The 288,358-nt window shown below is 47.6% G+C and overlaps 6 protein-coding genes across 16 annotated transcripts; 2 read left to right on the top strand and 4 right to left on the bottom strand.

Annotated features, from left to right (window-relative positions):
* Positions 1-53,781: 53,781 nt before the first annotated feature.
* Positions 53,782-87,036, bottom strand: LOC133342668 (protein Wnt-7b-like). Of its 2 annotated transcripts, none has more exons than XM_061551983.1 (4): positions 86,050-87,036; positions 74,385-74,611; positions 60,539-60,813; positions 53,782-57,830 (listed from the first exon to the last, which is right to left on the bottom strand). In XM_061551983.1, exons 1-4 carry the CDS (start codon positions 86,118-86,120, stop codon positions 57,351-57,353), a joined length of 1,053 nt encoding a protein of 350 aa, XP_061407967.1. In that variant the 5' UTR covers positions 86,121-87,036; the 3' UTR covers positions 53,782-57,350. The 2 variants fall into 2 exon arrangements, with proteins under 2 accessions (XP_061407967.1, XP_061407968.1); XM_061551984.1 differs by having other exon boundaries at positions 60,539-60,810.
* A 14,267-nt stretch (positions 87,037-101,303) lies between these two features.
* On the bottom strand, positions 101,304-110,709 carry CENPK (centromere protein K). 6 transcript variants are annotated; one of them, XM_061551672.1, is made up of 12 exons: positions 110,352-110,679; positions 110,285-110,315; positions 108,640-108,809; positions 108,149-108,286; positions 107,327-107,380; positions 106,591-106,666; positions 106,437-106,483; positions 106,072-106,154; positions 105,862-105,963; positions 105,260-105,395; positions 103,539-103,601; positions 101,304-102,681 (listed from the first exon to the last, which is right to left on the bottom strand). In XM_061551672.1, the coding sequence occupies exons 3-12, from the start codon at positions 108,754-108,756 to the stop codon at positions 102,523-102,525; spliced, it is 975 nt and encodes a 324-aa protein (XP_061407656.1). In that variant the 5' UTR covers positions 108,757-108,809; positions 110,285-110,315; positions 110,352-110,679; the 3' UTR covers positions 101,304-102,522. The 6 variants fall into 6 exon arrangements, with proteins under 6 accessions (XP_061407656.1, XP_061407660.1, XP_061407655.1 ...); XM_061551676.1 differs by lacking the exons at positions 110,285-110,315; positions 110,352-110,679 and adding an exon at positions 110,692-110,709; XM_061551671.1 differs by having other exon boundaries at positions 110,285-110,679.
* A 7,446-nt stretch (positions 110,710-118,155) lies between these two features.
* On the bottom strand, positions 118,156-219,162 carry PLXND1 (plexin D1). The gene is made up of 36 exons (XM_061551982.1): positions 217,529-219,162; positions 213,156-213,332; positions 209,200-209,334; positions 207,439-207,539; positions 204,374-204,503; positions 203,366-203,525; positions 201,319-201,427; positions 199,451-199,556; positions 196,672-196,782; positions 193,590-193,685; positions 191,809-191,899; positions 190,446-190,621; positions 188,030-188,181; positions 187,385-187,484; positions 180,052-180,191; positions 179,146-179,319; positions 178,010-178,100; positions 171,940-172,155; positions 170,302-170,454; positions 164,692-164,800; positions 163,887-163,997; positions 163,124-163,236; positions 158,909-159,010; positions 157,573-157,703; positions 156,554-156,752; positions 153,372-153,518; positions 139,055-139,211; positions 135,663-135,766; positions 134,261-134,324; positions 133,828-133,862; positions 133,609-133,716; positions 132,611-132,774; positions 130,778-130,925; positions 126,458-126,598; positions 122,972-123,046; positions 118,156-121,803 (listed from the first exon to the last, which is right to left on the bottom strand). The coding sequence occupies exons 1-36, from the start codon at positions 218,711-218,713 to the stop codon at positions 121,687-121,689; spliced, it is 5,628 nt and encodes a 1,875-aa protein (XP_061407966.1). The 5' UTR covers positions 218,714-219,162; the 3' UTR covers positions 118,156-121,686.
* Positions 219,163-219,415: 253 nt separating this feature from the next.
* Positions 219,416-239,361, top strand: LOC133342517 (methyl-CpG-binding protein 2-like). Of its 2 annotated transcripts, XM_061551669.1 has the most exons (4): positions 219,416-219,523; positions 232,502-232,542; positions 235,481-236,020; positions 238,041-239,361. In XM_061551669.1, the coding sequence occupies exons 2-4, from the start codon at positions 232,502-232,504 to the stop codon at positions 238,969-238,971; spliced, it is 1,512 nt and encodes a 503-aa protein (XP_061407653.1). In that variant the 5' UTR covers positions 219,416-219,523; the 3' UTR covers positions 238,972-239,361. The 2 variants fall into 2 exon arrangements, with proteins under 2 accessions (XP_061407653.1, XP_061407654.1); XM_061551670.1 differs by lacking the exon at positions 219,416-219,523 and having other exon boundaries at positions 232,464-232,542.
* A 5,987-nt stretch (positions 239,362-245,348) lies between these two features.
* Positions 245,349-260,111, bottom strand: LOC133342666 (U8 snoRNA-decapping enzyme-like). Of its 4 annotated transcripts, XR_009755175.1 has the most exons (7): positions 259,780-260,111; positions 253,487-253,750; positions 251,625-251,862; positions 250,111-250,286; positions 249,463-249,652; positions 248,917-249,054; positions 245,349-246,807 (listed from the first exon to the last, which is right to left on the bottom strand). XR_009755175.1 is itself a non-coding variant. In XM_061551979.1 (4 exons), exon 4 carries the CDS (start codon positions 246,566-246,568, stop codon positions 245,714-245,716), a length of 855 nt encoding a protein of 284 aa, XP_061407963.1. In that variant the 5' UTR covers positions 246,569-246,807; positions 248,917-249,054; positions 249,463-249,652; positions 250,111-250,320; the 3' UTR covers positions 245,349-245,713. The 4 variants fall into 4 exon arrangements, 3 of the variants coding, with proteins under 3 accessions (XP_061407963.1, XP_061407964.1, XP_061407965.1); XM_061551979.1 differs by lacking the exons at positions 251,625-251,862; positions 253,487-253,750; positions 259,780-260,111 and having other exon boundaries at positions 250,111-250,320; XM_061551981.1 differs by lacking the exons at positions 245,349-246,807; positions 248,917-249,054; positions 249,463-249,652; positions 250,111-250,286 and having other exon boundaries at positions 250,321-251,862.
* Positions 260,112-263,610: 3,499 nt separating this feature from the next.
* SEC13 (SEC13 homolog, nuclear pore and COPII coat complex component) lies at positions 263,611-269,480 on the top strand. The gene is made up of 9 exons (XM_061551978.1): positions 263,611-263,756; positions 264,703-264,747; positions 264,917-265,032; positions 266,141-266,292; positions 266,971-267,104; positions 267,259-267,392; positions 267,505-267,625; positions 267,951-268,097; positions 268,452-269,480. The coding sequence occupies exons 1-9, from the start codon at positions 263,754-263,756 to the stop codon at positions 268,560-268,562; spliced, it is 963 nt and encodes a 320-aa protein (XP_061407962.1). The 5' UTR covers positions 263,611-263,753; the 3' UTR covers positions 268,563-269,480.
* The last annotated feature ends 18,878 nt before the right edge of the window (positions 269,481-288,358 follow it).

Genomic DNA, 288,358 nt, shown 5'->3' with positions numbered 1-288,358 from the left:
AGGTGTCGAGTATTTTACGCGCTGGCCTATGGCCTGGCCCCTTGCCAACCAGTCGGCAGCAGCCATCGTGGAGGCCCTTGTTCAGGGATACGTCCTGGACAAAGGTGCTCCGGAGCGGCTGCTGACCGACCAGGGCAGAAATTTTTCCGGTAAATTACTCAAACAAGTCTGTGACCTCTTAGGCACGAAGAAAATTCGTACCTCCCCGTATCACCCGCAAACTGACGGAATGGTCGAGCGCCTGCATCGCACCATTACGTCAATGATGTCACAGCAGGTCTCGGACTCGCAGACTGACTGGGACCTGCATATTCAAGGGGTCTTGGCGGCATACCGGATGGCACCCCATGCAGCTACGGGATTTTCCCCCTTTTACCTCATGTACGGTCGCGAACCCGACCCGCCTGTTCGCGCCCAGCTGCAGATCCCCGACCCGCAAGGGAAAACTAAATTGGCTGACCACGTCAAATTTAATCTGGCCAAATTAACAGAGGCGCGGGATGCTGCTATGCTAAACTCGGACCTCCGTCAAAAGGCGAATGAGCGCCTCAGGCTGGGTCGGGCGCACGTAATACAGTGGAAGCCGGGGGACAAGGCATGGTTGCACTGTCCCCAAGTGCCCCTGGCTACCTCCCCTAAGCTGGCGCGGCCGTGGCGGGGCCCTGTGGAGGTGGTCGAAGTTTTGCGACCACAGTGCGTGCGCATTAAATGGGGGAAGCGGCGATGGTTCGTGCACCCCTCTAGGTTAAAACCCTTCGTTGCGGTACACAAACCCACTTCACACATGCGTGGCCAAACGTGTGGGGGGTCGACCGACTCACTGGGTCCGTCTCCGTCGTTCTCACCTAATGCCTTGCCGGCCGTGCCACCTCCAGGTGCATCAGGACTGACGGGCTCACGCCCGACCACCCCTCCTGGGGATACCGACGGTCGCGCGGCATCGGATGAGGTCTCACTCCGGGACGGACAATTGCCACCTGACGGTCCGCCACCCGGGGTTACCCCGTGTGAGGGCCCCGCGGCAAGGACGCGCGCAAAAATGCGCAGACTGTTATGAGGCCGGAAGATGTGTACATAGGTTGTGTTTATCGTGTGTTGTGTGGGTGGTGTGTTCCCTGCCCATTGAATGTACATATGTTGTGTTCATTGTGTGCTGTGTGGGTGGTGTGTTCCCTGCCCATTGAAATGTACATACGTTGGGTTCACCTGGTGTTGTGTGTATGGTGGGTTCCCTGCAAATTGTATATAGGTTGTTTTTTTTACGGAATTCGTATTTATTCAAGGGAAGGTGCGTCGGGTTGTTTTCTCTTCTTGCTGTTGCATTTTGTTGTGTTCTTGTTGCTGTTCTTGTTATTGTTGAAAAATAGTGAGGCACACGCGCGGTCAAGGTGTAAATGCGCTTTATTGTCATTTTTGTATGTTGGCAGCCGGGACGGCTGCAAGCTATGCGGGGGGGGGGGTGATGTAGGGGTGTTAAAGAGAGGGCCCGTTATGCATGGCAGCCTATGGAAAACAAACACAGTGGGCGGGGCTACGTAAGTGCACAAGGAGGTGCCCTCTACGACGTCCGAGCCAGACACCCTGGGGGGGGGGCTGGTTCGAACGTTATGATCCCCCGGGGCCCCACCCCTCAGGGAGGGGTTGGGTATAAAAGGGAATGTTCAAAGGGCTCGAGTCAGTTATGTTTAAGCTAAGGGAAGAAGACTGAAGACGTCTTAGATAGAGCCCTGGACTCCCCTAGTTCGATGTCCTTTTCAGGGCCGGACAGGACTGAGCCAGCGGCGTGGTCCCGAAAGCCAGAGCCGGTGCTCTTGTAAGAGCTGGTCTGGAACTCCGGGTACCGGGCCCGACTTACCAGTGTCGGGCCAGTTAGCCTCCCCTAGCCCATTAGTGGAGGATTCGGGGCTAGGACAGAGTTAGCTAGGGGTGTATCCCGAGTTATACGGGTGAGGGGGCCGATACCCCCTCGAGTGTGTATATGCCCACTGTCGTATTGTGAAATAAATATACGTGTGCCTCAACCTCGGCGTCAAGCGTCTTCACCGGTACTTCATATGCAATAATGTGTTTCTGGAGCTCAGCCCTGGACACCTCCGAATGAAATTAATCCAACGCTCTCGCTTCGGCTGAGACTGCTAGTCACGTGCCACCTCCACGACTCGGTCTCCCAGTGTCCTGACGACCAAGAAAGAGAAGTCCATCGCTGGGTGAAGCCCCTAATTCCTCTTTGCTGTGCTCAATCTGTGCACCATGTCTCGCTTGCACGGCCAGCGGGGAGTGTGCTCGGATGACGATGATGATGAGAATGATGATGATGAGTTCACATCACAGCCCTACCAGGCTAAACATATTCTGTGAAACCCCTCGGCTTACTCATTGACCTGTTTCGTACGCTTAGAGCTGCACTGGTTCCTCGTCCCGTGGCTCTCTGAGCTTACTGACTGCGGCTGCTCACTGCCTGGAGCTGTTTTATGGGCCAGAACTGGACCAGTGAGAGTCAGTGGAGTCTGGTTCTCAGTGCTCATGGAAAAGCGACATCGGATAGCTCTCACGTGCCGCGTTTGGGTGACATCCTGGGGCTTAATTCCAGCCGGAGCTGTCCGGGGCTGATCTCTGGAAACCATCACCCCACGTCCACCACCACGTCGCACTCTGGTGACAAATTGAGCCTGGTGATGTCACTCTTCTGTTCGTACGTACGTATGTTGAAATTATTTCGCGCCGTACGTAGCCACCTGCGCTAATATAAGATGCGGGAAAGTATGTTGACACAACAAGTCATACTTTTAATAGTCTCACTGTGGACTTGAGGCTTCTTGTAGCTGGTTCAAAATGTTTCCCCCCTGACATTAAAAACAAACCGCATTCTTAAGTTGTTTCATATTTTTTTTCATCAGGATTCTCGCTGTGAGTTTTTGAAAGGAAAATCTTCGCCCGTATTTGTTCTCCCTGAAATTATAGTGAACAAGTTTTGCCCACATGCCCCACCCCCTTGTCCCACCCCCCAGGTGAGCCGCGTGATGACTCCTGCGACCTTGATGATGCCCATAGTTGGCATCATTCTGATAACATGACGAACCCAACGCTGAGATGCATTGTAAAGTCTCATAATCATTAACCACGGTGCGAGGGAGCGAGGACCGGGTGGAACATCGTAAGAGCAGTTTAATACGTAGACTTTTTTTGGGGGGGGAGGTTAGATCGCGTCAATATGAATGTGTCGTTAAACCCGCCAGCACCAGACACAGCCACAGATCTGGCTGTCGTGTGATGATGCTAGTTGTAATTGCTAGCGAAACGTCGTTATCCAATTGCAAATGTTGTGGCTTGGCTCTCCAACAAGACATCGGTTAGTGCTGTACTAGTGACGAATTGGCCACGTTCTGTTTACGCGACAAACCTTACATGTTCGGCTGTGTCGGGCGGTCGCGGTTTTTCACGACACATTGATATTTTTACGCGATCTAACTCAAAAATAACCTATATTGCGGATAGCAAGAGCAATTGGTGCAGTTAATGAGTCAGTGAGTTGTAACAGGAATGAGAGGTTTTAAAGAAATTGTTTAATATTAAAAGAAATACGCCGTGGTCACGTATTACACAGGAAGAGATCCACAACTTCGTGAAGCTACTTGATTAGAATTAAAGGAAGCTCTTATGTTATTTCATTATATTATTAAGCTCATCCATCTGTGGATCTTCCAACACAAAGCCAATCGATTGATTAGTTTTTTTGCATCTTTCTATCTTTCGGGCATCATCGGCAGTGAGGCCTGTATTGCCAGATGTCATGGGAGCAGGAGATAGCGGTATTAGCAATAAATTCTTGAATCCATCTGTGCAGAGATTTAGCTGTTGTCCCTCTCGTGTATGTGTGGTGATTCTCCATTTTTGTGCCGCGTGTCAAACCCTCATCGGTGGAGTTCGCCGACTCTTTCCAGTGCAGGGCCCTCCTTGGAAAGGAGCTTTGAAACTCAGCGAGGCTTGCCCGAGTTTACTGCAGGAATCACAAGAATGATCATTCATATTTAATGGAAAGTTCTAATTTCACGCCACACAGTGTCAACTCGGGCCCACCACCTTCATCTCCCTCAATGGGCAGGCAAATGAAGTGTCAGCCTGCGAGGCAGCTCCACTGCATGAGATAACCAGTTGTTCATGGGTTGCCTTCAGCAGCAAGCCGGACTGCTGATGAGATCACTGAATGTCGAAACCGGCCCCGAGTTTGCTTGTATTGAGCCAACGCTGCTGAAAGATGAATTTCCCATAAGGCCGTAGGGCCGATGGGATTTGTGAGGAAATCAAAAAATGTATTATAATACGTGACAGTATTGTTTTTTTTATATAGGTGGAGAAACACAGGAGGTGCTAAGTCTGCTTATTTACGTTCGCTGTGGGGCAGGTGACGTAATGAACCATGCAACCAACCAACCCTCTTGTCCTTAACAGCGCAATTAGTTCCCGCGCGTAAACAAAGATCCCACGTCCCCTGTAAATATAGATACATACACGCTTAAATATAGAAACGGCTCAAGTGGCCGGCTTAGGTTTAGAGGGGCCGCAATAAAATCACACCCAATCCCCCCCCCTCCTCCCCCAACCTCAACCTCTTCAATTTTCCCTTTCGGCCAAGGGCTTCGCCTTTCATGTGGCCGCTTACATCACGGACATTGCCTCACAGTGAGAGAAACAAATACCATCAAACAGGGGTGGGGGGTGGTGGTTTAAAAGCCATGGGAGGGAGGCTCGTGTGGAGCCGCCGAGCACGCCGAGATCTCTCTCTCTCTGTGATGGGATTTGGGAAGACTACGCACCTGCGTGTGTTGTGCAAGGTGTTAGCGGTCGTTGTGGTGGATGATGGTTGGCCTGGCGGTGGTGGGGCTGGTGGCACATGCACACACAGACATCTTGGGGAGCGACTCGCGCAGCGGTTAGCGCTACGTTGCGGCTACGAACCCGGCCACCCGAGTTCGATTCCCGCTCATCGCCACACGTTTATCTGGTGACGAATATCTGAACCGGTCCTGGGCCTCCCCTAGGTCCACTCGGCATCAAATTAGTACCTGGCGCGGTGTTGTAAACATCGCCAGCAGGGAGACAAAGGCGTGGTGCTGGCCACCCACCAACTCGTGTATCCGTGCCGGCCTTCGGAGGTGCTCGCTAACAGCACTTGCCCCAACAGTCTGTTGAGACTGCACTGCGGATCTTTGTCTTTGTGGTGGTGCAGGCGGTGGTGACTCGATGCGGTGGCACGCACACACACACACATTGTGGAGAGGGGCCACTGCCCCTTGGCCCCCAGCCCCCCCAAAACCCGCACCAGGTTGGTTTGCCCCCCCCCCTACCCATCCACCCATGCCCCCCTAATCTCCACAGCAAGATAATCATCTCTGCGTACACAGGCAGGCGGCTGTTTTTCTTCCTGCCCCACTCATATTTTTGTTTACTTCTCCGCGTCTCCGTCTCTCTCTCTCTCTCTCGCTTTTTTTTACTTCTCGGTTACATTTTACCTTTTGCCCGTTTCCCTCTTTGATCTCTGCGAAAGACCTCAAGTATTGACGCCTGCAGCCAACATGCCTTCGCTGGTCCTGAGTGTGTTGGCTGCTCGTCGTTGTCGTTGAACGCAATGTGTGTTCAACGGTGGGGATTCGTGCTTCAACCATGTGCCGAGTTAGGACTGCGAGTGTACCTGCATCTGGGAGTCTACCTTTGCACGTGTGAGTGTGTCTCTGTATCTGCGAGATCATCTCTGGGTCTGTGAGTGTGTCTCTGTGAGTGTGCCGCTGTATCTGCGAGCGTTATCTCTGCGTCTGTGAGTGTGTTGCTGCGTGTGCGAATCTGTATGTGTACGTGTGTGTGTGTGTATGTCTGTATCTGTAGGGGGGAGCGGTAGTGTAGCGTGTAGCGTGTAGCGGTTAGCGCGCTGCGCTATGAACCTAGCGACCCGGGTTCGATTCCCGCTCACGGCCAACACCAGTGATGATTATCTGAACCGGTCCTGGGCCTCCCCTAGATCGACTAAGCCTGAAATGAGTACCTGGTGTGGTGTGTAAACATCGCCACTGGGAAGACAAAGGCGGCCGGGCGTGGTACCGTTCCGGCCTTCATAGGTGCTCGCTAACAGCACTTGCCCCTACTGTCTGTTAAGGCTATGCGGGGGAGCTTTGTCTTTGTCTGTATATGTGAATATATATTTGTGTCTGTATCTATGAGTGTATCTCTGGTTCTGTGAGCGTATTGCTATACAGTATGTAAGTGTGTCTCTGTATCTGTGCGTGTCTCTCTGTCTGTCAGTGAATCTCTATATCTGTGAGTGTGCTACGTCTCTGTATTTGCGTGAAATATCTTTGTGTCTGTGAGTGTATATTTGTATTGTACCGCTGTATTGTGAGTCTATATCTGTGAGTGCATCTCTGTATCTGTGAAAGCATCTCTGGAAGTATATTGAGCAGTATCTGGCAGAGAATCTTTGACCTAACATTTAAGCCAAATGTGCAGATTTACGGAGGTGCTGGAGCAAAGCTACTTGAAATACATTACAAGAACCATACTCATAAATAGAATATACTATTATTTTAAGTGTATATCATTATTAAAGAAACATGATTGGAGTTACATTGTTAGACAAATGGCTGTACATGTATTTAAACATTGAATTGTGGCGTTCTGAGTTACATTGAATCCGACATTATATTCTTTTGTGATTCTAAAGCACCCAGCTCATCCCCAAGGGCTTTGTATCGCCAGTCCAGGTCAGACAATGCCAGTTACAATGTGAAAAGTGTCAGATTGTTTTCCCTCGTGTGCAGTGGCACACCCAGTCAAACAAACAAGGTCACTCATTTTGGGGACACCACTCAATGTACCGCGTGTATATTGAGTTTTCATTATATAATGTGGGGTGGGAGCGGTGGTAGTGTTTGCCGTGCCGGTGCTGTTAACCCGGTGACCCAAGTTCGAGTCCTGGCCACGGCAAACATCAGTGACAAGTGATATCAAGTGCTGGTTCTCGCCTGCACTCCCTTCCTCCCTTCAACCTGAACTGCTCAGCATGGGGAAGTACGGTCAAATGTATCCCATAGCTTATAAAGGCCTAATTGATTGATTGGGAATTCCTGAAATACGTGTGTGTATATATATATGATATATAATGTATAAAAAATGTAAGGATTATTATTTCCAATGATTCATTATTGGAATGGGTTACAATTAACGACGTTCATTTCCACCTAGGTGAGGGCATTGTACGTGTGCTTAAGGCAACACTAAAACCCGTAACAGGTTGGCAATGAAAACGCAACCGTTTCGCACTCGCCGTGGTCTGCAATCTTCATAAACCTTCATAAACCACTCTCGTCCATCAACGGAGGAGGAATGGCAAAACTATACAAACTCTTTGCTGAATATTGTGGCTTGCAGACCCTGAGATTGGCATTTGCTGAACATATTTGTTTTATCATATGGGCTTAAAGAGAACAGAAATAATGGGAAGGGAAAAAAAAACATCAAACATGGTATGTGACATACGCGACGACTGTATAATAATATCATAGGTGGCAACTGCCCCCCCCCCCACCATTGTGTCCCCTCCACCACCCCCTCCCACCAACCCACTTCCCCAGGTGCAGCTGTACACGGAGAGAATCGTGCAGCGTGCGGTCAAAACCGCCACGGTTTGTGTTGTGCTCATCGCAAATCCATAACAGCGTCTGTGATGGAGTGTGTGTCCGCCTCTGTGATTAAAGATTCGTCAGGAGGGCCTTGCTGGGCCCCGCGCGGCAATGCGGCCAAATTAGAGGGCAGCTTTCACCGAAACCAGCGCTACCCCACGCCGGTGAAAGCGTTTCTAAATATAACGAGCCGCTTACTTCATCTTTCAATTATTTCTCGTCGGTTTTTTTTTAGTTTTTGTTGCTAGCGGTACCTCGCGCGCAGTTTCGCGTTAATTAAAATAAACCGGACCGACGTCTTCAATTTGCCCTATTGGTGGCAGCGAATTGTGGATCATACATCGTTTCTTTTTTTTTTCTTTAAGGGAGTCGTCTTCGGTGGCATTTTTAACTGGCAGGTTTGGCGGCGTGTCAAATTTACTTACAGTGTAAAATGTTTGTTTTTTTAATGTAGAAAAAATTTATGAGAAAAAAAAAACCGAACCCTCACTCGCAATCTCCTCTGTGCGCGCACACACACACAAAACAGGTTTTGCTTTAATATTCGCGGCGCAAAAAAAAAAATCAACCAACCCTCCGCTGCGCTTTTGTTTTAAGAGCAGGGTTCTTAGATGTGCGCGACTTGAAACGGAATAAAACATTTTTTTTTGATCCGCGAGTCAGCGCCACTCCCCCAACCCTCCTCCTCCACCCTTGCATCGTTTTCGGCGGCGGCAGAAAAAGCGTGCCCGCGTCTGATGAGTTCCCAAACGGTGTGGCGCGACCGCTCGGCGAAAAGCAGTCCTAATGAGGGTGCCCTCAATCTGGCGAGCGACCACAAGAAAGGCGTGCGCGGCCGTTTTATCTGACAAGGGGTCTCTCTCTCTCTCCTGCACTGACGAGGCCCGCCGTTTGTCGTGCCTCTCGCTTCTGAAGTCCGCAATAAAAAAATTCAATTGACTGCAAATGTGTTACTTTTTTTTGGGTTTCGCTCAACGCGCTCGAGGTTTGCATTGGTGTGTTTCCCAGAGCTCGGGGTGCTAACCCCGATATTTGCCGAGCAAACACGTGGACCACCGCGCTAAACGGAGCCTCGTAAAAAGGTCCGCGCAAAGGAGCGGTAAAAAGGTAAAACGCCCAGGTGCTTCGTGGGAATTCCATGCACATCGTCGTCGTCGTCGTCATTCGCAGGCAACATGCATGCAGGTGTAACGAATAACAATGACGCTGAGAAAAATAAAATAAAAATTATCAGGACAACTTACAGCGTCAAGAGAGCTGACCTTCATTAGACCTCCTTTGCCAGTACCAAAATATCATAATAGGGTTTTTCCCCTTTTTTCTGGCAACAAAACTGAAACCTTTTTTACAAGGATTCATGTCTGCATTAACCACAATACTGGCAGTCAAAGTGCAAAAAACACTATGATAATGCATATATTATAAACACACTATGATAATGCATATATTATAAACACACTATGATAATGCATATATTCTCAGTGTGTTTTTTTTTGCATTTTGACTGCAAGTATTGTGGTTAATGCAGACATGAATCCTTGTAAAAAGGTTTCCGTTTTGTTGCCAGAAAAAAGGGGGAAACCATATTACTAGAGCTGACCTTGTCCACAACGGTGGCATCTCACTCGCATTAATTCGAGTGAACCTCACTCGACTGATAAGACACTGCGTGTCGAAACCGGTTCCTAGAGTTTGCTGGGATTGAATGAATGCCGATGAAAATGTGCACTCCCACAAGGCCGTACGGCTGATGAGTTGTGCGAGAACTACTTTTATTTGCATTAGGAGGCGGATTGTGAGGGAGACATTGGCCGCTTGTTTTGTTCGACTATCTTTTTTTGCGAAGTTATTTATTTCCCAAAGATTGCTCAATCGACTCACTGTGATAACACAATTGGCATTATTAGGTGGAAGTGTGGCTCAGATGCCGGAGCCGCTCGACTGGTAACGCTGAGGAGCTGAGTTCGAACGCAGGAGGCTGCCTGTGGATAAATCGGGTGCTCCGAGTGTCGTGAGGGGATAGTCTCAGCCTGCTCACTGATGACTGCACAACAACACAAACCCCGACTCACTAATTTGGGTTCCGCACTTTCATTTGGTGAATTTCCAGCTCTCAGAAGTAAATGTGATCCATTTGACTGTCGCGTGGTAAACATTACTCTCAGTGATGCAGGGGTCGTGCGGGAGGTCGTGGGTTCGATCCCGACCCTGACGCCTGCTGCTGTATATTTGGAGTTTGCTTGTCTCTCTCTCTCCCCGTGGTCACGTGGATTTTTCTCCGGGTCCTCCGATTTGCCCTCCACATGTAGAATCAACATCACGCGTTTAGAGTCTGTGGCTGCTGTATATTTCCACGTCATAAGCCACTCTCTTAGAGCAATCATTTGTGGAGAGGTCGCTTCTGAAAAAGAGCTATATAGCTCAGTGGGCCTTACCTGGAATAATAAAAAATATCTAATATATTTTTAAAGAATTTATAGTTTACTTGAAGGGATATCGCACACAGCTGCGTGATATCTGCCACGTTGGGCCATTGTTTGACACGATGGGTCGTATGTATGTTTAACTTCTTTCGCACTGTATGAAGACAACCATGCAAATCGGCGGTGTTGGGGAAGGACAACAAACTAAACACAAAAATCAGTTCTGAAAAAATGAGTGTTCAATATAGATGATTTAAAAGTGCATAAGTCCAGTGGCTTCCTTAATATCGAAAGGAAGAGCGTCCCAGACTGCCGCAGACACGCATCTGAAAGCGCGCGGTGCGGCGACCGCCTTTGTTCGATGGGCCAGCCAAGAGCCGCTGCTGCGAGGACGACTGAAGTTCCCGTCATGGTTATGCTCGCTGACGAGATCATCAAGGTATGACGGTTCATTTGTGGCAAGCGCTTTGCGTGTGACGAGTGCGACATTCAGAACGTATTCGCTCGGCAAACCGCAAGCCGTTGGAGCTGAGCGAGAGCAGTGGACGGACACGGTTTTCGGATCTTGCAACGTAGCCAGAGAATTCGGTTTTTAAATCCTTTATATTAAGTTCGCTTGCTTGCTTGCTTGCGTGCTTGCTTGCTTGCTTACGATCGTGCAGATCTTTCGGTCGTTTTTTAACCCACTTCCAGTGATCCAATCGAGCTGACATTTTCCACACAGACTCGTTGTGCGTGACAATTAATTTCCGTGAACATTTTTTTCCAAAATTTTACACTGTTTAGGGAAATGTTTTTAAATATTTAATTACCAATTGCTTAATGCTGGCAGACAATCATCTGACCCATAGGTGGCAGCCATCTCAAGCCAGAGGACGAGAGGACTCTAGCCGCCACGCATATAAAGGATTTAGAGTGAAAAACTTTGTTTTTACGGGTTTACTTTTTTTCCTTCTTCTTCTTCTTCTTCTTCCACGAGCTCGCAGCTCGCTCGATGCCGTCACGTGCCAACACGGGGCAGCTGCAATCGCGATGTCAAGGCGCGATCTGTCGCGGGAGAGAGGGTGGCACCGCGCTCTGCGGGAGATACGAGCGTTGATACTTTCGTCTCGTGACGTGACATCAATAGCCGAATGGGGACATTTATATACACACGCGCGCACAAAAAAATGAGGATATAAAAGAACAACAATTTTTTTTGATAAGCAACAAAACAAAAAAAACTGATTGATAAGCTTATCCGCGCACTTGTGTTATACATGCAGGTGGTTCCCGTGCGGTGCCTGGCTTGTGAGTGAGCCGCCAGTGATGAAACTTATGAAGGTGGCATCAGCAACGCGGCTTTTTGATCAACAAACAAAAATACATCTTCATCCAAACCGATGTTCGTTCGCCCTGTAACAATGTATCGACAAATCGGTTGACATCGATTCTACAGCCCATAGACTCGACACTTCCCGTAGGTAAAATATAAAATTACTAAAAGTAATAATAGAAATAAAATAAAATAGTAAATCACGACGTTTCGGAGGCAACGCAAGTGTCCGTCATCAGGTGGGACCGTCACAGCTAAAATTACTGCATCAAGTGAGGCAAAATTCCAATAGACCAGCCCTTAAATACAAGTTAAGGGGGTGAGGGGCTTATCTGAATGTGGTAACTTGTATTTAAGGGCTGGTCTCTTGGAATTTTGCCTCACTTGATGCAGTAATTTTACCTCTGACGGTCCTACCTGATGACGGAGACTTGTGTTGCCTCCGAAACGTCGTGATTTATTATTTTATTTTATTTTTATTATTACTTTTAGTAATTTTATTTTTTACCTACGTGACTTTACCGGAAAAAAAACCTAAGAGTATGAATCCTTGCAGTCACGAAAGCTTCAAATCTAAAACTACCCGTAGGCTCAACACTGCCCATAGAATGGAAATAATAAAATATAAAAATAAAACATAATAAAATTATTCTCACGACGTTTCGGCCACAACGCAAGCAGCCGTCCTCAGGTGAAGAACAGGTCTTCAGACTCTGTCTTCTCGACAGACCTGTTCTTCACCTGAGGACGGCTGCTTGCGTTGTGGCCGAAACGTCGTGAGAATAATTTTATTATGTTTTATTTTTATATTTTATTATTTCCATTCTACGTGACTTTACCGAAAGAACCAAGAAGATGAATCCCTGCAGTCACAAAAGCTTTAAATCGAAACTGCCCATAGACTCAAAACCGCACCTCCGATTAGCACGCTTGGCCACGTACGGTGCAAAAGAAGTTCAACACACATACATACAGAGTGTGGGGGGGGGGAGCCCAGTGGAGGGGCAAGAGAGCCTAGGGCAGCCCTGGTGTTCGTGTTGTATCAGCAATCGTGCTGTGACGGTTCCACCTGAAGACGGAAACTTGTTTTGCCTCCGAAACGTCGTGATTGTTATATATATATTTTTTATTAATTTAAATTTCATTTTTTACCTACGTGACTTTACCGAAAAAAACCTAAGAGTATGAATCCTTGCAGTCACGAAAGCTTCAAATCTAGAACCACTCAGGGTTATTTGTGGTTAAGCAGTGGAGAAACTAGAGTGGTAAAGCAGTAGGGTAGGTATGATGGTAAAGGAGTGGAGAAGCTATAAGCAAATCTATACATTTGATCGTTGTTGAACAATACAGAGACGATACGCATGGCAAGTGAGACGAAGGAGGGTGAAAGTGAGTGTTGCACAATTCACACGGAACGAGAAGACAGATTACTCTTTGGTTCTTTCGGTAAAGTCACGTAGACTTCACCGCAAGAACTAAAGAGCAATTCCTGCAGTCACGAAAGCTTCAAAGTCGAGTCACAAGACAGATTCTCCGGCTGGGGAACCGATCTGTGCTGACGAGGTCACGTGCCGTGGATGACACGGGCTAGCAAGAAGTGACCGTGCACCAACCAAGCCCTTTGCTCATCAGCATCGCGGTGAAGAAGAGACGCGTCTGTACGTCGGACGTTAAAGCAAAGGACATCACCATCGCCGTCGTTCTTACACGTCAAGACCCGACTCACACCTGGACAAGTCGACCAACTGCATCAACCACTCGGCTGTCCGTACCCTCCCCCATCAATTCTAGATTTGAAGCTTTCGTGACTGCAAGGATTCATATTCTTAGATTTTTTTCTGTAAAGTCACGTAGGTAAAAAAATTAAATAAAAATTAATAAAAATGTATTAAAGTAAAAAAAAACTTTTATTAATTTTAATTTAATTTTTTTACCTACATGACTTTACAGAATAAACCTAAGAATATACTCCCCCATCAAGCCGTGACTTCGCGTTCACCAGGGACAGACGCTGCCATTGACTCGTCCGCCGTGATGCTGTCACCTGCTCAGCGGTAGTGCGAGAGGCCCTCTGCTGCAGACCGTGGGCCTGAAATCGATACAAATCCAGTCACCGCTCTCCCTGACGCCCTGAAACCATTCCATCACGGCGATGTCATTAACACGCATTGTACATTGACGTTCGCCGGAACGTAACACAGAGGGCTCAGAAGTCTATTGATGCCAGCGGTGTTCTGAATTAAGTAAATTGCGTACAATATTAACCATAGCTTGAAAGCTAATGACCTTTGTTAGGTTGTTTGCATTACCATAATCGCCGTACGACGCAGTCGGTAGTTATGAGTGAAGCAATTGATAAGCTTATCTTTGTTTTCATTGGACCGAGTGTCAGTTGTATACGTTATGACCAGTGCTTTGACTTTTAATCAATTAAGTGACGTGTTTTCATTACAACTGTGTGTGTGTGTGTGGCAGGATGTTGCGTCAAGTGTCAAATCCATCCGTCATTGTTTATAACGCATCAATCATCCCCTAGACGAAGTAAAATATTTAAAACAGGTACCTTCCAGAACGACAACACACACACGTTAGAATGTCGTTCATAAGACTCGGATGTTTACGACTCAAGCAAATTATGTACTTACTGAACTTACATTTGGGCGAACGGGCCAAACAATGGCTCGACGAAGGGAGAGGAAAAACAAAAAACAATGCAAAGGAGATGGAGAGAACGACGCAAAATGTAATTGATTCGCAAGTCAAATCGTGGTCCCTGAATTGCAACCAATCAGCGTTTTGCTCGGGTGGGTGGCGCTGTGTGCGTCCGACGTAACTGATGTTGAGAATCAGTTGCACGCAATATTTGATGATTCTTTTTTTTCACCCTCGCTATTATTTCAAGACAGTGAGCTGTACGATTCAGGAAAAAAAAATCTACAGACGCATTATAATAATGACGAATGGATGAAGACCTCTCAGCATCGTGTTTGGTCATGGGAGTTTGCCTCTACGATCATACTTCACTACGCGATGGTCAATGCGGGTGTCAGGAGGCTGGGCGAGGACTGGTTCCAGATATCGCCACTGAAGTTAGCCATGGGCCAGGAACCAAACTCGGGTCGCCGAGTGTCACCGCGCAGCGCGCTCACCACTGCGCCACCACTCACGCCCGTCGACACCGATGTACAAATGCATAGATCATTGCTTCCTCGGCACACACACACACACCGAGACACAAAAGGGAAGGGTTCCCTCCCTCCCCTCGCTTGTGAATGGGACAGAGTCGCAAGCTTTTTCTCATGACGCGCAGACACACACACACAACCGATGATTTAACTCACCCTAGCGGGGCGATGGAGGGAGGGGGCATGGTGGGGTGGTGGTGGTGGAGGGATGAGGACCGATATTAAACCGCAGCACATTGCGAGGATGTTTCCCCGGTGGCCAGCACTACGGGACAAAAGGGTCTCCGAGGCTCGCCGCGCCCGTGCGGCCGTGTGGCTGATCCTGAAGAATGTCGGTGGCAGGGCGGAGTGGCTCACTCTAATTAACGAGGACACTCGCCCCTCCGCGCTCGCGGCGTCGCGCTGGGCTCGCGAACCACTCCGCGGTTCCCCCCCAAACCCCACGGAGTCATCCGTGATGTGAATCAATCGCTGACAAAAGCCGCTTTGGTGTCGAGGCGTTCATACTCGTGGGGTGGGTGGTGTGGGTGGGTGGTGGGTGGGTGGGTGGGGAGACAGCCACACTCTGTGGGTGTCGTGGATGTCCGGACAGCCGAAAACTGTTTAGACGTGGCTAAGATAGCCCACAATAATGAAGCCTAGGCGATAGCCAACGTCTTCTTGGTTCTTTCGGTAAAGTCACGTGACTTTACCGAAAGAACCAAGAAGATGAATCCCTGCAGTCACGAAAGCTTTAAATCGAAAGATAGCCAACGTGTTTAACTAAGAGACCCCCCACTGCATGTCTCGATATGGCCAAGAGACATCCATACACGTGATGTGGGGGATCGTAGCTTGGACAGAATATCTTTCAGGCTGTCAAAGGGAGTCATAAATTGAGAGAGATTATTTTTTTTATTCAAAGTCTTGAGCAACTTCCGTTGTTCCTCTCTCTCTATCTCTTGCTCTCTTTTGATTTCTCCCAGCTTCGTTATTTTCATAAGCTGACATCGTAGGCGTTTTCACAAAACGAAAGATAAACGCGTGCCAAAAATCGGGGCTGTCAGCGTAATGCGCATTGCGTGGCAGCGATGACCAATCACAGCATTAGCAAATACCGGCTCCTTGCGCGTCTGTAACCCTAACCCAACAACCACGGTGACCCAATCACCTGTGGAACACTCCCAACTTCTTACGGCGTGGCTGTGACCCTGAATCGAGATCTGTGAGCTGAAGCGATCTCGGTGCGCTCTCACAGAGACCGGTTAGCAGTAGCACAAAACAACATCGAGGGGTATCTGTGCATCAGCAATCCAACCGACGAACTTCCGTGTTCTCTGTGCTGGGGGCGGCTTGGCACTGCCTTAGGGCAACAACACTCAAGCATGTCTCACTCTCCCTGGAGACGACACGGACCCCATCAGGCAGGAGAGTACGCGCCACGTCTGGCAACACATGCAGTAGAATATCGCATGTCCGACTGGCTGGAGACTACTCAAGGTGTAGGCGGACATGTGAACAGGTCACGGATATGTGAGCAGGTCGGACATGTGAACAGGTCGGACATGTGAACAGGTCGGACATGTGAACAGGACGGACGTGAACATGTCTGACATGTGAACAGGTAGAACATGTGAACAGGTGGGGCATGTAAACAGGTCGGATCTGCGAGCAGGTGGGGCATGTGAACAGGTAGGGCATGTGAACAGGTGGGGCATGTGAACAGGTTGTACATGTGAACAGGTCTGACATGTGAACAGGTGGGGCATGTGAATAGGTCTGACATGTGAACAGGTCTGACATGTGAACAGGTCGGACATATGAACAAGTTGTACATGTGAACAGGTAGGGCATGTGAACAGGTAGGACATGTGAACAGGTGGGGCATGTAAACAGGTCGGATCTGCGAGCAGGTGGGGCATGTGAACAGGTAGGGCATGTGAACAGGTGGGGCATGTGAACAGGTTGTACATGTGAACAGGTCTGACATGTGAACAGGTGGGGCATGTGAATAGGTCTGACATGTGAACAGGTCTGACATGTGAACAGGTCGGACATATGAACAAGTTGTACATGTGAACAGGTAGGGCATGTGAACAGGTCTGACATGTGAACAGGTCGGACATATGAACAGGTGGGGCATGTGAACAGGTATAGAGAACGAGAGTTCCACCACCGTGCACAAACACCGCGCCGGGTGTCAGGCGGCTAATTGTCTGGCGACCACACGTGAAGGTCGGATGCGCAACGCTCTTGTACCAACGAGTCAGTCATTCACGTGTTCTTCTTCCCCTGGGACTCTCTTGCCTCGTGTTGCTGGGTCTTCGATGGCTCAGGCTCGGGGGGGAGGGTGGGTGGGGGGGGGGCTCTTGCGGAGACGAGGAGGAGAGGATGAGAGGGGGAGACCGGTGAAGGGGGCGAGCGGGCGAGCGAACGGGCGTGCCCAGACAGGGGGCGTTGGGCGGCTTGGCCCGGGCTTGAATGACTGGGGTGCTATCCCGTCCGCTATCAAGGGCTGTCATCTCCCCCGCACGGTAAACACAGCCTACAGCTGCTGGGAGCGACTGGAGCTTCGCGTTGCTCCCTCGCACGGCGGGGGAGCGAACAGAGAGAGAACTGGCGAAGGGCGGGCAGCGCTCTCTCTCTCTCTCCTCTCTCTCTCTCGTTCGACGCGCCGGGACCAGCGGGACAGCATCTGTCGGTGTTCACCCCGGGCAAGGCTTCTGTGCGCGTCGTGCTCAACATCAACACGCAGCCGTCGTCGTGGTCGAAGCCCCGCTGGTGGCCACCGCACGCACCTCGCCGACGCATCGCGGATCGACAGAGATCTGTACGGGGACAGCGCCCGGCCTCTGCTCGCCGTGGGGTCTTCCCCTTTGGTCGCTGGACGCGTGGAGACCACTGCCGAGATCTGCGTCGGCAAACGGCCCGCCCTGCCTGCCCCCCCCCCCCTCCTCACCCCCCCCCCCCCCACTTCTTCCTTGCGCACACGTTGTCCCACCCAAACGCAGCCCGTTAGTGGCTCATCATCGACACGCATCCACGGTCTTACGAAAGTCGTCGTAGGCTTGTGGGTGTGCAGCTCTCCGGCGTGCCACGTGCTGTTTGTCACGATGTCTGACGTATCGCTACAGGTGGCGGAAGCTCCTCTAGTTCAAACACATCGGATGGGTTCTGTGCATCTGTTTGTATAACCCTACGACAAAATGTAGCGAAATGAATCACGCGGTGCCTCGGATAGGAGACGACACCGCAGTGCTATGCAGTCAGCAAGCGGGCTGTACCCTTGGGCCTGGTTAGGGTTAGGATGGGCGACAGCCAGGGAGCATCAGATGTTGTAGGTTTGGGTGCCAGATGGTGACAATAATCCAGCAATGAATTCGTGAATCTCTCTGTACGGAGTTTTGAGGAGTGCTATGCCCTTGTATGCTGCGTTGGCTGGGTCACGTAGCCCGCATGTCCAGCCATCGCATACCCAAACAGCTTTCATTCGGCCGGATAGAGCAGACTAAATGTGCGCGGCACTGGCTAGAGAAGAGATGGAGTGATGGGTGAGTGAGTGTGTGAGTGAGTGAGGGGCATTGGCTGGGGAAGAGATGGAGCTGATGCTGTACGGGAGAATGTGGAGCTGAGTGGACTTGGCAATGACTGGTACCAGCGGTGTCAAGATCGGCCTCTGTGGAGGAGGCTCGTGAGGGACGCTACTGGGCAGTTGTAGGCAGTCGGCCCTCCAGCAACAACGGAGGGCAGAGGAGCGACGCTCACAACAACGAGCGGAGCGCCCTGCGTCTAAAACACAGCAAGCTGGCACAGTAAGCGGCACAGGTGGTGCATCTGCCGGTCATCTCAGTCAGTCAACCCATGACAACTGGGTCTCTTCCGTGATCCTCCTGCCAGCGAGCGTTTGATACTTCACGTGGCCTTAAAGTGCACCTAGTCTGGCACAAGCGCCGTGGTGACGTCGCCGCCACTTAGTGACGAATGGCGGTGGTCGTTGTTGTTGTGAGTTTTCTTGAAATACTCCAGTTTCCACCCCACATGGCAAACGCTCACTCGTGAAATTGTCGAAAACATGCTCATAGAGTACAGGACCCCACTGATAAAAAGGTCTTGAGACTCATTCTACGTTTTGGGGTAATATAAAGGGCATTCATTTATTATTACTATTATCACTCCTGTAATTCGTTTTTCAGACTCACTCACTGCATGGCAGTCGGTCAAACTTCCTAAGTTTTAATTTTGAAAGACAGAGCACACAAGCAGTCCTTTTGTACATGGCTCACGGCCTGTTCACCCCCCCCCCCACTACTCAATTAAAGTGAGCGTGTTTTTATTGAGGATGTAATTTTTTTAACATAGGGGCAATTGAAACGTCCACGCATGCTTTTCTTTTGGCTTCAGGAGTCAATTCGTATGAGTAATGGGAACCAAGCCCATGCCATAGTTTCACAGAGAATATAGTAATAAGTTACAGCCTTTCGTCACCATACTGCTAGATGGATGACTTCATCCAGCAGATTGTCGTTGCAGATTTATTAAGGGGGTGAGGGGTGGGGGAATTCCAGTTTCAGATGATCACTTGCCACCGATGTTAGCCGTGGCCAGGAAGCAAACTCAGGTTCGATTGCCAGCCATGACTCATGAGCCTTAGGGTTGAGTGCGATGCAGGACGGTGCTGCCGCTCTTCGTGGTTTGTTCCCGTGCCAGAATTGTTCCTCCCAGTGGTCATGGACACATGACATCAGGCTCCAAGCGGTCTTCGCCAAAGGGAGGGGAAAAAAATTATCTATGTATGAAAACTTTAATTTGACCAGGTAAGGCCCACTGAGCTATGTAGCTCTTTTCAGAAGCGACCTGGCCACACGTGATAGCTCAACGAAGCGGCCCATCACGTGGACAATTTCTAGCAGCCAAATACTCTGAACGCACGTTTTAATTCGCAATGTGGAGGGCAAAAATCGGAGAAAAATTCCACGCGACCACGGGGTGAACATGTAAACTCCAAATATAGAGCGGGCGTCGGGGTCGGAGTCGAAACCCATGGCCTCCTGTGTACCTGGCGAGGTAGTTAACATCTCGCCACAGTGGAGCCCCCAGCAGCATCTCGACTGCTCTTGTACACTCAAGCTGCGCTTACCCGGCCGATTGGGCTATGGCAGGGGTGAGGCACCGTTTCCTTGCTGGAGGATGAACACGACTCTCAAACATCTGTGGGGGCTACACATTACGGCCCCGGCAGTAACAGAAGTGCCGTAGCATGCGGGAAAATTAGAAACACGTTGTTGTTGTTGTTGCCAGGTAAACAAAATATATCCTCCCTCTAGCACCCGATTAGTGAGGCTAGGATGCTCGCATCCTGATCAGCGCCAAATATAATTTGGAGGTCGTTTTTTCTTCGAGCTGACCAGACGATGTTAACGTGAACCCAGGTTGTGTGTGTGGGGGGGCGGGGGTGACACGGGGGCAGTGGTAGTGTAGCGACCCGGGTTCGATTCCCGCTTACGGCCAACACCGGTAACGATTATCTGATCCGGTCCCGGGCCTCGCCTAGGTCGACTCAGCCTCAAAATGTGTAGCTGGTGCGATGTGTAAACATCGCTACTGGGGAGACAAAGTCGTTCGGGCGTGGTGCTGGCCACCCACCCCCTCGGCCTTTATAGGTGCTACTCGCTAACAGCACTTGCCCCTACAGTATGTTAAGGCTATACGGGGGATCTTTGTCTTTGGGGTGACACAGGGGCTTTCCCCAAAGTCCACTTCCCATGACACGGCTCGTCTTTGATGCTCGCGAGCACAAGTTGGCTTTAGAAGGGCCCTGTCCGCTATCTCAATCGGTCGAGCGCCGCCCGCGTCCTCTGCGTCAGCAGCGGCGCTGCTCCGCTTGTCCGCCGATCTCTGTCCACCGCCAGCATCGCGCGTCGTAGCGCTGGGTGGCCTCGCACCGACAGAGAGAGAGAGAGAGAGTGAGAGGAGAGAGGAGAGAGATTCCGGTTCAGCGGGCTGCTTAAAAAATCGCTGAGAGCGCTGCCACCGTGGGTTCTCGCGCCGAGCAGAGGGACTCGTTGGTTCCCCATTCCAGACGAGTGCTGAACCGTGCGCCTCGCTCGCTACACCGCTGAACTGCACAGGTGTGTGTGAGTGAGTGTGTGAGTGTGTGTCACGGCCAACACCAGGGACGATTTATCTGAACCGGTCCTGGGCCTCCCCTAGGTCGACTCAGCCTCAAGTAAGTACCTGGTGCGGTGTGTAAACATCGTCACTAGGGAGACAAAGGCGGCCGGGCGTGGTGCTGGCCACCCACCCCCTCGTGTGCCGTTTCGGCCTTCATAGGTGTTCGCTAACAGCACTTCTCCCTACAGTCTGATAAGGCTATACGGGGGATCTTTATCTTTGTGTGTCTGGCGGGGGGGGGGGGGTGAGTTTGAAGCGCCACATTCGTACACTTTGCGCACACGACGTGGGAAACCGTGTACACGCTTTGCATCGCTGCAGCAACTCGTGAGTTATTCGGCACTGCGCACAAAGATGAACAATACCTCTAATCGCCCCGCCACCTTTGCAACTGCAAAGACTTATTGGGAGATGCTCTGTTAGCGAGCACCTATCAAGGCCGGCACGTCACGCAAGGGGCTGGGCGACAAACCCCACGCCCAGCCGCTGTTGTTTCCACATTGCTCATGTTTGCGCACCGCACCACGCACTCATTTAAGGCTGAGTCATCTTAGACGAGGCCCGGTTCAGATAATAATCGTGACTGAGCGTTCGGCGTGAGCGGGAACTTAATTCGGGTCACCGAGTTCGTCGCGCTGCGGGCTAACCACTGCGCCACCGCTCTCCACACTCACACAAAATACAAAGAGAAAGATCCCCCGTATAGTCTTAACAGGCTGTAGGGGCAAGTGCTGTTAGCGAGCACCTATGAAGGCCGGAACGGTACGCGAGGGGGTGGGTGGCCAGCACCACGCCCAACCGCCTTTGTGTCACCAGTGGCGATGTTTTTACACACCACACCAGGTACTCATTTGAGTCGACCTAGGGGAGGCCCAGGACCGGCTCAGATAATCGTCACCGGTGTTGGCCGTGAGCGGGAATCGAACCCGGGTCGCCGGGTTCGTAGCGCAGCGTAGCGCTAACCGCTACACCCACCGCTCCCCACGCTCTCACACACTCACACACACACACGGAGAAACCACGCGCGTCGCTGTTGTGACACGTGCAGCGGTCCCTGCCGTGACCCCGCGGATTGTGCGCTCGCGAACGTCGAAGCGCCACCGCCGTCGCCGTCAACGCCGTGGTCGCGACAAGTCCCACGGCGTGGCACGGGTTGCCCCGAGCTCTACCAGGCAGCCCCACGGCGTGGCACGGGTTGCCCCGAGCTCTACCAGGCAGCCCCACGGCGTGGCACGGGTTGCCCCAGACACTGCCAGGCAGCCCACGGCGTGGCACGGGTTGTCCCGAGCTCTGGCAGGCAGCCCACGGCGTGGCACGGGTTGCCCCGGACACTGCCAGGCAGCCCACGGCGTGGCACGGGTTGACCCGAGCTCTGCCAGGCAGCCCACGGCGTGGTACGGGTTGCCCCGAGCTCTGCCAGGCAGCCCACGGCGTGGCACGGGTTGCCCCAGACTCTGCCAGGCAGCCCACGGCGTGGCACGGGTTGCCCCGAGCTCTGCCAGGCAGCCCCACGGCGTGGCACGGGTTGCCCCGAGCTCTGCCAGGCAGCCCATGGCGTGGCACGGGTTGCCCCGAGCTCTGCCAGGCAGCCCCACGGCGTGGCACGGGTTGCCCCAGACACTGCCAGGCAGCCCACGGCGTGGCACGGGTTGCCCCAGACTCTGCCAGGCAGCCCACGGCGTGGCACGGGTTGCCCCGGACACTGCCAGGCAGCCCCACGGCGTGGCACGGGTTGCCCCGAGCTCTACCAGGCAGCCCACGGCGTGGCACGGGTTGCCCCGAGCTCTGCCAGGCAGCCCACGGCGTGGCACGGGTTGCCCCGAGCTCTGCCAGGCAGCCCACGGCGTGGCACGGGTTGACCCGAGCTCTGCCAGGCAGCCCACGGCGTGGCACGGGTTGCCCCGGACACTGCCAGGCAGCCCACTGCGTGGCACGGGTTGCCCCGAGCTCTGCCAGGCAGCCCACGGCGTGGCACGGGTTGCCCCGAGCTCTGCCAGGCAGTCCCACTGCGTGGCACGGGTTGCCCCGAGCTCTGCCAGGCAGCCCACGCTCAGCGGGCTGGGCTGGACCCGGCGGTGAGGTGACGAGGCTGCGGTTGCCGTTCTCGGAATGTTTACAATGTAGACGTGTGGTGATTCACCCGCCCACCTACCCACCCACCAAGCCACCGCTCACTCACCCACCACTCACCCAACCACCGAACAACCTATTTTGAAACGAACTGCTATTTTTTTATTTGAACAGGTGAAGTCCACTGAGCTATATAGCTTTTCGTTTATTTTCAAAAGCGACCTGGCCACAAATGATGGCTCAATGAAGTGGCGTATGACGTGAAAATGTATAGCAGCCAGCGTGTTGCTAAATGTGGAGGGGAAAACCGGAGGACACGGAGAAAAATCCATGCGACCACAGGGAGAACATGCAAACTCCAAATATACAGCAGGCGTCAGGGTCGGGATCGAACCCACGATCTCCTCCATACCTGGCGGGGTAGTTAACACCTCACCACCGTGGCACCCACGACCAACCCAACAACCGCCCACCCAACAACGACCCACCCACCGCAAATATATTTTATTTAAACTTGATTATGTATGTGCACTGTTTTCGATTCCTTCAGTAGCGTGTTTTTTGTCTTTAGTAACTGATTTTGTTCAAATTTCTACTTGCTCCGCTGCTGTTGTGTTGATGTTTTTTGACACTTTGGTGACCCAGGTCACTCTAGCAAATGAGGCTAAACCTTGTCTCTTTAATTCTCAAACGGTTGAAGCGAAATACACTTGAATCCTAAACTTGAACGCGCCGCAGATATTTAATGATCTATCATGGCAATAATTATTGATTTACTTTGTAGTTTTTTTGTCCTGCCTCATTTGTATTGCTTCTTATTTTACATGGAAAGTTAAATGCAAATGTTACGTCTAGGCTGACAGTGTGAACAGAAGTGTAGAAATGAGACAGAACAAATGAGAAACAATATAATTGAGCTGCCATGATTGTGGGGCGATGATTAATTTCAAGACTCAATGATTTCATCATTGATTACCATCGTAATTATTAACATAATCAATAGGACAGCTATCATCATTGTCCTTTGCCAACAGCAACATCATCATCACCATTATCACCATCACTGCCTCCACGATGGTCATAATCACTCCCATCATTGTCCTCATTTTCGCCATCATCATCACCATCAAAGTCATCATCACCAGCAGAAACATCGTCAGCAATGAATCCACCTGTGCACGGCACCCGATTCTGGAATAGCCCCAAAACGGAGTTGGCACCTCTCTATGAATTCTAGATTTGAAGTTTTCGTGACTGCAAGGGTCCATGCTCTTTGGATTTTTGCGGTAAAGTCACGTAGGTAAAAAATAAAATAAAATTATATTAAATCACGACGTTTCGGAGGCAACACGAGCTTCCGTCTTCAGGTGGCACCGTCACAGCAAAATGACTGTATCATGGTACACCGTCGTGATTTAATTTATTTAAATCCACAGCAAGAAAATTTGAAAAAGTTTTTTCTAATTTTCTGAAATCCACAGCAATAAAATTTGAAAAAAAAATTGACATTTTGTTTTTCTAATTTTCTTGCTGTGGATTTTACACCTGATGATGATTGCTTGTGTTGCAGTCGAAACGTCGTGAGAATTTGTAGCGTTTTATATTTGTATTATTGTATTATTTCCCTTCTACGTGACTTTACCGAAAGAACCAAGAATATGAATCCCTGCAGTCACGAAAGCTTTAAATAAAAAAATAATAAATTCATTTCGATTTTGACCCGGGGTCCCGCCATGAGGTTGAATTGCAGAAAGCCACGACGCTCCGCTTGTTGGCAGCAGACAGCTTCGCTTCACGTCCACAATGTGCGTCTTGTTCCCCCCCCCCCCCCCCGTTTGCTTGATTACCGGAAAACGAAACCCGAACGACAAACAGCTCCTGCAGATAAGTATAACTACAGGGGCAGTGCTGATGGAAATTCTGGGCTTTGTTTTATGAAATTTTTTTAAGTTATGGTCAGGTGTACCATTATAGCACGCCAGTGACGTTGATATGACGTCACCAGTGTCACTTGTGTGCCATTATAGCACGTCAGTGACATCGCTGTGACGTCACCAGTGTCACTTGTATCCCATTATAGCACGTCAGTGACATCGCTGTGACGTCACCAGTGTCACTAGTGTTCCATTATTGCACGTCAGTGACATCCTGTGACGTCACCAGTGTCACGAGTGTAGCATTATAACACGTCAGTGACATCGCTGTGACGTCACCAGTGTCACTAGTGTATAATGTTACACTAGTGACACCGCTGTGACGTCACCAGTGTCACTAGTGTAACATTATAACACGCCAGTAACATTACTGTGACGTCACCAATGTCACGAGTGTAACATTATAGCACGCCAGTGACGTCACTATGATGTCACGTGTTCTTTGCATTAAAACTCTCACCCATTGACAGCAAAGGACACACAGAGCCCGGTTTTCTTTGCCGGTTTCTTTTTACTCCTTGCACCTTTAATCGCTCAAATTATTTCCTCGTGTACTTCATAAGGACACGTGGACGGGAGACACGCAGCAAACATTCTCATGTCTATGTTTGCGTAGAGGGATGTTCCGGCTACGATAGGGCGAACGCACATTGAGAAAACAACCTCGCCAAGTCCCCCCCCCCCCCTCCCTCTGTCCCGTTAGAGTAGCAGACACCTGACACGTTAAGAAAGCTCCGTAGGCGAGGTAATCATAGCTGCTTGTATTGCAGCAATTCAATGCACGCACTCGTCCGTGTGTAGCTGTGTGTGTGTGTCTGTCTTCATAAGTGGGGAGCGGTGGTGCAGCGGTTAGCGCGGCGCTGCGCTATGAATCCAGCGACCCGAGTTCGATTCCCACGGCCAACGCCAGTGACGATTATCTGAAACGGTCCTGGGCCTCCCCTAGGTTGACTCAGCCTCAAATGAGTACCCGGTGCGGTGTGTAATAAACATCGCCACTAGGGAGACAAAGGCGGTCGGGCGTGGTGCTGGACACCCACCCCCTCGTGTACCGTTCCGGCCTTCATAGGTGCTCGCTAACAGCACTTGCCCCTACAGTCTGTTAAGGCTATACGGAGGATCTTTGTCATAAGTGCTCGCTGACTGCACTTGCCCCAACAGTCTGTTCAGGCTATACGGGGACCTTTGTATTTGTTATTTCGGGGGAGCGGTGGTGCAGTGGTTAGCGCACGGTGCGATGAGACCAGCAACATCGATGAAGAATATCTGAACCTGTCAGGGGGGGGGGGGGGGGCTCCGCTAGGTCAACTCAGCCTTCAAATGAATAGGGAGACAAAGGCGGCTCGGCGTGGTGCCGTGCTGGCCTCAATAGGTGATCGCCAACCAGTGCATATGGAACATTGGGCCAACATTGGGCCAACGTTGGGCCAACCACGTGCCAACGTCAGCCCAACATTCCATGTTCAGCGAGTAACGGAATGGTCACTTGCCCCAACAGTCTTGTTGAAGTCTATGCCGGGGCAATGCGACCCAAAGCATGGGCCGTATCGGGAACCACGGCACGAAGTCTCTCTCTCTGCTGAAGCCCGCTCGTCGTGACCAGCAGCAAACCTCGACATTGCCATTTAGCCTCCTCAACAGATTGCCATTACGGCAGCGGTAGAAGGCCGGTCGAGGGGTGGGGGTTATGGTGGTGGTGGTGGGGGGGAGATCTTTGTCCCTTTTTTCTACTTATTTAATAATTTACTTTAGCCGACGATCATTTGAAACATTCTGCAGCCTTTTGTCCAAAGCATGACTTGGCGATCTGTGGGGGGGGTGGGGGGGTGGTGGGGGTCGGGGGGGGGGCGGGGGGGGATGCTTCTGGGGTGTAGGTCGACTTCGTGTACTGGGGAGGGTGAAGACTCAAGCTGGCCAAACACTCTCTTCTTCCACGCGCCGACGAGTGGGGAGTCTTCAACCGGCGCTTTTCACGGAGGATGGCGGAGAAAGCACAGCAGCGACAACGCAAAAAAGCCCCCCCCCACCCACCACCACCTAAATAAATAAAATAACACACAAAATCCTGGCCCGCCAAAGCAAAGCCCGCGCGGGCGTGTCTCTGTTTTTGAGTAAAAAATTAAATTGACTTCAAAGTTTGTGTTGGCGGCCCCTCCACGGTTTCGAGAGGCTGCCGCTTACGGCTCAAGACAGTTGTATTTGAACTTGGAAGAAGGTGGTTAGGATCCCAAACTCTCATCACCTCCCCCCCACCAACTCGATTTTTTGGAGAGGGCGTGGGGGATCAATGGGAAATGAAACCCCAGCGATGACGGCGCTTAGAAGGGCGACCTCCGTGCACAATCGGGGCTCGTGGGGCAGGTGTGGTAGGCAGCAGAGGGCGATTATTGCGCTGTACTTCTATGCTTCCGCGTACGCCTGGATGGATAGGAAGGCTCAGCGGTCGGCTGGCAACTGGGAGGATGGAGTCTTTACAATGCATGAACTCCCGAGTGGAATGACGTGACGAGATATTGGGCACCGCGAGAGAGAATGAGATCAAGTTAGAGACGATGTCGCGAGATTTGAGGGAAGATACAGCCGACAAAAGAGGTGTCGCAAAACGAGAGAGATGTGGACAAGGGACAAAGGTGGATTTAGACCAGAAAGGACAGACAGAGGTGAGCTAAAGTTGGGCTAAATTAGAGAGACGCACACACAAGCAGACACACAGCCAGATGACGGAAGAGATGCAGACGAGCTAGAGATGAGCGAATTTAATGAGTGATATTAATTGCATCGTTTCTGTTGATTATATAGTTTGAAAAATAATAATAATAAGTCTTGCCCTGTCTTGCCATAAATAGAAACCTTTTGCAAGAATCAAGTCAGCATCAACCACACAGTACTTGTGAACATGCAAACAAACGTGCTCTGACAAGATATGGATTGTCTTTGAAACTGATTGGCCTACACCAGAGACAACCTTCTTTATGGCCTAGTCTCACCAGTCTCAGACCAGAGAACGCCCAAAAAAAACAATCCAAGTTTCAGAGCATGAATATTTCAGGTCCAGCTGATTATGTTGATTAGACAGTTAGGTTGATTCGGATTTGAGATTGAGCTGGTATTCAATCTCACCTATGCTTTAATTAATCCGGACCGCCTTGAGCTATTTGGTTCCATGAGCTTTTTGCTCGGTCTCCTGCTGTCCAGCGCCGTCTATTTCCACCCCCCCTCTCCCTCCTTCCTCCACAGTTATGCTTCCAACGCCACCGCCGTAGTTTAACGCGGGGGTAATGCGTTATCCCTCAATTTTAATGGGGGGGGGGGGGGCATTTGCACGTAATTTCCAGCGTTTATCTGCAGTCGAGGGGCCCCGCATTGAGATGAACAATGGAGTGGCTGTGAGCGCGATGCCAAGGAGATGTGTTGGCACGGAGGCGCACGTGGGATAACGGTCAAAATGCCATCGCCAAATTTGATTTCCAATGTCAAAACTGCTTAAAACGTGAGCGCGCAGGCCCACCCCACCCCCCCCCCCCCCCCCAATTAAAGCCTCCGCAGCTAAAATAGGAAATCCAAGAGGCCGAAACATGCCCGCTGTTGTATTAATTTACCCTGCCGTGCTGTTTTCACCTGTCCGCACTGTACCCGCCTAAACACAGATGACGGCCGCTGCCAGGGAAGAGAGGGATAGTGGGGGGGTCCCCCGGCACCACCCCGAGGAGGGCCCCCGGGGTAATGTTGACAACGACAAAGGTGTCGTTGTTTCCCTGCGTCAGTGCCACACATCGTTCCGTCTACATCCCGCCCGCAGCAGCCACCCCACGGACCCCAACACCGGAGTCCCCGTCGCGCGCCCCACGGTGCAGCAAGGAGCAGGGGAGGAGATGGATGGAGAGAGGAGGAGGAGGGAGGGAGGGAGGATATCTGTAACGTAACCCCAACGTGTCCCGGGTCCCAGCGATTGCTATCGCGTCCCAGCTCGTCAATGCGGCCTCAGTGCGAGCGCGGGGAGGGAGGTTCGAAAGTCGTGGCGCTTGTCTCGCTCGGAGTGAGTGGTGGTGGTGGACTGGCGACAGAGCCCCCCCTCCCTCCCGCCTGCCACCCCCCCACATCAAAATCACCCCGTGACCCTATCAACAACCCTCCACCGATCGCGTGAGATCTCAGAAGCAAAAGCAGAGTCGAACCGTGTCGTTCAAGTTTCAAGATTGTTATTTCGATTTAAAGCTTTCGTGACTGCAGGGATTCATATTCAAGTCACGTAGAAGGGAAATAAAACAATAATAATACATTACATACTTTTATTGCATTATTTCCCTTCTACGTGACTTTACCGAAAGAACCAATAATATTTCAAGATTGTGTAGTTGAACCAGCTGAGAACTCACATAGATCCGGTACAGCGCTATTTGCAATAAGTAAGGTGAATAGGTAACTGACAGTTTAACATGCAGTGGGCTTTCGCGATCAATACCATCCGTAATAGAGATTTGTTTTCGGGTTAGATCGCGTAAATATAAATGTGTCGGTAAACTCGCCGCCACCCGGCACGGCCAATTAGTAAAGTTTGTCACGTGAACAGAACATACCAATTCGTTACCAGTGCTCAGATTGTAAATGTTGTGGGTTTACTCTCCAACGCACCGGTGTGCTGTACTCGTAACGAATTGGCACGTTCTGTTTATGTGACAAATCTGATTAATTTCAAGTGCTATACAGCAATGAAACAAATAGAAATCGGACACAAAGCAACCGCTGCGTTATCATTTGAGAAATCGAAAATTATTGCACAAACAGAACATCAATGGAAAATTACGAATTCTGTGCAGCGTAAGTCGGCTCTCTGAATTGAAATAGATATTTATTGAACATCATGTAATTACGAATACTTTATAAAACGTGAAACACATATTAGGGTGATTATTGGACGAATACTTATGTAAACATACGATGATATGCGAGTCAAACGAGCAATAGTAAGTCTTTGGGCTTTGTCTTATGCTAAGTGAATCTATGGACAATGTCAGTGTGTGGTGACTTTTATACTCGTATGTAAGTATGTACGAGTGAAATGCAATTGCAATAAAAGTTATAATAAATAATTGACAGCTCGGATGTAATTGTCATTTAGGTGGGAGAGGAACCAAGGACATTCCAGGCGTTTGGGGACTTTACAGATAATGAGTCAGAAGAAAATTCTCGCAACGGTGAGTCGGTTCGTTACGGTGGGGTAACGGATGCATTGGTCCAGCGCTTACAAATTAATGATTAACGTTTTACAATGCTTGCATTGAATTGCGGATGTAGCAATCGATGGCGTATTTTCAATTCATATCCCATGTACGTAATAAGCCCCCCGCGTTCCCTGCAGCCGCTGAACGCGCTGCAATATAAAGACAAGAATCGATCTTACAATGAATCACCACGATGTGGTGGTGACAACAACGCGCCGTCACGTGAGCAATGGTACAACTGGTTAGCGCTTGTGTGGGAGACTGCTTTGGAATACCAGGTGCTATAGGTTTGGGCTGTGAGGTGAGACCAATAGACGACAGAACAACAGTGGATTGTTGAATCTATTTGTGCGGAACTTTGAGCCTTACCCTCTCATGCACGTTGGTGGGTTTTCTCCTGGTTTTATGGTATTAAATTCAATTGGACCAATACATCCCATTTGTAGCATAACCCTCCTGTAGACTGTCCAAGACTTTGTGAAGATTTCCTTGATAAAAAAAGGGAGTACATATTTTTGTTATCATCATCATCATCATCCACCCTCAGCCTTCCTCTCTATGCTTGTGATATGGGTTGCCGTCTCTGTGCCTGTCCTAAGTGGCCACTTCACCTGTTGCCTCGTATCGAGAGGGCATCACAGGTCACAACTGAAGGAGGCCACCCTCTATGGGCATCTGAGCGCGGACACAATGGGGCGTTCAAATGGAGCCCCCGCCGCGACTGAAAACAGGAAGGAGAAATGCAAATTTCCTTCAGAAACAACAACACGGGCGAGAAATCGCACAGACACCAAACATGGCTACAACATTCAATTTTAGTGAATGCATTGAATAATGACACATCAATGGGCAGCTTTGAATAAGGCCGATTGCCTGACACGCACCAGCCTGTTATATATATTCCTGTTATAATGCGGTGCTAATGATGCATACGATGCGCTGTGTAATTCACGCTGGGCTCCATCGTCCACGCTGTTTCCTTTATTGTTGTTTTTGTTTAAATTGTATTCAGGAGAGGCTTCATTTCAGCCGGGCCTGTCCAAGTCAAGGACCCGGCACACCAAATCCGGTTTACCTGTCGCTGTGAATGGGCTTCTGGTCACGGTGCCTACTCAAATCCTTAGCAGCGACCTGCAACATATATTCTTAGGTTTTTTCGGTAAAGTCACGTAGGTAAAAACATTAAAAAGTAAAATAAAATAAAAATCACGACGTTTCGGAGGCAACACAAGCTTCCGTCTTCAGGTGGTACCGTCACAGCCACGACAGCTGTATCAAGTAAATGAGAGATTGCAGGAGTTACCACTGCGTTTATATAATGGTTGGAGAAGGTGGTGGGGCAAGGGCCGCATACTTATTAATATGGTAAGGTGAGGCTTGAGACTAAGAATAGACTGCATAACAAAGGCTGAGCCTTTGTTATGGAGAGGTGCGGTTTGTGACTCAACCTGTAACAAGAAGACCACCACTAAACATGGTAAAACAGTAATGGTTGTCTGTCAAATAAGATTGGCAAATAAGTGTAGTTAAATCTTTTTTGCATGGTTAATCACATCTTTCCAATGATTACTCAGTTTGTAACCGTTATCACGGTTGAAATTATGTCTGTGTTTGTATCGACATAAGCCCCAAATAAATCTACACTCTTCTTAAATGCTTGCCCATCACGCGAGGGACTCACGCGTGCCACTGATCGGCACTCTGCAATGTGGAGTGCAATGATTGTAATTCACCATCATCGTCATTTTCATTGAGACGACATTATTGCGTGGAGCGTCGGTTGCAGTGGTGAACGCACTGAGCTACGGACTCGGTGAGCCGAGTTGGATTACTGGCCACAGCTAACATCCGTGGTGAGTGATATCTGAACAGGTCCTGCATTCCCCTGCTTTTACCAAACCCGCACTGACCGGGGTGGTGAAGTATGGCCAAACGACCACCATGACTAACTTAGTGTGGGGAGACCTTTATCCAGTGTTAGATTGACAAATGGCTGACAGATATTGTCAATAAATGTATATTCATATTATTATGTTGCCCATGACCAAATAATGTAGAAAATCAGATATCACAAGCTAAGCAGGAGTAGGGCTTGGATAGTGCTTGTATGGGGGAATTCCGTGCACAGAAACAGGTTTCCCCGCACCTTCAATTAGCACGGTTGTCCATGTACGGTGCGAAAGAAGCTCAACATACATACAATATGTGCAACTCCGAATAGCACGGTTGTCCATGTACGGTGCGAAAGAAGTTCAACGTACATACATTATCACGGAGCGTGCGGCGCCTACGTGATGAGCACTGCAGACACATTCTCGGTTGTACTGTACGTCTATGTTTCCAGATCTACAATGCGTAAACAAATCTTTGTTGCCGTAGGCTGCTTCAGAGCAACGTTGCCAACAGAGGGCTGCACCATGCCGCAACGTCTCTATGCTCGGAATAAAGTTGTTCTTGGGTACGATCGCGAAGACAAAAATGTGTTGTTAAACCCGCCACCACCCGACACAGCCAATGGTAAGGCTTGTCACGTGAACAGAGCGTGCCAATTGGTTTCTACTTGAGCACACCCGGTGTGTTGCAGAGTAGACCGACAGCATTTGCAATTCGAGTACGGGGCCGTCCATAAAAGACGTCACGCACCTGGGGGGGAGGGGGGGTCAGACATTTGTGACGATGTGTGACGACGGGGGGGGTGGGGTTGAGAAATGTGACGTCACATCAAAATGCCCAACTTTAAATAAATATAGACAACACGTTTTACTTAATTAAATATGCTTTTTAATAAATGTTTTCTCCTACAACATCAGAGTACAGCGCCACATTAAATACGCACTACAATGATAATAGTTTAAAGCGATTTGAAGCATGTTTTATTTTGGGGGGGGGGGGGCAGAGCTTTGTGACGTCATATTTTAGGGGGGGTCTGAATTTTTGTGACGCCGTGTGACTAGTGGGGGGGGGGGGAGGGTCAAAAATCGTCCAAAATTGCGTGACGTCATTTATGGACAGCCCCTACGACGCTTCGCTGGTGATTACAACCAGCTTCATCAGGCGACTCGCCAGGATTGTGAAGAAGTCCTCCTCTTTCGGTTTTATCCCCTCCCCCCCACGTCACAAACCCAGAATCTAAAATCGTTATTCATCCTGGACAAATCCGATGAGCGTTTAAGCTCTTTTTATTTCACAGATGTCCAGCAGGCGGCGGCTCAGCAAGTTACACTCTGACCGACGTTGGTGAAAGTACGGGGAAGCCTCCTCCACAACTCACAAGGCATAAGGGAGCCCTCATCCAGCATCCGGTTTGACAGAATGGCTGAACATGCATGCCCGGTGCTGTACCATGTGTTGCGATGCAGACTCAAAGGGTCGCTATACAATTGCTGCTTTACTGTAAGTACACGCAAACTAACGTGGCAATTTTGAAAGGAACATGGGTTAATACTCTTAGGTTTCTTCGGTAAAGTCACGTAGGTAAAAAATAAAATAAAAATTAATAAAAGTAATAATAGAAATAAAATAATAAATAACGAAACAAATAAAATAATAAATCACGAAACGTCGTGATTTACTATTTTATTTCTATTATTACTTTTATTAATTAAAATTTTATTTTTTACCTACGTGACTTTACCGAAGAAACCTAAGAGAATGAATCCTTGCAGTCACGGAAGCTTCAAATCTAGAAGGAACATGGGTTGTTGATGTCGTTGTGCCGTCACCGAGAGGAAAATTAAGATCTCGACGTTTCGGCTGACCGGCCTTCTTCAAGCGAGGCAAGCGTTGCCTGCGATCGGAGCTCTGCAAAACTCAACTCTTTCGCTGCACCACGAAGCATCCTCCGTTTCCCCCCGTGTACAGAGACAATCATCATGGCAGCTCCACAGGCAGACAATGGAATGTTTGGTTATGAAAGCTCCGAGGCGTGGACGCCTTTACCACAATACGCCAGGGAGCTCCTCGTCAGTCGCGGCTCCTCGTGAAAGGGGCAAGGAAGTGTGCCCGTCTTACCGCAGAACCTAACATAAAGATAATTACAAAAAAATAGTCTCGAATTTTTTTTGTTCACGTGTTTTCACCGAACACCGATGCCTGCCTTTCCAACAGCAAATTTTTTTTATTGAGCGAGCTAATAGCTTGAAAAAGTCAACAGCTTCGCTGTAAACGCTCCCCCTAAACATACCCACGATTCCACAGGTGCCCCCACGTGAGTAGCACGGTCAGCTACGTGCGGTGCGAAAGAAGTTCAACACACGTACAGAGAGTGAGCCCAATCACCCTTCCCCCTGCGCCATGGGCTACCTCAGCATTAGAACATGTGTTTATACTGGAAGAATCCCGATGAGCTATGAAGCACTTTTTTTTCCACAAATGTCCAGTAGGGATCTGGCTTTGTCATCTGTGGAATAATTGTATCCCTCCGCCCCGTAACCCCCGTAGTTCGTGCTTTGTGTCCTGGGCTCTTGTTCAATAACAACAACACAAATCTATTTTTTTTAAAGCGGGTGTTTGTGCTTGTGACATTAATAATGATAAAGTAATTTCCAAGTGCAAGTCATTGCCGAGGTTTAGAGAATAAGGTGTGGGGCACGAAACAAGTTTCCGAGAGGAAAAAAAATATGTAAACTGTATTTTATTTTATACCTACGTGACTTTACCGAAAGAACCATAGAGTAAAGATGTATTTAAGAACTTCAAACGCCCGCTCTCCATACCCCCTCACCATCACGCTCTGAAAATATAGCATCTGACGTGGGGCATTCTTGAAAGGAAATGAAGGAAGGTTATAATCTAATGTGTTTCTACAGCCATCTCGCTACAGTCAAAACAGATGTCATGTTTGACTGTATTTAAATTCAGAAATTTATGTCACCTACTCCGTGACGTCACTGCCCAAACCATAGCCTCAATCGTGGTCACTCTTGTGGCATTGTTCCGCGGCGGACCGTTCGGCCAGCCCTTGCGAATACGCAGACTCTCCAATTAAACCAAAGGTGTAACACATCATAGGTGCGATCCTGCAATGTCTTTTGCATGCTTCTGAAGGCGCGAAGGAAGAGTGGGCCGAATAACCACGAAAGGGAGCTCTGGAGAGCCCCTCGAGTGGATAATTCGCCAACTCCTTGACGCTGGCCGGACGCTTTGAACGAGGTGGGAGAACGCACACTTTAACCCACCACGCACGCCCTGCAGATGGTTTCGCGCACTGCACTATGAACACAGCTACCCGAGTTCGATTGCTGGCACATGGCAAACATCAGTGGTGAGTGACAGCCGAACCGGTCCTGGGCACCCCCCTCCATCAACCCGCATTGACCAGCACGGTAACGAATGGTCACAAAGACAAAGGAAAAATATCACCCGTATAGCCTTAACATACTGATGGGGCAAGTGCTGCTAGCGAGCACCTATGAAGGCCACAACGGTACACGAGGGGGTTGGGTGGCCAGCACCACGCCCGACCGCCTTTGTCTCCCCAGTGCGACGATTTTACACACCGCACCAGGAACTCATTTTAGGCTGAGTCGTCCTAGGAGAGGCCCAGAACCGGTTCAGACAATCGCCACTGGTGTTGGGCCGTGAGTTGGAATCGAACTCGGTTCGTCGAAGTTCGTAGAGCGGCGCAGCGCAAACCGCCGCACACGACCCATCATCATCGTCATCATCATGCAATACATTACCCGTCATGCAATACATTGCCCATCATACATTACCCATCATGCAATACATTGCCCATCATGCAATACATTGCCAACCATGCAATACATTGTCCATCATGCAATACATTGCTCACGACCACTGACGTTTTGCCACCTCAAGCGGTTTGCTGAAGGCCGCTCGGCCCACGGGACCGTTAGGGCCGCGACGGGCGCGAGAGCGTCGTGGGGTTGGTTCACAGCTCCATCGAGCTCAGGGTGCCGTGACAACCCCTCCCCCCTCCTCCCCCCCCGAGTGGCAATCAAAGGGCGAATATCTGTGGTGCGAGGGATTGAGTGGCGGCCCACGGCGCAGAGAGGGTGCACTGGCAGACATCGAGAGGGCAGTTGTTTGACGAGCGCCTGCGACTGCACCGAGGCTCAGAGCCCAGCCCCAGAGGCCACGTTCGTCCGGGGGCAACGTGCTGGCAGTCGGCACTGGCAACGGCGTTCAACTCGTGCGGCAAATTGGTACGGCAGAGGCGTATGGTGACAGTTGTGGCCAAAGCAAACACGGCTTACTGCTGCCTAAGTTGCACCGCGTAGCTCTCGGATGTGTTGTTCGGATCGATGTCCGACGGTTTGACTCCACGTGCTGGGAAAGAAGGTCTGCAACACGTCGAGCATCGTGCCGAACGTCGTGCGGTACAACGCAAAAAAACAAAACAGAGTTTGCTGAAGAGCGCGTTTGATGAATGAATGAAGATCGGTCGAGAGAGCACGCAACCTGGGGTAGTCACGTGACTGCCGTCTGTGATGACACTGGAACTGAGTTGTCATTCCTGTGGCCAGATCGCTGCTGAAAAATAAGCTAATAGCTCAGTGGGCTTTACTTGGCAAAGATTTTTTAAATATATATATAGTTTAGTTTTACATGGATTTTTTTTGGTCAGTGCTTTTTTTATTTTTCCTATACGTTGCACTCCTGCCGTGTTTTTTGTATGATGTGTTGCAGTAACGTTCTCACCCGGTGCCCCTTACTTGGGCATCCGTGCATAAAGAACCGATATTGCTCATCGGATTCCTCCGGTATAAATACAGATTCTGATCCAGTCGTCCGCCGGGCAGAACCGACGATCATATTTCTTCCCAATGGCAACAACAACAACAACAACTACCAATGGCTCGGCAAACCATTGTCTGGGGACGGATTGTTCTGAATTGTAACCCCCCCCCACCCCCGGTGCACCGCGGCCTTTGCTAGCAGAGCCCAGGGAGGGTACGCACGCTACATGGTTGGGGAGGGGGGTGCAGGGATGGGGTGGGAGCGGTAGCGGGGGGGGGGGTCACTCGTAAACACGAATGGCAGAGAGGACCGTCTCGGAGCGGGCGGGGTTCGGGCAGGCGGACGAGCCCGTTAATGTGCGTGTTGGGATGTGGCCAAGACACCTGCCTGGCACTCCCAGGCCCCGCAGGTTTGTTCCACACATGCCAGGTGCATTACAGAGTGCATTTTCGTTAACCACAGGCCAGGCGTAGAGGAGGAGAAGAGGGGGGGGGGGGGCAAAGGAAATAGAGGATGATTTATAAAACAATTTTTTTTAAAACGTAAATCGCATAGCTCTCAGAATGTCAGCAAATAATTTAAATGTCCTCCAACGGGGCACATTCAACACGGCTTGAATTCGTTGTGCTTCTGTGCGCGGGGAATTGATTGAGCTTGGCTGCGGCTTGCTCGGAGGCATCAGTTTCTGTCTTAGACGTGCCCAGTGGGGGCCCATGCTCTCACGGGACCCTGGGTGAGCGCAAATTGCCTCTCTTTGTTAATTTAGAAAAATATATTACCCTGTTTATACAGTAATGCGTTAAGTTAATGCCTTTAATTACAACGTGCATTTCTCTTCGGTCGCGTTAAATTATGGGAATGTATTTTTTTAAGTGCTCTCCGGAATGTGATTTATTACTTTAAATAAACGTTTTGCCAATGTATACGTGTGGCGTTTCTAAAAATTGCACACACACGCACACTCACTTTGCAAGTTTCTATTTCATTTCACTTTGAACGTGTCAAATTAGTCTTGTTTTCTGTATATTAGTTCGTACAGATTTTTAATTTAACTTTATTAAAATCAAATTTTTGCATTTCACGTGTGATGTCAGTATTTTATATTTTAAAATAATAAAAATTGCGGCATTTATGCAGCTTTTAAGAACGGTAATACTGCTTAACTTTGCTTAACATTGCCACTACACAAGCAATGTACAGTATTGCGATCCATTACAATTGCGCAGTGCTAAGTGTTGCTGCACTACGAACTTCGCGAGCGACACGAGTTCCATTCCTGGCCATGGTCAACATCAGTGGCGATTGATATTTGACATTGTAACCGTTCCTGGGGGCCTTGAACAGCGATGGCCGACCAGCGTGGTAAAGTCTAGTCGAACAAGCAACCAAAGACCAACTTGGCACATGGAGACCTTCATCCAGAAATGGATTGAGAGAGCTGGAAATTATAAATCAGTTTAAATTATTATCATATTAAATATCCTGTATCGGATGGACCTGTAAATTCCGTTCATCTATACGCCTACCACCAGTCCACCACGACTTTTCCCCTGTCTGGTCATCGGATCTCGAAAGCTAAGCAGGCAGTTAAGCAGGGTTGAGTCAGGTTATCGTTGGGATTGGACACTGCCTGCGAACGTCAGCTGTTGTAGGTATGGGCTGTGAGTTGGCGCAGAGATGGCAGCACAGCAGTTGATTCATGAGCCTATCTGTGTGGAGCTTAGAGTGTTACCTCCGTAATACGCACGGTGATTTTTTTCTGGGTATGCCGGCTTCCTTTGGCATTGAGCAAAACATTCAACAGCAGAACTGGCCAAACATTCCAACGTGGCAGGGCCCTTCTGTAAAAGGGTCTTGATAATCACCGAGGCTTTCTTTGGTTAAATCAAGGGTATTACTCCAATTAGCACGGTTGGCTAAGTACGGTGCGAAAGAAGTTCAACAAACATACCATCTCTTCCACATGGCACACTCGTTACGTTCACGTCGAGACGACATTTCAGTCGGCGCATCAGTTCGGTTCAATTACATCATCTCATCATATGTACCGTGGTGAGGGATGGAGGGGAGGGGTGGACCAAGGGTAGAAAGTAACAGAGGAGGAGCAGCAATCGTTCTCTTGAACAGAGTTGGGAACCACGAGTCCAGAGAGCGCCTTGCTGGTAGGGACTACGAGCCCCTCACCCCGGTGACTTGATGGATAGTCACGATCTCAGGCTGCAAATCACTTCGAAAATCAGTTCTCATGCGTCCAATTTGAACCGTTTCTTGTGTTGTGTTTCTCTCGTTTGTGCAGTTGAGTGCTACATTATCTGAACGTGTTCTGAAATTAGTATGTACACCGTGTCCGAAGATGAACATGCCAAGGAAAAAGGTGAATGGTTTTAATGTCATTCGAGATACTGACATCCATTTTAAATGAATATATGCATTTGACTTGTAAGTTTTAGTTTGTTGTGAATATTGATTGGTACTTTATTTCCGTCTCAGGAGAAACCCCACTTTCTGATATGATAAGTCCACCCGTTCACCGACTTAACACCACTCATAAACCAAGGGACCTTGAAGAACTTAAACATCGTATTGCTGATGCTGTGTCATCATACATCCCTACAGCTGTGTTGGAAATTGTTTTCTCAGAGTTTGAACGCCGAATTAGATTGATTGGAAGCTTATAACAATGATAGCATATCTAATCAATACCATAACAAATTCTATAAACTGAAAATATGTTTGTATCTGGAATTAGTAAAAAAAACTATTCAACGTTATTTTGCTATATTCATTTTCGGACACCCTGAATATATACAACGTGCATAGAGTATTTGCAGGTGGCCAACATCTCTAGAAATGCCCCCGAGCTCATCACATCTGGGAAGCTCAGCAGGTTTGAATCTGGATAGCGGTTGGATGGGTGACTACCATGCACAACAGATTGGTATCGGCAGCAGGGATACTATATGTTTGTATCTCTGTTATCTTATCTTTTGTCTCATGTTATATATTTCTCTTATTGCACAGCATGTCTATTTATTCTCTAATCGCACTAGGAGTTTATAGATGTTGCAGTGGCATAGCACTGGCTGCTGGCAGGGGAGGGGATCTGCGGCGTGCGGCACTCCCGACGTCAGCAGGTCACGTGATACACCAGAGGGGGATCTAGTGGGGAAAGGTCACAGAAGGGGCACACCAGGAACCCGCGGGTAGGTTCTAGAAAGGGGGCGTGGCCGGGGGCGGAGCCAGGCCACGTGACAGTATAAGAGGGGCCCCTGTAGGGGACCTCGGGGCTGTCGTATGGAGTGGGATCCCAGTCGTGCTGCTCAAGCTCATCGTCGCCATTCTTCTTGTCGCCTTCACCATTCTCCTCGCCATCGTCTCTATCTTCACAATCTCGGGCGCAATAAGTCAGGCAGCCTACCAACTGTCCTGACTGAGTGACGTTGCCGACAATAGACGGACTAGTTATTATGAAGAGTGTTAACCCCGATGGTGCTTGTTAATAAAGTGCCTCTAAGTCTTATCATCTCCGAGTTAGTCACTACAGATGGAAAAGGGAAACCCCGGTAGAGTTGAAACTACATTATCAGTGGTGTAGTGACTACATTATCAGCGGTATAATAACTACATTATCAGTGGCGTAGTAACTACATTATCAGTGGCGTCGTAACTACATTATCAGTGGTATAGTAAACTACATTATCAGTGACGTAGTAACGACATTATCAGTGGTGTAGTAACTACATTATCAGTGGCGTAGTAACTACATTATCAGTGGCGTAGTAACTACATTATCAGTGGCGTCGTAACTACATTATCAGTGGCGTCGTAACTACATTATCAGTGGTGTAGTAACTACATTATCAGTTGTGTTGTAACTACATTATCAGTGGTGTAGTGACTACATTATCAGTGGCGTAGTAACTACATTATCAGTGGCGTAGTAACTACATTATCAATGGTGTAGTAACTACAGTATCAGTGGCGTAGTGACTACATTATCAGTGGTGTAGTAACTACATTATCAGTGACGTAGTAACTACATTATCAGTGGCGTAGTAACTACATTATCAGTGGCGTAGTAACTACATTATCAGTGGTGTAGTGACTACATTATCAGTGGTGTAGTGACTACCTTATCAGTGGCGTAGTAACTACATTATCAGTGGCGTAGCAACTACATTATCAGTGGCGTAGTAACTACATTATCAGTGGTGTAGTAACTACATTATCAGTGGCGTAGAAACTACATTATCAGTGGCGTAGTAACTACATTATCAGTGGCGTAGTAACTACATTATCAGTGGTGTAGTAACTACATTATCAGTGACGTAGTAACTACATTATCAGTGGTGTAGTAACTACATTATCAGTGGCGTAGTAACTACATTATCAGTGGTGTAGTAACTACATTATCAGTGACGTAGTAACTACATTATCATTGGTGTAGTAACTACATTATCAGTGGCGTAGTAACTACATTATCAGTGGCGTAGTGACTACATTATCAGTGACGTAGTAACTACATTATCAGTGGCGTAGTAACTACATTATCAGTGGTGTAGTAACTACATTATCAGTGGTGTAGTAACTACATTATCAGTGGTGTAGCAACTACATCATCAGTGGCGTAGTAACTACATTATCAGTGGCGTTGTGACTACATTATCAGTGACGTAGTAACTTCATTATCAGTGGCGTAGTAACTACATTATCAGTGGTGTAGTAACTACATTATCAGTGGCGTAGTAACTACATTATCAGTGGCGTAGTGATTACATTATCAGTGACGTAGTAACTACATTATCAGTGGCGTAGTGACTACATTATGAGTGGTGTAGTAACTACATTATCAGTGGCGTAGTAACTACATTATCAGTGGTGTAGTAACTACATTATCAGTGGTGTAGTAACTACATTATCAGTGGTGTAGCAACTACATCATCAGTGGCGTAGTAACTACATTATCAGTGGCGTAGTGACTACATTATCAGTGACGTAGTAACTTCATTATCAGTGACGTAGTAACTACATTATCAGTGGCGTAGTAACTACATCATCAGTGGCGTAGTGATTACATTATCAGTGACGTAGTAACTACATTATCAATGGCGTAGTGACTACATTATGAGTGGTGTAGTAACTACATTATCAGTGACGTAGTAACTACATTATCAGTGGTGTAGTAACTACATTATCAGTGGTGTAGTAACTACATTATCAGTGGTGTAGCAACTACATCATCAGTGGCGTAGTAACTGCATTATCAGTGGCGTAGTGACTACATTATCAGTGACGTAGTAACTACATTATCAGTGGCGTAGTAACTACATTATCAGTGACGTAGTAACTACATTATCAGTGGCGTAGTAACTACATCATCAGTGGCGTAGTGACTACATTATCAGTGGCGTAGTAACTACATCATCAGTGGTGTAGTGACTACATTATCAGTGGCGTAGTAACTACATTATCAGTGGCGTAGTAACTACATCATCAGTGGCGTAGTGACTACATTATCAGTGGCGTAGTAACTACATCATCAGTGGTGTAGTGACTACATTATCAGTGGCGTAGTAACTACATCATCAGTGGTGTCGTAACTACATTATCAGTGACGTAGTAACTACATTATCAGTGGCGTAGCGACTACATTATCAATGGTTTAGTAACTACATTATCAGCTCAGGGGGTGCGGAAATCGGTCAGGTGGGACCCCTGATTAGTCTCACACAGTCGCACCTAGGTCATATATCTCGCATCTTGCCTAGTCACATCATCATTCCGCTAGCAGCGTCGAACATCTAACGCTGCAATGGGCGCTCCGTCTTCGCAAAATGTAGCCACTACAGCTGCGTAGTAGTAGCAGTAGCTCTTTGCGATATAATTGGCGCCTATCTAATGAAGTAAATATCCGGAAAACGGAGTTCCATGCCCAAAGTTTTTTTGCTCAAGTCATATGGTGGTGGTCAAGGGGGGTGGGGGGGGGGGGTTCAAACTCGTAGCTTTGGCCACCAGGAGGGGGATGGCGGCCAGGCACCCCCTGCCCCCCACGCTACTGGCTACTGGGCAAACCCCCAAGAGCGATTTCGGCTTGGGGCCCCCCAGTGGATCGGCAGCCCCGCACTGCCCGCTGACTCCCCGTTACAGGGGACAACACCAGGCAGCAGAGGCACGCCGTGTAGCCCGGCATCATGGGGGGGCAGAGGGTTGTGGAGCCAGAGAAAATAGGGGAGTCGAGGGGGGTGGATGGCGCGTTCATTAGGATGCCCCACGTGAGGGCACGCCGGCTTCTACGCCCCGGGAAGTCCCGCACCGCGTCGTCGTCGCCACCACAGAAAGACAAAGATACCCCCCCCCCTTCCCCTCGTATGGCCTTTTACAGACTGCTGGGGCAAGTGCTGTTGGCGAGCACCTATTAAAGGCCGGGACGGTACACAGGGGGGGGGGGGGTGGGGAGTCAGCACCACGCCCGAACCGCCTTTGTCTCCCCAGTGACGATGTTTAACACACCGCACTCGGTTGAGTCTAAGTCGACCTCGGGGAAGCCCAGGAACGGGTTCAGACAATAATCTCCCGCTGGTGTTGGCCGTGAGCGGGAATCGAACCCGCTTCGCCGGGTTCGTAGCGCACTCAGTGCGCTGACCGCTACACCACCACCACAGCCACCACCACAGCCACCACCACCGCCGCCACCACCGCCACCACCACAGCCACCACCACCGCCACCACCACCACCGCCACCACCACCACCGCCACCACCGCCACCACCACCGCCACCACCACAGCCACCACCACCGCCGCCACCACCACCGCCGCCACCACCACCGCCACCACCACCGCCACCACCACAGCCACCACCACCACAACCGCCACCACCGCCACCACCACCACAACCACCACCGCCACCACCATCGCCACCACCACAGCCACCACCACAGCCACCACCACCACAACCGCCACCATCAGCCCGTTTGTGCCTTTGTCCTCATTCGCTCTGCGGCCGCCCCGGAGTTCTCAACAATTTACGCCCTCCTCCTCCTCCATTCTGCGCGGCGTGAATGACCTAAACGGCCGAGAGGAGGGGCGGACGCGGGGCGGTGGAGACGGTGGAGACGGAGGGGACGGAGGGGGGTTGCGCCGCTTCGGAGACGAAGACACTGAGACAGAGCCATGGGGGGGGGGAGTTCGAGACTTGGGTCGGTGAACATTTTCTTTTTTTTATCCCACCCACCAATAGTGAATGGATCAGAGAAATGCACGGTGTAACAAAAAAAGGGGGTCAGTGAGAGTCGGGGGGTTGGGTGGGGGAATGGTGGGGTGGGGGGTGCGGTGGGAGGTGAACCCAGATTCCAGAGGTAAAGGGATCCCAGCTTGCGTTTTCACACGTCTGTCAAAGTGGTGACAAGCGAGGCTGCCCAGTGGCTATGACAAGGATGGCCCCACACTCGGCCGCGTCACGCTAGCGGGGAGTCAGCGAGCGGTCCCCTCACCCTGGGCCCCGTCTCCCGTCCCTTCGCCCTGTCGTTAAAGCGGCTCATTGATGGGGGGCTTGATTGAATCACCCCCCCCCCACACACACACACACCGTGAGACATTTGGGACGGATTGTCGTTTAGCGAGCTCACTTTTCACACATTTCCAGCCAAACATTTTCGGCAAAAGATTGCTTTGCTTCTTTTGATTTCGTGTGGCTTGGAAGTTTGTTTTGACACCGAGCAAGGAATAATCACACGGTTTGCAACGTTCATTTTTCCAATTGTGTGTGGTTTTTTTTTGGCCGAGATACCTACGGTGAATTTCCACTTCACCGACAGTTCGGCGTGGAACTGTTGATGTCCGTCGCTCTCACCGCGCTACTTTGGCCTGTGACGGCGATGGTTAAACGAATTATGGTAAATTTTCTCCGCTTTAAGAAGCTTACAGCGCTGCTATACCTCCACGGATTCATCACACACTCCCCCCTCCCCCGCCATAGCACACCTGAAAGGTCTCAGAGAATAAAAACACATATATCGGTGGCATCTTTTTTAAAGTACGCGGTTCCCTTGAGCAGCGCAAATTACTGCAGGTGCTCGGGTCGACGCCTTTGAAATGTGGGCAGCTCTTAGTGCGGCGTAAGCTGGTAATATTACAGGACAGGCGTTGCGGCTTTTGATTTAAAGGCCATCGTCATTTTCAACATTTGGAAGATCAATACCACTCACTTTTGAAGTGGGGAGTGCTTCGTTGGGACGAGACAGCCACTCTTGGTGATGCGTGCTCGCGATTAAGAGGGACGCGTGCTCCATGGCCAAGTTTCTTGAAATGGGGGGACCAACGGGGCCAGGTGTGCGTCGCGAAGGCACTTGGGGTGACCCCCACCGAGAGAGATGAAGATGAACAGATTAGAGGTACGCGAGAGAGAACGATAAACAAGAGATAGATGTGTGGACAGTAGCAGCTGAGATACAGATTATTGAAATGAGAGAGAGCCAATGTAGGTGAGAGAGCTTGGGGCAAGAGACGCGATTTAGTGAGACGAGAGAGTAACAAGAGTTGGGAAAATGTCGACAGAAGATACAGATTAGTGAGATGAAAGGGAGATAAACAAGAGCCGAGAGAGCTCTAGATGAGAGATACAGATTAGCGGTCACATGCAAAGCCGTTATGATCTCACAACGCCACGTGGCCTAATAATGCTTGAGCACGTGGCAAGGTGATGTCGTGTGGCAAGGTGATGTCGTGTGGCAAGGTGATGTCGTGTGGCAAGGTGATGTCACGTGGCAAGGTGATGTCGTGTGGCAAGGTGATGTCGTGTGGCAAGGTGATGTCGTGTGGCAAGGTGATGTCGTGTGGCAAGGTGATGTCGTGTGGCAAGGTGATGTCGTGTGGCAAGGTGATGTCGTGTGGCAAGGTGATGTCACGTGGCAAGGTGATGTCGTGTGGCAAGGTGATGTCACGTGGCAAGGTGATGTCGTGTGGCAAGGTGATGTCGTGTGGCAAGGTGATGTCGTGTGGCAAGGTGATGTCACGTGGCAAGGTGATGTCACGTGGCAAGGTGATGTCACGTGGCAAGGTGATGTCGTGTGGCAAGGTGATGTCACGTGGCAAGGTGATGTCGTGTGGCAAGGTGATGTCACGTGGCAAGGTGATGTCGTGTGGCAAGGTGATGTCGTGTGGCAAGGTGATGTCGTGTGGCAAGGTGATGTCACGTGGCAAGGTGATGTCGTGTGGCAAGGTGATGTCGTGTGGCAAGGTGATGTCGTGTGGCAAGGTTATGTCACGTGGCAAGGTGATGTCACGTGGCAAGGTGATGTCACGTGGCAAGGTGATGTCGTGTGGCAAGGTGATGTCACGTGGCAAGGTGATGTCGTGTGGCAAGGTGATGTCACGTGGCAAGGTGATGTCGTGTGGCAAGGTGATGTCGTGTGGCAAGGTGATGTCGTGTGGCAAGGTGATGTCGTGTGGCAAGGTGATGTCGTGTGGCAAGGTGATGTCGTGTGGCAAGGTGATGTCACGTGGCAAGGTGATGTCGTGTGGCAAGGTGATGTCACGTGGCAAGGTGATGTTGTGTGGCAAGGTGATGTCGTGTGGCAAGGTGATGTCGTGTGGCAAGGTGATGTCGTGTGGCAAGGTGATGTCGTGTGGCAAGGTGATGTCGTGTGGCAAGGTGATGTCACGTGGCAAGGTGATGTCGTGTGGCAAGGTGATGTCGTGTGGCAAGGTGATGTCACGTGGCAAGGTGATGTCGTGTGGCAAGGTGATGTCGTGTGGCAAGGTGATGTCGTGTGGCAAGGTGATGTCGTGTGGCAAGGTGATGTCGTGTGGCAAGGTGATGTCGTGTGGCAAGGTGATGTCGTGTGGCAAGGTGATGTCACGTGGCAAGGTGATGTTGTGTGGCAAGGTGATGTCGTGTGGCAAGGTGATGTCGTGTGGCAAGGTGATGTCGTGTGGCAAGGTGATGTCGTGTGGCAAGGTGATGTCGTGTGGCAAGGTGATGTCGTGTGGCAAGGTGATGTCGTGTGGCAAGGTGATGTCGTGTGGCAAGGTGATGTCACGTGGCAAGGTTATGTTGTGTGGCAAGGTGATGTCGTGTGGCAAGGTGATGTCGTGTGGCAAGGTGATGTCACGTGGCAAGGTGATGTCACGTGGCAAGGTGATGTCACGTGGCAAGGTGATGTCGTGTGGCAAGGTGATGTCACGTGGCAAGGTGATGTCGTGTGGCAAGGTGATGTCGTGTGGCAAGGTGATGTCACGTGGCAAGGTGATGTCGTGTGGCAAGGTGATGTCGTGTGGCAAGGTGATGTCGTGTGGCAAGGTGATGTCACGTGGCAAGGTGATGTCGTGTGGCAAGGTGATGTCACGTGGCAAGGTGATGTCGTGTGGCAAGGTGATGTCGTGTGGCAAGGTGATGTCACGTGGCAAGGTGATGTCACGTGGCAAGGTGATGTCACGTGGCAAGGTGATGTCACGTGGCAAGGTGATGTCACGTGGCAAGGTGATGTCGTGTGGCAAGGTGATGTCGTGTGGCAAGGTGATGTCGTGTGGCAAGGTGATGTCGTGTGGCAAGGTGATGTCGTGTGGCAAGGTGATGTCACGTGGCAAGGTGATGTCACGTGGCAAGGTGATGTCGTGTGGCAAGGTGATGTCACGTGGCAAGGTGATGTCGTGTGGCAAGGTGATGTCGTGTGGCAAGGTGATGTCGTGTGGCAAGGTGATGTCACGTGGCAAGGTGATGTCGTGTGGCAAGGTGATGTCACGTGGCAAGGTGATGTCGTGTGGCAAGGTGATGTCACGTGGCAAGGTGATGTCGTGTGGCAAGGTGATGTCGTGTGGCAAGGTGATGTCACGTGGCAAGGTGATGTCACGTGGCAAGGTGATGTCGTGTGGCAAGGTGATGTCGTGTGGCAAGGTGATGTCGTGTGGCAAGGTGATGTCGTGTGGCAAGATGATGTCACGTGGCAAGGTGATGTCGTGTGGCAAGGTGATGTCGTGTGGCAAGGTGATGTCGTGTGGCAAGGTGATGTCACGTGGCAAGGTGATGTCACGTGGCAAGGTGATGTCGTGTGGCAAGGTGATGTCGTGTGGCAAGGTGATGTCACGTGGCAAGGTGATGTCGTGTGGCAAGGTGATGTCGTGTGGCAAGGTGATGTCGTGTGGCAAGGTGATGTCACGTGGCAAGGTGATGTCGTGTGGCAAGGTGATGTCGTGTGGCAAGGTGATGTCGTGTGGCAAGGTGATGTCGTGTGGCAAGGTGATGTCACGTGGCAAGATGATGTCGTGTGGCAAGGTGATGTCGTGTGGCAAGGTGATGTCACGTGGCAAGGTGATGTCGTGTGGCAAGGTGATGTCGTGTGGCAAGGTGATGTCACGTGGCAAGGTGATGTCGTGTGGCAAGGTGATGTCGTGTGGCAAGGTGATGTCACGTGGCAAGGTGATGTCGTGTGGCAAGGTGATGTCGTGTGGCAAGGTGATGTCGTGTGGCAAGGTGATGTCGTGTGGCAAGGTGATGTCGTGTGGCAAGGTGATGTCGTGTGGCAAGGTGATGTCGTGTGGCAAGGTGATGTCGTGTGGCAAGGTGATGTCGTGTGGCAAGGTGATGTCGTGTGGCAAGGTGATGTCGTGTGGCAAGGTGATGTCACGTGGCAAGGTGATGTCGTGTGGCAAGGTGATGTCGTGTGGCAAGGTGATGTCACGTGGCAAGGTGATGTCGTGTGGCAAGGTGATGTCGTGTGGCAAGGTGATGTCGTGTGGCAAGGTGATGTCGTGTGGCAAGGTGATGTCGTGTGGCAAGGTGATGTCGTGTGGCAAGGTGATGTCGTGTGGCAAGGTGATGTTGTGTGGCAAGGTGATGTCGTGTGGCAAGGTGATGTCGTGTGGCCTGCCCGCACACAATAATCTTAGCGTGTGGCCTGCTGGGAAAAATAGTTGAAGAATCCTTACACTTTGGTTCTTTTGGTAAATTCACGTAAGTAGAAAACATAATTGATCACGACGTTTCGATCGCTTGTTTTTGCGATCGAAACGTCGTGATCTATTAATGTGTCTACCTACGTGACTTTACCGAAAGAACCAAAGAGTAAGGATTCCTGCAGTCACGAAAGTTCCAAATCAAGAATCAAGAATCCTGTTTCGTAAAATAAATACCACTTAGTTTTTCGTGACGCCTTTTGAATATTGTTCCTATTTTTTAGAAGCAGACTGAAAATTTTTTGCTTTCCAGAATCTCCCTTTTGCAGGCATGAGGACCCAGGAGGTGACGTCAACAAATCTATCCTAATATCCAAATGATCCTTCAATGACCTATATTATCACATTCACAAGAATTCACTCTGTCATGCCCTGTATTTCACTACACAACTCACTGGGTCGATATCAATTATAAACTTGTCACTCATTAGAATCTGAGTTCATGTCGAATAAGGGCCCAGATTTCAGATTCCTGATCTCATCGCTGGTGGCTAATTCCACATCAACACAGCCAGTGGGAAGTGTGCCAGCCAGCTGCACACAAAACTATAACCTATTTTTACTTTACCAGGTAAGGCCTACTGAGCTATATAGCTCTTGTTCAGAAGCGACCTGGCCACAAATGATAGCTCAACGGAGTGGCTTCAAACGTGGAAATGTATCGGAGCTAAATACTCTAAACGCGTGTTTCTAAACGTGGAAGGAAAAACCAGAGAACCCGGAAAATTTGACGCGACCACGGGGAGAACGTCCAAACTCCACTTATACACCAGGTGTCAGGGTCTGGATCGAACACACGACTTCCTGCACACCAGGCGAGGGTGTTAACATCTCGCCACCGTGGAATCGGACAGATGGGGGGGGCCCACATAAACCCGGCCTCCAAGGCTCACTCGTCCACCTGTGACGCACGCCGCTTTGAGTTGGATCCAAGCCGGGGCGGGTCGGACCGACCTCACGGGGGTCAACGCGAGAAAGCAAAGCGCACGCTGTGACGTCGCTCGCTTGGCTTCTCAGCCTCGATCGTGCTCAACACATATCCACAGCTATGCTACACTCCTGACCTCTGACCCGTGGCTATTGAGGGACGCGATTGGGAGTGGTTAGGGGTAGAGAGTTTCCCAGAGGCAGACTTTGCAGCAGCGAGCGTTGGTGACTATCCTGTATCTGATTAGTCCTCGTAATGACGAAACTGATCCACAGTTGTCTCTGTGTGTCACTCCTGTCAGTCGGTGGCCTACGAAAAGAGGACCAAGAAAATGCAGTTCTTCAGGAACGTTTGGCGGTTTGCGCGTTACGCACAAAGGCCGTGTGCTTGTTCTACACGTCTGTGTGTGATGTTTGAAACTTCTAGAGAGAGGGGTTTGCTGAGCCCATGGTGCCTCGTGGCTCATTGGGCATTTGGACTGATGCTATTAGTTGTCGCACAGATCCTGGCCATTGCTGGACCAGCAGAGGCCGTTTTGCCGGTGGTTGCATTGCTTTGCGAGAGACCCGGATATATACTCTGTACTTTATCTCGGGACGTGATGCCAATAGCAACGTCGGGATAGCATTGGGAAAATGTACTAAAGTAAAATAAGTGTGTTTTTTTTTATTGAGTGTTTTGGAGTGTATGGGATGAATTAAAACGTGACTGTCTATTTAAAAACAAAAACTACTTGCACGGAGCATAAAAATGTACACGTCTTTCATTTATACATTGGAATAAATGCCTTTAAGATGCAGTGAATGATTTAAAAGTTAAAGTAAAGCTTCTGTGACGGTTTCTATATATTCACAGTTGTCATCAGGAGGTCCACTGTGAAAGAAATGCCCGAATCACGGCACACAACGCACAGCGATGGACGTTATAAAAAATATATAAATCAACGTTTATTAAACTCTAAGTTCCTCAACTCATCCGAGACGAAACAAAGCAATCTTGAACTTGGTCAAGTTTAATTACTTATTTCCTTACCCTTCTTTTGAACGGTCAACCTAACCCACTGATCAGCTCTCTCAGTTCTCCACTCGTCACATCTGGCAGCGCCGTTCACTTTAAAGCGCCCGCGCGGCGTTCACGGGCCGGTTCGGTGGCGGGGATTCCCGCCCATCGCGTCGGCCCCTGCACAGAAGAGCCCTGTCGCTGGCTCTAGGTCCCATTACTGAGCTGAGCGGAGCTGAGCTGGGCTCGCCACCGGCTCAGCGGACCCCGTGGCGGTCGGATCACGCGTTCGTTCATTCGTTCGTCGCACAAGGCGAGCGAAGGACCGCTGTGCCAAGCGTGTGATCTCGTGCGAACGCATGCGCATGAACTGCTCTCGCTTCCCATCCGCCGGCGTGTCTCGAGTGATTTGTTTGATCCACGCATCACGGCCCGGTGTGACCACGCGGGCGGATCCATTTCCCTTGAGGGTCGCGGTCCACCTCCGGACGTCGTCCGCAATTTGCTGGAGTTTGCGCATCAAGCGCGGGGGCGACGTGCCCCAAAGCGCGGCATTCGCCCGCCTCGAACCGAGCTCTCGAATGGCGAGGAGACCCGCAGCGGACGCACACGGTCACATTTCGGACGCGGTCAAACCGTCGCACGTCAAGAGAAGGGCGCCTTTGGCATCGCGCGTGGAAGCGCTGCGTCGCAACGCTCGAAATGAAGGACGCGGGGAGGCGCTCCAAATCGAGGGCAAAAAAAAAACACGCGAGGAAAACACTTCGAAGGGTGGTCCCTTCCTAATGTGCCACGACTGCGGCCCGGTCGCACGTTGCAGCGCCGACGGCGACCGACGCAGAAGCAAAGCGCCGAGTCGCTCGCCCGGGCCCCGAGTGAAGCTGCGCGCCGCATGTTAATCGTCACCCAGCGCCTCGGTGGCATTGTTGCGTCTCTCTCACGACTGGGGCTGGCGGATTCAAATGGGGGCTCATTATGCCGGATTACATAGCTGTCTCCCGTGTGATGCTCCATTAGAATGTTGTTCCGAGTGTGTACAGTTGCTCTTGAGTGCCAGGGGATTTTTGGAGCTTACGTGTGCCAGGTGTGTGTGTGGGGGGGGGGGGGGGTGGAAGGGTTACCGAGCTGCGCGATGCGAGTTCGATTTCCGCTCACGGCCAACACCAGTGACGATTATCTGAAGCGGATCTGGGCCTCCCGTAGATTGACTCAGCTTTAAATGAATACCGGGCATGGTGTGTAAACATCGCCACTGGGAGACAAAGGCGGCCAGGCGTGGTGCTGGCCACCCACCCTTAATAGGTGCTCGCTAACAGCACTCGCCCCATAAGTATGTTAGGGGGATCTTTGTATTTGTATGCGACGTATGCGATGTGTGTGTGTGTTGTATGTGAAGCTATGTTTGAATATAAGCGGATCCTGTGTTATCAGCGAAACTAATTTTCTTACTTAACGTTTTGGTGCCCAAAATGTTGAAAGTTGTTTTACGGCAGCAGGTTTCGTCCAACATCTATTAGCTTCAGTCTCAAACTCAATGGCAGGTGGATTAGTTGGTTCACTGATAATGGGGATCGTGTGTTTGTGAGTGTTTAGCACGGGCCTTGAAGTAAAACAAACCTTGAGACTGACCTTGCCCCGGAGTGAAACTGAGAATCGTTTTTTCCGACTAAATTCGCTGGGTCCAGATACAAACAATTTCATTTCACGATCGTCTCGTTATCATGTCAACAAGCACTCACAATCTTACATTGTCAATGAAATTCATCATATTTGGGTTCTCCGGGGACTCACTGCCGACTCCCTCCCATGTCTCTTTACTCTCCTCCACGCACGTTCTGATTCAGCAGATTATTGAAGTTATTTGCTACTCAAAATTTCCACACGATAAGTCACTTTGTTGAAGAGTCACTTGTGGTCAGGTCGCTTCTGAAAAAGAAGCTGATAGCGCAGTGGACTTTACCTGGTAAGATAAAAAAAATAGTTTAGTTTTATTTAAATATTTTAAAGTGGCTTGCTTCCCTTTCCTCTACTTTGCACTCCTATCGTGTTTTTGTATCGTTTGTTCGTTACGTCGTTCTGACCCGCTCCCAACTGGACATTTGTGAAAAAGAGCTTTACAGCTCATCGGATTCCCTCAGTATGAATGAAGAGGCTGACTCCGTCGAAGCCCTCAGCCTTCGCTCAAGGAAGGTGGCTCATTCTCTCCTCTGCTGCCTTCACAGTAGGAACTCTCTTCCCCCAGCCATCCTTGGCTCACGACTCCCTGCCCCTGTTCAAATTCAGACTCGGGGACCTTCCTTAAAAAAAAAACTCTGTCTATGACTGACTGCCTCTCTCTCGCTCCCAATAGAAAATAGACTTTGCCTGTATCCCCACGGCGTCTTGCGATATTGTCGCATTTAGACGCGAGCGATATACATCCAAATTGCGTTGTGATGCGTGTGCCGTCATCACGGTCCATGGGCAGATTGCCCGTCGGTGTCCACTGCACATTTCGTCGTTTGCTTCCACTTGTCGCTGTCTTCTGCCAGCATGCTCAAGTAGTGCCACATCATTCTCGCTACCAATCTTTAACGTCGTCAAATCATTCTCTGTTAGGTCTTCCACTCACGTGTATTCACATGAATTAAAGAGCAGCCCTGACGAAGGGTAATTGCCTGGAACATCGGGCTATCGTATATGTTTCTGCTATAAGGCAGTGTTTGTGATGGACTATGCGAGGTCGTATTACTCAGGCCTGTGCAGCACTGTCAATGCAGTCCCGTAGTTTTGTTCATGTCACCATAGTTTTTTTTATTTTTCCTCTTCTGCGATGGTGCGAACACACGGGGCCGCCTGTTGAGTTCCGGCGCGATATATGACACACGTGGTGTATTAGTGGAGTGTGCATGAAATAAGGGTTAGGTGAGACTGCACACAAGCTGGCAGTATCAGCGTGACTACTGCCACGCACAGGGTGCCTGCCTTAATTTCAGCCGGGTATGCAGTGCAGCATGATATTTCCGAACACAGTCACACCACAACCCAGCACACCCCTCACCACGCCTATGGCTACTGGTCACGTGACACCTAGCCCAGTCACACCACGCCCATTACACCTGTGGGCCATGGCTGCAGGTCACGTCGGGGGTGCTGCTCGCGCTGACCACGTGCGTCTTGACCTTTGCGGCGGCGTCTCGAGCGGCGAAATGAAAACTCGTGAGACGCGCGGGTTCGTGACATCGCTGCTGCTGTTTAATGGCACTCCGCTCCAGTGCAACGGGGGGGGGGGTGAGGGGGTGTCGATGATGCTCGCAGCGAATCCGAGGAAAGAACGGTCGAGGGAACGTATCGAGACGGACCTCTCGAGTGAATTTTACAGCGGACAGAGAGGGCTGCAAGCTTCCAAACGCGCAATTATCAGCAGGAAATTTAAACATGTAGGGTTTAGTGACATCGACCAGAGACGATATGTTTCGAAGAAAATACATAAAAAAAACAAATAACAGCCCCTTACTATGTGGGCAATCGTTTTTTTTTTTATCATTTTTCTTTTAAAGAAAGACGAAACTGATGAACGCACAAATGTGCTTTAATGTCACCTACACACTTTATTTACTTTGAGTGACTTGCTTAGCGTTCCTGTACTTTGCACTCCTATCCGTGTTTTGTGTGCATCGTTTGCTGTTGTAACGTACCAACTCGCCTCTACCGGACATGCGTGACAAAGAGCTTCATAGCTCATCGGATTCTTCCAGTCTTAATAAAGAGCCTGACTCTGATTTTACATCCGACTCGATCCTCGAGATTTGGACGGTGACCTGGATGTGTGGCTCAAGATGAAACCAACGGATGCCGCCTGTGGGACCCGCATTGCGTGATGCAAAATTAAAGGCAGGTTTCTCGTTTAACGCGGGACTGATGAAACTCCCCTTCCTCACGGCCCACCAACGTTACAGATGTTTTCGACGTTTTCCAAAGCATCGGGTGTGGGTAGTGTGCGGGTGCTGAATTTTGTTTTGTTTTTTGTCACTGGAGAAGATTGCCAACTGTGAACATGTGAACCATGGTGGGGGGGTCATGGAGCGTGTCGTTCGAGAAGTCCCGTTGAAATAAAATTGTGAAACGACGAATTACATTTGTTTATTCGCCTGACATGCACGTTCATTGTTGTGTTGCCATTCACGTCTACACTGCGCTGCCACGGTGCATGGGTATTAACTGTTTGAAAGCTGAAGTGTAATTTAAACGATTTTTTTTTTCAATTAGTCTCAAGTGCCATCACTGGCAGGAGCAGGGCCATAGGGATCGGGGCAGTCGGGGTGGGGGTGGAGGTGGGGGTTGGGGTGGAGGTTGGGGTGGAGGTTGGGGTGGAGGTTGGGGTGGAGGTTGGGGTGGAGGTTGGGGCAGTTTGCCCTGGGACTGAGAGGTGGCTTTCATTCGGCATTTTGCACAGAGGCCCCACCGAAAAACACAACTCAATAGCCCAGATCGCAAGTTGTTGAACCCGGGTCCCCACACGGTTTTACGAAGCAACGTGGCCAACGACTGCTGAGTGAACCGGCTCGGGCCAATGTCCTTTGACCTTCAAAGCAGATATCACTACGGAAGGGGGACACGGGTCCACTTGAGGATAACTGCAAGCGGGCGTCTCCGGTAGGAGGTGGCGGCAGCGTGTCAGGTGGCAACGTCTCACTGGAATCAGCCCCTCGAAGCGTCGTCGTGTGCGCAAAACGAAGCCACCGTCGGGGGCCCTTTTGTTTTCGCTCGCCGAGAGGTCAAAATCCAGGAGGGGCGAGTGGGTGCGTGGCACGGCGGGAAGAAGGGTGGGGTGGGGGTGGGGAGGGAAATTAGAGGACAAAAAAAGGTATAAATAAAATATTTATATAAAAATATTCTCTCGCTAAATATATAATTACATCGCTAGCGTGGAAAGGTATCTTACAGTAGCCCTTTGTAAGTACGGACAGATGACCATTTTGTGCAAGTGGTATCACTCTGCAGGCCGCAGACACAAGCCACCCTGTACCGCTTAGACTTCAAACATATGAATTACAAAAAAAGCCCTAATGAAAAAATTACAAAAATCCAAAGCGCCCATGTCAGCGCTCCGCCCCATTTTCAAGCCGATAAGAACCATGACGACGGCAACATTTTTTGTCGTTTCATCGCCGCCGGGTTAGTCGGACCGCGCTCGCCGCTCAATAAATCATCCAAACAAGAAAATATACAGTTACGAATCATACAAAAAAAATGAAAAAAAAAGCGTTGGCTTTTTCGCAATCGACATGCAGACTGCGATTTTTTTTATAATAATATAATAATAATAATAATCTCGAGCGCAGACAAAACATTTGTCAGGGTGTTTTTATCGCGGGGGGCGGGGGGGGGGGTGCACACGTGTCCAGGATATCCGTGGCTTACAGTGTTCGTTTCGCAAACTTTGACGTGACGCGAGCGGTTTTAATAAATTAACCTAACGCGAGCAAGAGATTATTAGCAAAGGTTGAGAGACGCAAACTAAAATAACATTTACATTGGGACATCCCCCGCCCCCCCCCCTCCACAGCCATCTCGTTTTTAATCAGTAGCATAACCTTTCACTGTTTTTTATCGATACAAAATGTCCTCATGCTATGGTCATATTTATCCGCAATGAGTGACGTTTTGTTCAATTCAAAGCTCCTAAATAAGTCAAATTAGCAACATTTCAATAATCATATAATAATTATACATTTCTTTTTAGAAAACAATCTGTCAAGAATTAGTAAGTCGCAACACGTTATACATTACACGCTTATAATGTGTGTTTTTTAATCTCCCCTAGCCGACAAACGATAGCTTTGTATCCAACACCACAACGGGCCTTGGCGACCCTCGGCCTCGGCCACTGGATCTGTGGCCTGCTGCTTCTCTCGCCACCGCGCGACTCAAATGTCACAAGGTCAGCGAATCAATGTCTCCACCACGGCAGGGCCTCCCGCTCGCCTCTGGCAGTCTTCGGCACCCCGCGCACGGCGAACCGCCAGGGCCATCGCCGGGGCAAGCGGTTCGCTCGTTCCCCCGAAGCTCGGCTTCTGCGAGCGCCGTCGGTGAGGTGTGCAAATCAAAGGCAAAGCCGCGCGGGGCCCCGCGCTTCCTACGATCACTACTGTCCTTTCGTTTCCCAAATGAGGGCATCTCGTCTTGGACGATGCCCTTCCGCGTGCGCTCCTTCCCCTGTTAAAACACACGACCGTCGGGTCCACCCGTCTCCCCCGTGTTCGAAAGGCTCGCCGGGGGGACGCTGGGAGACACCGGGAGATGCTGCGCCCTGTGCCAGCGACATAGCGGGATTTGTGGGTCCTCGGAGAAGCGGCATGTGGTTGGAGGGGCAGTGGTGATGGGGGAGGGCACAGTGAGCGATGTGGAACAGTCGACGACTCCTCACTCTCCCATCATGCTGAGATCTGAGTGGCCACTTTGTCCCAGGCTCGGGAGCCGATTGGAGAGCTCCCTCGTGCAGGGACCCGCATAGCCCCCCCCCCGCTTCGGCAATCACGCAGGGTGTCGGTGGGTGGGGTGGTGAGTGGGGTGAGTGAGGTGGTGAGTGGGGTGGGGTGGGCGAGTTGAGGGCAACTGCCAGGTGCGGAACGACAGCCGTCCCATTGCGCAGCGACATCCGCTGCCACTTTTGTCCGGGCACAATTGTTGGTCAGCGATGCTCGTGGTGGGGGGGGTGGGGGGGCACGGCCGACAATCGACCCGGCGAGCGATCGAGCCTGCGGAAGAGTCGGGGCGAGCGTCCCAGCGAGCGAGCGAGCGATCCGCCGCCGCCGCCGCCGTCACTTGCACGTGTACTCCTCTGTCCTCTCGCTGCACGTGCTGCAGCGCACGTAGCAGCACCAGTGGAACTTGCAGTTGCACTGCCACGCGCGCGTGTACTGGTGCGTGTTGTAGCCGCGGCCGCAGCACAGTAGGTCGCAGCCGTCGGCGTGCGGCGACGTGCGGTTGCAGAGGCGGCCGCGCGTGCCCACGCTGCCAGTCAGCTGGTCCTCCTCGCAGTAGTTGGGCGAGCGCTCGGTGAACACGAGCTCCGTGTCGAGCGGCTTGCGGTAGGCGCGCGAGCGCTTCACCTTGAGGAAGACGGGGTAGCGGTAGCGGCTGGCGCGCACCGGCTCCACGTGGACCGCCTCGTCGTACTTGTCCTTGAGCGCGTAGCCCACCTCGCGGAACTTGGGCAGCGTGGTCCAGCACGTCTTGGTGGTGCACGAGCCCGACACGCCGTGGCACTTGCACTCCAGCTTCATCTTCTCCTCCAGCACCTGGCGGCCGCGTGGGGTGGAGAGAGAGGCCGGCAGAGTGGGTGGGGGACATGTGGACAGAGAGAGGCAGAGAGGCAGAGAGAGGTGAGCGGTTAAGGCATCGCTAATAGCGGCGTCACTCGTACGAGTGAAGGAGGAGAAGGGGTCAAACAAATGTTTTTTTGTGTTTCTTACAAAACCGCTGTTGGTGTCGACCCTCTCTGATCCGCTTTGTGCCGGCTAAATGCTGCGGAAAACATAGGCATTGTGCCGAAAAAATGACGAGGGGAAGAGGTAGGAGAATGGGGGGGGGGGGGGGAGAGGTCAAGCGAGGGAGTGTGTGAGGGGGTCCCGCACACGGGGAGGGGGGGGGGGGGGAAAGTTGGAGACGGGTCGTGTTTTTGTTTTCACCCCCAAGACATTTCAGCACCTGCGTTGGATTGGATCTGGAGGAGTGCTCGGTTTTGGGAAATCGCCTGCAGAGAAAAAAGGGCCCCACAGGCGTATTATAATTCCCTGCATGCCACGTGAGCGCCTTCATTCAGATATGGGCCTGCAGGTGTGATAAGGGGGAGAGGAGACCCCTATCGAGAGCGGTCAAGGAGCATAGGGGCGAACGAGCTGCAAGGGCATCGAGATGTCGCTGTCTCACGAGGAGGAGGTGGGTGGGTGGGTGGCCACCTCCATCCGCGTGGCCGTGCAGGCGAGATGAAAGCACCGCGTGAGTTGCTATTAGGCTGCGCTCACCTGGAGGACATTGGAGGGAGGAGGTCCTCAGTGGAAATGTGGCCAACAATGTCAGGTGCAAGGAACAGGTGAAAGTGCAGCCCTGCAAACTTGCTTTGTCGCACCAATGCTATCGGAAGGTCCTCCACTCGAGGGAGCTTTGGAGAGCCCCCCCCCGAGGGGACATGTGCTCTACTCTCCTACTCTGGCCAGACGTCTTGGAAGACGTGGGATAACCCCGCACTTTACCCCAGCGCACGTGACCCGCAGTCGCCTAACTGCTGTGTTGCTCATTTTTACTGCCGCAATTAGACCACCATGCCGCGCTGAGAGACCCAAGCGAAGACTTCTGTGTTTGTGACCCGTTACACCACCGCCGCACCCCCCTTCGATGATTGACGTCAACCTTTCCTATTCAAATCGAGAGTGAGATCTGTAAACGAAGTGAGCGCGTGTCGTCGTCGTCGTCTGCAGCCCACGTGGTGCGGAGGCGGCTGATTGAAAGGCATCGTGGGAAGACGAAGAGCAAGGTGGTGCTTGAGTGATGTTAATTCTAGAGTGATGTGTTTAATGAATGCTTGACAGCGTAAATGCTGTCTCCGAGTCGAACCGGGGCTTAGTTTAAGTCGGGGTCTGTCCACCACATCCAGTTAACACCTCTAGGCTATGCCTGTGGCTTTTGAGTTGCATGCCTGCTCCAGTTTTCCTACGACCCGGGAAGCATTCGGTGAGAAAATTAAGCGCGGTCGTGCGTGCGTGCGTGCGCGTGTTTGACGTACTGTAATTATCAATCATCCGGCGCGTGCGGCGTGCGACTACGATGTGCGTTTGAACGGACTAGATTGGTGAACATTGAAATGGATACCACCAGGGCAGATCGCGAGCTCTCGTCTCAATGTTTTTGGAAATAAAATAAATAAACCCACAACTCACTAAGCCAATCAACAATGGCTTCATTTTTAGGCAGGAGCTGTCCGGGACTGAGCTCCGAAAAATAAATTCCCCCCCACCCCCCACGCACCTCCCCCCCCTTCCCCTCTCCCCCACTACAGCCCTGCCCCGCCTGAAAAGTCGACCTCCACGTACAAACAGGTACTTGTCATTGGGTTTGCGGGGACCACTTGGTAGGCGGGAGAAGACAGTTCAGCCCAAAGCATGTATGTTGAACTTCTTTTGCACCGTACGTTGCCAACCGTCCCAATCGGAGGTGCGGGAGCAATTAGTACAACAACGCGCTGTTTACACCGCACCTCTTTGCTTACACATCCACGTCACCTGCCAGGTGGCTCAGCGGTATGGCAAAGACAAAGATCCACCCGACAGCCTTGAAGATACTGGTCAAGTGCTGTCAGGGAGCTCCTTGAAAGGTCGACGTGGCACACGAGGAGGGGCTGGGTAGCCAACAGCGTCCCTGATGTTTCCGTGTCTCTGAGTGTCCTTTAAAATTCGTTTTTTTGTTGCGCGTTGCACATTTGTATTAATTCATTAAGGTCGTTTTACACACCACATCAGGTAATCATTTCAGGCTGAGTCTACCTCGCGGAGGCCCAGAACCCGTTCATATATTCGTCACCGAAGTTGTCCCGTGAACGGGACTGGAACTCGGGTGGCCAGGCTCGTAGCTGGGCATGCTCATCCACTGCGCCACCGCTCCCCAAACAAAGACCCCCCCCCCCTCTCCCCCGTGTAGCGGTAACATCCTTTTTGTCCACAATAAAGGTTTTTGTGGTTAGATCGCGTTATTTATGAATGTGTCGTAACCCTCCACCACCCGACACGGCCAAACAGTGGCGACTGCTGTTAGCGAGCACCCACGAAGCTCCGCGCTTCGCACGATGCGTGGAGGTGTGTGGCCAGAGCCACGCTACACAGTCAAAGATCCCCACGCGTAGCATCACCGAAGGTCTGGGGGGGGGGGGTGGTGGGGGAGGATGGGGGGGCAAGCGCTATTAGCGATCACCTACAAGCAAACCACGAACGCGCGCGCGCGCACAGCCACGCACCTTGCGCCCTGCGGCGTTGTTGTGCAGGTTCATGAGCGTGCGCGCGTTCTGCTTGACCTCGCGCGCGTCCACGAAGAGGCGCGAGAACTCGAGGCCGTAGCGAAGGTCGGCCGAGCAGCCGCCCCAGCGCCAGCCCTCCTGCGCGGTGTAGAAGCCCTGCTTGGCGCGGTCGCAGCCGCACTCGCTCAGGTTGCCCTGGCTGCACGCCGCCGTGATGGCGTACGCGACTCCGGCCGAGAGCACCGCGTGCGTGAAGGCCGCTTCTCGGCTACCTGCTCGTGTCGGGGAGTGCAGGGGGGGGGGGGGGTGGGAGGGGGGGGAGCAGTGGGGTGGTGGAGCAAGGACGCGTGGGAGGTAGCGGCGGGAGGGGGGAATGTGGGGTCGAAATGATGGGGGGGATGGGGAGATGGGATTTGGATGGGAGGCACAGGACACACGCACAGACACAAAAGACGAAGACACAGACACGCACACAGACACACACACAGATACATACACACAGACACACACACAGACACACACACAGACACATACACACAAGACACAAACACACACACAGACACACATACACGAAGACGCACACACAAACACACACACACTATCATCCACCGCAGATGTCGAGTACAGGGCTGTATGTAGTGTCGGCAGTGATGATGATGACAATTTTTATAGACGATGATTACATCGTGTTTATTTACTCATTTAGTGAAGGTTATTCACCATCACTATGACGATTATATTTAAATACACTGATGATGATGATGGTGATAATAATATATGTCTGCCACCTATTTTATATTTCATAACATCACATTGCCAAGTCATTTGTCAATCTGCTGATAGGTAAAAACCTCCGTGAAGGTCACGAGCGAGAAGTCTCGAGGCAGCGGAGTTCACGACGGTGATAGCGATCGACAAAATCACGATGACATTTACAAAAACCGACATTCAGATTTTCCCTTCACAGAAACAATCGTTGTGTAAACTAACGTCGTATTAAAACGGGCGTAGAGTGTGTAGAACACAATCATCATCAAACAAACATACATGCACACAAAGACAAAGATTCCCCGTATAGCCATAACACACTGTTGGGAAAAGTGCACGTAGGCTTTCGCGACCAACATCATCCATAATACAGTGAGTTTTGGGTTAGATCGTGCAAATATATAATTGTGTCGTTAAACCCGCCACCACCCGATACAGCCAACTCGTACGGTTTGTCACGTAAACAGAACATGCCAATTCGTGACTAGTACAGCACACCGGTGTGTTGGAGAGCCAAGCCACAACACTTACAAAGTGCTGTTAGCGAGCACCTCTGAAGGTCATCACGGCACACAAGGGGGTGTCTGGGCCAGCACCACGCACAAGCGAACTTGTCTCAACAGTAGCGATGCATACACACCGCACCAGGTACTCATTTGAGGCTGAGTCGACCTAGGAGAGGCTCAGGACCGGTACAGAAAATCGTCACTGGTGTTGGCCGTGAGCGGGAATCGAACTCGTGTCGTCGGGTGCGTAGCATAACACGCTAACCGCTACACTACCGCACCCCATCATCATCATCATACAACACACACACGTGCGTTCTCTGATACTCGGAAACGTCAAGCAATACTTCGTTTTATTATTTTATTATTTCCCTTCTACGTGACTTTACCGAAAGAACCAAGAAGATGAATCCCTGCAGTCACGAAAGCTTTAAATCGAAATGTAATACTTCAGTTGTTTCTCTTACGCAATACATCAATAACAAACTGTCGGCGTGCCGTGCCCACGTTTCTCTCCCACTGCGTCCGTGTGGCCGCAACGCACGCGGTGCCAGGCGGTCGTATTTGTTTACATTGCTCACAGCCAGGGTTACGTGAAGTGTCTTCCTGTCCCCCTCCCACCCCCGGCTCCCTGCCCCGGCGCTTTGAAACTCGACACCGCGCCTCCTCAATCGGTGCGCGAGCCACCGGGCCGTGTTTCAGTTTGTAACCACTGCACCGTGACAGCCGTCGTAACAGCCACTGCGACACACGCTGTGACACACGCCGTGACACCCACCATGTGATTCACTGTGACACCCACCGTGACATCAACCGTGACATCGACTGTGACACCAACTGTGACACCCACCGTTACACCTACCGTGACACCCACTGTGAATCCCACAGGGACATCTACCGTAACACCCACGGTGACACCCACCGTGACACCAACTGTAACACCCACCGTCACATCTACCGTGACACCCACCGTGTGATTCACTGTGACACCCACCGTGACATCAACCGTGACACCGACTGTGACACCCACTGTGACACCCACCGTGACACTCACTGTGACACCCACTGTGACACCCACCGTGACACTCACTGTGACACCCACCGTCACATCTACCGTGATACCCAGCGTGACACCAAACCGTGACACCCACGGTGATACCCACTGTGACACCCACGGTGACACCCACCGTGACACCAGTTATGACACCTACCGTCACATCTACCGTGACACCCACCGTGACATCTACCGTGACACCCACCGTGACATCTACCGTGACACCCACGGTGACACAAACCGTGAAACCAAATGTGACACCCACCGTGACACCCACCGTGACATCTCGGGCCAGGAGCATGCCACAGGTTTTGGCCCCCCCAAAAAAGAAAATAAACCGCTCGCCCATCGTATCTGCTCCCGAGAATCATTTCCGTTCTTATTTGAGGAATGGCTTCAATACGGGGGATGCGGCCGTCGCTGTAATGGTCAGCACACTATGAGACCTCCTTTACCAGTGGCAAAATATAGTGATAGGTTTTTACCCTTTCAACTGGTACAAAAACTGACACCTTTATACAAGGCATCATGCTTGCAATAACCGCAACACAAGCAGTCAAAATGCAAACAAAAAGAAACAACTCTGATGATGATAATGATATGCCTTTTGGCGTCATCTGGTACAACACCAATGGAGACTAGTCTCTAAGAAAAGCTGTCTTGGGTGTAGACCAATCAACTTCAAAGACAGTGCATATCATTATCATCATCCGAGTTGTTTATTTTTGTTTGCATTTTGACTGCTTGTGTTGTAGTTATTGCAAACATGATGCCTTGTATAAAGGTGTCAGTTTTCGCACCAGTCGAAAGGGTAAAACCTATTACTATATTTTGCCACTGGTAGAGGAGATGTCTCATAGTGTAAATGCTTACCCCGAGCTCTCCATACTCTGATAGTGCACTGTTTTTGAGTTGTACGCCTTTTGGCGTCATCTGGTCCAACACCAATGGAGACTGGGCTCTAAGAAAAGCTGTCTCGGGTGTGGACCAATCAACTTCAAGGACAGTGCATATCATTATCATCAGAGTTGTTTCTTTTTGTTTGCATTTTGACTGCTTGTGTTGTGGTTATTGCAAACATGATGCCTTGTATAAAGGTGTCAGTTTTTGTACCAGTTGAAAGAATAAAAACCTATTACTATGGTCAGCACACTCTGACTTACAGGCCGCAGGCCGCAGGTTCGACATCCTGACGCGGCAGTGGAACCAACGGGCAAGTCCCCCCATCGCGATACACACAGCGCGGTGCAGTCAATCAGAAAGTTGTCTCGTGGTTGTGGTTGTTGTTGTTTTTTGACTTGCATCCCACTGGGATTTTTGCACACAGCGTTGGTGTACGGTGCTTTTTTCTGGAATTGTTGCTGTTTTTTTCCCTGGATTTTCAGTTTGCACATAGTCACTTTAAGATGTTTTCTTGTTTTTGTTTTTTGCTTGTTGCGGTTGCACCCGATTCAAGAGCCGAATGGCTCACAGGGCTCTATACCTAATAAATAAACTTGAAACTTGAAAACGTGTGCCGCGTGGTGTGGCGTGAAAGTGCGCGTGCACCCGCCTCTTCGGAGACGTTTGGCGAGTGTGGAAGAGAAAGCCAAACACCCTTCAAGAGATGTTCTCTCGAGCGCAATCGAGTGGAGGTCTTTTGCGGTGTCGCGAGAAGTTAATTGGAGTCCTGCGCCTTTGACAACGAAGGTAATTATTGAGGGCTTAATTCAAGACGCGTATTTTCCGAGTCGCTGTGACGCTCATGTCGACACGTGGCGATGTGGAGTACTCGATGTGGTGTGCGCCAGGTGCAGAATTAGTTTCCACCAGGACAGAATTGGGTGATGCGCATTGTACCGCCCCTGCTGTCAATCCACTGCTGGATGAAGGCCTCCCCAGAAATCTGCCGCCATCTCCGAGGATCTTTGCTCATGCAACGATCCAACGCAACATCTGCGCTCGAGTTGAATTCATCGTTCCTCCATCTCCGAGGAGAGACGTCATATGAATACATACTAATAACAAAAAAGGCTCTAAATGTACACCTCGCGCTGACAAATGTAATGAAAATCCCACGATGAGATGAGCGCGGCACAATCGTGTCGTCGTCGTCGTTGTTGTTGCTCAAAGTCGGCGAAGTTGAGCGGTCTGTAATGGAGAGTGACCGGGACTCCCCGTGACGCTTGTGGGACAGACCGACAGAGACACAACGACAACTTCCTCCCCCCCCCGTCACAGCGGGAGGGAGGCGAGTGCGCCCCCTGCCTGTGCTTGTGAGCGCAGTGGGAGCGGAGGTGCAATGGTTAGCGCGCCACCCCCCCCCCCCCTTCTCCCTGTGCTTGTGAGCGCAGTGGGAGCGGCGGTGCAATGGTTTAGCGTGTCGCGCTACGAATTCAGCAACCCGAATTCGACTCCTGCTAACGACAGATATTAAGCGACAGCGAGTATTTGGAACTGGTCTCGCTGCCTCCCCCTAGGTCGACTCAGCCTCAAATGAGTACCTGCATGCGGTGTGTAAACACGAGGGCCCGGGGAGACCGAGGCGGACAGGTGCGTGGTGGCGCGACGTGCCCACCTGCGCAGGTGCTCGCTAACAGCAAGCACTTGCCCCGACTGTCAGCTCGAGTCTATACGGGGGACCTTTGTGTCGGCGGGTGCGCGCCCGAAGCTCGTCACAGCGCGCATTGGCGTCACGGTCCCGTCACCCCGCGGGACCCGGGGCCGGAGTGGGGAACCCCGTCTGGCGGCGTGTGCGCCCCCCATCGCGGCTCCTCGTGAGCGAGTGCGCGAATTAATCCACCACCAACACCACCACCCTCTCCCCTAGAGCTCCTCCACCCACCACCTCGTTCATTGTGACCATTCGTCCAGGAGCCTCATTCCCCGCGTCTGTTAGCCACGACGAGAGGGCTTCAGCAGCAAGAGAGAGAGAGAAAGAGAGTTCGTGTCGTCTTGAGCCTCCTCCTCCTCCTCCATTGATACGGTCCATAGTTTGGTGTGTCATCTTTGTGCATCGGTAACGCGCTCGCCAAATCGGCGGAAGGACCAATGCGCGTGGAATTGCCCTGAATCCAGTCCACGCGTCCTACCACGACTGCCACCTTCCACAATTACCTTCACGAGTACCACCACCACTACCACCACTACCACCACAACTACCACCACTGCTACCAATACCACCGCCACCACTACCACCTCTGGCACTGCCACCACTACCACCTCCACCACTACCACCTCCACCACTACCACCACCACTGCCGCCACTACCACTACCACCACTGCTATCACTACCACCTCTGGCACTGCCACCACTACCACCTCCACCACTACCACCTCCAATCACTACCACCTCCACCAGTACCCACCTCCACCACTACCACTACCTCCAACACCACCTCTACCACCACTACCGCCACGACCAGTAACGCCGATGTCCGATGAGAGATACACGACTGTCTCCACGTGACTTTGGGAACTCTGGCAGAAGTTAAGATTGAATTCGTGCGTGTTGGTGTGTGTGTCTGTCTGTTCGTGTGTGGGTGGAGCGGTGACGCAATGATGAATGCATTGTGCAATGCACCCGGAGGCCTTATCAGTTTGACTCCTGGTCACGGCTAACATCAATTCCGAGTGCTCGACAAACCACTGCCTCGTACGCCGTGCAGGCCTTGGATATTTGCTCGCTAACGGCACTTGCCCCTCAACCGTATCTTAGAGGCTATACGGGGGATATTTGTCTTTGTCCGTGCGTGCACCCAGCGCTGTAGCAGCACGCGTTCTCGATTTAAATGAGCGCTCTCCCACGTCTCCCACGTCACGTGGGACGCGCCTGCCAATTATCGGACACGTGCAGCGTGCGTGTTTGTGCGTGTGTGTGTCTGCGTGTGTGTGTACGTATGTGCGTGTGTCTGTGTGCGTGTACGTGTGTGTCTGTGTGCGTGCGTATGTGCGTGTGTCTGTGTGTGTGCGTGTGTCTGTGTGTGTGCGTGTGTGTGTGGCTGTGCGTGCGTGTGTCTGCGTGTGTGCGTATGTGTGTGCGCATGTGCGTGTGTCTGTGTGTACGTGTGTCTGTGTGTGTGCGTGTGTCTGTGTGAGTGCGTGTGTGTCTGCGTGTGTGCGTGTGTGTGTGTGTGCGTGTGTGTCTGCGTGTGTGCGTGTGTGTCTGTGTGTGTGTCTGCGTGTGTGTCTGCTTGTGTGTCTGTGTGTGTGCGTGTGTCTATGTGTGTGCGTGTGTGCTTAACGACCTCTATATATAAAATTAATTTGCATTCGATCCGAGCGAGAGCAAATCGGTCGATCTGAGAAGACGTGGCAAGGCGCGCACCGCGGTGCGTTGCGAGTTCTGGAATTTGGAGAGAGCGAGGGAGAGCGAGAGAGGACATAAAACAACCCAACCGCGCTTGCCCTAACATGACCGCACTTGTGTACATGCGCGCATCTCTCTCTCTCGCTCCTTCTCCCACTGACTGTGTCGTTATCATCACGTGTCGATGCTGACGATTAGCCCAGCTCAAGCTACTTTGTCGAAACCTCTCCCACTACCAAGACGAAGACTCCCCCACCCCCGTATAGCCTATTAACGAACCATTGGGGCTGTTAGCGAGCACCTGTAGCTCCAGTGGCTTCCTAATATCGGAAGGAAGAGCGTTCCAGACGGCCGCGGAGGCGCATGTGAATACGCGCCCATGCAGTGGCCGTCTTTGTTGTCTGGCCAGCCACAAGCCCCGTTGAGTGTGCATCGTGTAAGCATGTCGGGGGCAGGCGAGACGAGCAACTTGAATGCATTGCGGGCAGCAGCAGGGTTAGACGACGAGAAACGTGTAGGAGAGTAATGCGAGAGAGAGAAAAAGAGGCGAGTTAGATGTCTTTGAGATCTCATGGGAAAACAAGAGACTGAAATATGAATGCGGTGTTGACGGGGGTGGGGGGGGGGGGGGCTTTGAAGGTTCCGCACGAGGCCGGGGGAAGCCTGCAAGCGAATCAAGTCGCGCGCTGAGCAATCTTCTTGACGCTGTTGGGATGCTGCAAACTGGGAGGAGATTTCGAGGGCACAGTTCTTGAGTCAATCTCGTGGAGAGGCCTCCATGGAAGGACGGCCATGATCACCATCGTATTTCAGATAGGTCACGACACATGCACAGTTTATAGAGAGAGATATACGGTATATATCTCATGTGCATTCGCATGATGTGATTATTGCGTAAGGATCTTGCTTGGTTTCCGCAAGCGCGGCTAATTAGACAGCCATGTAACTACCGTAATTTTCGTAATGATGTTACTTTTTTCTCTCCGGATTATTACACGAACTTTTCTCCCTTGCATTTGAAAGTAAAACGTTGGGGGATGCGTCCTAGAATGCGGAGAATAAATGTGGTCTTCTCGAAGACGCGTATTAGTAATTTTCCGTAAGACGGTTCTCCAGAGCGATACGGTACAAAACCAACACAGAGCACAAGATACCATCAGCCTTTCAAAAATCGCGTAGATTTTTTTTCTCCAGGTCCTCCGGAGTTTCCCTCCACATTTAGAATCAACATTCGTTTAGATTATTTAGGTTAATTTTGCTCATGATAAAGGTTTTTGGGGTTAGATCGCGTTATCTATAAATGTGTCGTAACCCTCCACCACCCGACACGGCCAATCAGTAAAAAAAGTGTCACATTGATAAAAGACAAAATAGTTCACTACTTCAGCCTACCGGTGTGTTGAAGAGTGAATCCACAGCATTTACAATTTTTTAGTTCGACGTTTCGTTGGTAATTACATGCAGCATCATCAGGCAATTTGCCAACCGAGTGAAGCCCTCCACTTGCTCCCGGTCTTAAATAGAGCAGCAGCAGGCTGACGTCATCATTTAACTCAATCAGATGCAGAGATCAGAGGCGGAGAGGGGGGCATTGTAATTATATAAGAGATTAGTAATCAGTTAATTGTTATGATTAGTAATCAGTTGTATATTAGTAATTAGTTGTAATGTGTCCTATTTAATAACTGAACCCAATCACTTTACCTAATCAGGTGCAGAAATCAGAGGTGGCGGGGGGGGGGGGTATTGTAATTATATACTACGTTAGTAATCAGTAAATTAGTGTGTGTTTCCCCTTTAAGGAATTGCAATTGTAATATGTATTATTTAATAATACGCTTCCAGGCCGCACTAAGCCCGTCGATGTCAGAGCGATTAAAGTTATTTATATTTCTCTCAATTCTAATTTGGCTGCCATACATTTCCACGTGATAAGCCACTTCGTTGAGTTTTCGTTTGTGACCAGGTCGCTTCTGAAAAACAAAGCTAATAATTCAGCGGGATTTCCCTGATGAAATAAAAAAATAGTTTTGTTTGCACACTTTTAAAAGTGACTTGCTTCATGTCCCTACACTTTGCACTCCTATCGTGTTTTACTTTGCAGTTGTAACGTCCTGACCAGCCCCGACTGGACATCTGTGAAAATGAGCTTTGTAGCTCATCGGTTTCCTCGGGGATGAATATTCTGATTCTGAATCGTCTTCGGGAAGACGGCTCTGTCCATCGAACAGCATTCTCCCTCTTTAAAGACACGCCACTCACATTGCATCGGTGGTACGACAAAACGAGCCCTCGTTGGCCACTGAGTGGCAGTGAGGTCACCGCAGCGCTTGTGCCAGGCTAGGTGCATCGGTGGTGCACACATGTGCAACACACACTCGCAAGACATCTACACGCACACACACAGACTATCTATATCTTAAGCGAGTCAAGGCTGTTTACGCCAAGTGGAACGCGTTTAGCAATCATCAGGCGCGTGCAGCATGCAACGACTCAATTCGGGAAAGATCACTTTGGTAAACGTGTCGTGTTGCGACGACGGGAATGAATTATGGCAAATTCCATGGCGTAAAGCGTTCGATTCTTCTGAATAATAATAATCATGCCTTCAACGCGTCTCAGTCAAGCATCCTGGGTGCACAACTACAAGAAAGCAGCTGATTATTGTGCACGGTGAGTTGTGTTTCGTACAATTTTACGTCGAATTGCGGCCGCATATCGTAAAGGGAGGGAGGTTCCACCATGCCTGTAAGATCGCCAGTTCACCGCCGTTGATTGAAGCAAGCCTGACCCTGCTGACGAGACACTGAATGTCGAAACCGTTCCGGAGTTTGCTCGTCTTGAAACAATGCGCGCTCCCAGAAGTCCGTGAGACTGACGGGATGAGTAAGAAGCGCGTTATTGTTTTCATGTTGGAGAGACGGACACGTGGAGACGTATTGCCCACTCAACATCCCCCCCCCCAATCTACTGCGTTCTGTGTCAACATTTTTTGAGACCTAATGTCTTGCAGAGACAGACATCGCACAAACTGCAAGGGGAGTTTTTAACGTTTTTCTGCCAACGACCATCGCCCACCCTCTCATCAACCAAGACCTCATCATCTTCACCTCGCACACCAACTACTCAGGTCCAGATCCACCCCCCCTCCCCCGACTCCCCTTCTGGGATCGCGCTGCCACCGCCGCCGCGGTCACCATCCCAGAATCCCAGCACCCAGATCCGGGAGAAGATTTGCGAATGGGAGTGGAAAAACGCCGACGCCGACAATATAAACACCTCATTCGAGACCCAAACATCAAACGCGTCCTCCTGGCTTTGACACTCCTCCTCCTCGAAGACACTGGCTGTCAACGCGCATCGGAACACCAATGGGACGACGCGCGCATCTCTCCGATGAATGAGAAATGAACGACGTTTCCGCAGAAGTGCGGTTGTGGCCGTGCAACCCAAGCCATGGGCCATAGCAACAACATCCACCGTCGGCTGTAATCCTCCAACGGATGGGCAACAGACAAACTACAGGAACTCTCCCCCAGTCTCGATGATGAAGCCCTCTCGACATTCGCATTCGTCCCGTGAACATATTGCCAAACGCACGCAATAATATATACACATTGTGTGTGTGTGTGTGCATTATTTGTTTGGCTTAACGTCTTCTTTTAAGACTCGGGATGCAATTACAAAGTGTCTGGCGTTTCCGCGAGCGCGATGACGACAGCGCGAACAAAGCCGCTTCAGTTGAGCGCAGCGCGCGTCGTCGAGGGAGCGTGTGAGCGACAAGACTTCCCCATTTTCTCCGCGAGAGCCTTTGTCTTGACTTGATTGAAAGCGATGCGTGTGCGTCCGTGGCATGCGAATGGAACCCGAAATTGACCTCACGGACACCACCACCACCGCCACCATCCCCGAACCGAGGAGCAGAAAGCTATAGGGGGCTCGCCAAACGTGTCAACCAATCGTGACCACGTGGAGAGGAACTCGTATCGGGGCAGTGTCGGGCCACAGCACCGGTGCTGAAATCTAAGTCCGGAACACCGTTCCCGAAAATAGTTTCGGCACGCCATATCCATCTCACTTTCATAATCATCATAATCATCATCACCACGACCCATGGGGCAGAGAGTCCGTCGGAGCCCACTGCACATTGAGTCATTTGTTTCCACTTTCGTGTGCCTTGTGCCAATCCGCCTTGTGCAGTGGCCGCATCTTTCGCCGCCGTGCATGAGAAACGCGTACAGAGACAAAGGCAACGGGACAAAGGCTGAGAGGCGCAGTAAAGAAGCACGGGGAGGTCCGTGCTTGGGATTGCATTGAGGGGTAGGAAGAGGAACACGCGGATTAGAGGGCAGACTCGTGTTGAGAGGCGTCCTATCGAAGGTGGGCTCGGCAGGGATGATGGGTGGCCAGTGGTCGAGTCTAACAACGTAGAGGTGGCTAAAGGTATGGGACGTGCCCGAGCGGACGTTCATCGCGGAGATGGAGCGATGAACATCGGTTTGCGTGCCGGTGCTACACGTGGATTGTTGCGTCGCAAGACCACGATGGATGTCGGCGGCTTGGGGAAGTTCTTCATCCAGCAGTGGATAGCTTTAGATCGTGGCTGATGATGACGACGATGATGATGACATCTGCGATCCCCGCGTTTCTGCAGTGTAAATGTTTAACTTGTGAAGTGAAAGGCTTGTGCCTCAGATGTTGTCATGGGTGAAGACTCATCGTTTTCTGGGAACGATGATCCATCATCAACGATGATCCATCATCGTTCCCAGTTGTGATGCCCGCATGCGTCATGCACACATTGGCGGGGGGGGGGGGGAGTCTGTGCACTTCACGAGTACATATTTTCGTTGCGTTTATTTTGATGAAAAACTCGATTTTGCGCCGTCGATAATCGTAATTCTTGGGGTTTTTGCGCGCCGGCAGGGCCCCGTCTTATACAGGAAGTGCTCTTACCAACAACGTCCGGTACACCAGCGGTGTTTGGCTAACGAGCCTGACTGCTTGATGAGACCCAGAACGCCGAATTACGGTCCAAAGTTTGCACGACATTTTGCTGCTGGTTAATCCGTCTGCTCGGCTTGGCGAGGGGCCTTTGGCGTTCGCCGTCGTCACAGAGGGACGGGCGATGACTCGTGGGGCGAGCCGAGGTGCAGAGCGGCAGCCAAAGGATGGAATGCGTCCGAGAGGAGGGTCACCGCCGAGGAGATGGAGCCACGGAATGAGGTCTGGTGCAAGTGCGGATCACGATGAACTCCTCGCGTTATTGTATTCAAATGTGGGTCACCTGAGCTGCGCGATGTCCGAGTTGACGTCTGTCCGCGTCATTTTCCGACAGACGTAGCTTAGCCCCGCTCACAGACATGGGTGACTCGGCAAGCTCAGTTGGGATAACGGAAGATGCGCAAATAATTAATTGCGTTAATTTCAAGAAATTACGTGATACTTTAAGCAATTATTTCATCGATTCGAGCTATCAATTTCAATTATTCCACCGCGCCTACCGAGTAAAGTATTGAGTAAACTCTGAAGTGGACGTGAACATAGAAATGCACTGAACCGCATGTTCCCAATGCCACTGATTATGACCGTCGTCATCATCATCATCATCAGCCATCGTCAATCTCGCGGCCTTGCAATGCCACAAATCCACCTCGCACGAGCTCGCCTCGCCGCTCCGTCTCCGCGCTGTGGACGTCCTCTCGGGGTTGGGCGTTCCCTCCTTTGGGATGCACGCAACGCAACCTTCAATTCTGTCGATGTTTGTTGTTGTTGTTGTTCGACAACCTGCTGAGCGGTGGCCCTGGCCCCCCCGGAGGCGTTGGCAACTTGCGACTCGGAAGCCGCGTGCGGCGGCTCTTTAAGGCCCGCTTCGTCGTGGCGTCGTTCATGAAGGACCCCGCCGTCTCGTGTTCACCCCGGTGCATTGCGGCTCTTGAAATGTTGATGTTATTTATTTTGTTTTACCGAATTGGAAAAAAATGCATTTTCTTGTTATTTTGGTTTCCGAACCTTAACCCGGCCCCACCGCACCGCAATTCACGTACAATAATTAAACAATCGTTATTACCGCTGTCCCCCATTATTCATTGGCTCAGACCAAGTATTTAACTCGATGGTGCCACCATAGATGGCATGGTTGTGGTATCGGTCTTATCAAATGAGAGCGGTTATCACACGATTGAATTTGAATAGCCAAAGCATAGAATTCTGGACCACTAATTTTCAAATACAAAAAAAACGAAAGAGTCCACGTTACCGCTGCCGTACAATTACAGAGATTGTACGAACTGGCCATCGCCGCCGTGATGTAATGCGTGCGCGGCAGGAGATGGGCAGGAGCAGTGGCGCAACGGCGCAGAGGGGGGGCGGAGGAGGGTTCCTATCGCGCTTGGAACCCTGAGGTTTGATTCCCGGCTATGTGCTGACACCAGCGGCGAGAGGATGGGGAAGGATTACCCCTGGAACCTATCCTGACCACCCCAAGGTGCGGCTGATGCGCTGAACCCGGCCCAGCGGAGGCGCGCTTTCAGCCGCTTGTCGCAGAGGTTCGCGGTTTGACCAACAGCGGCTGCCCTGAGTAATGCTGCGGGTGTAACAACAAAAAGAAACCACGCGCCGTCTGCTTCACGGTGGGCGTTAAAGATCCCGTGACGCCATTCGCGCCATTGTGTGCCGGCGTTATGATGTGGCAAAATGTACCAAATTGGAACAAAAAAATACCCGCAAATTTCTTAACAGGGATTTCGCATCGCAATCACCGCCCCCCTCGCCCCCACTATTACGAACATTTGGCAAGATCCTCTTTAAAAAATAAAATCACGAGACTCAGTGAGACATTCCCCGTGTAAATAAGCGGAACAATGATAATAACAACAGCAAAACAACAACAATGGTCAAACGACAACAACAACAAGAACAACCTCCACAACTCGCTCGGAGTGGGGAACACCCCTCGTGCGTCCGCTGATCGTCGACAAAACGCGCCGTGCGGTACACGCGCGCCACACGACGCACGCGCGTGCCACACGACGCACGCGCGTGTCACACGATGCACGCGCGTGCCACACGACGCACGCGCGTGTCACACGATGCACGCGCGTGCCACACGACGCACGCGCGCGCGCGCACGCACGCACGCGCGCGCGCACCACCACAGTGGCAAGCGCGAGCAACCGCACACCGCGTGTGAACTCCTCCGCCGAAATGAGGCCGAGTCGGGGCGCTTACCAACTTTGAGCTCCTGGCCGAACACCGTCTTCTCACCCAGCGCCGAGCAATTCCAGCGGCCGAATCGGAACTGGTGCTGGCACTCGCTGATTCCCAGCTGCGCGCCCTCGCCGATCACGATGATCGCGTCCGGACGGCTCTGGCACAGTGCCCGCTGCCGTGGCGCCAGTCCCGGGATCTTGTTGCAGATGATGTTCGCGCCCAGTGCCATGACCGTGGAAAGTGCCCTGCGGCGATCGGTCAAGGCAGGCAGGCGGGACGGACGCACGGACGGACATACACGCGGCGTGATGTTTGATGGTGCATTCTTGAAATGATTCATTCGTTCATTACATGTTTCGTTCGTTCGCATGCATGGTTAGGGTGCAGCCCTGTGAATGCTCGATCACTGGAGGGTGTTCTCGCGAGACAGTCGAGAGCAAGGCGTTGGCAACCTGCAGCTACGGAGCCGTACGCGGTGGCTCTTTAAGGACCGCATCGTGACCCGTTATTTATTAAGTACCCACTACCGTCTCGTATTCACCACAAAGTGCTTTGGCGGCTCTTGAAATATTGAAGTTTTATTTTTTTTACAGATTTCGAAAATAAAAATATCGGTAGCCGGACCCTGATCTCGTGGATCAAACGTCCCGCGAAAGATGCCCACACACTTTACCCCTACGACACGGGACCTGGCGATCAACTAACTGTGGTTGCACCCAGTCATACATACACATACACACAGTATATATATACTGTGTGTATATATATGTACTGTGTGTATGCCGCACCGGGAGATCGAAGTCGGAGATATTTGAATTGCGAGTTCCAATGTTGCCAGCCATTCCCAACACCGCATCAGCATCGCCTGGTGCTGAAGGCAATTGACAAAAGGGCAATGCGTTTGGAAAGCCGCTCATGAGCCTATATCGTGCAGGATACCGTCGACGCGACGGCGAGAAGACGTTGTCGTAGACGTGGTACTGACGAGGAGAGCGGAACCAACAATCGAGAGAAACACGTCGACGGACATGGAAGCACAAGGGTGAAGATCGAGAGGAAGGCATCGACAGCATCATCGTGATAGGTGGTTCCGAGCGGTGATGATGAATGACTTTGGGGCGGACGTGGAGATGATGGCCCAGTACACGAATGAGTGGAGAAAGAGGGCAGGAGGAAGGAGTAGCGTAAGCATAGCAGCGAGCGGACTTCGTAAACAGAACCTAGGCAATTCGTCACGAGTACAGCACACCACCGGTGTGTTGGAGAGCAAAGCCACAACATTTACAATCTGAGTACGACGTCTCGCCAGTAATTACAACTAGCTTCATCAGGCGACAGCCAGATGTGTGGCTTGGCTCTCCAACACACCGGTGTGCTGTACTCGTGACGAATTGGCTACGTTCTGTTTACGTGACAACCCTTACTAATTCACTGTGTAAGGTAGTTGCGGGTTGAACGACACATTTATATATTTACGCGATCTAACCCCTCAAAAAAAACTATTATGGCATGATATTGGACGCGAAAGCCGACTACGTGTTAAACTTCATTTATACCTTGACATAAGCTTTCGTGACTTCAAGAATTAATATTCTTTGGGTCTTTCGGTAAAGTCAAGGAGGTAGAAAAATTAAAAATTAAAATACATTTTTTTACCTACGTGACTTTACCGAAAGAACCAAAGAGTATGGATTCCTGCAGTCACGACAGCTTCAAATCGATATGAATTTATTCCATTCGCACTTAACGCTCTTCCGCCTAGAACGAGGGGTGGGCCACGAGTTCGCATTGAGTATCTTATGCATATCATGCGCGCTTCTCCACTGGAGACAAAGCCAAGAAGACGAGTGGCATGTCGTGCCATGAGTCAATTCCTTGCCTCGCTCGTCGTGTGCATGGTATCGACACTCGGGCTGTCAAACAGCGAATCCACGTATTGCCTCCTCTGTTGCTTATGGCTTTATTTTGGTGATTTCGAAAACTTTTATGGTTTGGCCATGTTTGTTTGTTGCAGTACGGAGTTAGAATGATGGCTTTAATCTAAGTTGTCTTGTGGTTGTTGTTGTTGTTGTTTGATTTACATCCCACTGGGATTTTTGCACAGCGTTTGTGTACGGTGCTTTTTTCTGGAAGACTTTGCAGTTTTTTCCTAGATTTTTCTGTTTGCGCATAGTCACTTTAAGATGTTCCTTGTTCATGTTTTTTGTTTGTTGCGGTGGCACCAGATTCAAGAGCCGAATAGCTCACAGGGCTACACCAAATACATGAAACTGACAAAAACTGAAACTGTTGCAGGGACTTGAGATGCGGTTGTATTTCCTACGCTCCGTCTACATATACGTAATATTAACACACACACACACATATCCGCCTAATTGAAAAGCGTTGGAATGAGATACTCAAATTGTTGGCGATGTGCTGACGGAAGAGATACCTCGCAGCGACATTGCGTAGCGAGGGGTAAAATGGTTCAGGAACATCGTCAAACGCGCCTACACCGCATTCTCCTGATTACAAAACACTCGTCTCTTTGAATCTCCACTATTTTAAAGGCAAATGACGTCTTGGGTTGCGTCTCATAATGTGGCACGTGGGGGTTGATGTGACCAGATTTGAACCTTTTTTTTTTACACCTGGCGCATGTTTGTTTGCGTGCCTCGTGTTCCCAGAGAGTGTTGTACTTTACTTACAGGCACCGTGATTTACGCCTCGCGTTCCCGGAGCGTGTTGTAACCCAGAGCGTGCGGCACTATACTTACACGAACCGTTATCTACGACAATGCGCCGTTAGTCCCGTCGTGCGGGCATAAGCTCAATAGATGCGTGCGCGTGTTCGCGAAATACGTTGAATAACCGATTGCAGTCCCGACTGTGCGATTTTACTGGAGATCTGTTATAAAGAGCTTCATAGCTCATCGGATTTCTCCAGGATAAATACAGATTCCGTGCACCGTATCATCTACGGAGTAGACATGCGCATGCACGATACAATGATTTTGTTTACAAATACACGTGGGACATTTATTAGCAATTGTATGACTATCATTTACGAGCTTTGAATAATTGTAACCAAAAAAAAACCACACGCTTGAATTTGTGAACTTTTACGGCAATGTGTGTAGAGGCCTTTAATTAGTGTAATTGGCCACATATATGTCTGTGTGTATACACAGACAAAGACCCCCCAGTATAGCCTTTACAGACTCGTGGGGCAAATGCTGTTAGCGAGCACCTATGAAGGCCGGAACGGCGCTGTATATTTAAAATAAAGACAAAGATCTGCCGTATAGCCTGATCAGACTGTTGGGGCAAGTGCTGTTAGCACTTATGTAGACCGCACGGCACACGAGGGGGTGGGATGGTCAACACCACGTCCGGCCGCCTTTGTCTCCCGAGTGGCGATGTTTACACACCGCACCGGGTACGCATTTGAGGCTGAGTCGACTTAGGGGAGGCTCAGGACCGGTTCAGAAAATCGTGACTGGTGTTGGCCACTAGCGGGAATGAAACTCGGGTCGTCTGTTGCGTAGCGTAGCACAGCGCGCTAACCACTACACTACCGCTCCCCTAATATATATACACACACAAACACGCAAACCATGTATGCGCGCGCGCGTGTGTGTGTGTATATAAATGCACACACGATATGATAACCAAGTTCGATTCCCAGCCACGGCTAACACCAGTGACGAATTGTATCTGACCCATTACCAAGTATGGTTAAACAACTCATCTGTATATACTGCGACGACGTGGTCGGGACTTTCACGCCAGCAGTGGATTGACACGTGGTTATTTTTTTTTTGCGCATTAATATTATTCATTTTAAACGTTGTTTACGCATAGCTATGAGTGTATATGTATTTATATACATACACACACGCGCGCCGGGGCTCAGCCACGCGTTAAATGTGATTACCGTTAAGTTAAACATTAAACGCAAACATTGCACATTGTCCATCAAGTCTCGGCTGGGGATGTATTTAATTGTATAGGTCAGTAGGTCAAACGGAGCGTTCTCTTGTAGACCGGAACAATGGACGTGACGGGCGAATTAATGAATTTGAATGATTCTGTAAAAAGAAACAATTCACGGCGCCTTGTCAATGAGTTCCCTGCTGCATGGAGGCATTTGGCGGACCCGGATTGCAACAAACATTCCCATTAAAACGACGTTACGCACTTCAAAAATGTTACGCACAATACCGGTGTTTTGGGTTAGATCGCGTAAGTATAGATGCGTCGTAACCCACCACCATCCGACACAGACCAATCAGTGAGGTTAATCACGTAAACACAACGCGCCAGCTACTTACGACTTCAGCCCGCCGTTGTGTTGGAGAGTAAACCCACAACGTTTACAATGTGATAGCATCGTGACGTTTCGCCGGTGATTCTTGTGGGTTTACTCTCCGACACACCGGTGGGCTGAAGCAGCAACTAACTGGCACGTTTAGTTCACGTGGCAAACCTTACTGGTTGGCTGTGTCGGGTGGTGGCGGGGTACGACACATTTATACTTACGCCATCTAACCCAAAACACTTTTTTACGCATAAAATCGGTAGCGTCAAACTTTTATGCTTTTTTACAATCCTACACCTACACGGTTTCATTTGCAACGTCGTCGAACGCTGACTCGGCAGTTCACGTTGCAATTTCGGTGCATTCAACGGGACGTGCAGCGCGTGGGGCAGTGGTTAGCAGCACGACGCCACGGCTAACATCAGTGGCGAGCGGCATCTGAACCCGCCGCTTTGCCACGATCATCTAGCGGTGGACGACATCGACACAAGGGCCGCATGCGTCGCTGTGTCGAGCGCGGAGCGGTGACGCGGTGGTTGACCCATTGCGCTGTGAACGGGGCCACTCGAGTTCCATGCCGGGGCCACGGCTAGCATCAGCTACGAGTGATATCTGAACTCGTCCTTGATCGATTATTCACGAACGCCTTCCCTCACCGACACCGATGTAGCTGGAGTATGGTACAACAACTTCCATGGCTGCTCGGGACGTGGGGAGACCTGCACCATGATGACCAATGACTAAACGTGTGTATGATTGCAGTGCTTGCACGTGTATATATGTGTGTGTGTAATTGTTGCAATGGTTATGCTGTGGGTGACTTTACAAAGTCAGATTCAGAATCGCACGCCAGCAAATCCCATTCAGTCCTTCTGGGATGTGGTAGCGCGCTAATCAGGACAACAGTAACACGCAAACTCAACACGTTCACCTTACAAAAAAACAATATAACACACGATATACAATTACTACAATATATAATCGCCTACGTTTCCGTGCAATTAAGGAGCCTTGCCCGAAACGTTGCCTATTATATTTATTTAAGGCCACACTGCTATTAAGGAATGCGTCTGAATTGTGTTTGTGTGCACACCGCTTGCCAACGCAGCTGCAGCGGCACAGAAAATAATTCAATTACCCAATACGCGTGTTTGTTTATTCACTATACGGCAGCTCAGTATATTATTTACATGCCTGGTTTTTTGTGTGTTCTTTAAGTGGGTTGCTTGTGTTGCCTCCGAAACCTTGTGATTTTTATTTTATTTTTATTTTACTTTTATTAATTTTAATTTTACATGTTTTACCTACGTGACTTTACCGAAATAACCTAAGAATATGAATCCTTGCAGTCACGAAAGCTTCAAATCTAGAAGTAAGTGGAGAACGTTGGCTCAGTGGTTCGCTCGCTGCACGGGGCTACGTGGATGAACCCCCGGCCACGGTTAGCAAACGTGGCAGAGGATCGCATGAACAACACGTTCAACGCACACACAGAGACAAAGATCCTCCGTAAAGACTTAGCAGACTGTTGGGGCAAGTGCTGTTAGCGAGCACCTATGAAGGCCGGCACGGCACACAAGGGGGTGGGTGGCTAACACCTGGCCCAGCCGCCTTTGTTTCCCCAGTGGCGATGTTTACACACCACACCAGGTACTCATTTGAGGCTGAGTCGACCTAAGGGAGGCCCAGGACCGGTTCAGATATTCGCTATCACTGGTGTTAGCCGCGAGTGGGAATTGAACTCGGGTCGCCGAATTCGTAGTGCAGCGTAGCGCTAACCACTTACTCTACCGCTCCCCACACATAAAACACACAACACACACATGCATACAACACACACATACATACAACACACACACATGCATACAACACACACACACACCACACATATGCATACAACACACACACACATACAACACACACATAAAACACACAACACACACATAAAACACACAACACACACATGCATACAACACACACATACATACAACACACACACATGCATACAACACACACACATACAACACACACACACACCACACATATGCATACAACACACACACACATACAACACACACATACACCACACATATGCATACAACACACACACTCATACAACACACGTACAACACACACACATGCATACAACACACACATATATACATACATACAACACACACACAACACACACACACATGCATACAACACACACATACAACAAACACACGTACAACACACACATACATACAACACACACACAACACACACACATGCATACAACACACACATACATACAACACAGACATGCATACAACACACACATGCACACAACACACACATAGATACAACACACATACATACAACACACGTACACACAACACACACACGTGCACACACCGAGTCAGCGTGCCGGCTCCCCGTGTTCCGTGCGGCGGAGACGCATTCCGCGCAGGTGAATCGGGGCGTTTTAATCACCGCGACTTGAGTGGCGTTTGTTTTTTTGTTTGAGAGAGAGAGGAAGAGAGAGAGGGGGGGGCAGAAGAAGATGCCTTACGAGACGACGGAGCTCTCCGTGCCGCCCTCTCATTAAGGGACACTCCGAGGAGGGAGTTTTCAAGTAACGATCCCAGCACCTTTCGGTTGTGTCACTCTCTGTTCCTCCGAGTGGCTCTACCCACGTGGCGTCGGTCACGGTGCCAAGAGCGGCGTGTTCCAGAACGGCTCGCGGAAGCAGGATTCACAGAAGTTATTTTGGAGATAAAACTTGATTCGAAACTTTCGTCACTGCAGAAATTCCTTTTTGGTTTTTTCGGTAAAGTCACGTAGAAAGAAAATAAATTAAATAATAGAATACGACGTTTCCATTGCAACACAAGCAGTCGTCATCAAGTAGAACTAAATTTGAGAAAGAGAGAGACAAAACACAGACACGGAGACACACAGACAGACACACAAGTAGAGAGAGACAGCACAGAGACACACTGAAAGAGACACACAACATAGACAACACAGAGGGAGATCCCTTTCCAAAGTGAGCGTGTTTTTGCACGCACGTCTTCTCCTTGCGAGCTCAATAATTTTTACGTTCATTCTCTCCCAAATTTCGCTGCGTCGTCCCGAGACCAAGAATCTAGTTGGGGCCGTAGGCAGTAGCAGCACAACCTCTCGGCGGCGTGCTGTGGAGAACGGCGCCACGGAAGCGGATATCACAGAACTTCTTGTGAGATGCCTCCCACGTGACCTATATAATGTTTCCATTCACACACCGGGCAGCGCGTCGCTTCGTACACTTCATAGACACTTCCTCCTTCTTAAATAACCTCAGCGTCATTGCATCACGCTCACTCCGCCGTGCCTGCAGCTGTAATGAATTGATGATCTATTGAGCGCGATTGCGTGGTTACACATGGCACGCGAGCTAATCTGCTCAACAACCACGGCCGATATCCGTGTTTCGATTAAAGCCACGTGAACGCCTTGCGAGAGAGAGAATGAAAGGAGAGAGAGTTCACGTGAACCTGGCTACTGGGCGTTCGTGTCGCGAGACAGCACCAAGTTTGATCCCTTTGCCGTATCGATGTGCGGAGGGAACGACGCTTGCTTAAACTGCCGCCGCTGCTGCTGCTGCTCCAGTCATTCAATTCAACCTTCGTTTCTTTCCGACGGCCAATTATGTAAATGTCCCTCCTTGGCGCGGACCCAAATTCGCATTCCTCCCCGTTATCTCGAGATGCAACTGGATATGCGGCTACCTGCATGCGTGCGCGCGCGCCAAGGCATGAGCCAACTTCCATTGCGAAAAGATCTAAAGAATGCGACCAACCACCACCACCACGACTACAACGGCGGCGGCGATGATGATGATGATGTGTATATCGCAGTTCAATCCGACATGCATCCTGGTTGCAATAAATTAAACTGAATCGCCCTCTTGAAAATCATACCACCCCCCCCCCCTTACCTCCACCACCCCCCCCTCTGCTCTCTCAACCACCTCGCCACTGTACGTGAGTCGAGTCGAGGCGTTCGAATACCAAAGCGGTCACCTGTAGCCGACGGCTTTAGGGCGCGTTGCGTGTCTCCGTGTCTCCGCTTTCATTGCGCAACGCAGCCTCTGGGACCGATTCTTAGAATTGACAAACACGCTTTTGCTTTTTCTCTTTTTCTCGAATGCTTTTTTCGTCTCTCCAACTTAAGTCGCAAACGTTCACGCGCGGGGCATTGCTCCATCCGCCTAGCCGTGATTTTAGCGCGACGAGAACGCGAGCCGCGTTCCCCATCTTCGTGCGGCTCGCGTTTGCGGAGAGCAAGAGCCGAAATGTTACATCGAGGTGCCCTGATGGGCCAGATGATGTCTGCTCCAGGAGAAGTAGCGGTATGGCGACTCGTCGCCGTGATGATTGTGATGATTGTGATGGTTGTGATGAATGTGATGACGATGATGATTGTGATGACTGTGATGATGCCTCCCTCAAGAGTATTTCTATCCTCGTTTAAACGGACTCGATTAAAATCACTCACGCTTGGGCGCCAATGTCATTTGACAACATCCTTGATGTCGTTATTATTACGTTTTTTTTTTATTCTGTTGATTGTGAAATAATTCGATTTCGTCTGCCGACCGAGTTCCCCATTAAAACAAAAAGAGAGAGAGATTCTTAGCTCAACCGGCTTTACTCTGGAAATAAACTTCTCATTCTGATGTGCGAACGAGCCGGTTGAGTCTGTGTCTACATGTCCCACGGTTCTGTTCCGGGCTGTGACTACAGTCTCCACGCACTCCAGCAGAGATTGTAATTGTTCACGTGTGCATCATCATCATCTTCAGGTAACCACAGCTGCTGCTGCTGCTGATGATGATGCTGCTGATGATGATGCAATGTGCGGACAAAGCGGTTTCTGGGGTTCCTGGCCCCGTGAGCTTCACGGACGATCGAACCCAGCGATATTGTGCGTCGTTTATTTGAAAATATCATTAATCAAGACAATAATAAATTATTATCATCCGGGGTTAAAGCGCAATTTTTTTGAAAACTATATAAAATCCATGCGTACGCACGACTTTTCTTGTTTACTGAAAGCATTCGACGGCCAATTGGTGGCCACTTTCCGTTCACTTCTCAAGCTACTCGCTGCGCGACTTCGCTGTGACCTCAACAGAATTACTCCGAACGCGCTCCGAATCCCGTCGGATCTCTGAAGCACGCTGACTCCGACAAGCTGCGAGCTCGGTTGCTTTCTACCACGAGCACTGCGAGACCGCCGGAGAAGAGCCTCACGTCGTCCACTCGCGATGCGAGGTCGCCGGATGTGGGACAGCAGTGAATTCTTGAAGCTATTTGTGCGGAGTTTTGAGCGTCGCACTCTTGCGTAACAATGCGTGCAGCAGTTGCACAGTTATATATACACACATTCGTTAACAACGCTTTCTTAAAAGCTAAAATATCTCTAACAGGCGACGTTTTGGGTCATGGACCTCCTTCATAGCACACGATGTATCCATACGTATATATGTATAATCAACTTGACAGTCGTAGGGTTCCTATGGGCATTAATTCTAGATTTGAAGCTTTCGTGACCGACAAAACCTAAGAGTATTTATACGGGCACTCCCATTTCTTCTCACGTAAGCCCAAACGCTCATTAACGAGACATCCAAACATCCAAATCTTGGCGGCACCTTCCAAAAACAAGAGTCCTGAGACTCGGCGAGGTATTCGTTTGGATACTTTCTGGACAGTCAACCTGTGCACTGGTCAGCGCGTGGCGTGATGGACCAGCTACCTGGATTCTTGGACTCGATTAATAACGGAAGCGCTCTCCTGTCCCCTTTTAAACCCCTCTCCCTTTAACACGCGCTGACCAGCCCGGCGAAGTATAGTCAAACACCCCTCCCCCGCTCCCGCCACGACCGACAGAGGTGTACATTCTACTGTCATTCATATCAGGTATCATCAGCCCTTGGAAGGAGCTTCTTTATGGGCAAATCGCAGGCGTTTCCTGCAGGGCCATAGAAGTTAACGAGACCGCGCGGGCGCGCGAGGCCGCTCAGTGATGTGGTCAGTGAATGTTGACGTTATCTCAACGAGTTGGGATAAGGAGGGTGGTTGCAAAAAAAAGGTGGGTGGGTGGTGGGGCGAGAGGGAGAGAGAGAGACACGGGAGGGTGGTGTGGGGCGTGGAGTTGGGTGGCATGATGGCAACAGGCACTCGGGTGTTGATCTCCGAGGGCAGGTTTCGGGCGTGCAGGTGAAAGTCGGCGGGGCCCGCGTGCACGCGCACGTGCATTAGGCTCATTAGCGCGCGGTGCTAATCGCTTTAATTGCTGTTAACTACCCGGGCGATGTCCACATTTGTGAGGACTGGTGGCAAAGAAAAGTTCCGACCTCCTGAATGACATTCTTTTTGACTGTTACAATTTGAGACTTTTTTTATTGACTTCAAATGCGTGGTTTGACGATGTATTGCACACGGAGGACACACAGGCACGGCTATTCACGACGTTGTTAGCGATATGGGGCATTGGTTGGCATCTCGATTTCGCTCAAAGTAATTGACGAAAAATGATACACTGTGGTACAGAGTTAGCGATTGGGTCTGTTAGCATGCGCCGCGTTCTAGCGACCTCACTGATGTCGGTATAGGTACGTCGAGACACGCACACAAACAATGCTCACTTTTCGCAGGAGGAAACCTTCAATCGACACATGCCAATATCACCTTTTCACAATGGCTCAGGCGACATTACTCGCGCCGAACTCGCTAGAGTCGACGTGAATCGTGCGCATGTGAAATAACTCAACCGTGTGTTGAGAGTGTCTGGACTGCATGGCCAAAACCACAGCGTACAGCGAAATAGAACATGGGCGAGAGTGAAGGGAGGAGGGGGGTCCCTACCCATCGCGAACGAGCTGAAAGAAAGTCGAGAAGGGAGGAAAAGAACATCGGATGAAAGGTGACAGGTTGATGATGAACAAGGTAAGCACCGGGACCGAGACAGAGACGCAGGGTCCACAGTGGCTGAACGAGGATTTGAAGGATCGTGGAGTGGACGCAGAGGTTGATGGCCCACGATCAGGAATGAGTTGGAGACAGCAGAGCAGGAAGGCAGCACAGACCACCAGCCACTAAGCGGTGCCGTGACCAAGACGAGTAAACACAGCAGCCTGCAGACTTTTCCGCTTCCAAGTCTCCCTTTACGATCCTCACACCGACGCGTTCCGATTCATTTATTAGACATCATCGTCATCATCGCCGCAGTGGCGCAGACGTCGCGTTAATGAGCGCGGTCGCGCGTGCCCGCAGACGCCGCGTCATCGCAGGCTCCGCGTCACAACACCGCGCAACGAGTCCGCGTTTTAAACGAAAATCGAGCTCTTACCCGATACGAAAGTAGAAGACCGCAACAGTCAGGAGGCAATGCAGTATCCAGCGGCTGATGCGCGCATACATGATGCTGTCCGTGTCGCCGACTCGCCTCGCGCTTGGCAGTTCGCGGTGTGTGCGCGCGCAACGGGTCGACTGCTGATACGAGTTGAGCGTCCGAGGTGTCTTGATGCTTGCTTGCTTGCTGCTTGCTGCTGATAATGATGCAGCCGGGATGGATTGTCTCTCGTTGTGCTGCTGAGGCGCGACTGTGTCCCGGTTCAGTCACGCAGCTCGGCGCTGCTCAAACAGTTTTCGTCCCTCGGTGGAGAGAGAGAGAGAGATCGTTCTTCTGTCGTCTCCTCCACGCGCGGTCTCCGCATGACTCGCTGATTGTCGCCCCGGATCTTTCGTCCGACGTGATCCGCATTCGGGCTGCAGATGCCACAGCAGAAGCCGCGGCCTCGTATATATAGAGACAGACAAGCGTGCGCGCGCGCGCAAAAGCGCTGATGTAACTTTGTTAATAGTTTTATGTTGCTCGTTTTGTAATGCCACCACTACCACCACCACCACTACTACCACCACCCACCATCACCACCCACCGCACCCCCGCCACCCCCCCCCCCCACCTTCTTTCTTCTACGTCTTGCTTTTTCTTATTTTTTTCCTACTTATTATTCGTACTCTCCGTCTCTCGGCCCGGTGTCTAATAGCTAAACCGTGGCGCGCGCAAAAAACCGCAAAGCCGCGATTGACATTTGTTCTGAGTGGAGTAATTGTGTAAGTGAGCGAGTGTGTAGGTGAGTGTGTGTGTGTCCGTGTGTGTCTGTCCGTGTGTGTGTCTATGTGTGTGTGTCCGTGCGCGCGCACGTGGCCAGGTTAATGCGCGCGTGTCCGCGTGTTGGGGGGCGCGCAGGAGAGCGAGCGAGTGAGCGAGAGCGACTATATCATCATCATCATCGCTGGCTGTGTGCGCGCGGTGTGTCTGGGCGTGCACCTCGACAGTTGCTCCCGTCAACTCCCTCCCTCGCTCTCTCTCTCTCCTCTTCCCCTACCTTCCCTCTCCCCACCGCAGCCAAACCACCTGTCAGAGTCGAGAGTGGAGGGGTGGGTGGGTGAGTGAGCGAGCGATCGAGCGAAAGGGTGGGGTAATTCAGTATCAGCGCAGAAGCGCTGACCACAGTACGGCACGCGTCTCACGAGCCGTCCCGTGTACTACTCGTGCTCCTTCGCCGAGGAGGATGAAACGTTCGCGTCTCTCGTGGTCGACTAAGCCTCGACCGAATGGTCCGGGAGAGAAGCGCACGGCCGCCCTCTGTACGGAGTCGTGCACGTTCTCTTTGCTTGTAAGCATGAGGCTTCTCCGAGGTTCCTTTTCGAATCGCCAAAAAATAAAAAATATAAACGCATCGTGAATTATACAAACACGCTAATTGCGGAACCCCTCCTGAAAACCGGTCTTGAGACTCGGCGCGGTCTGTGTTCTGGCTCGCAGTGATCGAGCACAGCCTGCTGCTCAGTGCTCACCACCGCGGAACAATCTGCCGATCCGTGATTTTGTTTTGATTTTGTTTTGTTCTTCGCTTTGTCCGAATGCGCTCTTCGTATACGCTCGCTTTGCTCACCTCGGATGCTTATTCGCATGTTGTACATTGTGTGGGGGAGGCAGTAGGGCCCAGTGCTTCGTGCGATGTGCTATGAGCCCAGACCCTACCCGAGTTCGATTCCTAGACCACGGCTTTAGCATCGGTGGCGAGCGATATCTGAACTGGTCCGAAGTCTCCGCGTTCATCAACTCGCAGTGACCAGAGCGGTGAAGTATGGTCGAACAACACCCCTCTTTGACCCAGCGTGCGGAGGCCTTCATCCAGCAGTTGAGTGACAAAGGACTGTACCATTCAAACTATTATCACACGAACATAAATAATCATTGTGTACGTGCGCATGCAGTATGCATATATCCACTGGAGCTTCGTGGCTAATCATGACACGCGTGCGATTGAATGCTATGCAATTATTTTAATGGCCAAATGCGTAATTACGGCCCAAAGCAGCTATTTATCTAATAACGTCGATATCTCACCGCAAATTAGTGTGTCTCTAATGACACCCGCCTAAGCCTCATGGCCACAGTTGTCTCGAATTATAAGTTGGCGATGCTGCTGCGGCTGCTGCGTTGGCAGATGGCGCACACGCACGAGACTCAACACACCTCGTCAACAAGACCGCCTTGAAACAAAAAGAAAACGGACACAAATATGATAGAACGACGTTTGGGGCAATGGACCGTCGTCATGGCGAGATTGTGATGCGATGGTTAAGCTCGCTATGCAATGATAACCCGGCCACCTGAGTTAGAGTCCCGGTCACGGTTAACACCCAGTGGGAACTGATAACCCAATGCGCCGTGGGGCTTCCCCCCCACTGCACCAAGCTGTCTGTGCTCACACGGCTCAGTTGAGTCGACGCAACTTGAGCCGATTCGCTTAAGTCGACGTAAATCCTGCTCACGTGAAAAACGACCGCAGTTTATCTCGATCCGCAATGTAAACACTGCGTACAGCGCATTTTAAAACACGGGCGAGAGGTGAGGGCCTTCATCCAGCAGTGGATCGACAAAGGGGTTGTAGACGGAGACACTTCACCCATCCCACAAAAAATAAGAGTTGCTTCTACATTACACCTATCTGAGTTTCGCAGACGGATCTGTTCATTTCCATGGACCCCATCAGTGTGCGCGCGCGTAATTACGACAACCATTCCCTTTGTTGGATATGTATTTATTTTTCCCCAGGAAAGTCTCGCAGAATCTCAAAACTCCTTCGCACGAGGATGCTGCTACGTCGGGATGTTTGGCCAAATACCGTTGATGAATGTTTGGCTGAAAATGGGAGGAAATGGGAATTCCGGGAGAGGAAAAAACCTCCACCAGCTCACACGAGGGCATGACACTGCGATGAAACCCACTTGCTTCAATCGACTCGCTGTACTGCCATCTCCTGGCCACCTCGCGGTCATTTCAAGAGCTCTCAGAAGTAATTCTGTGACACCGTCTTCCGCGGACCATTCTGTGCACTGCTCTGCGAGAGAAATGCACAACTTGGTCTCATCAACACGAGAGTTTCACAAATGTCTGTGATCCACTCACCCCTCTTGGCATGGCCACCGTGCATGATCGCATGCGCTGTGGCCATGCCATGCGTGGCAATTCATTTAATCGGAAGCTTAAATTAACTGCGCAGTCTGCACGTGCTGCAATTGTGTAGGCGAGATGGAGAGAATAAGTGTCGGGGGGTTGTTCTGATTTGGAGTCACACCGCGCACTGGAAATTCAATGTGACGTTGACGAATGTACGTATTTCCAGACTGAACCATGGCTGGAGGGGTTGACGGTCACAGCTCCTGTCACCGATGACTGCACAAAAACATCACGTGACATTTTGGTGTTCACTTCAATCTGACCACAATGGCCAGGTCCGTTTGACTGCCGTGGAGAAGAACGTGTTTGAAAGGGGAGAGAGTTCATGTGTGTGTGTGAGAAAGAGAGAGAATGTGACGATTTGGCTGACAAGGACAATTTGGAATTTATTGGAATATCATTGGAGGGGGTTGGTTGGTGGGGGAAGAAAAAAGACAAAGAGTTCAGGCTTAAATTTTTACTTAAAACTTTCGTGACTGCAGGAATTCATATTCTTTGGTTATTTCGGTAAAGTCGCGTAGATAGAACATAAAAGAAAAATGTAAAATAAAAAATTGCATTTTTTTATACAAATAAAAAAATGTAAAACAAAAAAACTAAAATTATTTTTTCAAATTTTATTTTCTATCTACGTGACTTTACCGAAAGAACAAAAGAATATGAGTTCAGGCTTGTCGTTTGTTTTTCTCGGCGCGCACCTTGGTGAACGCGACACACTGCTCAGTCAATAAGTCCACAGGCGAGCTTCTGAAGTCCGCGAAGGCTTTAGCTGCAAAGGAGGTGGCCGGGTGGTCGAACAGGTCGGGGCGCTGAACCCACGCCGCTGAGAACCTGGATTCGAACCCGAGTTTCAAGGCATTCGTATTGAATCCGGGAACTCGAGTGGAGCGAGTTGTGGCCTCAATCCGGTCACTGATTACCGCGCAACAGCAATAAAGGTGACGCGAATCGAGTGTGTTGTTATCGTTGCTCAATTGGTTCCACTAATTTAATTTTTGTAACGCATCATTCCAGCGGCGAGAGTTACAGAGAATCACTGTCGCTGACACGAACGATTTTTTTTCTTCTGTAGCACAGAGTGTGGGAAAGTGCGCTCCCTAGTGTTGTTTGGAAGGAAAAACAGAAACGTCGATACATTTTCAGGAATAGTTCCTTGGTATCTACTTCCGCAGGCCGTTCTCTGACAGCAGAGCAACCCAAACTCCGGTCCAACGTCACGTGAGACACAGCGTGAACGGCGCCTAATTAGTGCAAATTATTACAATTAACTGCTGAGCGCGTCACGTGGGATGTGTTTAACCATCATCAGGCGTGTGCAGCGTGGAACAACTGAATAGCTATTTGAAAAGGGAGTAAATTGATAGACGCAGAAAGCCGTAGTAGTATTATTGTTATTTTTGGTTCTTTCGGTAAAGTCATGTAGAAAGAAATACATTAAATAATAGAATACGACGTTTCGATTGCAACACAAGCAGTCATTATCAGGTAGAACTACATTTGAGAGAGAAACGAAACACAGACACGGAGACACACAGACAGACACACAAGAAGAGAGAGACAACACAGCAACACGCAGAGAGAGACACAACATAGTATTATTGTGTTTCATGCTCGTTATTCAGGAAAGCCCCACTGAGTCTTGCGACACTTTCTCAATCCTAGTTGCGTAATTTGTAGAATATGTTTTCATTATTGCGATGTTTGACCAATCCCAGTTTCATTGCGTGTTTTACATATACAATATATTTATATACACCGGAGAACGCTGAGAAACTCCAATGATGAATAGTTGGAGAACATACAAACTGCACGCAGCAAGGTGCCCCAGTCGGGAATCGAATCCAGGGCCCGTCTTGATGGTGAGGCAAAAGTGTTACCATCACTGCGCCACGCTGCCACATGGTGATAACAGTGGTGGTAACAGTGGTGGTGACAGTGGTGGTGAGTGATGGTGACAGTGGTGGTGACAGTGGTGATAACAGTGGTGGTGACAGTGGTGGTGACAGTCGTGGTGACAGTGGTGGTGACAATGGTGGTGACAGTGGTGGTAAGAGTTGTGGTGACAGTGGTGGTGACAGTGGTGGTGACAGTGGTGGTGACAGTGGTGGTGAGTGGTGGTGACAGTCGTGGTGAGTGGTGGTGATAGTGGTGGTGACAGTAGTGGTGAGTGGTGGTGAGTGGTGGTGACAGTGGTGGTGACAGTGGTGGTGAGTGGTGGTGACAGTGGTGGTGAGTGGTGGTGAGTGGTGGTAACAGTGGTGGTGACAGTGGTGGTGAGTGGTGGTGACAGTGGTGGTAACAAGTGGAGTTGACGTTGGTTGTAGCGGTAGTGTAGCCGCTCACGGCCAACGCCAGTGACGATTATCCGAACCGGTCCGGGCCCTCCTCCCCTAGGTCGACTCAGCCTCAAATACCTAACCTGGTGTGTAAACATCACCGCTGGGGAGACAAAGGCGGCCATGCGTGGTACTGGCCACCCACCACCTCCTCGCGTGCCGTGCCGGCCTGCATAGGTGCTCGCTGTACGGGGCATCTTCGTCTTTGATGATGGCGGTAGCGGTGGCCGTGGCCGTTGTGGTCGCAGGTTCGTGGGGGGAGGACCGAGTGTGATGCGGCACCACCTCTGTGCAGCGAGCCCCAGAGAGAGCGAGCGAGAGAGCGAGTGAGCGAGTGCGCAGCTCCCATCGTCAGTGACACGTCGCCGACAGCGCAACCGCGATAGAATTGTGCGAGACGCACAAAAGAGGGAAACCAACCCTGCCGACCCCTCGCGCGCTCTCGCCGGAGGGAATAAGCGACCGCAAGTGTCGCGTGAAGCGATGACATTTCCCGATAGGAGTCGTTCCCATGATGTCGCAACAGCTGTCGAGCGAGCGAGCGTGGATGAGCGGCGCTGCCGTGCACGGCAGGAGGGCATCGCCGCGATGTGCCCGCGGTGGCTAGGAGATGTTTACTACCTCGCCTGGTCTACATGAGGTCGTCCGTTCGATCGCGACCCTGACACCTGCTGTTGATTTGGAGTTTGCGTGTCTTTGTCATCGTCATCACGGTGGCTAGATGTGAACTACCTCGCCTGGTCTACAGGAGGTCGTCGGTTCGATGACTACGCTGACACCTGCTGTTGATTTGGAGTGTGCGTGTCTCTGTCGTCATCATCACGGTGGCTAGGAGATGTAAACTACCTCGCCTGGTATGCAGGAGGTCGTCGGCTCGATCGCTACGCTGACACCTGCTGTTGATTTGGAGTTTGCGTGTCTCTGTCATCGTCGTCACGGTGGCTAGGAGATGTGAACGACCTCGCCTGGTATGCAGGAGGTCGTCGGTTAGATCGCGACCCTGACACCTGCTGTATATTTGGAGTTTGCGTGTCTCTGTCATCGTCATCACGGTGGCTAGGAGATGTGAACGACCTCGCCTGGTCTGCAGGAGGTCGTCGGTTCGATCTCGACCCTGACGCCTGCTGCTGTATATTTGCAGTTTGCGTGTTCTCTCTCCCCCGTGGTCGAGTGGATTTTTCTCCGGGTCCTCTGTTTTTTATTCCCTTCACATTTAGCAACATGCAGTTTAGAGTATTTCGCTGCTATACATTTTCACATTTTCACATGAGCCAGATCGCTTCTGAAAAACAGCTATATATATCTTCAGTGGGCCTTAACTAGAGACGTACATTTTTTTTTATTGTATTTTTTAAAACGCGAATCCAGGCGCGTGTGTTGGTTGGGAAGACGACGTCCGCGTCTCACCGAGACCGGCCACTGCTCGACAAGATCGCGTTACGGTCCGGGAGAAAACAAAAAACAAAAAAACAAAAAAAAACAAAAAGCGCGCGGCTGCCTGACCCAGAAACGTTGCCGCAAGATGCCGGGGCAGTGATTGAATTGCGTTTTACTTTGTCCCATGCGGTGAACGCAATAATTGCCCGAGCGCGCAGTATAGGTCGCAGTCTGACTCTAAGACTACAACGTAAGCCTTTATTGTTTCGCAAGAATACGCGATGTTCCGTGTTTTTTTTTTAGTAGCAAACTCTGCGTTGTGGTTTTTGGGTTGTGCTGCAAATGTGTTTTGTTCGGCAAGATCGATGTTACGATTTGATGCTGCGTGGGCAGATTCTGCACGATCCCAATGTTTGCCGGGTGAGATTGAGCACGAGATGTTTCGCCGCTTAGTGACGAAGATCCCAACAAGTGGAACGTCCGGACATCGTGCCGATACAACACTCGGCACAATAACAACAACAACAATAACAACACATCAGAGATATGCGGCAAAAAACAACAACAAAGATTCCCCTTAAAGCCTTAACAGACTGTAGGGGCAAGTGCTGTTAGCGAGCACCTATGAAGGTCGACACGGCACACGAGGGGGTGGGTGGCCAGCACCACGCCCGGCCGCCTTTGTCTCCTTCGCGTCGATGTTTACTACACACCGCCGCACCAAGGATTCATTTGAGGCGACAACAAACGCTGAAAGGGGGAATAAAAACAAGTTTTGAGAAATCTGTTAGACGAACGAATTACGTTTGATACGATCTTGAACATATTGTTGATTACGCCTCTTGAAAAAAAAAATAACAATTCAACGAACAAGATGAAGAAATAACGCCACGCATGTAAGTTGGATGACATATGCAACTTGACGCTCGTGATTTTAAGCATTGACACGTGCCCCAATTAATGGGTTCGCTGACGTTCGTTTTCATCTTTCGTATAAATTAACAATCTTGCCAATTTGCTTTTTTTTATTTGGTATATTCCGGCTCTTTCGTGAAGAGGTGAATCTGAACAACAATATTTTATCATTTAAAATAATTTACAACACGATTAGGATGAAATGTATCACACTTCAGGGTTAATTGTATTGTGCCAGATGCAACGCAGTGGCGTGGAGTGGCTGTGCGGAGAAGTGGGGGGAGAGACGGACAACGTCTCTCACATTTCCTTAATTACATTACTCTATCAAGATCCCGCACGTGTGTGTGTGCGTGTGTGCATTTCACAGGGCGATTTGGCTAATGAGAAAACACGACGGAATGAATTCACCTGCTTCATGAAGAAAAACCAATATAGAATAAATCATTCTGAATGTGTTTGCGTGAATCGAACCTTTTGTTGAGGATTTTACCACGGTCAAGTCACGCAATGAATGAAATTAACATTATTGCTGGGTTCCCAATCATTCAGTGTTGACAACTTAACCACACTGTGTTCAGAGATAAAGGATGCATGGATACTCGCATGATCGCGGTGTAGTCAGATACATCACAGTGGCTCTGATGAGCCACGCTGCCTTTGGATCGACGGCTGGGTTTGCAATGCGCATGCATGTACAGATACAGTGTGTGTGTTGGTGACTCCCCTCCTGGATGTATAGAGCTCTTAACGCCGTTGTGGGGGCCGTGAGAGATAGTTTGACCACAGTTCGCCACCCTGGTTTTCAATGAGTAGTCGGCATTATTCCTGATAAACGAATGCAAAGATGTAATGATGTTGCTTATCCATTGCGTCTTAAGCGTACGTATACACACACAAATCAAGGACACGTGTGTTATCGACTTTGGTGAGAAACACATGGAAATGTAGTCGTTTATAAATCGTTCAGTTATCGAATTATCGGCAAATTTAACCGGAACTATGAACTAATTCTGGGAAGTAATATGATGAATCATGAAACGTTTGTAAAATATCGTCCGACCTATTGACACGTTTTGTGTTCAGTTTGCTCTGATTCCCCCGCACCTCCGATTAGCACAGTTGGCGACGTGCGGTGCGAAAGAAGTTCAACGCACGTACAGTCCACATGCGTCTCAGCAAGTCGCGAGTGATAGACACCTGCACGTGGCGTGACCACCCGTTCCCCCCGAACCCGCATTGAGCAGAGTGAGGAAGTATGGTCAAACAATGCCCTCGCCCGACACGTCCAGCCGTGCGTTGACAGAGATCTGCGTTAGAGATTGCATCAGCATATGTGCGTGTATGCATACGCCGAAAGTATCATTCCAGGCCGGTGGTTGCAATGTGGCTCAGCCTACAATTACCATCACTCGTTCAGTATGAATGTATTAATGACCGCAGATTACGAGCTATCAACAGGTGTTCCAATGCTTCCACTTTGGTCGAATTGAATAGCAACGCATTTATCACGTTTACCGTGTACTGCATACTGTTTGTAAACAATATATCGTGCAAGTATTGATCTTAAAACCCTTTTTTGTAACCAGACCTTTAATGAAGACGTAAGACGAATCTCATTGGAATACCACAGCGCATTTGTTATACACTGTAACATGGTGGTCCAGCTGTCTTGTGACCGCCAATGAATTGACCCCTAAACATGTTTTTGTCCCTTTGCTTATTCATTTCTGTTCTGACACCCATTGGTATGCAAAACATGTTGAGGTTTTAGACAATTAAATTCGCAAGGCGTCGAGACCACCCCGTGCAATCTGATGCATCTGTGATGGCCGCTTTCATGTGTCCCAGAATCCCCTCCGCCAGGAATCGGTGCTGTTAACACGTAGCAGGCTTTCACGACTAATATCATCCACAATAAATGTTTTTTGGGTTAGATCGCGTATATATGTGTCATTAAACCCGCCACTACTCGAGACAGCCAATTGGTAAGGGGTTTGTCACGTAAACAGAACGTGCCAATTCGTTACTAGTGCAGCGCACCGGTGTGTTGGAGAGCAACCCACAGCATTGACAATCTGAATGACTGTTCTAATACATATTCTTTGGTTCTTTCGGTAAAGTCACGTAGATAGAAACATACAAAAAGTGAATACAAATAATACAAACAAAATATAAATAATCCAGCCTAATGCAGCCTGAAGACCGACCTTATTTTGGCACTTGGCGTACTGACTGCCTCTCTACACACAAATAAATATGGCCAGTTTCCATGCATTCAGACGGCACGTGAATCCACATTGCATCGTGATATTGTACGACCGCATCACTAACCTATTAAAAGAACACACAGTTGCTCGACTGACTTACAATTGGAAACTCTTGCTCTCTGAAAACAGTCGTGGCGGATATCAGCAAAGTTGAGCAAAACATGAAGTATATCGTGCAGCTTCTCAACTGATAACATCGATATGCATGGCGTGTTAGCTTATGAATGGATAACAGAGTCCCTACGCGGTTGTTCTGATAATGAAATTTCATCATCACCTTTCGAATTGTTAAATACATTTATTGTGGTTGCCAATAACGTGAATAACATGGTGTGTATCTACCGCCATCTGCTGGTTCAAAGTAGAATGTTTGTGGACGGCAATTTCAGAACTACTCTTTGGTTATTTCGGTAAAGTCACGTAGAAAGAAAATAAATTAAATACAATACGTTTCGATTGCAACACAAGCAATCGTCATCAGGTACACACAGACACACAAGCAGAGAGACAACACAGAGACACACAGCTGTCTTTGTGTGTCTATGTTGTCAAAAGGTGTTAGACCAGATGGCGCCGTTTGAGACGAGGCTCCAAAGAAAGCTGTCTCTGGTGCGGACCGATCAGTTTCAAAGACAATGCATATATTATCAGAGTATGTTTTTTGTTTGCATTCTGACCACAAGTATTGTGGTTAATGCAGACACGATTCCTTGTAAAAGGTTAAAGTTTGGTGTTTTAACAACTTAAAGAAAAAAGGGGAAAACCTATTCTCATCCAAATAGACAATATCCTACTGTAAACAAAAGTTTGTATATTTACTGTACCGTACTTACCACTCTAATCTCAAAGAATCGGCATGGAGTGATGTACGTAGTACTTCGCACTTGTTTCAACAAGACGATGTGTTTGACGATCGCCGGATTAGTTACAGCCTGTGGAGTGGTTTTGTCGGTTTCGCCGCATCAGCCCCGGGACCGCTGTACAATGTTGGAAGCAGACGGATAATCCATGATCGACAGCATTTTCTGAAGCTCAGCCCTGAACACATTAGGCTGAAAACAAGCCCCGACTAATACAAAATTGTGGCAACATAATTGGGGTACTTTTGGAAAGAGAAGCTCGATAATGAAAAGGAGCGTACCTCTGTCCCCAGAGAAAAACGCTTGAGTGAACGTTACCTGCTTTTCCACATGGCTCAGAATACGTGCATCACTTAATATGAAAATGGAACGGCTTAAACAAAAAAAAGTAGCGGGAGAACGCTTGAATTGACATTTATGTAAACACATGCATTGGAAGACTCACCGCATTATACTGAATTTCAATAAAATTGGGCTTGGATAGGAGATGTCGTGAGAAATTGATGACCGGTGGTTGACAAACGACAGATGGAAACAGCGCCCGAGAAGACATCCACCGAAAAGATTGAGCTATGAAAATCAGATCGTGTGCAGGTGCTTCATGGATTGGTACTTTGCAAAACCGTGAGATGGCAGACACGCAGGCAGGCTTTCATGTGGCAGTGGATAATTTTCATACAAAACCAATTCAAACACCAGTTAGAAAGCCAGTTGCTGGGTTCCCACTATAAATTCATCACATTTTCCAGAAAACATCGAGTCTTGGGATTATTTTTTCAGGATAGTGAGTACATTCGGGTGTTTTGCCAATGCCAATTTCGGGCATTTAGAAACCAGAGAAAACTCACACGCCAGGAGATAACACTCAAATCTCTGCAGGTTATCTTCAATGAAGAATCCGACCAGTGAGTGGAAATCTGCGAAACGCACTAACCACTAGTGCCATCTCCTGGCACCTTGTATCTCTCAAGTCGTATGCCGACAATACTTTATTGTGCATTGGTGGCCACGAAAGCAGGAACTCGGCTCCTTGAGATTCTCAAATCCGATCGGACCACCGAGCGCGATTTGATAGGATCCTTAAACAATATATAAACGACCTTCAAATAATTAACCTTACCTCAATGCATATCCACAGGTCTTTAATGTTGGAACAAATGCATGTATGACATAAGCAAGACGATTTTATCCATACTTAAAAATCCATTACCGCTTGTAATGGCAAATTAGTTGAGTAACGAGTGACTGCAATTAACTCTACAAGTACGATTGGAATTGTAACGAAACCAAGTGCAGTGGACCTTTCTGGAACTGCGGTTTCTTTGAAGTGCTAAATGGCTTATGCTAAAAAACACGGAACTCGTGGCCAAGACAGGCTTGGAGGTATTATTGGAGCACTGCCCACCACCAAGCAATGCCCTGCTCACAAGACATCGAGTGTTATCGCAACTAGCACCCGATCCAAACATGGGTCTGCACTTGCCTCTGTTGGTGGCGGGATTCATTACAAGCCCCAGGGGGACGTTGCTTGTTGACGAGCTGGATTGCTTTGTTTGTGCACACCTGTGTAGCGCGATTTAGGGCTGTCTTGACACGAATTATCCGTCTTGGTTGTGGGCACTAGCTTGCTTAAGAGAATGTTCATAATGAATTTATTCTGTTGGAAGTCTTGTGGCCAGGAATATTCAGACTGGAAGGTGCAAAAACCGGTTGGCATAACCACGATCACGATTCCACTTCCACAAGTGTTTAATAATTACACTCTCTATAAGGCGAATAACTATAAGCTGTATGCTATTTTGTCTGCATAAGCTTCGGATACGTTATACAGACGTCTACTTATGTCATACTATAGAAAATGACATATCATCGCATGTAAAGGCACATTTGTTAGTTTACAACACGTTACAGTTTTGGCCGTGAACCACTTTTGAATGGTATTCAACGTTTCGCAACGCAAGCATTATTTACGTCATTACACTGTATTGAACTCTGTATAAAAGTGTAAAAAAAAATCTGTGTGACTTCTGCATACATCAGTGCTGTACATTCGTAAAATCACTATAATACAACAGAGGCTTCTGAAACAATACATACAACTAATGTGCACTAATACTCGAGTTTGCAATGATATCATGCACCCGACCGGTAATCAACGAGCAGCCCTTTTTGCCAATGCACGGGATGGATGAGGGTTCGGCCACTCTGCAGGTCGTGGTGGGGGGGGGGGGGAATATCTCACCACGTCGGTCACAGTGCATGTTTGTGAAGGTGAAGAGCATAGAGATTTTGGACTACAACACAACGGAGTTGTCTGCACTGCTACCTACCCCTCTGCTGACAACATGCAGCCGGCATGTTTCGTTCAGGGTGGTCACACGTCCACGCACGATGGAGGCAAATCAATGCCAAGCTTCTAAGATTTGACGAGATTGGGAGCATTCTGGGTGGTCGTAAGCAACTGGCAATAATTGACCAAAAACAATGTAACGTGCGAAATTGCACAAGTGCTGCTGCCAAACCCCAATAGCTTTGGGCAACATTGTATCTGCCTAGGATAATCCAAAAGAAAATTAAGTGAATTGCACCACAATTTATCTGAGTTTCAATTATTGCAAACAAACTGTAATATTGGCACTGAGAAAGCAGTGTTCAACCGAATCTGCTTTGCACGTTTTAAGTTCCCGAGAGCAGAAATTATCGTATACTATATCCCCCCATCCCGACTTCTCTTTCTCAGGGCAACATTTAGTCCTCCACTCCATTCACTGTACGAACAACGGTTGTGATTGTCCAATTACTCTAAGGTATGTGAGGAATTAACAAACAGGTGCTTGACCCACCAATACCGTAATGCTATGCTGATCCTGATAGCACTGCATTGCAGCTGGCCTCGCGCAAGGCTGCGCTGATCAATGCCAAAAATGGCAATTTTCGGGTGTTTTCATCTCTTAATTACACCCACCGTGCCAAAGGCCCACCACTGACCATGCGAAAAGAGAATGGAGAATGGCTGGCATCTGTGAACGCTTGAGCACAGGTTTTATGGGATACTTTAAAAGAGCTTTCTCAGCTGCCCAATTGGTGTATTGCAACACCTAACCCATTGTGCCTACAACACATTAGGAGGCTTTGTGGAATTGTAGAGGTTAATGTGCTCGTACAGCAATTTGCCAATCCACTGCTGGATGAGGGCCTCCTCATAGCATCGTGGGCGTTGACCATATTTCACCACGCCAGTCAATGCAAGTTGAAGATGGAGAGCATCGACATGCGGCATTGATGTGCGGCACAATGCATGTTCATGCACTGCCCTCTGCAATCCACAATATAGTCGCCAAGTAGCCTACAACACCCGTTTCATGCATGCCAGTTACCCCACCTAAGCACGACACAGGCTCAACACTGCATAACTTCAAAGGTTTAACGAGACTGGGCGAATTTCGGGTGACACGATCATCGGTATCTGAAGAAACTATATATCAAACTTGAAATTAATTGTTCCATAAGAAACACCCCAGGCAAGCACCAACACTAAAGGGGCCGCCACTGTGGTTATGGGAGTAATTAATATGTAAACAATGAATGTATTGCTTCAAGAATGGACGCATTCCAATGCGATGTACTTAATGGAAATGTATCCGATTATATTTATTAATTCATCTCAGAAGCTAAGCAGTCTTGAGCCTGGATATTTATTGTATAGGTGACCACCACGTATAAGACAGGCGTTGGAAGCTGTGGCGACAAAGCCACTACTGTCCTGTACTAAGCTTCGATGTCTATGCTCCCTGCCTTCAACAGACCCAGTGACCAGCATGGTAAAAGTAGCACAAGGCCCGCGACCGATGAGGTATGACGAGGTCCACATCCAGCAGTGGAGTGACTAAGGTACCGTCTATGTAAAACTGAATGCTTGCACGGAGCATGCCAACTGTATATGCCCCAACCATGAGGGTCAATCCCAAAGGCAGATTCACACATGGTAACCCAATTAGTTGAGCTATTATTTGTGGCAAGATCACTTATGAATAACACATTCCTGCGGAGGGAGCTGGTAGGAACACGTTGGGTTGCTTGGTCAATGACCAGGGTCATTCCGCAAATATGCCCGACTGTGAGGGCGGGCACAAGCCGGCGTGAGTAGGTAAAACGTTGAGTTTTATAAGGGCACCACGGGGTGACCAGCCCCTCCCCAACCCAGCCCCACCCCTCCCACCCCCCACCCAGCCCCACCCTCCCCACCTAGCCCCTCCCTCCCCACTAGTCCCCCTCCCACCCAGCCCCACCCTCCCCACCCAGCCCCTCCCTGCACGACAGACACAATAATCCCCTGTGGGCTGGTGTAGCCAGGAGGTTCCTACCAGTAAAAGAGCTATACAGTATAGCTCAATGGGCTTTACCTGGTAAGATAAAAAATAGTTTACTTTACATTATTTAAAAGTCATTTGCTTACATTTCCTATACCGTGCACTATCGTGGACCATATGTGAAAAAGAGTTCATCGGATTCCTCCAAAATAAATCAATATTCTGATGCTGACACCGAGTGATCAGTCAAACGAGCAAATCCCTCTCGTAATCGCACAACTAGATCACCTACAACCGCTTTGTCCACATCGGAGCCATTAGTTGGTCAACTAACTTTCCACATTTCGAAGTGTGGAGATCTATTTTCTGCTAATCACAGCAATGATATTTTGGTGCGCTCAGTTCTTTTTAATCAAGGGTTTTCATGAATTAACGACTTCATGGAAATGTGCAAAAATCCCGATTGCAAAATCTTATCTTATGGGCATCGCTGCGGCGAGATATTATTAGCTACCTTGCCTGGTAAACAGGTCACACGGGTTCGATCTCAGCTCTGACACATGGAAATTTGCAGTTTGCATGTTCTCCCTGTGGTCGTTGTTTTTTTTTCGGGTCCTCAGTTTTTTTTCTCCGCATTTAAAATCCACATGTGGTCTGGCTACAAATGAGCTATTCTTTGTGGCCAGGTCACTTCTGAAAAAGAGCTATACAGCTCAGTGGGCCTTACCTGGTAAAATAAAAAAAGTTACCATTAATCATATTATTGTGAATTTACCAATCCTTTATATAAACAGCATATGTAGGATTGTAACTCATAATTTCTATTTAAAGCTTTCGTGACTGCAGGGATTCATATTCTTGGTTCTTTCGATAAAGTCACATAGAAGGAAACCATAAAATAATACAATTATAAAACAATAAAATTATCACTGAGAATATTATTGAGAATTTTTTTGTTTTATAATTTTATAATTTTATTGTTTCCCTTCTACGTGACTTTACCGAAAGAACCAAGAATATCTCATCATTTGTTGGCACATATATAAGTGATGAAGTACGTCACTACAGTGGATTCGCTTGAAAGTAGACCGTCTTTACTGCAAGCAACCGACTGGTGCAACTGCTCGCAACTGGTTGCAGAAACATCCAGACCTGAGCGATCAGTTGCATTAAACTTGAATGCATGCAGTCTTAATGCCCTCATCGTTGTTGCTCCACGCTATTCGTGGTAGAACTGAATGCGGATCTTGTTGTGATCCTCCGGATGCGTGACCGCCATGTCGAAGCGGAGAAGTTTCTCGACAAACGGAGGCCAGAAGTTGTCCTGCACAGTGATGTACGGGTCGTGCGGAGAACTTGTCATCTGGTTCATCAGCAACTGTGGCAAGGGAAGGCGAAAAAAGTCGGTGAGTGGGGCTCATGGTTTATACACCACAATCTCTTCCAGTCTAATATCAGGGTTAGTTCAACTTTTGCCTAGAATGCCACGTCAGGGATATAAACGGTTTTATAGTGGTTAGCGTGCTGCACTAAGAAGCTGCCAACCTGAATTTGAGTCCTGGCCATGGTTAACATCAGTGGCAAGCGATATCCAAACCGGTACTGGACACACCAATCCACATTGACCAGCATGGTGAAGTATGGTAAAAACAACCCTCTTTACTCATTCCATCCAGCAGTGGAACGGAGAAAGCGTAGTCACTTTGGTGGAAGTGATTCCCTGCTCATAATGAGCAATGAGGCTGCGATCATCTCTTGTTAACAGCCCAGTGGTGGAAACTTCACATTCCTACGGCGGGCACCAGTCTTATCGATATGGCAACCGCTTGACTTCCCCGCAAAGTGGGACCCCCCATTTATTGACCCTGGGAGGGATGATCGGCTTGGTCAACCCCCCAACAAAGATTTGAATTTGTAACCTTGTTCAGGTGAACCACTCACTCTACTGCTGAGCCACTTGGCTGGTTAAATGTCATCTGAAGCAGTGTATGGGGGGGGGGGGGAATTACCCAAAGCATATTATGCAACCAGCTACAGATCCCTAAAGTATTCAGATGTTCAGTTGTGGCACTTGTCTTGACAATAAATAAACCTTAGATTGTTGCTGTTACACGTGCACACAAACACGACACCACATGTAAAACATATGAATCGTAAGTTACAACATCTGCAGAACACTTCCAAAATTCATTTACGGAGTTGGTAGGAAGTGATTGCAGTAACGAATTCACTTGCCTCCAGTATTTCGTGGATAGCAATGTAGTCTATGTTTTTGGTGCTGTTCACATTTGTAGATTTCTGCCATGGAAAAACACACAAATAAAAAGTAATTACATTTATATATGTTACATTTATACATGTTATAACACTGTTAATGTGTTTCCAAGTGTAATGTAGCTCTCAGAGACACCGTCTTGTTCAGTTATATGTATATTTATTATGAATAAAGTCCGCCGACTAACTAATAACTTAACGAGTAACCGCGAGTGACTATATACACTTGGGTAACTTAGATAGCTCTATTCTGAGAGAACATAACTCTCGCCTTCCAAGACTACAAGGTGCCCACTCCAGGATGATGAAGACGACACGTTCCAAGGTGGCGACGGCAGTTCCCCACAACAGCAGCCCAGAGCCCCGGTTCGTGCCGGCTTTTATCCCCCTGACGACCCGGCCACGCCCCTATTCCCGAACCCTCTCTCACCGCACCTGGCCCCGTCTGTCTCTGCCCTTGTTACAATTTACGTCCATTAAGTCCCATGCTTCCCCTCACGCGACCCTGTCAAAGCTTGTCGCATCAATCATTATTAGCGACCACTTAGGTCCCGCATTACCCGAACCCGTTACGCTAATTAGTAACCATGGCCACGGGGAGATGTACTGTCCTTACATCCCCACGTATTGTCCTTACACAGGTATATAATATTGACACTCAATATGCTGTTTGCTTATATCCTGTTAACACATTGGAAGTTTGCTTAAACGTGCTATTTATGTAGTAATAGGTTTTTACCCTTTCAACTGATACAAAAACTGACACCTTTATACAAGGCATCATGTTTGCAATAACCACAACACAAGCAGTCAAAATGCAAACAAAAAGAAACTCTGATGATGATAATGATATGCACTGTCCTTGAAGTTGATTGGTCCACAGCCGAGACAGCTTTTCTTAGAACCTAGTCTCCATTGGTGTTGGACCAGATGACGCCAAAAAAGGTGTCAGTTTTTGTACCAGTTGAAAGGGTAAAAACCTATTACTATATTTTGCCACTGGTAAAGGAGGTCTCATAGTGCTATTTATGTGTTAACAGCATTCACCAACAACCAACACCTTAACACAACAATGTAAAAGCTTAGCATTTGGCGTTAAGCCATTCACAACAATGGTTTAAGATGTAATTATCATATATTGAATGTATTTCAAAACCATTAAAATAACTGAACGTACTAATATTGAATGCATCTTACCGCACAATCACATGTGACCTGCCGGTTTAACTGTGGTGTACCCATTTATACTGCTGGGTGAACCGTGCATGGGGGGGAAACCTGACCATCGTTTCAACTGGCTCACAGAGATCGGATCAGCGAACTCTAGATGGCAAGTGCAGTGTGCCAACCATTACACTGGGGCAACGTGATGACGATGCATTTTTCATTTGGACGTACTGGCGGTACACCGTTGCAGCATAACACACCGGACTTCCTAAAAACAGTCTAAAATATAAGTTTTAACTGACAATTGTCTTCCGACTGCTTGGACATAACGAGAATTGATTTTGATGCGCACTGCAAGATTTTTTGAATGGGGTTCCGAATTGTGGGAGAATAAATAGTTATTGCGAAAAAAATTTGTTTTTTTTAATACCGCGCACCGGTGGACCGCCAATACGTTAATTTCACAATCTTGTATCACTCTCACCATCCAGGCAGCCGAGAAAAGCTGAACTTACCTTCTTCCTCTTGCCGTAAACACCATTTTCCGTTGGCAGCGGGAAAAATTCATTTGAAAACTCAAAGAGAGCCTTATTCAGCTTTTTGTAATGCAGCATAGCCTTGCGCAGTCGCTCCTGCATTTCTCTGGGGAGGCTGAAAGGCAGGGGGCAGTACAACCATTACTTACTGCTGGCAAAATATGAAGCCACTCATTGCTAACATTAAGCCTCCCCTACATGCAGGGGTTTTATGAACATCGACCTGGAACTGAAGGTATACATTTTCAAAACCGTATTAGTTTCATGAAAGAGTTAATAATGTTGTTAATGTAGTAAAACATTATGCAATTTCTGCAGTAGATAACCTCTGTTTATTACTGTCAAGGGGTAACCACCATATAATCACGTGCATTTAGCTATCCTTAAAAAGTTATATCTTATCAAAGTATGCTAACTTTACTATTGAAACACTAACAAAACATATATAAATAACTTTACAAAACTTAAATGATGGTTAGAAACAGTCTGAAACCAAGTGAGAATGTTAATAATGGTCTTTAAAATTATTAGTGTGCCGACTTTACATAAATGTGGGCGATTAAACACGTGTTCCAGCATACTCTTGGCTTGATGACGTGTTGGTGCTATCCGTAGCCAGCTGAGCCAGTTTCTCTTTAAGTGTTTGTTGAATTTTCTTTTGATCTTCCAGATAGGCCTTCTCTCTGCAACAACACTCATTGTGAGACACGATCGATACACTTCACACAGATTCATCCGGATAAAAAAAAACACCACCAGCAAACAGGAAAATAGGCTTTCAGGTCTCGTACCTTTCAAGTTCGGACTCGAGGGCTTTTGTTGTGGTTCTATAAAATGACAATGTTTCCTCCAGTTGACCGATAACTTGTTTAAGCTGTTGGTGCAAAATACAGAAAAAAAAATCACCACTTGCAAAGTCATCCACTTGCGAGAATTATTGGACGTCTCAGGAATCAACAATAAAAAATACATAAATTAATACTCTTAGTTTTTTTCGGTAAAGTCACGTAGGTAAAAAATAATAATACAAATAATAGAAATAATAATAGAAATAATTTTTATTATTTTAGCTACGTGACTTTACCGAAAAAACCTAAGAGTATGTATCCTTGCAGTCACGAAAACTTCAAATCTAAAACATAAATTAACATCTTACCTTCTCTTCTGCCACCACAAGTGCGCATTCAGGATATTTAAGAGGCACTAGAATACAGGAAAAATATTTGTTTAAGATACAAAAACAATATTTCAAGTATTTTAATGTCTTGTGGCAAGGTCACTTTTCGAATATTACAAAAAACATGTCTTACTCAGCTGTTTTGTTTCCGTTGAAATTTCAACTTCAGCATTCAGCAACCATTTCTTTGCCAAAAGTATATCCAAAATCTGATAGAAACACACACGTACATCTAGTATAAGTTATGACTATGGATGTAACCTTCATTTCGGCACAGCTGTTTGGCACAACCTGGAACTGCAGTGGTACTGCCATTATGCACAGATTCTCAACATCAATGGGTATAGACATTTTATACTGGTAAGAACCACCTGGTTCCACCAGCCCACAGGAGATTATTGTGTCCGTCCGTCGTGCATCAAAAATGGGAGGGGTCGGGCTGGGTGGAGAGGGGAGGGTGGGGAGGGGCTGGGTCGGGAGGGTGGGGAGGGGCTGGGTGGAGAGGGTGGGATGGGTGGGGGGCGGGAGGGGTGGGGCTGGGTGGGGGATGGGAGGGGTGGGGCTGGGTGGGGAGGGGCTGGTCACCCCGTGGTGCCCTTATAAAACTCAACGTTTAACCTACTCACGCCGGCTTGTGCCCACCCTCACAGTCGGCCATATTTGCGGAATACACCACGCCGCCGTTGACCTTGGCCATTGACCGAGCAACCCAACGTTCCTACCAGCTCCCTCCGCAGGAATGTGTTAAAGCATGTATTATATATTTTAAATCAGTGGGGATGACCGCATTATCAATTGTAGCTGCACTGTTAGAACTTTCGGGTTTCATCTCAGATGCGGTAATGAAATGTAATGATTTCAAATCTTACCGGATTCTCAGGAGATACAGGAGTGGCTTCTTGCATACAAATTCTTGCTTGCATCTGCAAGAAACAAGGACAATTTTCGCAATTAAAATCGCTATATTGAATATTATTTTAAGTTAAAGATCTACGTATATTGGTACTTTTTTGTAAAAAACATAAATTGTGTTCATTTAATATACAAAAGCTTATTCAGTGAACTCATCTAATGAATTACAGGGTGATTAAAAATAAAAAAATGTTTGTTATGATCACGCAGAAAAATATAAAAATCTAAAGGCACACGGTTAGCGGAATCAGAGATCTTTCCGGAAGAAAACAATTCTCCACAACATTGAGGCCTTTCTTTCTTCTCAATGACAAAAAATAAGTCGCTATTAATTGTATTATTCAGGTTTGTAATCAAAATGGGCAACTATGGGAACCAAATTGCAAACTAATCGACAGTGTCCTCAAAATACTGGGATCGTTTAGAATGGAGGGTTCCTTGCCACGTCAATTGTATTTGCAAAACCCCGTTATTCCCATGAAGACCAAATGCATCCCATTTCTTTTATGTTTGAGCGCATAACAAAGCAAAATATATACAAGCATAAAAAGTATACAAGGTTAAATTTAGCTTAAACACGTGATTGTCCTGGAGGTGTTGGTGGAGCAGTACTACCCTGGCATGTGACATTTCTGCACAGCATGAAGACAGCTGACAAGCTTTGCCTTGATTTGCAGTCATTTCAAGAGCACACTATACAAATAAAAGCTGTCAAGATGTCTGTTAAAAGGATGGATTTCAAAGCACCGTGATGCCTCTGCATGCATTGAAATACTCACTTCATTCACCTCCCTCCAGACGGATTCACAATCCATAATTATTTTCTCACGAACGTCCTTGTTATCTGTTGTCTCCTTTGGTACATCTGGTGCCAGGAACTCCTGGAATACCTGGGAGCGCTTGGCCAGCATCTGCACCTGTAAGCACACGACAGTGTAGAGTCAGTATGTTGAACTTCTTTCGCACCGTACGTAGGAAACCGTGCTAATTGGAGGTGAATGCTGTCTAGATTCCCTGTATAGCCATACACTGTTGTGGAAAGTGCTGTTTGAGAGCACATTAAGGCGGGTGTAGCACACAAGGTGGTATGGCTATCCCTGGTAATCGCCACGAGTGGAAATCGAACTTGGGTCGCATAGTCCGTAGCGCAGTGCGATAACCACTACAATACAACTCCCCACTCACTGAAGCATATGTACACTCTTGGAGATGTATCACCACCGGCACACTGGATGTTTGGTCCAGCAGTAATAGTTGTTAGACCACGTACCTCATCCAGGAGTTTCTTTTGCCGTTTTTGTAGATGCTGCAGTGCAGAAACGCCATGCTTCACTCCATTTGTTTCCTTTGAAACGTCTCCAACCGTTTCTTCATCAAGGCTGTCCATTGTTGTCGGCAGAGTTCAGTTCCCACACTCGTTATTCAAAGTGTGGTCCAACCCTGTTGTTACACGGCCAAGGGGAGGCTCTGTTATTACAACAGTGTACTTGTATAGCCCGTTGTGGGTTGGGTTGAATGCGTGCTAATCCAAGTTGGTGAACCACGTGGAGACGATCACGTGATGCGAAACTCAAAATATCTGCAGTTGCCATGGGCAATCAACAGATAGCAAAAGTTGGTTCATGACCAACTTGCATGGATTTGTGTGTTAAAATACGTAGATTTTCTTTGGGCGATAGTTTATTTCCCCACTCGAAACATTTAAAATGATAATCAGGTAAACATACTCAGAGCAACAAAAAAAACGCGTTCGCAAAGAGAGCGGCAGTGCACAATCAATTTAAAATAACATTTCCAGTAACACAAGTTGACTCGAATAAAACACTCATAAAAAAACATTTATACTAACAAAAAATCGTTCTGTCTAAAAACCCGTTCCAATGATGAGACAGTCGTGACAAGGATACATCCTTAAGCGACAGTAGTTCTATATTATGATTTGCACCTATTAGGCGCCATTCACAATGTCTCAAGGCGCCACTCATAAAACAATAATACTGTACTATACATATATAAATACGAGCTTTACTACCCGGCTTCGCCCGGGACTTGCACTCACAACGCCCGGCCGCCTTTGTCTCCCCAGTGGCGATGTTCACACACCACACCAGTTACTCGTTTGAGGCTGAGTCGACCTAGGGGAGGCCCTGGACCGGTTCAAATAATCGTCACCGGTGGTGGCCGTGAGCGAGAATCGAACTCGGGTCGCCAGGTTCGTAGCGCAGCGCGCTAACCGCTACACTACAATGCGTTACGCTTCCACGTGCGCGGGTCACGTGACAGATTTGACGTCACAACTCACCTGCTGTGCAAAAAATATACAGCATGCATTACTGTATTGAGCTCCCCCCCCAAAAAAAAACAAGTGTATTTTTATAATTTGTGCATGGTGTACATTCTGGAAAGTACCCACATGGCAAATTTCCAGTTTGTTGCATGTCGGGAAGTACGCTCAACATTTTGAACAGACACACATATTCACAACTTTGCCTTTTACATATATATGTAGATGACATACCGCCTGTAACATACAGGGCGGCCGCTGGCTTCAAACCGTGAACGTCTGCAACAAGTGACGAAGGCGCTACTGCTAGGCCATGTCACTGCCATAAAGCACTGCATTAGGGTAATTCATATACTTTATTATATATAAGATATCAGGGGAGAATGTGCCAGAGGCTGTCTGCCGCTGTACGTGTCCACACGATGACAAGCCACTTCGGCGAGCTGTCAGCTCGCTCCTTTAAAAATATATAAGGCTACGTAACTTAAAAAGTGAGCCTTACCTGGTAAAATAACAAAGAGTGAGTGGTTAATAAAGAGATAAGAGCAGCGATGGCACCCCAGGGCTTCGGAGCTCAGCGAGGCCTGCACCTCGCAACACCGCAGTCAACTCTTAAAACCACCTCGCTCACCAATTTAAGACGAACCGCAACGTTGCAGCAGTAGTAGCAGCAGCAGTAGAAGCAGCAGCAGTAGAAGCAGCAGGGGTATAGTAGTTACCCTTTCATTAATTCTAGCACCCACTGCGAACGCGTTCGTTCGACAAAATCACACGCGAGGCCTGCACCTCGCCTAGCGCCCCAACACCACAGGCAACTCTATAACACGACCGCCGCGCTCGGCGATTTGTGACGGAGCGCAGCGTCCCACAGCACGCACGGCAATTGCGCGTCGACTGCGCTGTGCTTGTTCGACGAGATGAAGTGGAGAGAGAGGCGAGAGAGAGGCGAGAGACGAGAGAAATGGATTCGTCTACGCGCGCGTTTAACGTTGAGGAAACGCGATTCAAGTTGCCGCCTTTGGGCTTCCCAGGACGCACCGCGCGTGTGACGTCACCGATGGGTGGGGGGTGGGTGGGGGCTGGATGGGGGGATGAGGGGTGGGGGCGGTGGTTAGTGGGTGGGGGGATGGGGGGGTTGGGGGAGGGATGAGTGGGGGGTGGTGGGTGGGGGCGGTGGTCAGTGGGTGGGGGATGGGGGGGTGGGGATGGGGGGGATGGATGGGGGGATGAGGGGTGGGGGTGGTGGTTAGTGGGTGGGGGGATGGGGGGGTTGGGGGAGGGATGAGTGGGGGGTGGTGGGTGGGGGCGGTGGTCAGTGGGTGGGGGATGGGGGGGTGGGGATGGGGGGGATGGATGGGGGGATGAGGGGTGGGGGTGGTGGTCAGTGGGTGGTGGGTGGGGGGATGGGGGGGGTGGGGATGGGGGGGATGGATGGGGGGATGAGGGGTGGGGGCGGTGGTCAGTGGGTGGGTGGAGCCGGAGGGATGGGGGGGGTCGATGGAGGGATGGGGATGGGTGGGAGGATGGGGGGTGGGGGCGGTGTGGGGGGGCGTGGTGGGACGGGTGGGGAGCGGTGGTACTGCGGTTAGCGCGCTACGCTGCGCCAAAAAACCCCGGCGGCGTCCCGGCCACCAACACCGGTGACGATTATCTGAACCGAGTCCCTGGGCCTCTCCTAGGTCGGCTCGGCATCAAATGAGTACCCGGTGCGGTGGTGTAGTAAACATCGCCACCGGGGAGACAAAGGCGGCCGGGCGCGGTGATGGCCACCCACCCCCTCGTGTATCAGAGTGTCGACCTTCATAGGTGCTACTCACTAACAGCACTTGCCCCAACAATCTGGTACAGGCTACACGGGTGATCTTTGTCTTGTTGGTGGGGGGGGGGGGGGCGAGGCCACGTGCTCGCTCAACGTTTCAGAATAATCAGAATCCGATTTATCCATGGGACACTTTTATGGCCAGTGTCAAAGTACGAAAAATAAGGGTTTCTTGTGTTCCCTTTCTGGCAATAAAACGGGTGTTAAGATGTTCAAACACCAAAATAGAAATCCTTTTCAAGGAATTAAGTCTGCATTAACCACACGTACTTGTGGTGAACATGCAAACGTGAGTTTAATTCCAGAAAGGGTTAAACCTAGTGTTGAAAATCTGATGTATTTATACTGGAGGAGGAATCCCATGAGCTATACATCTTTGTACTGTTGGTCTTGTATCGTTCTCTGGTCAAACACTGGTGAGAGAAGGCTTTTAGACGTTTCGGGCAATATCCCTGTTTCGTATATATAGAGGCCTGAGAGATATAATAAGATATAGGAGACTTTTAACCATGGGGCCTTATAAGAATTACATTTATACCACATTTCCTGATTAAACTTTTTTGTATTAGAGGCTATTGAGTTTGACAAACGTCAATAAACTAAAAGTGTTTCTCAATAAAACTAATTTGTATGAAAAGAAAAGCTATCCAATGTTTGCTGGTACATTGCATTCTGAGTGGACCTGTTTTAATGAGGGCAGTGTAATATGTGAAAACAGCTTCGTCGGTCATCGGATTCCTCAAATATAAATAAAGATTCTGATTCTGATAGATAACAGAATAGTACTGTATTAGCATAATCCACTTCGTGATGGATCACCTGCTGATTTACACTTTGAAGCAAACGGGGGAGTCTGTGTTTGGCAGGGAAAGCGTGACTGGTCCTTTGAGATACATTTGACTCAGGAATTCAAACACAGATCATCACAGTCAGTCAGTTATTTGGGAGACATTCGTCACTGATTAAAAAATAAGTATAACCCGTAAAAACTAAGTTTTTCACTATAAATCCTTTATATGCGTGGCGGCTAGAGTCCTCTCGTCCTCTGGCTTGAGATGGCTGCCACCTATGGGTCAGATGATTGTCTGCCAGTATTAAGAAATTGGTTATTAAATATTTAATTTATTTTCCCTAAACAGTGTAAAATTTTAGAATTTTTTTTAACGAACATTAATTGTCTCGCACAACGAGTCTGTGTGCAAAATGTCAGCTCGATTGGATCACGGGAAGTGGGTTAAAAAACGACCGAAAGATTTGCACGGTCGTAAGCAAGCAAGCAAGCACGCAAGCAAGCAAGCGAACTTAATATAAATGATTTAAAAAGCCGTAGTATTTTATCACGGTCGTGCAAAGTCACAATCCACCCAACATCCACCAAGCACCTGCACACGAGCAGATTTCATCGTTCCATCTCCTACGACGGCCAATGTGATGTCGGTCAATCATCGCAATTGCTTCCTCACAGTCACACTTGATGGCTTTAATGGATTTAAAAAGCGTAATCAGCTCGACGTCATTAACACGAGCAGCCCTGACCCTGTGGTTAACATTACATATTCCTCTGACGAGGGCGAGTTCATACATAGGGGAACCGTGTTTGAATTCTCACACTAATTTGAATGTATTAGAGTGTACTGTATATACAATTTATTTACATCTCCGTGTTAAATTTATTTTAAATCTAGATTGAAAACTCGTTTCTTTAGAACTGATTTTTGTGCTTATTTTGTTGTCCTTCCCCCCGCCACGTACGGTGCGAAAGAAGTTCAACCTACAGTACATGTGTGTGTGTATATTGCGTAATAGGCGTGCATTGATGAGGCCTTCATCCGCCAGTGGATAGATCATGGCAGATGACGATAATGAGTTTCATACTAAAAGCACTCAGGTGTGCCATAGTTTGTGACTTAAGCTCATATACTCTTTGTTTCTTTCGGTAAATTCAAAAAATAAATAACAAATCACGACGTTTCGATCGCAACACAAGCGGTCGTCGTCAGGCAAAAACTGATGACGACCGCTTGTGTTGTGATCGAAACGTCGTGATTTGTTTTATTTTATTTTATTTCTAACTATTTTTTCCTGATGACGACCGCTTGTGTTGTGATCGAAACGTCGTGATTTGTTTTATTTTATTTTATTTCTAACTATTTTTTCCTGATGACGACTGCTTGTGTTGCGATCGAAACGTCGTGATTTGTTTTGTTTTATTTCTACTTACGTGACTTTACCGAAAGAACCAAAGAGTATGGATTCTTGCAGTCACGAAAGCTTCACATCAACATGTAGCTCATGTCGATGTTTCTTGACTTACACTTCTGATCTGGTCCACAAGAGAGCGCACTAAGACCCCTTTTGGCGGCTGAGTAACAACATTAAAGATGACCTCTGAGTCGGCTCTATGAATGCTGGCACAATCAGCCGTAGTTGTTACATTATTAATCGCCCAGACATGATAGCAGTGACTTAAAAAAAAAGCCAGGCGACACATTCAATTTAAGGCAGGAAAGGCTTATATATTTCCAAGTTAAGAGCTCGTGTAAGCATTCAACCGTACATGAACACTCAACACATTTGTCCATAACACCGTCTTTTAAAGAATATATATACCGTGTGTAATAGGCAATAAACTCTTGTTAAATATATATATAATAGGCAATTATGCCAGTTCTATATATTTTTTAGTTCATGTTTGTGCACCTCTGCCAACGCAGGATCACCAAATAATGTTCTTAAATCGTACAGTAATTCCAAGCTGCATTTTGCGAACACATTAAGTATATCCTGATAAGCCTGGCGTTGGCATTGCCATCCAGTTACGGCACAGTGGTTCCTTTGTTGGCTGGGCTCGCATTAAGACACTTAGCTATGCCAACGATTGTGAATTCACGTTGAATTGTTCGATCGGGAAAGCAAGCCGATTTATGGGAAATATAAATCTGACAACGGCCATCCGAAAATGCATTCTTGCTAGATGTTCTACAGTTCAGTTCTCTTCATATGGAACTCCCTGATTAATCTAGGGGTTTCGATTTTGGTTTCTCAAATCAAACACTTTTTTTATTTTCTGGATTATGGGACGAACCCCGAAATTGTAGCCGCTGTCAATAAAGTTAAGCAAATATAGCCACACACACACACCTACCTACAGGAATATAATATACTATACGGTGTATATATATTCAGAATGAAGGTGGCGAATGCGGGACACATACTAAAGTGGGTCATAGCTGGAGATGTGACGATGAAGGTGAAAATGGAAGAGAAGAGAGTGGAAGAGGGAGGAAACGCAACGGCTGGTGGGCAACTGGACGGAACTCTCCATGACAAACACTGAAGATCACGCAAGGTAGAACGTGTCTATCTTGGACATCAGCCGTTAGTGATGAGGATGACAATACATCTATTTTCAGAACTATAAACCCCATCTCTCAAACCCAATCTGGCTCTACCATATATTAGATTTGTAGTGTAAAGAAGACAATTACGGGGAATGTGATGACACAGTGATTAGCACACCGCGCCACGAACCCGGCAATTTGGACTCGGGATTTTCCTAGCCATGGCTACCATCAGCGGCAAGCGATATTTGAAACAGTCCTGGACCCTAACTTCACCAAACCGCATCGGACAGTCTGGTGAAGTATGTTCAAACAATCCCCATAAACGACATGGCATGGCGAGGCATTCACCCAGCAGTGTATTGATGAAGGGCTGTGAATTAAAAATGATAAGATTATAAGCTTCGGGAAGAGTTGCTTTCTTGCAGCATGTTTACAAGCAAAGCTTTCCCTACATGTATGGGTGGTCTAAGGGGTGGTTTGCTCGTTCTCATTCACCTCTGCTGCCCCTATTGTCTGGAACTCCCTTCTACCATCCATCTGTGCTGTCGGCTCCCTGTAACTGTCCAACCCAAAGCACAATACATTCTTCTTTTCCTCTCTCAATGAAATAAATACCATCCCCCACTGCTTATGCAGCGTCCTAATACGCGTGCGCATTTATACGCTACGGGCATCCAAACTGTGTCGTATTGAGACGTGGCTCTGCCGGGTCACTGGCAAGCCCTGCCTCGCATTGATCTCGACGCCGTTAGCAAATGGCAGTTCACTGTTCGCCCTACTTGCTGAAACCAGAATCACTCGTCGGCGCAGAACGCTTGCCACCATTCGGCGTCTTCAAATGCTTTGACAAGGGGACGACCTGACTGCCTTCCCGTTTCAAACGGCAGAAGGAAGAGCACTTAATTTTGCTTAGCTTGCTTCCTGCCCTTTCCCACCGTCTTGACTCCGCAGATAACAAAGCAGACCCTTAAAATGCTTCCCTTTCCTGGCTTCAACGAGCTGGACTTATCAATCTGCGCCATCCCTTCCTGCCACTGGTGGCAAGTTGACTGCGAGCAGAGCGAGCAACCGGCCCGTTTTCAGAATGTTTTTCAAAGTGTGCAAGTTGCATGGCGAGACGCATCCTTGCAATTATATTCAGAGGGACACTTAGATGAAATAACGGTATGCAGGTTAAACGCAACATTTTGACTGCAACGAAGAGTAACAGTGCGACATACCATACAAAAGTCTTAAACAAGCACTAGTTCGACAAAGGTCTGTAAATAATATTTTTTTATTATATGAAAACATACAGTACAAATTGGCAAAATGTTAATGGTATTAATAAGGAATGGACAACAAAATTCAGTGTATGACATAACATTAACACATGCTTAATAATACTGGAATGGGGTGTGGCCGTTTGGTCATGAAAGTCACATTGTTTTTTTAAATGCCATAAAAAAAGACATTTTAAGAATTTCACACATGAAACAAACCGTATAAAATATTCGGCATTTTGGCGTATAATAGCTAGCTGGAGACTTTTAATAAGTGAGTGCTCATTAAAAATCAAACGTCCACACATTTAAAAGAGAGCGTGTACATGCACACACAGTAGACCTCCTCTTATCCGTGGTGATGTGGGGGACAAACATAGAAAATCCCTATTATCCGCAATTGTACTCCACTTATCCGCAAAAAGATCATGGATAATCGCGGATTTTTTGGAAAATATGGGAGCAGGTAAATATAAGTTTTTGCCCTATAGCAGATAGTAGGAGTCGCTGATAATAGGATCACGGATAATAGGAGTTATACCGAACAGCGTTGGCTGGAAAGTATGTTTGTTTTCAGTGAGCTTTACCTCGCGTGGCATTAATTCCAAAATTCAAGTCACCAAAAATGATAATATCCTCCAGAATATACTGCACTTGTTACGATTTAAATTACAATTCGACAGTCATCAACGACAGGCTGCCAACCCCGAAAGTTTCTCCTACCAAACGAACAAAACTTAAATAAGCGCCCACACAAAAACGTAAATACACCAAATTTTCACACTGTGACCATCCTGTGGCACGCGTGCGTACGTTCGTGTAAAAGCCAGAGTTTTGATTTCATCTGAGTTGTTCTGGATCGGTGACCGGCAAAAAAAAAAAAATGCACTCAGCATACCACATCCAGTATGCCTCCTGCTATGTGCCGTGGCTGCTAAGTCACGTGCCACCTGCTTCAGTCCACCAACGACCCAGAAATAATTTGATGAGAAAGTTGAGCCCCAAGTGGAGCCGTCCCTGTCGAGTTTGTGCTGCTAGGACTCTGAACTCCGCCTCTGGTATTTCTTCTGCCGTGAATCACAACGGTGGCCCGTTGTGCCTCGGTATGACGGAAAAACCCGCAAGACTAACAGTGTGGCGGAGGCCTTCATCCAGCAGTGGATTGACAATTATGAGCACAGATGAGCATCTACTAAGAAAAAAAAAGGCAACAACGTGTAACTTCAACACTAGCGTAGTCCCCACGCTTAACAGAGATAACATAATAATAATAATAAATCAAACGTGAAATATGAATATGTAAGCATTAGTTCGCAGTTCTTAAGCACAGATCGGTTGATTTAATCACTTTAGACATTCAAAAAAAAAAAATGAAGCTTTCTCACGTCAGCCCACAAAAAAATAATTTGTGCAAATTTAAATACATTGATTTTTTAAAATTTTTGTCTTCTTGCATTATATTGTGCTAAGCATGATTGAAATGTTACTTCACAGAGCCAGTCTGTACAGGAAAAAAAAGCCCTTAAGTTATTTATTATTCAGTTATAATGTGATTTCGTGACTTCAAATTACAATACAATAGCTCCAATCATCTTTTAAAATCAGTAGTTTAATTTTCTCCTATTTTATAACTATATATATAAAAGCACGCGCCCCTGAAGTGATAAGAGGTTTGATGATTGTAACTTTCTAACACTGAGGTAATGTACAAGGCAATATCTGCCGGGCATCAATAAGAAAACATCTGTTTCGGCTGCAGCACTGCTAAAGTGTGAGCAGGTGTAAACTCTTAACTCGTGTACATTCTCACGTTCCTTCTTCTTGTTTCTGTCGGTAAAGTCACGTAGAAGGGAAGTAATAAAATAATAAAAATAAAACATAATAAAACAATTCTCACGACGTTTCGGCTACAACGCAAGCAGCCGTCTTCAGGTGAAGAATGAGACACCTGAAGACGGCTGCTTGCGTTGTAGCCGAAACGTCGTGAGAATTGTTTTATTATGTTTTATTTTTATTATTTTATTACTTCCCTTCTACGTGACTTTACCGAAAGAAACAAGAAGATGAATCCCTGCAGTCACGAAAGCTTTAAATCGAAATTTACATTCTCACGATTTCAGGTTTGCCCCAAACAGAAACACTACATTTTCAATCTCGAGTCTGTGGGCACCATTCCTTATCAAACCCTCGTTTCCACATTTACTTTTTTTCACACCAATGCTAGCAACTATCACTACGTAAGGTTTTGTTTTTGTAGTTGTGGACGTAAAGCTCTTTGGCGCGTTTCCGGGGCGCGTTGTTGTTGTTGTTCGGCACGTTGTCCGTCGTTTTTCTCAATCGAAGAAGCGCCCGGTACGTGGAGCGAAACGTCGGCTCATCGTGCCGAACAAACACAGCGGCAAGATCCCCACAAACACATCGGTGAGCAGTGTCAGTGGCTGCGTGTACTCGTCTCAAAAATCGTTGCGCGAAACAAATTTGTCGGAAAATTCTACACGTGTAGAGAAATGTTTATATATATATAAAAGACTGCGTTGGGAGTGCAATAGGGTGCTGCTGAAAAAGGTAGTAGTCATCAATACTCTTTTTTTTTCCACCAGGAACATCCTGCTTTGGGATGTCTGCCCAGTTCCTCTGTCAAACATTTCCGCGTATCGGAAGAAACCGGAGCGTCCGGGGAAAATCCTCACACATGAGGAAAGGGCCCTCACACTCTGCGATACAAGTCATGGGGCTATTTTCTGTGCCGCAAGTTGCAGTCTCGCACAGGGCATAACTCTCGACATCGGGGTTCTTCAGCTAGATTTTTCGACGGCCCACGTGACAAAAAATGAGCACGTGCTGCCAGGCGACGTGACGTAGGTCCCCGTCATAGTGTCATGTGCACAGACGTCATGACGTCACGCGGTGTCGTGACGTCGTGGCGTCTGTACGTGACCACCCATGTTGGAGCTCTCGTCTCCAGCTCTTTCATCTCTCTCTCTCTTTCTCTCTGGGTTATCTCGTAATCTCACTAATCTGCATACATGTATGTCTCGGCAGGCAATAGTTTGGTAAGCCATTGGTGGCCGGTGGGCTGCCAGGTGAAGAACCCTACACTAGACTACGAACCCTAATCCGAGTACAACTCAACTACCACAACTCTGCTGGATTATAAACGCGTGCCATCCGATGCAATAGGGGCATAGCGAATTCAACCAATATTCAACATTTGTCTGGACACTCGATAATTTGTCTTCATTCAGGGTCACAAGTTGATTCATGTGTAATGAATCAAGTGTTTCACATTGTGTATCGGTGAGCCCATTGCTTACAACATATGGGCCGTCCATAAATGACGTCACGCGATTTTGGACAATTTTTGACCCTCCCTTCGTCACACGGCGTCACAAAAAGTCCGACCCCCCCTCAAATATGACGTCACAAAGCTCTGCACCCCCCCCCCCCCAGTCAAAATAAAACATGCTTCAAATCGCTTTAAACTATTGTCATTGTAGTGCGTATTTAATGTGGCGCTGCACTCTGATGTTGTAGGAGAAAATATTTATTTAAAAAAGTATATTTAATTAAGTAGAACGTGTTGTCTATATTTATTTAAAGTTGAGCATTTTGATGTGACGTCACATTTCTCAACCCCCCGTCACACATCGTCACAAATGTCTGATCCCCCCCAGGTGCATGACGTCATTTATGGACGGCCCCATATATACGAACCAACAAACATCGACTCTTAAACGCGCGACTCGTCGCACATATCCCGAGCTCGATCATGGCCATTACTGGCTGAATCGATGCTTCGTTTCGCCTTGGATGGACACGACTCAGCTACCACATCTGGACATTATGAGGGCACCGGTTTGTAATGTTTACGTGCTTCAGCCTGTGTCGTTGTAGACAAAGCAAGTGCCTCAGGTTAAGAGTACTTTTACAGATTGTTTATCACAAGGCATGGAACAATAGATGACCCCGGCAATTCGATGAATTGTCACGATTCTTGGTCACAATTTTACTTAAACTTCTTCATCGTATGGCGTTTGCGTGGTTTCTTTTATTGGTCTAATTTGTCCAGAATTTTGTTTTCTTTTTCGATTAGGTGATCAAAACTGTAATGACGAGAAAACCCCAATCACAAGAGAATCATGGTGCAGGCTGAAACACCCCGAGCTTCAATCAAGGTCGTAAAATGTGTCAAAAGTACACAGCCTTTGTGCATATGCAATAAAATCATTAGCATTTCCTGAATAATTGCATTGTGCTCCTCTTCTGCTTATATTTATATTGATGGTGATCTAAGACAATTTCGACTTCTTCAGTAAATTCTGATGGTTTTTTGCACGTAAACAAAGACCGTGTGCTTTTTACATATCACTCGCATATGTATCGTGCGTGAATTACCAATAAATTATCCTTCCGTGCACGATCCGATGCTGCGAGAATCAATTTCAATTCGTGAAATTATGCTTCGTTACATGCCTACGAACCATTCGACGGGCAGACTTCCGCACTTCACATTAACCTAGGGCACAGCTCCACCTCCCAAACTGATCATTCTGTCGCCAATAAACACTGCATTTTTAAACAGGAAGCAATACAAGGCAATTGCATGGCTAAAGTGCAATCTCCGCAGACTGCATCGTTCGTGTATACATTTTTTTTTGCGCAGCAAAAATTGACTTACAGGTTTTGCGCACTCCACACCACTCGACAAACCAGGCCCAGCACATTGGACGGGAGTCATCACCCTTTTTTGGCTGAATGCAAATTGCAGAAATTCCATGGTGGAGTAAATTCACTTACCCAACAGAAAACTATCACTCTTCTCTCATCACTTCCCCGGCACTGCCTTGCCACGTCATTGGGTGAAATCCTTCGTTTCACAGTTGAAGTGGTCTGTCGTGCAAATGTAAATAGCGAGCTGCCCATTATTTATCGACGCTGGGCGTAACTCGGTTACACGAACGCTTCGATGCAACCACAGAACGGGGCAATGTATCAGCTGTGAAATGTGCTCTTTCAATCGAACAATTCAGAAGCTTCCCTCCACAGCTTGTCTGCGGTTCCCCACCGATCGTGAGATGCAATTTGATTGAACGACGCTTTGCAAAAACGAAACGTTATTATAATGAAAGCGCAACCTGTAAAATAAAATAGCAATGCTAATGCAAATATATATTTTTCAGCAGGCTCCTGCTACATTGGGTGTTTAGCTTCATCTTTGGAGGAAAACCTGAGTGCGCAGAGAAAACCCACCACGCATTAGACACGGGGGATAACACTCAACAATGCCATCTCCTGACGACGCCGTGCAACTCCACAACTACAACGCCTGGCAAGCCCCGGTGGTCGTCACCCATCTAAGCGCTAAGCAACGTCAAAGCACTGCTTAGCTTCCGAGATCCGATGAGATCAGGAGCATTCGGCATGAATTGGCAGTAGCTCGTTCACCCAATGTAGGTCGGTCCACCCAGTGTTTCCGGAGAGGCGGTCTTGGAAAAATAAGTCACGCTTCTTTGCATTATTTCCAAGAACCAATGAAAGATTGAGAGAGATTTGGCCACACAGTCGGTCCACCTGATGCTCTGGGCCCGGCGCTGCTTGGCGAAGGGGCTCACACTTCGCTGCAGGTTTCATAGATGTTGTCTTCCATGAGGACGATGACCTGCTCAAACTTGTGGGCCAGCTGCATCTTGCGCGTCGTCAGATTCTCTTCCAGTGAGTCGACGATCTGTCGTGGAAATGCCACGCGCACACACACGCACAAATATGAAGAAAGACAAAGATCCGCTGTATAGCCTTAATAGCCTTAATAGCCGTTTGGGGCAAGTGCTGTTAGCGAGCACCAATGAAGGCCGGAATGGTACACAAAGGGGTAAGTGGCTAACACCACGCCTAACGGCCTTTGTCTCCCCACTGGCGATGTTTACATACTACACCAGATACTCATATTAGGCTGAGTCAACCGAGAGGGAGGCCCAAGACTGGTTCAGATAATCGTCACTGGTGTTGGCCGTGAGCGGGAATCGAACTCGGGTCGCCGGGTTCGTAGCGCAGTGCACTAACCGCTACACTACCGCTCTCCCATACACACACGCACACACACACACATCATACACACACACACACAGAACACACGCACACGCGGCACGCTGTTTCACCCAGCAACCGAACAACCCGAACCACATAATCGAAAATTAGTTAAATTTCACGTCAAAAAGTCAAAAGTGATCATCTGCTTAAATTAGCATTGCGGCGGTTGGGGAGGTCTTCATCCAGCAGCTGATAGATCATGGCTGAATAATTGCATTTGGATTTGAGTGTAAAACCACGAAACCCGAAATAATATAAACTGAATGATTGGGAAACGTTGAACGTAATGTGAAAAGACTTCATCAATTCCTGATTCAAACGCACGCTGGACAAGTGACGCCTGGATGGGAATGGGGGTTTGGTGGATCACAACCGTTTAGAGTCCTCAGCCAGTGGTGGAAATTCCACATTCTTATGGCAGGGGCAAGTCTCTGCATAGGATAACCATGGGTGACTTCCCTCCACGTGGTGGGCTGAGTCAACCCGCCGCAGCCGCGTGCTCAACTGCTCAGCCGCGCGGCTGGATTTTGCGTAATGTGCAAAATTTATTTTATGTGGATTTGCAGCCACAACAAAAAAGAATTGCGGATACCGTCAAAACTGTATCGCACACTCTAGTGCAGTTGGCACTTGATGATAATAATAATAATGACGGCATATTCTGACGAGTGATTTTATTGTGTCAAAGCTGAGTTTACACCAGTGAGCAATCTTTTACGCAAGTGGTTACGGTATTTTAGCCGTGCTGTCTAAGAGGCGATGGGTTGTTCAAGCAAAAACGTTATTTCCCAGGAAGTATCGCTTACCTCGTGTCGATACCTCTTTGCGTACTTGTATATTTCTGACATGGCGTAGTTGGTGTTGAACTCATTGGTGTACCTCTGGTGACAAAAAAATAAAACATGTAATCAATCTCGGGAACTGAAAACGCAGAATTGTTCATTACCATCAGTAAAAGACAAAAAAACACGGACAAACAAGTTTATTCGACATCATATAAATATCTTGATTTGAAGCTTTCGTGACTGCAGGAACCCATACTGTTTGGTTCTTTCGGTAAAGTCACGTAGGTATAAAATAAAATATTTATTTTTATTTTTTCTACCTACTTGAGTTTACCGATAGAACCAAAGAGTATAATATAAATAACCACATTGTCAAAGCGGCCGGGTGGCAGGGGATTCGATTCCTGACTCTGAAGCCTTTTCTACGTGGCGTACATATGTTCTCGCCCTGTTCTGCACGGGTCTCTTCTGGTATCAATGGTTTTCTTCCATATAAAACACACACACACACACACAATGTCGTTTGTCTTGGCCAAACATCCCCAATCAGCAGGGCCCTCCTGAGAAATTAGTCTTTGGAGCCACTGTGGCATTCTGGGGTAAATAGGTAATAATCATTATAATTGATCGTTATAAAACACCGACTGGATTAATTAATTGGATGAAACAACTTCGATCATTGCTACTGGGAGTCTCATTATGCTAGACAGCTGGAGGGCAATGGAACGGATAAGATGAGATGTGATGGGAGGCACTTTGAGATGCTGGTGAGTTTTATAGCCCTGTCAGTGCAAATCATAACTTATCCTCATCCTGAGTCGAGTCTGCCTATCACCAGTTTTATCTTGTTCGTAGTCAAAGACAGGAACTCGTCTGAGTCACAGCACGTGATGCAATGGTGCCACAAAACACTTACTGTAAATTGGATGGCTGAGTCACAGCTGTGTACAACTAGACAACATTTCAATTAAATTTCACAGCGTAAAACGAAACCCAGGATGGCTGAGCAAGCTGCCGCTGTTATACTGCCGCTCATTCGCAGGACGGGTAGTAAAGCGCATTTTTTCCAGTGAGTGGGTTTCCGATGACACATCAGTGACCTCGTTTAACTCCTCTCCGATGGGATTTTTCGTGGTTGTGCCACGGGCGTCGTTTTTGCACAACGTCCCGACGTTTCGCTCCCTGTGCTAAGAGACTATTCGGCAAAAAACAGAAGTGGACCTCCGGACCATGTGGAGCGGAACGTCGGGAGGAGGTACAACCGGAAAACACACGGCATAGACTGTACAGCGGCACAGCCAGGAAAAGCTCGGCACGGCTGCGGGTGCTTTGGTTGGCGAGATGTTAACTACCTCGCCAAGTATAAAGGAGGTCGTGGATTCGATCCCGACCATGACGCCCGTATATTTGCAGTTTGCATGTCTCTCTCCCCGTGGTCATGTGGGTTTTTCTCCGGGTCCTCCGGTTTTTCCCTCCCACATTTAGAATCAACGTGCATTTAGAGTGTTTGGCTGCTATATATTCCCACGTGATAAGCCACTTTGTTGAACTATCATTAGTGGCCAGGTCGCTTCTGAAAAAGAGCTCCACTGCTCGGCGGGCCTTACCTGGTAAAAAAAAATTTAAGTTTTGTTTTTAATTTGGATTTAAAGCTTTCGTGACTGCAGGGATTCATCTTCTTGGTTCTTTCGGTAAAGTCACATAGAAGGGAAGTAATAAAATAATAAAAATAAAACATAATAAAATAATTCTCACGACGTTTCGGCCACAACGCAAGCAGCCGTCCTCAGGTGAAGACCAGGTCTATCGGGGAGACAGCGTGACTTTACCGAAAGAGCCAAGAAGATGGTTTAGTTTTTAGTTTAGTTTATCACGCCACTGCATCGCGCGCTGCATTTCCGCGCCTCCGGCATTGCTCCGACACGCAGCTGGAGCCACGTCCGCCGAGCGAATAAACGCCCGGCGCGAATTTGGCGGCACGGCTTCGCTGACAAGGCGGTTAATTTCCTGTGGCCGTGTCACTCTCGGAAAACATGTTCTGCCTGGGCGGTTGGGAGGATGGGGGGGGGAGGGTGCGGGGTTGGAAGAATGGGGTTGTGGGGGGGGAATTGTTATGGAGGGGGGTGGAAGGGCAGGAAGGGTTGGGTTGGATCGGGTGAACCGAGTCTCTTGAGGTTTCACCCCCCCCCCCACCCACAGCTCCCACCGCCTGCGTACCAAGCCCCCCCCCCCAACTCCCTCGCAGCCAGGGGGCACAGCCACACTTTGGAAGCCGGAGGGGTGCCTGACTAGCGAATGGTTCCCGCTGGTTATTGGTTGGTTAGATTACAGATAGGACCCATGAAATCTGCCTACACCCCCCCTCCTCCGCTGGCAACTTCTTTGCGGGCGAGCGGGTGTGGACCGTGACTGAACTGTGATCACGTTAAGTCTACACAAAGGTAAAAAATTAAATTTATTTTTCTTCTTATTTTTCTTTTATTAATTTTAATTTTATACCGACGTGACTTTACCGAAAAAACCTAAGAATATGAATACTTGCAGTCACGAAAGCTTCAAATCTAGAAGAAGTCTACGCAACTATTGGCTGAATTTCGATTTAAAGCTTTCGTGACTGCAGGGATTCATCTTCTTGGTTCTTTCGGTAAAGTCACGTAGAATAACGAGCATCGCCTGGACTGGCTGGTCAACGGATGCTGTGACCGCCGCCCGTTAAACAGAGGATGCGAGATGTGGGCTGCTGTTGGGGCTACACGGTGGGCAGCAGGGGGCGAGGCAGAAAAAAAACACCCATTGTTGTAGCGTACTGTTTGTTTCTTTGGTGCCAAGGTGTACGCTCCCCGCCTTCACCAAGCCACAGCGATCGGCTTGAAGTCCGGTCGAAACGACCCCACCCGCCTCCCACGAGTCGCACCGGCATAGATGGGAAGGCCCTCCATCCAGCAGTGGAATGCTTGACATGTGTACACGCACCCAACAGAGATCCCCCCATTGTTGCCTACGCAGGTCGTAGGGGCAAGTGCTGTTCGCCAGTGTCTCTGACGGCCGGAAACGGCACGTGAGGGCGTCGTTTGTGGCCAACAGCACGCCGGGTCACCTTTGTCTCGCCAGTGCGGAATGAGCACACGGCACACGGGGTACTCATTTAAGTCTGAGCCAATCTGGACAGGGTGGCCCAAGGGTTCAGTCATCAGTTCACCACCACTTAGCCGTGGTCCAGAATCCAGCGCGGTTGCGCTGTGTTCATTGCGCGTGTCCAAAGGTCCCCCCGACAACCTACGCTGTTGGGGCATGTGATGTTAGCGAGCACCAATGAAGGCCGACACGGCACACCAGGGGTAGTGTGACCAGCATTACGTCCTGTGTCGCCTTTGCACGTCTCCGCCAACGTTGAGATGTTTACGCACCGCACTCGGTACTCATTCACGGTTGAAGACCAGTTCAGAAATTCGTCACCGACGTCGAACTAAACCGCGCGTGCGTGCGTGCGCTCGCAAAAACACGCACCATCGACTCCTCGGCCATGTACGAGTTCATTTCCTGTTCGCTCAGCATGGGCAGCTGCTGGATGTCTTTGTAGTACTCGAACACCAGGCTCTTGTACTCGGGGATCTCCTTGGCGTAGAGCAGCTTGTTCGTGGGAGAGTCCTGGGCGTGTGGGAACAAAACGGCAAGAGGCACGAGGTTTCGGTTAAGGGAGACGGGCGCATAAAGGGGCGCCTTGTGAGTGCGCCCCGCTCGGCTGACGCGCCCCGCCATCGCCGATGACGAGGTTTTTACTTTTTTAAATACACCAGGCTCTTGTGCGCTCCAACGCTGCCCCATCACAACGGAGCGGCTTGTTCCGTGAGATGAAGCCGGCCACGTGGGAATGACAAGGGCACGGGCGTTCCTGCTAAAGCAGCGGCACAATTACACAACTAGACAAACAAAGACGACGACCCCTCCGCTCCTCCGTATAGCCTTCACAGACTTTTGGGGAAAGTGCTGTTAGCGTGCCCTTATTAAACTAAACAAAAACTAAACCATTTTTTTGTTTTACCAGGCTGGCACGGCACACAAAGCGGGTGGGTGGCTGGTTCTGATTTGAGGCCGAGTCGACCTAAGGAAGGCCCAGGACTGGCACAGATAATCGTCACCAGTGTTGGCCGTGAGTGGGAATCGAACTCGGGTCGCCGGGTGCGTAGCGCAGCACGCTAACCTCTGTTCCATCGCTCCCCGTAACAACACACACACACAACACACAAACACACACACACAGGCGTGCTTGGGCTGTTCCCTATGGGAGAATGTTACAGCTGGACTTTTTTTGTGACTGCGAAGGAACAACTACGGCTCTCGGGATGCACCCATCGAGATTAAAAGTCCCAGGCTTAAAACACTGCCTTAGACTTGTTATTATTATTATTTCCAGCGCTTAATTTCCAAGCAGCAAGTCTGGCTTGGAGTAGAGATTACGAGGCACAACTACTAGAGTACAGTCCAAGGTATATCCATCCACAATATTTATCTACATTGCTCGTGGCCTCTATTCCTATAATCCTATGTGCATGTGTAATAGGCGTATAGGGTATAACAATGAGGGCATTATAAGGCGAGATGGATGTGGCCTTGCCTAAAATATTTGGCGGAACGGTCATCTGGACAAGGCCGACCGAAATTGAGCACCGATTAATTTTCCGTCAACTCAACACTCAGCAGACCGCTCTATTTATGTTGTCAGATAGAAAAAAAAAGCGGGCGAGCCAGGATGTACTTTACCGGCAAGAATAAGGTGAGGAAGTTTCAAGTTCAAGTTTCAAGTTCATTCATTAGGTGTAGCCCTGTGAGCCATTCGGCTCTTGACTCGGGTGCAACCGCAACAAACAGAAAACAAAAACTTGAACAAGAAAACATCTTAAAGTGACTATGTGCAAACAGAAAATCCAAGAAAAGACAGCAATATATTGCAGAAAAGGCACCGTACACCAACGCTGTGTGCAAAATTCCCAGTGGGATGCAAGTCAAACAACAACAACCACAAGACAACTTAGATTAAGGCCATCAGTCTAACTCTGTACTACAACAAACAAACATGGCCAAACCAAAAAACTTTTCGAAAATCACCAAAATAAAGCCATAAAAGCAATGAAACAGTGATCATAGGAACTGTGACCGAAAGATCACGAGTGGGAGAGGGGGCGTCAGAGGGGGCGGCAGGGCCGTAGTGCCGGCGGGGCCTCCCGCGCCCGTGCGTTATTGAGTTGCAGCTGAGGACGGTTGCACCGTGCGTCCACTCGCGCTGATAGACAACGCCGACGCACCTGCTTCCGTGCCCCGGGCACATTCTCAGCGTGAGGGATAAGATTAAGGTTTTGTGTTTACTAAAAAAACTCAATGATTTTTTTTTATCTTACCGGGTAAGGCCCACTGAGCTACGTGGCTTTTTGGTTTGTTTCAGAAGCAACCTGGCCACAAAATGATAGCTCAACGAAGTGGCTTATCATGTGGAAATGTAAAGCAGTCAAATACTCGAAACGCATTAATCTTGATTTGAAGCTTTCGTGACTGCAGCAATCCACACTCTTTGGTTCTTTCGGTAAAGTCACGTAGGTATAATAACTTTATACCTACGTGACTTTACCGAAATAGCTCTAAAGGCATGTTTCTAAATGCGGAGAAAAAAACCAGAGGACCCGGAGAAAAATCCACACCACCACGGGAAGAGAGCCATGCAAACTCCAAATATACAGACACCAGGGTGGGGATCGAACCCACGACCTCCTGCATACCAGGCGAGGGAATTAACATGTGGCGCAATTTAATGGACGCTTAAATGGGTGCTTAAATCCCGCAGTGCCTTGCATCTAATTCCCGTCATTACAATTGCCAACTCGAGTGTATTTTTATCCTCTAGTTTAGCCGGGGGCACCCCCAGTTGTAGCTGTCTTTGTGCAGCACAATGCCATTTGGCACTGGCCTGCCAATGGGCATGAGTCTGTCATGAGGGGGCGAGGACTGGTCACGCGTATTACCAATCGAGCTTTACGAATAATGTCGTCCGTTATAAGGGGGCGATGTTGCCATCGGTTATTCCAATTCAGTAGTTATTTTTTGTTTGTGTGTGGAAAAAAATTTTGGACCACGAGGGCCGGCCCTCAAGTGAAATTCCGACAAACAAATCACCATGGATGCACCCTGCGATAAGCCCTTCCTGGGCTGTGAAATTCTACCACTCGCCAAAAAATAAAAATAAATAAAAATGTCTCTGTCCCTCCTTCCCTGTGCATCTGCACAGCATCTTGAGATGCTGTGACATTTAGGCACTGGTTCCAATCCACATTCATTGTCATAGATTATAATGCAACGTAATGTAGAAATGCATGTCTGTAAACAACTGAAATTATATTGTACAGGTTGTAAGATTAACGACGGGGGAGCAGCATGTTGAATGTGAGTGCTAATGAGGCTGCTACACTTTGAAGTAGATTTCTAGGAAATGCGCCGCCGTGTTAATGCTGTGTTTCACAACTCCAGGTTATTAATAGATGCAGAATCACAAACTCAATGGACACAGACACACACACACATGGGGAGGGACGCTATCTCAGACGGCAGAGCCATTTCCATTGACCTCATCCAACAATTGGGTAGTGTTTCAGATCCAGAATTGTTATAAATCGTCTTTTTTGTTGTTGCAATTTAACGATGAAGGGGAAAAAAACGTGGTGGGCGGCGGGGCGGGGGAGGGGGAAATATACAAAACATTCATTTTATTCCAAAGTGATCCCCGCAGGAATTTTCTTGGAAAACATTCCCACGCTGCCACCGCTGCTGCCACAAGGTGAGCGAAAGAAAAAACCCGAAAACAAAACGCCTAAATGTGGCCCCCGTCGCGTGCCTAAAGTGGCACACGAAGACGCCGGACAAACAAAGCAAAAACAAAACAGAGGTCCGTCTGGCCGTCCGCGTTTCCCTCGGCTGATTAATCCAGGCTTCCTGTGGCCGTGATTCTAGCGCACGCTTCCTTCCAGCGCCCGTTGCTCCGCAGGGCCCCGCGGGGACGCGAGCCGTGACGCGGCAGCCCCGTGGTTCCACCACCACCACCACCACCACCACCCCCGCGAGGCCTGATTTGTGACTTCCACGTATCAGCCGCGCTTGGGTCGAGCTGAAACTGCCGGCGCGTGGATTTACAGACACGAATGAAGTCGCTGCAATGTGCGTAATAATTGCGAATCGGTGCGGTGAATTGGGAGAGAATTTCATAAATGTCACACGCCGTAGAGGGGGAGGAATGGTGGCACAGTGGTTGGCACACTCTGACCTTGATTTCATGATGCTCTGTTATAAGCTAAAGGGGAGGTATCATTATCGCCATCATCATCATCATCAGCCACGGTCATTCCACTTCTGGATCCAATTTGCTTGTCTTCAATCAGCACTGCTGACATTACGCACTCCCAGAAGGGCGCACAGCCGATGGAATGTGTAGAAGTCTTTATTTGTTACGTGGAGAGACACATGTGTGAAGGAGACAAGTTGTCTGCTTATTTCCACTGCTGGGTGAGAGCCTCCTAAGGCCATCGCTATCCCTGACAATCCTGCGATGTGGTAAATCCGCCCAACACCTGCACATGAGCTGATTCCATCGCTCCATCTCCTCGGTAGACGTGCCTGTCTGACACGTTCCAATCCCTGCCTGCCGCTTTGTTATTATCCTTGGCCATGGGCCATCAATAAAGGACATCGTATTTTATTAATATTTTTGAACCAGAATGAACATTCCTCCGCACTCAAAAGCCAACCCGCCTGCGCGCCCGCCCATGTGTTCGCCCAGCCGCTTGCCTTGCCAAGGGTGAGCGACGAGAGGGAGCAGGCGTCGATGAAGGCCTGCGCAATGACGCTCAGGCAGGCGTCCATGTGCGTGGTCTTCTCCAAGTCGAACACGAACTGCGGGTTCTTCAGGATGTTCACCCAGAAGCGCAGGGGCAGGCTGTGGAGACACAGCCGCACGGCGCTGAGCGGCTGATGGGCATCATCGAGATGAGCTGTGATGGCACGTGTACCCCCTTCCCCCCCACTACACCCACCACCGTTCATTTGCCACAACTCGTACGGGTAATTGCCTTCAGGGTCTCTGTCAGCCGTGAACAAATGCAGCGGGGTTAGTGTCGCGCCGTGGCACCCATGCCGCCGTGTAACCGGTGCTGCTGCTGTTTAGAGATTTTTTTATGTATTGCGGTCGCGCACAAAACTGCACACCTGGTGGACGTGCGTGTCCCGTTTCTTTATTTCTTGTGCAAGTTAACTGCGGATGAATAAAGTGATAAACCTGTGTCGTTTGTTTAATGACTGTGATGGGTTTCGCCACACCTTTGCAATCTTAATACCGGGCTGTCTTGAGATTGGATTAAAGCAGCGGGCAATTCTAAACGTGTCCCGAGCAATGCGATTGAACGTGAAGGATTTTAAAGCCTTAGTCTGACACTGTGAACCCCTGAGCAATAACACGAAACCCTAAGGATCACAAAGGTGCCTTGGGTTTCTCCTAGGTTCAGACACGTGATTGTGTGTGTGTGTACATTTGGGGCAAATGGTCATGCTGAATTCTCAATTATGCAGTGCAGAGGGTAGCGCTACGCTACGAACCTGGCGACCCGATTTCGATTCCTGTTCATGGCCAACACCAGTGACGATTATTTGAAGCGGTCCCGGGCCTCTCCCTAGGTCGACTGAGCCTCAAATGAGTACCTAGTGCAATATGTAAATATTACAACTAGGGAGACAAAGGGGGCCAGGCATGGTGCTGGCCGTGCTGGCCTTCATAGGTGCTCGCTAACAGCACTTGCCCCAACAGTCTGTTAAGGCTATAATACAGGGGATCTTTCTATTTGTACATTTGGGGCATATGCTCATGCTGCATTGCCAACATTCATTCGAAGCAATAATAAAAATGAATGTGCCTGAGCATTTTCATGTCGTGCATGTCATTGGCCGCCTGGTGAAAGATGCAATTTGTCAATCCAGACGAAACAGCCCGTTGCATTACCCGTGTACCGTTTACAAACAGATCTTGAGCAATAGTAAAATACAGATTCACAAAAATTCAACGGACCAGGGTGACGCAGCCCTGCAGTAGCTTGTTCAACGCTTGTTGCAGAGGTTCGCGGTTAAATCCGGCAGGCAGCCCTGGTTAATGTTGCAGGTGTGTTAACCATAACACGTGTGCCGTGTGCATCACAGTGGACGTTAAAGATCCCATGATGTAATCTTAAATGAGTGGGCCGTTGTGTCTCGGCATTATGGTCGAGATTTGCCAAATTAGAAAAAAACTACTCGCGAATTGCTCAATTCGGGATTACGCATCGCAGGGGTCATCGCCTACTAACGGAAGACTCATGCCCGCTTGTAGGTACACCCACCCGAGTCGTTCTGTGCCACAACGGAACAGCTGCCACTGGGGGTGCCCTTTCAATGCACTGAGATGAGATGTAAGTCGCTTGTCGCGTGTAGAGTACTCTGAGACGCCATCGGCATGAAGCCGGGCGGATCTTATCACAAACACATCACAAATCCCTTGTATGTTACCAACGAGACACACGTAGGGAACTGTGATTCGTGAGATTCACAGGTGCGAGCATCTAATCGGTCAGTTGGTTGGGCAGCCTGAGCAGGTACCTGTTGGTCTTCCAGATGTGCACGGTTTCCGGGTCCACAATTCCCCGACTCTCCGCCTGCTCCTCGAGGAAGTCGAAGAAGAACTTGATGGCCATGGGCGGCTGCTCTGTCGGGTACGTGAGGATCGCCCGGAAGAGGTCGGTCACAAACTTCTGCAGCGTGCCCTGCGGTGACATGATCCAGCGGTGGGTGGCGCGTTTGCCACTAGGCTACGGAGGATCGCGGTCTGAGGCTAGCGGCCGCCCTGGTTAACACTACGGCGGTGCGTGCAATCCGTTTCACGGTGGACGGTAAAGATCGCATGACCGTCAAACGTCGCGAATATTAATGGCATGCTATTGAAATAGGAAATAATGAAAAACAGGGGTAACCGAATGATGGATCACCGAGGCTGCTGCTGCTACTAAAGCAAAATAACTCAGGTGGACATGGACAGCACGTGTCATGAAAACTAATGACGAGAGATGAGAGGCAAAACTCCAGAGACCGAGGGAAGGGAAGACAAGCAGAGGGGCTCAGTGGAAGAGAAGGCAGCAGTCTGACGACATCACAGAGTTCGGAGGCCACTATTGTACGGTGGCAACTGGATGGTTTACTCACAAAGCCGACAACCAAATCAACTTAAATGCACCCGGTCTTACCAAATCCTCGGAAGTTAAGCGGTGTTGAGCATGGCTAGTTATTGGATGGGAATATGTCTGGCAATACAAGACCCTGGACACTTGGGCTTACAGGGTGGCCTCGGGAAGACAATACGGAAATCTTTCTTGAAGGTTTCTGTGTGTTGCCCTCTCATACACGTGGGTATTTTCTCTGGCTATTCGCGTTTACTCACGCATGAAACCAAACACTCGCGAATTGAATTGTCCAGGACCGTCCGGCAAAAGAGTTTTGAGATATACTAAGGCCTTGTTGCAATAATGGTATTATTATGATTTTTAGTTCGCCAAATCGGTGAGGCTTTTCGTGCTATAAACGAGCACAGTGCATCAGGATACCTTCGTCGACAGAAGCCTTGTGAGGTAAACCTCAGGCAGGACTTTCTTTCTTTTTCCTTGTTGAGATTTAGACTTCTTAACCTCCATCATCTCATCAGCTGGAGTCACCTGGAAGGCAAAGAAATCAGTGCTGCAACATTCGACAACTTCCCCGCAAATGACATGACAATACATATATATAGATAAAACATAAAATTTCATGTGAAAATATCAACTTACCAGGTGGAAATAGTTGTCATTGTCCTTAACGTTATCTGAAAGAAAAAACAATTACAATGTAAATAAAAAGATGTATCTTAATACACAATTTAAAAAAAAACTCTGAAATCATGAAAAAAAATACGACAAGGCAGCCTTGCGTTAATACTCCTAGGCACGGCCTTCTGTGAAACACTGACAAAACAAGATGCCTGGTAGTTGTTAAAATCAGTGTAGCCGTGAGTCCTAAACTTTAATCTGTAGAACGGGGCGGGCGGGGGGGACCGAGATGTTAATCCCAGCTGCCAGTGAAAGTTCTGTTTTAAGAAACGCCCTCTCTCTGTGCCTTCATCAGTGTGACTGAGTGTTCGAGTATGTGTGAGTGTCCATCCGTGCGATAGGGCGCTCTGTCAAGAACGTGGGTTACAGTGTGCGCCCGTGTAACATTGTGCACCTTCGTTCGGACAGATGTTTTTCTTGTCCTTGAAGCTCAGCGCTAAAGACGCCCCATCAGGAATCTGTAAAAATGAACACACCCATCAGAGAGAGGCCCGCCGAGGATTTTACAAGGCCTCACCAAGGCCCCCCTGTGTTGCTGGAGTTGGGTGACAAGCTTATCCCGTCCTTGAGCTGTTGCTTTTGGTTTTAAACACGTTATTTGTTTCTTCTGTTGCTGCTGCTGCTGCTGCTGCTTGACAGTGGTGTACAACCACAAATAACAAAAAATCTCAGCATCAGGAGGACAGATGCGTTGAGTGTTTTTACAATGAGCAAAGTATTTTTGTTTCCATTACACATTAGCTGAGCACAGGCTCCAAACTCTCAGCGACGAGCAGCAAACAGCAATACTGAAGTTGTAATAGATTACCATCGATACTTCAATTGAACACAGTTATTATACCAGCTCGGTTAACGTCGAGTACATTTTATTCTTGCTTAACCACGTGGCGCCTTGGTGCCACAAATCTGCCACTCGAAGCGCCATCGCACATTAACACTCATAAACATGAAAACAGAAAAATTATACACCATGAGAAAACATATATACACTGTCTATACTTCATAAAAGTGGCTGTAAAGGAGCCGTTGGGGCGGGCGGGGGGGGAATTATAAACTCGAGCAGTGCGAGGGGAACTGCAGAAGGAGAAGTGCTCTTGTGGTGCGCTGAGTACTCAGCATGGAGGAAGCAATGCGTGGAGTTCGCGGAAACAGTGGCCGTGGGCGATGAGGAGGCGACGACCTCGAGTGACTCAGTGAGTGCTGGGCCGGTGATGTGTACACCTCGCGCCGCACAGGGGTTCGGCTGCCACTGGTGGCCCCAGTTGGCTAGAGAGCAGCAGTTAGGTTTTTTCGGTAAATCACGTAGGTAAAAAATTTAATTAAAAGTAAATAAAAGTAATAATGGAAATAAAATAATAAATCACGACGTTTCGGAGGCAACACAAGTCTCCGTCATCAGGTGGGACCGTCACAGCTAAAATTACTGCATCATTTTAGCTGTGATGGTCCCACCTGATGACGGAGACTTGTGTTGTCTCCGAAATGTCGTGATTTATTATTTTACTTTATTTCCATTATTACTTTTATTAACTTTCAATTGTATTTTTCACCGTCCGTGACTTTACCGAAAAAACCTACCAGTGTGAATCCTTGCAGTCACGAAAGCTTCAAATCTAGAATTAGACAGCAGCAGGTCGATGCGAGATGATGCGATGTAGGGTGCTCCGGGTTTGCCGACGCATTTAGGCAAGCGCCACCGTTCATGCGAATCCTAAGCCTTATCCTCAGCGCGACTTGCGACAAAAGCGTCCGCGCGTGAAGCCCTGCTCGAAGTTGTTGCCTGGGCAGCTACTCACCTGGTAGACGGACACGCGGTTTATTTTCTGCTTCTCCCCTTCTACTTGCGAGATGTCCACCAGGTTCCGCAGCATGATGCTCCCGCCGGATTCGGGGAACCACTCTGTGGGTGCCCGACGTGGGAGGGGGCGGCAGGGCGCACAACGCACGTGAACTTTGAGGAGCGATTTCATTTCCAGGCCAGTGAAGTTCATGCGACTGACAGAGAATTTGTTGCAGCGCGTCGCTGATTCTCGAGCGGCCGAGTTTCGCGTTCGTATTCACAGCGCACACGCATGTGACCTGCGCAACACACTCATTGTTACAATTCTCAGTTCATGTGGCTCCTTCGAGTGAGATAGCTATATACAGGGTGTCCATGAAGGTTGAATTCATTATAAAGTAATGCTAATAATTGCAATGATTGTTGTTATTTTTCGACAATGGATTGAAATGTGGGGTTGAAATGTTGGCAACGTATTTCTGATAAACAGTTTACAGCCCGAAGTCAATCTACTGCTGAATGAACGCCTCCATTCTCTCTGATCATCATGGGAACTGTTTGAACTCATCACCGCTGGCCAGTGTGGGTTGGTGATGGAGCGTGGGCCAAGAAACCGACAGATGACTCTTGCCACTGATGTTAGCCGTGACGAGGATTCAAACCGAGGTCGCTGGGCTCACGGTGCAGTAAGAGAACCACAGCACCAGTGCCCCACCTCGTGTCTACTATGCACGCACGTTTTAAAACCAAAGAACCTTCAAGTGATCTCCAACAGCACCCAACAACTCAATAATTCGAAAACAACCTGAGCTGAGATGCTGGCATACACCTGGGACTCACTAACATCTTGATATGATGCATGTCGCCAAAGCCATGGTGGACAAATTAAGCTATAGATGGAAGTTTCCGGTGGCTAGCTCACCGCACAAAGAACTCGGTGACCTGAGTTCGATTCCTGCTCACAGCCAACAGAGACGAATATCTGAACCAGTCCTGAGCCTCCCCACATTCGATTCGATTCTAAGTGGAGTAGCTGGTTCCGTGCGAAAACAGCAGCACTGTGGAGACATAAGGCGGCCGGGCGTGGTGCTGGCCACAGCACTCTTTCGTGTGCCATGCCGTGCATATTCCGGCCTTAATAGGTGCTCGCGAACAGCACTTATCCCAACAGCCTGTTGAGGGCTATACGGGAGATATTTGTCTTTGTACTTTGTATTGACCGAGCTCAACATGCAGCCCCATTATGAGTCTTTGATAATGGGCGATATCTTTATGGGCACACTTTCGGTGAAATTGTAAACTCATTATAGTGTGCACGTGGAGGCCACAAATGATGTGTTTACATTTTTAATGAACGGGGCAGGCCCAGCAGACACAAAGCTCCTCACTTAGTCACTTCACAATGACCCATTAAACACGGTGCCCTCCGCTGCCTTGTCACCTCGAGTGGCGTGCATGTATGTACTACTTCCTCCTGAGTGACCCGCCCGCCAAAGCACTCAGTAGGCTTTGTGCATGGCTCATATATATAAAAATGACGTCCCAGAGTTAATAACAATAATAATACCCTGAATAATTTTTTTTTTATGTATGAATGTTTAACTTATTTTGCACCGTACGTAGCAAACTGCGCTAATTGGAGGTACACATTCCACAAGTAATGACTAATCCCATATCTGCATTTCCCATAAATATGCTAAATTCCTCTTGAAATGCAAATTATTTTGTCAAGGCGCTCTTCCCCCTCCAACCCAGCTTAAATACATGCTCCAAGCCTGGTGGTGTTTCATTCAGACGCTGTCTTTTCGACAGACCTGTTCTTCACCTGAGGATGGCTGCTTGCGTTGTGGCCGAAACGTCGTGAGAATTATTTTATTATGTTTTATTTGTATTATTTTATTTTTTCCCTTCTACGTGACTTTACCGAAAGAACCAAGAAGATGAATCCCTGCAGTCACGAAAGCTTTAAATCGAAAAAAAAGGACAACAAAGTCAACACAAAAAGCAGTGGTGAGTGCTATACGCGATGAAACCGAGAATACTGAGTTCGTTTCCTGGCCACGGCTGAGGTCAGTGGTGAGCGATATCTGAACTCGTCATGGCCACCCCCTTCCCCCCCACCTTCACCAACCAATCGTCACTGACCAGGATGGTGAAGTAAGGTCAAACCCCCGTGACTGACACGGCATGGGGTAGACCTTCATTCAACGGTGGATTGACAAAGGGCTGATTTCATTATTGTTATATGTGTCAAGACACATTTCCAACAGGGCCCTCCATTGGGATGCTTGTCCTATCACATCAATAAGCATTCGTGTTCATGTGGGACGAAACCAGAGTACCCAGAGAAAACCCATGTATACAACAATGGCAATACACGTTTATATTCCACACTGCAATATCGGACTACCGCCCTGCAGACTAACCTCGCAGCCCAAGTCTACAATACCAAGTAGTCCCAGGCAGTCCGCCATGCGAGTATGAACCGGGCTCAACACCTGCTTAGCTTCCAAGATTGGACGAGATTGAGTGCATTCTTGGGTCATTTAATTGGGAGGCGAATTGGGCTGTTTCACTTCACCAGGAAGCAAAGGGGAAATACGATCACCCTTCAGCATGACTTCAAATTGCGCACCCCCCCCCCCGTCCGTCCGTCCGTCCGTCCTTCTTTCTTCGGTAATTCTGAATAAAGCACAGCGGCAATGCAGAGGCCGTTGGCTCAGCTCCCCAGCATCCTCACATTAAAGCCGCGAGCTGGCAAGCCACCTTCGATTTACGTTCAAATGTGGAGCCAGCGAGGGGAAGCCAAATCCTTTTCAGGCCACATCATCATTATTTAGCATTTGTGCATTGCATTTAAAACTCAAAATGTGGGCAGTGCACTCATCGCAGGGCCACTTTGTGATCACGAGAAAGTCTCCCAGTCTGCCGCCCACTTGCTGTGTTGGCTCTTCATGCGTGGCATTACTTGTGCACGGCCAACAGCTCTAGAGTTCCTGCTGTGATTTGTTTCGCTTAGGAGCCGGTGCGTTTGGAGAGATTGGTTGAACAAACTCACGGTGCTGACGATACACGCTTCGAATGACTACACACGAGAAGATTATAATTATTGTCGATTTACACGTCCGAAAAATGTTTTAGTTCACGTGAGTCCCAAGATAGATGGAAGCACATCACATCGTTACCCATTCTTGCGCCACATTTTTATGGACTCTAACCCGAAAACCTCTATTATAAAAAATATTGGTCGCGAAAGCCGAGGTGTTAAACTCATATTGACACCTGTTTAACGGTCAACTGTGACCGTGTCATGCCTGCCACCCACTGCCCTCCCCACCCCGATGCATGGCTGTAATGGCAGGGTTCATACAACGCCACGCAAAGTTGGGAACAGGCCAAGAGCCTCACCTAGGTCGACGTCTTCGACGCGCGGTCTCACGGAGCAAGGTGAGTTTTTGTAGAATCCGTCCAAGATCTTCTCCTTCACCTGCCCAATGGTGTCACAGTCCAGGACCTTGACGGCCAACGAGTCCATACCGCAGCCTTGGAAGGACACGTTGATGTTCTGGGGAAGTCGGCAAATGGAGAGGGAAGGGTGGGGGAGGGTCAGGTGCGGTGGCAGCAGCAGCAGTCTCTAAAAACGGGGTCACGCTGCTCGCACACGGAGAAAAGTATCAAGTGTATTTTGTGGAACCAGGTGAGAACTCAAGAGACCAGGATAGGCTCATTTGCAACAGCGACCTGGAGCATCGGTCTGCCTGTCGGGAGGGAGGGGGCGATAAGTGCTTCTTTGTGCGTGCCATCCCGACTGGGTACATTTGATGGCGTAATTTCATACCGAATTTGGCAAATTTGGAAACCTGATGCCGGCACGCGATGACGGGAGCCTCCTCTTGCGAACGACGTCGGGCGACATTTAATGTCCGCTGTCGAGGCAGACTGCGTGCGGGATTATTTCAGTTATCTCCGGGGTGGCTGTCGCTCGATTCGAATCGTGATCCTCCGCAACAAAGCGGCGAACGCAACGCTGCTGGCTCGCGTCGGTGCCCCGCGCCGCGTTAACTTTTTATCCTCCCTTGTTATCAATCAATCAATCTTTATTTAACGTGCACATATTGCCCTCGATGAGGCAGGCATCAGCAGTGCACGTTGCAATGGAACGTGAGCGGTAGTGGGAGTGTACATGTCTACAAAGAGCCAGCCTCCATTTCCCGCATGTAAAGGAACTATATCCAAGTCTTATTAATGGATATGAAATAAATAAATAGATAATAAGTTGCGCATTCGATAACATTTAAATGGGGAAGTTGTGGCACCATGGTGAGTGCCCGGTTCCATAAGAGAGAAAAAAAAACATCCACAGCAACGTTGTTTTATTTCCGTGAAGTCTTTAACAACCGGGAACCCAGAGACCACCAAATCGCTACAATTGTGAAAGCGGGTTTAATCAAGGTTGAAGTCCGTCTTCGAAAAAAAACAGGAACTCGGTCAGCAGTGATGCCTCAGCGCTCCGAACCCTGAATGGCCCCGGGCACTTCTGTGTGAATCTGGACGGCGAGATTCTTCATCCACAGCGATCGTGCTGTGATGGAGATGTGACCTACTTCTGGAATTTGAAGAGCGGCGTCTCTTGGTCATGCCCCTTGCCGACCGAGATTCCCTTTGGGTGTTTCACATATTACGGTTACAGCTCCTGACACAGCTCCATTCTGTCTGGGGTGTCAGTGCTCTAGCAATGACACTCCTACCGGCATGGGAGTCTCCGACGCTGGACATTTGATGCTCATGGCGGTACCCCGAGGTACCAAATAATACGAAATGACCGAGGGAATCAAATATTTTATTTCTGAGACACTATTTTTTTCTAGGGGTGTACTTAACTCGGCGACTGGGGTACCAACCAATACGAAATCAGTGCTAATCCGCGATGTCGGAACGCCAAACGTTAGCATACAAACATCCGTTATCGAATAACACTGGTCAACACACTTTTTCTCGCATAAGGTATTTCAACGGTTTTAAGGTAATTTTGGGGTGCTGATTCCAAATCTGGAATCAGTTTTTGAGATATCAAATATTGAATTTTCAATAAAACTGCAGAAGAAAAATATTAAATAAATGTGAATATCTACATAAAATGATATTAGAAACACACTATCCTAAAAATACAGCACCATATTTTAACACTAAAGCAGTCACTGACTCGCAACCATAAGTGACAGAGTTAATTTCGGATAAAATCAATGAAAATGGGATATGCGATAGCATAAAAAATGAGATGTGATAGAGCAAATCTGAGATCAGATTTAGAATCAGCACCCGGAAATTAGTCTAAAACAGCTGCAAAAGTCCACGCCAGAAAAAAAAGTTTTTTTTTTGTTGACCAGTGTAATTTTACTTTGAATAGTGCATCGTGTACAGCTCGGCGAGATGAGTCGATTGCCGCATCGCCGACCATCAACAGACTAAAAATTACCGCCATAAGGTTAATTTGCAAATACCTAGATCCATATCTCCCAGTCACCCGTGAATTACAAAACTATTTCCATCCAAACTGCACGCCAACCATCGGTAGACATTGTTGGGCATTGCTAATCACTAACTCCAGCTTGCCTACCTCAGGTGAAGCTCTTTACGTTCATGAATATTCTATATTGTACAATATTATGCGTAAATTAACTCGAGTTTGATTCCTTGCCACGGCCAACATCAGTGGTGGCGTGACATCTCAACTGGTTCTCGGGGTCCCCATCACGAACCCGCACTGGCCAGCGTGACGGATGGTCGAACAACCCCCATGATCAATTATTACCGGTGGGGCGGCCTCCATCCAGCAGTGGATGACATATTTACGTAAATTACTCTTGTTTTCTTAACCACTGAAAAGGACTTTGTTTTATCACATTTATCCTGGAAAAATGCATTATTTACTGGCCATACAAAGCAATTGGTGCCATACACAACACATACCTCAAGTATCCATTGTTTCCATCACAATTATTTTCGACGAAGCACGCATAATTGGTACAATTGCGCTCACGCGCGCTCCCCTGACCGCCTAGTCCCCCGCTCTGAACCGTGTAAACACATTTTGATATTGCGCAAGCACATCATGTACCACACACGTCGTGGGATTTTCAAATGTTTGTACGCGTGTGGTTACGTGTTTGTTTCCCTAAGCACGTGTCCCTTGACACCCCGGGACACCCTTGCAAACGATAGGGCTCCATCTCAAGTACTTATCCAGGCAAAAAACTAAACAAAAAAAGTAAATATATACACACACACAAAGTACACATCTAGCACTGGATCTCCAGTCCAATTATTGTTTAACGCTACCTCTCTGGCCTCTCTACGTCCTGTGAAGAAGGGCCATGTCCACGAAACGTCGCCTCTTGTTACATACTTCCCCCCCCCAATTTTTAAGGCCCACGGCGTTCTTGACGAATGCGTCGAGTCCCTGAGTTACGTTCGCGTGCCGAACCGACTCTTCGCCGCCACTCGCGGGGGACAATAATGGATTGTGACGGCGCTCAAAACAGTCATCGGTCGAAGGTCCGTCGGCGTCGCCTCCCCGCGTAAAGCCTCGGGCTGGGCAACCTCCCGCTGGGAATTAAGCCGGTGTGGGCAGCTGCGGTTAATCGTCCCGCGTTGTTTACAGCCTCGCCGTTCGGGTTGAGGCACCTCGCTCACACCGACGATGGGCTCCGCTGGGTCACGGAGCACAGGGGGTTGTAACCGCTGACGCTGTTTGGTACGATGTAAACCGACGGGGGGGAAAGGTGGGGCTCTGCAATTGTTTTACAACACAATTTAGAACTGTAGCAACGGAACGCAACTTAATTCCCTTGATTGCGAACGATACAACAACAAAAGTCCTACTCTGAGTTTTTTTTTTTTTACAATTCTGAACTGGAAATTAAATCTAAAATATCCTGATTCTTCAGGAGTTTCACATTACTGGACATCTGTGAAAAAAAGATCTTCATAGCTCATAAGATTCCTCCAGCACACATCAATTTTCTGAAGGTGCAGCGCATGGACTGTGGCTTTGAAGGCGATACGGCATTATAACGCCCAGGGCTGAGGCAAGAGCCTTTAGCCAGGTTTGTCAAGCTGAGCTCTGCATGAAATACTTGCGTCGCCCAGAATACGACATCCGGCAATGGGTTCTTGCCATGGCTCCAAGTCGGCGGACCACACCCACCGTGACAGTGACCATTGCAGTCCACATTGCCTACTGGAATCTGCAAGCAACCCGGCAAATATTCGGCGAGAAATTAAGCCCCCCCCCCCCAGCCTCTCCCCCCCCCGGCCGGACGATACGTACGCAACGTACGATCGCAAACGTACAAACGGACGCTCATCTAAGTGCGCTGTCGCATGACTACGTTGCGAGGGGTGCTCAGTGGTGCAGTTGGGCAACGCGGATGTAGGGTGTGACTTGCACGAGGAGAATGGGCCGGGCTCGGGGTCAGATAATGTCGGGCCCGGGGTTTCCTGTGGTCACCAGTGTGGGGAACTGCTGCAAACTCCTGCAAAGTATAAGTATGTGGGCAGCGGGTGGGACCACGTGGAATGTGTGTGCGTGTGTGAGTGTGCTGGGTGTGGAGCGGTGGTGTAGCGGTTAGCGCGCTGCGCTATGAACCCGGCGACCCGGGTTCGATTTCCGCTCACGGCCAACACCGGTGATGATTATCTGAACCAGTCCTGGGCCTCCTGGTGCGGTGTGTAAACATCGCCACTGGGGAGACAAAGGCGGTCGGGCGTGGTGTTGGCCACCCAACCCCTCGTGTGCCGTTCCAGCCTTCATAGGTGCTCGCTAACAGCACTTGCCCCAAAAGTCTGTTAAGGCTACATGGGTGATCTTGACGTGTGCGTGCTGGGATGTCCAAGACAGAGAGGGCGGTGTTAGTGAGAGAGAGAGAGGGGGGGCAGAGACAGAACAGAGAGTAAGGCGTTGGTGGGGGGGGGGGGCAGAAAGAGGGGGACAAACAGAGGGGGGGAGAGAACAGGGGTCAGGAGTTGGGGGGCGGGGAGAGAGGGGGGCAGGAAGAGAGGGCAGAAGGGAGATGGGCCAGAGAGGGTTGGGTGCAAGGAAAGCAGATTTGAGGGGAAAGGGACACAGCAGGGAGGGTATGAGTAGGAAGGGAGGTGGCTGTAGGGGGTAAGGGGGTCAAGGAGTGTCTGTAAGGGGTCTCTGAGCGCAGCAGAGAGGTACTTCTAGGAAGGGTGTCTGTGCAGTGAAGAATCAAAATCTTAATTTTCGACTGTAGGAGAAATCCGATGAACTATGAAGCTCGTTTTCACAGTTGCCTAGTCAGCAGTTAACACCATAAAAAAACAATACGAAGAATTGTCTACGAACGGTGCTTACGCACAGTGAAGGGGTGTCTATTAACGTGGCTGTGTGCAGTGAAGCGGGGTGGGAACCGTTTCCTGAGCGAGAGCCAAAGAGGACATTCCAATGCCTTCGGCAGCAACGACACATCAACAACACACGAACGTCCACACGCACCTCGGTCACTGGCTGAACCCCCGCACATTCGAGGCACGGAGTTGTCGTCACATCGAAAGTGTTCCGCACGGTGGCGAGATGTTAACCACCGCGCCTGGTATACAGGGGGTCGTGGGTTTCATCCACTTTTTTTGCAGTTTGCATATTCTCTCTCCCCTTGGTCCTGTGGATTTTTCTCCAGGTCGTCTTGTTTTTCCCTCCACGTTTAGAATCAACACGCGTTTAGAGCATTTGGCTGCGACAAATTACCACACGATAAGCCACTTCGTTGAGCTATAATTTGTGATAGCCAGGTCGCTCATGAAAAATATCTACATAGCTTAGTGAGCCTTACCTGGCATCATAAAAAAATTGTTCAGTTCAGTGCCACCCTGACGGGTGGCCAATGAGGGCAGCGATGACGGGAGGACATCGTTTTTTCGGCCCACGCGGCTTGGCTGCAAGGCAAGGCCACGTGAAATTAAGTCGCGGGCAGTGCCGGATTATCCCCGTAGCAAAAGTAGCTACATATGCTACGGCCATATGTAGCTAAATGCTTTCAAGGTATCAATTCCGGTTCAGTGATTCTGCACTTGCTCTATTACTATAGTACTATACCGCCTTCAACGTTGATGGACGACTGGGTGTTTAAGGTTCGCTATGTGTCGTATTATCTGGCTGTATAGCAAATGAAAAAATACAATTACTTCCCTATGCAAGTTAAACATTTGTGTTTTTATATTTATGTTTTTTTTTAATACAGGGCCGCTTTATAACATCATGCTACAGGCCCCGCACTAGCTTAATCCGGCACTGGTCGCGGGCCACATAGTTTCCAACTTCCACGGCCAAGGGAAGTCTATGCGGTGTGTGATCGTGGGGGGTAAACCGTGTGCGGCTGTTTCCTCTACCCGGAAACTGTCAACGCAGTCGCTTCCCGCGCACGTGGTATCGCCACTGCTACAGCCCCAGCGCCACGGCTAGGAGTGCATTGTAAGTCAACGTGTGGGTCACATTGCGGCCGTTGCTGTTCGGCTCCGTTGGCTTCTTGGCTTTAAAGGTTAAAGTTCCAAAATGCGTTTCACACCTAGGATTTCGTTTGCGGCCCAGAGCCAGCTATGTGAATGACACATTCTTACGGCAACAGATATGTAAATGGGATGGAGCTTATTCAACTGTGGCACCACCATCATCAGCAGCCATCATCTATCCACTGCTGGATAAAGACCTGCAAAAGCTTCGATTTAAAGCTTTCGTGACTGCAGAGATTCATCTTCTTGGTTCTTTCGGTAAAGTCACGTAGAATGGAAATAATGAAATAATAAAAATAAAACATAATAAAATAATTATCACGACGTTTCGGCCACAAGTAGTACTAATCGCAAATCTGCATTTCCCATAAATAAGCTAAATTCCTCTTGATATAAGCTTAAATAGACGCTCCAAGCCTGGGGTGTGTCATTCAGACTCTGTCTTCTCGACAGACCTGTTCTCCACCTGAGGACGGCTGCTTGCGTTGTGGCCGAAACGTCATGAGAATTATTTTATTATGTTTAATTATTATTAATTTATTACTTCCATTCTACGTGACTTTACCGAAAGAACCAAGAAGACCTGCAAAAGCTGTTGCTATCCCTCGTGGTCTCACGATGCAAACAACCTGGCTCTTGCACACGAATGTTCCCAGTCTTGGTCACCAGGCATCGTCCCTTGGAGCTATGATCCATCCTGCCCAAGCCTATTTCCTTTTCGTAACAGAGTCGATGTGATGCCCTCTAACTTGCATGTATGCTCCGATCCACATGCTCCTCTTCCTGTATCTCAGTATCATTTCCACGCAACATGCTTTCCTCCACGCTTATTTGCAGTCCCACCAGCTTATGTTCCTATATTATTCCTCAATTTCGATTTAAAGCTTTCGTGACTGCAGGGATTCATCTTCTTGGTTCTTTCGGTAAAGTCACGTAGAAGGGAAGTAATAAAATAGTTATTATATTATTAAAAAATTATTGCATTACTTTCTTTTTTTCTTTCTTTATTATTCCCCTTCTACGTGACTTTACCGAAAGAACCAAGAAGATTATTCCTCAATGTCTAATGGTTTGTAGACATGTGCAGCACGTGGTGCGTTTAAATGTGACGCGCGTTATTGTCCATGTGGCGAGTCGACAACCACTCACGATGGACCAATGTTTATATTAAAACTCTGCTGACGCAGTTTTTCGTAAGTAGGTCACTTTAAATGTTTATTGCAAAGCAGTTTTTTTCTTCAACGATAAAAACCTTTGGATAGTACTCTAAATTATTTACTTGTATTGTTGTTAATTTGGAAAGGACAACTATTTTGCATGGCAGTGGCATGAGTAAATGATTACAGGCCTGCACCTTTGGCATATTTTTGTTCAATATTAATTACATTGAATTGGATATAAATGACATTGAGCTATGAACCCGACGACCCGAGTTTGATTCCAAGCCACAGGTAACATCAGCGGCGCTTGATATCTGCACCAGTCCTGGGTGACACGGCCCAATCTCGAGCCACTGGCAATGACCAGCGTGGTGAAGTATGGTAAAAATAAAGCCATGATCTAAACGACATTGGCAGGGCTTGATCCAGCAGCAAATTGACCCAGGGCTGTAAATGTGTTTTATTATTCTTGCTATTAATCACTAAAACAAAGAATCCCTAAATGAAATGTAAACAGCGTTTAAAACCATCTGCACAGTTTAACTAAGATATATACGCTTGTCATTCTGCCTTCTATTCAGTTATTGCAAAATCACAATGGTGACGAGTCTGCAAACGATTTGGTTGTTCCCAATTGTTTCTAATAATTTCGCCTTAACAACTCATGACGACAAAAACAAAACAGCCTCTCATTTCAAATTCCCGTGATTAGCCACTTGAAGGTTACGTACTAATCTTACACAAACCTCTCACTCGCAAGCCCTTGCAATACCCAACAGGCATTGCTCCTTTACGACAGTCCCGATAAAAATATCCTCCGAGTAAAAAATATAAACAAAATGTGAAAATAAGTAAATAAATAAATGAGCATTGTTGTGTGGCACCTTGCAGCTGGGATGCATGGCAATGAAGAGAGACGCCCCGCTTCCCTTGCTGTGATTGCACCGTCTCTCCCTCTCGCTCTCCCCAAGGACACAGCCCAACACAACTAAAACTAAACTAAATTTAGATTTAAAGCTTTCGTGACTGCAGGGATTCGTATTCTTGGTTCTTTCGGTCAAGTCACGTAAAAGGGAAATAATAAAAATATTAAATAAGAAAAATTCTCACGACGTTTCGACTGCAACACAGGCAATCATCATCAGGTGTGAAATCCACAGCAAATTTTCTTGCTGTGGATTTCACACCTGATGATGATTATATTTATATTATTTTATTATTTCCCTTCTACGTGACTTTACCGAAAGAACCAAGAATATATTCTTAGGTTTTTTCGGTAAAGTCACGTAGGTAAAACATTAAAATTAATAAAAGTAAAATAAAAAAATAAAAATCACGACGTTTCGGAGGCAACACAAGCTTCCGTCTTCAGGTGGAACCGTCACAGCCACGACGGAACCGTCACAGCCACGACAGCTGTATTTACTTGATACAGCTGTCGTGGCTGTGACGGTTCCACCTGAAGACGGAAGCTTGTGTTGCCTCCGAAACGTCGTGATTTTTATTTTTTTTATTTTATTTTACTTTTATTAATTTTAATGTTTTACCTACGTGACTTTACCGAAAAAAAACCTAAGAATATGAATCCTTGCAGTCACGAAAGCTTCAAATCTAGAACCAAGAATATAGTTTTGTTATTTTACCAGGTAAGGCCCACTGAGCTATGTACCTTCTTTCAGATGCCACCTGGCCACCAACTGACCACGTGGTTTATACATCGTGTGGAAATGTGTCGCAGCTAAATCCTCTAAAACGCACGCCAATTCTAAACGTGGAGGGGAAAACCGCAGGATGCGGTGAAGAATCCACACGGCCACGGGGAGAACATGCAAACTCCAAATACACAAGCGTCAGGGTCGGGAACGAACCCACGACCTCCTGCATCTCTCCTCTGCGGCACCCCGCGCGTGTCCCATGAACCCCCACAAACCCTTCCCATCAGCATCCTCAGACGTTTCTTTTCTCAGTTGAAGGCTTTCGCAATGTACTAGGTGTTCGCAACATATCAAAGTGTTATTATTAGCAAGATATTTTGAACGAAACATGACCTTGATTTTAATTTTAAGTTACTTAAAGGAATACGCGGGCATAAAATATATCCCTATATTTAGGGGTGAAAGGGTTTAAATTCCCTCCTGGATGTGCGATTAATTGTTGGAATGCAGGATCGCAATTCGATGCAAGAATATATGATTATATATATGATTTACACTGCGATGAATGATAGCACCTCTAGTGGCTATAGGGGTACAATAAGAAAAGACCGATGGTTACACAAGCAATTCCCTACTCATACTCTTAGTTTTTTCGGTAAAGTCACGTAGGTAAAAAATGAAATTAAAATTAATAAAAATAAAATAAAAAATCACGACGTTTCGGAGGCAACACAAGTCTCCGTCATCAGGTGGGACCGTCACAGCCAGATTTGCTGCAGCAAATCTGGCTTGCAGTCACGAAAGCTTCAAATCTAGAATCAATTCCATACTGTTTGGTTCTTTCGGTAAAGTCACGTAGGTAGAAAAAATAATAGATCACGATGTTTCGATCGCAAAACAAGCAATCGTCATCAGGTGAGACAACCACAGCAAGAAAACTGCTGAAAGAATATGGATTCCTGCAGTCACGAAAGCTTCAAATCAATCAATTCCATGCCTAAATCATGACCTCAAACATTGATATGGATGAAGTTACGTGTCATTATCATCCATGATCTATCCACTACTTGATGCAGGCCGCCCACAAGCTGTCAGCCATGTCTCGCCGTGGTCTGATGTAGCAATCCAACGAGCACCCACACACCAGCTGATGTATTTCGAGCTCCATCTCTGCAAGTAGACTTTTTTTTAGCGCCTTCTCTCCCTTAGCTGTCCCTGTCTCGACCGCCGGTCATTGTCCCTGCCCAGCCTGCTAATTTTTATTATAATTTTCTATTTCTTCAAAGTCGTCAAGATATAGTTTACGCGCGTATGTTCTCCAATCTACGTGTGTCTCTGTCTGCCTCTCATTGTACTCCAAGCATGTTTACATTATTTTGTAAAATGTTCAGCTTTTGTCCAATTTTATGTCAATGTTTATGTTGCTCACCCATAATATGCACTGATGATAGAATTCACTCACTGCACACTTTCAATACAATAATATATGTACAGTCCTCTTAACCACGGCCCTATTATCCGCAACTCCTATTATATCTAGCAGCTGTACGATCTGTGAAGAATCCTATTATCCACTACTCTATATCTTCCTATTATGCACGATTATCCGCAACATTTCCCATAAGCCTTTGCGGATTGGCATCCTGTCATCTGCGATTTCTTTGTGGATAAGGGGTCCTGTGGTAAACTCGTCCTATTAGCCGCATTAACCCACGATGTATCACCCCACACAAAAACTATTTAGCTATAAAAATGTTATTAGGTGAGGCCCAGTTAACTGTATAGCTCTTTTTCAGAAGCAACCTGCCCGCAAATGATAGCTCAACAAAGTGTCCAATCACGTGGAAATGTAAAACAGCCGAATACTCTAAACACGTGCTTCTAAATGTGGACGGAAAAACCGAAGCACCCGGGGAAAAATCCATGCAACCACGGAGAGAGAACATGCAAACTCCAAATATACAGGTGTCAGGGTCGGGATCAAGCCCACGTCCTCCTGTATATCAAGCGAGGTCATTAACATCTCACCACCGTGGCACCATGCTATGCCCCTAAGAGGAATACAATCACGGATCATGGGATCTGCAATATTGGTCGCCCGTATCACGGCAGTTAAGAAGAGTTCCATATACATTGTTGGTACCTGGTAAAAAATAAAATAGTTAAATAGTTTAGTTTACGCGCGACACCCCCCCTTCCACATACGCTTTCCTGCTTCTGCCCGCTTGTTGTTATAGACATTGTCTCAAAGGAAGTGAGGTCTTCCTGGCTGTGGGTTTAACTTAGCAGCCTTACAAATGAACTAATGGACCAGTGTTCTGCTGGACCACATCAAGTGTAAGTAAACAATAGCATCTGCTTCCCCCCTCGCCTCCGAACTTTAGCCGTGCAATAGTTCCCTGCCATTCAAGCGTTTTCCATTCACCATTCACCCGAGCAGCAATTTGGCAGCAATTGTCTTGTTGTGACGCGCCTCTATTTCATCACATCTCAGAAGCTAAGCAAGGTTTCAGCCTGGAGAGTGCTTGGATGGGTGACCACTGTGCACAAGCAGGTGTTAGTGAGCCTACTATACATTTCTACGTGATAAGCCACTTCGTTGAGCTGTCTTTTGTGGCCAGGACACTTTTGAAAAATAAACTAATAGCTCAGTGGGCTTTACCTTGTAAGATAAAAAAAAAGTTTATTTTTATTTGTATAACTTTTAAAGTGATTTTGTCACCTTTCATATACTTTGCACTCCTATCGTGTTGTTGCACTGTTTGTTGTCGTAACGTTTTCACCCGCCCCTACTGGACATATGTGAAATAGAGCTTCATAGCTCATCGGATTCCTTCAGTATCAATACATATTCTGATTCTGTATACCCGTGGCTGTACTCTACTTCTACGCTTCCGTGTGGTGTCTGTGCTCGCCGCGTTCGCCAACCCACAATGACCCAGCGTAATACATTTTTGGGGGAGTGAGGGGGGGGCCTCATCCAGCAGTGGATCGATGAAAGCTCTGTACAGTACTTGTACACACGTCCGTTGTGAAGCTCGTGTTCAAGAGTTGTGCTGTGCTATTTGTTTTAAACATGCTTGCACTTCTGCTTGTATCGACTGGCTCAAGCGAAGCCCAAGTGCAGGGCGGAGGAAGTAGTGATCTGTGGTTTCCAATCGAGTGGGTTTCATCGTCCCTGTCTGGAGAAGAATGAGACGCGTGGGGCTCTCCAGGCACGACTTCCCTGTGCTCTGACGTCAACGTCTACTGACTCGCCAGCCTGCTTTGCTTAAGCGTAACGAGCATGGGACCATGAACACGCCATGCCCTCGGTTGTTTGTTTATTGCTTTTTCCATTGACAGTTTGAATTAATCGAATCAGAAAAGATGTATATATCGTACACATATATATTTAAATCTCTTACAAGCCGTCTGGCCAGCATGGAAATTAGGTCAATATATCACGGGGCTCTGTACAATTCCCTCTCGTGCAGGCCCATGTTAACACTGTACATATTTGTTCTCTAAGCACTATTTTTTGCCTGCACCTCTGACACGTTTTGTTCCATCGTTGCCCCGTTCCTCTGCAAGGGTGGCTCTCGCGGTGCTTTTTGTGCGCTGATGCACCACACATCTCCCTTGCAAACGATGAACTACTTAAAAACGAAACTATTTCTATTTTACAAGGGAAGGATCACTGAGCTATGTAGCTCTTTTTCAAAAGCGACCTGGCCACAAATGATGGCTCAACGAAGTGGCTTATCACGTGGAAATTTGACAGCAGTCAACTTCTCTACACGCATTTTTTCTAAATGTAGAGAGAAAAACCGGAGGATTCGGAGAAAAATCCACCCGACCACGGAAAGAACACGCAAACCACAAGTATACAGGCGTCAGGGTCGGCCTCGAACCCACGACCTTGTATACACCAGGTGAGGTAGTCAACATCTCGCCACCGTGGCACCCAAAACATCTGGGTAACTGAGCAAACGGAACTTTCCGTGTAACAAATAAAGAGTGATTGATTGAGCCGGTGGAGAGTCAGCAGTAAAATTACAGGGACTGGTACTGACAATGGTGTGAAATCACCCATCATAAAGCTCGCTCAGTGAATGATTGACAGGAAGAAAAAAAACATTATCTGGAGAGAGCAGAGGGACTGACTGACTGTCAGCTGGAGATTGCATTTGCAGTGTGTTAAACTTTGAATGAGCAGCAAACAAACGCCTCCACCTGTTAACAACGAATAGATAAAACGGATGTCAATAAACTGCTCCTGTTTTTTTTCTTTTAAGCCATTGTAATTGCATGTTTGTTAATGACCAAAGTTAGACCCATAAAAGTTAAAGCAAAGCTGAGCCTGGATAGTGCTGGTTAGTGCATAAAAACAGCTGTAGTAGGCGACCACCAGGGTCGACTACATCGTCTGCAGAGTCAGTGAAGTAACAGCCGGTGTTGTTATGGATGATGCTCAAACGTCTTCTGTGCTCCCCAACTTTTCCAGTGTGAAGTATTTAAAACTATTTGAACTATGTTGTTTATTTACCAGGTAAGGCCCACTGAGCTATGCAGCTCTTTTTCAGAAGCGACCTGGGCCACAAATGATAGCTCAACGAAGTGGCTTATCGTGTGGAACTTCACAGCAGCCAAATACTCTAAACGCGTGTTTCCTAATGTGGAGGGGAAAAACCGGAGGACCCGGAGGGTCGGGATCGAACCCACGACCTTCTGTACACCGGGCGAGGTGGTAAACATCTCTTCACCACGGCACCCTTCTCGCAAGGATGGTCACATGACACCCCCGTGGCCCACACAGCACAGAGAGAGGCTCCCGATCCGGCAGTGGATTGACAAAAGAGCTGTCTGTCTGTACTTGTACTGTGCTTGCACTGTACTTGCGTGTTGTTGATCTAAATAAAAAATATATGAAAGGCAGGCTTGTGTCAATGGGCTGTCTCTCACCTGGCCAGAAATAGATTCTTGTAATCTGTGTGTGCACGAATGATATCTACCCAAATGTCCCCATCGGGGAACAAAACTCACTCGAGTGACAGGCATTCCAACAACTGATAAATAATCTGGACTAACCTCCTCCCTCCCCATTAAACAGGATCATTAACATTTCTAATAAAAGTTATTAACGACATTGCTGGCCGGTATTCACGTGAATAAGATTTTTTCCTTTGCTCATTCGCCGCCGCCACTTGATCGATGGACAACGCCGTGGGATTAGTTCATGCGGCCAGCGAGCTCATGCGGGGGGAGGCGTGGGAGGTAGGTGGAGGTGCGGTGTGGCCGTGACGAAGCTACAACACGGCCGTGAGCGTGCGCGTGACGCCGGGTTGCAGAGAAAGCTGCTAAAGACCGTCCGGCACGGCGTCGTGGGCTTATGCCACCCACCAGGGGGGTCGCCTCGATGTTCTCGCGCAGCAGCCAGTCCTCGCTCAGCGTGTACTTGGCACGGCCCGTGACCGCGTCCACCGGCCCCTTGCTGATCTGCTGCCGAATGGCCGTGAGCAGCAGAAAGAACGGCTCCCCGACTCGGTCCTGTGTGTGCACAGCGCGGAAGAGGGGGAGGAGGATGTATGTACGTACGTATGCTGAACTTTTTTCGCACCGTATGTAGCCAACCGTGCTAATCGGAGGTGCCGGGGGAAGGACAACAAACTAAAGACAAATAGCAGTTCTGAAAAAAATGAGTTTTCAATCTCGGTGACTTAAAAGTGCATAGCTCCAGTGGCTTCCTAACATCGGAAGGGAGAGCGTTCCAGACGGCCGCAGAAGCACGTCTGAAAGCGCGCGATGCGGTGACCGTCTTTGTTCGACGGCGAGCCAAAAGCCGCTGCGAGGATGACCGGAGTTCGCGTGATGGTGGTTTATGCTCTTTGACGAGATCAGCAAGCTATTGTGGTTCATTTGTGGCAAGCACTTTGTGTGTGTTGAGTGCGACCTTAGAATGTATTCGCTTAGCAACCAGAAGCCAATGCAGCTCAGCGGGCACTGGACGGACACGGTCGGATTTAGCAGTACACGGTACGATTCGTGGCAGAGAATTATAAGCAGCATTGATAGAGGCTCTAGAGGGACACCACATTGGCGAGATGTTAACTCCCTCGCCTGGTATACAGGAGGTCGTGGGTTCGATCCCAATCCTGACACCTTCATATTTGGAGTTGGCATGTCCTCCCCATGGTTGCGTGGATTTGTCTCCGGGTCCTCCACATTTAGAATTAACATGCGTTTAGAGTAACTGGTTGCTATAAATGAGCACACTATAAGCCACTTTGTTGAGCTATCAGTTCTGCTCAGTGTGTCCTACCTCGTAAAATAAAAAATAGTTTGGTTTTAGTTTAGGCTCAGAGGCACCGGTGTCTGGTAAATCACCCGAAGAGGAGGAAAAGGCACACCAGGAGAGTGAGGGCTTGCTCCAGTATGTGTCCCCTGTCTGCCTCCTTCTCCCATCACATCCCTCGACATGTCCCCGAGCTAAATGTGGCAGCCGACCTGTGACTAATCGCACGACTGTGATGACGTCCTGTTATGTGCACTCGTTGTGCGGGAGATCTTTGTGGAAATACAGGTTAAAACTGGCATGCAAAGCGATCCTGTTGAGATAAATTTGGAACGGGTGTCTGTTATAACACCTTTGTTCTGTATTTGTATTTTATTTATTCGTTACATTTAATGTACGTGATTCTAACGAAACACTTTTTTCATCCAGTCAAAACAAGTGCGTATATATATTTTAAAAGCACGGTGTGTGTATATCTGGGTTTCCTTCCCGTGCGTGACTGTGAGGGGCCGCGGTGTCTGTGTCCGTGCTCCCATTTCGCGGTAATTTGGTCAAAGTGTTTGGGCCCTCGGTAAGACCAACCCTCCCTCACGCTAACCCCAAACAACCACCTACCGACCCGCCATCCTTTCCTTCCCCACACCCTCTCCCGTTTACAATCTCCATTCACACTCCCACCTTCCCCCCCCCTGCCCTGTCCACTCTCTACAATCTGTCTTGGAATGTAGACAAAAATAACATGGGGGAGGGGGGGACTAATGACTGCCCGCCGTCTTGCAAAGGAGTGCCGCTTCAGAAGGCAGATTAAGATTGATGCCTTGGCCAGCCTTTGTCCTTATCTAGTTTGCCATACTTAAATAGAGCCAGAAAGCAGATCTACACGGTGTAATGGCGTGTGTTTATATATATAGGGTGTGGAAGTAAACTGCTCTGCAGCGATAAGCCTACAAGCTTTAGCACTTGTCCGGTTAGCCCGTGCTTTCTGCATGTTACCTGACATTACGTACGCATTCTAGATTTGAAGCTTTCGTGACTGCAAGGATTCATATTCTTAGGTTTTGTCGGTAAAGTCACGTAGGTAAAAAATAAAAATTAATAATTATTTTATTTTTAATTTTACTTTTTTTAATTAAAATTTTTATTTTTTTCCTACGTGACTTTACCGAAAAAACCTAAGAATATTACGTACGGACACACGGACACGCGTACAAACACAGGCACACTGGCAGACGGGCCGTTGGGCAGGAGGTTGGATGGACAGCCATACGCTCATCGGATTCCTCCAGAATAAATACATATTTTGATTCTGATGCATTTGCGGATGAGTTTCAGACTCTAACATTTTGCATTCTGGTCAGAATTTTAAGAACAATTTGAATGGTTGTTTTTCTTCGGATTTTCATGCAAATGACATGGTGCTAATAAAAGTGACGTCACCCAATGCCATGCCACGTCACTTTTTGCAGGAAAGCTGTGAAAGTGACGTCATTATAGAGACGTCAGTTTCATTCGTAATGGGAAATAATTGTAATAATCCAAAACAATTATTTCACGTGAAATCATCAAAAATGTATCCGATCTTAGGATTATTCAGATGAATCTGAACATCAGCAGCACATCCCTAACTGAGAGACAGACACACAGGCAGGTAGGCAGATAAACAGCCAGCCAGGCAAAGAGATAGACAAATTATAATTTGTGTTTCATAGAGTCACTCTTTCTCCCTGTCTTCCTGTATGTTTATTTGTTTCTCTGTCTGTCATTCTGTCTGTCTACGTGTCTATCTCTTTGCCTGTCTGGCTGTTTATCTGCCTACCTGTCTGTGTGTCTGTCTGTCTCGCAGTTAGGGATGTGCCGCCGATGTTCAGATTCATCTGAATAACAATGATAATTATCATCAACGACAGGGAAGGAGGGTGGACAAACAAACAGTCAAAGAAACGGTCAGACAAATAAACTAAAACACAATAAAATAATATAATAAAATAAAATAATAATAATATAATATAATAATATAATATTATATTATTTTATTATATTATTATATTTTATTGTGTTTTATTTTTATTATTTTATTACTTCCCTTCTACGTGACTTTACCGAAAGAACCAAGAAGATGAATCCCTGCAGTCACGAAAGCTTTAAATCGAAAGACAGGCAGTCCCGTCGACAAACGTAAACGTATGGACGGACGGACGGTCAAAGAGACGGCCGTACGTACAGACGCGCAATTACGCGGACAGACGGGGAGGGGGCCGCCTCGACCCTCTGTCCCGTCGGCTTCACCCACCCGCAGGAAGCCGTACATGCAGATGGACATCCAGTTGGTGAGCATCTTCTCCACGACGGACTCGGTGCGGCGCAGCATGAGCTTGGGGTGCTTGTTGGTGGACGACCTGATGAGGTCGACGAGCAGCTCCTTGAGCACGGCTGTGTAGTACTCGAGCTTGCCCTGCAGTGCCGCCGTGAGCCACGACGCCAGGTAGCACCTAGCGCGCGCCGTGGGGACGACAGCGCCGGCGCGGGGCGCAAGCGGAGCCAGGGTCGGCAAGCAGCTCAAGGCGGTGGGGGGGGGGGGGGCGGCGGCACCGGATTCGTGACACAAAATCGGGGTTCGCCCCAAATATCGAATTCAAATTCCAATTAACGAGCTGACTAATATGCAGAGGTGACTAGTCCCTCTCTTCTCTCATTATGGCCGCACCTCTCTTTTGTCATCCCACGAGTATTCTATGACTTGAAGTCAGGGTCCTCAATGGGCGAGTTCCACCACCGCCAGCCCGAGCAGTGAAAGAGTAGGGGACTTATCCACTCACCGCCGCCAAGATCCTTCTTAGACTCACCCCCTCCTAACCTCCCCCTTCTCACTCTACTCACTTCCCCATGCCTCCTACCACTTCCCTCTCAGCTCACCCTTCTCCGTTCCACAAACTCTCCACTCCACTCCAGAATGCTTTCTGTAAAAGCCCTCCAAACAATCTTCACTCGGTAGGAGGTCGCTCATTTTCAATCTAAATCTCTCTGCCCCCCCAGCCATCTGTGCGGTCAAATTCCGGCCCCTGTTAAAGTCCGGGGTCAAGTCCTTCCTTGTTTCTTCCTCCCATGAATCGTTGCCTCTCTGCATTAACGAAACATGCCAGATCTGTTGTAGCTGTATTGGATGCGAATCGTTTGGGTCTCTAAGCCTGTGGGTCCCCATGCAAGTCTGTGATCCCTCTAAAAATGTATGGGTCTCTCTGAATGGCCATATTGGGATTGTGTAGAGGAACGCAGCGTTCCTAGGGCATTGCAAGGAGTTGTGCTGTGCACCTGTCCTTGACCGTGAAATCCTTCTGCTGCTCCAGCGTGTGGATGAACGTGATGAGGAATTTCTGGTTGTTGAGCAGCGTGGAGAAAATGCCGATTCCCTCCTCCATCATTTGCCTACGCAATTCGGGAACCTGCGAGAAACACCACGCACAACAGAAAGACACGCATCCCCCAAATACCCTTGAACAGACTGTGAGCACGGCACACCAGGGGATGCATGCAGATACTAATATGAGGCTGAGTTGACCTAGGGGAGAATTGGTTCACATAGTCGCCACTGTTTTCTCCAGGACAAATACAAATTCTGATTCCGGTTCAAGTGTTCGCCACTCATATTGGTCATGAGCGGGAATCGAACTCGGGTCACTGCGCTAACCATACACACCACGCACATAACATACAAAGACAATGATCCTCTGTATAGCCTTAAGAGACTGTTGGGGCAAATGGTGTTAGTGAGCACCTATGAAGGCTGGCACGGCACATGAGGGTGTGGGTGGCCAACACCACGCCCGGCCAGATTTGTCTCCCCAGTGGCGATGTTTACACACCGCACCAGATACTCATTTGAGGCTGAGTCAACTTAGGGGAGGGCCAGGACCGGTTCAGATAATTGTCACCGATGTTGGCCATGAGTGGGAATCGAACTCGGGTCGCCGGGTTCGTAGCCGAGCATGCTAACCGCTACGCTACCGCTCCCCACATAACATATACACACAAAGCACAGACGCCACAACCCCGCTGTGTAGTTTTGTTGTATAATTTGCGCGATTTTTATTTCATATACGTGCATTTGTGTACAGGGGCGCCCAGAGGTTAGCGGAGACCCCCGGGCAAAAAAATGTCCATGTGGGGGCCCCATTATTTCGTGGCTGACAGAAAGCCCAGGGCTGTATTGGGGTCCTCTTTTGTGTGTCTACCTACGTGACTTTACCGAAAAAACCAAAGAGTGCGGAATTGATAGCTTGAAATAATTTAACGTGGGGCCCTTGAAAGTGCGGGGCGTGTAGCATATGCAGCTACTTTTGCTCCTAGGATAATCCAGCCAATGACTCTGCCGTGCTCCCCTGATTTGTTGTATGCCGCCAACCCTCGCCTTTAAACTACACGGTAGGGGTGGGGGGGGGGGGTTATATTCACTTGCTTCATACTCTTAGTTCTTTCGGTAAAGTCACGTAGGTAAAAAATGAAATTAAAATTAAAAAAATTACCTACGTGACTTTACCGAAAGAACTAAGGGTATGAATCATTGCAGTCATGAAAGCTTCAAATCTAGAATCGCTTGCTTCACTTGCTGAATTCACAGAGCAACAGCTGGCAAATCGCCGCTTCTCACCTTCCACTCGGCGGCGAAGAGCGGATGGTCCAGCACGAGCGCGCTGTCGGTGGCGGGGATTCTGCGCAGTCGGCGTGATACTGTGTGAAACTGCTCCACTGTCTGGTTTGAAGGGGACACAAAAAAAAAAGGCAACGACAACAGAAAAACAAACGCGAGACAAAATGACGACGGAGCCATCGGAGATTTCGCCACAACCGTGATTGCGCTGCAACTTTGTGACCTTTTTTTTAATGTTTTGCGGGTGGTGGTGGGTGGGGGAGGGAAAGTTGATTGATGTTTATCTTGGGTTGGCACTGCGGTTTATAGCGATTGACTCACAATCGGGGAATTGTTTTCCCCGCGAGTTCAAATGCCCCCTCCTGGGGCCGATTACCCCCAGCCAATTATCCCTTCGGGGGGGCAGTCACTAGAATCAGGACCACTTTTTGAATAAACGTCAACAGTTGGTTGTCCTTTGGAGAGACTGTTATACCACTGGCGTTTATGCGTGTGTGTTGAACTTCTTTCGCACCGTATATAGCCAACCATGCTAATCGCAGGCTTCTACAGATAAGCGCACTGCATTGCTCTTTTGAGCAGGGAGACACAGGCCTTGCATTCTGAGTGTAATGGCACGATCCTCTGACCAAATCACCCAGAACGCACGCAATCTCATAAGATCACAAAAGCTAAGCAGGGATGAGCATGGATAGTGCTTGGAATTGGCAACCGCCACGAAAAAAAACGTGGTTTTGTAGGCAGCAGCTGTTAGCATAATTTGTCAGCAGAAGGTATTGCAATAAAGTGCATTGTTGTACTGTACTCCTATGCTTCCATAAAATGTACTGTGGTGAGATATTAACTACCTCGCCTGGCATACAGGGTATGATCTTGACCCTGACGCCTGCTGTATATTTGGAGTTTGCGTGTTCTCCCCATGGTCGTGATGATTTTTCTCCGGGTCCTCCGGTTTTTCCCTCCACATTGAGAATCAACAAGAATTTAGAGTATTTGACCGCTATAAATGTCCACATGATAAGCCACTTCCTTGGGCTATCTTTTGTGGCCAGGTCGCTTCTGGAAAAGACCCCAATGAATTGGTTTATCGTGTGGACATTAATATCAGTCAAATACTCGTATCCACACGACCACAGGGAGAACAAGTAAACTCAAAATATACAGGCGTCGGGGTCGGCAATAGGATCAAATCTGCGATCTCCTGTATACCAGGCGAGGTAGTTAACATCTTGCTACCGCGACACCCCATTGTGCTCAGACTCGGGCTGTGAGTGTCTGCTCGTGCTGCGGAGACACACGGAGAACAATGCGTGCATAGTCCCCCATGCCTTTCCCATTCTGCCGTCTCGAGTCGCCGATCTCCCTGGGGCGAGCAGGGTTTGATTCTGTAACCGCTCCGCAGAAGGGAATGCGTGTGTGTGTACGGTTTATTTCTGTTTTAATGCACAGAGAGCCTGCTCCATAAAGATTCCCGCATTACGTAATAGGAATAACAACCCGCATGTGTTGCCCAGCACTCTGAATCCACGGACTTAACAAAATGTTGCTGTTCTCTGGCACACAAAAACGAGTTTCTAATATGATGTATATCTGTGGTATGTATGTGTGTGTGTGAACACTCCAGAGACCCCGTCACTCAGGAGAAGGAGCAATGAAATCGTTTGGTGTGCCAGGTGACGGATGGAGTTTTACATCGCGGGATCGATCACGAGAGGTAGCAGCAGCAGCAGCAGCTTTGGGAGGTGCCTGCATCCGGCGGTGGATTGACCACGGCTGATGATGGCGACGTACAAGTGAAGACAACTGAACATGGCCACGAGAAGTAAAGTTTCCATCTGTAGAATGCTGCCTCCTTGAGTGGGTGGGGTTTCTCCAGGTTCTGCGGTTTCCTCCCACATTTGTATAAACGCCTTTGCATTATCTTCTTGGTTCTTCCGGTAAAGTCACGTAGAAGGGAAATAATAAAATAATAAAAATAAAACAGAATAAAATAATTCTCACGATGTTACGGCCACAACCCAAGCAGCCGTCCTCAGGTGAAAAACAGGTCTGTCGGAAAGACAGCGTCTGAATGACTCTGTCTTTATATTTTTATTTAATTATGTTTTATTTTTATTATTGAATGACGCTGTCTTTCCGACAGACCTGTTCTTCACCTGAGGACGGCTGCTTGCGTTGTGGCCGAAACGTCGTGAGAATTATTTTATTATGTTTTATTTTTATTATTTTATTATTTCCCTTCTACGTGACTTTACCGAAAGAACCAAGAAGATGAATCCCTGCAGTCATGAAAGCTTGAAATCGCCTTTGCATTAACCGGCTGAAAACATCTTAAAATAAAACGCCCAATGCTGCACGACCCTGACTAAAAAGGTCATGTAACTCACTGAGGATCTTTTGTGGACAAATAAGTCCCAAAAAAAACGTACTGCATATGAGTACATGTATAAGTTACAGTGGGAGTGTAGCGGTTTGTAGTTTGACGCGCTACGAACCCGGTCATCCAAATTCAATTGCTGCTCATGGCCAACACCAGTGACGATTATTTGAACTGGTCTTGGGCCTCCCATTGGTCGACCCAGCTTCATTGGGTGCCAAATTCGATGTGCAAAAACGTTGCCACTTGGGAGACAAAGGCGACCGGGCGTGGTGCTGGCCATCCACCCCCTCATTTGTCGTGCCGGCCTTCATAGGTGCTCGCTAACAGCACTTGTCCCAATAGTCTGTGAAGGCTATACTGGGGGATCTTGGTGTTTTTATAACATACGTAACAAAACCTTGAACATAAATCTTTCATGCCTCTTCTGTCCTTCATGATAACAACATACAGCCCTGTCGATCTACTGCTGGATGAAGGGCTCCACGTGCGGTGTTGGTTATGGGGATTGTTTGACCATACTTCACCACACTGGTTAGTGCAGGCTGGTGGATGAGTGTAGGAAGGATCCAGGACTGGCTTACGCTCGTGTGAGCTGCACCCAGGAACCAAACTCAGGTTGTTGGAATCATAGCGCAGCGGCACTCACCAGTCTGCCATTTCATTATGAATGCACTGTAAAACCATAACATCATTACATCCAAACGGTTTTAAAATCTGCTAACGATAAATGTTCAACGTTTGGCGGTTGACGTAATTGTGTAAGCAAATCTGTAGCATGCATCAGCCTCTCAGTTCCTTAATTTCATCATGGTTGTGAGGTTGGGAGACTGGCCAAAGGCTTTCGCAAGGATGACCTCAATAAATTACGAGCGGCAGCTGCAAGTGGACTTGTGGGGAGATAGAAAGTGACCACCACTTAAGCACAACTTCACAAAAAAAAAACGCCGCGAGTTGCTGAACGATTTATCCCACTGCACCTCATCCTCTAAAAAATTGCGTTAAGAGCAAACAAGAACACTGCACGTGAACTGCCAATAAAAATGAGCAATCAATCGTCGCAGTAACTCAAGCGGCAATTTTTTTCTAATTGTTTAAAGTAAAGGTGCAGTCCTGCAATTTGCCTGCTCACGCCACTGCTGGCACGAGTGGCCTTGGACAGAGGCAGCTTCTCGAGAGAGCCTCTCCAACAGGATATTATCTCGGCCGAACAAAAAAAAAACTATTGCAGGTTACTGATGGACAGCCAGTTTTGTTTTACCAGGTTTAGCTTTCTACCAGGTTTAGCTTTCTTTTTTCACACTTTTGTGATGTAGGCTAGGCGTAGTCACAAACCGAACCTCTCCATAATAAAGGCTCAGTCTTTTGTTATGCAGTCTATTCATAGTCTCAAGCCGCACCTTACCATAATAATAAAAAGTGGGCCATTCCTGGCCCTTCCCCCCCCCCCCAACCATTATATATACGGAGTGGTATCTCCTGTAATCTCTCATTTACTTGATACAGCTGTCGGGCTGTGACGGTTCCACCTGAAGATGGAAGCTTGTGTTGCCTCCGAAACGTCGTGATTTTTATTTTATTTTACTTTTATTAATTTAAATTTTTTACCTACGTGACTTTACCGAAAAAACCTAAGAATATGAATCCTTGCAGTCACGAAAGCTTCAAATCTAGAATTAATTCAATTGAATCCCAATCGTGACAACTGGCGGTATCGCCGGGAGACTGAGCCATGAACCATTGCGCGCACGCATACTACCCCGGACCCTCGCTGCTGGCGCTACCCCCGCTGACGCGAGCCATGCCCTCCGTCGACGGTGACCGGGTGAGCGACGCACCTCCGGAAACAGAATCCTGATGGCGAAGTGCTTGTACTCGAGGAAGGGGATGCCCTGGTTGCCGTTGAACTCCGACGCCAGGTCCGTCATGTCCGTCTGCAGCTCCGCGAATCCTTTTTACGCCAGTGGGGGGGGGGGGGGGGGGGGGGGGGTGTGAAGGCAATCGTTAGAGAGTGAGCGACGACGTGGTTTGAGCATTTCCCATGACGAGCTCCGACGGCGCCCCTTGGCACCGTCGCAATGTCGCGGTCGCGCCCCGCAGATTGCCGCTCGTTCGCCTCGAACGGATGGAAAGTGGGCGGTATGCAGTTCCCATTCTCTCACTTTTCCTTGTCCAAACGCGCACTGTTGTGCATTGCCGAGTGTTTGCTACGCACGGTACCTGCTGCTTTGCGACTCGCAGATGGCAGTGAGGCGGTGGTCGCCGAGCTGTTAGTTCTCTCTCCGTTTAACATGTTTGCTCGCTGCCCCCAGGTCAGGTCACTCCCTCTCGAAAAGGAAGCTTGCATTTTGGAAAGCCAGATTTGTTGTGTGTTGCTCATTTTTGCAATGCTACGGGAGCATATAAAGTAGAGTACAACAATGGATTTTGCTGCACTGCCCTCTGCTGCGTGTTGGTCACCCAATAAAGCACTATCCATGCTCGAGCCTGCTTAGCTTCCAGGGATCTGACTATATCGGGCACATTCCGCGTGGTTTGGTGACAGGTGTGTGTGTGTGCGTGTTTAACGTGCAGCGATGAAGCGAAGAATTCTGTCCTCACCTTTGCGGATTTCGTCTCGGATCTGCGCCTCCATCTCCTCCATCTGCACGAGGATTTTCTGCAGGTTGTGCTTGGCTCTCTTGTTTTTGATGTAAAACACCATCACCAACACTGCCGAACAACGGTAGCCGTGTGGCTGATTCATGTGACCCCCTTCAGCAACTAGAGGCGCTGCTATGCATCACAACGGTAACACAAATGTTTCTTGAATCGAACCTGAATTGTGACAATCAATTAACGTTTGTGATAGCTCGCAGCCACGGGTGTGCCCCTATATCCACCCCGACAAGTTTTATGTTCTTTGTTATAATTCAAAAGCCCAGAATACAAAGTATGTTTCGAAGAGGGGGAAACCGCAGCAAACCCGGAGCGATGCACCCGCAAAATGATGGACCGACCGGGGCCGTCCGTGCTCGCTGCCCTGCCGCGGTAGGGGGCGACGATCGGGAACAGCCTATTTAAGGCGGACGGGAAGAAGACTGAGGAAGGGAGAGGAGGGTGGGATTCACCCCAATATTTACAGTAAATTATTCTCCAATTGAATCACAACCACGAATTGCAACAATTCATCGAAACGCCGCTGCGGAGAGATGGGGAGAGGAGGAGGGGAGGGAGTTAACGATTCGACCTCTGCTCGTTCCTGCGCAAAGAACCCCTTTGCGTCGAGTTTGCCGTTTCGCGCTAAAGAAGAAAGGCCAGGGGGTGGGGTGGCATGGAAGCAGCCGGAGAGCCAGGGGACCTGCCCTTGGGCAGAGAGCTCACGGAGACGACGACGACGATGAAGGTGAGCCGAGAGCTCGCTCACCAATTATGCAGACGATGAGCAGGGCCAGGAAGAGAGCAATGGCAGTCGTCAAGTTGGATTTATCCACCGTCAGCATTTCCACCATCTCCTTGTAGTGCCCGACCTGAACCTGCGGGCACAGACAGCCGAGGGGAAACGCAATGTCAGGGGCGGTTGTGGAACGTGGTTGGTTTGGGCCCCCTCCCCACCTTTTGTATCGCCGCACGAAGGCCACTCCATCCCATGGGTCCCAGTGCAGTGACACTGCCTGTAAACTCGAGAACTATGCGACTGCTCAGAGACAGAATCAGAGTTCATGAGGTGTCCATCGGAATCTGCCTCACGTCACCGCACTAATATAATTGTTTACTGACCCAGGAAAGCCTCACTCAGTCTCATGACTCTCTTTCAGGAGGGCCCTGCCAAGTTGTCACAGTACGGGGCAATGGCCACTCTGTATGTTCCAATTGAGTTCAAACTGATTTGCCCCATGACCATATCACCTTGAATGTGACTGATCTTGTCGAATCTCAGCTTTGCAGACTTAAGCCTGCTCAGTCCTCGGATGGGTGACCACCGAGGCTTGCCAGGTGTTGTAGGCAGAGAGACCACGAGGTGGCTGCATTGAGTGTCACCCTCTCGCACGTGTGGTAGGTGTTCTCCGCGTTCTCCAGTTTCCTCCCAAGTGCCTTGTCTCGTATAGATTTGTATGGCGCCTTATTCAAGTAACGCATAAAATGGTACACAAGATGACAGTGCTTGAGATAAAGAGTGAGTCTATCATTAAAAGTGGTGGTAACGTAGTTATGCTGACAAAACAAGTGTAAGTGGTTAAGAAGGGGATGGGGGATGTGGTAGGCCTGGTCGTAGCTGGAAGGCAGGGAGTAGCGGTAGCATTCAAATATTAAACTTTAATTTTATTTTACCAGCTAAAGCCCACTGAGCTATGTAGCTCTTTTTCGGAAGCGACCTGGCCACAAATGATAGCTCAACGAAGTGGCTTATCGTGTGAAAATGTATAGCAGCCAAATACTCTAAACGCGTGATGTTGATTCTAAATGTGGAGAGAGAAAACCGGAAGACCCGGAGAAAAATCCACGCGACCACGGGGCGAGAGGCACGCAAACTCCAAATATACAGCAGCAGGCATCAGGGTCGGGATTGAACCCACGACCTCCTATACACCAGGCGAGGTAGTTAACATTTCGCCACCGTGACACCCACATGGATCAAACAATCGTCATTGAAATAGGCCAAACATCCCAACGCAGCAGGGCCAAAATTGAAACAAATTCTGATCATCATCGATTCTTTCCTGGCCAAACGATTCGGCATTATGAGCCAATCGTTGGAATAAGTTACTGGAATGCATTTGGCTTTTCAAGGACGTTCCTTCAGTGCAAAGGATGTGATGGTAAAACACAAAGAGAATCCATGACAAATGCCTGTCAAAGGTATCCCTTGACGAATGTCTGTGTTGCTGTTGTCTCTCCTCACTCACACGTGTCCAGGGTTTCACAGCAGTGCCAATTGTCATGGAAGGGCTGCTTACATGTCTCAGTGAGAGCGATTCCTTCAAAGGCAACAAGAAAACGTTGCATCCGTTTTTTTAGTTAACTGAATCCAGCTTAAGGAGGAAGCAATGACTTCACATGTGTTTGTTATCACTCCACAATATGGATATTATCGTAAATCAACAATTACATCCTTTATTTAAACCAGCGGCAAAGTCCACGTCTCTTTGCTTCGTGAAAATATACTCTGGAGATGTTAATTACCTTTGACCAACTGTAAAGTGTCCCATCATCATCTACCACGATCTACGCACTGTTGGTTAAAGCCAGCTCCATCTCCCGACAGGCTCACGACGTGTCGCCACGTCGAGCAGCACATGGGCCGGTCTCGTCGCTCCATCTCCCCGATGGAGGGGCTCATTCCTTGCGCTGCTGCTCTGTCATTATTCACGCCAACCGCCCGTAGGTTATCTTGTTCGGGAGTGGCGTGTCTCCAGCCCAAGTCAAGTTGTGTTTTTATGAACGGTCAATATGTGACATCTTTAACCTGTGCGTGTTCTGCAATCCACGCACTGTTGCTCTCTCCACCTCTTAGCGCATCACAATCTAAAGATATGTAACCGGCTGATGCCTCATCTCGAGACAGGAAATAAAAACTAAACTAAACCAAAATAATATAAAACAATAAAAATTCTCACGACGTTTCGACTGCAACACAAGCAATCATCATCAGGTGTGAAATCCACAGCAAGAAAATTAGAATTTTTTTTTTTTTTTTTACTTTTTTCAAATTTTCTTGCTGTGGATTTCACACCTGATGATGATTGCTCGTGTTGCAGTCGAAACGTCGTGATAATTTTCATTATTTTATATTATGTTATTATTTCCCTTCTACGTGACTTTACCGAAAGAACCAAGAATATGAATCCCTGCAGTCACGAAAGCTTTAAATCACAAAACCATGTTTCCGTTACCAGGTGTAAGTCCCACTGGCCAATGCAGCTCTGTTTCAGAAGCGACCTGGCCACAAATGATGGCTCAACGAAGCGGCCTATCATCACGTGGACGTTAATAGCAGCCAAATACTCGACGCTCGTCACGCTGATTCTAAATGGTGCACTGACTCTACAGGTGGGCGGAGGGAGGGCGCACTGAGAACACTGGGAATCCCGAGGGCAATTGACAAAAGGTGACGAGTTTTGAATTCACCAATAGGAGCAGCTTTCCAGCAGTAAATGCTGATCATCTAAATCAAATCTTACTTGAATCAAGGTCACAAGTGTCCAACGGCGTGTTTCTTATTCATCGGGGCGATCCATTTACAGACACCCCACTGATCTCTCAACCTCCCTCTTTCTCTCTTCACGACTGGCCGATTGAACGGCCGTGAAGGCGACGGCTCCCACGCATGGCGGAGAAGAGCGGATTTAATGAGCGGGTTGAGATGGGTGGGAGGTGACGTGCGGAGGCTTTGAATGAACTTGTAATTTCTTCTATAATTCCCCTACCCCCCCACCCGCCTCTTTGATTTTCGTGGGGTATCTATAAATGTATCGACCTGTAAGTAGAACCGACACATTATGCTGTTGCTTGCTTGGCGGAACGCGCCGCAGGCTGCGGTTGAGCGGCAAAAAAAAAAAGTCTGTGATGCGTGCAAGGAAGAGATAAGTCTTCCGTGGTCGAGTTTGTGATGCAACAACCTTCCCTGCATGTGCTAGAAGCAGCATGTTCCATTTGTGTTCATCTTACTGTAAAATAATATGAACTAAGAAACACTCCGCGACATTTACGGTGCGTTTATGCGGCGGTTGCATAATACCATTTGAGGAAACACACGTTCATCTTCTTGGTTCTTTCGGTAAAGTCACGTAGAAGGGAAATAATAAAATAATAAAAATAAAACATAATCAAAAACAATTCTCACGACGTTTCGGCCACAACGCAAGCATCTGAATGAACCGTGTCTTTCCGACAGACCTGTTCTTCACCTGAGGACGGCTTGCGTTGTATTTTATTACGTAAATTTTTATTATTTTATTATTTCCCTTCTACGTGATTTTACCGAAAGAACCAAGAAGATGAATCCCTGCAGTCACGAAAGCTTGAAATCGAAATGAAACACACGTTCCAATATATTTGCAATGCAGTAATGGCTAGCACACTGGATTCCATATTAACAACATGAATTAAGGGTAATTTGAGCACAATGAACTAAAGTACAATTTGTGCAATGATGAAACTTAAGATCAATTAGACAGATGCATTCTAACACTGGAATGCTGCCATGGTGTGATGGTTAGCAAACTGGACTTGCAATCTCCTGGGCATGACAGTGGAAACAATGGGGCAAGATGTCAACTCCCTCGCCTGGTATACAGGAGGTCGTGGGTTCGATTCCGACCCTGACGCCTGCTCTATATTTGCAGTTTGCGTGTCCCTCTCCCCCGTGACGCCGTCGCTTATTCTCCGGGTTCTCCTGGTTTTATCCGTCCGCATTTAGAAACACGCATCCAGAGTAATTGGCTGCGAAACATTTCCACGTGGTGACGAGCCACTTCGTTGAGCTGTCATTTGTGGCCAGGTCGTTTCTGAAAAAGAGCTACATAGCTCAGTGGGGCCTTAACTAATAACATTTAAAAACTTAAAATGTGTTTTTATTGCCACCCCCGGCCTCGATTGCTGCCTCTGTCTGCCCAGCAGTAATTGTGGGTACAGCACAGGTAGTTGATGGGCACGTCGTCTGTTTTGGGGTAAAGTTTGTGTACTCCCAAAATCTTTGCCGAAGCGTGGAAAAAGTTCGCCAAAATAACCCCCTCGAGAAAGCTCAAGTGGCGGGGCTCTCGGGAGCTCCATCTCGCGCAGCGGTAGCCAACTGGTGTGTCCCGAGCCGCGTGCGCCTCTTTAATCCACCGCACACGGATCTACCGAAGGGGCATAACGTAGAACGTACGATCACAGTGGCAACGAATAGTGAATGTCTCCCGTGTTGTGCCGAAAACTGTCAAGATATATACACTCGCGTATACGCTTGGCTCTTTGCAGAGCTCATGGATAACCTTTTGGCTCTTGGTTCGTTGCAGGTTGGCCACCCCTGCTCTAGTGTATGCCGTTCTGCCAGCAATGGCATGCGCAAGCAATACCTTTGTATATGTAAATATATATACACATTTTGTCTAGAGATATTTGCTCGCGTAAATCCAAAGCAGAGAGCCACGAGTCGGCTCAGGAAGTGGGCTTGGTGGTTGCAGTAATCTCATGCGGCCAGTGGGATTAGCAAACGAGACCGATGCGATCTCTCAGTGGCTCGGATGCTGCGCTGTGCAATCCTCCGGTGTCCCAAGTTCTCCCTTCTGCATCTGGATGCTTTCGCTTGACTCAAATGAGCCTCAGACAAGTCCGAATGCCAAATAAACCCGGAATGTGACGAGATCTTGTCAGTTGTTACGATTTAGCACCGGGTTCGTAAGTGGATGGAAGATTTCCAGGGAGCACTCTGTGCTGTTGGCTAGGGCTGCGAGATGGCCAGAAGGCAATACAGCAAACGGATTCTTGAAGCTATCTGTGTGGAGCTTTCAATGCTATCTCCTGCTGTGCATAGATTTTCTCTTGGTAATCCAGTTTCCTCCCACAAGAAGCCAAATATTGGCCAATAACCCAAAAGGAGGACCCTCCTGAAAAAGAGTCTCAAGACTCAGCGAGGCTCTCCTGGTTATCAGGCACTACTCAATATCAGGTACAAGGACTACGATGTTAACCTGGTGCGTTGGCTCAGCGGTAGAGCAAGAGGCTCGCAATCACAAGATTGCAAGTTGAATTCCCGGTTGGGGATTGACTCGGCTAACAATTTGTGGGCAAGGTAAACAGTGGTTATCCGATGGATAGACTCAACCCCGTCATAAGAACGTGGAATTTCCACCATTGGCTCGGGACTGAAAGTGGCTTAGGACTGCAAACAGGTGATGAGCACTGCCTTAAAGTTCATTTGAAAAAAAGATATGGCTTTGACATTTTTGGACTACGATGTTAAGATTCTTCACAGCGACAACATTGTACCACGACCGCGAGGCGGTGAAGAAACTTGTTTTTTTTTCTTCTTCAAGAAGGAGGCTGCACTTACTGTCACCGGCAGAGACGAGTCCTCCACGGTGGAGAGGTTGACGGAGCAGGTGAATCTGTCCTTGTTGTCCAAGAATTGAAGGCTCAGGCAAGGCACGTGGCCGACAAAGATGTAGATCTCTGACAACGCGAGGTCCAAGTTTGAAGAGAAATTCTTTACAGGCGAGGGGTGGGCGGGAGGATGCAGAATTAAATAAATGAACAACAATTCTCAAAGCACAACTTCTCTGAGTGGCACGTGGACAACGTCGTAATTTTTTTTTTTTCAGATTGGTGGATTTCATTTTACAACACAATGCCTCGCTGTGTTTCTAAATATAATAGCTCCATTGTTTGCAGTAAGTAGTTTTGCATGGCGCACGGACAGGGTGGGATTAAACAGTGCAACAAAGCACCAGAGGCACATCTGTAATGTGTTTTTAATACACAGCACACAATGGGCTGTCACAGACGCCGTGTCTCCTTCCCGCTCTCTAATAGAAATGCCATTATTCGATTGTATTAGAACTAAACAACAGCACACACACATGCAATAGATTTTTGCGTGTTTTTGTTCTCCCACAAATGTGCTCGACAACGTGATTTTGGAGTCATTATTTAACAATGCATCAGAACGGAGACAAAACTAAACACATAATCATGGGGTTTATAATAATAACTTGATTTATTTATTCAGGAAAGGCCCACCGGGTCTCTAGAAAGAAGGGACCTGCAATGGGAAATGTATATGTTAAGGGGTGGTGTTCTCTGTTTGGGAGGATAGCTGAGCACCAGATTCCTTGCCATCACATCCCACATTGGACTCAATACCAGGAGTGATTCGGAGTCAAAATCAGTTGCATTTAGATGCTAGCATCATTATCGCCAGCAATGCTCAATCCACTGCTGGATGAAGGCCACCATTACAAAAAAAATGTCCCTCTAACTGTGCTGATGCACCACACATCTCCCTTGCAAACTAAACACGATTGTAAAACTCGACTATTTATATGGGACCAGGTAAGGCTCACTGAGCTATGCAGCTCTTTTTCAGAAGCGGCCTGGCCACAAATCACACCTCAACGAAGTGGCTTATCACGTGGGAATCTATCGCGGCCATACACATGTTTCTAAATGTTGGAGGGAAAAACCGGAATACCCGGAGAAAAATCCACATGACCACGGGGAGAACATGCAAACTCTAAATATACCTGCGTCAGGGTCGGGATCAAACCCACGACCTCCTGCATACCAGGCGAAGTAGTTAACATCTCGTCACCGGGGCACCCATCTGATGTGACGTAATTACACCTGTACACGTTTCATTTGTTTGTTACATTTTCATTCATCAACATCTGTATTTTGTAAACTGTGTATCGTAGCAGGAACAGTAATATGCTTTCATAAGATATGTTGCTTCGACACTCTATGATTGTAATTCCCACTGAATAGATTCAACGCTGCGCTCACTTCAAGCCACAGTCAATGGGAGTGTTCTGCTCAAATTAACATTGAAGCAGCACTCATCTCCGGTGTACAGCCCTGAGCCGGTAGTGGAAATTCCACATTCATATGGCGGGGGGCGAGTATATCCATAGGACAACCACCGATGAACTTCCCCACAGAGTGGACGCTCATTCCCGGCGGAGCATTGCCTCACCTTGAACGTCAGCTGGATTAGCTCCTTCTTCTGCAGCGTCGGCTTGTTGATCAACTCAAACCGTGGGTTTTCGTAGTAGTCAAAGTCCTGGATGCTGATGTGGTTGTCGAAATGGAACTGCGCTTTGACCCGCAGACGGCTGCCCGTCGTCCTGTTGAGCCGCGGGGACGGGCACTCGATCATCGGCTCTTTCGACGACGACGAGATGTTGCATTTCTGCGGACGGAAGCGGAGCAGAAGTCGGGGGGCAGTGGGGGCGGGGGGGGGGGGGGGCACGAGGGGCCGTTCAAGATGTACGGAGGGAGAACTAAACTTTTAAATAATTTTATTGTTTAGCAGGTGAAACCCACTGAGCTATATAGCTCTCTTTCAGAAGCGATCTCGCTGCAAATGATGGTTTCAAAGAAGTGGCTCATCATCCAGTGGATATTTATAGCAGCCACATACTGTGAAACGCACCACGGGGAGATGGGCGTCAGGGTCGAGCTCGAACTCACGACCTCCTGTATACCGGGCGAGTTAGTAAACATCTTACCACCGTGGCCTCCCCTGAATTGAGTGATCCGTGAAGGTTGAAGTGTGGGTGCGTTTTGGATTATAGTATGTATACAGGGAAGAGTTCACTGCCATCCCAGCTGCGAGAGTTCCGAATGGAGACGTCGTCTTATGACATCAAACCGGAGATGCACACCTCCTCCATAGAGGCCACGTGCGTTACTCTACAGACAGGACAGAGGGCATTGCTGTACAGGTGAGACGTGTTGGGATGAGATTGCTCAGATCGTGACAATCTTCAAGAAAGGAGACACGTACGAACGTGATTGCTTTTCTGTCCAGCACAGGAAAGATCACTGGGAAAACCCTCCTAAAGCGGATTGCGCTGTGAGTGGGATAGACCACACTGTGTGTGAGTGGGATAGGTTGTGCTGTGTGTGAGTGGGATAGACCACACTGTGTGTGAGAGGGATAGTCTGTGCTGTGTGTGAGTGGGATAGTCTGTGCTGTGTGTGAGTGGGGTAGTCTGTGCTGTGTGTGAGTGGGATAGTCTGTGCTGTGTGTGAGTGGGATAGACCACACTGTGTGTGAGTGGGATAGTCTGTGCTGTGTGTGAGTGGGATAGACCACACTGTGTGTGAGTGGGATAGTCTGTGCTGTGTGTGAGTGGGATAGTCTGTACTGTGTGTGAGTGGGATAGACCACACTGTGTGTGAGTGGGATAGTCTGTGCTGTGTGTGAGTGGGATAGACCGCACTGTGTGTGAGTGGGATAGTCTGTGCTGTGTGTGAGTGGGATAGTCTGTGCTGTGTGTGAGTGGGATAGTCTGTGCTGTGTGTGAGTGGGATAGTCTGTGCTGTGTGTGAGTGGGATAGTCTGTGCTGTGTGTGAGTGGGATAGTCTGTGCTGTGTGTGAGTGGGGTAGTCTGTGCTGTGTGTGAGTGGGATAGTCTGTGCTGTGTGTGAGTGGGATAGACCACACTGTGTGTGAGTGGGATAGTCTGTGCTGTGTGTGAGTGGGATAGTCTGTGCTGTGTGTGAGCGGGATAGTCTGTGCTGTGTGTGAGTGGGATAGTCTGTGCTGTGTGTGAGTGGGATAGTCTGTGCTGTGTGTGAGTGGGATAGTCTGTGCTGTGTGTGAGTGGGATAGTCTGTGCTGTGTGTGAGCGGGATAGTCTGTGCTGTGTGTGAGTGGGATAGTCTGTGCTGTGTGTGAGCGGGATAGTCTGTGCTGTGTGTGAGCGGGATAGTCTGTGCTGTGTGTGAGTGGGATAGTCTGTGCTGTGTGTGAGTGGGATAGTCTGTGCAGTGTGTGAGTGGGATAGTCTGTGCTGTGTGTGAGTGGGATAGTCTGTGCTGTGTGTGAGCGGGATAGTCTGTGCTGTGTGTGAGTGGGATAGTCTGTGCTGTGTGTGAGCGGGATAGTCTGTGCTGTGTGTGAGCGGGATAGTCTGTGCTGTGTGTGAGTGGGATAGTCTGTGCTGTGTGTGAGTGGGGTAGTCTGTGCTGTGTGTGAGTGGGGTAGTCTGTGCTGTGTGTGAGTGGGATAGTCTGTGCTGTGTGTGAGTGGGAGCGACCACACTGTGTGTGAGTGGGAGAGACTGTGCTGTGTGTGAGTGGGATAGTCTGTGCTGTGTGTGAGTGGGAGAGACCACACTGTGTGTGAGTGGGAGAGACTGTGCTGTGTGTGAGTGGGATAGTCTGTACTGTGTGTGAGTGGGATAGACCACACTGTGTGTGAGTGGGATAGTCTGTGCTGTGTGTGAGTGGGATAGACCGCACTGTGTGTGAGTGGGATAGTCTGTGCTGTGTGTGAGTGGGATAGTCTGTGCTGTGTGTGAGTGTGATAGTCTGTGCTGTGTGTGAGTGGGATAGACCACACTGTGTGTGAGTGGGATAGTCTGTGCTGTGTGTGAGTGGGGTAGTCTGTGCTGTGTGTGAGTGGGATAGTCTGTGCTGTGTGTGAGTGGGAGAGACCACACTGTGTGTGAGTGGGGTAGTCTGTGTTGTGTGTGAGCGGGATAGACCACACTGTGTGTGAGTGGGATAGTCTGTGCTGTGTGTGAGTGGGATAGACCACACTGTGTGTGAGTGGGAGAGACCACACTGTGTGTGAGTGGGATAGTCTGTGCTGTGTGTGAGTGGGATAGACCACACTGTGTGTGAGTGGGATAGACCACACTGTGTGTGAGTGGGATAGACCACACGTGTGAAGTGGGATAGTCTGTGCTGTGTGTGAGTGGGATAGTCTGTGCTGTGTGTGAGTGGGATAGTCTGTGCTGTGTGTGAGTGGGATAGTCTGTGCTGTCTGTGAGTGGGATAGACCACACTGTGTGTGAGTGGGATAGTCTGTGCTGTGTGTGAGTGGGAGAGACCACACTGTGTGTGAGTGGGATAGTCTGTGCTGTGTGTGAGTGGGATAGTCTGTGCTGTGTGTGAGTGGGATAGTCTGTGCTGTGTGTGAGTGGGATAGTCTGTGCTGTGTGTGAGTGGGATAGTCTGTGCTGTGTGTGAGTGGGATAGTCTGTGTTGTGTGTGAGTGGGATAGTCTGTGTTGTGTGTGAGTGGGATAGTCTGTGCTGTGTGTGAGTGGAAGAGACCACACTGTGTGTGAGTGGGAGAGACTGTGCTGTGTGTGAGTGGGATAGTCTGTGCTGTGTGTGAGTGGGAATGTCTGTGCTGTGTGTGAGTGGGAGAGACCACACTGTGTGTGAGTGGGAGAGACTGTGCTGTGTGTGAGTGGGATAGTCTGTGCTGTGTGTGAGTGGGAGCGACCACACTGTGTGTGAGTGGGAGAGACTGTGCTGTGTGTGAGTGGGATAGTCTGTGCTGTGTGTGAGTGGGAGAGACCACACTGTTTGTGAGTGGGAGAGACTGTGCTGTGTGTGAGTGGGATAGTCTGTACTGTGTGTGAGTGGGATAGACCACACTGTGTGTGAGTGGGATAGTCTGTGCTGTGTGTGAGTGGGATAGACCGCACTGTGTGTGAGTGGGATAGTCTGTGCTGTGTGTGAGTGGGATAGTCTGTGCTGTGTGTGAGTGGGATAGTCTGTGCTGTGTGTGAGTGGGATAGTCTGTGCTGTGTGTGAGTGGGATAGTCTGTGCTGTGTGTGAGTGGGGTAGTCTGTGCTGTGTGTGAGTGGGATAGTCTGTGCTGTGTGTGAGTGGGATAGACCACACTGTGTGTGAGTGGGATAGTCTGTGCTGTGTGTGAGTGGGATAGTCTGTGCTGTGTGTGAGTGGGATAGTCTGTGCTGTGTTTGAGTGGGATAGTCTGTGCTGTGTGTGAGTGGGATAGTCTGTGCTGTGTCTGAGCGGGATAGTCTGTGCTGTGTGTGAGTGGGATAGTCTGTGCTGTGTGTGAGTGGGATAGTCTGTGCTGTGTGTGAGTGGGATAGTCTGTGCTGTGTGTGAGTGGGATAGTCTGTGCTGTGTGTGAGCGGGATAGTCTGTGCTGTGTGTGAGTGGGATAGTCTGTGCTGTGTGTGAGCGGGATAGTCTGTGCTGTGTGTGAGCGGGATAGTCTGTGCTGTGTGTGAGTGGGATAGTCTGTGCTGTGTGTGAGTGGGATAGTCTGTGCTGTGTGTGAGTGGGATAGTCTGTGCTGTGTGTGAGTGGGATAGTCTGTGCTGTGTGTGAGCGGGATAGTCTGTGCTGTGTGTGAGTGGGATAGTCTGTGCTCTGTGTGAGCGGGATAGTCTGTGCTGTGTGTGAGCGGGATAGTCTGTGCTGTGTGTGAGTGGGATAGTCTGTGCTGTGTGTGAGTGGGGTAGTCTGTGCTGTGTGTGAGTGGGGTAGTCTGTGCTGTGTGTGAGTGGGATAGTCTGTGCTGTGTGTGAGCGGGATAGTCTGTGCTGTGTGTGAGTGGGGTAGTCTGTGCTGTGTGTGAGTGGGATAGTCTGTGCTGTGTGTGAGCGGGATAGACCACACTGTGTGTGAGTGGGATAGTCTGTGCTATGTGTGAGTGGGATAGACCGCGCTGTGTGTGAGTGGGATAGACCACACTGTGTGTGAGTGGGATAGTCTGTGCTGTGTGTGAGTGGGATAGACCACACTGTGTGTGAGTGGGATAGTCTGTGCTGTGTGTGAGTGGGATAGTCTGTGCTGTGTGTGAGTGTGATAGTCTGTGCTGTGTGTGAGTGGGATAGACCACACTGTGTGTGAGTGGGATAGTCTGTGCTGTGTGTGAGTGGGGTAGTATGTGCTGTGTGTGAGTGGGATAGTCTGTGCTGTGTGTGAGTGGGAGAGACCACACTGTGTGTGAGTGGGGTAGTCTGTGTTGTGTGTGAGCGGGATAGACCACACTGTGTGTGAGTGGGATAGTCTGTGCTCTGTGTGAGTGGGATAGACCACACTGTGTGTGAGTGGGAGAGACCACACTGTGTGTGAGTGGGATAGTCTGTGCTGTGTGTGAGTGGGATAGACCACACTGTGTGTGAGTGGGATAGACCACACTGTGTGTGAGTGGGATATACCACACTGTGTGTGAGTGGGATAGTCTGTGCTGTGTGTGAGTGGGATAGTCTGTGCTGTGTGTGAGTGGGATAGTCTGTGCTGTGTGTGAGTGGGATAGTCTGTGCTGTGTGTGAGTGGGATAGACCACACTGTGTGTGAGTGGGATAGTCTGTGCTGTGTGTGAGTGGGAGAGACCACACTGTGTGTGAGTGGGATAGTCTGTGCTGTGTGTGAGTGGGATAGTCTGTGCTGTGTGTGAGTGGGATAGTCTGTGCTGTGTGTGAGTGGGATAGTCTGTGCTGTGTGTGAGTGGGATAGTCTGTGCGGTGTGTGAGTGGGATAGTCTGTGTTGTGTGTGAGTGGGATAGTCTGTGCTGTGTGTGAGTGGGATAGTCTGTGCTGTGTGTGAGTGGGAGCGACCACACTGTGTGTGAGTGGGAGAGACTGTGCTGTGTGTGAGTGGGATAGTCTGTGCTGTGTGTGAGTGGGAGAGACCACACTGTGTGTGAGTGGGAGAGACTGTGCTGTGTGTGAGTGGGATAGTCTGTGCTGTGTGTGAGTGGGAATGTCTGTGCTGTGTGTGAGTGGGAGAGACCACACTGTGTGTGAGTGGGATAGACCACACTGTGTGTGAGTGGGATAGTCTGTGCTGTGTGTGAGTGGGAGAGACCACACTGTGTGTGAGTGGGATAGACCACACTGTGTGTGAGTGGGATAGTCTGTGCTGTGTGTCAGTGGGATAGACCGCACTGTGTGTGAGTGGGATAGTCTGTGCTGTGTGTGAGTGGGATAGTCTGTGCTGTGTGTGAGTGGTATAGACCACACTGTGTGTGAGTGGGATAGTCTGTGCTGTGTGTGAGTGGGATAGTCTGTGCTGTGTGTGAGTGGGATAGACCGCACTGTGTGTGAGTGGGATAGTCTCTACTGTGTGTGAGTGGGATAGTCTGTGCTGTGTGTGAGTGGGATAGACCACACTGTGTGTGAGTGGGATAGTCTGTGCTGTGTGTGAATGGGAGAGACCACACTGTGTCTGAGTGTGATAGTCTGTGCTGTGTGTGAGTGGGAGAGACCACACTGTGTGTGAGTGGGAGAAACCGCACTCCGTTGTGTGGCTACTCACGCTCACTTCCGTGCTGTCCAGGTGAATGCTCATAGCCACTTTCTGCGCCACGACTTCGCCCGTCAAGGAGACCTGGATTTGTCGTCCTCCCCTAAAGGGCGGCAGTGAAACGAGAGATGAAATGCACGCCAACAACTTGATGAACGACAACTGCACGATAAATCGACATCGTGAAGCTGCGTCCGTCGCCAAAGAGCCAACGGCACGTAGGGCACTATGATGTCACAGCGCACAGGAGATGCTCCCACCTGCACGTACACCTATGTATGCGCGGAGCTCTCGGAGATAGTTTAGAGATCAGCATAGCCACGGTAGATCTCCTATTCATCCATAATGCGAGGAGCAATAATCATAAAGACATTGTGAGCACGCGGTGCGTGTTGTGGCGCATTGGTGGCTTCAATTTTGTAACCACGGAGCCTCCACCCTTTGGACCTCCCTCCACATGGACCTCCGTTTGGCCTCCTCCCTCTCTCTGCATCAAGTCTCTGCTCAAAACCTTCCTGTTCAGCGGCGTGCCTTCGGACTCCCTTAACCGCTTCCTTTCTCTCCTGCCCTTGCTAAGCCCCCGTTCGCTCCTATTCTCCACATTTAATCCTAACCATCGGAGATGACCGGTAAGTTCCAGGTGCGTTATACACGTGAGTTGTTGTTTATTTTAATGTGTGAGGCCTTGCGGTCACTTGTAACCCAAGTGTTTGTTCTCTGGGCTGGGCTGCGCATCGAGCGTTTCCTCTCTCATATGCCCTCGGCCATGCATTACTGTGGGCAGCTTCGGGAATTTAATTGAAGATGTTCGCAGTAGCGCGTGGCAGAAGCTGAAAAGAAGAAATGCTCGGCACAGAGCCCAACCTGGGAACTTGCACTTGGAGTACGTCATTGTTGTTGATGTTGTTATTGTTTTGATTTAAAGCTTTCGTGACTGCAGGGATTCATATTCTTGGTTCTTTCGGTAAAGTCACGTAGAAGGGAAATAATAAAATAATATAAATATAATACAAGAATTATTATTATTTTATTATTTCCCTTCTATGTGACTTTACCGAAAGAACCAAGAATATCTTGTTATTGTTGTTGATGTTTTTATTGTTGTTGCTGTTGTTATTGTTGTTGATGTCGTTTGTAAGCACACTCACTCTTTGTGGCTCTTGTACGGGTGCAGCTTCACCACCATGGGGTTGTCGATGATTTTGAATTTATCCGTCTTTTCCAAGAGGCACTGCCTGCTGTCATCGCAGTGCAGGCAGATGTTTGTCTCGCCAACGCTGTCCCATTCTGGCATCTTGCACTTGATCACCGTGCTGATTTTACTGGGAAGAGACATACATTTGTTTAGTGAAACAAGTCCCAAGTTGATTTCGTTTCACAACTTGATCAACTCAAAATACCAGGCTAAGTTGAATTTGCAAAAGTGACATGGGACATTAGTCTTCGAGTAGGGGGGCGATGATTACCATGTGTATGGTGGGCGCCGCAGTGTCGAGATGTTAACTACCTCGCCCGGTGTACAAGGAGGTCGCGTGGATTTTAATCCGAGTCCTTCAGTTTTCCCTCCACAATTAGAATCAATGTGTGTTTTAGTTTTAATACGTGAACCAGAACGCTGCACGCTGTGCCGAGGTCTCCGACACGGTTCAATTTGGCCACTGGCCTACCAGGCAGTTGGCCGATAAGCCAGTCCTGGAGTTGGTCAGTGGCCAAATATTTTTATTTTACCAGGTAAGGCCCACTGAGCTATATAGCTTTTTCAGAAGCGACCTGGCCACAAATGATAGCTCAACTTAGTGGCTTATCACGTCGAAATTTATTGCAGCCAAATATTTAAAACGCGTGTTTCTAAATGTGGAGGGAAAAACCAGAGGACCTGGAAAAAATTCCACATGGCCTCGGGGAGAGAGAACATGCAAACTCCAAATACAGCAGGCGTCAGGGTCGGGATTGAACCCTTGACCTCCTGTATACCCGGCGAGGTAGTTAACATCTCGCCACCGTGGCGCCCTTGTGCAGATGGGCTACGTGGCATCAACTCGAGGCGTCCTCACTTGAGTATCGTGCAGGATTTGTTCGCATCAAGTCGGACATCAAGACTGGAGCCAACGTCCAGGTCCCTCCCCCTGATGGTGACCACTGTGCCACCAGCCTTGATCCCCTTCAGGGGCTCCACTTTGTCCACCTTGGGGTCCTGTGAGTGCGAGAGTCGTTGGGCTATGTTTTGTGGTTGTATTTGAGTTGTTTCAGGAAACCTGACAGGAAATTCTTGGGTCTCATTCCGGTTGCAAATGGCCGCGTGGAAAAAAGAGACACGTCAAGTGAGTTTTTATTTTGATTTAAAGCTTTCGTGACTGCAGGGATTCATCTTCTTGGTTCTTTCGGTAAAGTCACGTAGAAGGGAAGTAATAAAATAATAAAAATAAAACATAATAAAACAATTCTCACGACGTTTCGGCCACAACGCAAGCAGCCGTCTTCAGGTGAAAACCAGGTCCGTCGAGGCGACAGAGTCTGAATGAAACAGCACACGAGCTTGGAGCATATATATAAGCTGGGCGCATTGACAAAGGAATTTGCATATCAAAAGGAATTTAGCATATTTATGGGAAATGCAGGAATGTGATTAGTACTGCATATGCATGTGCATTATGCAGGATTAACAGCATCAAAGGGAGCTGCAGTTACTGCTGCTGCTGCAGTTGCTGCTGCTGCAGTTTCTGCTGCTGCTGCAGTTGCTGCTGCTGCAGTTGCTGCTGCTGCTGTTACTGCTGCTGCTGCACTTGCTGCTGCTGCTGCAGTTGCTGCCTTATCCATTTTAATATAACACTATGTATTATTCTACCCACCCTAATGTGTATCACACTGCTATATGTTTACTATACAATTACGACACCATACATTACTCTGCACACTGCACCATGCCAGTGAGTGGAACGCGGTCTGAAAGTCACCGTAAACGTGAACACAATCAGTTAAGATCCGAAATGGTTTATTACGTCCTTCCAATGATTGCTAAGCCAGAATCCATCTTCTCGGTTGAAATTGTCTCTGTGTTTGTATATGTGGATCGCCTCATGAACGAATCTCTCATGATAGCCAGATGGCTTGCAGAGAACCTCTGTCTTGGAGAAGTCAATATCATGTGAGCCCACTGAGTTGTAACAGTGATCTGCCACGGCTGAGGTGTTTGTCCTACCGTGTTTCAGGTCTGCCTTATGTTCACGGATGCGGTCCGAGACATGTCGTTTGGTTTCTCCAATGTAACTGCTACCACAGAGGAAACTTAGTTTGTAGACGCCAGGGTACTGTATGTCTGGAACCACATCTTTTACAGACGGGACCAGATCACGGATTTTATGTACTGTGTTGAATCGGACCTGGATCTTGTGTTTAATCAGGATTTTGGAGATCTTTTTTGTGACCCCAGCAATGTAGGGTAAGGTGATGGTCTTGAAAGGCTCCTCAACAGGATCCTTCTTGATGGTTGGAGTGATGGCTTTGCGGATTGTGTAGTCGGAGTAACCATTAGCCTTAAGAGCTTGGCGTACGTGTTTGAGTTCACTGGAAATGTGTTCATGGTCGGAGATGCATTGGGCTCTATGATATAGAGTCTTGATGAGGGAATTCTTCTGGGATGGATGGTGGTGGGAATCCGGTTTTAGATAAGCATCCGTGTGGGTGGCTTTCCTGTAGACAGAGTGGCTCATTGAACCATCAGGTCTCCTTTTGATTAGGACATCCAAAAAGGGTAGCTTGCCATCATTTTCGACTTCCATGGTGAATCTGATGGCTGGGTGTATGGAATTGATGTGGTCGAGAAATTGGTCTAGAGCAGGCCGGCCATGTGGCCAGATGACAAAAGTGTCGTCTACGTACCTCTTCCATAAGGTCGGGCGTAGAGTGGCAGTCTGGATGGCGTCCGTCTCAAATTTCTCCATGAAGATGTTGGCTACAACCGGAGATAGGGGGGAGCCCATTGGGGTGCCCTCAATTTGCTTGTAAAAGGTTCCATTCCAGGTGAAGTATGTATTGGTTAAGCAGTGTCTCACCAGGGGGGGTACCCCAGCATTCAGTCCTTGATGAACCAAGTCTTCAATGATTGCGATGGTGTCAGGCACAGGCACCTTGGTGAACAAGGAAACCACATCAAAACTGACAAGCAGGTCGTCTGGGGACAGGGCAATCCCCTTGATTGTCGATACCAGGTCAGTAGAGTTTAGTACTGCAGAGGTGGTTTTTCCAGTGAAAGGCCGTAGGATTTCGGACAAAAAACGAGCCAGTTTGTAAGTGGGGGAGTTGATAGTAGAAACAATGGGACGAAGAGGTGTATCTTCTTTATGTATCTTTGGCAAGCCGTACAATCTTGGTGGCCTGGCTGCAGAAGGTTTCAACGAGAACTGTTTGGTCTGATCAATTAATGCGGTTGAAGCAGAAATGATGTTGTTGGTTTTGGAGACGAGGCTGTTGGTGGGGTCTCTTTTTATTTTTGTATAGCTGCCATCGTTGAGTAGTTCTTGAATTTTGTTGTTGTATTCTATTTTGTCCATGATGACAGTGGCATTGCCTTTGTCGGCTGAGAGGATGACAATGTCATCCCTCTTTTTTAATTGAGCTAATTCAAAACGCTCATCTTTGCTGATGTTGCTAGCTGGCATCTTAGCGTTTTTATTATTTTATTACTTCCCTTCTACGTGACTTTACCGAAAGAACCAAGAAGATGAATCCCTGCAGTCACGAAAGCTTTAAATCGAAATTTAACCGCCTCTACGGGGAGGGTTTCCACATAACTTTGAGATCCTTCAACAAGCTCCGGGATAAGAAGGCTCAGCTAATCGAGTCTCTCACCTTTCTGAAGAGATGCCGCGACTCTAAGGTAATACCAAACGCATTTACACTAACATCTGCTGCTGTAACTTCTTCTAATGCGAAACGAATTCTGTCTAGAACTAGCTTAGCTCTTATCTCAGAGAAAATCAGACTTACGCGCACCAAACTAGATCAGTTAGACAAGACACTCTACAAATCACACTTATCTTTGAGTGTAACAATGTCCACATCGGATTGGGAACATGTAGAAAAAATGACTGCCTCTTCAGCTGCCGCTATGTCGACTAAGTGTAAGGACAACTTGATTTCCAAATTCAACCGCCTCTCAAACAAGAAACCGGACCCACACATTGAAAAGCTAGATGTTAACAAAGTCGTAATTAATCGCAGTAACAGTCCTATTTCTGAAGGTTTGAAATCCGTTTTAGCTAAAGGACTAAACTTTGCAGTCACACCTAGACACATACCAGTTAATGATATAATTGCTCGAGTAGATGTAGCTCTCAAGGGCTTGAGTCACATCGCTGCAGACGTAGCAAGATCTGAAATCTCTGTAACCCTCAAAAACGCTAAGATGCCAGCTAGCAACATCAGCAAAGATGAGCGTTTTGAATTAGCTCAATTAAAAAAGAGGGATGACATTGTCATCCTCTCAGCCGACAAAGGCAATGCCACTGTCATCATGGACAAAATAGAATACAACAACAAAATTCAAGAACTACTCAACGATGGCAGCTATACAAAAATAAAAAGAGACCCCACCAACAGCCTCGTCTCCAAAACCAACAACATCATTTCTGCTTCAACCGCATTAATTGATCAGACCAAACAGTTCTCGTTGAAACCTTCTGCAGCCAGGCCACCAAGATTGTACGGCTTGCCAAAGATACATAAAGAAGATACACCTCTTCGTCCCATTGTTTCTACTATCAACTCCCCCACTTACAAACTGGCTCGTTTTTTGTCCGAAATCCTACGGCCTTTCACTGGAAAAACCACCTCTGCAGTACTAAACTCTACTGACCTGGTATCGACAATCAAGGGGATTGCCCTGTCCCCAGACGACCTGCTTGTCAGTTTTGATGTGGTTTCCTTGTTCACCAAGGTGCCTGTGCCTGACACCATCGCAATCATTGAAGACTTGGTTCATCAAGGACTGAATGCTGGGGTACCCCCCCTGGTGAGACACTGCTTAACCAATACATACTTCACCTGGAATGGAACCTTTTACAAGCAAATTGAGGGCACCCCAATGGGCTCCCCCCTATCTCCGGTTGTAGCCAACATCTTCATGGAGAAATTTGAGACGGACGCCATCCAGACTGCCACTCTACGCCCGACCTTATGGAAGAGGTACGTAGACGACACTTTTGTCATCTGGCCACATGGCCGGCCTGCTCTAGACCAATTTCTCGACCACATCAATTCCATACACCCAGCCATCAGATTCACCATGGAAGTCGAAAATGATGGCAAGCTACCCCTTTTGGATGTCCTAATCAAAAGGAGACCTGATGGTTCAATGAGCCACTCTGTCTACAGGAAAGCCACCCACACGGATGCTTATCTAAAACCGGATTCCCACCACCATCCATCCCAGAAGAATTCCCTCATCAAGACTCTATATCATAGAGCCCAATGCATCTCCGACCATGAACACATTTCCAGTGAACTCAAACACGTACGCCAAGCTCTTAAGGCTAATGGTTACTCCGACTACACAATCCGCAAAGCCATCACTCCAACCATCAAGAAGGATCCTGTTGAGGAGCCTTTCAAGACCATCACCTTACCCTACATTGCTGGGGTCACAAAAAAGATCTCCAAAATCCTGATTAAACACAAGATCCAGGTCCGATTCAACACAGTACATAAAATCCGTGATCTGGTCCCGTCTGTAAAAGATGTGGTTCCAGACATACAGTACCCTGGCGTCTACAAACTAAGTTGCCTCTGTGGTAGCAGTTACATTGGAGAAACCAAACGACATGTCTCGGACCGCATCCGTGAACATAAGGCAGACCTGAAACACGGTAGGACAAACACCTCAGCCGTGGCAGATCACTGTTACAACTCAGTGGGCTCACATGATATTGACTTCTCCAAGACAGAGGTTCTCTGCAAGCCATCTGGCTATCATGAGAGATTCGTTCATGAGGCGATCCACATATACAAACACAGAGACAATTTCAACCGAGAAGATGGATTCTGGCTTAGCAATCATTGGAAGGACGTAATAAACCATTTCGGATCTTAACTGATTGTGTTCACGTTTACGGTGACTTTCAGACCGCGTTCCACTCACTGGCATGGTGCAGTGTGCAGAGTAATGTATGGTGTCGTAATTGTATAGTAAACATATAGCAGTGTGATACACATTAGGGTGGGTAGAATAATACATAGTGTTATATTAAAATGGATAAGGCAGCAACTGCAGCAGCAGCAGCAAGTGCAGCAGCAGCAGTAACAGCAGCAGCAGCAACTGCAGCAGCAGCAACTGCAGCAGCAGCAGAAACTGCAGCAGCAGCAACTGCAGCAGCAGCAGTAACTGCAGCTCCCTTTGATGCTGGTAATCCTGCATAATGCACATGCATATGCAGTACTAATCACATTCCTGCATTTCCCATAAATATGCTAAATTCCTTTTGATATGCAAATTCCTTTGTCAATGCGCCCAGCTTATATATATGCTCCAAGCTCGTGTGCTGTTTCATTCAGACTCTGTCGCCTCGACGGACCTGGTTTTCACCTGAAGACGGCTGCTTGCGTTGTGGCCGAAACGTCGTGAGAATTGTTTTATTATGTTTTATTTTTATTATTTTATTACTTCCCTTCTACGTGACTTTACCGAAAGAACCAAGAAGATGAGTTTTTATTTCTAAGTTAATTTCGTCGAGTGTTTGAAAAATGCCGAGAAATGTTAAAGTTTAAGTTCCCCCAAAGTCTCCATTTGGCCATTATTTGTTTGACTTGGATGTTTAAACGCACCTCCGATTAGCACGTATGGTGCGAAAGAAGTTCAACATACAAACGTCCATATACAACACCATTCCCAACTCTCGGCTCAATAAAACGGCGTGGAATGGCGAGAGAGTTGAGAAGGTCGTGAGATTATCGTGGTAGGGAAATGCTTTTTTACCCAATTCAAAAGTCGCATGGTCCATATGGCTCGATAATCATCATCTTTCAGAATCTTAATTTTAGACTGCAGGCGGAATCCCATAAGCTATGAAGCTCTTTGTCAACACGTGTCCCGTATGGACGGGTCAGCAAGTTGCAGCAACAAAACAAAAAGAGATAGGAGTGCAACATGGAAAAAAATGTGAGCAGGTCACAAAAAATAATAATAATAATTAATTAAGTCTGCTTTATCAACCTTGAGCAAGGCAGAAAAAATAACAATGAAACAGTCCCAGACCACACCAAGACAACACAGCAATAGTGGTCCCTCGATAAAATGACATTTACAGTGAACTATCGATATACTGGAAAGGATCATGGTTACAAATCACATTTGCAAATGTGGCTGTGTCCAGCACTAATGTTTTGCTTCAGGATATTTTTTTTTAGAATGACCTCTTAACTCAACAACCCTTTAAGCCAAAAATGAAACGAGTTTTCGGAAACGAATTCCCAGATATAAAGTCTCATAACCAACTCCAAGTCAATCAATCTCTCTGTCCTCTCTGTGTGCTCTCAAACAAGGCCACGAGTGAAAATTCCATCCCAACTATGTGTTTTTATGTTAAAAGGCAAAGTCAAACGAGTCTTTTTTGTTGTTGTATCAACTCTGTAAATACATTGTCCGGTGACACTGCATCGGCAGGGGTGCACACTCACAAACAACCAAAACAAGACTACACACATTCGTCAAAAATAACACCGTCGCTTTAAAAGGAACGCTCTGTCATCGGCGGTGATTCAGGCAATGGCCCTTCATATTCTTAGGTTTTTACGTGATTTTTTAAAATTTATTTTTTATTAATTTTGATGTTTTACCTACGTGACTTTACCGAAAAAACCTAAGAATATGAATCCTTGCAGTCACGAAAGCTTCAAATCTAGAATTAATGGCCCTTCAGTGCTGTGGAGGACCATTGCCCCAAATTTAGACTCTGATATATTTTTCCTTTAAAGGCTAAAACAACTACAAAGATCCCCCGTGTAGCCTTAACAGACTGTTGGGGCAAGTGCTGTTAGCGAGCACCTATGAAGACCGGCACGGCACACGAGGAGGTGGGTGGCCAGCACCACCCCCGGCCGCCTTTGTCTCCCTCGTGGTAATATTTACACACCACACCAGGTACTAATTTGAGACTGAGTCAACCTAGGGGAGGCCCAGGACCGGTTCAGATAATCGTCAATGGTGTTGAGCGGGACTCGAACGTGGGTCACCAAGGTTCGTAGCGTGGCGCGCTAATCGCCACACTACCGCTCCCCACACACAGTGTCCTCGACGAATGAGTTGAGATTTTGTTATACGTATATGTATACGATACGAAGCTTGTGTCGAGTTAAAGAGGCACCCGATAGGCAGGGCTACCATCTGGAACTCACCGTGTATGTGTAAGTGACGGTGGACTCCGACACTCTCCCATTCACGTGCACGTGCACCTGGCTCCCGGTGACGTTGCTGCGACTCGTGATGCACACGATGCTGTCGAAAAAAAGGAACGTGGCATTTATTGTTTACGTTCGATGTCCCCCTAGGTCGACTCAGCATTAAATGAGTACCTGGTGTGGGGGGGGTAATATAGGAAGCAAAGGCGGGCCAGGCTTGGTGCTGGCCGCCCACCCCCACACATGTACCGTGACATTCTCAATAGGTGCTCGCAAACAGCGCTTGCCCCAACAGTCTGTTAAAGGCCGTGCCAGGGATGTGTTTTTAATATGTATACAACTTTACAGGTAAGGCCCACGAAGCTATAAAGCTCTTTTTCAGAATCAACCTGGCCACCAATGATAGCTCAACGAAGCGGCTTATCACGTGGACATTCCTAGCAGCCAAATACTCGTGAAACGTTGATCCTAAATGTGGAGGGGAAAAGCCGGAGGACCCGGAGAAAACCCCACGGGGAGAACATGCAACCTCCAAAATACACAGCAGGCATCGGTGTCGGGATCGAACCCACGACCCCCTGTATACCAAGCGAGGTGGTTAACATCCCGTCTACCGCGGCGCACGCATAGAGCCACACACACCGCTTGGACACTTCGTAGAACTCCTTCAGCGGGCTGCAGCGGGCTCCTCCGATGAAGAGCCCTTGCTCAATGTCCTCAAAGCGGCCGCCCATATTGCTGCCCGTGATGGTGACGCGAGTGCCTCCTTGGAGTGGACCACTCTGGGGAGAAATCTAAACAAACAACGGGCGAACGACGTAAGTAAGCAAGGCACGAGCTCTGTGGCGCTGCTGCGGGGTTAACGAGGTGAGAGGCCACCCACTGCGATCGGCACGCTCGGCGGTCACTCCCCCTCGCGCAGCCTCACGACGGTGCGCGTGTGTGTGTGCACGCGTGTGTGTGTGCGCACGTGTGTGTGTGTGCACGCGTGTGTGTGTGTGCACGCGTGTGTGTGTGCACGTGTGTGTGTGCACGCGTGTGTGTGTGTGCACGCGTTTGTGTGTGTGTGCACGCGTGTGTGTGTGCACGTGTGTGTGTGCACGCGTGTCTGTGTGCACGTGTGTGTCCACGCGTGTGTGCACGTGTGCGCGTGTGTGTGTGCACGTGTGTGTGCACGTGTGCGTGTGTGTGTGTGCACGCGTGTGTGTGTGTGTGGGGAGAGGTAGTGCAGCGGTTAGCGCTACGCTGCACTACGAACCAGGCGACCGGGGTTCGATTCCCGCTCACGGCCAACACCAGTGACGATAATCTGTTCCGGTCCTGGGCCTCTCCTAGGTCGACTCAGCCTCAAATGAGTACCTGGTGCGGTGTGTAAACATCGCCACTGGGGAGACAAAGGCGGCCAGGCGTGATGCTGGCCACCCACCCCCATGCTTTCTGTGCCGGCCTTCATAGGTGCTCGCAAACAGCACTGGCCCCAACAGTCTGTTCAGGCTACGTGGGGGATCTTTGTATTTGTAAATGCTTTCGTATGCATCTCTGCATCATAACATACTTTCCTGAGCAGGTGATCACTAGCTGCACTTGCCACTACAGTTGATCAGATTAAACGTTATAAATCCGCCTTCCTGTTTTGGGTGGTGCTGTGGTTAGAACACTGTACTGCAAACTTGTCATCGGAGTTCAGTTCCTGGTCTTGGGTTCAACTCTGGCGAGTGGTAGTTGGTACAATCCTGCTCCCTCCACCGCGCCTTCCCTTGACCCTTTCGCCAACCCAAACTGACCGGCATGGTGAAGTATGATCAAATATTAATAAAAAAATGCCAAATTTCAATTCACGGCAGTTATTTTTGTTCCCAAATCTCTCATGGCGTGACTGGTGTCCGACAGCGTACATCAAAACTTGACCAATAGTTTTCACTGCGAGAACAAAAAAGAAAAAAAAACTCACGACTTTCACGTCATTACAGAAAAGCTACGTTTTCATTAAAAATAATAACTTCTCTAACCCCACACTAATCAGCATGGCCAAGTAGACAGCTTTGGGTGGCCACCATCCAGTAGTGGATCAACATACAGTGCTGTATATCATCAATAAAATTATTTTCAATCATGACTCAATGTCTACAAAATAATAAATTTCACAAGTGTCAATTAAAAACCCTTCAATTGTCAACTTCCTTACAACTACCCCGGTTGTATCACGGCCCTTCCAGCGTAGGGCGTCATTTCTGTCTCCGCTCAGAAGAAGCAGCAGAAGAAAAAAGAAGAGAGGCCATTGCATGGGTGAGCGATGTAACCAGCGGTAGAGCGTTTGCCGCTTGTTACAAAGGTTCTAAGTTCGAATTTGGCAGGGCACCCTGGTCATCACTGCAGCGAGTGTTAACCATTGCATCGTACGCGCCGACAGCTTCACAGTGAACGTTAAAGGTCGTGTGAAGTCATTCGAGGTGAGCAGGACATTGAGTGCGCGTGGGCGTGATGGTAAAAAATTGCCAAATCCGAAATACTTCAACTGCAAATTGCTCAGTGGGGATTACACGCACAGCAGCATCGCCGACCGTCACTGGCAGACCAATGCCGACTTGCAGGCAAGGTGTCGCCTTGTGCCACACGTGGACAGCTGTCACTGGGGGTGCCCATCGAATTGCGGAGATAAGGTGCTTTGATTTGCGGAGGCAGTTATACTGTACATGTAAATATTTCGATTTAAAGCTTTCGTGACTGCAGGGATTCATCTCCTTGGTTCTTTCGGTAAAGTCACGTAGAATGGAAATAATAAAATAATAAAATAATAAAACATAATAAAATAATTCTCACAATTATTATATGAGAATTATTTTATTATGTTTTATTTTTTATTATTTTATTATTTCCATTCTACGTGACTTTACCAAAAGAACCAAGAACATGTAAATATTATGAATGTTTTTTGTTAAATATATATACCATGGACCCCCATCTTAATTATATCGCTGAAGTCCGCCGGACTTTTTGTTTGTCCTGAACCCCCCCCAACAAAGCAAGGTCCAGTACTCGTCGTGACCGCGAGTCTGACCTGTGTCACGACCGGCGCCGGGCACTCCCCGATGGGCTGCCGGCACGTGGTGTTGAGCCTGCAGCCGGGGGCGGCGTCGTCGGCCGTCGCGCACCACTCGCACCGCAGCTGCCGGTGACGCATGGCCGAGCATTGGCCGCAGTCCACGGTTGCTCCACCGCACGTGTAAACCTCCACTGCGGTCGCGGCCGGGCCACAGCGGGACACACGGGGACAGAGAGAGAGGGAGGGAGAGGAAAGGAGAGAGCGAGAGGGCAGGGCTCACTCAACACTCACAGTGAACGTCGTGACCCAGGGCCAGGTCAGCGCAAGTGCTTTGGGTGCCACGGCCGGTTGGGGCCTTGGATTTTGAGGGTCCCCCAAATGTATACGTACAGCTTTATAATAGTTTCAATACCAGATTTTAGCACTATGATAAATCCTACAGTGTCATGTGGTCATTTAAACCCACAGCTTTAAGTGCCAAGAAGATGCTTGGTGCAGTTTCAAGCGAAAACGTCACGTTATATTGTTGCTAAATTCGGTTGTGAGAATTGATCTTCAACTTGGCGGTGAGCTCGAACAATAACAATTGCCTCGTTAAGCTCTTGTACACCGCGTGAACATTTCATTTGTTAGCCCATGTTGGGTGGTGGTGGGTTTAATGACGTAAATTTGACCAAGACATTACGTGGCTGCCTAACCTAAAAAAAAAATCGCTCATGAATCATACCATCGCAATGTTTTTACGACCAGTTACGTGGCAAAAATATGAATGTGTTCCGTTTATTTTAACTTTGATGGAGCTTTACAATTCGTGAATCACATTTAAAAACTGGACCTAAAATAACGAAAGGGAACAACCATGCAGTGTTTGGCTTTGGGCACGGGTGGTGATAAATCAGTAGAGGATTGGCCCCCCAAAACTAGAACAATGGGCCCCCCATCAAACTTAATCCGACCCTGATAAATGACAATCACCAATGACGATGATGATGGCGAATAAAATGTTGATGACAACGATGATGATGATTTATGATTCTGATGATAGGATGATGATGTTAACAAAGTTACTTTGACAACTTCTGCTGCTGATACTGCTGATGATGATAATTAAGCCACTACTGCTGCTAATGAAGATAATGTGGCTGTTGACGGTGGTAAAAATGCAGCTGCTGATTGTGGTGATGAAAATAGCCATCATGATGATGATGGTAATAACATTGAAGGCAAGGATGATGATAAAATTGACAATGGTGACAATGATGATATGGCTACTGCTACTGGTGCTGATGGTAAGAATGGTGCGGATTTTGCTGCTGTTGACGCTGCCGAGAATCACGCTTGAGTGTTTTTTTGTTAATGTCGGTGTACCGAAGCAAACCTTGTATGTTATCTGGGTTGTCAACTGAAGCACCGTTGCTCTTCCAAGCCAAATTCACCGGAAATATTTCCGATATCATGTTGGTTGTCAGCTGAAACACAAGCCAAGATAACTTCATGGTCACAATTCACACGCAAGAATGAAAACCCCACGTACCATCAACCCCACGTACCATCAACAGCTCTCTGACGTCCAGGCAATGCATACGTATCGGTGCCAACTAAAAAATGTTCTGTTCATTATTCGAAGAACCACTTGTGTATACATCTCAACGTCACATATCCGCCCAGACCAATGAACTGCCCATACCCAGCTTATTTTAGTCGGTACCCCCCCCCCCATCAGCTATCCTATTGGTTATTGATGGTTGGAACGTCTATCAAGACCATGAGATCAACAATCTTGGTGTCCTTCTAGATCAAACTTTATCCTTACAGCCCCATGTCAACAGAACCCTAAAGAACCTCTTTTCTTTCCACCTGAGAAACACATCCCGGCTCCAACACATCCTTAACACTGCAGACACTGAAAGAGCGATCCACGCGTTTGTTTTCTCCCACATTGACTACTGTAGTGCCCTGATTTTTGAAACCCTGAGGAAACTCCTGAACAGTCTGCGGTGAATTCAAAACACGGCCGCCAGGTTGCTAACTGCTCACACCTTTCAAGGATCACATCACACCTGTCCGTTCACCGGCTCCCTGTCCGTAGCCGTAGTCATTTTAACATTCTCTTGCCGGTGTTCAAGCACTTCAATGGACTTGCTCCTCCTTGCATGACCTCCTTCGGCCACGTATATTCCATCAAGGTCATTACGGTCTTCAGACTGTTGTTTGCTCACTGTCACCACGGTCTCGGCGCCTTCGCAATTGCGGCACCTGAACTCTGAAGCTCGTTGACCTTCCGAGGTCAGGGGACTTTGCAGGCACTTTACAAATCTTCAAATCTCGACTAAAAACGTATACAGTACGTGTATGATGGCTTTCTCTCTCTAGCTATTTTCAAACGTCTTTCTCACTTCGTCTTTCCTTGGTTGTTGTTCAACTATTTCTGCCTTGCCATGCATAACGCCCTGAGAATGATTGTTTAAGGGCGCTAATTCTGATTATCAGTGTCTGTGCACGGTGTATCTGTCATTTCCTGCAGATGGTCACAAATCCAACCTTTTTATTATAATAATGCAATTTATGACGCGCGCAAATTTGCGGACGTAACGGCCACAACTCAGAGGCTCAGAGCCAAGCTCAGGGTCACTCAGTCGCGTGTTAGCTGACTTTCGCTTAAGTCTAACGCACGGTTCACAGCATTTCACGTCTCTACAGGTTTTCGCTTCACTTTTGTCATTTCCTCCGGATGTTCGCGTGTACAGTCTGCGACCGTTTTCACATATCCGCCTGCATCTCAGTCCCCAGCGAGTAAGCTACGCAACGTTTAATCCTAGTTTAACACGTAAGTTTTCGCGACCAAAGTTATTCGTAATATTAAACCCCCCTCTGGTCTCCACACCCGACGAGATTTTGTGTTTTATTTTTAAAGACCGGAACCAAAAAGACTTCTTCACAATTCTGGCGAAATGGCCTGATGAAGCTGGTTGTAATTACAAGCAGCGAAACGTCGTAGTTAAATTGTAAATGTTGTGGGTTTACTCTCCAACACGAAGTCGTAAATAGTTTTGTTCACGTGACAAATCTTACCGGGTTTGCCTTGTGGTGGTGGCTTAACGACAACATTTATATTCACGTTGTAACCTTACTTGGGGACACCTGACGTACGGGGCTCACCTTTACGGGAGAACATCTGATGGTGTCTGCGTCGACCCATTCTGCATCTACGATGATTTTCGTCCCAATCTTGCACACAAGCTTCACATTCTTGTCCTGCAAAGAGGCACGCCCATTCATTCAAAAACTTCCTTTTTAGCTGCAACTATTTATTTCAAGGGAACACCTGAGAAATTATTAGAAGCATAATGATCTATCCACCCATTGATACGTATTTATTCTTCGATATGAATCCAAATAACACAAAATGGCCGAGGCAATTAAATATTTTATTTCTGGGACACTATTTTTTCCAGGAGTGTACTTAACTCCGCGACTGGGGTACCAATCAATCCGAAATCAGTGCCACTCCGCGATGTCGAAACGCAGCGAGGACGATGATTGCGCTGAGACCCTGAACGCTCGCGGTACGCACCGTAGTGGTGCATCGTGTACACCATAGTAGTGGTGCATCGTGTACACCATAGTAGTGGTGCATCGTGTACACCATAGTAGTGGTGCATCGTGTACACCATAGTAGTGGTGCATTGTGTACACCATAGTAGTGGTGCATCGTGTACACCATAGTAGTGGTGCATCGTGTACACCATAGTAGTGGTGCATCGTGTACACCATAGTAGTGGTGCATCGTGTACACCATAGTAGTGGTGCATCGTGTACACCATAGTAGTGGTGCATCGTGTACACCATAGTAGTGGTGCATCGTGTACACCATAGTAGTGGTGCATCGTGTACACCATAGTAGTGGTGCATCGTGTACACCATAGTAGTGGTGCATCGTGTACACCATAGTAGTGGTGCATCGTGTACACCATAGTAGTGGTGCATTGTGTACACCATAGTAGTGGTGCATCGTGTACACCATAGTAGTGGTGCATCGTGAGTACAGCTCGTCGAGATGAGTCGATTGCCGCATCGCCGACCATCAACAGACTAAACGTGACTGCATCACGGACATTATGCGAGAGCCGGGCTACTATGGTACCCCCCCCCCCCCCCCCCCGGGGTACCGCCATAAGGTTCATATATGCCAAAGGGGTAATGATTTCAACGCTGGACTTGTGATCCAAAGGCCTCTGCTTCGATATCCCGGCACGGCAGTTGAACCAATGGTGCAAGTTTCTTAGATCTCCCCCCCCACACCCCGCCTCTTGTCTGCCCAGCGGCACACGTGGGTACATGGCAGCCGTTCAGTCGGCACGTGGCATGCGGTGGGGTAAAGTGTGGGCACTGCCACCTGTTACAAAACATCTTTGAGGGCGAGGAAGAGTTGGAAAAAAAAAAACATTGTAAAGGACCTCTCTAGAGCTGCCTCTCCAGTGGAGGCCCTTCCACCAGCAGTCGTGCAAGCAAAGTGCAATTGCAGGGGCTGCACCTTCAGTTTGTCTGTATGTAATGGGTTTTGCATCACCCCTTGCAGCCACGAGAGGGGCCTCAACATGTAAATTGAGAAACTGAACAAAGATAACAATTCGCAGAATCTATGCACTTGCGTCGAAGTGGGGGGAGTTGAGGTGAGGGAGAGGGGGGAGGTGGGGTGGGGTGTATCATTCCACTCCAATGAATAACAGACGTGAGAGCTCTTCGTCGAGAATAAAAAGAAACCGCTGAGTTACTGAGTAACTGTCAAAATTTGGGATTAGTCACGATGGCAATTTGTGGGCGATGGCCCACGCCTGCTAACGGTGCCACGGTGTGTGTGGTTAATGTCCCCCTCCGGCGTTGGCAATAAACCCACAACAGCCAGTGGGCGGCTGCGGATATCGCATTGTTGACCCAAGAGCAATTACTGTACACTTCGGGAGTGAGCGGCTCCGACTGCTGGTCCACGCGCTTAATCCGAGACCATACGCAGCTGCCAAGCTGTCACATCAAACGGGAAAATAACGCAGAATGAACAGCTACCGGAGGCGGCGGACAGTTAAACGGCTCTTGTGGGAGTCTTCGTACGAAGATGGGTCAAGATTAAGGAAGGGCTATGCCTGCAGTGAGAGCAGATGCTGCTGGCAGGCGCTGGTGGGTGGACTGGGATTGGACCCTTTCCCACCGCACAATCTGCAGTGGGCACGTGGTGAATGCGTTGTGAGAAATCAGATCTCTTTAACAGTTGTAATAGGTCGTAAATCTAACGCATAATTCGCTTTACTGTGGTCTTCATTGCCAGAGCCCAGCTGGGTTCAGAGAGGATTCTTAATTAAATTTTTCCAGGCCCAAGCACTTTGGGTTGTTAGTTGGTTGTTTGATTACATCTGGAAACAGTGGGATGTTGAATCTCCAGTCACTTGCTCACTGGCAGTCAGTCGCCCCCTTATCACCGTTGTTTCCCTTCTCGCATGGCTTGTGAACTTCACTCGTTGATTTATCCACCCATGTTGAGGATGCAGGATAGAAGACGCGACTGTTTCGTGTCATCCATAAAGTATGCAACCGCCACACTGTAGATCACTTCTCTCCCTGTTTCCCACACACTGCTCTACTTTGGAATTCTCTCCCATCGTCTCCTTTCTTGAGCTAGTATAATAACATCGCGCAATTAAAACCACGTGTTTACCACCCACCTCCCGTTCAGGATGGACACACACATAGGAAAGATAGACAGACAGAGATGGACAAACGGATGGACAGATCGAGCTAATGCCTAAATGTTTTTTTATTGAGTTAGTTTCTAACATCAACAGGAAATGTATACTAAATTTGGGTTCATATTGGTTCACATCTTTACAGGATTTAAAATATATATATGTATTTTAGAAGCGTCCTGGCCACAAATGATAGCTCACGTGGACATTTACAGCGCGCCAAATACTCTAAAACGCATGTTGATTCTAACATTCAAACTTCAAATATACAGGTGTCAGGGTCGAGATCGAACCCGCGACCTCCTGTATACCAGGCGAGGTAGTGAACATCTCACCACCGAGGTAGTGAACATCTCACCACCGTGGCACCCCATCATGCCCCTGCCCCGCTATGAACGGACAGACGGACAGAGATGACGGACAAATGCTTCCACCGTCCTGAGTCGAAACGCTGAAACAAGAGCCACGGGGTGTTGCCGAGTCTCCGGGCGACAGTGGGGTACCTTGATGGCCTTGGTGTTGGTGGTGTTGAGGAAGAGGGATGTCGTGCTCCCACTCGCGGAGGGCTGCCGCGCGCTGGAAGAGGCCGTGATGCGGGGGCAAGCACTTGCATCCTGGCAGGAAATGGCAATCACGCAGTGCTTCGCCACGCCAAAACCGCGCCAAGCAGACGCACCTGGCCGCACGAAGCGTCGGAACATCACCGTCAATCAACGGCGTTGGTTGATCGCGCTGCACTCGTGAAACTCCCTCGCCAATTTTTTTGCTAGAACTGCTTTTTGTTTGTTTATTTGTTGTCCTTCCTCCGCACCTCCGATAACCACGGTTGGCAACGTATGGCGCGAAAGAAGTTCAAGGTACTGTACCTACAATCCCTACCCGTAGGCGTCCAGGTCGCTATCTCCAGGCTTGCAAGAGCATGGCAGTACGCCAAGTGTGTTAATGTCCATCTGTATTCCATCTATACGATGATTGAGTGTTTTAACCCACCCACCACCACCACCGCCACCCGCCCCCGTGGGTTTTTTTCCAGGCCCTGCGGTTTCCTCCCACATGTAAAAACACTCGTGAATGGAGTTGGCCAAACTTCCCAATGTAGAACTGTAGAGCTTGGGAAAATGTTGTGGCACCGGCCGTGACTGCCTTCCCCACCAATCTGTGGTTTCCCGCGCCTCTGAATCATTCTCTCGCTCTCACTCAGAGGCGAACGAAAACTGTGAGCGCTGCACATTCCAAATTATTAAATTGTTAAGTATGATCCCACTAAGCAACGTAGCCCCGTCGTGATTTAACCTGTGACCTATTCAATCAACCTATAAGTTTATTGAAACATCATTTGTATTATCCCTATTTGTGCAGTTTTTTTCGGTTTTGTTTTTCTGAGAAAACATTTTCACTTGTGTAGGTGAGCATATAAATTGTCTGTCCGTCCCTTACATGAAATTTAGCGGTTGCTTTTTATGCAATGGAAAATGTAATCCAGACGGGTTTCTCATTCTCAGATGAAATACACATGGCTTGGCTGGTGTGTGCGTGTTCCTAGAAAAAAAGCAACACGCATGGCTGCCCAAGATTAAAAAGAAGAAGAAAACGGACGGAAACTCATGCAATTACATTGCAAGCACTTTGACAATCAAAACATATGTGAATTATTAATAACAAATAATAGCGAAAATAATGTCAATTGTACCTTCACTCAATCCGCTGCTGAATGAAAGCATACGCATGCATATCAGTCGTGGGTGATTTATTTCAACTCGATAGTAAGTGTGTATTGGTGAGGTTATCCATTGTTTTAAATCAAACTAAAATTCAGTCAATGGACGGTGTTAATGATGATAGTTGTGAATATTTGTGTTCTCTTTTGTGGGTCTATTGTATTCATTCGAGTGTCCATACGCACCATTGGCAAGATTCGATTCTATAAAAATATAAATTGGCAATTTAGTTTTCGATTATTTGCGAGTAGCTGTAGCCTTCAAAATATACCTCTGGTAAACAAAACACTTTGTCACGTGTGACCAGTAAAAGATTTGAGGTCAGAAGTTTAATCGGCGGAGCGGAAGTCTGAGTACTGTGCCGTGAATGCAAACAGTTTTAACTTGATTCGTAGCAATGGCTAACATCAGTGGCGAGTGATCATCATAGCAACATGCGTTTAGACTATTCAGATAATTTTGCTGCTTTAAATGTCCAAATGATGCGCCACTTTGTTGAGCTATCGCTTGTGGGCAGGTCGCTTTTGAAAAATAAGTTCATACCTCGGTGGGCTTTGTCTGGTAGGATGGGGATGGTTCAGTGTTGTATTTGTTTGTGTTTGTGCGATTTGTTTACCTTTCTTCTACTCTGTACTCCTATCGTGTTTTTGTACTGTTTGTTGTTGTAACGTTCTTACCCCGTGCCCCGACTGGACATCTGTGAAAAATAGCTTTACATCTCATCAGATTCCTCCTGCAGTATAAATAAATATTCTCACTCTGATTCTGGTCCTGGTCCTGGGCCCCCCTCTCCCGTTCCTTATCAACCCCTACGCTGACCAACGTGGTGAAGTATAGTCAAACAACTCTCAAGATCGACACGACTTGCATCCCACTGGGATTTATGCACACAGTGTTGGTGTACGGTGCTTTTTCTGCAATATTTTGGATTTTCTGTTTGCACATAGTCACTTTAAGATGTTTTCTTGTTCATGTTTTTGTTTTTTTTGTTTGTTGCGGTTGCAGCCGATTCAAGAGTCGAATGGCTCACAGGGCTATAGCTAATAAATGAAACTTGAACGACGTCTGACAAGGCTTTCATCCAGCAGGGGATTGACAAAGGGCTGTGTAATTATTAATGATTAGGTTACTTATTAGACTTGCTTGCCTAGTTTGTGTGTTTTTTTTTTACTTTTATTCTCTCTCTTTCAGTGAAGCAAAGTGAATGGCCAAAACGGCAGCCAAAAGAGAGAGATACTGTGCCGGCAATCGCGGTAATCGATGCACACTCGCGTCATTACTGACATATCTGGGTTACTTAAGCATTTATTGCTTCTTCAGAATGACCACTTAGTCGAATCCAGCAAAGAAAGCTTCAACAGCAGATAAACCGTTTGGCGAGTTCTCACCGTGACTCACTCGTTCAAATGGGCAGCCCTCTGTGATATTTCTTTGCAGCGGTGGCCATTAATGGCGTTCTAAAGTAATTTCGGCAAAAGCAGATCGGCGCGGCATTCGTGCACTTAGACGTATCGGCGGCGATAAAGCGCGGCGCGCGCAGCCTCATCATCCTCGTGTTACGTACCGTAACCACGTTACTGACGTCGGAGCACTGCGACGGCGCGGACACGCAGCTGTGCTCGCCGGCGCACCAGTGGCAGGCCCATCTTCTGTCCGTGCAGCTGGTGCAACTGCTCGCGTTGGCAAAGCAACAAAAAAAGGAAAAGACGCATCGACGCAAACGGTTGGGCGCGACGCGGTCCAGGCCGGGTCACGCGGTGAGGCGGCAACGCAAGCCGAGCGGTTGGCGTCGCTAGTTCGCCGGCATTGTTGCACGGATTCGCGTTTGGATACCGGGCGACCGCCCTGGTTAATACTGCGGGCGTGTTGGCCGTGAATGCGCGCCGTCCATAGGCGGAGTTTGGCTTCTATCTTTGGGGGGGCGGGCGGGCAGGGGTTCGCTTTGTCCTTGACATCCCGGGTGAATATAACTACATTTTATTTTATCTGAATTGTAAACTACTGAAAATAATTGTATAAAGGTGCCCATTTTGGTCGGAGTGTTGCCCCACGCCCCCGTGCAAACTCCGTCCACGGCACCGTCCCTGCGAGTTGTGGACGTCACGGATCCCGTGACGTTGTTTGACGTTGTGTGAACAAGCGTAGGCCATGCGCGCTGGCGTCACGCTCAAAATAAATGTACCAGCAAGTCAACAACTTGACTAATTACTTCATTTGGTTACCCCCCCCACCCCCCAACTGGCAGTCTATACCCCACTTCTGTGAAACATAGCGCCTTTGTGGTAACCGTATGCTATGAGAATGGTGTGATTGCCAAATGTACGAATAATTCTCGTTGTTGTTGTTATTAGTAGCATATGGTCACTTGACACATCACCCCACTTGTGGCAGGCCAAGTGGTGGCTGAGACACAAAGAAGCTGTTGCCTCTACGACTGCTGCCTCTTTCCAATCTCCGTGGCTCACGCTGGCAGCAGATGACATACAAAAAACATCAGTTGGAAGCAGCGTTCAAAGTGGTTTGAAAAGTGGCAGTACGCCTTAAAAATCATCATCGTCATCATCTCATTCATGTTATATCCACTTCTGATCGAAGGTCTGCACCGATACCGCATGATCCTGCAATGTAACAATCCGCCTAGCACAGTCGGTACAGGCTGATTTCATCACTCCAACTCTTCAATGGACATCTTCCCAGATGCGTTCCATTCGTAAGCTGCGACTCCCATCATTCATTTTCACCACCGACAGCCATCAACCCTTCTAACAGTGCATTACATACTGCATAGCGGTATGAGTGACGTTTACGTACTTTGCATACTACATAAAATTATTCTCACGCGTTCAAATCATATATTGGCCGCCTTACAAAAAGTTTTTTTTTTTTTTTCCAGGCAAAAGAGGAGCAGGTACGATGTTTCACAGCCGTATAACACATAGACTGGCACGGCCCACGCATTTTCATGGGATACACGGCCCGGGTGCAAGGTGGGTAGGGGGGGGGGTGATGATAAGCGCAACACCCTGTGAGGTGCGGGTGACGTCACTACAGGTTCACTCTCACTTGCGTGCCAACCAGCGAGCCAGTCAAAATGTTTTTTTTTTAATATATATAGGTGTGATTTTCCCCAAATAGATGTTTTATTTATTTTGCGGGCATAACCGTTAATTTGTTTGTCCGCATGCATTACCGGCATGCGTTGCCCCACTCTAACAACGAGGTTGCAAGCTGCAACGTGCACACAATTCACGAGGTTGCACGTGTCACCATATAGCTGGGCTGTAGCGTAAGTGACGGTGAATTGAAAAACACGTTTTTTTTAAGAGAAAAAAAAAGGACAACGCTTGCGAAAAAAAGGGGCAGATACCTATCAAGTAATAACAACCTCGACTGAAAAGAAAAGCAACTCGTTAAACAAGAAGATGAACTTACGGAATGTTCACATGTATCGCTCCGATGTTTGAGCACTTGTAGAATGTCACGTTGCCTGACAGTATTCGGGTTTGGTTGTGCACCATGAAGACTGTCACCGTCCAGGAACCTGCGGTTGAGCGGGAAGCCACACGTTTCAGCGTTTCAGTTTGGCTACTCACAAGCAAACTGCTTTGTGCCCGCTTGAGGAAATCCAGAATTGCGCTGGAATGTAGTCATCTAATGATCGACCAAAGGCTGGTGAATTAATATTTTTTGTCTCGTTTTCTATGACTCATTTCTTCTATATTGTTTGTTCTGTTTCGAGTCTTCTTAAGATGTTAACTCCCTCGCTGGGGAGGTCGTGGGTTCGATCCAGATCCTGACACTTGCTGTATATCATTGGAGTTTGAATGTCTCTCCCCGTGGTCGCATGCATTTTTCTCCAGGGTTCTGCAGTTTTTCCCTCCACATTTAGAAACATGCTCTTTTAGTTTAACACATAGTAGGCTTTCGCGACCAATATCATCCATAATAGAGGTTTTTGGGTTAGATCGCGTAAATATATAAATGTGTCGTTAAAATCCACCACCGGTGTGCTGTACTTGTGACAAATTGGCACGTTCTGTTTAAAGTGACAACCCTTACTAGTTGGCTGTGTCGGGTGGTGGCAGGGTTTAACGACACATTTATATATTTACGCGATCTAACCCAAAAACCTCTATTATGGATGCTCTTTGAGTATTTGGCTGCTATACATGTCCACGAATAAACTACTTTGTTGAGCTATCATTTGTTGCCAGGTCGCTTCTGAAAAATAGCTTTTTAGCTCAGTGGACCTTAACAGGTAAAATACAAATAATTTTCAGTAATATCGTAGTATTTATTCTAAGCGTGATTGAATGCATGCACAATGCGCTTCAGATTTGGCCTTAACCAATGAATTGTCACGTGACTTCTAAAGAGTGACGGTATATAACATCATCTCTCGTACTGTATCTATCCACTGCTGGATGAAGGCCTCCCCACACTTTTCAGTCATGGAGGTTGTGTTACCATACTGCATCACAGGGCTGGTCAGGCACAGGCTGGGGGAGGGTATGCATCTCTACATGCTTCTACGCCATGGTAGGGCACTAAGGCTTATACAAATACAGCGAGACTCTGCTTGCCCAAGCGTAAACGCACTCACACACTAACCCACAGGAGATGAGGCTCACAATCGACACTGTACGAATCCCAATTGCATTATCGTATTTCATTCCGCGGAGTGTCTAATGCTCGTGACCTTATTGATGTCAAGTTCAAGCAATTTGCATCGCGGCGTGCATCAAAAGCAAAAGGGATACTGAATATCATATTTATATTGACAGTGATCGAAGGTCAAGGCCTTGTACAGTTAGCATTGTACATTTATCCCGGAGGAGCAAACGCGAACGGGAGCATCTGCGTCGTGGCACCTGCCCGATGGCAAATTCCCGCGAACCGTGAGTGAACAACGTGACACCAGATTAATCATGGTGCATTGGGACCCACTGAGTGGAGAGGCTCGTGTGCCGGGCTATGGAGGGGGGTGGGGGGGAGGGGCAAGCGCTGGTGGTTGATTGGTGGCCCTGGCAGTGTCGGATTTAGGGGTAGGCAACGTGGAGACGCTCCGAGCTTCCTGGGAGGTGCAGCAATGTCAGGTCCTGAAGTCGGGTGGCTGTGATTGGTGGATGCGTGCACGTGAACCGCTCGCGCGACACCACCGAGTGCGCCTCGGTCTACATCGTAGGAGGCTGGGGTTGCCACTAATCCTGGTTGTAATCACCAAATAAAACATCGGCACTCACATTGTAAATGTTGTGGGTTTACTCTCCACCACACGGGAAGTAACTGGCAAGTTTTGTTCACTTGACAAACCTTACTTATTGGCATGTATGGGGTGTTGGCGGGTTTAACGACGTATTTATATTTATGCAATCTAACAAAAAAATAACTTTATTCTTGCGCCAGGGCCCAAGACTGCTCACGGCACGCGCCTGCTCATGCCACGCGACTGCTCACGCCACGCGCCTGCTGGGCACACCTTCGTTTGAGGAGAGCTGAGAGAGGTTGGAGGGTGGTGGGAGGCTGCAGGCCAACGTGGAGTTTACGTAGCTGAGCTTGGTTTTGGTCGCCTCATACTCACACCACAAGTCCAAGTCTTTGAGCTCAGGGACAAGGCCTGACACCTGAACCTTGACCTCCTGCAATCGCGCCAAGCATATCACGTACAGGCACACGTCGGTGTACAGAGGAGCACACAGAGAAAATCTCGCGCACACTCAAAGGTACGGAGAAACTCGCTCACCTCCGAACAGCACGGTTGACTATGTACAGTGCGAAATCAGTTCAACATACATACATACATAGAGAAAGATACACATACAGAGAAAAGCATGTATACATATAAAGATAAACTTATGCACACACACAGAAACTCACCCAAGTATGTGCAGACAGAGAAACTTACACAAACGTACAGAGAAACCGACACACGCACGTCTAAACTCCCCCACATGAAATTCATTCAGAGAATCTGACACACACAAAGACACCCACACAGATACTCACATATACACACGTAGAGAAAAAAAACCACTCACAAAGTCTCACACATACAGAAATATAAAGGTTTGCATTTAATGGGCACTCACATGCCACAGCATCCCAAAGTGCCTTACATCTTATCACGATCATTACAATGCCAAACTGAAGTTTTTAAATTTGAGTGCGACGTTTCGCTGGTAATTACATCCAGCATCATTCAGCAATAGCCCGATGATGCTGGATGTAATTACCAGCCAATCGTCGCTGTCAGCAAATCAAGTGCAAGACATAGCAGTAACCAACAAAGAAATACCATCAAGAACTTTCGTTTGATTTTTACAGAACTTCTTCTTAAACTATATATATATTTTCACCTACGTGACTTTACCGAAAGAACCAAAGAGTATGGGTCCTTACAGTCACGAAAACTTCAAATCTGGAATAAACTATAGGCGTCCGCTTCAACACACAATCACTAGTTTAAGAACAATCACGTGGAACTGACCTGCGGTCTCTCATCCGCGTTGATGTACGTGGTGGTAAACTCCAGAGTAGGACACAGAGTCATCCCAGAGCCAATGTCCACCCAGTGTGAGGCCATGCTGGAGTTAGGGCACCTATTTTGCAACGTGCATCTGTTCGCGCGCACGCACAGCCACACACACACTGTCATGCATGCAGTGCAGCACGGTGGCCAGATGTTTACTACCTCGCCTGGTATGCAGGAGGTCGTGGGTTCGACCCCGACCATTATCTTATCTTAAAGGAATGTATATATCCCTGACCACGAGTCCATTAAAGGAATGTATATATCCCTGACCACGAGTCCATTCATCCCACAGTGACTTGCGCACAAACAGCATAACAAAGAGCGGCTTAATCGTATCTAATTCATTTACCCACCCAGCAGTGTAACAAAAGCAGTAATTGACCACTTCACAACTCCTCCTCCCCCGCCGCCCTTCCTGGCTCCTCCCCCCTTAACCACGATATAAGGTACAGATAGTTTGCTGTGACGGTTTCACCTGAAGACGGAAGCTTGTGTTGCCTCCGAAACGTCGTGATTTTATTGTTTTAATTTTATTAATTTTAATTTCATTTTTTACCTACGTGACTTTACCGAAAGAACTAAGAGAATTTATATAGCGCCTTAACCAAGGCGCTTTACAGATGATTAAGAACGGTGCTTATGAATGTAATGGTGGAGATGAGGTGAATAACATAGATGAGAGGAAGCAATGGGGCAAAACTGTTTATGCGTGAATTTGTTGAAAGTGGAATTGGTGACAGTAAATGATGATGAATGGGGAATGAGTGATAGCCATTTAATGAGAATGTGAAGAGGGAACGTTAGCGGTGGTGGTTATGAAGGGGAAATTAATGGGTTGCGGGGTGAGGTCGGGATAACAAGTGAGTTTTGAGTGAGGAGTGGAAACTAGTCAGCGAGGGTGACCGTTTAGAATATTTGACCCTGACGCCTGCTATATATTTGGAGTTTGCATGCTCTCACGGTGGTGGCGTGGGTTTTTGTCTGGGTCCTCCGGTTTGCCCTCCGACATTTAGAAACGTGCGTTTTGAGTGTTTGGCTGCTATACATTTGCACGCGAAAAGCCACTCTGTTGAGCTATCATTTGTGGCCAGGTCGCTTCTGAAAAAGAGCTATGTAGCTCAGTGGGCCTTAGCTGGAAAAATAAATATATAGTTTATTTAGTTACCCTCCCATCATCCAGATGGAGATTTAAACGAGCCACACATGTTTAACAAGCCTGATTGCTTTCAAACCTGGCCCCGAGTTTGCTTGCTTTAAACGAATGCTGCTTGGTAAGATTTGTCTTGGAAAGCTGGTCGGATGATGGACTTAAGAGATATTTTTTAAATTGTAGAGGCAGAACGGAATTTAGATTATATTTGCTGTTTCCCATATCCGCCCCCCAGAAAAGCGTAACGAGACTGGATGCATACACGTAACATGTCCACTGTTGTTGCACTTCTCAAACAAAGTAATTGGGCAAAACATTCCAAAGCAGCCGACCTCCTGAAAATATCTTGGAGGCTTTCTTGGATAAATAAATAACATTTATAATTAGTGACTTCAAAACAATCCTTTGCAGCTGTAGTTTTGCTGTTTAAGTACACAGCAACGGTGAAAGGGAAATGTTCCTGGGGAGTTTGAGATGCAACAGCTGTGCACTTCTGGCTACGGAGGATTCATGGGGGTCATCACTTCTAGATTTGAAGCTTTCGTGACTGCAAGAATTCATACTCTTCGGTTTTTTCGGTAAAGTCACGTAGGTAAAAAATAAAATTAAAAGTTAATAAAAGTAATAATGGAAATAAAATAAAATAATAAATCACGACGTTTCGGAGGCAACACAAGTCTCCGTCATCAGGTGGGACCGTCACAGCTAAAATTACTGCATCAAGTGAGGCAAAATTCCAAAAGACCAAGCCTTAAATACAAGTTAAGGGGGGAGGGGCTTATCTGAATGTGTTAACCAGGGAATGGAACGTGGGGGTGGTGGGCGGGGCTACGTCTAGGACTAATTCTAGGACTACCTTTCACTCGTTGGTTGTCTGGAACGCTGGCTGCTCCGCTGGCGTGGAGTAGGGATTATGTCAGCATAAAGCACTACTACCAGTGGCTTACGGAGCACAGCTATTCACAGCAATGCTGTAGTGCTGTTACCCTGTGACCTTGATTGGAGGTCTTCCAATCAAGAGGTTTTGGTATCGAACGAGAGAATCAAGAGGACGGAAAACGAAACGAACGAGGCGGTCTTTCGGCAGGTTCGGAAATAAATTATGAGGCCCGATGGCAACCTTGCCAAGAAGGCAACGTGACTGGCATGTTTTGTCAGAGGGGAGAGCTTGCTGCGGGATGCTCTGGTGGGTAGGGTGATTGGAAAACAAAATGTCTGGAGGTCGAAAGAGGAAGGCACTGTTTGAAAGATTGCAAAGTGGGGAGGTGTCCTGGGAAATTCAACGGGAAGCACAAGATCTGACTGGTTGGAGGAAGAGTGGGTCACTTCGGAGAAAAACTCAAGAAGGATGTTCCTGTACTCCGATATGCACACACCACCGCACGCATCACCACAGTTATCACGGGGACAAGGCAAGGCGGATGTCACGTCCCTGATTAGCGCGATTGGCTATGCACGGCGCAAAATAATAAATACATACTCCAAAAAGATTTCCAGAAACGTCGTTCCGGACTGCTGCGGCTGAAACAAAGGTCGCAAACTGGTTTTGATTCCTTACCCGTACCCGTACCCGGCCGCACCAGGGTCGCAAATGGGTACCCGTACCCGTAACCGGCCGGGTACAGGTACCTGTTCCCTACCCGTACCCGTACCCTACCCGAAATGAGTGACAAACGGTTACTCACCAGTGACTCACGGCCTACCTGTACCCGTACCCGGCCGCACCAGGGTCGCATACGGCTACCCGTACCCGGCCGGGTACGGGTAGCCGGGTATCGGGTAGGGTACGGGTATCGGGTACCTGGTGGCGACCTCTGGGCTGAAACGAAAAACCGCGCCGCGCAGGAGACGGGAGAGGGTGCCGGCTCACCTGCCCAGCAGCGTGCACCAGCCGCAGTACGGGTCCCCGGCGTGCAGGCAGCTTGCGCACGAAGTGTGGTGGGCACAGCGCGTCACCTTCACTCGCCCGATCTGCGGCGGGTAAGTGCAGGAAACGAGATCATTTGCGGCGCTGTCAGGCACCAGGGGACACGCAGTCACCGTTCCGAAGTTGGCACAGTCCGACTAACGGTGGGATTTGTATGTGCGTCTGTGTTTAGGTCGACTGAGCCTCAAATGAGTTCCTGGTGCAGTATGTAAACATGACAACTAGGGAGACAAAGGCGGTCGGGGAGTGGTGCTAGCTACCCACCCCATCGTGCGCCGTTCCAGCCTTCACAGTTGCTCACTAACAGCACTTTCTCAGCAGTTTGTTAAAAGGCTATAAGGGGGATCGTTGTCTTTCTATGTGCTGGGGAGCGAAAGCGCAGTGAGTAAGCACACTGCACCACACAACCCGGTTTCCCAAGTTCGATTCCCGTACATGGCAAACATCAGTGACAAACATATGCACCAGTCCTCAATCGTAAATGAGTACCTGGTGCCGTGTGTAAACATCAGCACTGGGGAGACAAAGGTGGCTGGAAGTAGTGCTAGCCACATCACCCCCTCGTGCATCGTGCTTGGAAACAGCACTGCCCCAATATCCAATGTAGGCGATAAGGTGAAAGTTGTCTTTGAATTTGGTTGTGTTAATGTGTGTGTGTGCTGATTGTGTGTATGTGTGTGCTGACTAAATGTTGGTGTGTGTTGTGTGTTCATTGTGAATGCGTGTGTGCTGATTGTGTGTATGTGTGCGCTGACTCTGGGAATGTGTGTGTTGTGTGTTCATTGTGAATGTGTGTGTGTGCTAATTGTGTGTATGTGTGCGCTGACTCTGTGAATGTGTGTGTTGTGTGTTCATTGTGAATGTGTGTGTGTGCTAATTGTGTGTATGTGTGCGCTGACTCTGTGAATGTGTGTGTTCATTGTGAATGTGTGTGTGTGCTGATTGTGTGTATGTGTGCGCTGACTCTGTGAATGTGTGTGTTATGAGTTCATTGTGAATGTGTGTGTCTGCTGATTGTGTGTATGTGTGCGCTGACTCTGTGAATGTGTGTGTTCATTGTGAATGTGTGTGTGCTGATTGTGTGTATGTGCGCACTGACTCTGTGAAAGTGTGTGTTGTGTGTTCATTGTGAATGTGCGTGTGTGCTGATTGTGTGTTTGTGTGCGCTGACTCTGGGAATGTGTGTGTTGTGTGTTCATTGTGAATGTGTGTGTGTGTGCTAATTGTGTGTATGTGTGCGCTAACTCTGTGAATGTGTGTGTTGTGTGTTCATTGTGAATGTGTGTGTGTGCTAATTGTGTGTATGTGTGCGCTGACTCTGTGAATGTGTGTGTTCATTGTGAATGTGTGTGTGTGCTGATTGTGTGTATGTGTGCGCTGACTCTGTGAATGTGTGTGTTCATTGTGAATGTGTGTGTGTGCTGATTGTGTGTATGTGCGCGCTGACTCTGTGAACGTGTGTGTTGTGAGTTCATTGTGATTGTGTGTGTGCTGATTGTGTGTATGTGCACGCTGACTCTGTGAACGTGTGTGTTGACCGTGCGTGCTAACCAGGGGGAGGAAAATGTTTTTCAACCGTCCCTCGGCCACATCCACAGCCCACACAGCATGCGGGATTTATTATTCGTGAGAACGTCTGTTTGGCGTGTGCAGTCGAGTGCAAGTCCTGCTTCCACGTGCCCGCACACCGCACCACCCTCGCACCTTGCTGGAGGTCATGACGTACAGGAAACTGTTGTCCGCCGGGTCAAAGAGCATGTTGGGGTGAACTGGGTTCCCGTAATCGAGCAGCTCCGTGTCCATCACCTTCACGCCGCTGCCAGCGTCACCTTTGACTGCCTGGCGCACACCAAACGCAGTGCGGCACGCGTGTTCACTCCACTGTTGAATCGAGAGATGTTAACTACCTCGCCTGGTGTACACGAGGTCGTGGGTTCAATCCCGACTTTGACGCCTGTATATTTGTAGTTTGCATGTTCTCCCCGTGGTCATGTGGTTTTTTTTTCTCCGGGTATTCCGGTTTTTCCCTCCAACATTTAGTAACGTGTGTTTAGAGTATTTGGCTGCGATAAATGTCCACGTGATAAGCCACTTCGTTGAGGTATCATTCGGTGGCCAGGTCGCTTCTTGAAAAGAGCGATATAGCTCAGTGGGGCCTTACCTGGTAAAAAAAAAAGTTTTGTTTAATTTAATTGCCCGCGAAGGCAGATCCACGAAGTCAGATCCACGCTTGAAATATGTGCGTACTCGTTATCCTCATCACGAAGTGGCTTTGTATTTGTGCACGATGTGTCAGCCAATTAGAGGCTGTAGTTCTAATAAAAAACACATTGTCCACCTTCCTTGATAGAGGATAAATGTTCGTTAAGTACCGTGGCATTGGATGTACTCAGACGAACTGACATTCATCCGTGCTGGCACGGTGCAGTCAACATTTTTGTTCGCACCATGTATGCCTAAGTGTCAAACTATTAACTAAGCCCCATGTTCTTAAACTACGTACGATTACTTTGAAAACGACCACTTACAACTATTATTAGGATATGGACACTGAGTTTTTTTTTCATTGTGAGGCTGCTTGTATTTTGGATCCGTCCTCGCAACATTCATTGCAAGGCAGGATTTCAAACCTGCGCACCATTACCCTACGTTACCTTACATCTGCAATGCGCTCATACTCATCGAATCAGCATCGATTTCATTGGACTTACGCAGGTGCCTGCCAAAAACCCCCAGAGTTGAACGTGTTGCGGCTCAAAGTGTGAATACCATGAAAATAATTTGCTTATTCACCTGCACATACTCTTTGGTTCTGTCGGTAAAGTAACGTGGTTGGAAATACAATCAATCACGACGTTTTGATCGCAAGAACTTTGCCTGATGACGACCACTTGTGTTGCGATCGAAACGTCGTGATTTAGTTTATTTTCTACCTACGTGACTTTACCGAAAGAACCAAAGAGTATGGATCCCTGCAGTCACGAAAGCTTCAAATCAAGATATTCACCTGCAATGAGATAAACGGCTGTTACACGAGCGGGGGGCGGTGACGCGGCTCAGCGGTGACGTGCTCGCCGCTTGCTGCAGAGGTTCCCGTTTCGAATCACGCAGCTGGTCTATGGTTAAGCCGCCATGGTGGCGAGATGTTAACTACCTCGCTTGGTAAACAGGTAGGGGGTTCGATTCCAACCCTGACGCCTGCGGTGTAGAACTTTTGGATGACCTTGTCCTATCGGCAAAACAAATTAACCGCCGGAATATCAGTTTTGGCGGGCACAAATTAGAAAAGGCTAATGAAAAAAATCTGGTTGTGGGCATAGACTCGATTATATTTGTGTGAACGTAATCTTAATATCCCCTCCAGAAAATAATTAGCATTTTCATGAGGCACTCGCTCAGCTCCAATGTGCTAAGTGCAGGGGGTGTGAATAGGCAGCAAATAGTAATTGGAGAAGCACAGATGAGATATATTCTCATCACAGTAGAATTTGGTTATGTATTTTTTTTATTTATCTCTTTAATAATTAAACATCGCAGCTGTTTAGACGAATGCAATTACACCGCTGGTAACCCGATTTCTTTCCGATCGTGCAAACCAGCACTGATCGCAACGCATTAACAAGGGAGCATCTGGGGGCCGAGTGTGCATGTGCCGTGCCGGCCTTCACAGGTGCTCGCTAGCAACACGTGTCTCAACGGTCTGTCCAGATTTTACGGGGGGACCTTTGTCTTTGCGTGTTGCGAGGGCGGAAGTGCAGAGATTAGCGCCCCAGATGGCTGTGATCCCGTTGGAGTTCGATTCCCGGCCACGGCTAACATCGGCGATAATCATCTGTACCGGTCCTGGGCCTCCTCTGGTTCGACTCTAAAATTAGTACCCGTTGTGGAATGTAAACAGCAGCACTGGGGAGACAAAGGCGGCTGGGTGCGGCGCTGGCTGTACCACCACCCCTCCTGCTCCATACCTGCCTTCAAAGATGTTCTGTACAGGGCAGCTTGGTGGTTGTGGGGGTGTGCGTGTGGGTCATGCGTTCAGTGCGTGGGCCGAGGTCGGTTGCCCTCATGGCACCACCGCTGTGATTGCGCTCACACAGAACCAAACGTTTGGCTACCGCAGCTTTCCGTCTTTCGCCCCCCCCCCCCCCCCCCCCCCCCCAAAACTGTGTTCCAACCATGCTCGGGCGTCGTGACGCGAGACGAAAAATCAAACTCAAAACGGTCTGCACAAAGAGATGTCACGGGACTACTTCCGAAAATCTCTTCAAGTTGCTACTCATCCTTGCATGTGAGTTGGGGAAGCAGGGCGGCGCAGTGCTAACGCTTGCGCTCCACAGCAAGCGGCATCTGGGTTTGATTCCTCACTAGGGTGTATTACTGCGGAGTTTATTTATTCTCCCCTTGTTATAATTGATTTCCGCCGGATTCTCCCGGTTTCTTCCCACGACTAAAAACAACACACGCAATGTCAATCTTGCTAAAAATTGAGAAAAACTCTCGAAAATTTTACCCACAATCATTCACACAGCGATCGCCGGCCACTACTGGCAGACTAACGGCCTTCGCTGCGTCAGGTTTCGTTACGCAACAGATCAAGTGAAATGTAAATGCAAGCTTCATTCAATCATGATTGACAATGGGCGGCAGCATATTCCTACCCGCCTCGCTATGGTCGCGAGATGTTAACTATCTCGCCCAGGATACAGGAGATTGTGGGTTCCATCCCGAACCTGACGACGTCTGTTGTATATTTGGAGTTTGCGGTGTTCTCTCTCCCATTGGCCGCGTGGATTTTTCTCCGGGTCCTCCGGTCCTTCCCTCCACATTTAGAAACGACGTGCGTTTAGAGTATTTGGCTGCTATAAATTTCCACGTGATGATAAGCCACTTCGTTGAGCTATCATTTGTGACCAGGGCACTACCAAAGAAGAGCTACATAGATGAGTGAGCTTTAACTGGTAAAATACAAAAATATATATCAATAATATATTTCCAATATAAATATATGCCGCATTACCTGTGCACAACAAGCCATGCTTATAAAGATATTCCGTTCATAACGATTGTAGCTGCTGAAGCGTATTCTCTTCTGTTTTATGGTATGCATGGTGAACTTCTTTCGCACCATACACAGCCAACCTTCTAATCTGAGGTGTGGGATTCATGCATCCATACAGCGATCGCGTTACGTTAGCCATGCGGTGTAACAACGATGGCAACATGCTGCCAAACACCTAATCACCACGCCCAGAGAATGCCATGCAGAAGTGCGTTTTCCGCTGGTTGCAGAGGTCCAAGGCGGTCACGGTTCCATATACACTCGCCGTGAAAACAGGCCGCCGTCTGATTCGCGGCAGACGTTAAACATTACACGGCATTATTCAAGAAGAGCGCATCACGGTCCAATTTGCCAAATTTATCGATTGCTCGTAAGTTGCTTAATTGGGAAGCCACGTGGCAAAACCACCCTACGTCTACTGGCAGCGCAATGTCCACTTGCTTGCCAGCGCTAAGTTCACCCCGTGCCATGCAGGGACAGCCGCCACTGGGTGTCTGTGCCCTGCTGCGGGGTGGCTAGAGACGTACCGCGTGGGAGGCACGGTGTAAATATAACGCAGGTGATGATGATGACGACGACGACGGCGACGACGGCGATGACGCACCTTTATGAGATGACCCGTGGAGTTGCCCAGGAAGAGCACGGTGAAGCCGTGCAGCCTGATCGCCGCTACGGCCGTGAGGTTGGGCTGCGTGAAGACGAGACGGCCGCTCACAGGTGCCAGCACCACCAGCAGGTTTTCCATGTGAGTCCCACCACAGTTGGCTTGCTCGGGGGTCAGCTGACAAAAGACACAGACAAAGATCCCCCCCCCCCCCCCGTATATTCTTAACAGTCTTTCGGGGCAAGTGCTGTTAGCAAGCACCTATGAAGGCCGAAACGGGCCAGCGCCACGCCCGGCCGCCTTTGTCTCCCTAGTTGGCCATGTTTACACATTGCACCGGGTACTCAGTCGACCTCGGGGAGGCCCAGGAGAGGTTCAAATAATCGTCACCGGTGTTGGACGTGAGCGGGAATCAAACTCGGGTCGCCGGGTTCGTAGTGCAGTGCGCTAACTGCTGCACTACCGCTCCCCACACACAGACACACCGGGATGAACAAATAACATGTGAACCACAGGTAAATTCAAAGCGACAGCATCACATGCAGGTGCAGTAAATAATTAATGCGCTCACCATCATCTCATATTCCGTGTTTGTATAACCTTGATCAAATTGACTGCTACATAAGAACACGTTAACAGTGATGTTTTTTGCTGCCCCCCTGGCGTTTTGGGTCTCTGAAGAACTTGCATGTTGGAATCACTGCCTCACTTGATACAGCAAATCTGGCTGTGACGGTCCCACCTGATGACGGAGACTTGTGTTGCCTCCGAAACGTCGTGATTTTTTTTTGTATAAATTTTAATTTCATTTTTTACCTACGTGACTTTACCGAAAAACCTAAGAGTATGAATCCTTGCAGTCACGAAAGCTTCAAATCTAGAATTGATACACTAAACCGCTGAACGTAGTGCAGTGTGCTTCCTTGTTTTATTCTAATGTAAAGATATCTAATGAACTGACATTTATGGGTTGATTTACTTCCACTGTACATATATGTTGTAGATTTAAACATGCATCCTCGAAAAGGCTCACTGGAATGCAGATTTGTTAAATATAGATGACCCCAGGAATCGTACACACATTCGCTCCAGAAAACGAATCCCTTTGTTGAAACTCGAAGTCATTCTTCATTTTTCACTCATTGGGAGTGCCGCTTCCTCTCGTGTGTGGGCCCCCAAAGTTTGGAATTCCCTTCCTCTGACCAAAGTGCACTTCTATGCCGAAGGCACAAGGTCGTCTTCCTCTTGTCTCTTCTCTAGGATTGACGTTTGTCTTATCAGTTCCGTCTCTGGCCTGCATATCTCTTAATCTCGTTTGTAGTTTAGATTCGTATTTATTATATAAATGTTTTACTAATATATATTGTGTGTTTGAACGTCTTTATGTAATAAGGTAAATCGCAACACTTTTCAAAAGCCGTTGATGCCAGCGAATAGATATTCTCTCATTCTTGAACAGCAAAAAGTTTACCAACCGTGTATCGGCGTTTCAGCAGCGTGCACGGCAGTGTTGCGAAGTGCACGCACTAGCTAGTTTAGTGTTACGAACATGGACAACTGGAGCAATCGAGGTATTCTGTGAAAGCCTTGAAGTCAACCCGCACTCACTGAGAGAGGTCGATCCATCTCTGCTGCTGCTCCCAATGTCTGGAAGCCCCTCCCGTAGGTGTGTGCCGCTCACCTCCTCAATCTCGTTCTAGTCTAGGCCCAACACATCGTTGTCCTCTAGCTGCGACTGAACGTGTCATTTATATAACACATCTTTGGTCGCACGTTCTGTGCAGTGTACATCCATCCCCATCGCCTTCACCAACAACAAAAAATCTGGCATCTTCTCGTGTGCCTGATCATAATTTCAACGCGTGTAAAGCACACGGTAGTCACTCGCTCTCAAGGAGCGAGAACGACTCAGAGGCGCGAGGAATCACGGACAAGCAGGAAAGGCAGCCAGGCAGTGATCTGGTGCCAAATTTCCCCTAAACCTCTGCGATCCGCTCAATATCTGAAGGTATTTTCGGTCAATTAATGAGTGTTTACTTGTGGGATGAAACCGAAGCACCTTAAAAAAACAACACGTGTGCGAGGGGGCAACACTCGATCCCATACAGACGGAACGGGCTGAAGACCACATTTGCTGTATCGCCTTCTGCTGACGAGCCACGGTATGGCACCTCACCGCCCCACGGGAAGGAAGTCTCACAGTGCCGGATTAGAGGACGCGTGCATAGCCACCACCCTTGTACAACGACTTAGGATATGGTCACAGTCACACGTTACGTATAAATTAAACACCCTTCCTGTATTGCAGACATGGCCAATACACCGCTGGATGAACGCCTCCTCACGCCGCTGCAATCTCCCACGATCCAGTGATCTAGCAAACCTACCTAGCACCTGCACACGAGCTGATTTCATCACTCCGTTTCCATGGTGGACGTACTCCCTCGGACGCCTTCCTTCGTAAAATGTTTTATTAAATAGTTAAATTAAACTTGTCATCTCAATTGCTCCACAGAGGTCCCGCTGAGTGTAAACACTGTTTAATTTGAATGTTTGGACAATTCCACCACAGTGCATGTGCACGTTGAACTTCCTTTGCACACATATGATGGGATAACACTCAAAGCTGGACACAAATTTATTCAAATAATCAACTTGCTGTATCACCATCCCCTGGCGACCTCGATCAAGAAGTCCACAGCAACTCCGATTAGCACGGTTGGCTACGTACGGTGCGAAAGAAGACAACGTACATACACACGCCGTGGCTACAGCTGATAACACAGGTCAACACACTTTTTCTGGCATAAGGTATTCCAGCGGTCTGGCATCAGTTTTTGTCTATCACATCAGGTTTTTGAGATATCAAATATGGCATTTAAAAAAAACTGCAGAAGAAAAATATTAAATAAATGTGGATATCTACATAAAATGATATTATAAACACACTATCCTAAAAATACAGCACCCTATATTAACACTAAAGTAGTCACTGACTCGCAACAACTTGATATCATAAGTGACAGTTGATTTCGGGTAAAATCAATAAAAATGGGGTATGCCGATAGCATAAAAATTTTAGATGTGATAGAGCAAATCTGAGATCAGATTTGGAATCAGCACCCTGAAATTAGTCTAAAACAGCTGCAAAAGTCCAGGCCACAATTTTTGTTGTTGTTGACCAGTGTAATGACCACACTGCACCTCGCCAATGCTTTCTTACACCTCCTCCAGATCGCCACAACTGCTGCACGGCACACACGCATTCCAAATATCTGCCGTAGCAGTCTCCATAAACAATCTGGTATTCAGTCTATTCCTTTGATCGCCAGACCCAGAGCTGCCCTCCTACGTCCTGCACACGTGTTCTACGCAGCATCAGCGTTCTTTACTTATTCATTCATTTACCACATCTACAACGCTGAACACTGGGGGCACTTTCACGAATCTCTATGCACCGACTCGAATACGCTGCGTTACTCAAGGAACCCTTTCCTCGCCTCCAAAACGCTGAAAACACAGGCGTGGCCAACAGACAGCGTGCCCGCAGACTTCCACGCCCTCTGCAAAAGTGGCAACAGCAGCAGCAAACAACTTTCCCAATGGGTGAAAACAAAATATAAATAGGCTCTTATCATTTTTGGCAATCAAACAGCTGTTAAGATGTTCAAACACCAAATAGGTACCTATTGCAAGGCACCCAAGTCTGCATTGACCACACATATTTGTGGCAAAAACGTGTTCTTTTTTCAGCATTTTGAAACCTGCAAAAAAAAGGTCACGTAGATATCAACTTTTCTAGTTGATCCACTCAACATAAGCGACACTTTCAATGCCCTTTCAAAAGTGGCAGCGGCAGCGATCAACTTTCCAAATGGGCGCAGCGGTGGCCAGATGTTAACTCCCTCGCCTTGTATACAGGAGGTCGTGGGTTCGATCCCAACCCAGACGCCTGCTGTCAATTTGGAGTTTGCGTGTCTCTCTCACTGTGGTCGCGTGGATTTGTCTCGGGGTTCCTACGGTTTTTCTCGCCACATTTATCGAAACACGCGTTTCCAGCCTTTGGCTGCTATACAATTTCGGCGCGATAAGCCATCTCGCTGAGCTATCACTTGTGGCCGGGTCGCTTCTGAAAAGAAACGAGAAAGAGAAGCTTTCCCACCTGATGACGGACGCTTGTGTTGCGCCCGAAACGTCGTGATTTATTTCGTTTCATTTTCTACCTACGTGACTTTACCGAAAGAACCAAAGAGTTTGGATTCCTGCAGTCACGAAAACTTCAAATCAAGGGAGAAGCTGTCCAGCCCAATGGGTACAATAATTTTGAAGGGGGTGGTCTGGGAGGAGGTTGGTGAAAACAGATGAACTTTTACCGTCAGCGTGGAGGTCGTTCCGGCCTTTTTGCACGTCTCCGACTTGTCCATCTTGAAATCCAGGGCGGTCATGACGGGCAAGTGACGGGTGAAACAGTCCTTGCGAGCATTGGCGATCCGGGTGTCGATGTCGCCCAGGGGGAACTCGCACACGATGGTGCTGCCGTTCTTGAAGCTCTTGAAGAGGACGTAGAGGAGGTCGCGGCTCACGAAGGCCGACTGGATGTTGTCGTACTTCTCGCCGCAGTCGATGCTTAGCTGCACGTACGATTCGTGAATGCGCGTGTTGCTGAGACAGATGCGAACGATGGATGTCTTGTAGTTGTTCTCCTTGGCGTCGCCCGTGTTGTTGTTGACCAGGATGTACACGTAGTTGTCCACCGCGAACATGTCGACGAACTGCAGCTTGCTCCTCACCTTGTTCTCGCCGCTGATCTTGAAGATGCTCTCCTCCGAGTCGTACTCGTAGCTGAAGAGCCTCTCCTTCTCGCTCACGTTCATGCTCCTGAAGGCGATCTCGGGCGTGTTCTCGTAGCGGTAGTCCGGCGGACTGCCCGACGGCTTCCAGTAGTCCGACCCTTGCCCCGTGAACGTTGCCCCGACCATGATGCCGTACTTGCTGCCGTCGATCCTCACCAGTACGCCCACGGTGGGCGCGTCGGCGTGGTTTGAGGCCATGTACAGGTTCTTGGTGTTGAGCTTTTCCGTACTCACGACGACGTCGACGATGCTGCCCAGGCGCCTCACCTCGCACGCGCCCTGGTGGACGCTGCCACAGCTCAGCAAGATCTGCTGCTCCGAGTCCACCACCAGCAGCTTGTTGAAGTTGTCCGTGCTGGTGCGCTCGTGCACGCACGTGGGGGACACGGTGGGCGCGTGGCACAGCATGCTGTCGTTGACCGGCCCGGTGGAGACGCTGTCCTCTCGACGCAGCGTGTCGCTCAGCTGGTAGATGTTGTTCACAGTCCCCACGTACACCTTGCGAAAGACGCCGTCCACGGCGAAGTTGTTGGTCTTCTCGCCGAACTGGAACTTGCCGTGCACGTGGAAGCCGTGCGCGGACCGCGTGAGCAGTTGCTGGACGATGGCTACGACGACGATGATGGTGGTGGTGGTGATGGAGAAGACGCTGGGCAGGTGAAACGCCCGGACGGTGGCCACCGCCGTTCCTCCTCCCGCTCGCATGTTGAGCCCCCTCGGGGTTTTATTTTTTCTCCCTCCCCACCACCACCTCTCTATCTCTCTTCTTCTTCTTCTGGTCGTCAACTCGCCAAATCGCTCCCGCGCTCAAACGACGGTCATCACTCGATGTGGTTCCACTCCTTTACGAGAACGGCATCAGCCACTGGCGCTACAAAGAGCGAGACGGGAGTGAGGCGGGCGGGCGGGCGGGGGGTAGAGATGTCCTCGGCTCGCGAACGCAAATACAAAACAAAAGTTTGGCGTGAGTTCTCTCTCTCTCTCCGCTTTAACTTACAACTGCGTCCGCTTCCTAACAGCCCATTGTCCCGTGTGCACGTTTCCTCTGGCGTGCGCGCGTGTGTGCGTGCGGTGTGCGCGTGTGTGCACGTGTGCGCGTGCACGCGCGTGTGTGTGGGGTGCGCGCGTCTCAGCGTGCGCGCGCAGTGTGACCGATATCGTGACAAGGAAGAGCGGAACTTCCCCGAGCTCATGATCTTCATGAGGCTCTCTCTCTCTCCCTCTCTTTCCTCTCCGCCTGCCCTCCCCTCCCCTCTCTCTCTCTCTCAGCCTCCTCTCTATGCATTTCCACCCCTTGCACGCAGCCAGCCAATTGCACACGCACACTTAGACACGCACGGTCACACACACACACGCGCGTGCGTAACGTAAGGCAGTGATGTGCCATATTGCGATGCGTGTAGCCATCCGCTCTGCCTGCCCTTCTGTTTGTTTACATAGTGGCTACTGACTACTGCATCCTTCCTTGCACGGCTCTCTCTCTTTCTCTCCGTTCTTTCTGGGGGAAAAAAAACCGTACGTTGATTTTTGTTGTTGATGTTGTTGTTGCAAATGTTATATGCCCTCTCAGTGTTGCCCGTATTCGTTCAGCATAATGTGCGTACGTTGAGCGAAGCCGGAATAATCATGGTGCTGCTTGCTGCTGCTGCTTGTGATATGTGATGCGATGATGTTGCTCGCTATGGTGGTTTTATCTCGAGAGAGGCCGGTACTGCGCGTCTTTCTGCGCGCGTGTGTGTGTGTACCCAATGAAGTCGTGTAACACTGCTCGGTGAATTATTTGCAAGGTCGTGAGATATGTCGACTGCTTTGGGTAAGGGCAGGCCTTCATCCAGCAGTGGATTGATCATGGCTGCTGCTGGTGATGATGATGATGTATACGTGTCCTTGTGTTGTTGCCTTGCGTTTGGTTGCTTCTGCTGCCCACTGATGGATTGCGTTGTTTGCGGATTATAAAGGATGACTGTTTAGTTGTCATACAGAAATAGAAGTTACATTTTTGTTAAAACACACACACACAGATCCCTGTGTGTTTGTGTTTTATCTTGCGAATCGCTGTCCATTACACCAGTACGTACAGTATATATATGAAATATACTGTTTTTATGACAGCTTAAATTCTGCGTGTCCTTTGCATTTTCCCTATTTTCTAATGAACACCTTTGCCGCTCTAAGTGACATTAATTGACGATCAGTAATTCGCGTTATAGACTATTATTGATTTTTGATAATTATGGAGTAGCAATTACGCATTTAAATGATACACAGTCGTCTTCATTACAGAGCCACGTGAATCACTAATGACTAACAAACATTTATTTCCCGACGATGTGTTTTTTTATCTCTCTCTGGGAATAGCCCTGTACATGATTAACTCTTGACTAAACCAACGTTATTATTTGTTTACCTTTCCGAAGAAAACATTTGTAACCGGCGTGTACATTTAATCTGTAAAATCCCCTTCTTTAGACCACGTTCCGTTTTAACTCGGAAAAATTAGCATTACGCACAATTACATATATTTATTTGCGATCAGTTACTCAATTAAGTGTTTAATAAAATGTTGTCCACCGTCTTCATTGCAGCACGCACATGGCATTTAGTGTGAATATTCAACTCGTTTAAGCATTGCCGTGTGTATTTGGTATTAAACCAACATGCAACAGCTGCAAATTCCTCGGCAATCTCATATCAGCGTCAACAAAGATCAAACAAAAACAGAGTGCTTCTGCAACCCTGGGCACACTCAGTGCATTTTAATTTCAGGGTGAGCCATTTACAGATACATCTTTGCTTTCTATCGAGCCACCTTTTTTTTACTCAACAGGTGATGATTGCATTACGGTTTTGTGAATGCTGCGTTGGACAAAGTGTATCATCAGGAGAGTTGTTGAAATATTTAAGAAGTGCATTGAGATTGGTGGGGGATGCATAGAGGTCTGAAATTCAAATGTTTTCCCTTTACTGGACTGCAATATTAATCTCCCAATTGGTTTGGTTGGGTGTCTAAAAATGGATCACGTGTTTTTGTAACGGAAGCTGATTAATTATTTACGCTGCCGCGAACGCATCTGCGCGTATCTTGCGGGGGGGGGGGGGGTGTTGCAAAAGTTAATGAATACTTGGCATTTATTTAAACAAGGATGTTTGTCCCCCCCACCTTGCAAAGGCAGCGTGGAGATGGGATGAGTCCTGCGCTTGTATTTCCCATTCATTCTGAGGCTCTTTACCAAAATGCAGTTCCAATCCAGCACATGCGTCTCGGACCAATAAAAATGTGGTCGTTTGACCAGTGCCCAATTTCAGTCCGGAACGCTGTGCCCGAAATTATGTTGTCCTTATTGTATATACCCTATATGTCTGATCATAAGAATATAGGGTACAATAATATGTGATCATTATGGATAGGTGTACCTTGTACTCTGGTGGTAGTGCCTCATGCGGATAATCCCTAATTCTCGAAGCCAGCCCAGCAGCGTTCCGCAAAATGTCGAGTGAGAGATTAAGCCCTGCGCATGACTCAGACTGCATGGCACTTGACGGACGCTATGTAACACATGCAGACGGCATCGTCACGCTATCCAAGCAGGCAATCCATGCAGCTCAATGAAATACAACAGTGGCGGTGATAGCCGAAACAATTAACCGCACTTGCTTGTCAAATCGGACAGTCTCTCACTGCGTTCACTTATTGCCTTCTAGAAGTCTGCAATGCACGGCTGGTTTATTGAGGCCACCGTTTAGGATGAGTGCCACGCACCATTCTAACCACGTAGCATGGTTAGAATGGGCGCTGCTGCAAATAATGAAATGAGGACCCCAGTGAAAATTCCCTCGACTCTTTGTAGACCTGCTTCTGAGCCCGTCGTATCCTGACTGTGGGCCCCGGTGCAATCTCACCGCCTGCACACTCAATAGCTACGACACTGCTTTCAAACGATGCCGTGTAGGGTTTGAACCCATCTTTTCCCCCCGAGAAGATAATGCGATTCTAGATTTGAAGCTTTCGTGACTGCAAGGATTCATACTCTTAGTTTTTTCGGTAAAGTCACGTAGGTAAAAAATTAAATTAAAATTAATAAAAGTAATAATAGAAATAAAATAATAAAAAAAATCACGACGTTTCGGAGGCAACACAAGTCTCCGTCATCAGGTGGGACCGACTTGTGTTGCCTCCGAAACGTCGTGATTTCTTATTGTTTTATTTCTATAATTACTTTTATTAATTTTAATTTCATTTTTTACCTACGTGACTTTACCGAAAAAGACTAAGAGTATGAGATAATGCGACTCAAGGTATTGTCGAACATTCCGTAGCATGCTTCTCTATGCTGGTTACAGTGCACTTATCAGTTTTAGCTTTCTCTTATATGATTCCGTATGATTGTTATCGGTGAGGTTAACGATATCAGACGAAGTGAATCTGGATTTAAAGCTTTCCTGACTGCAGGGATTCATCTTCTTGGTTCTTGGTTCTTTCGGTAAAGTCACAACGCAAGCAGCCGTCTTTAGGCGAAGAACAGGTCTGTCGAGAAGACAGAGTCAGACCTGTTCTTCACTTGAGGACGGCTGCTTGTGTTGTGGCCGAAACGTCGTGAGAATTATTTTATTATGTTTTATTTTTGTTATTTTATTATTTCCATTCTACGTTTCACTTCACGTCATTGGAGCTTCTTCAAAGACTGAATATTCTTCAGCGGAGAGATTTTCAACAGAACCGTTAACACCCACCCAGCAGTTAGACCTCGCTATTTTAAGTTTGAAAACGTATTAATTTAGCCACGCCACTTATTTATGCGTACCTCATTTGAACTGAGAAACGTCAGTTCAATTCCCAGCCATGGATATTATCAGGGGCAATGTGGTAACTAGTGTAAATTATTTTAGGCCATTCTTTTTCACGTTAATATTTTATTTAACGTGTTTTAGTTATGATTCATAATATGATTCATTACCCTCACGTGCAATACCAATGTGTTACTGTTTGCTGATTTTGTAATTGATTTAAGATCTGGAGCCAATGACTCACTGCAATCTCTCCAGGACCTCCCTTGGAAAATAATATTACAAATCTGAAGGGTTTATTCTGCATGAGAAAGCATTATTATAAAACGCTTACAGGCATAATGCTAGATGTTCTGTAGATTCTTTAAATGTTAATGCCTTTAAGAAAACAATCTCTCGTCTTAAACATCTACGCCTTTTCAAAGAGTGATTTTTCATCTCAAGGACAGTATTTCACAAATGCAATGCATTCTCTATTTTCCAGCTCAGGTATATTTGCTTTAATATAAGCAACAATGGCTGCTTTTGTGGTGACTATAACATTGAATTCAACTGACAAAAAGGAAAATACGGTATGCATGTAATGTTCTTCATGCAATTCCAGCATATGTGGGTCGAACGGTGGCGCTTTGGTTGGTGGTGCTTTGGTCTGCACGAGGAACCTGTAAACTTAGGATCAGTTCCCAGCCACAGTATGGTATCGGTGGAAAGTCGTCACTGAACCGGAATTGGCCACTCCCTTTGCCACGCGCAGTTGACCGGTGTGGTGAAGCGTGCTCAAACAACCCACGCCACGACCGACGAGGCAGGCGTATGGGAGGCCTTGATCCAGCAGAGCGCATTAATAAAGCGGATGTGCTTAGTGGCGAATTGGCGACCTTGCCATTAATTACTATTATTTAGCATGTCCTGGTGCTGACAAGCTCGGCTGATGATGTGTTTTGTTGTTGGCCTTTACATTGTTAGATCGTTAAATGGAAATTAAACGCTGAACTGAACACACAGTGGCGGTTCGGGTTTTAATCTGTCTGCTTGATAATGGGAGGTGAATTCGGTCACCGCTTGGGGCGAGCCATGCATTCGTACGTGTAATCGCCCTTTGTCAATCCACTGCTGGATGAGGGCCTCACCACGTGACCATGTTTCATGCTGGTAAGCCAGAGTTGTCAGGTGGGGGAACTATAAAAGCACTCAACATACAGCACCAGTGCCAACGTAGCATCGCTAAACAATTTGTTTACGTTGAAGTCTTCGGAGTGAGTGTTGCTCCACTGCCCTCTGGTGCCCAGCGCGTAGCCCCACAGCCCGAGTTTAAAGTGCGACCCGATGTGCGTGGTGGGTCGTCCATCAGCCCACAGTCGAGATTCAACCCCCGCTTAGCTTCTGAGATCTGACGAGATCGGGGACATTCTCCTTGATTGGGTCATAGGCTTGTGGAAAATGTCTATTGTTATGACATTGATTCAACAACAATGCCCTGTGTTTAGGAACGTGTCGTCTGAATCACCATGAGGCTCTTTGGTCGGGAGTGTTCAGTGTGTGGGGATTAAAGAACAACGCCCAGAGAAACATCCAAAGTTTCACGTAGATGGATTTACCCCCTCCCCCCACTGCAGCTCAAGCCTACAACACGTGGTCATCAAAAACAGTATTTCATTTAAATACCAACCAGGCTTCAAACCTGCGTTAGCTCTTGAGATCTGGCAACAATTGGGCACCTTCGGGGTGATTAAGTCTTGCGTCTCCGGGGCCAGAGGGAGCCAATCTACTTGCTGTACTGCCATCACATGGCCATCACGGAGCCACGCGAGATGTAGAGTTTCACACGTTGAGTGTGAAGATCCACAAAGCCCCTCTCCTCCAGATTGCTCGATGAGGAGCGGCCATCACCACGCTCGCCAAAGTGAAACCTTGGGGAGTCTCCGAGTGAGACAATAAGCATTTGCGATTCCACACTTGTTTGTGAGTTCACTTAAAGGCATACGTGGTACAAGACGACCGCACTTACCTTTGTCGCGCAGAGAAAGCGCCGCTCCCCACTACAAGAATCATTAACATCACACCAGACGTGCACAATGAATCGTGTCACATCGTAACGCCGGGTTGTCACCTACAACGCCACTCCGCAGCCAAGTAGCAAAGGTGATTCTGTGTTGGGTGACCGCTGATGGCATCCAACACGCTGGAGGATGCACTGGTAGCGGTGGTGGAATTTCGTTTGGTTTCTGTGAAGTTAAAGCAGCAGATAGCACGATATCTGCAGCATTTCATTTCGTGTTCGTTATTAGCATCTTCATCGGTGATGGTCAATCCACTGCTGGATGAAGGCCTCCTCAAGCATCCGCCAACTCGATCCTGCAATGTAATAATCTACATGTCACGAGCGCATGAGCGGATTTCGTCACTTATTCCATTTCCGCGGTGGGTGTCCTCACAGATAAGTTCACTTCCTTGGCCGGCACTCCATCATTATTTTTGACACTGTTAGTTATATCACGCAAAAACGCACATTTTTACACTTTTTTTTACGAAGTTAAAATTTTCCCAGACGCTTTAATTGTAATGTCACAATTTACACGTTAAAAAAAAGTATTTTGCAGCTGTGAGGAGTATATATTTTTTTAAATAAAAGGTCAGACATTGTCCTTTCTCAAGTGAGCACATGGACGTTTTGATCTCTTGCATGGTCCTGAGCCAGTGCTGGAAATTCCTCATTCCCATGACGGAGGCGAATCTTCCCTAGAACAACCTCACAGGGTTACCCATTCATTCTTCATTTTGGAGCTTTCGTGACTGCAGGAATTATTCTTTGGTTCTTTCGGTTAAGTCACGTCTAAAGATAAAATAATAAATTAAAATAATAGCATATTACGACGTTTCGATTGCAACACAAGCAATCATCATCAGGCATAAAAGAAATAGCAACAAAAATCTAACTAGAAAACTATAGACAGACATACAAGCAGACAGACATCACAAGGACACACAGAGAGAGGACATATCGTGAATTCGTCAGGATTTTCACTCAACAGTACACTTTTTCTAACCTCTACACCACCTGTTTAGTCTTCTTCTTTCGTGTGGCTGATGTCGATGCAGAGCAACAACCACAATTTCACATTCAGGTGGTCAAGCCCCGATAACCGCGCCGGGAGTAGCGGAGTCTGATCGCTGTGACGTCTCCTTCGTATTTGTGCATCGTCCACTGCGTCGTTGTACGTTGTACGGTCTGTTCTTGATGACACACAGTCGCACACTGAAGACTTTTTAATTCTCGATTTGTGCATCAGGTATCCGCATGCTTTGTACGGATGCGGTGTATGGTGGACTGTGAGCTTCGTGTAAGATCACAACCAGGGATACTGATTAGTGCAGGTTGGTGAATGGGTGTAGGAAGGATCCAGAACTGGTTCATACTCATGTGGTCCTGACCGGTTCAGATTTCGCTCGCCAGTGATATCAGCCGGGGCTGTGAATCACACTGTGTTCAGAATGCACTGCACTCAGCACTGCATCAGCTCTCATTCTCCCTTACTCACGTATGCAATTTTCAATGCTATTATATCACAACATATTTCATTATGTGCTTTGAAGCATTCAACAGGGGCTGGGTGGAATTGCTAGAATAAAACAGCGGGCACAGGCTGCCCGACTGCCTTCGGGAACGTCACCTATGTGATATTTGTGACTGGGAAAAAAATCATATCCCATGAGACCGCGATGTGCGTAGGCCACCCTGATGGAAGGTTGTCAGCAATGAGCAAATCACTACGAGGTCCATTTTAAATGGAAGACGCTCAAGAGCGTCTCCTCTCCTCTTCGCCTTGCCGTGCGGCATGGGGATAGCAATCCGGAGCGAGCGATAACTCCCGAACGTGGTTATCTGCGAGCGGTTTTTTTTTGTTTGTTGTCAAATTTAAATACGTTTGATGCATCGGTGCTGTCTCTCGAAATGCAAATCTCACGCCGAGTGCGTCACAGTCTACACGCGCCGTTTTAAATGCACGCATTGCACGGCGAGATTGCCTGCGTGGCCTCGACTTTGCAAGCGAGAAGGTCCACGCGGCAGAAATCGATTAGCTCGTGCAGTATTAGCGGCTGCTCTTGTCAGAGGGAAAATACGAGGAGGGCTTTTCTTTTTTCCGTCTTCTAATCGTGTGAAAAGCGCTGCAAGCTTTGCCTCCCCAATTAACAGTTTGTCGTAAGTAGAACACGAGCCCAGTTCTCGGGTTGTCTCCGGTTAACCCACATAGCTTGTTTTGTTGAAGTGACTCACATTTTACACTTTTCCATCTCCAGTTAAGTACTGGGGTGGGTGCCGCTTGTCCCTTTGTAAACAACATCGCAGCAAAAGCTGATAACAAGGCAATGACAATTGTTGAAGAGCAGGCTGCAGGGATCCCATTAGGCTTAGCCTAAACCCAAACAAATAGTGTTGGCAGACACATAGGGGTGCATTAATAATAATTGACGGTCTTCTATGTGAATCTGTTTGCTACTTTACCATGCTGGTTCGTGGGGGCCCTAGGGGCTGGTTAAGGCATCCCTCATCACCGATGTTCGCCGTTCCTGGGGAAAAAAATCAGGATGTTGGTTTCAGAGTCCAATGCGATAACCACTGCACCACTGCCCCGTCACACGTATATATATATATTAAACGTGAAGCCCCCTTTGTGATTCCACTGCTGGATGAAGGCCTCCACATCCCGTTTTGGTCGTGCGGGTTGTTTTACCATATACTTCACCGCTCTGGTCAGTGCAGGTTAGTGAATGGGGTGGTGATGGTGGTGGTGGCAGGACTGGTCCATAGATAACTTTCCATAGCATAGAATTGGACCGTGACAATTAAAATTAACATGCCAATGTCTCTTATGAAGAACTTTTGAATCAGTGTTTATTACTATGGCATGGTTCACGGGGTCATGCATTTAAATTAGAGAAAAAGTGTGCGAAGCAGCATGGTGCAAATACTTTTAATGTCATTGACAGAGGAAAGCGTAGATTCGAGAACGTACACAAATTAATGACATCATCCAAACTCTTAAGAACAGTTTGTGGGCTTGGGCAGGGCACGCCGCTAGAAGGGATGACGAGTCACGGTGGCGAAATGTTGACTACCTCGCCTGGTATATCGGAAGTCGTGGATTCAATCTCGACCCTGACGCCTGCTGTATATTTGGAGTTTGCGTGCCTCTCGCCCCGTGGTCGCATGGATTTTTCTCCGGGTCCTCCGGTTTTTCCTTCCACATTTAGAAACACGCGTTGAGAGTATTTGGCTGCTATACATTTCCACGTGATGAGACACTAAGTTGAGCTATCGTTTCGATTGAAAGCTTTCGTAACTGCAGGGATTCATCTTCTTGGTTCTTTCGGTAAAGTCACGTAGAAGGGAAAAAATAAAATAATAAAAATAAAACATAATAAAATACAATTCTCACGACGTTTCGGTCACAACGCAAGCAGCCGTCCTCATGTGAAGAACAGGGCTGTCGGAAAAACTGTCGGAAAGACTGTCGGAAAGACAGCGTCTTAATTCATTCGGAAAGACAGCGGCTGAATTCATTCAGACGCTGTCTTTCCGACAGTCCTGTTCTTCACCTGAAGACGGCTGCTTGCGTTGTGACCGAAACGTCGTGAGAATTGTATTTTATTATGTTTAATTTGTATTATTTTATTATTTCCCTTCTACGTGACTTTACCGAAAGAACCAAGAAGTTGAACTGTCGTTGTGGCCAGGTCACTTCTGAAAAAAAAGAGCCACGTAGCTCAGTGGGCATTGCCTGCTAAAATAAATGTGTAGTTGTATTTATGTTTGCTTTAATTATTTGGTGACCTTGTTGTAACGTTCTGAGCCGCCCCTACTGGACAAATGTGAAAAAATGAGCTTCATTGCTCATCGGATTCCTCCGGTACAAATATTCTGATTCTGGCGACATGTAGTGATGAGATCAGGTACAGGATGGATTGCTGCGTGGCGGGATAAAGGTGAAGGTTGCTTGCCAAAGCCTTCATCCAGCAGTGGAGTTATCATGGCTGACGATGATGAGTCTAGAATGTCAAGGGCCAGCAGGGTCACCACTAAGTGTCCTCACCACTGCACCCAAACGCCGCCTATGATATCCATCCATACAGTATATAAAAGCCGTGTTTAAACCAAATAATAAATAAAGTTAGATTTACACATAGTGCCCGCAACGCCTTTTTTCATCATCATCATCATCGGGTAAAAAAGAAAAAAAAACATCCCTCAAATTTTGAAATGTGGCCACTTGTGAAATTCATTTTGAAATCCTTCCGTTTCAAAGGAGCTTGCAATCGCGAGAAGCTGCCTCCATTTTCCCGTGCGGGCTTCGAGACAGAAAGTAGTGCCCCTGTGACGTCAGCACGTCGAGCGTGCTGGAGGGGGGGGGGGGTGACCCCACCCCACCCACCTCGCAAGCCACAACGTGCTATTCACGAAAACCAGCGAGAAAACAAAAGAATATGATATTCACGAAGTCTGCAATCGTCATCACTCACGAAAGCAATTTGCCGCTCAAATGGGCATTGAGTTGGTGTTCAGCTCCTGTTTGTTTGTTTTTTTTACAGCGCTGAGTGAATGGTGGGAATTCCACATTGCTATGGCAGGGGCAGGTCTGGAATTAATTGTGGATTTCTCTGCTGTAGTAAAAAAATATTTTAAAAAGTGGTTTCTCCGCTCCATTTGAGCCATGCGGCTACGACACTCGTGTCTCCCGGTTGCAGCACTGAGCCGTGTTATTGTGGTGGGGGCAAGTGTGTCTGTAGGACAACCACTGTTGACTTCGCCAAAATGTGGTATCAAATTTATCGACCCGAAAGGGATGATGGGCTGATGTGTTTTTTCTGCAATATTTTGCTGTCTTTTCTTGGATTTTCTGTTTGCACTTAGTCACATATTCACTTTAAGATGTTTTTTGTTCATGTTTTTTGTTTGTTGCGGTTGCACCCGATTCAAGAGCCGAATGTCTCACAGGGCTATACCTAATAAATGAACTTGAACTTGAATTTGCAAACCTTACGATTGCGAGCCACTGGCTTTAGCCCGGGTAGCCACCTGGCCGGTTAGAGAGTCATTAAGGAAAAATACCAACTATGTGAACCAGATACATTTCTATTGTTCATTTATAATGATCGCTTACTGTAGTTTACAATTGTTATTTTTACCTGTATTTTAGTTTTGGGGGTAATTTTACTTTTTCTGTTGAAAATAAGATGTGCATACGGGTCTAGCACAGTGTTCTTAACTAATCTTCAGAGGGAGGGGCTACTTTCATCGATAAAACATCAGTGTGAAGAAAGGCCGTAGCCATGGAGTTAACGTTGGGAGGGACCAAATCTTCCAGGGGGTCTGGGGGTCCCCCCCCCCAGAGTTTTTTTTTATTTGAAAACTAATTTTCTGTCTAAAATAAAAAAAAAATTCACCAACACATAGGATGGATTTTTTTTTTTACAATAATGTCCAATAATGTTTTGTATTACATTGCTCTGTTTTTTCTTTTTTCTTTTCTTGTTTCATTGTATGTAATGGCAGAGATTAGGGATTAATAAAGTACAACCATAACCACAATAATATAAACATACATCTATTTTATAGCAATATATTGGGGGGGGGGGGACATTTTGAGCATATTTGAATATTGGGGGGGGGGGGGTGTGGATGTGTCCCCCCCAATATCTGTTATAATTACGGCCTTGGTGTGAAGGCCACCACACATTTTAAACCATTGGGGGTTTGACAGCAGCACGATGATGATGGGGGTGCTTTTCGGTGTTTGTGTCCTGTTGGGGGCCGCACTAAAGGCCACCAGGGGCTGCCAGTGACCTGCGGGCCTTGCCATGAAGAACGCCGTTCTAGAAACTTCCCAAAACATTCTCAGTGAATGTGTTTAGGAACGATTCGCCCCTCCTGTAAAATACGTTGAGATGCTGTTACCTTCAGTCAAACTCCAAGTGATCAAATCAACACTGAGGTGGCGCTTAACTTCCGTTAACAGCCCTGAGCCAGTGGTGCCAACTCCACAGTCATATGGCGGACGCGGGTTTATCCATTAGAACGGTTGGCTACGTACAGTGCGAAAGAAGGTCAACATACACACCACCACGTTTGACTTGTTCATTGTCACGGAGTGATCACTCATCAGATGCTGGATATATTTTAAATTGTGTATGTCTTTACAGAACGACAGATTTATTTTTTTAATTGTCCATCGCATTTATGCATGAACCATGCATAAATGCGGTTTGCAGAGTCTGAGGCTTGGGAAACCCGACTTCCACTTGGTGGGGTTGACATTGCCTCACTCGGCCAGAGGGTGATAATGATTTCCAATACAGTATGCACATTGCCTATTGATGGTTCTTAATTGTGCGACGCTTGTGCATTGGGGGCCACAAGTCAGCAGTGAATCCCGGTCAAGTAAGTGTTGTGTTCAGTTAAATCACCAACGGTCGTGCCGTTAATCTATACGATTACATGTTGGGAAATACGACTGATATTGAGTCTTTATGTAATATGCTTTCATTGATATTAAATCAACGCACTAATTGCTGAGGAGTGTGGTGGGTGGTGGTGGTGGTGGTGGTGCAATGGTTAGGGCACTATGATGTGATCCGAGATTGCTACGTTTGGTTCCCAGTCACGGCTAACATCAGTGGCGAGTAATATCTGAATCGATCTTGGGTGCCACCATTCACTAAACCCGCACTGATCAGTGTGGTGAAATATGGTCAAATAGCCCCCATGATCATCCAACAGCGGATGGACACATTTACATGAATTATTTTCCAATGTTGATGAAACTGTCAATGGCAATTACGCCACATCTATATGTTGGGTGATGTGAATGATATGTGCACATGTACAATCACTATCCAGGTTCAAACCCTGCTTATCTTCTGAGATCTGACGAAAATAGGTGCAATCTTTGTGAACTGATAATGTGCATGCCACTCATAACTGGATCATATCTCTAAATGTTGGGATAATGCCACTTACAGCTGAGTCATGTATGAAAGTGTGAGATTAAACCACTGATAAATGGCTCGTAAATATCAATGTTGGGCCGTAGTACAAATATCACGATGATGAATCGTGGTACTAGATTATGTAATTAACACCTAAACCGTGTTTCTCAGTGCTGGGCCATATTACAGATAACACGATCAGGCACCTAGATACAGTATCAGATTGTATCATTGATAACTGGCTCATAGTTATCACTGCTGGATTGTGTCTTTGCTAACTTCGGCCATGCACCTCCTATCGGCTGGTTACGTACGGTGCAAAAAAAGTCCAGCATACACTCACGTATCCAGCGCGTGACAGGCGACAATGCCGACAACTGAGTCGTCTCTCTGAATGTCGCCCAATAACCGGCTCACATCACAGTAATAATAATCTCCCCGGCGAGGCCGCGGGGGGCTACGCCACTCGAAACTCACTTTACGCACTGACCCCAAAACCCGACCGTGGGTGCCCCCCTCCGTGGCTGCTTCTTATTCTTATTCATCATCCTCCTCTCGTTGTCATTGTTGTTGTTGTCCCAGCGTGTGGTTGCCACGCCGCTGGTGCCATCTCGTGGCTACGTGTGACCAAGCGGGCCCCCCCCCCTCTCTCTCTCTCTCTGCGTGCCCCCCTCTCCCCGTCTCTCTCCCTTCAATCGGCTCGTGCGCTCGCGACCCGCAAAGATGGCAGCGACTGCGAATGGAGTGGTGGTGGTGGAGTTGAGGTGAGGTGATGAAGCGTTATTGGATTTTTTTTGCCTCGCCTGACCATCGCATGCAAACACAGTGTCGATACCCCCCCCCCCCCACACACACCCGAGCCCTTCCCCTTTGCAGGTGCGTCGACTGAAACGTTCATTTGAATCGTTCGCTGGGGGGGGGGGGGGGGGTGCAGCATTGGATTGCGCATTTCGTGTGCAGTCATTCACCCTGTTTTGTGATCGCCAATTATTCTTCTTCTTCTGCCACGGGTATGCAGTATTTTTTAGAAGCAGTATATATATATTTTTAAATCTGCCTCCGTCATTTGATCACATCGTGAATTCGTTTGGCTCATTTCACGTCGCTCGCTGCCGATATAATAAATCAGGTCGTGTGGCCGAGCGTGGTTATAAAATTGCAGAAATTGCGTTGCGGCATTCGTAAAGTCTATTTTCATAAAAAAAAAACACACAGCAATTTGCTGACATTGACATTTTCAATAACGCATTCCAACTGCGTTCGTATGACTGTACATTCCATTGTGTATTACACAAGCTTCGAGGTTTTGTGTTTCCGTCCTTTTCAAAATTAAATTTGGACTGCTAGCATCAAAATACTAATGCATTCAAATGGTTTAAATATCAATAGTATGAATGCAATAATTAGTGAATAAATACCAGCCCATCTCTTGCAGTCCTCCTGTCACTGCGTGTATTTGATAACAGTAATGGCAATTGATTTCGTGTGCCCATCACAATGATTGATGTTTTTATCTTTCTTAATTCAACACTGTAAACTAAAATGTGATCACCTGAGTATTAAGGACTTTTTGACATACATTGCATAACTATTTAATACATAAACAAACCATTGTACAACTTGCTATTGCATGATAAAAAAATATATACATACAGGATATATAATTTTACATTTTTATAGTGTATTCTTATTCTTATAAACATAGTTATGATTATATTATGTAATATCCTCGTACTGCTTGAGGCTGTGTACTCTGTTCGTTTTGTTTATCTGTTAACACATGTTTACTGCATTGATTCGTTTGACCCAGGCCTCCATTGAACTCGAGTCAGTTGATATCAATGAGCCTTTGCCTGGCCCCGAAGTTATTTATTGCTGATATGGGGGGGGGGGGTGAAGAGGCATTGGAAGTGCCTAAGCAGCGCACTGCGCAAAAAAAACCGGCCGTTTGAGTTCAATTCCTGGCCACGGCTAACATCTTCCATCAGCCTACAGCGACCAGCATGGTGAAGTGTGGTCAAACAATCCCCCGTGATCAACACGGTGTGGGGAGGCCATCCAGAAGTGTATTGACACGAATATTCATTATTCATTACGAATTCCATATTCATATATAGATTGGGGTGATATTGAAATTGACAACTTCTAGAACTGTACTTTATAATATACAGAGGAGTGGCTCAGATTTTTAAAAACGGATAATGCAATCCTTGTGTCAGGCTATTAAACGTGTGTGCCCGCACCTCCGACTTGCATGTTTGTCTACGTACGGTGCTAAAAAAAGTTCATCGTACATTGCATCGCACGCTGTCATATGCACTTCTGTGGCCGTCTGGAATGCATTTCCTACCGATATTTGGAAGCCACTGGAGCTATGCACTTGCAAACTTCGATTGAAAAACTAAATCTTGAGAACTGCTTTTTGTGTTTAGTTTGTTGTCCTTCCCCCGCACCTACGATTACACGGTTGACTATGTATGGTGCGAAAGAAGTTCAACATACATAAATACATATTGCTCACCTTCCGTGGAGTGTGTAGAATGTTGTTATTGTTTTTATTGCCTCTTCTTAAGAGTGACCGGCTTACATTCCCGCTGCGTGCTTGAGGTCACTTAGGACCTCGAGCCAATGACCCTTGAAGAGTGAGGAATATATAATAATTAATCAGCGCAGGTGTAAAGATGGTTTATTTATTTTATATTTTCGCAAGCATGGCTCATGCCACCTGCACAGCTCATCGTCAGTTAACTGGGTTATCAATTTTACGTTTCCTGCAGTCACGAACGCTCCAAATTAGGAGTAATTTAACGTTTGTTAACATTCTTCAGAGAGTGTTTTCGCATTACCGGTAGCTGCATGAAAAACATAATAGGTTTGACCCACACACATGTAGAAACGTCTTTGAATAACTGTAACGCGCTTATATTTTAAACTGAGAAACGAATAGAGCTGCCAGAGTGGTGTTACGATTTGCAGAAAACTGGACTTGCCATTCTTTGACTTAGACCGCCGTGCCGTTTGTACTTGCTAATGGGAACATTGGCACCTTTTATAGAGTGCAGGCGAAGATGGGAGCATTGGCAAGTGCACACACACTTATCGGTTCCTGACTGGTAATCGATTATGAATGCAGTTATCAGTTTAGCGCATATCGTTTCACAACCCGAATGTCCGTATACAGATGTGGACGCATTTTTGAATTAGCAGTTCGTACACTGCACTAGAAATCCGGAGACATGAATTTGATTCCCAGGCGTTGCTAGCGATCAGTGGTATCTAAACCCATCCTGGGTCACACTCCATCTTCACCAACCCCTTATTGACCAGCGTGGTGAAGTGTAGGGAAGCAAGCTCCATGACGCGTACGGCATGGGGAGGCATTTTTCGAACAGTGATCGCCAAAGGGCTGGAAATTCCGAATAAATTGTTGAAACTGTCACTGATGTAAATGTTGGGTTACGTCGCTGATACTAGTTCATAGCTAAATGTTGGGGTAATCTCACTTGTAATTAAGTCGGATATCTAAGCGTTGTATTATATCGCCCACACTGGCTGATCCGGCTGCACGTTGTGTTACACCGCTGATGTACACGCACAGCCCTTTCGTCGACACGCTGCCGGAATAGGATCCCTCCCCGTGATAAAAAAAAAATCGCACGAGCAAAGCGTTTCGTACTAACTCGCGCAACCTGTACTTCGCAGTGAACCTCCCGCCAACTCTGGCCAAGCGAACGGCGACAAACTCTGCAAAGAAGCCGCGAGGAGCGAGAATAAAACCGCGGACGAAGAACCGGCGGCAACAGCACCAGCAGCCGCAGCCGCACCAACGGCGGCAGCAGCGGCAGCGAAAGATTTGAGCCGCGCCGGCACCGCCGACGGCTCCGTCGACGATGCCGTCGACGCCGGGAAGGGTTGTGCGCCCGCCAAAGCGGACGACGAGTGCGACGTTCTCTTCCTGCGCGACGCCGGTTCGGCGGCCGCCGCGATGATGATGGGTGGCGGCGGCGGCGGCTGCGGTGGCGGTGTCGGTGGCCGGGCGCTCGCCAACTCGGTGGACGCCGTGATCGAGAGCGTGGTCATGGGGACGGGCAGCGTGTCGGTGCACCCGAAGCGGAGGAGGCCCAGCCGGGGACCTGCGCCGCCGCTCTTCGACGACCCGTCGCTGCCCGACGGCTGGGTGAGGAAGCTCAAGCAGAGGAAGGCGGGCCGCTCCGCCGGGAAGTACGACGTTTACATATTCAAGTGAGTGTCCGTGCCGGCCGCGCGGGCGAACTGACGGACGTGCGTGCGTAAACGTTGGAACACCCGGTGTTGGGCTCAGGGTTCCGGGCGCATGCCGACGTTCGCGTGTCTACTGGGCACATGCACGCACGGCCTGTCTGTCGTTCCACCGCTGGATGAGAGGCGTGTGCAGGTCGTGCCGAGGGTACTTAATTGGCGACCAAATCACCTCGAATCTTAACCCCAACCTCGTCAAATTATTGTGAACCTACGTGGGGCCATCCCTGCGTTTGTGCGGAATGAGGGACTACCGTGCATGACAGGTGTAATAGGATGCTGCGGTGCTACGCTGCACACAGCAGGTGGGAATGCAGCAAAACCAATTGCCCTGTGCGTCTACGCTCCCATGTGTGTGCTCCCTGCCGTCACCAGACCGCTCTGACTCGTGCGGTGAAGTGTGGTAAAATAACCCCCAATTACCTGCACAGCATGGGGAGGCCCTCATCCAGCAGTGGATTGCGCCACAACGCCCCCCCCACCTTCCGATTTTTATTTTTAAAAATGGGAAAGTTGGCAACCCTGGCAATGTGAGAGCAACTCCGGTGTGAGTTCCCATATCTGTTGCCACCTACGAGGTATACAAAAACGGGACATATCAATGGGAAGAATAAGAATATCTCCCAATGCCCCTAGAGGGGAGTGTATATGTTTATGCAGCTGTATGTTAATGCATTGTGGTGTATAAACCGGGACTTTGTAGGACATCAACAGTGGATCATGGGACCTCCTTTGCCAGTACCAAAATATGAGAATAGGTTTTTCCCATTTTTCTGGCAACAAAACAGGTGTGAGATGTTAAAACACCAAACTGAAACCTTTTACAAGGAATCCTGTCTGCATTAACCACAATACTTGTGGTCAGAATGCAAACAAAAAACATACTCTGATAATAAATGCATTGTCTTTGAAACTGATTGGTCCACACCAGGCAGTTTTCTTTCAAGCCTAGTCTCTGGTGTGGACCAATCAGTTTCAAAGACAATGCATATATTATCAGAGTATGTTTTTTGTTTGCATTCTGACCACAAGTATTGTGGTTAATGCAGACAGGATTCCTTGTAAAAGGTTTCAGTTTGGTGTTTTAACATCTTAACACCTGTTTTGTTGCCAGAAAAAGGGGAACACCTATTCTCATCAACAGTGGATGTTTTCCATAAGAGGTTTTTGGGTCAGGTTGCATAAGTATAAATGTTGATAAACATGGCACCACCCGACACGGCCAATTAGTAAGGTTTGTCACGTAAAGAAAACGTGCCAATTCGTTACCAGTGCAGAACACTGGTGTGTTGGAGAGTAAACCCACAACATTTACAATTATGTGTAAAGTGGATATTTTGTGAAAAATGTACCGATGACATATGGATGTGGAATGGTCACAACTGGTTTAGAGCTTTTCGATTTAAAGCTTTCGTGACTGCAGGGATTCATCTTCTTGGTTCTTTCGGTAAAGTTACGTGACTTTACCGAAAGAACCAAGAAGATGGTTTAGAGCTGTGATCAGGAGTGATCAGGAGTTGAGCACTACCCAAAACGTGATTCAAAAAACATTTTTTATTCACGTATATAATCAACGTTTGTGTTTACATATATATATATATATTAAAATCATAGTTGCTGAGAACAGGTCCCAAATGCCCAAAATACCAGATTAAAGTTACAATAGATAAGGGTTTAACACGCGATCTAACCCCCCAAAAAATCCTCTATTATGGAGATAAGCGTTAACGCATCTGTTAAATTTAACAATATTATTACAAGATATTTGAAAATATATGATGGGAAAAGTGAAGAAGCGTCTTGATATTAAAGTGTCGTGAACCGCAGTGTGGTGGCTAAACACCGTATGGACGAGGCAAAACAGCCAGTCTGGCAGACCAAGTCCCGGTAAGACTGAAAATTCATGAAAATCTGGAACAGGTGGTAATCGTAGCCCACACCGAGAAAGAAACGCTCACATTATTGTCATGCACTTTCCTTGCAGCCCTGTGGGAAAGCAGTTTCGCTCCCACGCGGAGCTGCGCGCCTACTTCAGCAAGACGGGAGAGACCACCCTGCAGCCCGAGGACTTCGACTTCACGGTGGCAGGACGCGGGGGCTCCGACGGCAAGGGAAACGGCTCCCTGGCGCGCCCCTTCACGTCCTCCAGCTGCTGGGGCCTGGGGCGGGGCAGAGGCCGGGGCAGAGGCCGGGGCAGGGGCCGGGGAAGGGGCAGGGGGCGAGGAGGTCGGGCGCTGACGGACGCCGTGGGCCACGGCTTCGCGAGGGGAAGGGGCAGGCCCCGTAACGACCAGCAGGGCGGCCCGTACGTGAAGAGCATCGTCGTGAAGCTGCCCTTCTCACTGGCCGCCGTGGCGGCGGCGGAGCCGGGCCCGGCGGGATCGGCGGACAGCGCCGCTGTCGTTCCAGTCAAACGGAAGCGCGGGCGGCCCAAGTTGAATAGGGATCCTTCGCCGACGCCCGTTGCGCCGCCAAAGAAGCCGAGGTTGGAGAACGCGGCGCCGGCCGAGGGCAAGCGGGCGGCGGACGGGAAGCCGATCGCGTCTTCCTCTGAGGTTTCTCTCAAAGCGGCGGCTGTCGCCGATGCTGCTGCTGCCACCGCGCAGGTCCCCGCGGCGGGAAAGCCTCAGGAGAGCAGGCCGCCAGGGAGCAGGCCAGAGTCTGGCACCCACCCGAAGGTCAAGCTCAAGTTCTACAAGCAGAGGTGCAAGAACAACTCGGCTGAGAAGCTCAAGAACAAGGAGGAGTCCGCGCAGCCGAAGGTGCTGTCCATTTTAGTGAAGGAGCCTGCGACGGTCGACGAGAAGTCGCAGACGCCGCTGCCAGAGGAGAATAAAGTGTCGGCGTGCGCCGTCGTTAAAGAGCAGCCGACGCAGTCGACGGTTGTGGTGGCAGACAGCAGCTCGTCGACATAACGACGAGCGCGTGGAGGGCAGCGATGCGTGAGGCGACCGTGAGTGTCTGCGTTCGCCCGGCGAAACTAACCGGCAGCATTTTTTTTTATCAAAACTCGTTCGTGGAAGGAAAAAAACACACAAACATCCACAAGGACGAGCTGGTGATCGGTGGCTGAACTTATCCCGGCTGATTGCCATAAGTCGTGCGGCAGAGCACGTGGCTCTAGGCGGCACATTCGCCACCACGGTCACAAGACATTCTGAACCCGGCCTGGCAGATTTCCCACGTTGGGTTTGCTCCAGAGCGCACTGACAAAGAGTAGACGTTACGACATCTTTACGTTGCTATCATCGGCCTACATGCCGAATCAGGACTTGCATCTTAATAATTTACTTTTATCTTCTTGGTTCTTTCGGTAAAGTCACGTAGAATGGAAATAATAAAATAATACAAATAAAACATAATTAAATAATTCTCACGACGTTTCGGCCACAACGCAAGCAGCTGTCCTCAGGTGGAGAACAAGGTCTGTCGAGAAGACAGAGTCTGTCTTCTCGACAGACCTGTTCTCCACCTGAGAAGGCAGACGCTGTCTTCTCGACAGACCTGTTCTCCACCTGAGGACGGCTGCTTGCGTTGTGGCCGAAACGTCGTGAAAATTATTTAATTATCTTTTATTTGTATTATTTTATTATTTCCATTCTACGTGACTTTACCGAAAGAACCAAGAAGATGAATCCCTGCAGTCACGAAAGCTTTAAATCGAAATTAATTTTTACTCGTGAAGCAGTTGGTTTTCTTTCCCTGCGAAGCCGTTTCCATTGTTGTTTCTGCCGCTCATGAGTCACAGGGTGGCACGTTTTTTGGAAATGTCCGCGGGTGATGTAAAGTCATTGCCAGTGTAAAATATTGCTGGGTGCGGGGGTTATCAGTGTTGAGGGGTCATTACATGGTCGGCAGAGTTTTTCACATTTTTATTTCACAGCACCTGGCTTGAGCATTACCCTCCAGTTGGTTCAGGTGTTCGCAGTTGTAGGCATTTTAGTTATGCACAATGTCTGGCAACCACTTTGTAATCACGTGGAATGCGCTGCCTACTATTTCCACATTTAATAACCTTAATTAGTAAAAATGTTGTTGTTCTATTGTTCAAGTTCGGGATCGTGACATGATCCTCAGAATCCATTTTTGAGATAATGTAAAGTGGTTTAATGCAGCCTTTTTGGATCACGATCATTGCATAAAGAATAAAAAAACACACACAACCTCCAGTGAAATGTATTTAAAACTAATGTACAGCTCCTTTGCCAATTCCAGTGCTGGATGAAAGCCTCCCACGCCATGTTAGTCATGAGGATTGTTTTAACCATACTTCCCCATGCCGGCCAGTTCAGATGTCACTCGTCACACCGATGTGGCATGGAATTGAACCCAGGTCGCCGAGTTCACGGTGCAGGTGTATTAACCACCGTGCCACCGCCCCACCAGCCCACGCCTCCTGTGGGCGAGTTACACATTTCAAACATTTAGTTAAGAACCAAACTTTAACCGACCTGGTTTTCGACGCGAAATTACGGTGTCGTCAAAATCACGGTTTGGCGTCGTCGCCGCACGCTCACGCTTTTTGTGATAGCCGTCTTGCACAAGCAGCGCCCTCCATTTCTCTCTCTCTCTCTCTCTAGACTCCGGCAAGTTTCCCCACGAGGAGAGTGCGACGTGCGTTTTGTGAACGTTCGGCTTTTTTCCTGTGCACGGCCATTCGGTATCGAACGCCGCTTCCCCCACTACCACCCCCCCCCCCCCCAGGTGTAGTGAAAGTTCCTGTGCAGTGCTCTCTTGTTCTCTTTTGAGGCGTCGGCCCACGTAACTGATCTTTGTCAGAACGGTTCGTAGATGTACATAGAGTATATTTTGTTGTAATGTCCCGAGGGGTAGGTTCATTTGTTTAAATTTGATTTACGTAAAGGCTGCACAGTGCATACACACACTCAGACGTTTTGCAATAATGTATATCGTTAAAAGTTGCCTATATTTTTTATTTATTCAAACGGCCGCTGTAAGTTAATGTAGAAGGCTGCGCATAATCGAGAAACGGTATGGATTATTTATTTTCAAATATATTATATGTAAACTCAAATATAATAACGGGAGCGATAAAAAACACACATTGTATTTTTAGAAAGGCGTGCTCGCTGGGACTAATGTGGAATATCTCGAAATGTTCCTCCAGCGCCCTCCCAAAAAGGAAATTATTCTCATGATATTATTGTGAAAACAAAACGCCAGGCGTGAAGATCTACAGTTGACGGCATAGAGCCGCAACTTCGTAGTCGGTGTGGTGACTGACGGGCGAGGGATTACACAACACGGGGGGGAGAGACTTTCCATGGCTCCATGCTTCTCCGGCACACATTACATAATGACGCCACTATTGTGTGATGCCTTTTAAATAACACCACTGCCGCACCAGCTGCCTTCATCAGAAACGCCAGGTGTAACATTCGGTTAGAAAAGGAATCCATCAACACCTCTGATCTAATCTAATTTTATATTTGTAGAGCGCATTCACTCAAGGCGCTTAACGTAGTTACAACAACAACAAAAAAGCCTGACAGAATGGAATGATTTAGATGACAGGGGGTGTGCAAGGGGTTGAAGAATGAGTGACCCCCCGACAGAGGGCGTACTTAGGGATCACGAAAGGGTCGGGGAGTAGAGGGGACGAGGGCAGGGAAGATGAAGAAGATGGGAAATAGCAAAGGGCAGCTTCGGTGACACTGGCAGGCAGGGTCGGATTACGTTGGATGAGGGCCTGGGGCTCTTAAAATAGTTGTTTTTGGGGGGTGCGGAGCCCTCTTTGTCACTCCAATTCCTTCCCCCGACTATTTTACCACCTAGGCTTTCACGACCAATATTCATAATCAACGTTTTTGGGTTTAGATCGAGTTATTTATAAATGTGTCGTAACCCTCCACCACCCGACACGGCCAATCAGTGAACTAATTGTCTTTTGTCAACGTGACACTTTTTTACTGATTGGCCGTGTCGGGTGGTGGATGGTTACGACACATTTATAAATAACGCGATCTAAAACCAAAAACGTTGATTATGAATATTTTACCACCACCCACACCCGACACCAAAGGCTCCGTACTAATTCATTTTATTTCAATTCTAGTTCATAAAATGTGATATACGATAAATGCAATTTGTTAAAAGGAACTAAACTATTTAAAATTCGGCACAGCTGGTTAGTGACACACACACGGTGATGTTATGGCTGTAATTTCCATGTTACTTAGAGGATGTATTTATAAAATTCCGCAAGCCTCTCAATATCTGAGGCCCCTGGGCATGAATTGGCCACCCTCCTGAGAGTTGAGAAGTTTGGCCAGTCCATGTCCAAGTGCGTTGCGACTCAAGTCCGTATGTACGTATGTTGATTTTCTGTATATGTAAGCGTCGAGGTTATGCGTCAAACCCAAACACGTGCACGTAGTGTAACGTGTCGTACGCATCTTTTGAACGCTACAATGTGTAAACTGCACTTGGCGAGTGAAGAAATTGAATCTGAACACGGCAGTTCACAGTATTCTGTTTTGCACAAACGCTTGCATGGGATCTGATAGCACCAACTCACGCAGCACTTTGATTATATCGTGTTCTGTGGATTATAAGATGCACTTTTCCCCCCCTTCACTGTATATTAAAGCGATTGTTGCAAGTGTGTTTTAAAATCCAGCCAGGTGTGTGTGTGTGTGTGCTTGCGACGAAGTGTATGTAACGTTATTGACACCGGACACAAGTTTCGGGGTACGTCTGTTCCGGAGCGTCTTACAATCTGAAACATACGGTGTATATATGTATATGAAAATCAAATCAAATATAACAGTTGAGGTGGGTGATTAAGATGGTCTGGGGAACAAAATGCAGAGGTGGGCAGGTATGGAGGTGATGAGGTTCCACTCACCACCCCGAGATGTGCTGTATTATTAGACTCTGGGATTTTTCCTCACTTGATACAGTAAATTTAGCTGTGACGGTCCCACCTGATGACGGAGACTTGTGTTGCCTCCGAAACGTCGTGATTTATTATTTAATTTCTATAAAAAAATTTTTACCTACGTGACATTACCGAAAAAACCTAAGAGTATGAATCCTTGCAGTCACGAAAGCTTCAAATCTAGAATGTATTATTCCACCCTCTGTGTTTGCATGCCTCAGATGTTGTGTTTACTGAGCGTTAATGCCGACACTTAGCAACGAATGGGAGGGATTAGTCCCAGAAGGTCGGTGGGACTTGCTTTTTTTTCAAAAGAACACTTGAGGCATGCAAATTGAGTGCAATTCCGCCAGGCTTTAATTTTTGTTTATAAAAACGCTTGCGCTTCCTCGAAGCAATTTCATCGTAAACTTGTTGAACCGCCTGGCTTATTGGCACAAGACCCTGGTGAAAGGTGAGAGTCACAGATTGTCAATGTTTCGTCTTTTCCTTCTTTGCATGACAAGAAACTCAAAAGCACTACAACATATGCGAATACAAGCTATGTTCTATTAGATATTATTTTAGCACTGCTATCGATGACTCTACCGATTACCAGTTCAATTACTCGATGAATCAGATAACACAATCACCTCTTTTCCCATGCCTGCCACTGGACGGGAGGTGATGGGTGACGTCATTGGCACCATCGGGGGGTTTCCTGCCTTCACGAGGCAGGATGTGGGGGTGGCCATCATTTTTTAAGTGGCCCGAGAAATCGACCACAAATAAAGTAGTTGATTTAAATATTTAGTCAACGCGTTGACTTAATCGACTAATCGTTCAAGCTCTAGTTGGGGCAATCCAGGGAAGATTGTGTGATTTGAGCTGATATTGTTGTTGGGTGTTCAACTCTTGTCTTATGCTCTATGTTAATATCAATGAGAAAAGTTTTCCAGTTCTATACTAACGACGTTATCATAAGCTGCTCCAAACTCCTAAACCTGGTACATCTATATATATATCCTTACATTATACATCCAGTATAGCTGTGGCCTCACCAGCTGTATGAGCCCATTGTACGAACAGCTAATAATCAACGGTCTCTTTTTCCATTGGCACATCTGCTCTGCGCCAGGGCTGAGCAAAGCCAGTCCGGTGCGGTTGGGTCAGGTTGGGCCAGCTTTTTGCACCGCGGAAAATGAGCTGTGGCGCTGACGTCACACGCAACGAGCCGACACGTATGTCGATGCATGGTCGGGCGTGACCTGTGGCCAGATGTTACATACCTCGCCTGGTATACAGCAGATCGTGAGTTCAATTCCGAGCCCGACGCCCGATGTACGTTTGGAGGTTACGTGTCTCTCTCCCCGTGGTTGCGTGGATTTTCCTCCAGGTCCCCTCTGTTTTTTCCCTCCACGTTTAGAAACATGCGTTGAGTGTTCGGCTGCTATACATTTCCACGCGATAAAGCACTTTGTTGAGCTATCATCTGTGGCAAGGTCGCTACTGAAAATAAAGCTACGTAGCTCAATGGGCCTCACCTGGTAAAATAAATATATAGTTTAATTTGAAATAGTTTTTATTTTCGATGATGCGATGACGCTGTGTCCTCACAGTGACATCAGACCCAATGGACACATCATTAGTCCCGCCCTGGCTCTGCTTGGCACCCCAGCCAGATGAAGGGCGTTTTGCGAGGCCGGCGTATCGTGGTTCGGTTCTGGCTCGGTATGGCAAATAAGCCAAGGGGGGAAAAAAAATCACCCGTACCGTTATGGCCCCATGGTGGCTCGACTCTGATGTTCCAGTAGAAAAAACTCGACTTGTGGCAGTGTGTGGCTAGTCAGCGCTTGCACGTAGATAACGAATCTGCTCGTTTAGTGTGAACGATGTCACGTTTTTCTTCCGCGTGAATTGGACATGCATGAGCTTCTTGCTTTGCGACTGCGGTGATGTCAGCATGTCTTCCTATCTTTGAAATGGAACCTGTTAAGCAGAGCACCTTGTTGTTTATGCAGTGGAATCGGTGTGTAATTATATGTTTACATATACAGTAACATGCTGCATGACATCAAACGTTTATTTTTGCAGTTTGGGGAAACAGTATATTACATATATATCATAGGGGGACATCGAGGCAACATTTCAATTCTGCTCGGTCACAGGGCATGGTATATGAGAGATATATAAATGTATAGATATTGTACTCTGTTACGAACGAGAGTTCGGCTTTCATGGTTCTTATCCACTTCAGTATACTGCATGCATTGTTGCCAACCTATTCACGGAAGTGATCTCAGCTTGTAGCATTGTAAATAAAAACACTTGGCTTTTTAGAATTCGTAAAACCAGTTTTGTTTAAGTAGGGTAATAATTCACCCCTCTACCACTCCCGCCCCTCTCCCCCCTCACTCGCGTAGCAAATTGATAAAATGTTCTTGATTGTAGTTGATGACTCGATCCATTTGAATGATCCGTGTTCACAATTGGATTCAGGAATCGATGCATTTTTGCCATCGCAGGGCCTATGGAATCTCATTAGCAGAGCCGACTGCGAGGGGACACGTGACCCAACCACACATACACCATATACAAACCGTAAATAAATTATTATTCTTACACGCGCGGTTTTACACGTGCGTCGTGACCACCAGAACCCATTCAAGCTTCTCCATGGCCACTTTCATCTTCCACATAAAAAAAACATTCAGCGCGTAAAATGCACCGACCGGTCAAAATTCGTATCCACGTCGAGCGCTGGATGACACGGTACCCTACTGCCCGGCAAACTCGCCGTCCCCCGTGGCCGAGAGCGCTGGCGGCGGAGTTGCGCACGTCATCGTTATCCTGGGCACCGGCACGCCGGCGAACTCTCCCGGCTCGTGTAGAACCAACTCCCCGCGCACGCCTCGCGAAGGTCGCGCCGCCGGCGGCCCGCACCCCGCGGCCCCGTTAGCGTTCACGTCGGGGCTTGGGCACCCGCTCGGGAGACAGCCTCCGTCGCGGCGATTCCCGTCCTCCCTCGGGGACGCCTCGCACGCGCTGGCGACGCTGCGAGCCACGCGAAGCGAGCACGGGCGGCGCGTCCCGCCGGGCTGCCGAGCGCCACCGTGCGCCCGGCAAGCCGGCGTGGCGTCGTCGCGTTGACGCCTGGAGGGGGAGCACGGGCTGCACTGCCCACGCTCCGTGAATGTGTGTCGGGGACGCTGCTCGGCGCCTCCCTCGACGCGCCCGCGCTGCCCTTCGGCCGCGCCGCCCCACCGTTTGGCCGAGCCTTTGTCGCCCTTCAAGGAATGGGCCTTCCAGTCGAAGGACTTCTTCAGGGAGGATTTGAGGGGCTTTTTCACGGAGCGCCTCGTACGCATGTCAGCTCCGCGCGTTGCCGTTCCTTCGTCCGTGTGTTCTGTAAGCGAGCCGTGGCTCCCCGTGGATTCCACTCGTGTTCCATTTGGCCTGGCTGCGTCGAGAGTGTCAAGGTCGGCGGAGGAGTTATGAGCAGGAATTGTGGCAGCGCTGTTCGTCAGGGGAGCTCTTCCCGAGGGCTCGTCGTTGCTCGGACCTGACCTCGCTGATATTTTGCGTGCTGTCATCTTCCTGGAAATGCTGGGTGAAGTGCTGTTGATGTGCATGTGGAGGCACGCAGTCGTGGTTACCTGATAAACATTTCGTCTTTTGACCGATGGTTTTCATTGCTATGGCTTGAAAACGTTCGCGAGGTGGCAAGGGTTTGCCATTGCCTTTGGTCAAGTCTAAAACAGTTTTTGACTTAAGCAGCGCCTCCCGTTCATTGCTCGAGCACGCGTCTCGTCCTCCAGTCCCCCGGCGGTCTTCGGAATGCGACAGACTCCGTGCTCGGAAAAATCCCGCCCTTTAAAAGGCAGAGAGAGCATTTCAACATTCTCAATTATAAACAGATGTGAAAGTAATGTAGTGTGTAACTAAAAAATGCTAAAGGCCTGCATTTGCTAATTTGATTTGCACATGTAAAGTATTGACCCCTAATCCCATGTTATGTACAATGCAATTGCTCTGCCCTGGGCTATGGGCCAAGTTCTCTGAATGTTTTCGCTTGAGACTGGAGCAAATTGCTCTCTTAAAGGGGGTTCGACACCAACCAAATGTATTAGTGATCAGAACCATTCTGTAGCAGAACACCTTATCGGAGACGTTATCTCACAACGAGTAATGATGCAGCTCACAGAGAATTTCTTGCTGGAGGCTGCACATGCTCCCATTGCATTGCAACAGCATTCTTCCATGTGTGGTGGCAAAAAAAAAAGAACAAACATCCCCCCGTGTACTCTTAGGTTTTTTCGGTAAAGTCATGTAGGTATAAATAAATAAAAAATAAAATTCATTCTAATAAATAATAGAAAACAAATAACAGAAATAAAATAATAAATCACGACGTTTCGGAGGCAACACAAGCTTCCGTCTTCAGGTGGAACCGTCACAGCACGCTTGCTGTATCAAGTAAATCGTGCTGTGACGGTTCCATCTGAAGACGGAAGCTTGTGTTGCCTCCGAAACGTCGTGATTCATTATTTTATCTAAAAAAAATTTCCCTACGTGACTTTACCGAAAAAACCTAAGAGTATGAATTCTTGCAGTCACGAAAGCTTCAAATCTAGAACTCCCCCGTGTAGTCTGAACAGACTGTAGGGGCAAGTGCTGTTAGCGAGCCCCTATGAAGGCCGACAAGGCACGCGAGGGGGTGGGTGGCCAACACCACACCCGGTTTCCTTTGTCTCCCTCGTGGTGATGTTTACACACCACACCAAGTACTCATTTATGGCTGGGTCGATCTAGAGGAGGCCCACGACCGGTTCAAATAATCGTAACTGTTGTTGGCCATGAGCGGGAATTGAACTCAGGTCGCCGGGTTCGTAACGCAGCGCGCTAACTGCTGCGCTACCGCTCCCCACAGGTGGCAAAGATGCCCCGTGTAGCCTGTACCAGACTGTAGAGGCAAGTGCTGTTAGCGAGCACCTATGAAGGCCGGCACGGCACACGAAGGGGTGGGTAGCCAACACCACGCCCGGCCGCCTTTGGCACACACTTGTGAACAAGCACTTTGGGGGCAATGGTTGGCAGACCTGCGAAGCCTTGCAAATTAACTCCCAAATCTCTGGGCAGCAACGTGGCCAGGAGATGGCAGTGCAGCATGTGAGTTCATAAACCCATCTGTGCAGACCTTTTGAGTGTTAATCTCTCGTGCGGATAGCTTTTGACTCGGTATTGCGGTTTTCTGCCACATGGAAGAAGAAGAAAAAAAAACATTGCCGGAAAGAAACTGGCCAAACATACGAATGAAGGTGTTGTCAAGCCACTGCTGGATGAGGGCCTTCCCATGCCGTTCGGATCGTGGGGAGGTTATATGACCATACTTTACCAAGCTGGCCAGTGTAGGTTGGTAAAGGTGGATAGCATAGACATCGGAGCACAGAGGCATGAGTGTAACTATTTATTTTCCTGCACTGCCCTCTGCTGCCCACCACATAGCCCCACAGTGGTCACCCATTGAAGCACTATCCAGGCTCAAGCCTACTCGGCTTCAGAGATCTAGCTAAATCAAACACATTCCCCACAGCGATGGAGTTTGCTGTGCTGCCCTCTGCTCCCCCGAGCCTTGAATGTGTAATTGTTGTTTTAGATGACATTGATATGGGCTGTGCTGCGTACGTTGCTTCAGGGTGAGCCCTGAGCGCTGTGACAAATGTTGTTCTCATGTGCAGAGCGGGTGGGAGAGTGTTGCCCTCAACTCTGTGGACCAGAGGTTACTTGAAGGAATCTCAGAGGCAGCGATGCGATATCCGCTTCTGTGGGCTGGCCTCTTAACACCACGATGGAGAGCGATGCGATTCTCAGTCTCACGATGTGACGTCAATTGCACAATCGGGATCGCGTTCGGGGAAAATTGACGAAAACATGTATATTTTTTAAAACAGTGAACCCTGAATTCACCATGCACCATTACCTGCTGTAGGTTCCACAGGCCGATGTTTCCACTGGGACGGTGCTCGCAGCCGTAGCCCCATTGAGTGGCTCGATGGGAGGCAGCCGAACATGCGCGTGGACGCCTCTTCCGCTCACATGCAGACGCTGAGCCGTTCGCCTCGAGAAAAAATGAAACATTCAAATTTTAATTCACTTAACACCGCCATTGTACGCGTGTCTGCTGCGCACTATAGTGGTATCGACCGTAATTAGACGATGCAATCAAAATTGCGTTTCATTGCATACGATCCATTTGTGGATGTCCCACTAAAATAATGAGGAAAAATTTGTGTAGGAAAAGTAACATTTTAATTCGAAGCTTCGACACGTCTCCCCCCCCCCCCGATCTCGATGCACATTTAAATCTTGAAACTATCCTCTTGTCAGATATGGAGCCATTCCCACAATATTCACTCAATTGTTGGGGGAAATAGGATCATTCGAAATCAGTGGGCAATTTATAAACGGATCACTTTAAATATACCGTTGTAAATATTGTAATTATGTAATTGTGTTTTCCGCTTACCACTTTGCGTTGCTCAGCATTGTTGTTCCAGGATGCATTGTGGCCACCTCTTGTCCGCTACTCCTTCTCCTCTCAGCTGTGTGGACGAGTGACCCAGCGCGGCTCTAAGCAATTAGCTCGCCGGAGGACCGTCAGGTCCAACCCTCTTCGCTGCACGCTTCTAATTTGCACTGTATTCTTCTTGCACATGCTTTCTGCCCCAAGGGAGGCACACAAGGGAGGCGATTTTCGTCGCTGGCAACCAATCCAAATGATAAGCTCAATACCCTCTCCCATCCCTTGCCCTGGGTATCCCTTCCACTCCTCCTCTGCCCTCTTCCCCAACAATCCACCTACTTAGGTGAGATCGGGAGGTTTATGTGGAATGTGCCAGGGAGAGCATCAGACTTTACCCCCTGCTGTGTTTGTTCAGTCCCCTGACTCTTTGCTAGACCCCAACTCCTCCCTTCCCCCAAACAACTCCCCCCGCCCCCCCCCCCACGGTCACCCCCTGGGGAGCCAAGGCTTGCCACAAGTGACCTCCCGCAAGGAGCCACACACGCAGCCTCTTAGCGGTGCGGCTTACAGTCAGGTTTTGTTATGAAGAACTGCTGCCCGCTGTGTTTTTATTTAAAGGGCCAGGTTTGGCGTGGTTGTGTGGCACTTTACCGGCTTGTTATCGTTTGCCAGTGGACCGTGAGTTTCGACCACGTTCCAGACTAGCCGAGCAGAGCCGTGCGCAGGAGTCGGAGCGGTGGCGGAAATCGCGAAGGTCCATCGCTGCTGTACAATCACCGCATGTGTGTGCTCGTCTTGTTGTGAGCCAGTTGCCAGAACTGCCTTTCCTACAAGGACCAAACAAGTAACGAGGATGCTTACTTCAATGCAGAACGCAATGTTTATTGTCGGATCGGCGTCATCGGACTTCCCATGCGTTTTATTTGCTGTGCAGTAATTAAAAAAAGCATTACAAATGTTAATTAAAAAAGAAACCTGGTATTTGTTTTTACCGAGGCATAAATACCCACGTCGCATAAATATTCTATTACTTTGTAAACCCGATTGTTTTACATGTCTGGAAGGCACTCCTAAAAATAAAGTACTATAGAATTGCAACGTGACTTTGCACTGCTTTATTCCTGCTGACATTAATTACACAACCATCAGGGGTTGGGTTAAGGCAAAATCAAACGTCGAGAGGCTTACAAAAGCTGTGGAGGAAACACTCGTGTTGACAACACATTTACCACTTTTTACAGCAAGCAAACACTCTGGCCTATTAAAGACGTTTCAAAAAATGTTCCATCAACTTCAGCTATTAAGTGCCTGTTGAGTTTGAGCAAAAAAGAGACATTATAACTGTTGTCAAGAGGTTAATTCAAGCAGTCTGTTCACAGGTAATTTCACAATGAACATCAAACATGGATTGTGGAATGCAGCAATGGCAAAATTCTTGAAGATGGTTTCAATGACTGCATATTGCCAGCTTTGACATATGGATCAGGAAACACGGATCGTGAATAAACAAACGTAAAAAAGAAAAGTGCTCACTTGAAATTACTCTGGGTAATGCAAAGAAGAGTACATGGATCACGGAAAAAAATTCTGGAACAAATTCTGGAACAAATCTTATTGACTTATAAACGATGTTGGCTTGGGCAGGATGCATCGCAAGAAGGGATAACCGCTGATGAACAAGGCTGGCGATGGATTGGCAGCCCGAGGAGATAACGTGCCCGAGAGAATAACCTCTGAGGAGATGGAGCCATGAGATTCGTTCATCTGCACGAGTGCAGTGGATCGCGGCATCACGGAATACCCATGAGATTGCGAATGTATGGGGGAAGGCCTTCGTTTAGCCATATTTTAAACCATAACGAACGATGAATTTACATGACTGCATAAACTGAAACAACAAAAATTATCTCAAACAAACGTTGCACAACTTTGCATCCACAGATCATCTGCCATGGTGAATCCACTGCTGGATTAAGACCTCCCAACAAAGCCTCTACAATCTTTCACAATCTGACAATGAATTAATCTCAAAATGACAGTGAAGCAAAATATACACTTTCAATATTTTTACACACTTTTTGTTTAGTGCACGTATGAATACAGTGTGAATATACAATAATTGTAAGCATATTTACGCAGTTATTTAACGCAACGTGGTAACGCACACTCGTCAACGTGAGCGGGCGGCATTGTGGGAGGAGGTGTTCCGTCCCAAGCGGCTCAATTGGCTCTGCTGGCATCCTCGGCAGCCTGCAGCTCCTCGGGAGTCATGATGCCGAGCTTGCGCAGGGCGTAGAGGAGCTGGTCACGTGCGTTGCCGATGAAGCGGTTCCTCAGGAATAGGGGCAGCCCGCCTCGCCCCCCGCGGAGGGTGTACAGAGGCACCCTCACCATCCCCAGCACCTGGAAGGCAATGCGCTTCCCTTTGATAATAAGTAAAGGAAAAAAGTACAGCCTTGCATTCTAGATTAGAAGCTTTCGTGACTGCAAGGATTCATGCTCTTTGGTTTTTTCGGTAAAGTCACGTAGGTAAAAAATAAAATAAAATAAACGAAAACAACTAAATGAAATCGCGACGTTTCGGGCGCAACACAAGCATCCTTCTTCAGGTGGGGACAACGTAGCGAAAGCACAAACGCTTAAGTGTGTCTAAGAGATGGCTGTGATGAGGAATTATATAGTCGCGGGGGATGGAGGGAGAGGGGCATGGTGAGTGTGTGGGCTATATAATTCCTCGTCCCCACCTGAAGAAGGACGCTTGCGTTGCGCCCGAAACGTCGTGATTTAATTTAGTTGTTTTCATTTATTTTATTTTATTTTTTACCGACGTGACTTTTCCGATAAAAAACCAGAGTACACCCTTTGCAATTGCAGCGGGAGCAAATGTACCCATAGTACTTCCTCTGTGCGACTAAATCTTCTGGAATGTACCCATCTCAGTCAGACCTGAGAAGCCAAGCTTAGTTAAACCTGATTTGATGCTTGGATTGGGTGACCACGATGCACAAGGGGCTATTATTATAGGCTGCAGCACTAAGTGGTGTTCCCCACATTCACGGTCCTGCATTGGCCAGCGTGGTGAAGTATGGTCAAATAAACCCTTACGACCCACAAGGTGCTGCAGAGGCCCTCATTGTGTACTGCCTCGTCTCGCAACCTGGTAGCGAGCTGCATTCGATAGCCACTCCACTACTTTCTTGGATATCTTTTAAAATGGAATCCCGAATAACCGAAGTTGTAATACATTTAATATACAAGTCCTCCAAATTCACACACACACACACCAATGCTTTTTAATTAAACACATTGTCAGGATCCTGCATGGACTCACTCCCACCTATCTCAGCCCTCTCTCATCTCAATATACTTATCTGAACATGCCTTCCACTCCAGCAACTAAGGCTGTCATTCAAACACCGTCAGTCAAAAACGCAAGTCAATCTTCTCTGCAGTTGTCTCGAACCATTTGCACTGCTGAGACCATTCCTTCCCCTTTTCATATTACTGCATCTTCTGCGTGTAACTTTCTTATAAGTGTCTCCATGTTATCTAAATTTTACAATCTGGCCCGTGTATTCTACCCCACATTCCCTGCTCTAAAAAAAACCGACCCTTACCCCTTCTTCAAACTTCACACTCTCTAGGTCTCTCGAGGGATGACAGGAGATGACAGCACAGCAGCGGTTTACATCTAACTGTGCTTTGCTGCGACTGATATATACTGGTATGTGTGGATTTTCTCCAGGTAATCAAGTATCCTCCAACATGAAGGCAGTGTTTCATTAATTTTATTGTCCCAATGCAGGACCTTCCTGAATAAGAGTCGTAATACTCCGTGGGATTTCCCTGGATAAATAAGTAAAATAAGTACATACACATGTTGTCCTCCTAAATTTACAGCAGCTTGGAATGTGTTTACATTTAAAAACGTTACAAATTTTTAAAAAAGAAAGTTTTAATTATACGTTTAATGAAGAGGCCAGTGAGACTGAGAGGTGTGTAGGCCATGTGGCAGTCAGGAACATACCTCTCCTCCATGATCCCGCGCCTGAACAGCGCTCACCTCCAAGGCCCGCAGCTCGGTCAGCGTGAGCTTACGAGCGTACAGGTGGTTGACGATGGGCCGCGGGTGCTGGCACATGTGCGAACACAGGTAGTCTGCCTCCGTGAGCCGCACGGTGCAGCCCACCTCCTCCTGCAGCTCACGGTTGAGGCCGTCCTCCAGGCATGCCTCCCCTGGGTCCAAGAAGCCGCCGGGGAAGCCCAGGGTCCCGTCAAAGCGCATCTGCATCTGGAGTTATAATCGTAAAACGTGGTAATTAAGAGTAATATGTGGTGCGGTGTGTACGAGCGGGGCCCTCTAAAGTGCCGGTGTCATGGCTTAAACTGCAAAATAGCAGATGGGGAGAGAGCCAGGGAGAGGAAAAAATACATTGGGGATGGGTTATTAGATCGAAATAAACTCACATTTAATTTACCTAGCTCCTCTACAGACACATAACTTGGATAATCACGGACTCTTAAATGCTCAGTAATTTAATTTCACGTGAGTTGCTGTGGGTGTAGAGCTATGCTTTAATTGCTCTGACTAAAAGGCAAAGTAAAACAAAGACGCTGTTCATAAGAACTGGCCTGGCCTCATTCATTATGGGTGACTGATGAATGGGTCTTGCCAATGAAAGGTAGCCCTGCTTGACACATCAGTATATTGTCCATGAGGAGACCTGGCTCACAACGCGTGGCCCATGGCCATGTGTCAGGCATCAAAGTGGTAATAGATGCATCTCCCATGAAGGGTGGCAACATGGTTGGGTTTTACCAATTGAAAAAGGCTGAATGTCAGCCATCAATATGGCCCTGCCTGGTTCATTAAGTAACATTGGGACCATTAGAGTCAATCCTTTTCCAACTTTTGCCCATGACGTTTTCTATGGCTATGTATGACCCATTATAGGAGCCAAATTACATTGACGATTTCACAAATAATTCATTTATTCTGGCCATATTTCACAAATAAGATATTCTACAGCCAGATTTCACCAAAATGAGGTGTTCCATGGCTAAATCCGTCCATGATATGGGCCCCAATGGTCAGACATTACCCAAAAGCATTTCCCAATGACTGCATAAACTGAAACAACAAATTATCTCAAACAAACGTTGCACAACTTTGCATCCGCAGATCATCTGCCATGGTGAATCCACTACTGGATGAAGACCTCCCAACAAAGCCTCTACCATCTTTCACAATCTGGTAATAAATTAATCTCAAAATGACAGTGAAGCAAAATATACACTTAGCAATATTTTTAAAGACTTTTTGTTTAGTGAACGTATGAATACAGTGTGAATATACAATAATTTAATGTATATTTACGCAGTTATTTAACGCAACGTGTTAACGCTCATACAAAATGTATGAGCGTTAATACGTTTTCAGAAAGGTCATAAGCAACTGGAAAAAAAAGAGTTGATTTCAGGGAATTTCAAAGTGGAGCATGGGGAAAGAAGCAGAAATAGAAGTAACCAGGTATTGTTACCCACAGCATGGTAGGTGAATACAAGTCTGGGTAGTTTGAGTCCTGAAACATGGGTGGCAGAATCAGCAAGTGACATTCATGGAACAGAAACCATGGTAGTAGCGATAGAGTGATAACTTAACTGCCCATTTCATCATGGGACCTCCTTTGCCAGTACCAAAATATGAGAATAGGTTTTCCTCTTTTTTTCTGGCAACAAAACAGGTGTTGAGATGTTAAAATACCAAACTGAAACCTTTTACAAGGAATCATGTCTGCATTAACCACAATCCTTGTGGTCAGAATGCAAACAAAAAATCACTGTGATAATATATGCATTGTCTTTGAAACTGCTTGATCCACACCAAAGACAGCTTTCTTTTGAGCCTAGTCTCAAAACGGTGTTAGACCAGAGGACACCAAAAGGCGTACAGCGGTTGTTCTGATGACATATAATTATGGCCTTTGGTAATATTAAATGCATGTATTGTGATTGCAAATAACGTGAATAACATGGTGCACATCTACCGCCATCTGCTGGTTCAAAGTGGAATGTTTCTGCACGATGATTTCAGAACCTGTCTTTCCCAGAAGCACCATTTAACAAACCACTCCACACAAGGCTTCATTTTCCTCGGTGGAATTTTTCCAAGACCCCCTAAACCCCCCGTATCCCAACCCCATCAACAACAGGGGACACACGTTAGACCATCGATTACACTGGTCAACAACAAAAATTGTGGCCTCGACTTTTGCAGCCGTTTTAGACTAATTTCAGGGTGCTGATTCCAAATCTGATCTCAGATTTGCTCTATCACATCTCATTTTTATGCTATCGGCATACCCCATTTTCATTGATTTTACCCGAAATTAACTCTGTCACTTATGATTGCAAGTTGTTGCGAGTCAGTGACTGCTTTAGTGTTAAAATATGGTGCTGTATTTTTAGGATAGTGTGTTTATAATATCATTTTATGTAGATATCCACATTTATTTAATATTTTTCTTCTGCAGGGCGTGATCTAACAATGGCTACAACATCCGAAAGAAGCAAATGCAGTAATGACCCAGATATCTTCTGCTACATCTGTGGCAGCTTCACTTTGCAGGATCAAAGGCGCAACATCAATACCTTTGTCAAGAAGGTTTATCTTGCCTACTTTAAAGTACGACTTGGAGACCAAGACAAAAATTGGGCTCCTCACAAAGTGTGTAAAACCTGTGTTGAAACTTTGCGATCATGGTCTAAAGGAAAGAATGCTAAGCTGAAGTTTGGTGTGCCAATGGTTTGGAGAGAACCTACAAACCATTTGGATAACTGCTACTTCTGCCTTGTCAATGTAAAAGGTTTCAATAATAAAAACAAACAACACTTACAATACCCAGATATCCCATTTGCCAGACGACCAGTTGAGCACTGTGAGGAAACACCTGTGCCTGTATTTACTGAGCTACCAGAGATTGATGTTGAATCCCTCAGTTTACCTGCTTCTACAGATGATGATGCTCAGATCAAATATACGCCATCTGATGCAGATTGTGATAAAAAATTTCTCTGTTTAGTCAGCCTGAATTGAATGATCTTGTAAGAGAGTTGTATTTGCCAAAGCAGTCTGCTGAATTGTTGGCTTCCAGGCTGCAAGAGAAAGGACTACTCAGACCTGCCACTAGTGTCTCCTTTTATCGTAACAGAGAAGCAGAACTGCGAAAGTACTTCCATTCAGATGGTCAACTTGTTAATTGTAATGATGTTGAAGGGCTTCTTCTCAATATGGGACTGCCCGGATATGATTAAAGTGAATGGAGACGTTTTATTGACAGTAGTAAAAGGAGTTTGACATGTGTGTTACTTCACAACAGAAATATATATGGTTCAATCCCAATAGGACACTCTGTAAAAATGAATGAAGAGTATGCCAACATCAAGATTGTTCTGGATAGATTGGAATACCATGTTCATGGATGGCTAATTTGTGTTGATTTGAAAATGGTTAATGTTCCGCTGGGTCAGCAAGGAGGTCACACCAAATACCCTTGTTTCCTGTGCTACTGGGACAGTAGGGCTACATTAGAACACTGGGTTAAAAAGAACTAGCCACCAAGAATCAGTTTGACGCCTGGTGACAAGAACATCAAGATTGAGCCTCTGGTTGATTGGAATAAAATTGTATTTCCCCCACTGCACATAAAACTTGGGTTAATGAAGCAATTCGTCAAAGCTCTTGATCACACTGGAGACTGCTTCAGCTATAGATGTTCAACCTTTTCAAGTCTCAGTGCCGAGAAGAAAAAGGCAGGAATATTTGATGGCCCTCAAATAAGAACACTCATCAGGGATCCACACTTTGTTACAACAATGACTGCGACAGAGGCTAGAGCTTGGAATGCATTCTCTGATGTGGTGCGGAATTTCCTTGGGAACAGGAAAGCGGACAACTATAGAAAGATTGTGGAGGAGCTGCTCTTGAGTTTCCAAGCACTTGGATGTAGAATGAGCATCAAGGTTCACTACTTACATAGTCACTTGGACCAATTTCTAGAGAACATGGGTCACGTGAGCGAAGAGCAAGGTGAACGCTTTCATCAAGACATTAAAGTTATGGAAGAACGTTACCAAGGCCGATGGGACATTACCTTAAAACTGTTGGAATACTTTATGCCAGAAAAAGTGTGTTGACCAGTGCTATCCGGCGGAAGGGGATGCCGGGTTTTCAAAAACGCCAGATAATCACTAAATCATCATAATTTAAAATTACTTGTTTGCACATTCTTGCATAACATTGTGTTGTAGATGTTGTGTATGGTATTTATTTTGGAGCGTTTTAACTGTTTACTATATCAAATTGGCATAAGCTATACATCCAAATAGACATCATGGGACCTCCATTGGCAGTACCAAAATATGAGAATAGGTTTTCCCCTTTTTTCTGACAACAGGTGTTAAGATGTTAAAACACCAAACTGAAACCTTTTACAAGGAATCATGTCTGCATTAACCACAATGCCTGTGGTCAGAATGCAAACAAAAAACATACTCTGATAAAAATGCATTGTCTTTGAAACTGATTGGTCCACACCAGAGACGGCTTTCTTTGGAACAGAGTCTCAAAAGATGTTAGACCAGAGACCAGATGAATCTGGTCACCTTTTGGCATCCTCTGGTCTAACACCGTTTGAGACTGGGCTCCAAAGAAAGCCAATGCATATATTATCAGAGTATGTTTTTTGTTTGCATTCTGACCACAAGTATCGTGGTTAATGCAGACATTATTCCTTGTAAAAGGTTTCCGTTTAGTGTTTTAACATCTCAACACCTGTTTTGTTGCCAGAAAAAAGGGAAAAATCTATTCTCATAACTGCCCATTGTTACGACTGTGCCCTGCGTTCAGACCTTGCTCCCGAATGTGACCACGAATCCATGAATGTGTCTGTGGCCATGAACATCGCCCTTGGACCATACAAGTGTTCAAATTGTCATGAAGTGTCCCCATGGCCGTGCCTCGCCATTAAAGTGTCCCCCATTGCCAGGGGTCGGCAACCAAAATAACAAAAAGTATATTTTTCTAATCCGGTAAAATCAATATATTTCCAGAACCGCAATGCATGTGAATACGTGACGGTCTTTCATAAATAACGTCACGAAGCTGTCCTTCGCGAGCCGCAGGTTGCAGACTCCTGCCCGTGGCCCTGCCTCGCCATGAAAGTGTCCCCGTGGACCATGAGTGCCCCGTGTTTATACTGCACGTGTCCTCGTGTCCATGGAAGTGGTGGGTGGCCACGAGATTGGCCCGTGTTCTCATGAGCCACAACAAGTGTCGCCGCGGCCAGGGAAGTGCCCTTGTTTCAGTTTCATGTATTAGGTATAACCCTGTACATAACAACAGGCTCAGTCCCTTTTACACGCACCTTTACAACATCCGCACCTAGTTTACACAACAAAGGCTCATTCCTAACAGCGTGCTTCAGCCGCACCGAACCTCACAAAAATAATATTCAGGGCCTACCTTGGCTCCTCCCACCCTCAAACAGTATATATACAGAGGCTGTTTTATTGGAATTTCTCTCACTTGATACAGCAATCGTGCTGTGACGGTTCCACCTGAAGACGGAAGCTTGTGTTGCCTCCGAAACGTCGTGATTTTTATTTTATTTTTTATTAATTTTAATTTTTTACCTACGTGACTTTACCGAAAAAAACCCTAAGAATATGAATCCTTGCAGTCACGAAAGCTTCAAATCTAGAAATAACCCTGTGAGCTATGCGGCCCTTGACTCGGGTGCAACCACGACAAACTCAAACATGAACAAGAAACATCTTAAAGGGACTACACGCCGCAGAGAAATCCAGGAAAAAAATAGCAAAGTCTTCCAGAAAAAAACACCGTATTTCAACGCTGTGTGCAAAAATCCAAGTAGGATGCAAGTCAAACAATAACTATAAGACAATTTAAAGTTACGAGGCTAACTCTGTACTACAACAAACATGGCTAAACCAAAACGTTTTCAAAATCACCAAAATAAAGCTATAAAAACAATGTAACAGTCATCATAGGAACAGCGATTCAAATTTAAAAAGATGGACAAATTTGAAATCGCTATATCTTTCAAATTGGGTCCAACTTTTTGAAACATCCTGCACATAACATCTACGACCAAACTTTGCAGTCATTGCTGGCTGCACGAGTCACCCCATAACAGCAGCAGCAGCAGCATCAGTGGCAGCATCAACATTTTTGGCCGTGGAAGTGTCACCATGAGGTTGGCCCACGGCCATGCCAGTGGGCCCCCCGTGGCTTCTCACCAGCACGGCGTAGCGTAAGGGGATGCGGCCGAAGAGCATCTCATCGCTGGGTGCGTAGAGCATGGCATGGGACGCGTGTTTGAAGCCACGCAGGCCCAACGCATGGGCCCTCTCCACCCGCCTGTAGCGAGCCTTCTCAGCCATGGCCACGCTCAGCGGCCCCAACACCCATCGCAACACCATGGTTTAAACCAAGGTGAGCCTTTGAGTCATTCCACTCCTTCCTTCCTTCGTTCCTTCAACGTGTCGCGTTCATTCAATCCATTCGCAACGTTGCTCGTGTGAATATTTTTTAGCGGCCACTGCTCGCTCCAACACTGCGCGTACGACGATTCGATTCGTGCGGCGGGAATCGATGGAATCGATCCGACCACGTGGAAACTAGCTGCTTCGGCGTGAGATAAAGTGAAACGGATTTAGTTCAAGATTTGAAGCTTTCGTGACTGCAAGGATTCATACTCTTAGGTTTTTTCGGTAAAGTCACGTAGGTAAAAAATAAAAAATAAAATTTATAGAAATCATAATAAAAATAAAATAATATAAAAATATAAAATAATAAACTATTATTTACTATTATTTTATTATTCATTTTTTTCCTACATGACTTTACCGGAAAAAAACCTAAGAGTATGAAACGAATTTGAGAATGAGGATGTTCATTTCTCCTGGAGGAATCCGATTATCTATAAAGCTCTTTTTTTCACAGATGTCCAGTAGGGGCAGATCAGGACGTTTCAACGACAAACAACGCGAAACCCCAAATAGGAGTGTAAAGTATAGGAAAAGTAAACACATTACTTAATACATTGCAATGAAAGAAAACTTTTTTGTTTTCGTACTAGATAAAGCCAGTTCTTCACGTAAAGGCGCAGCTCCTGCAACTGTTCGCCCAACCCACTGTTGGCAGAAAGGACCCACACACGAAGATGGGGAGGGGGTAACGAAGGAAAATGTTTACAAAAAATATAATAAACTTATTTTCCAAATAAACTAAATTGGAATTAACACCGACAGACAGAAAGAAGAACACACAGATTAGAGGGCGTAACGCGGGTGACTTGAATCTTTTTTTAAATTTAAATAATGACGTGTAGTGGCATTGGATGGAGATGGATCGATAACAACAATCAGCTCGCGTGCAGGTGGTACCCGCTGAGTTGGAGAGTTACATGGCGTCATCGTGAGACTTGTGGAAGGCTTTCTCCAGCAGTGGATTGAGAATGGCAGCTGCTGCTGCTGTTGACGATGGTTGTTGTATTTCGATTTAAAGCTTTCGTGACTGCAGGGATTCATCTTCTTGGTTCTTTCGGTAAAGTCACGTAGAAGGGAATTAATAAAATAATAAAAATTAAACATAATAAAATAATTCATTCAGACGCTGTCTTTCCGACAGACCTGTTCTTCATCTGAGGACGGCTGCTTGCGTTGTGGCCGAAACGTCGTGAGAATTATTTTATTATGTTTTATTTTAATTATTTTATTATTTCCCTTCTACGTGACTTTACCTAAAGAACCAAGAAGATGGTTATTGTACCCTGTAATTTTATCTTGGTCGATTCATTCTGGTGGACGGAGAGGAGGAATCGTGTTGTTTCGGAGTGATTCCGTGACTAAGGAAGCTGTGAGTTTCAGTTCGCGTTATAGACCACGGATACACCTTTAATTATTAAGTGGGTATGGGCCAATGGTGTAATCGGGAATGAGAATATTTCTTTCTACCGTAGGAATCCGATGAGCTGTAAAGCTCTTTTCACAGATGTCCAGTAGTGATGCCAGCAGTGACCAGCTGAACCAAAACGTCAAGCGGCCAGCAACAAGCAGCACTATCAGAGTTGAATTGAGCAAGGTTGGGACATGAGACCATGGTAGGTGGAAATTCCCAAGTTGAGCAGTGCAAGGGAATAGAGTAAGTGTTTGTGACTGCAGTGCGGGGAGTTAGGGGCCGTCCATAAATGACGTCACGCACCTAGGGGGGGGGAGGGTCAGACATTTGTGACGATGTGTGACGAGGGGGGGGGGGGGGTGAGAAATGTGACGTCACATCAAAATGCTCAACTTTAAATAAATATAGACAACACGTTCTACTTAATTAAATAGACTTTTTTTTAAATAAATGTTTTCTCCTACAACATTAGAGTGCAGCGCCACATTAAATACGCACTACAATGACAATAGTTTAAAGCGATTTGAAGCATGTAAAATTGGGGGGGGGGGGGGGGGCAGAGCTTTGTGACGTCAAATTTGAGGGGGGTCTGACTTTTTGTGACGCCGTGTGACGAGGGGAGGGATCAAAAATCGTCCAAGATCGCGTGACGTCATTTATGGACGGCCCTTTAGTTGGTGAGTAAGTGTGTTGTTGTGACCGGCAGTGTGGTGGTGGTTGCACACATCATGGATGAGATGAAACAGTCGGTTTGGAAGACCGAGTCCTCAATATGGGTGGAGGAATCAAAGAAGCGAGGTTCACGGAGACAACACATTCCTGCGGAGGGAGCTGGTAGGAACGTTGGGTTGCTCGGTCAATGGCCAGGGTCAACGGCGGCGTGGTGTATTCCGCAAAATATTCCCGACTGTGAGGGCGGGCATAAGCCGGCGTGAGTAGGTTAAACGTTGAGTTTTACAAGGGCACCACGGGGTGACCAGCCCCTCCCCACCCAGTCCCATAGTTCATATGATCACTGTTACATTGCTTTTATGGCTTTATTTTGGGGATTTCGAAAACTTTTTTGGTTTGTCCATGTTTGTTTGTTGTAGTACGGAGTTAGACTGATGGCCTTAATCTAAGTTGTCTTGTGGTTGTTGTTGTTGTTGTTTGACTTTCATCCAACTGGGATTTTTGCACAGAGCGTTGGTGTATGGTGCTTTTTTCTGGAAGATTTTTTTGCTGTTTTTTTCCTAGATTTTTCTGTTGGCGCATAGTCACTTTAAGATCAGCGTAACACGTAGGCTTTCGCGACCAATATTATTCATAAGCAACGTTTTTGGGTTTAGATCGCGTTATTTATAAGTGTGTCGTAACCCTCCACCACCCGACACGGCCAATCAGTAAAAAAGTGTCACGTTGACAAAAGACAAATAGTTCACTGCTTTAGCAGTGTTGTGGTTTCACGCTTCAACACACCGGTGGGCTAAAGTAGTGAACTATTTGTCTTTTGTCAACGTGACACTTTTTTTTACTGATTGGCCGTGTCGGGTGGTGGAGGGTTACGACACATTTATAAATAACGCGATCTAAACCCAAAAACGTTGATTATGAATCACTTTAAGATGTTTTTTTGTTCATGTTTTTTTTGTTTGTTGTGGTTGCACCCGATTCAAGAGCCGAATGGCTCACAGGGCTATACCAAATACATTTAACCTGAAAACTTAAAAAAATAAAAATAAGTAGTACACAAGTTTGCACCCATAACGAATTAAGTGTCAGAATCATACACCACCAGCACGTACAACATAATCAAAACGCAACCAACAAATGTAATTCCATATCAGGCACAGTCATAGGTATAGCAACGGCACTAATATATTTTTTTGAACACACGAATGAGTGACAACACAGTCTGAAACAGCAAATTTATAAGAATTTATTATAATATAATTTATAAATTATAATAAATGTATTATATTAAATTATAATAAATGTGCTATAATAAATTATAATAAATATGCTTCATAATAACTCGAGCCAAGGTGACAACAGCAGACGATTTCGCAACACGCATAAACATCGATTTCGCAACACACTCGCTCGATTTCATAGCGCGCATACGCATGCAGCTCGGCCGCTCATTGGACGAGGAGCGGCGCCGCTTATCCGCGCTGGGAAATGTGAAGCGGGGCTTCTGGTCTGCCACGTCCATTCCCGGCTCATCCGGATTCTGCTCCCAACTCGCAGCTCGGCACCGGCGATTCTTTTTTAATTTAAACTCATCAACGTGATTCTTTTAATTGCTCTTCGTGCGCCGCCTCGCATCGTCATGGTACGTTCTTGTTTTTTTGTTTGTTTGTTACATTTGTGTTTAAAATCGGTGCAGAGTAGGGGGGGGCTTTTACGAGATTGCCTGAGCGACCGGGAGGCTTATTGAGTGTGCAGGCCTCGCCTGACAGCGTCTGAGACACGTGGAATAATAACCATTAATAATACAATTAATGCTTTAATAAAGTTGGAAGTGTGTATTCGCTCGGGTAAGCGTGGTGAGATGCTCTAATGTATGCTGTACAGCGCTCGGGTTTCATGCGAAACGAGCATTTTTCTTCCCGTGACAATTTAGTCCGTGCGTTTTATCGACCATCGAGTGTGATGTGAAGCGGCTGCCTTGTGAGTTTGAGCAGTGCGTTATTAAAAGGCAGCAGCACCACCTTGTCAGATTTTTACTCGCTTTAAGGTATATCGTTTGTATGATGTATAAAAAACACTTTTTAATACAGTGTAATAAGGCATTGCATAGTTACAGTAAATATTAATAGTGAAGTGCTGTCACAGAATTCAGAATATATTCATGAATGCAACGTGTACAGTATAGCTCAAGAATGTGTAAACAACGTCGTTGGTTTTCTCTGGTTTCTTCCATTTGCCAATCACTAATGAATGGAATTGGCACAAACATCCCTATGCAGGACACGTATTTAAATGTAGATAAATTGTATCTTCTATAAATAAAATAATATTACATGTTATTCTTGCAGTCTTCTATACTGCGATTGTGTGAACTTAAGTTTCGCAAGACCCGTTTGCCCAGTTTTAACTTTGCTTGATAACTTTTGAATCATTATTTCATTGAAATTAAGTCAGACCTGTTCGAGAGAGGGGTCAGAATTCCCTGTGGGGTGTTGAGGCGAGATATGGTGGTTTTCAACACGTACACGACAGCTGTAATCTGCTCATTGAATACTCACCGACATTAATGATTTTTTTTTCAATTTCAGGTTTCTGTAATAAATACCGTTGATACTTCTCACGAGGACATGATTGTGAGTAGCAGTGGTTGTCTAATGGCATCTTTGGTGTGTCTGTGCCATCGGCAGCTGTCGTATAATCATAACCGAACTGTTTTGTACCAGCACGCACGCATTGTTATAAAAAAATGTTGGTGAGTTTAGTGTACGGTGGATTGTGTTAGCTCTTTTTGTCCCCTGTCAGCATGACGCCCAGATGGATTACTATGGTACCCGCCTTGCCACTTGCTCTTCCGACCGATCGGTCAAAATTTTCGACATCAAGAATGGAGGGCAAATCCTCGCTGCCGATCTCAGGGGGTAAGGCACTTGAACAATCTCCAAAAACATTTTCCATATTTTCTCATTCCTTCTAAGTGTTGTGGTGCACAGCTTTAATCCAGCACTTTGCAGGCACAGCAGATCACACATTTGTGAAACTGCCAAACCCTCTGGGCTGCAAAGTGGGCAGATGTGAATATATGGAGACTTTTAAACAGTAGTTGATACCCTCGTCCATGCTTTCATAACATCCCGATAACTATTATGACATTCCCCATTACAGCTTCCCCAAATTCCGAACTAAAAATTTCAGATGATCCAGAATTCATGTGCCCACACCCATAAACGAGGCCAAATCAAGATCCCTCCACTGACTCCCAATTTAATCCTGGATCATTTCACTTGAGAAGGCTCCATGTTTCCCCCTCCTCTCTAACCTCACTCTATCCCAGAGGTCGCAAACGGGTTTTGATTCCTTACCCGTACCCGGCCGCACCAGGGTCGCAAACGGGTACCCGTACCCGGCCGCACCAGGGTCGCAAACGGGTATCCGTACCCGTACCCGGCTGGGTACGGGTAGCCGGGTATCGGGTAGGGTACGGGTATCGGGTACCCGGTTGCGACCTCTGCTCTATCCCCCCCCCCCCCCTGCCGTGCACCCTCCACTCCAGCAACTTAGGTTGTCTTTAGAAGCCCCCAGTCCACCTTCATTTAATGGGAGGTCTCAAGACCCTCTGCCTGGAACTCTCTTCTCCCACATGCATGCTACTGACTGTCTAACCATATCCAAGTCGATCCACAAAAGCTTATCTTTTTTCTTCCTCGTCCTATGACAGACTAGAAAATGAATATGCTCACTGTTTTTGCTTCACTATAAAACTAATATGGCCACTGTTTTTGTAGAGCAGCTTGATATTGTATCACATTTAGACACTCTCAATCTAAATTGTATTGTATAGGATGGCTTCTTTGTTTTTCATGGGACACTTCAGTTTACTCATGAAATACCCCTTTAAAAGAGCCAAATGTTCTGATTCAGAATCTTTCTGAAGAATAGTATTGAGACTCAAAGTGGCTTTCCTGGGTAAAAAATAGCTCATTGTATTCATGTTGATTTTATTGCACCGCTGTGGTTTTGTTTCTGCAGCCATGAGGGTCCGGTGTGGCAGGTGGCGTGGTCGCACCCTATGTTTGGGAGCGTGCTGGCCTCGTGTTCATACGATCGCAAAGTAATTGTGTGGCGAGAGGAAAATGGGAAATGGGATAAACTGCACGAGTATGCCGGGCACGACTCCTCTGGTAATTCCACCACTGCCATATGCCACCGCCACCCACACTTAACCATAATCATACGACAGACAGTACAGATGAGAACGATGGTGTCATAGTATCATTGAGACGGTATAAAGGATGTAGTACAGATGACCGTAAATATGATACTACATATTAAAAACAACTTGTCATACGCCGTCCTTCCTGTTAGGCATGGCTATATGGCTTATATGGCTATGCTAAAAACCTTCCACTGGCTTCTCATCAAATCAAGAATATAGTACAAAATCAATCTCCTGTGTACCACCTGAGGTCTCTAATTCAAGGTTTTGAAGTATAACAAGATGGTAATTGGTTTTTTACCCTTTTATCTGGCAACAAAATTGATGCCAAAAGGTGCCTTTTGGCGTCATCTGGTCCAAGACCATGTGAAACTAGGCTCTAAGAAAAGCTGTCTCGGGTGTGGACCAATCAATTTCAAGGACAGTGCATACATTATCAGAGTTGTGTTTTTGGTTTACATTCCGACCGCAGGTATTGTGGTCAATGCAAACATGACTCCTTGTAAAAAAGGTGTCAGTTTTGTTGCCAGATAAAAGGGTAAAAAAACAATTATCATATTTTGCTACTGGCAAAGGAGGTTCCAATGGTATAACAAGATGCTTTAAAATAATATGGAGTGGTATCTTTGTCTTCCACTTTCAGTGAACTCTGTATCGTGGGCTCCCCATGAGTTCGGTCTGGTTCTGGCCTGTGGCAGTTCCGATGGGTGCATCTCCGTGCTGTCATGCCAGGCTGATGGTACCTGGGAGGCCAAGAAAGTTAGCAATGCTCACACAGTAAGTTACATTTGCTTCATGTAGAGATATGTGCACCTGACAAGTGTTCTTATATTCTGTTGTTTGTTTAAAAAAACATTGCTTTAAAACATTTATGTCGTATTTATGTCGTATTCTGTCATTAAATTACAACAAAATTCCACTGTGATTGTAGATTGGGTGCAATGCTGTCAGCTGGGCTCCTGCAGTCATTCCTGGGAGCTTATTGGAGCAGCCTTCTGGCCAAAAACCTGCGCTTACTCGTCGATTCGTATCGGGAGGCTGCGACAATCTCATAAAGATCTGGAAGTAAGTATTTCCATGAGGTTTTCCCAGCGTGTGACTCGATAATCGAGTGATGCTTCTTCGACAGAGATATCTTGCAATGACGGAATTGTTTTGTCTGTGTTGATTTTTTCAGGGAAGAGGATGGCCAGTGGCAGGAGGAACAGAAGCTGGAGGCACACAGCGATTGGGTGCGCGATGTAGCGTGGGCGCCCTCTATCGGTCTCCCTGTCAGCACAATCGCCAGCTGCTCACAGGTGATGTCCAGTTCTTCGTAGCTTGCAATGAATCAGTTATGCATCCTCTATATATGCTTTATTTTTTCAAAGCACACATGCATTGGTAATTGTGTACACACACAAAGCAAATGTATATCACTATCTTTGTCATTGACACTGCCATACAAAAGAAAAATGTACAAAAGGTGAATGTTTTGGACACTGGCTCTGATGAATGTGGTGAGTTTTTTTATATATGCTCAAAAGTATGGTCACCAGAATGACAGTAATTCTTAAAACAAGGCTTCCATGAAACAAACGAGCATGTTGTTGAATTTCCTCCAATGCACTCTACTGCATACAGGATGGTCGCGTTTTCATCTGGACGTGTGACGATTTGTCCGAGAGCTCTTGGGCACCCAAGCTCCTCCACAAGTTCAATGATGTTGTGTGGCATGTTAGCTGGTCCATCACTGGCAATATCCTGGCTGTTTCTGGTGGAGATAACAAGGTGAATTTGCAACATGTGGTTTAAAACACCTACAGCATGATTTGTATTGTTTTGTTCTATTACACTACAGTGGCTGATGCTTGCTTGGTTTTAGAGTAGTAGCATTACTGCATAGTTAACTCTTGCATAACTTGGATGAAAGAGCATTACAAGCAATTCGTATGTGTTATTTGATAAATCAAAGCAGATACTAAACCACATGTAATTATTTTACTTAGATATGTAACCAGACAATTTAACATGCTAGCAAAGATTGTTAGCATATCAGACTAAATTATATCTTCTGTCATTTTTGTCCACGCTGTCTTGCAGCACTAAGTTCAACTGTGTGAATGTGATGTGCCAAATTTGCAGGTGAGCCTGTGGAAGGAGTCTGTGGACGGCCAGTGGGTGTGCGTGAGTGACGTCAACAAAGGACAGGGAGTTGCTCCGGGTGTCGGGGATGCCCACCAGACGGAACAGTGAATGCTTGGCCATCAAGGCCCACACCAACTTTCACGTGTTCTTCACTCCCTCCATCCCTCCGCCACTTGTGGTCCTGCAGACCAAATGACGCCTCAGCCAAGTCACTCCAGCAGGAGACGCCTAGTGCATGGCCCTGCCTGGGCCTGTAGCAACACAACAGTGGGAATTTTTAAGGAAATGTTGCTCAAATGTCAGATGAATAAACATAATTAAGCACTCGCACAACATCCAGGCATACTTTTGATCGGCTTACGTGGTGTTTTCCTCCACTTATGAACAAAGTGTCTAGACATGTACGGCTTTTTTCTAGCATCTAAATGTTGGATATGAATTGTTTATTGGAGGCATTAATGTATGAAATCAATGGCTGAAAGTATTGATTATGCATAAGGAAAAAACTGCTTTTAAATATTGTTGAAATTGAAAGGTTTGCATTGCATTCATGGAGAGAAATTGTTATGTAAACAAGGTGGTACTATGGGTTGTTTAAGGCATTTTTACAGCTGTCCTTAATGAAAATGACATTAATTGCTAGGAATGAGGACGTTTACAAACTTTTCTTTATACGATGCTCATACTTGTGTTTGGCTGCACAAAATCTGGGCAGAGTGGATTGTTTGAAGAGGGTCCACTCGGCTGCATTGTATGCAAGTTATGTATTTGGACAACTTGAGCCAAAAGAAAACTTTCCTGTGGCTCAGACTTGAGACAAACTCAAACTAAACATTGGAAAAGTATTCGTGCAGAAACATCTTGGTCTTTTTGATTCGAAGGTTAATAACGTGTAGACATAGTCCATTATTTTCTGGCTTTTTATGTGCTCACTGCATTACTGTAATGCAAACTTTGTGGAACAAACTTCCATTCGGTTGATGAGCATTCATACTGTATATAATTCTAATAAATGTTTAAAACATGTTCCTGTGTTTCGATTTAAAGCTTTCGTGGCTGCAGGGATTCATCTTCTTGGTTATTTCGGTAAAGTCACGTAGAAGGGAAGTAATAAAATAATAAAAATAAAACATAATTAAATAATTCTCACGACGTTTCGGCCACAACGCAAGCAGCCGTCCTCAGGTGAAAACCAGGTCTGTTGCTGTCTCCCCGACCTGGTTTTCACCTGAGGACGGCTGCTTGCGTTGTGGCCGAAACGTGATAATTATTTTATGTTTTATTTTTATTATTTTATTACTTCCCTTCTACGTGACTTTACCGAAAGAACCAAGAAGTTGTTCCTGTGTTGATTGTGTTTTGCTATTTGTATGCATGAGGAAAACAATGGGCAAATCAAAATACAGATACATGGAGTCATGGAATTTCTGCAATTGCCCTTGAGCACTGAGTTATGCTAGAAGCCACAAACATGTAGCATACATGCAAAATAGTTTTTGAATAGTGATGTTATTGTATTAGAACATCTGTCTAGTATGACCTGATTTATAAATATTGTAAAAAAGCCATACTCGTTAAAAATTCTGTGTACTTGAGATGGTTGGCTATTTTCTGTAATGTAATGCTTAACCACTAGCAATTTTTTAATTTTCACAATTCGTCATGATTCAAGAATAGATTCCTGTTTTTACTAAATGTTTTAATACCTGTGTAAAGTTTTGTTTGCTCCAGGAGCCAAAGTATTTCAATATCATTGGTATGCATTACAATCGATACAGGCAACTGGGAGAAGAAAATAAAACCGCATTGCATAGCGTGCCTTAATACGGATTGGGGTGGCAACGTAATCCAAGCTTTTAGAGGAAACCATGCAGAGGAGACTCCGGCGAAAATCGAAAGCCTCTGACAAAAATTCAATGCAAGGCAAGTTTTTTTTAAAAATCAAGATATTCACATGTATGAGTCCAAATTGTAGGAAATGCTATACAGGCATGCCGACCCATTAACTTTCCATTTTATTTGTTCAAAATCGGCGGCACGTTACATGGCTTTTACACTCGCAGCTAATGAGCAGGGCGGCCGCTGGATTCGAACCGTGAAAACTGCAACGAGCGGCAAACGCGCTACCGCTGGTCCTCGCCACGGTCCGCTTGGATTCTGCCCGCAGTCATCGACTCGGTGCGACCATGCGTGGAAAAAACCCGATTTTTCCAGCGGCAGGCATCGGATTTTTTCTTTAATACAATTAAACTCGATTTCGGGAATTAAAACCTGGTTTCATGAATACGAAACTCTGATCCAAGGCTTAGGCTGCTTCCTCGTCGGTGCTGCTATAGTACTCGGGGCCATTGGGCACGAGGTAGTCGTAGAATGCGGCGGGCAGGTTGGTCTTGATGAACACGAGCTTCTTCTCCACAATCGTGGGTGCCAGTGAGTTCCTTAGCTTGGAATGGATGAAGCCCATCGTTGAGAAGTTGGCGAAGTGCGGTTCTGCATTTAGAACCAATTAAACCGGATTTCACCCAATCTCAGATCGGGTTTAAAATGAAAAGACAATTAAACCCGATTGTAAAAAAAACCCGACTGTGCCACCCTTGGGTGTGACAGCGATCGTTGCTCGCATGTACGTTTTTCGCGTTGCAGGATTCCATGCGTGTACCGTGAACCACGAGAATTGCTATTGATGAACAAAATGCATTATTCCGTGACATCAAAACCTATCCCATGGTGGGTTGCGATGCGCATCCTAATTGCCTAAATGGGCACTGAAGTTCGGCTGTGCTGCTGTTAAAACACGCGGTGGCGCTATTGGCCCTTTTTTTACAAATCAAAGAACGCTAAAGAAGCGAAATGGATTTGCAAAAAAATGGTGTTATACGGTACAGTAAATAAAAAAATGATGTATTGAACGGAGGGTTCAGGTTTCTCAATGCGGAGCTTAATACAATGTCAAGCTTGAAGGTAGCAAGGCTATCCGTTCATCCACAGCCTGGTGCTTCACATCGTCATAGTCCTCAACCGGATTTGCCGCCCCCTGAGACGTACATTTAAATTAAGGTAAAATAAATAATTGGTGCTAGACAAGGCACTATTCGCATTTTAATGATTTGCCTTTACAAGCGGGAGCCAAGCTTTGGATGTAAATTTCCATGGCAGCCCTTTGAAAATGTAAAAAGACATCATAAATGTGATCGTTGGCCGAAAATATAATTGCGGCACAAGGTGCATACTAATACACGGTATATGTCGGTGTTTTATTTCGCATAATAAATTATGCTAAGTGTGGCACATTAGGAATGGACCACTCTTTTTATTATTTCCTCGTGCAGCAAGGGCGTAAAGCAGGGGTGGGGAACGTCCGGCCCGCGGGCATTACGAGGCCCGCGAAATCATTTGGTCTGGCCCTGCCAAGGCGGGACCCGAAATTCAATAAATCTCGGAGCAAACCTGGAAAAGCAGTTGCGAGTAGCAACATCATCAATACCAGCTAGCATCACACGCCTCGCCAAAGAGAAGCAGTTCCAGCCATCGCATTAGGGGTGAGTTAATTAAATGTTTGACCCAATATAACAGGCTAATTTTTAAGTTGATAATTTTGTATGGCCCACGAATGATGCTATAAATATCCAAATGGCCCTTGGCAGAAAAAAGGTTCCCCACCCCTGGCGTAAAGTGTGGTTTTGTGAAGGTCCTGGATGTGCTGTGCAGTTCATCGATGCATGTGTACACCAGCAGGCGATAACAGAGTTGGGCCTGTAGGGGGCTGGCAGGGTTATTGATTTACCGGACGTGTACACCAGTCACATGGTTAATGCCGACTCGGTTGAAGATTGCTGTGCGTGACACACGTGCCGTTGCATTTTACAGATTAACCACAATAAATGTGTTTGCCCTCGATTTGGAGCACCTTCCCACGTCCTTAATTTCGAGTGTGCAACATAAGAGTCTTTGAATAGTCTTAAATGTGTGCTTCCAAATTCCACTCGGTGCTTCGTTGCTCAAGCCACCAAATGTCGCAAATTTATTGAGACAGGATTACGGAAAGAGCGTCCCGGTGTCCCCTAACAGCATTTGTTGGAAAATTGGATATTTGTCCCCGGTCTTACATATCCTGGTTTCATGCTTGACTCATGATGTCATGAGCGAGGCGACCTGAATAGTGGGTGGGGTTGGCAGTGGAGCAGGCGAGGCCTATGTAGGTACTGCACATTCTCTGCATTCTCTTAGATCAACATAATGTATTTTAATTAACTTTGAATAACTCAACCAATAATTGGGCGCATTCTCATATTAACAAGATCCATTGTTACATATTTGACTACGTTAACCCCTCTCTTGTCTTCGCGCAGTGATGACATTACTCCCTCTAAGATCGAAACAGAAGGAATTCTTCACAATTCTAGTTATTGCCTGATGAAGTTTGTTGTAATCACCAGTGAAACGTTGTACTAGAATTGTAAATGTTGTGGGTTACTCTTCAATACACCGGTGTTCTGAAGTAGTAACTAATTGGCATATTTTGTTTACGTAACAAACCTCGCTAATTTGCTGTGTCGGGTGGTGGTGGGTTTAACGACATTTATATTTAGGCGATCTAACCCAAAACAACCTTTTCTATGGGGGCCTATGAGTTGTAGGCGTAGCCAATGTAAGAAAGAACGCAGTAAGGCCACTCACTGTGCGGGTGGCACGAGTGGATGAGTGGGCATGGTTATGTGAAAGTGGACGGACCAATAAAGGGACGGACTGCCAACTCACATTTTGTCCAAGTTGAGTCGACCAGGAATGTGATATCTTTATTTGTTACAGGTGTGTAGGGGCCGTCCATAAATGACGTCACGCACCTAGGGGGGGGGGGGGGTCAGACATTTGTGACGATGTGTGACGAGGCGGGGGGGGGTTTGAGAAATGTGACGTCACATCAAAATGCGCAACTTTAAATAAATATCGACAACACGTTCTACTTAATTAAATATACTTTTTAACAAATGTTTTCTCGTACAACATCAGAGTGCAGCGCCACATTAAATACGCACTGCAATGACAATATTTTAAAGCGATTTGAAGCATGTTTCATTTTGGGGGGGGGGGGGGCAGAGCTTTGTGACATCATATTTGAGGGGGGGTCTGACTTTTTGTGACGCCGTGTAACCAGGGGGGGGGGGGGGGGGGTTAAAATCGTCCAAAATCGCGTGACGTCATTTATGGACGGCCCCTTAGTTCTTATTTTACATAAGGCCTTTAGCTTCCTAGCTTGTAAATGATACACAAAATAAGTTTTGCCCCTTGTATTGAATGCTGAAAAATATTTTCATGATATTAGGAAATTATTTGAAATCCAAGGTTATATTGTTTGAAACATTGCATGGCAAGTTCGTTACATACCTTAAAATTATTGTTTGAAAACATTCCAGGAGAGGGAATGAGTACAAGTATTACATGAAATGCCATGTTTTGGCAGGGATGTCTACAATTATAAGTATGCATATTTTTGCATGCCAGCTATAGTGTTCTGGATATTTGTTCTAATCATGCCATTTCACATTTATAAGTACGATATTGTAGGTAAATAATACGTTGGATAGATGAAGTGTTTATTGGAAGGAAATAATGGATTGTTAATTAAATCAATGTTAGAAATTAGGTTAAAAAAATAATGCCAAGTTTGTGATATGAAAGCACTCTTTGCCAAAACATTGAATAACGCATAATGGGTTGCTTTTCCGTATTGCTTTCCGATGTGTTTCCAGTTTTTTCAGCATGATGTCCGACGTTCCAGTTCTTCAAGAAGCTCCCAGCACGTGGAACGAAATGTGGAACATCACGCTGAACAACATGTGCTGCAACGGGAAAACTCATTGGAGAGATAGAAAAATTAAAAACGTAAGCTGGACTGTGCCTTTCTGTATATCTAGGGTGAGCCATTTGAGTTTCTTGTTGCATGGCTGAGCTTTGCGGGGAGTGACGTGAAGCATTGTATACATCTGTATACATTGTATACCCTGTTGAGCTTGTGCCAAACAAAAGGCAGCCCATATTAACTAACTCACACATTGGAAAACCTCGGGGTATTCTTATTGAAGCTGGAACAATTAATCGACTGATAATTTTAATGGTGATTTTTTGTGGTCGATTCAACCTCAGGTGGCAAACGCGACTGGTATTCACCATGGGTGATATTTGACCATGAGTAGAAATATTTGCGCACATACTGTCTATTTTTATAGACACACATCCTATTTGTTGTTGTATTCCATGGATGTTTAAAATCACATTCTTTTTTTCAAAACGACCTTCTCTATCAAACATACTACCATACCTTTCGTTAACATCTTTGTCATAAAAACTACCACGTTGACCTTGCTATCATGCGGATTTATAACCTTGAGATCAAATGCTTCCAGAAAATCATTGTTGCTCTTCGCCACCCTGCGAGGTGCTGATAAAACCATTTTATGGCTGGGCTAAAAGCCCAGTGAATATGTTGTTTGGGATCTGCCAATGGGGTGTACAGTAGCAGCTCTCTAGAGGTGATTAGGTAGAGTGTGTATCGGCATTGTGCGGTGAGGTTCTGAACAAGCAATTGTTAATGCTTGGGGTTTTTCTTGGGGGGGGGGGGGGGGGTGGAGTAAATGGCTTTGAATGCATACCAATCTTTTCATACAAGCTCAAAGCTTAACCTCATGGAATTAAAGTGCTTTATTATTATTGTAATGCGGCATGTTGTGCAACATTTGTACATCAGTAATTTCTGAGATATGCACCGGCGTGTTGTTGTCGGAGCTTTTGAGACTCCTTGATTAATTGCTTTTTCAGGGGGTGTTGGTGATAGCGACTTGGTGAAAATGACTCTTTAGTCACTTGTAAATAACATTTGCACATGAAAACGACACATTATAATTACGTGCTTGGTTATGTTAGAACATTGACTTTCTATGTAGAGGTGGGGATAAGTTGAAGGTGGTGTAGTTTGTTATCTTAAACTGGGCAATTTGAATCGTTACATTACAACTGTAACGCAATTGGAAATTCTTCGTGGTTTTAATATTCCACGGACATTTAAATCTGGAATTCTCTGTTAGTCAGCAGGTTCACACTCCATTGAGCCAGTGACAGACATTCCACATTAGCATTCTGGGGCAAGTATTTCCATAGAACAACCACAGTTGACTTCCTGATGAAGGGATACTTAATTATATTATTAACCCCAGATGGTTGAATTATTGCGTGAAACCCTGACTGGTCCTTGAACTCACAACTTTCTGACTGCAAGCCGCAAACTCTATCGTTGTATCGCCCGGGTGGATAATGTACCACTTTCATGGGAGAACACTTGGCAGGGCAAGCCGATTGGAAGCATGCCCCTCTTGAGCATGGTTCAGACATTTTGCAGGGGAATTAAAAATGCCTTTGTTCCCAATGACAGGTTTGGTTATAGAGGGAAATTAAAGCAGGTTTATTTTTGTAATGATTTTCTGCGCGTCGAGCTGACTCACTGCCTTAATTTGACTTACTAGGGGGGGGGGACCCCCCGCAAATAATATATAAAATTAGAAATCCCTTGGGAATGGCGAGGCAGCAGGAACTGTTGATGTCAGCATTGTGAGGCAGCTGATGACACGGCCGTCGTGGTTCTCTCGGGTTATTAGAGGCAGCCGGGTTGATCGCAATTGTAGCTTGTGTGCGCAATCGAAGCCAGATTGCTGCTTCTGAGCCTTGGTCCCGTCTGCAGTAAAGTATCAGCAAGGAGTTGACAGGCAAGCTGCATTAATTATTCAGAGTCCATATGCCCCCCCCCCCCCTTTTAAGCAGTGTCTCGGCTGGCTTTTTTATGATGGCTCATAAATACAGGATTATACACAGACCTGTACACTTCCAGCTATATAAATTACCATTTAATCAAAAGCGACCGTGTGTGGTCGTGGTTGCTGTACGAGTCTCTTGGGTGACGTTCGCGGCACATTTTTTTTTAAACAATAAGCGCAAACGCATTTTTGTTTTCTAAATTTCTTATATTGATTTTTCAACCAATTTTCTAGCCCATTGGAATATGAAGGTGTAGGTTATCAACATAGAAAAGCATTTATTAACTGTGTTATAAAGTGGCCCTGCCCATGTGATGTGATTGCAGTGATTACTAAAAACGTTCGCCTGCAAACATTTCCCCTAAATTATTTTCAACAGAACTTTAATGCACCTTCAAATGTTTTCTCAAACCATTTTAAATCAATTAGAGCATATCCAATCGTTAGCTTTGCGCTTTATAACATAAAAAACCCATCCATTGGTTGACTAACTGAACAACAACTATATATATGTTCTGGATGTGCGCTTTTCACCGTTATGTTCGGTGTTGAAGCCTGTGGAGCTGCTGTTTTGTAATTAAAAGCGAGTTGGCAAAAAAAACCACAGCTATTGTGAACATTTCCAATTCCTGCCACTACCAGTTCGCATTCGTACATCATCTCTGTGCCACTTTATTGCGTTTGAGCGCAGGCAGACGATTCGCCTGAGCTGGAATCAACCAACAGCTTGCCACTGACGCTTGCGAAATGGGACTTGCCCGTGACATGTCTGGGCGTCAATGAACGAGTCTCTGTGGTCTGGCAATGTACAGTGAGAGTGGTTGCTACTTGATAGATAATCCATGCTTTCACGGTAAAGGGAGGGGCGGTTGTAGCAGTTAAAATTGATGGTGTTGCCCTCTGTCTGGCCGTGCCCTGGCCAGAAATGAATTGCATCTCTCTAAATCCAGCAAGACACCCAGGGTCATTTATGTATTCCTGGACAGATGTGGCCCAAAACGCGCATCCCATTTGAATGTCACTGTAAACCGCAACCCAAGGTCTAATTTTTCTTAAAGCCACAGGCATTCAATTTAATCAAGGATTGCACGCTTTGCCTTAATTTGATATAGAGAAATATGCTAATGAATGACAATTAACTATACGTGACAGAATGGCTTGTCATGGCTGGTATTTTTAGAGTAATGGTTTGCCATGCATGAGGACTCAAACCTTTACCACAAAAACGTGAGGCTTTTCTTAATAGATTGATCCGCCACTGGAGCGACTGATATTCATGTCCGTCTCGCGTGGAATGCGATATACGCCTTTTGTTTTACGATTGATATCGATTTCTGTTGCTTTGAAACGCTGGGTGAAATTAAATATAGGAATGCTTTGAATCGATGATGAATTTATAAACAGGCGGGTGTGTTTTTGTGGCACGACTGGCTTTTGGCCACTTCGTGTTGCCGTGGTTTTTTTTATCAGTTCGCTGTTTTATGGGGGAATTCAAGGGAGGGGCACAAATATTCTGCTGTGATTTCCTGCTGTGTCCTTCAAACAGATTAGTATATTTTTTTTAAAATTGTCAAGCAGCATTATTTTACGAGGCTATTGCTTTTGCTCGCATTTATCTTTCAGCGTGGCTTCGCAGCTGTTTGTTAAGCTCTACCATCATCTCATCATGTCCTATAATTCACAGCTCATTCTCAGTGGGACGTATGGATCAGAAACACGGATGTTGACAAAGGAAACACAATAAAAGCTGAATTGTCCGCAGAGAAGCACGGTGATATCCTCGCTTGCTATTACACGGAGAGACAGAAAGAGGACACATATGGATGAGCGAACACATATATTATATACGAACGACATCATATTGACTGGTGAGGAAGTAAGCTGGCCTAGAAGGGATAATTGGCCAACTGGTAATTACTGGCGAAACGTCGTACTCAGATTGTAAATGTTGTGACTTGGCTCTCCAACACACCGGTGTGCTGTACTAGTGACGAATTGGCCACGCTCTGTTTACGTAACAACCCTTAATAGTTGGCTGTGTCAGGTGGTGGCAGGTGAAAATGACACATTTATATTTACACGATCTAACCCAAGAAGCCTCTATTATGGATGATATCGGTCGCGAAAGCCTACTACGTGTTAAGCCAGCTGGTAAGGGGCCGCCCATAAATGACGTCACGCGATTTTGGACGATTTTTGATGCCTCCCCCACCATTGTCACACGGCATCACAAAAAGTCAGATCCCCCCTCAAATATGACGTCACAAAGCTCTGCACCCCCCCCCCCCAAAAAAAATATAAAAATGTTTCAAATCGCTTTAAACTATTGTCATTATAGTGCGTATTTAATGTGCCGCTGCACTCTGATGTTGTAGGAGAAAACATTTATTTAAACGTATATTTAATGAAGTAGAATGTGTTGTCTATATTTATTTAAAGTTGCGCATTTTTACGTGACGTCACATTTCTCACCCCCCCCCCCCCTCTCGTCATACATCGTCACAAATGTCTGACCCCTCCCCCCCTAAGTGCGTGACATCATTTATGGACGGCCCCTAAGACTTGATAGAATGGCAGCCAAAAGGGGCGAAAGCACCAAAAAGGACCACCGACGTGGAGACGGAGCAGTGATCACGTGTCGAAGTCAGGTGGATTGTGGCATCGCGGCACCATGAAGGATGCCAATGGCGTGTGTATGACGAGGGAGGGATGGTGGTTGCTTACGTTTCCTTTTTTTTAAATCCTTTATATTAAGCTTCTTGGTTCTTTCGGTAAAGTCACGTAGAAGGGAAGTAATAAAATAATAAAAATAAAACATAATAAAACAATTCTCACGACGTTTCGGCCACAACGCAAGCAGCCGTCCTCAGGTGAAAACCAGGTCCGTCGAGGCGACAGAGTCTGAATGAAACAGCACAGACTCTGTCGCCTCGACGGACCTGGTTTTCACCTGAGGACGGCTGCTTGCGTTGTGGCCGAAACGTCGTGAGAATTGTTTTATTATGTTTTATTTTTATTATTTTATTACTTCCCTTCTACGTGACTTTACCGAAAGAACCAAGAAGATGAATCCCTGCAGTCACGAAAGCTTTAAATCGAAATTTAAATCCTTTATATTAAGTTCACTTGCTTGCTTGCTTACGACCGTGCAAATCTTTCGGTCGTTTTTTAACCCACTTCCCGTGATCCAATCGAGCTGACATTTTGCACACAGACTCATTGTGCGAGACAATTAATGTTCGTGAAAATTTTTTCCCAAAATGTTACACTTTTTAGGACAAAAATATTATATTTAATTACCAATTGCTTAATGGTGCCATGCAATCATTTGACCCATAGGTGGCAGCCATCTCAAGCCAGATGACGAGAGGACTCTAGCCGCCACGCATATAAAGGATTTATAGTGAAAAAACTTTGTTTTTACGGGTTATACTTGTTCTCCACGTGTGTGGCCCTGGCATAGAAACACGCTATTGGACCTATTTGTTACACTGCCACATGTCATCGCTGTGTGAAGTGGTCACGAGAACATTAGGGGCTATTGGGTTTAGTGCTTGCAATCACCCTGGCACACTCCTTAGTGCTTCTGCAGCAGGAGCTGGAGAGTAAATCACAGTCACCCCTGGCAGTTACATTATTAGGGCATCCACAGCTAAGCGATGCTAATTGGCATTGGGATGCTACAGGGTGTTTTAAAGAGATGGACCCAATTTCAAAGCAGTCTATTTCACGATGGCAACATGTTACAATTACACAAAAAGTTACAAACGGTTTAATGAGTTATCAAGTTTTACTAACCATTTTATTAATGCTCTATGTGCCCTCCACCTGCTGTACGGACAACATCGAGACGATAGCTGAATTCGTCCCAAACGCCTCTGTTCTCACGTTTTCCTCTGATATGCGTGGTCGCCCTGTGCTCTTCCCCTTACATAAACAGCCTGCTTCCTCAAATTGTCGGTACCAACGACGAATGCTCTTTGACATTGGCGGATCAAGGCCGAGACGCCGTTGAAACGCACGCTGCACCGCAATTACGGATTCAGTCTTGCTGAACTGCAGATTGCAAAACGCCCCTTGTGTGTTGCGGCGAGGTCACCATCTTGCGAATGACTGAGGCTAGGGGCTGTTTGTGCACTGGGAGAGGCATCTTGCGGTAATAATTTGAAACGCTATGCCCCGCCCTCTCTATGCCCCGCCCTCTCAAGTGGTAAGAGTTTCATTCACGGGCGGTTCGTTGTTGCAGAGATATTGCGATTTCAAAAAGGATCCATCTTTTCTAAACACCCTGTACAGTATTTTGCTCGGGTATACAATGCAGAGCAGTGGAGGCTTCCGTGGGGCAATGCTCAGCACACTGGTCTTGCAATCGCCAAATCGATTTCTCGGTGCAATTGAAACAATTGTGCAAACGTTTCTTAAATCCCCTTGTGCCTATGTCCACCCAATAGTATTAATGGGTGCACCACAGTTAATAGATTGGCGGTTGATAGCAATCGGAGTGTGATGGTGTCAACTTTTGGTGCTCCCTCCTCTTCCTAGATGTGTGCCCAGAGTGGAAGAGTAGGCCAAGATGCCCTGGAGAGGGGGCCCTTCTTTAACTTCCTCGTTTGGATGCCCTTCTGCAAGCGGTGGCGTGATTAATAAACTGCAGGGCTTCAGCTTTACCCTTTTACAATTAACTTGAGCATTGTAACAACAACCAATAAAATAACTAAACAAACTGAATCTATCTGTGTCATTTTATTTATAAAGTACAAAGCGTGCAATTTACCACATCAACGAGTGCTTTTTTTTCCACCCAACACGATTTTCCACTTAACCTCATCAACAGCTATTTTATTTAAGTGTAGAGCTGATTGCACGCAATCTCCGATTGTTATTCCATAAACAATTCCGTGACTTGGCAGTTCAATAACTGGAAATGCCAATTGTCTTTGAGTTGGCCACAATTACAGTTTCACTTTGCCATGAATTGATTTTCTCTCGCCGAAAATATCTATTTTGCTCGGTCCGAAAGATAAAAGCACTGGCGAATTGCATTTGTTGTGCCTGCGTGCTATGCCACAGGCAATGTGTGGAACTCTCACGTTGAGGCTGCCCATACACGGGTCATTAGATCATAACGTCGCCTGGACCGATGTTCTGCCGGCACTCCGGGGTGTTCCACACAGGGGCGGTTTCTTCATTAGGGCGATTGGGCGACGCACCACCAATGTCATTCAACCACAGAGTCACGCTAGCCGTCACTGTCAGCCTCTGGATATAGTCCAATCAGCGTCATGTCAGGTTCTGTGGAGTACCGCCTCTTTTGGGGCGATTTCACTCCGGCTGAGAATCGCCCCGAGTGGCCCCATAGACTTACATTCAAAGATGTTTTTTTTCGAACGGGGGCGCTCCAATGCATTCTCTATGGCTTCCGGGAGGGCATGCACTAACGTGCTTACGTCATCATACGTGCTTACGTCATTCTACGTAAGCACGTTTCATCCAACAATATAATTTATCGCTACCTAGTGGAATCTTTAATAAAATAAACTTGAGTGGTTTGTTTTAATAGTGAGTATATAAACAAACAAGATGTATTGTAAGAGTCACTTTATTTTTCATTAATATTAAAGAAGTGAAGTTGCCTTTACATGCTTAAGTTGTTAATTTATTCATTGCATGGGTGGACCTTATCCTTATCAATCATCCAGACATTTGCCCCCCCTGAGAGATTTTGCAGGAGCCGCCACTGGTTCCACACCGTTCATTCTTCCGTATTGCCCTCACACTGGCATCCCTAGCACACCGCAGTAGATCAAACAGTGGGAGAGAAAAATATTTCTCTTCCGCTGTGTTTTTTTTAACTGCACACGGAGAATTGCTGAAGCAAGACGCGGCGTCGGGGATTTGAACGGCGCCGTAATTTGTTGCTGGCGGCTCGGAAGCGCTTCCTCGTGAGAAACCTGGGGTCATAATCCGAGCACGGGCTAGGGTGAGCGTTTGTTTCCTGGCGAGAATCTCCGTGAGGACCGTTGTCTTTTGACTTCTTCGAGCAGACAGACCCGCTACCCCACACCCCCCGCGCCTGAGAGCAATTGGAAAATGTTGGGACCCAACCGCCCAGGAAGACTTTCCGAGGGTAGAGTTGACCGCTTTCTTTTAAAAGGGCACGGCTTTGGTGTGGATTCATATTCTTAGGTTTTTTCGGTAAAGTCACGTAGGTAAAAAATAAAATTAATAAAAGTAAAATAAATAAAAAATATTTATTTATTTATTTTACTTTTATTAATTTTAATTAAAAATAAAATAATTGTATTTTATTTTTATTTTACTTTTATTCATTAAATTTTTTACCTACGTGACTTTACCGAAAAAACCTAAGAATATGAATCCTTGCAGTCACGAAAGCTTCAAATCTAGAATTTGGTGTGGATGTTTTTTCGACACGTACGCACGACTGGTTCGGCGGAGTGCACCGATGTGTCCGTGGCACTCGGGCGACGTTGCGTGGTCGGTGATTGCCAAGGATGCATTTCTCTGCATCTGTACCCTTCACTGTGAACGTATTGGGACTTGACGAGCCTCGTATATCATCCTATTTCCGTGTATGTGTGTTAAATATACAATCGTAAAATAAAAGGTTAATATCAAAGTGTGCATGGGGCAGCACTTAATTCCTACTCACAGTCTTGAGCCAGTGGTGGAAATTGCACATTCCTATGGCGATGGTAATTATTTACCTTGCTGAGGTCACTACATATTGGTATTTATACTGGTAGGAACCTCCTGGTTACACCAGCCCACAGGGGATTATTGTGTCCGTCCGTCCGTCTGTCCGTCGTGCATCCAAAAATGGGAGGGGTGGGGCTGGGTGGAGAGGGGAGGGTGGGGAGGGGCTGGGTGGTGAGTGTGGGGCTGGGTGGGGGGTAGGAGTGATGGGGCTGGGTGGGGAGGGGCTGGTCACCCCGTGGTGCCCTTATACAACTCAATGTTTAACCTACTCACGCCGACTTGTGCCCGCCCTCACAGTCGGCCATATTTGCGGAATACACCACGCCGCCGTTGACCCTGGCTATTGACCGAGCAACCCAACGTTCCTACCAGCTCCCTCCGCAGGAATGTGTTTATCGAGAACCCGGAGGAATAACGGGCTGAGTCGTCCCCTCAACTGGAATTTGAACTCATAACATTCATTCCCAGCTGTGAGTTACGCATCCGAACACAAAAAAACCCCATAAAATAATGTGTAGTTGGTTTATTGTGGAAATAAAAACATTAAAATGGTCATCTTGAAAACTATTTAGTTTTTTTTGGTACAATTCCTTGAATGACGTATCCCATGATTGTCCTGCAATCGGCGTGTTCACACCCACTTCCCGTGGCTCCAGTAACACCGTGGCCGCTTCGACTGCGGTCTTCCGTGTGAGGCCCAAACGTGATAGGGCCTCCCTCGATTGTTCGCGTCGTGTCTTGTTATTGACGTCCGTCGCTCGCGCGGCTCACGAAGGGGTTGCGTGCAATCTCTGCTGCTGCTGCTGCTGCCACCGCTTTGCTCCTGGGCCTGCAGGCTGTGGGCGCTGAGTGGCGAGCGTTTCACTTCACTCAGGGTTGCCGTTCATCCCCGCTGCCTCGCGACGCGGTCCACACCTTTCTTCTCTGCCAAGGAATTCACAATAATGCCAAGAATAATAACATAATTAAATACGTCTTCTTGCTTCTTTCGGTAAAGTCACGTAGAAGGGAAATAATAAAATAATAAAAATAAAACATAATAAAATAATTCTCACGACGTTTTGTAGCCGAAACGTCGTGAGAATTATTTTATTATGTTTTATTTTTATTATTTTATTATTTCTCTTCTACGTGACTTTACCGAAAGAACCAAAAAGATGAATCCCTGCAGTCACGAAAGCTTTAAATCGAAAATTAAATACGTGTTCACATTGTGCGGTGGGTGGGGTGATGGTCGGCGCGATACGCTCTCTTCGTGTTGTGCCTACCGAGTGCTGTTTGGCATGACGATGGGTTTTCTCCCCTCTCATTGTATAGAATGTTTAATCTAACAAAAAGGTTACACATAGAAGAAGACGACCTGATACGGGTAGTGCTGAGAAGGAAACTGCCATTAATTGGACAAATATGTCGGATGAACAACAACAGGACGATAACAAGTGTGTGGTTAAGATAAATGAAAGGAACCAGAAAGAAAGGAACACCTAACAGAGAATGGCTTGACAACAACATCAGAGATTGGTGCCAGAAAGATGTGTGCACTACTTGAGCATATTGGCACAAGACAGAGGAAAGTGGAAACAAATGATTTAATGTGCAGTGGACACCTGCCGGCCATTTGTCCATGGCTCGCGTAATAATGTTTTTGAACCTGTAACGCGCGGCGCAGTATTCACTCTCTACGAGAAAACGACTCAGATGCGTGTGATTAAACAATTGCTCCAAGTAAGGCAGATTAATTGGTGATGCTGCAGCTGCATTGACAGTGGCGCACAAGAAAAATGTACAAAACACCGCATTCATCAATAACACAGTGGCCTCAAAAGGAAAAGAAAATTTATATAAGGAAGAGTGCTGCAGAAATCCGTGTGAAGTTAACCTGCTGTAAAAACAAAACCTCTTCCGCAACCGTTCTACGAGATTTCCAAATGGATTCATCATCCCATCACATGGTGGGAAGAAAGTCCATTAATTAAGTAAGCATTCGTGCTGTGTCTTCTGGACATCTGTGAAAAATAACTTCATGGCTCATCAGACTCCTCCAGTATGAATAAATAGTATTATTCTATCGCTGTCTTGCTACGTGGCAATGCACATTTCACAATGTCCTGCGGAATATGACGGTTCGTCATTTCAGCGTGATAATCTCGCGTGCCCTGCAATGTTTACGGACGAAATGCGGTGGACTGTAATAGAAATATTTGTTGATTGAGTTTTATCGCACGACCCTTTAATGCTGCTGGGAATGCGTTGAGGCCAACATTTCATGGCTGGGGTGGAAAAAAAAAATAAGGAAACGGTGCCAAGCTGAAATTCATTGCTGAAGTCACTGCCGGCAGAAGGGCCTCCACTCGAGGGAGCTCCAGAGAGCCCCTCGAGAGGTACTTCAAGGCTGGCCAGACGTGTTGGAAGAGGTGGGGAGTTACCCACGCCATACCCCACCACACCCGACCTGCTGATTAAATGTGGTGTACCCATTTACACTGGCACTGTATCGCAAAAAAAAACATTTCAATTATGCAAGGCTTTTTTTGTTGAGGATTTGTATAAATCCACCATGGCACGCACAAAAAAACTAATGCCATTGCATTAGGTCTAAATGTTTTTTTTTTTCTGTGTTGTCAAAGCCACTTATTTTTATGTTTGATTTACTCATCCGCCCCACATTGGTGCCGATTCCACATTAGCGCTTGTATGTTTTAACGGGGAAGAGAGGGCTGAATTTACAATGTAATATATTCCCGTACGACGGACCACTAGAGTGTGAGCAAAGGGCAGATAGAGCGAGGATAATTTCAGCGTTGCTAAGAGGTTTCCTGGAGCCATGGGGAGCGTGGCGGCGCTCGGCATAAGCAAACCAAGCAAACGCTGACGACCCCAGGCAGCTCTGGGAGCCACGGATTAATGAAAAAAAAATTAGTGGCGAACCAAATATCGGCAAAAATGCATATCCTACAAGAACATAACATGCTAATTAACATAAAAGCGACGTAATCTCTCTCATCTCTGATTTCACTACATCTCTATGTAGTTTGCATTTTAATTGATCTCACAACGTATGCATTCATATTTTGTATTCTTAGGTTTTTTCGGTAAAGTCACGTAGGTAAAAATTTTAATTAATACAAGTAAAATAAAAATAAAATAAAAATCACGACGTTTCGGAGGCAATTAATTTTAATTTGTTACCTACGTGACTTTACCGAAAAAACCTAAGAATATAAATCATTGCAGTCACGAAAGCTTCAAATCTAGAATTAATATTTTGGCATAATATTTCTATTTCCTCTTGAGGATTTTATAAATTGAAAGGGGTGCCCCTCCGCCCCCCACTCCAACACACTTTCTGCTTAGGGCCCCCCAATGGGCTTACACCACTACCCCATGGGGACCCCACCTCTATGACCAGTGTGCGTTAGTTAGAATTGGTTTAGCAAATCACCGATAGGAAAGCTTGGCTTAACGCCCCAAGCCCCCTTAACCATGCAGTTTGTTGTCTCAGCTTTGAAGCGGCATCTTCTAAAGCATAGAAGATTATTTTAAAAACACACGCGTAAAATTGCAGTGCTTGCCGTTGGCTTTAACCGGCTGCCGATCGTGGCTTCTATATCTATGGCTGGGGTCACTGTGATAAGCGTGGGCTGTGAGATTGGTCCAGAGGCTCCGGTGCCCACTCCCTCCCAGAGCTAAATCAGCATGAACACATCAGCCTGCAGCATTGCGTGCCGGCCGTAAACATGCGACTGACAAGTTCCAGTGGCGTGGGAGCGTAATTGGAAGTTGAAACCCACGCCCAGCCTGAATATACTGCGGGAGAATGACATACTGCATGGAGGTTACATATTTGTGATCATACTAATAACACAGATGACAATTACAATGATGCCTAATTCTAGTGCCGCTAATGCGTTGCAAATAACATTTGAGTAATGATCATGTGCTGGGATGGAGCATTGGCGCAGTGGTTAGCGCACCCCACTACGAAGCCGGCCAAGTGAGTTTCATATCTGGACATGGCTCATATCAGTGGTGAGTGACATCAGAACCAGTCCGGGACCCCCTCCCCAATCGTCCCCCTTCACCAATCGACACAGACCAGCGTGGTGAAGTATGGTTAAGCAACCTCCTTGATCGAAAGGCGGGGGGCGGGGGGGGGGCAGCTTCGGTTCAACATGCGATTATAAATCAACGCGCCAAAATTATGACACCATCACGAAATGCTCTCTGATTCTGGTGCTGTTTTTCCCAAAATCATTTTTCGAATTCCGACTGCGTTCGGGTTTTTTCCCGTGGTTGTCCTGCCTCTACCGTCTCTCCGACGCGTATTTCGGGTCGTGCCGCGTGTACCGTTCGGTCGGCACGAGGTCCGACGTTTCGGCCCGCGTGCTGGGAGTTTTTTTTCTTCAGGAATTTAATTCGGAAAGCTCCCGGTACGTGCGGCGAAACGTCGGACGCCGTTACCGATCGACGCGCGTCGCAGAGCGAAACGTTTGGCAATCTCATTTCAAGCAGATAACGCTCTCAATCTTTGCACGCATAGTTATACATTTTCCTCTCTCTTGTAAGTAGGTCATTGTGTTGGAGGGTGCTGGTCTCATGTTCGCTGATAGAACAAAACAAACCTTCGTTATATCAGGAATATTTGCCAACATTTTAACCACACGGTTGCAATGTATTTATGTACACCACTGCATTTTGCTTCTTTCAGTGAAACGAAAGCGAGTTATTCTCCGCAAAATTTATATTGACACATCATTCACTAAACTCGCATATACAATTATAAAGACATTGTTTTCTGTTACAAAATTATTGTCTTTTCATTAAAAAAGAATGCATTGCCCAAGATCCACCTCAGCAGCAAATAATACGACGTTTGTTGAGTACAACATCGAGTATGTCGAGGAGTACATTCGCGTGCACGCGTAGTTTCTATGCCCAAGCTGTGCATTTCCTCCACCCGTGGCTTCGTCGTGACCGCAACATCAGGACAAATGACCGCGGCGCCACAACTCTGTATCAAAGCAAATCGCAGCGCACTGCCCAATGCAACTTGAACGGCCCACGGCGATAATTTTATTTGTCATACTCCGTGCACACGTGGCATGCTGGATTCACGGCTCGAGTAGCCGCGCGGCTCCGTACAGCTGGCGTTAATGCCCCCCGTACCTTGTGCATAATTAAGCATTCAGTGCTAATTCAGCAGAGCTTTCGCCCCCTCCCACCCCCCCCCCCAACCCACAAAGGTAATTGACTCTTGCTGAGCTCCAGCAGTCAGCCACGTTCCAAAGATGCAAATTTACGCTCGGCAGTCGAGCGAGCAGCCCCTCCAATCAGAAGGTCGCGAGGGAGTTGACTCAGACCATCTTCCCTACGGGGTCG

Source organism: Lethenteron reissneri, chromosome 15 (genome assembly GCF_015708825.2).
Source record: "Lethenteron reissneri isolate LAM-NWPU_2019-01 chromosome 15, ASM1570882v1, whole genome shotgun sequence".
Lineage (NCBI taxonomy): Eukaryota > Metazoa > Chordata > Hyperoartia > Petromyzontiformes > Petromyzontidae > Lethenteron > Lethenteron reissneri.
Note: the sequence above shows the minus strand (reverse complement) of the source record. Positions and strands in the feature narration are given on the sequence as shown.

Coding starts and splice junctions, on each gene's coding strand:
- LOC133342666 (XM_061551979.1), bottom strand. CDS start 246,568: ATGCACATCAACAGCACTTCACCCAGCATTTCCAGGAAGATGACAGCA.
- CENPK (XM_061551676.1), bottom strand. CDS start 108,756: ATGGACAGCCTTGATGAAGAAACGGTTGGAGACGTTTCAAAGGAAACA. Junction 106,155..106,436: donor TTGTGGTGGCAGAAGAGAAG/GTAAGATGTTAA, acceptor TTGCACCAACAG/CTTAAACAAGTTATCGGTCA. Junction 105,396..105,861: donor AACACGTCATCAAGCCAAGA/GTATGCTGGAAC, acceptor CCTGCCTTTCAG/CCTCCCCAGAGAAATGCAGG.
- LOC133342517 (XM_061551669.1), top strand. CDS start 232,502: ATGGCAGCGACTGCGAATGGAGTGGTGGTGGTGGAGTTGAG. Junction 232,543..235,480: donor GTGGTGGTGGTGGAGTTGAG/GTGAGGTGATGA, acceptor TGTACTTCGCAG/TGAACCTCCCGCCAACTCTG. Junction 236,021..238,040: donor TACGACGTTTACATATTCAA/GTGAGTGTCCGT, acceptor CTTTCCTTGCAG/CCCTGTGGGAAAGCAGTTTC.
- PLXND1 (XM_061551982.1), bottom strand. CDS start 218,713: ATGCGAGCGGGAGGAGGAACGGCGGTGGCCACCGTCCGGGCGTTTCAC. Junction 133,863..134,260: donor AAACATCTGTCCGAACGAAG/GTGCACAATGTT, acceptor TTTTTCTTTCAG/ATAACGTTAAGGACAATGAC. Junction 132,775..133,608: donor CAAGGCTTCTGTCGACGAAG/GTATCCTGATGC, acceptor ATGTCACCGCAG/GGCACGCTGCAGAAGTTTGT.
- LOC133342668 (XM_061551983.1), bottom strand. CDS start 86,120: ATGTATGCGCGCATCAGCCGCTGGATACTGCATTGCCTCCTGACTGTT. Junction 74,612..86,049: donor GTCTTCTACTTTCGTATCGG/GTAAGAGCTCGA, acceptor CGATCGCCGCAG/GGCACTTTCCACGGTCATGG. Junction 60,814..74,384: donor CGGCCAGGAGCTCAAAGTTG/GTAAGCGCCCCG, acceptor CCCCGACACGAG/CAGGTAGCCGAGAAGCGGCC.
- SEC13 (XM_061551978.1), top strand. Junction 267,105..267,258: donor AAGTTAGCAATGCTCACACA/GTAAGTTACATT, acceptor CTGTGATTGTAG/ATTGGGTGCAATGCTGTCAG. Junction 268,098..268,451: donor TTTCTGGTGGAGATAACAAG/GTGAATTTGCAA, acceptor CCAAATTTGCAG/GTGAGCCTGTGGAAGGAGTC.